Source organism: Dasypus novemcinctus, chromosome 2, assembly GCF_030445035.2.
Source record: "Dasypus novemcinctus isolate mDasNov1 chromosome 2, mDasNov1.1.hap2, whole genome shotgun sequence".
NCBI lineage: Eukaryota > Metazoa > Chordata > Mammalia > Cingulata > Dasypodidae > Dasypus > Dasypus novemcinctus.
Window position 1 is genome coordinate 141,654,416 of NC_080674.1, and position 288,358 is coordinate 141,942,773.

Genomic DNA, 288,358 nt, shown 5'->3' on the forward strand with positions numbered 1-288,358 from the left:
GTGACTTGCTTTTTTGATGAAAAATGTGTGAGAGATCTATCACCACTGATGTATCTTCAATCATTTTTACTATTCTTATAGTCTGTGTGTGTGTGTGTATGTGTATGTGTTATATCCAGTCTGTTATTGATGGACTTTTGGGTTGATTCCAGTTTATGCTCTAACAAACAATGCTGCTGGGAACATCCTTATACTTATCTCCTGAAGTCCACGTGTAAGACATTCTCTCTAAGGTAAACATCAGATATATCCACTTTATTAGGTAATGCCAGATCATTTTTCAAAATGCATGTCCAAATTTACAGTCCTACCAGTAATGTATGAGAATTCCCATTACTCTATATCCTCATATACACTTGGTGTTGACAATTGTTTTGCCAATTGGGTAAGGACTGGAATCTCCCTGTGGTTTTATTTATTTATTTATTTTTTTAAAGTCTGTGGTTTGATTTTATTTTTTAAAGATTTATTTATTTATTCCCCCCACCCCCACCCCCATTGTCTGCTCTCGGTGAGTTCTTCTTGTCTGCTTCTCTTCTCTTTGGGCAGCATGGGGAACCGATCCTGGGACCTTCCAGAGTAGGAGAGAGGTGCTCAATCTCTTGTGCCACCTCAGCTCCCTGATCTGCTGTGTCTTTTATTGTCTCTCCTCTATGTCTCTTTTTGTTGTGTCATCTTGCTGTGCCAGCTCTCCATGTGGGCTAGCTTGTTGTGCCGGCCAGCTTGCCTTCACCAGGAGGCCCTGGGAATCGAACCCTGGACCTTCCATATGGTAGATGGGAGCCCAATCACTTGAGCCACATCCACTTCCCCCTCTGGGGTTTTAATTTCCTTTTCCTGGCTTGCTAGTGAAGCTGAGGATCTTTTCATGTCATTGGTCATTCATCTTCCTGCTTTTGTAAAATATCTGATTATGTCTTTTGCTAATTTTTCTTTAGAGTAGCTTGTCTTTTTTTCTTACTGATTTTTAAAAAATACATTATATATTTTATATATAATTTTTCAGTTATGTTCCCAGTTGTAACTTGACTCTTCACTATTTTAATGCTGTTCTCCAATGAAGAGTAGCTCTAAATTTTAAAGTATTTATTATAACTTTGCTCATCATTTTTTTACTTACTTTTCTTTTGAAATTTGTGTCTGTTTAAGAAATGTATATCTACCCCCAAGGTCTTAAACTAGTCTTCTAGACTTTCTTTTAAACTTTTAGAAGTAAAAAAAAAAAGTTATTGCGGTAGCATATACATAACATAAAACTTGCCATTTTAACCACTTATTTTAAAGTGGTTAAAATAAAATAAAATGAAATAATGCCACAATAGTGGCATTAATTACATTTACAAGTTTATGCTACCATCACCACTTTTCATCACCCCCAAACAGAAACTCTGTACCCATTAAGCAAAAACTCCCCAGCCCTTGGTAAACTCTAACCTACTTTCTGTCTCACTGAATGCATTTATTCTAGATATTTTATATATTCTAGATATTTCACATAAGTGAAATTATTCACTTTTTATCCTTTTGTATCTGGCTTATTTCACTCTATAATCCTTTTAAGGTTCATCCATATTGTAGCATGTATCAGAACTTTCTTTTTATGGCTGAATAATATTCCATTGAATGTCTATACCACATTTTTAAAAAGACATTTATTTTTTATTTATTTCCCTCCCCTTCTACCTCCCCTCCCCCCCCTTGTCTGATCTCTGTCCATTTGCTGTGTGTTCTCTTGTCAGCTGCATCAGGAATCTGTGTCTCTTTTTTGTTGTGTCATCTTGCTGCATCAGCTCACCATCTGTGCGATGCCACCCCTGGGCAGGCTGCAATTTTCTCGTTTGGGGCAGCTTTCCTTGAGGGGCGCAGTCCTTGCACACGGGGCTTCCCTATGCAGGGGACACCCCTGCATGGCACAGCACTCCTTGCGCACATCAGCACTGCACATGGGCCAGTTTGCCACATGGGTCAGAAGGCCCTGGGTTTGAAACCAGGACCCTCCCATGTGGTAGGCGGATGCTCTATCAGTTGAGCCAAATCTGCCTCCCTATACCACATTTTGCTTACCTATTTTCTGTTGATGGACATTTGAGTTGTTTCCATCTTTTGACTATTATGAATAATGGTTCTATGAATGTTGGTGTACAAGTATCTGTTTGAGTCCCTGTTTTCAGTTCTTTGGGGTATATACCTAGAAGTGGGATTGCTGTGTCATATGGTAATTGAGACACTGCCAAGCCATTTTCTACAGGAGCTGCACCATATTACAGTCTCACCAGCAGTGCAGGAGAGTTAAAAGTTTTAAAGTTTGCCACTCACCTTTAAGTCCTTAATGCATTGGGAATAGTTTTGTGCTTGGTATGAAGCAAGAATCCAATTCCTCTTTTTTTATATGGCTTTCCAATGGTCTCAGTCCTATTTATTTTAATAATCTAGCCTTTTCCCACTGATTAGTAATGCCACTTCTATCATATATTAAGTTTCCAGGATATGAGTTTATTTCTAGGCTCTTTATTCAGTTCTACTGGTCTATTTTCTACCCTTATATTAATTCAATGGTATCTTATTTTTGTTTTTCACAATATGCCATTATTTTAAATTTAGAATCAACTTTTAATTTTCCTTCAAAAGCAAATCTATACTTGGCACTACTTTGCTCAAATAGCTTTCTCAGGTCCAAGAGAGGGGTCCTTGATTAAAAACAACAACACAAAGGAGGTAAGGCATGCAAACTTTACTACTAACAATATTCTGTGGTTACAGTATTGTCATAAAAGTCCAAGCTGTTTGTTCTTCCAGATGCTCTCTTTTGATGAATGTACTAGCTGAAAGTTTTATATCATGTTCAAAACTATTCATGTTTCTATTTTATTCATTGATTCTCCTCAGTTCCTATAGCACCACACCACCATCCTTCACAGCATTTTGCAGACTTTTCATAGAGCCTGAGGCTGCCTCCCAAGGAGGTGGCTGGTGGGCCATGAAGTTGATTCCTGCCTCTAGGGATCTCTCTGCCAGCACTCTTCCTATGTTTTCACAAGCCACTGCATTTCTCATACTATAAAGGCGCTTTTCAATAGCCCATTCGCGAGTGGATGCTGAAACCGCAATCTGGCCATTTTGATGCTCAAAAAATGCTCAATATGATGTTGCATCCTTACAACTTGTAACCTGTGCCAAAACTCACGGGGAGGCCACACTGTCCTCCAACCTCACTCTTTCCTGGCTACAGCTAAGAGCTCCAGATTCTAGGGTTTCTGGTTAGTGAGTTCTGGGGCAACAGCTTCATTTTCCTCAGGCCTCACTGCTGGTTTGGAACTGGTTGAGAGGGTTGTAAACCTAAACTGGGGTTTTCTGCAAATCATCAATGCCCAGAGTGGCCAGTGAAGCGCCATAACCGGGGGTCCTCAGGTAAAGCCTCGGGAAAGCCTGGATTCCTGTTCCTCCAGGGTGTCTCAGTGAGTCCCCTGGAGCAGCCATTTTAACTCAGCGAAAATGCCTTAGGATTCAATGCTATCTTGATTACAACCTTGCAACGAGTCTTGATATCTGGTTAGGCAAGTTCTTCTACTTTGTTCTTCTTTTAAAATGTCATGACTGTTCTTAACTCTTTGCTCTTCCATATGGATTTTTCTTTCTTTCTTTCTTTTTTTAAGAAGGTACCAGGGATTGAACTCAGGACCTCCTGTATGGGAAGCAGGTGCTCAACCGCTGGCCTACATCCACTCCTCTCCATGTGAATTTTTGAATGAAATTGGCAAGGTCCATAAAACAAACAAACACACCAAAGACCCTCTGTTAATATTTTTTTTAAAGATTTTTTATTTATTTCTCTCCCCTTTCCCACCTCCCAGTTGTCTGCTCTCTGTGTCCATTCACTGTGTGTTCTTCTGTGTCCACTTGCATACTTGTCAGTGACACTAGAAATCTGTTCCTTTGTGTTGTGTCATCTTGCTACGTCAGCTCTCTGTGCGTGCGGTGCCACTCCTGGGCAGCCTGCACTTTTTTCACGCTGGCGGCTCTCCTTATGGGGTGCACTCCTTGCACGTGGGGCTCCCCTACGCGGGGGATGCCCCCACATGGCCCAGCACTCCTTGCGTGCATCAGCACTGCATATGGGCCAGCTCACCTCACTGGTCAGGAGACCCTGGGTTTGAACCCTGGACCTCCCGTGGGGTAGGCAGACGCTCCATGAGTTGAGCCAAATCTGCTTCCCATCTCTGTTAATATTTTAATGAAATTACATGTGAAGAGCTGAAAGCTTTACAATAGTGAACGCCTGACTCATAATAAGTGCTAGGTTATTTATTCTCTCTCTATCCATCCATCAGTCCATTCTTGCAGGCCAGTACCTACAAAGCAGTGTGGAGAGAGGCAGTTGTTGCAAGAATCCTTATCTTCTTGCTGATTTTAAAGGGCACTCATTAAGACAATATTTACTATAGTCTTTTGGTAGGTTCACTTTTTCAGATTTAGGAAGATCCCATCCATTCCTAGTTTAAAAATTCTTTTTTCTTTTTATGAAGAACAAATATTGAATTATATTAAATGTGGGTTTTTTTCAATTATTAAGATAAACATGTTTCTTCTCACTTTAATCTGTTAAAGTGGTAGACTACATTACTAGATTTCCTAATAATCAAACTGTACTCCAGGATAAATCTAACAACTGTTATAAATGACCACTTTTATATGTTCTGGATTTTGCTTGCTAATATTTTATTTAGGAATTTTGCCTTTGTTTTTAAGTAAGATTGGGTTGTTATTATCTGTGTTTATACTTTGTCTAGATTTTATTTCAAGACTATAACATGCATTCATTAATTCAATAAATATTTTTGAGCATTCACTATGCACATATCATGAACAAAACAGAAAAATATCTCTGCCCTTATGGAGGGTATATAATAGCCCCATAAAATGAGTTGGGCTATGTTCTTTTCCTATTTTCTGGAATTGCTGTATAACCTGAGAATTATTTCTTCCTTGAATGAAAGAACATGTCTGTTAAACTCTCTGGGCCTAGTGTTTTAGCCATTGATTCTATTTCTTTAATTGATAATAGGATCATTTAAGTTTTCTACATATTTTTAAGCCAGTTTTAAGTAATATTTTGAATGTTTCCATTTTATCTAAATTTTCAAATTAATTGACCGAAAATTGCTGACAATATTCTCTTTCTATTTTTTTTTAAATCTCAATTGCTTTTGTGGTTATGGTCCCCTTCTCATTTATTACCTTATTTATCCCTTCCTTATTTTTTGCATCAATTTCACCACAGGCTTGTCAAGTTTAATATTCTTATCAAAAAATCAACTTGTGGCTTTGTTCTCTGTTGTATTCACCATTGTATCTCAGTTTTTAATTTCATTAATTATTGTTCTTACAGTTATTATTTTCTTCCTTCTATTTTTGGTTTGTTCTGTTCCTTTTTTTTTTTTTTTAAAGATTTATTTTATATATTTATCCCCTCCCCGACTTGCTGCTTGCTCACTGTCTGCTCTCTGGGTCCATTCACTGTGTGTTCTTCTGTGTCTGCTTGCCTCCCTTTGTTGGGTCATCTTGCTGCACCACCTCTCTGCTGTCAGCTCTCCACGGGCATAGGCCAGCCTGCCTTCACAACGAGGCTCAGGGGTGCAAACCCAGGGCCTCCCATATGGTAGACGGGAGCCCAATTGATTGGGCCACATCCACTTCCCTGTTCTGCTCCATTTTTAATTCCTTAAGTTGGGTGCTTAGTTCATTAATTTTTAGCCATTATTTCTCTTCTGATAGAGAAATCTATAACTACATATTTCCTTGTATCACAAGTCACTTTTTAAATTTTATAAAAATTGTAGCACATATACAAATTGCACAAATCATAGAGTTCAATGAACTAGCATGAAATGAACAACATGTGCAATTCCCATGCAGGTCAAGAAATAAAGAGCACTACTAGTACACCAAAAGCCCCCTGACTACCCCCCTTGTAATCAGCATCTCCTCTCTTCTCCCCCAAAGATAACCACTATCATGACCTCTCCTGCCATAGATCAGTTCATAAAGTGTTTGAATATTATGAAAATAGAATCATATTGTATGTATTCTTTTGTGCCTGGCTTCATTTACTCAATATTATATTTGTGAGATAAATCTAAGTTGTTGCATGGAGCTATAGTCTGTTTTTATTACTATATAATATTTCATTGTATGAATATACCATATTTCATTTATCTATTCTACTGTGGATGGACATTTGCATGATTTCCAGATTGAGGGTATTACAAATGATGCTGATATGGACTTTGTTTTCTTTTTATTCTGAAATAATTTCAAATTTATAGAAAAGTTACAAGAATATTACAATGACCATTTTCCCCCTAAACCATTTGAGATGAAGCGGCTGATAGGATGCCCCTAGTACTTCAGTTATTCATACAAACAACAGTGTTCTCTTGCTTAACACAATACAATAAACAAACTCAAGAAATTAACATTAATACATTACTACCATGTAACCTACAGATCTCTTTCAAGTTCCTAAAAGTGTCTCAAAAATGTCTTTCATAGAAAGGAATCCAATCCAGGATCACATGTTTTATCTAGCTTTCATGTTTCTCTCCTTCATTCTGAAATAGTTCTTCAATTTTCCTTGACTTAATGGTCTTGACTCTTGAATATTACAAAGCAGTTATTTTGTACAATGCTCCCAATTTTAGTTTTTCTGATGTTTCCTCATATTTAGATTCAGGTTACCTTGTTTATTTGTCCATTCCCTGTTTTCCTGGGACCATTTTCTGGGATGTTTTTGGCAGGAGTATCAGAGAAATAATGCTGTTCTTCTTACTGCATCCTGTAAGGTGGTACATAGTTTCAATTTGTCCTATTACTAAGGATGTTCACTTTGAGCAATTGATTAAGGTGTTATCTAAAAGGTTTCTCCTCTGGAAAATTACTCTCTCCTCTTTATAATTAATAAGTATCTTGTGGGGAGATACTTTGACACTAGACAAATATCTTGTTTAGTTTTAACATTTACCGATGACTTTTTTTTAATGATAGGAGCAAAAATACAACATGAACTTTACCATTTCAACCACTCCCAATCATGCAATTCAGTAGGATTAATCATATTCACAATGTTGTGCTACCTTCATGACCATCCATAACCAGAACTTTTCCTTGAAAAATCCTTTCACCCATTATGCATGAACACTCCTCATTCTTCCTCCCCACCCATAGCCTCTGATGTATTTCTTTCTGTATGAGTTTACAAATTCAACTATTAAATACAAGTGAAATTTAACATGGCCTGTATCCATCATTGCATGATCATGCAGAACACTTTCATTGCCCCCCAGTTACCCCCTCTTCCACCTATTCTACTCTTCTCTTCACCTCCCCTTGGGGCTCACAGTGACACCCAAGATTCACCTCTTGAAGGACAAGATTCACAGATACTTGCAGCAATGCTGAGGGCTTGACACACTAGTCTGCCCTCCCCCACTGGGAGCTACCTATGCTCTCAAGAGACACCTTTCTTTCTGTTTGAGAACATTGGGCCTCTGCAGGATGAGGGTACAACACCTTCCCGCTCATTGCATGGGTCTCCACCCACTGATATAACACACTATGCAAGATGAGCACTCACACACTCCCGAGAAGCCTGCCCCAGGTGCACCCTGTACCAGATGCCCCCATCAACATCTTAAACCAGTAACCCTTCCATATTATATTGTCTAAAGAGTTTTCTCAACATTATAGTTTCAACTACATATCTGACAATCTCCCCTGTTCATCTGTTCCCCCTTAACCCTCCCTCCAATTCCATGGACTATCTGACCCATCCTCTTAACCCTAGCCTGCAAAGCCCAACCCAGTAGTATCCCTATACCCCTATCCTATCCCTTCACTGCACAACTACTTACCTCCACTTTATCATAAATTTCACCCATAATTTATAAAAGTGTATAGTTTAAAATGTAAACCATAATGTAACCAAATGTGTAAAAGTGTACAATCTAAAATGTAAACCATAATGTAACCATGGTTATTAATTATGTTTCAATATTCGTACATCAGTTGTAGCAAATATAACATCTACATGTAAAAAGATCATTGCTAGGGAAGGGGGAAAAGGGGAAGGATGTTGGATATATGGGAGTCTCCTATATTCTATATGTGACTTTACTGTGACCTAAAACTTTTTTTAAGACATAAAAAAAAAAAGGTATAAGACACTGAGGAAGAAATGGAAGAGATTGCCCTGCCACTGTACATACATGACAACACCAATTACAGTGATGAAAGGGAAAACATCAAAAAAATTTTTGTGATATTTTTCATTTTTTAATACCCCAATTTATTTTTTACTTTATTTTAGTTTTTGTAAATTATTATGTGTTTTATTTCTAATCTTTAAACCTATCATTACTATTTCATTTTCCTATTAATTGAATTTGGCAATGTATCAGGTTTCGTTTTTGAGGAAGTTTTGGATCACAGGGAGGGTTCAGCTATGGCAAGGGAGGAACATTGGTGTTGGGTGTCATTGATGGGGGTACATGGGTGGGAAGGAGCTCTCCAGGGCATGCATATAGGGTATTGTGATGGTTAAGCTATTGTGTCAACTCGGCCAGGTAATTGTGCCCAGTTGTTTGGTCAAGCAAATGCTGGGCTAACTGTAATACAAGGGCATTTATGTACTTCAGTCACCATTGACTTTCCTGAGTAGTAAATCATAGATAGTTGATTACAATTACATCAGTCAGGGAGATTGCCATCAGCAGTGGATGATGCTTAACCCAATCAGTTGAACCCCTTAAAAGGGATTTTCCCAGCTCGTCTTTGGACAGCCAACATCTCTCAGAATTCATCAAGAATGTATATTGGACTTTCATTGGAGTTCGTGGTTGCAGCCTGCCTGCGGAACCTGGACTTGTGCATACCCATGGCTGCATGAGAGACTTTGATAAATCTCTTACTATTGACAGATATCCCTTGTTGATTCTGTTTCCCTAGAGAACCCTGACTAATAAAGGTATATAGAAATGTTCAGATGTTTGTTGGATATTGACACAGTGGGTAGAGTTTCACATGACAACTGAGGGAGTGCTGAGTTCCCATCCTGGGGAGATCTGTCACATTCCCCAGTGGAAAAGCAATAACCCACCAAGTGCAAGGGCAAAGACCAGTGAAGAAGGATGGTCCAGTGATGGGCCCTTGATACTGATGACTATACTTATGAGCCTGTGTGCTTAAAATTTCAACGAGGCCTAGAGCTGCAGGGTGCCTAAGAGTTACCTCCTGAGAGCCTCCATTTTCTCAAATGTGGCCACTCTCTAAGCCAAACTCAGCACGTAAATGCATTACCTTCTCCCCAGTGTGGGACATGACTCCCAGGGATGAGCCTCCCTGGCACCGAGGGATTACTACCAAGCACCAGCTGGTGATGCAACTAGAAAAAGACCTTGAATAAAGGAGGGAAATGGTAAAGACAAATGAGTTTATATGGCTAGGAGACTTCAAAATTGGGAGGTCATCAGAGGGGTTGCACTTACGCACATCTCATGAATATCTCAAAGACAGCCAAAGTAGATACAACCCCTGGTAGGAGTGCTCCTGAGGCTATGGAGACACCCAGGTCCTATGGTCATGACAGATGGCTCTGGAGTTCAGTACCTTGCCAGTGGGCCCTACTTTGGAATTTATGCTCCCGAGTGTGATGGAGTTGGACTCAGATGTGATTTCTCTACACATGCCTCTTCTGTCACTTTTACTGAACCTGTGGTTGGCGCTGGGGTTGGAGAATGCCCAGGAGACTTGAATCTCTGGGCTGTCTATGTGCCAGTTGGGCCCTGAGCATCAGCAGAGTTGCAACACCTACTCTCTGGTTCGTTGGTCTTAGCCAGGTCAGCTAACAAGGAGGTGACAATGGTCAACTACCACACCAAGGAATTGTGAGAGTCTATAACTACAAGCAGGAGAATCCCATTCATCAGCCATGTGGGATCTAAGTCCCCTCTCAATTTAGAGATAGAGTGGGCATCACTAGCCAAGGGTCCTCAGGATGGAGGAATAAAATATGGATTAGAATGGACTTACTGGTATTTTACTATAGAATTATTGTGACTCTAGCAATGGAAGAAATTACATTATTGATAGGGAGACAGTGGCCATGGGAGTTACTGAAGGCTGGGAGAGGGAAAAAGATGTGTGATATGGAGGCATTTTCGGGACTTGGAGTTGTCCTGAATAATATTGCAGCGACAGATGCAGGACATTATATATCCATAACCCACTGAACGGACTGGGAGAGAGTGTAAACGACAACATAAACTATAATTCATGCTGTGTAGCAATGCTCCAAAATGTATTCATCAAATGCAATGAATGTGCCACACTAATGAAAGAAGTTATTGATGTGGGAAGTATGGGGAGTGTGGGGAGTGGGTTGTATGGGAACCTCATATTTTTTTAATGTAACAGTTGTGTGTGATCTATGTATCTTTTAAAAGAAAAACAATTTTTAAAAACCCTAAAAAAACAAACAAACAAGTGGAATCATGTAATAGCTATCCCTTTGTGTTTGACTTATTTCACTCAGCATTATATCCTCAAGGTTCATGGAGTAGCATGTTCCAAAACTTCATTCCTTTCCAGGGATGAATAATAGTCTATGAAATGTATATACCACATTTTGTTTAGTCACTCATCTGCTGATGGGCATGTGGGTTGTTTCTACCTTTTGGCGATTGTGAATAACGTTATTATGAACACTGGTGTACAAATACCTGTTTGAGTTCCTGCTTGTAAGTCTTTGGGGTATATAGTTAGAAGCAGGACTGCTGGATCATGTGGTAGCTCTATGTTTAACTTTCTTGAGGAACTGCCAATCTATTTTCTACAATAGTTGCACCATTCTACATTCCCATTAACCAGGTACTATAGTTCCTATTTGTCAGCAGCTTCACCAGCACTTGCTGTTTTCCATGGATTTTTGTTTGTTTTTTAAATAAGAGCCATTCTAGTGGGTGTGAGGTGGTACCTCATTGTGCTTTTCACTTGCATTTCCTTAATGGCCAGTGATAATGGGCATATTTTTGTGTTTGTTTGTTTTTTTTTCCCATTTGTATTGTATATCTCCTTTGGAGAAATGTCTATTCTAGCTCTTTGCACATTTTTAAATTGGGTTGTTTGTCTTTTCATTATTGTATTCATTGATGATTCTTGCCTGCATCAGTTATTAGTGTGGTATTTGGCAAATTATGATTTTTCTATTTCCATCATTTCTTCTAAATTTATTAAATGGGATTCTACTGTAAGGAAGAACTGTCTCTTCTCTAACATTTACTTATTTATACAATTATTCATTTATATCCATATAGACTTCTAGATATTCATTTCTGGTTTTGGGTCATATGCCATTACTATCATTGTTTTGTATTCATATTTTCTCAGCCTTGGCCATTAGGAAGAGCCTCAAGCTTCCTCTTTGTTCTTTTGACATGCTTACATAATTTTTTGACTTCTTTGCTTTCTGACACAAGAAGATATTCCAGGTTCGCCTTCTATTTTCCTGCCCCAGCCCTTGAATCAGTCATTTCTCCAAAGAGTCTTGTTAGCCTTTTTATTAGTCAGCCAAAGGGGTGCTAATGCAAAGTACCAGAAATCTGTTGGCTTTTATAAAGGGTATTTATTTGGGGTAAAAGCTTACAGACACAAGGCTATAAAGCATAAGTTACTTCCCTCACCAAAGTTTCTTGCCGTGTTTTGGAGCAAAATGGCTGCTGGTCTCTGCAAAGGTTCAGTCTTCCTCTACCTCTTAAGATTCCATGGTCCAAGCTACTTCTGTTCTTAGCTATAGGTTAGAGCGTTCATCTCTCTCTCCAGGGCTCATTTCTTTCTAGGCTCAGCTGCTCTGCTCTCTCCATAAGGCCAGCTGTAAATGATGAGGCAAACGGCTCATCTTTCTTCCTGGGGCCTCTGCTGTGTCTAATGAGCTTTCTCTCTTCATTGCATATCTGCTTCTCTGTGTATTTACTTCCTGGAGCTCCCACATCAAAACTCAAACTCTCTCCTCTGCCATGTCACCAAGGGGGCAGGGACTCAACTTCCTACTGATGTGACTGAATTAAAACCCCAATCTTAATTTAATCAAGTAAAAGTGAAACCTCTGAATCTAATACAATCTAATATGCCCAGAGGAACAGACCAGTTTATAAATATAATGCAATACCTATTTTTGGAATTCATAAACAATATCAAACTGCTACACCCTTTATTGGAGAAGTTTATCTAGAAGCCAAGATCTGGGTGCTAGATATGCTCATTCCTACTGGGGTGATTCAGCAGACACAAATAGTAAATGAATGCACACACACACACACACACAAATATACAGCTATATCAATGAAATAAATGTGTGTTCATTCGACAGTATACTTATTTATTTGCTCAATCCTAGAATACATACAAAACATGTAAGGTTTCAGAATTACTTACATGTGTTCCTGTGAAAAAAAATGTGCTAACTAGAGGGCAGTATTTGTATACTGTTTTGCCTTTAACTTTACAGTATTAAGGCAAAATACTGTTTCCAAAGTTACTTATGTTAGCTCTTTTCTTTCCCACTCTCTCCAGGTGGTTATTTTATTCATTTATAGTATAATCAGTTTTGTTTGTTACTGTGTGTATCCTGTTTTGTCACTGGTGCCAAATTATTGCAATGGAAGAAAGCAAAGTCTTTTTAATGAATGGTGATACAATAATGAGATATCTGATTAAGGGGAAAATGAATCTCAACCTCTATTTTACTCCATACACAAAAATTAATTTGAGATTAGATCTAAATCAATCAAGCATTATTACCATAAAACTTATAGAAGAATACATAGAAGAATATCTTTTTTAATCTTGGGGTAGGCAAATATTTTCTTACCTCAATGAAAGCACCATAAAACAAAAACTGGTAAGTTGAACTTCATCAAAATTTAAAATTCCTGCTCATCAAAAGACATCATTTAAAAAAGACTGGAAAAAATATTCTTAATACATATAGCAACAAGGGACTTACAGCCATAATATTTTAAAAATCACAAATCAACAATAAAAAGACAAAAAACCTATTCAAAGTGGACAAAAGGCTTAACAGGCAACCAAAGAAGATATACAAATAGCCAAAAAACCCATGAAAAGGTGCTCATTCATTACTCACTAAGAAAATGTGAATTAAAACCACAGAAAGGGAAGTGGATGCGGCTCAAGCAGTTGAGCCTCCACCTCCCACATGGGAGGTCCCAGGTTTGGTTCCTAGTGCCTTCTGACCAAACAGAAACAACAAACAATAAGCAAAACAAACAATAAAATCAACTCAGGGGAGCCAATGTGGCTCATTGGTTGAGTGTTGGATCCCCCGCATGTAAGGTCCCAGGTTCAATCCCTGGCTCCCATTAACTCAAAAAACAAACAAACAAAACAAAACAAAAAACAAAAAACAATGAGATACCACTAAAGACCACCTAGAAGGGCTAGAGTAAGAATCATGATAAAACCCAATGTCCCAATGTTGGTGAGAACATGGAGCAACTGAAATCCTCAATCACTGCTTTGGAAAATTAGTTTTTCTGTAAAGTTAAACACACATCTACCCTATGACCCAGTAATACCACTTCAAGGTATTTATTTACCCAACAAAAATGGAAACATGCTTCTCTTTCCTCTGTGTGCTTACTTCCTGGGGCTCCAGCTTAAGTCTTCAGCATCAAATGCCAACATCAAAATTCCAACATTAAGAACCCTCAACTCTGTCCTTTGCCATGCCTTTTATCTGTGAAGAGACTTAACACCATAATGATGTGACCCAATCAAAGCCCCAATCATAACTCAATCATGCCCAGGTACAGACCAGATTACAAATATAATCCAATATCTATTTTTGGAATTCATAACCATAGCAAACTACACTCCACCTTCTGAATTCCAAAAAGACATTACAATATTCAAAAAAGCCTTAAATAGGGAAGCGGACTTGGCCTGGTGGTTAGGGCGTCCATCTACCACATGGCAGGTCCGCGGTTCAAACCCTGGGCCTCCTTGACCCATATGGAGAAGCCCACGCACAGTGCTGATGTGTGCACGGAGTGCCGTGCCACACAGGGGTGTCCCCGCGTGGGGGAGCCCCATGCAGAAGGAGTGTGCCCCGTAAGGAGAGCCACCCAGTGAGAAAGAAAGTGCAGCCTGCCCAGGAATGGTGCCACACACACAGAGAGCTGACACAGCAAGATGATGCAACAAAAAGAAGCACAGATTCCCATGCCACTGACAACAACAGAAGCAGACAAAGAAGACACAGCAAATAGACACAGAGAACAGACAACCGGGGCGGGGAAGGGGAGAGAAATAAATAAATAAATCTTTAAAAAAAAAGCGCCTTAAATCAGTAACAATGCAAGGACTAAATCATATCACATCAATTTAAAGAAATACAGTTTGTCTTGGGGCAAAGTCCTGTCTGCTATAGACCTATGAAACTTATAAAACAATTTATCTCTTTCCAGTACACAAATGGACAGACAAAGGATAAACATTTTCATTACAATAAGGAGAATTTGGGAGGGATACATGAGTCACGGGTCCTCTACAGTTCAGTAAACCTGCAGGGTATCCTCCATTGGATTTCAGTCTGAGAGTCATTCTTAAGATGATGGTTTCTTCTCCTTGGGGCCACATGTGGATCCACCCTTTCCACATGCTTGCTCAATGGCCATTTTCTTGGTTCCACCCTCATCAAGCATCTGGGTGTCAACCAAGCTCCAGACCTCTCCCTCCAAGAGTGTTGGGGTGATTGCCATATCTTGCCCAATCTTTGGGTTAGAGTCTTAACCACCCCCACCCCCCAGCACAGTGATGTGAAGATATTTCCCCTGACCTTTGGCATACAGGCTCAACCCTCTCAGAGCAAAGAGTTGACCACCTGGTCTTCCCTAACCTTTGGGGGACAGGCCCACCCCTCTCAGACCTGTGGGGTGCTGACTTTAACCTCCCTAATCCTTGGGGAACGTGCTCCACCCCCTCTGTACCCTGGGGCAGCAAAACTCTCCCAGAACATCGGACAGGAACATCCATGCTCTTCAATTGCTGGGGCAAACTCACCCTCTCTACACATGGGTGGGGTTCCTAATTCCAGACCTCAGCTTCCATGGTTTTCCTCTTAAAGTTGTTTCTCCTTCAATCTCTCCTTCCCATGTCCTTTTTATTCCAGGCTGACAGTGATTTTGTTCATAAAGCTCTCTCAAAAACTTTGTTAGTTTAACATACAGGAAGCAGGGGTCCAAGTCTTCAGACAGTAATACTTTCCACAAGTCTTTTCTAGATAACTGCATTTTCAATCTTGATTTACCAGTTCCAAGTTTAGTTGAGTCCTCCAATGCGGTACTTTCATCTGGGATATTGATTTCCAGATGCTTAGAATTTCCAGAATCAGTTTCTGTTTTCTTTGTGTCTGACAGTTCAGTCCTCAGTACATCTCTCTTGTCTAGTATTTTGCTATAAGCTGCAAGCAGAAGCCAAGCTGCATTCTCCAGTTTTACTTTGGAAATTTCTTCAGTTAACTGCCCAGGCTTGCCATTTTCAAATTCTGCCTTCCATAAAACACCAGGAGTTAATTTTGCTAAGTTCTTTGCAACTTTAAAACATGGATTGCCTTTCCTCCAGTTTCATCATTTACTTCTAAGGCATCATAAAAAGTCTCTTTAGCATCCATATTGCTATCAACAGCCTCTTCAAAGCAATCTAGGCCTTTTCCATCAAGCATCTCACAATTCCTCAAAAAAAAAAGAAACAAAAAAAAACAAAAAACAACCCTTACCCATTTATAAAACTGTTCCAGCATTTCAGTAATTGCAAAAGCACTTCCCCACTCCTCAGTACCAAATTCTGTATTAGTCAGTGTTCTCTAGGGAAACAGAATCAACAAGAGATATCTGTCAGTAGCATGCGATTTTATAAGTCTCTCATGCAGCCGTGGGGATGCACAAGCCCGTGTTCCGCAGGCAGGCTGCAACCAGGGGCTGCAATGAAAGTCCAGTGAAGGTTCTTGACAAGTTCTGGGAGACGTTGGCTGTCCAAAGACGAACTGGGGAATTCTCTTTTAATGCTGAAATCACTTCCCCTTTTAAGGCATTCAAGTGATTGGGTTAAGCGTCACTCATTGCTGATGGCAATCTCCCTGATTGTAATTGTAACCAGCTATCTATGATTTACCACTGCAGTAAAGTCAATGGTGACTAAAGTCCATAAATGCCCTTGTATTATAGTTAGCCCAGTACTTACTTGACCAAACAATTGGGCACAATTACCTGGCTGAGCTGACACAATAGTCTAACCATCACACTGTACTACTCAGCAATTAAAAAGGAATGAATTACTTTAAGTGGGTGAATTTTATCATATGTTATATATATATATATATATATCTCAAAAAGTCTGTAAAAATAATTCATTGAAAATATATGTATAACACTGATGAATCTCGAAAACGCTGTTGAGTTAAAGAAGCCAGGTACAAAGGAATATAGACTGCATGGTTCCATTTACATAAAGTTCAAACATAGATAAAACTAGCTTTCGGTGAGAAAGTCACAAGTAGTTGCTTCTGGTAGGAGGCATTGATTAAAGAAAGCATAATGGGTGATTAAAGGGGAAAATGTGTTCTATATCTTGTTTGTTGGGTGATGTAATTGTTCTATATCTTGTTTTGGTGGTGGTTATAATGGTATATGTAATTATCATAACTCATAAAGCTGAAGAGTTAGGATGTGTGCGTTCTATTTTATGTAAACCACACCGTAAAAAAAGATATTAACAAAATGAATAGAGGTACCACAGATTGGGAGATAATGTGTATAATACCTTTGTGTGACAAGACTTATGTCCAGAATATATCAAGAACCTCTATATATCAGCAATAAAAAAGTCAAACATTCCAATTTAAAATGTGCAAAATATTTGAGCAGACATTTAACAAAAGGAGATATGTGAATGGACAATAAGCACATAAAAAGGTGTTCAACATTATTACTAATCAGGGAAATGCAAAATTAAAGCCTCAGTGAGATACCCCTATACATCCCCTAGAACGAATGAAATGAAAAAGACTGATAATACCAAATATATATAAGGATATGGAGCAGCTGGAACTCACAATCATTGCTGGTGGGAGTGTAAATTGTTCTAGAGAACTGTTTCATAGTTTCTTATAAGTTTAAAACATACATCTACCCTGTGATGTAGCACTTTTACTTCTAAGTATTTTCCCAAGAAAAATGAAAACATATGTCCACAAAAAGACTCAAGCATCTCATGCTACAGGACAGTTAGTAATTACCCACCGCTATCTAAAACACCTGTTTAGTGGCTCCAGGGGACCAGAAGAGCATCCTGCAACTTCCCTGAAAGAATGGAAGGAGGAGACTGCCCATATGCAGAGAAGATATATAAGTAGAGCTCTCCATGCCAGAGGCAAGTGCTCATACTCCTTTGTAGGCACAAACTGCCTTGGGGGCTACTGCGATGCTGGAATTGGAAGCTCCACTTCCCAAAAACAGGGGAAGAAGAGACAGCTGGGCAACAACTTCAGCTACTGATTAGTAAATTCAGCAGGCTAAAGTATAATCCTAAGAACAGCTAAAGTTTGAACCCGTCCAAGACAAACAGAGGCCAGTAGCTGCCATTTTAACTCCACCCTCAGCATGAGAGGAAGCAGGGTGGACTGAAAATCACAGTGCACTTAGGGACTGGCTTCTTTCCATCCAGATCAGATTGCAGCTCTAGCATAAACCCCATTCTCCCTCCAGCAGGGAGGAAGCTGGGGGGACCTGTGCCAGCTTCTACAGGAAAATACAGGCCATGCCATGGAGGCCAATGATCATCTTACTTTGTTTTTTTTTCTTAAGATTAATTTTTTATTTATTTCTCTCCCCCCCACCAGTTGTCGATTCGCTGTGTGTTCTTCTGTGACTGCTTCTATCCTTATCAGTGGCACTGGGAATCTGTGTTTCTTTTTGTTGCATCATCTGTGTTTCTTTTTGTTGCATCATCTTGTTGTGTCAGCTCTCCATGTGTGCGGCACCATTCTTGGGCAGGCTGCACTTTCCTTCGCGCTGGGCGGCTCTCCTTATAGGGTGCACTCCTTGCGCATGGGGCTCCCCTATGTGGGGGACACCCCTGTGTGGCAGGGCACTCCTTGTGTGCACCAGCACTGCACATGGGCCAGCTCCACACGGGTCAAGGAGGCCCGGGGTTTGAACTGCGGACCTCCCATGTGGTAGGCGGAAGCCCTATCCATTGGGCCAAGTCCACTTCCCAGATCATCTTACTTCGGCAGTATAAGCCACCTCAGGAATTATTCTGTGGCTGGAATTGGAAGCTCCATTTCCCAAAAAACAGGGGTGGAAGAGACAGTTGGCCACTGATTCAGCTACTGATTAGTAAATTCAGCTGGCTAAAGTATAACCCTAAGAACAGGTAAAGTTTGAACTTGTCCAAGTTGGAAAAAAGCCAGTATTGGAACTGCATGGCACAGATTGCTACACACACCTATAGCTCCATACCCACCCCAGGCAGGGTAAAAAGGGATGTGAAGCTTCATCAGTCTCTCTGGGCAACTACAGTCTAAACCTGCAAGACTTGTATTATTGCACACAGTTGTGGCTCTGTCCCAATCCTGGCAAAGGAGAAAGCTGGTAGAAATTTCATAGGTTCCTGGGACAATGAGGACAGCTCGAGACTCCAGTTTACAGCACCAGCTACATCCTTGGCTCCTATTACACAAACAGCAAGGGAGAAAGGGTAAGAAAACCCTAAACTAAAGAAAAACTGTACCCAGAATAAATACTCTAGTAAGTCAGATGCTAAGATACCAAACAAAAATTACAATCCATACCAAGAAACAGGAAGATGTGGCCCAGTTAAAGGAACAAGGTAAGCCTCTGGATGACATAAAGGAGTTGAGACAACTAATCATAGATGTTCAAACAAATCTCCTTAATAAATTCAAAGAGATAGCTAAAGAGATTAAGAATATTAAGAAGACATTGGATGAGCACAAAGAAGAATTTGAAAGCATGCATAGAAAAATAGCAGATTTATGAGAATGAAAGGTTCAATAAATGAAATTTAAAAAACATTGAATCATATAATAGCAGATTTGAGGAGGCAGAAGAAAGGATTGGTGAGTTTGAAGAAATGGCCTCTGAAAGTGAACATACAAAAGAACAGAAGAAGAAAATAATGGAAAAAATTGAATAAGATCTCAGGGAACTAAATGACAGCAAGTGATGTGCAAACAGATGTGTCGTGGGTGTCCCAGAAGGAGAAGAAAAGGGAAAAGGGACAGAAGGAATATTTAAAGAAATAATGTTAGAAAATTTCCCAACCCTATTGAAGGATATAGATATTCATGTCCAAGAAGCACAATGTACTCCCATCCAAAAAAAATCGGAAAAGACAAACTCCGAGACACATACTAATCAGGATGTCAAATGCCAAAGACAAAGAGAGAATTCTGAGAAAAGCAAGAGAAAAGCAATGCATCACATATATGGATGCTCAGTAAGATTAAGTGCTGCTTTCTCATCAGAAATCATGGAGGCAAGAAGACAGAGGTATGATATATTTAAGATACTGCAAGAGAAAATCTTCCAGCCAAGATTCTTATATCTGGCAAGATTGTCTTTCAAAAATGAGGGTGAGTTTAGAATATAAACAGATAAACAGAAACTGAGAGAGTTTATAACAAAGAGACCTGCTCTGCAGGAAATACTAAAGGGTGTGCTATAGTCTGAAAAGAAAAGACGGGAGAGCATGCCTAGAAGAGAGTCTGGAAATGAAGATTATATCAATAAAAGTAAAAGTGTCAAAAGAGCAGTGAAAATAAAATATGACATATACAACCCAAACATTCAGGAATATGCTTAACCAACAATGTAAAGAACTTGTATTAAAAAAACAACTCATTGTTAAAAGAAATTTTAAAATGACATAAATAATTGGAAGAACAGTCCATGCTCATGGATTGGAAGACTAAATATCATTAAGGTGTCAATTCTACTCAAATTGATATATAGCTTCAATGCAATCCTGATAAAAATTCCATCAGTATTTTAAAAATAAATGGAAACATGAGTATCAAATTTATTTGGAAGGGTAAAAGTCCTGAATAGCCAGGAACATCTTAAAAGGGAAAAGCAAAGTTGGGGGACTCTCATTTCAGGATTTTAAATCATATTACCTAGCTACAGTGGTAAAAACAGCTTGGTACTGGCATAAAGACAGATACATAGACCAAATGGAACCAAATCGATGGTTCAGAAACAGACCCTCACATCTATGGTCAAGTGAAGTTTTACAAGGCTGTTAAACCCACCTAGCTTGGGCAGAAGAGTCCATTCAACAAATGGTGCTGAGAGAACTGGATATCCATAGCCAAAAGAAGGAAAGAAGACCCCTATCTCATACCTATATGAAAATTAATTCAAAATGGATTAAAAACCTAAATATAAAAGCAAGAACCATAAAGCTTCTAGAAGAAAATGTAGGGAAATATCTTCAAGACCTGGTGGTAGGTGAAGGAGATAAGATGACTGAGATGGACTACTCATGCTTAAGGCATGTAGAAATTTTAATTAACTTTACTGTAAAAGTGTGGTAACACATTATAGTGAGCAACAGCTGGTTTATAAGTGGGAATGTTGCAGAAAATGGTACTCTAGGGATGTAAATGTCAACTGACAGAAAGCTAGAGAATAATCTGGGGGACTGAATAGCACAGTACACCCAGAGGTGGATGAGAATTTCAGTTGATGGCACAGATGCAAGAGTGTCCTTTGTGAGCTAGAGCAGATGTATATCGTTATTGCAGGTTGGGTGTGAATGTGGAGAAGCATGGGACAAATATGTCTGGAGTGACCTATGGACTGTGGTTAACAGTAATAATGTAATATTCATGCATTTATACCAAAGGTGTATTGTGTTGACAATGGGAGAGTATGGAAACATGTGTCAAATGTGCCCTATGGACCTGGTAATAATCTGATAATATTATCTGATTATCTGTAACTATTCTACCACGGTGTGGTGTGTTGATAGAGGGTGTTGTTTGGGAATTCTGCACATGTGCATGATAGCTTTATAAGTTTACAACTTCTGTCATAAAAAATATATTTAAAAAATTATAGTAGGGTGGGTTTGGGGGAAAATACACCAAATGTAAGATAAGGACTATAGTTAGTAGTAAGATTTTTACGATATTCTTTCATAATTTGTAACAAATGTCTCACAACATTGCAAGGTGGTGGGTAGATGTATGGGACCCATGTATGATGTTAGGCATATTTGGTTTATAAGTTCACAACTTTTAATATATACTTATTGTTTATGTATGTTCATATATAAATGATATAATAATAATAATGGGGGGTTGGGGGAAATACTTTGGTTGGTAGTAATATTTGAGGATCTTCTTTAATCATTAGTTAAAAATGTTCTACAACAATGCAAGGTATTGGTGGTAGGGTGAGGTATGAGAGCCTGTATGATGTTATATATGTTTGTTTTATATGTTCACAACTATTACTATACACTTATTACTTATGTATGTTTATGTATGAGTGCTGTACTTCAATAAATTTTTTTAAAAGATTTATTTGTTTATTTCTCTCCCCTTCAGCCCCCCCAGTTGTCTGCTCTCTATGTCCATTCGCTGTGTGTTCTTTTGTGTCCACTTGTATTCTTGTCAGCAGCACCAGCAATCTGTGTCTCTTTTTGTTGCGTCATCTTGCTGCGTCAACTCTCTGTGTGTGCAGCACCATTCCTGGGCAGGCTGCACTTTTTTTGTGCTGGGTGGCTCTTCTTACGGGGCACACTCCTTGTGCATGGGGCTCCCCTACACAGGGGACACCCTGAGTGGCAGGGCACTCCTCGTGCGCATCAGCACTGTGCGTGGGCCAGTTCATCACATGGGTCAGGAGGCCCTGGGTTTGAACCCTGGACTTTCCATGTGGTAAGCGGACGCCCTATCCATTGGGCCAAATACGCTTCCCTCAATAAAGTAAATTTAAAAAGAAGATGAAATAAAAACATTTACAGAAAATCATGATGGAATGGATTTGTCACCAACAGGTCTGAACTAAAGAAAATATTAAAGGATTTCCTTCAGGTAGAGAAAAATGATCCCAGGTGTAAGGCTGAAGATGTAGGGAGGAATAAACAGCAACAGAAGGGGATAAACATTAATTGTCTAAAATAATAATGTGTTCTGAGATTAAATATATATATATAACTAAAAATACATGACAACAACAGTATATAAGTTGGAAGAAAAGTAAATGGAATTAAAATATTTTAAGGTCCTTTCATTGTCCAAAAAGAAGTAACTGTACTAATTTTACTAAACTCTGGTAAGTCAAAAGATGGATGTGATAATCTATGGAGAATTTAAAAGAATATATAATTAACAAACTAATAAAAGGGAAAATATTTAATAATAAAAATACTTAATAAATCCAAAAGAAAGAAAGGGGAGAAAAAGAAAAACAGAATACATGGAACAAATAAAAAACAAACAGTAAGATGGCAGATTTAAAGCCAAATATATCAATAACTACATTAAATATAAATGGCTCTGAGTTGGTTTGAAGCTGTATATAACACAGAAAAACATGTTCTTAAATTTATTCCATTCCTGTGGGTGTGAACTCATTGGAAGTAGGACCTTTTGATAAAGTTACTTCAGTTAAGGTGTGGTCCACCTCAATGAGGATGGGTCCTAATCTTACTTCAGGAGTCCTTTATAAATGGAATAAAATTCAGAGAGAGAGAGAGAGAGAAAGCCACAGGAAGCAAGAGGCTGGACATTGACAGAACTCAAAAGAGAAGGGAAAGACCAGGAGATGCTTTCATGTGCTTTCCCAAGTGACAGAGGAGCTAAGGATCATTGGCAGTCAGCCTCAGAACACTGGTCTTGGGGAAGAAAGCATTGCCTTGATGATGCCTTGATTCAGCTTTCTTTTAGTCTCAAAATCGTAAGCTAATAAATTCCCATTGTATAAGCCAATCCATTGCATGGTGTATGTTTGAGCAGCCAAGGAAACTAAACTAGGCTCCAATTAAAATGCCCCAGATAAAGGACAAAAGACAGTCAGATTGGATTAAAAAATAAAAGCACAATCTTATGCTGCTTATAAGAGAACCATCTGAAATATAAATACATAGGAATATTGAAAGTAAAGGAAAATAAAAGCATGTACTATGCAAATTCTAAAACAAAGCTCATGTAGCTGTGCTAATAACAGAGTAAGTAGACTTTATCGAAAGAAGCATTACAAGAAATAAGAGAATTTTACAATGAAAAAAGGTACAATTTGCCAGGAAAATTAACAAATCTAAAAATTTTTATGCACCTAATAGCATATCTTTAATATATGTAAAGAAAATATTGATAGAATCAAAAGGAAAAATAGACAAATCCACAATCATAGTTGGAGATTTTAACACAGACCTCTCAAACAGTTGTTAGAATATGAACATACCAAAAAGTCAGAAATGGTATAAAGATTTAAACAATACAATTGCTTTGAACAACACTCTTGGAAGAAGTCGTGGTCTCGGTCCTGGCAGGGCGGCGCCAGAAGCGCCCTGGCAGGGCGGCCTTCCTGGCTCGCTTCAAGGAGAGGATGGGCTCCAGGGACAGGCCCACCGTTGAGACCAAGAGAATCCAGTCTCACCTTTCAGACAAAGATGGTGATCATAGTGACAAAGATGAACAGCCCCAAGTGGTAGTTTTAAAAAAGGGAGACCTATCAGCTGAAGAAGTCATGAAGAATCAGCTGTAGCCAATGGAAGAATCAGGTGTCAAAAATTAGTCAAGCGTCCCTCAGATGAAAAATATTCAGGTTTAACAGCAAGCTCAAAAAAGAAGATGACAAATGAAAATGAAATAAACAAACAGGACTCAGTTAAAAAGAAGCCACAAAACCCAATAAAAAACAGTAGCCTTCTTTCTTTGGATAACGAAGATGAAAACCAACAAGTGTACACATTTTGGACTTGGTTTCTTTGAGAGTACATGTTGTATTTTTTTAAAATGACTTCTTCCCCTGTTTTAAAGATAATATAAGTTCATTATGGAAGATTTAGAAAATACAGGAAAAAGTTTAATAAAAATTTAATAAAATGCAGGAATAAAGTTTTATTAAACTTGAAATGTTAACTACTATTAACATTTTGTTTGCATATGTGTGGGTTCACATACGTAAATTTTATATTTTTTAAACAATTGAGATTTAACTGTGTATGTTCAGTATCCTGCATCTCCCTTGACATTATACTGTGAGCATTTTCCAGATCAAATAGTTTAAAAACCTGACATTTAAATAACTACAGGGAATTTCATAATTAAATGGAGCCCCTATTGCATGTTCTTAATTAGTTGAGCCCTGCTAAGGGTGGAGAGATGATAATGTATGTAGGTAAAAATACCTCCCCACCTCCTTCTAGGGCCTTGAGATCATATGTACCAGCTCTGGCAAGTTAAAACCTGCAAGTGCAGGTCTGCTCAATAAAGCTACTGGTTTTTTGATAAAGACAGGCATGGCCAGCATGAACCTTTGCCCTTCTCCCTTCATCCTGCCTGAAACACAGACATGAAACCCAAAAGTACCTAGCCATTTTAGGCATCAAGAAGCCAGCCAGTTGCTCTGGGTGACAGAGTGGAAAGACTCAAGGAGCACCATCGGATTCCTAATGACACACCTCATGGTGCTGATGAACCAGCCCTGGATGCTGACCCTGGGTCTCTTCACACATGAGAAGAATAAACACTATGCTTATTTAAGCCTCTGTCAGCTTTCTGTTACATGCAATCAAATGCATTCCTAACTGATACAACAAATAACTGTAGTAGAATATGCTTGTACAGAAATCTTCAAGTGTATTTCAGATTATTTCATTTGAATAAATTGATAGAAGCAGAAAAACAAAAACAACACTCTTGACCTGATTGATACCTATAGAACACTAATGCAGCATATATATTGTTTTTAAGTTCAAGAATTGACTAAATGCTAGTACATAATACCAGTCAATAAATTTCAAGGGACTGAAATTATACATTGGGTTTTTTGACCACACCACACTCTAAGTAAGGTAAATACCAATTTCAAAAATTCCCTTGTGTTTGGAAACTGAGAATTACACTTCTAAATAACTCATGGGTCAAAGCAAATTTCATAATGGAACTCAGAAAATATTTTGAACTGAATGATAATGAAAATATTTAAAACTTTTCAGAACTTGTGTTATACAGACAAAGCCATAGTTAGAGGTAAATTTACAACTTTAAAATGCTTATTAGAAAAGAGTAATAACTGATAATCAATTATTTAAATTAGAATATGAACAGAAAATTAAACCTAAAGAAAGTAGAAGAAAAAAACAATAAAGATAGGATTAGACATTAATGGCATAGAAAACAAACATACAATAGAGAAGATCAACTTCTTTGAAATAACTTTGACATTGATAAACTGCTGGCAAAAAATGAGAGAATATACCAACTACTAATATCAAGAATGAAACAGAAGGCTTCACTACAAATCTTGCAGACTTTAAAAAGAGGATAATATGAACAATTTTATGCTTACAAATTTGAAATTTTAGATGAAATGGACAAATTCCTAGAAAAACAAAACTTACAAAATTGACACAAGAAATAGCAAAAAACTTAATAGGCTATAAACTAACTTTCAAATAAAATGAATCCATACTTTAAAACTCCCCCAAACACAGCTGCTGCTGCCACCATCATACCAGCCATTTAGGTTCTAATGCCAGATTATGCTCCAGAAAGGGAAACAAGCCAATTAAAATTTTTTTTAATTTTTAAAATTCTTGAGACAAATCAATTTGGAGGAATTTTGGAGCCAGTCTCATTTAGAATTACTACCCATTATTTGAAAAAACCAGAGCCCATCCAGGTGCAAAATATGTTGTTGCATTTTACCAATCTGGGAAGGAGAGCAGTTTCAGGAAAATGCTGACCTCATTGAGAAATTGCCCAGATTTTCATTTTAGAAAATCTTGTATGGTATCATAGCACAGGACCACCATCCTATATCAAATATTTGAATCCTTGGCTCAAAGCCAATGAAAACTCTGTCTTTTTATTTTTTTATTTCTCTCCTCTTCCCCCCCTGCTCCCTGCCCCAGTTGTCTGTTCACTGTGTTTATCTGCTGCGTGTTCTTCTTTGTTCGCTTCTGTTCTTTTCGGCAGCACGGGAATCTGTGTTTCTTTTTGTTGCATCATCTTGTTGCATCAGCTCTCCGTGTGTGTCGCCATTCCTGGGCAGGCTGCACTTTCTTTCGCGCTGGGCTGCTCTCCTTACAGGGCGCACTCCTTATGCGTGGGGCTCCCTTACGCAGGGGGCACCCCTGCGTGGCAGGGCACTCCTTGTGCACACCAGCACTGCGCGTGGGCCAGCTCCACATGGGTCTAGGAGGCCCAGGGTTTAAACCATGAACATCCCATGTGGTAGATGGACATCCTAACCACTGAGCCAAGTCCACTTCCCTCTGTCTTTTTATTGAAATACAATAGCAATTCTTAGGTTTGCCACCAATGACATATTCAGGTTTGTCCTCTATAGTTTCAGCTGACCTTCTTCCTGCCATGTGACGACAATATTTCTCCTCTCCCCAGTACCTGATGCTCTAAATATCATGCACAAATAAGCAGGCCTGTGGTTACAGTTATGCTATTGTGCTATTGCCAATGCAGTGTAATGCATTACGTTTGAATTCTAGTTGTTTGACAGAAGTTTGCATGGTACCAGTATAAATATTAGAAAGAAAATGTAATGGACTTTTTAAAAAATCTACCAACAAGCTGCTTTAATAACCAAAAGAAATGAAGAAAAAAGAATCAGATACTTTGCAGCCCAGATACTAATTTATTCAGATCTTTGACCGCTTCATTAGAAAACAAACTATGTGAATTGAACAAAAGAAAGAAAAAGAAGGAAGGAAGGGAAGGGGGGCTAAAGAGAGAGAGAGAGAGAGAAATCAAGGAGGGAAGAGGGAGGGGGAGAGAGAGAGGGAGGAAAAAGAAACTCCCACAAAGAAAACTCCAGACCCAGATGGTTTCAGTGGGGAATTTTGTTATGTAAGTAAATAAGCCCAATCTTACATAAATTCTTTCATAGAATAGAAAAAGAGGGAACATTTTCTGTGTCAGTCAGCATTTGATATATTATGCTGTGGAAACGAATCCGCAAATCTCAGTGGCTCAATACAACAGAGATTTCTTTCTCATATGACATGTCAGCTGTGAATTAGCTGCAGCGCTGCTCCAGGATGTGGGTATACTGTGGCTCTCATCCATGTGTCTTCTTTGTTCAGGATCCAGGCTGAAGGAGCAACTTCTATTTGGGACTTGCTGTTCTCATGTCAGAGGATAAAGAACAAGAGAGCTGGCAGAAAGACATAATGGCTCTTAGAGTTTCTTTCTGCTCCAACATGGTGTATGTCATAGCCATTCACATGCCATTGACCAAAGCAAGTCACGTAGCCAAATCCCAAATCAATGGGGCAGTGACATATGTACTTCTTTCGTAGGCATCACTGTTAATCACATGGTAACAAACAGGGCTATAGAATCTCTTTTAGAGCAAAGGGGAGTAAATATTTGCGAATAGAACACAAATCACCATATTTCTGAATTAGTTGTAGTAAGTCACCATAACCTTGATGCAAAAAAATCAGTTGTAGTAGGTCAGCAAAAACTTGATGAAGGGCATTACAAGAAAAGAAGTTATAGGGTAGTGGACTTGGCCCAGTGGTTAGGGCGTCCGTCTACCACATGGGAAGTCCATGGTTCAAACCCCGGGCCTCCTTGACCCATGTGGAGCTGGCCACGTGCAGTGCTGGTGCGCGCAAGGAGTGCCGTGCCACACAGGGGTGTCCCTCACATAGGGGAGCCCCACACGCAAGGAGTGTGCCCTGTAAGGAGAGCCGCCCAGCACGAAAGAAAGTGCAGCCTGCCCAGGAATGGTGCCGCACACACGGAGAACTGACACAACAAGATGGTGCAACAAAAAAAGAAACACAGATTCCCGTGCTGCTGACAACAGAAGTGGACAAAGAAGATGCAACAAATAGACACAGAGAACAGACAACCGGGGTGGGGGTGGGGGTGGGGGTGGGGTGGGGGTGGGGTGGGGGGGAAGGGGAGAGAAATAAATAAGTAAATAAATCTTAAAAAAAAAAAGTTATAGTTCAGTTTTACTAATGAACATAGATGTAGAAGTTTTAAGCAAAATACAATCAAACTGATTTTAGCAATATGTAAAAAGAATGGGAAGGTTTTAAATAATAAACTCAAATTCTTTAATCGATAATAGGACTCCAAATTTTCTAAATCTTCTTAGGTCAGTTTTTGTTGTGCTCTTCAAGGAATTTTTCCATTTCTTTTATAGTTATTCATGATATATTTTTATCTTATTTTTTAAGGAGGCACTGGGGATTGAATCCAGGACTTTGTACATGGGAAGCAGGAGCTCAACCATTGAGCTGCATCCTCTCCCTTCACATCCCTGGTAACTATATTTTTTTCTCCTTTTTTTCTTGATGTCTCTTATCAAGAACTTAACTATTTTATCAATATTTTCAAAGAGGCAATTTTTCCTTTCTTGGTTTTTCTAAATTATATATTGCTGGATTCTATTTAGTAATATTTTGTTAAGGGTGTTTGTGTCTATGATCATGAAATATATTTGTCTATGGTTTTCTTGTAATATCTTTGCCTGATTTTGGTATAGTGTAAGGTTGCCCTTGTGAAATAAGTTGGGAAGTGTTCCCTCCTCTATTTTCAGAGAGTTTGTTTGATAGAATTCACTAATGAATCGGATGAAATTCAGGCCAACATCTTGGTCCGAAGTTTTCCTTGTGACAAGGTTTTAATTCAGAATTCAATTCTTTTAATAGATGTAGAGTTATCTATTATCTATCAGAAAATTCTGATTTTCTAGTTCTTTTATAATATTTAATAATGTGTGTTTTTCAAGGAATTTTTCCATTTCATTTGTTATTTTTATTGTCATAAAGTTGTTCATATTATCCCTTCAATATCTGTAGGATCTGCAGTTATATTCCTATTTAATTCTAGATTTTGGTTATATGTGCTTTCTCTCTTTACTTCTTGACCAGTAGCGTGATCGCCAATTTTATCATTCTTTTCAAGGAACCAGATTTTGACTGCATTATTTTTTTCTCTAGTAAGTGTTTTCTATTTCATTAATTCTATTCTTTATTATTTGCTTCCTTCTACTTACTGTGGGTTTAAATTTTTCTTATTGTTTCTATCTTTTTAAGGTTAAAGTTTAGATAACTGATTTTAGACTTTCATCTTTTCTAACATAAGCATTCAAAGCTATAAATTTCCCTCAAAACACTGCTTTTGCTGTATGCTGCAAATTCTGATATGTTTGTATTTTCATTATCATTCAATTCGAAATATTTTCTAACTTGTCTTGCAATTTTTCCTTAATGCATGGATTATTTAGAAGTGATTGTTTAATTTCCAAACATTTGGGAATCTTCTGGACATCTTATTGTTACTGAATTCTAATTTGATTCCATTTTGATCAGAATATATTCTATATGATTTCAATTCTTGTAAATTTATGGAGACGTGTTTTATGACTCAGCATATGGTTCATTTTAGTGAATATATTAGTCAGTCAAAGTCGGTGCTGATGCAAAGTACCAGAAATCTGTTGGCTTTTATAAATAATATTTATTTGGGTTAAAAGTTTACAGTTACAAGGCCCTAAAGAGTTCAGCTCAAGGTACCATAAGAGGTACTTCCTCACCCAAAGTCTGTTGCCACATGTTGAAGCAAGATGGTGGGCAATGTCTCTGACAGTTCAGCCTTCCTCTTTCCTCTTAAGGCTCCATGGTCCCAGCTTCTTCCAATCTCAGCAGTAGGCTGGCATAGGGCTCCTCTCTCTGTCCAGAGTTCATTTCTTTCCAGACTCACTGCTCTGTTCTCTTCACAAGTTTGGCCGTAAACTATTAGGCAAATGGCTCCTCTCTCTTCCCAGGGCCTCTGCCCTGTCTATGGAGCTGTCTCTCTTCCTCTGTGTATCTTCTCTGTGTATCTACGTCTGTGTCTGTTTTATCAGCCCACCAAGGGGGCAGAGACTCAAGCCTGCAAGCCCTAGTGACGAGGTCAAATCAAAGCCCTAATCTTGACTTAATCAGTAAATGGAAAGTCTTGAATTTATTTTATTTTTTTAAAGATTTATTTTTATTTCTCTCCCCTCCCCCCAGTTGTCTGTTCTCTGTGTCCATTTGCAGCATGTTCTTCTTTGTCTGCTTCTGTTGTTGTCAGCGGCTCAGGAATCTGTGTTTCTTTTTGTTGAGTCATCTTGCTGCGTCAGCTCTCCATGTGTGCGGCGCCATTCCTGGGCAGGCTGCACTTTCTTTTGTGCTGGGTGGCTCTCCTTATGGGGTGCATTCCTTGCACGTGGGGCTCCCCTATGTGGGGGGGCAACCCTGCATGGCAGGGCACTCCTTGCGTGCATCAGCACTGTGCATGGGCCAGCTGCACACAGGTCAAGGAGGCCTGGGCTTTGAACTGTGGACCTCCCATGTGGTAGACGGATGCCCTATCCATTGGGCCAAGTCCGCTTCCCAGTCTTTGAATTTAAATCAGTCAAAGGGTATCATGCCCAGAGAAACGGAGCAGTTTACAAACATAATCAATATGTCTTTCTGAAATTCATAAATATCAAAGTGCCACAGTGTATGTTACATTTGCACTTGAAAAGAATGTGTATTCTGCCATTTGTTGTGTATGTTAAGACAAGCTGGTTGATAGTGTTCAGATTATATGTCTTTAATTTTTTTTTTTACTAATTTACCGATTGTTGAGGAGTCTTGAAATCTCCAACTAAATGTGTGGATTTTTCTGTTTTTCCTTTCAGTTCTATCAGTAGCTGATTTATGTATTTTGAAGCTCTTTTTTTTTAGGTGCATACACATGTAGGTGCATACTCTTTTATCATTTTGAAATACCTCTTTTTATCCTGGGTATACCTTGTCTGGAAACCAACTATATCTAATAATATAGGCAATCCAGGTTTCTTATGATTACTGTTAGCATGATATAACTTATGCCATCCTTTTAATGTTAACTTATCTGTGTCTTCCTATTTTAAAATAGTTATATTTTTCATTTTGTCTTCAAAGAAGTTTTAGGTTACTGAAAAATGATGTACAGAATATAGGGGATTTCCATATATACAACATCCTCCCCCTTTTCCCTTTCCCCTGCTAATAACATTTTACATGTGGATGGTACATTTGTTACAGTTGATGTACTAATATTGAAACATCGCTAGTAACCATGGTCAATGATTTACATTATGTTTTACATTTTGGACCATACACTTTTTAAAAGTTTGATGAAATTTAACGTGGCCTGTATCCATCACTGCAAGATTATGTAGACACTTCCATCGCCCCCAAAATGCCCCATGTTCCATCTATTCTATTCCTCCCTCCCCCTCCCCTCAGGACCCATTGCAACCACCAAGTTTCACTCCTTGAAGAACAAGATTCATAGTTACCCTGCAACAGCACTGAGGGCTTGAAATACTGGCCTGTCCTCCCCTATTAGGCACTGCCTATGCTCTCAAGATATTCCTGCCCCTCTATTTGAGAACATAGCAGCACTTCCCAGGATGGGAGTCCAGCACCTTCCCACTCATTATGTGGGTCCCTACCCACTACTATAACACACAATGACAGATGATCATTCAGAAACTCCCTAAAAGCCTGCCCCAGGTACACCCTGTTCTGCATGCCCCCTATATCTGACACCCTAAACCAGTAACCCTCTGGGGGAATAAATGGAAGAAAATGTCATTGTACTTACAAGACAACAGATCTTACAGTGATGAAAGACATAATGTCAAAACATTTTTATTTAATTTTATAATTCTTATTTTTAATTATCCCAATTTTTAAAAAAATTTGTGTTTTGTTATTTTTAAAACTATCATTATTATTTCATTTTTTTATTAATTGTAAAATGGCTATCTTGTTGGCTTCATTTTTTAAGAAGTTTTGGATCACAGAAGGGTTACAACTGTGTCAGGGGAGGATCATTGGTGGGGGGTGTCTGTGATTGGGGGATGCATGGGAGGAGGTTCACCTGGAGCATAACTATAAGGCATATGAATGTGTTCAAGTGTTCATGGGGCATTGTCATGGTGTGTGGGCATTCACACGATAACCCTAAGAATTCTCATCCTGGGGTGCTCTGCCACATCCTCTAATGGGACGGCAAGAATCCCCCAAGTACAGGGGCAGTGACTAGTGAAGTAGGATGGACCACTAACAGTCCCTTGATACTGATGACTGTACTTGTGAACCTTTAATTTTGAAATTGAAACTTAGCCTAGTATTATAGGGTGCTTAAGAGTTACTTCCTAAGAGCTTCCATGTTGCTCATGTGTGGCCTTTCTCTAAGCCAAACTCAAAATATAAATACATTGCTTTCCCCCCCACCCCAGCATGGGACATGACTCCCAGGGATGAGCCTCTCTGGCACCAAGGGATTAATACCAAGAATCAACTAGCAATGCAATTGGAAAAAAACCTTGACCAAAAGGGGAAAAGACTAAAGACAAATGAGTTTGAATGGCTAAGAGAGTTCAAATTGAGTCAGGAGGTAATTCCAGAGGTTATGCTTATGTACATTTCACTAGCATCTCATTAACTGCTAAAGTAGATATTGCTTCCAATAATGGGACTCCTGAGGGCTCTGGAGACATCCAGACACTATGGTCAGGGTAGACAACTCAGGAGTCTGGTGCCCTACCACTGGGCACTACTTGGGAATTTATGCTCCCCAGTGTGATAGAGTTGGACTCAGTTGTTGTTTCTCTACACATGGCTCATCTGCCCCTTCTATTTGAACCTATAGTTTGCAATAGAGTTGATAGGTGTATGTCCAAGAGACTTAAATCTTTGGGCTGTCCATGTTCCAGCTGGGCCCTGAATCTCAGCACACTTGCACCACCTACTTTCCAGTTCATTGGACTCACCCAAGACAACTAACAAGGAGATGATGATGGACAATGACCATCCCAAGGAAAGAGAGAGTCTGCAACTGCAAGGAAAATAGACCCATCCATCTGCCCCATGGGTTATTTATTTTTTTTAATATTATTCTGAGAAATTATATTTCAACTCCTTAATTACTTTTTTAAAAAGATTTATTTATTTCTCTCCCCTTCTTCCCCTGCCCCAGTTGTCTATTCTCTGTGTCTATTTGCTGCATGTTCTTCTTTTGTCTGCTTCTGTCATTGTCAGCGGCATGGGAATCTGTTTCTTTTTGTTGCGCCATCTTGTTGTGTCAGCTCTCTGTGGGTGTGGCGCCATTCTTGGGCAGGCTGCACTTTCTTTTGCCCTGGGTGGCTCTCCTTGAGGGGTGCACTCCTTGCGCGTGGGGCTCCCCTACACGGGGGACACCCCTGTGTGGCATGGCACTCCTTGCACGCATCAGCACTGCGCATGGGCCAGCTCCACACGGGTCAAGGAGGCCCGGGGTTTGAACCACAGACCTCCCATGTGGTAGGCAGACGCCCTAACCACTGGGCCAAGTCTGCTTCCCAACATGAGATTTTAAAAAATCTTCACACTTCAGCCCATTCCTACATGTCAATCTGCCTTTGTACCAGACATTCTTGACTACAATCTCCCCCACTGGCCACTAAGAATCTACATATATTCTCATTTTGGGCCACTTCTCCTTCCACACAAAGTGGATAGCGAAGTGCTTCCAGTTTTGCCCACTGAGAAAATTCTCCCTCTGAACTGTCTTTCAGGGCTACGATTGAATGTGGTGTAAATCAGCTGCTATCCATTTTTGGCTTGCACCCATACACCAAGCTGACCCATCTTCAAACTAAGCTCCAGAATATTTCTCCTCTTTCAGCTGGTTATATGAAACCATAGGTGCAAGCCAAGGGAGGAGCACAGGTGTAACTGTGGTGGGTGACATGGACTACCTGCTCATTCAGCTGTGCCCTCTAGTCCTGCTTGAGCTTGATCCCAGATGTACCATTTCCATATTATCATCCTGCTGGGAATGTCCAACTTTATGACTTGACAAGACCAAAAGAAATCAGCTCATAATGGGCCGTTCTAGAAGCAACAGCACTTGGTGTCCTGTTGTCAAGGGTTCCATGTCTCCTCAGGCCCAGGAATGTTAAGAACTAGTTCTCAAAGGGTGAATAATTGCTCCAGGATCCCTGGAAACTTGTAATTCTCCCACCAGGGCTTTCCATAAGCTTCACACTGCATCTTTTCCCTCCCTGACACCTCCAACATTATAATATCTGCTTGCATGAAGCCTGGACCTGCTGCAGAGCCTTTTCATGCTCCAAGTCACATTCAAATGTCACCCAGAATATGGGCCAAATAGAATATATTGCTGTTTCTTTCTTTGTGTTAGGGATGAAAGGCAATCTTCTTCTCTGTCCTATTCTTGTCACTGTGGATATTAAGTAGCACCCTTGTTGGCTGCTTAAGTGTTTTGTCCCTCTGGACATTATTTTCTATTTACCATTGAAACAACTCCTTGTGGATCAAATCTCCTTCTCCGCAAAATTTCCAGCCAGCAAGGTCATTGTAGTCCCTGAGCTGTGGTAGTTAAACAGCACCACCTGGCCTCTGTTACTTGGGAATGGGAGGGGTACACCAGCCCCATGGATATTAATGAGACCTGCTCTGTGACTGCCTCCCCTATATCAGTCCAGATCTTCCAGGAGGAGCCATTAATGAACTTCTTAGTGAAGCTGATGTCATTTTCACCAGGACATTCTTTTAAATTACACCACAGATTTTATTCAAATTTTACCAGTTTTTTTCACTATTGACCTTTTATTATTTCAGGATCCAATCCAGATACCACATTACCTTTTCTATTTTGTACTACTATTGTGTTAAAAATACATATAACATAAAATTTATCGTTAGTGACATTTAGTATATTCACAGTGTTGTGTAAATATCACTACTATCTAGTTACAGAACACTTTCATCAACCGTAAAGGACACTGCATATCCATAAAGTAGTCGCTCCTGTTCCTCCCTCCAGTCCCTGGCAACCACTAACATGATTTCTTTTTCTATGGATTTGTCTCTTCTGCACATTTCATTGAAATGAAATGACACAATACGTGATCTTTTATGTCTGATTACTTGCACTCAGCATGTTTTCAAGATTCAGCCATGTTGTAGCATGTATCAGTACTTTATTCCTTTTAATGGCTAGATAATATTCCAATGTACAGATGTACCAGTTTGTTTATCCATTCATCAACTGATGAACATTTGGGTTTTTAATATCTTTTAGTATTGTGAATAGTGCTGCTATGATAATTTGTGTACATGTTTTTTTCTGAACACCTGTTTTCAATTCTTTTTGGATACATATCTGGTAGTAGAATTGCTGGATTACATGGTAATTCTATGTTTACTTTGTGAGGAATTGCCAGAATGTTTTCCACAGTGGCTGCACCATTTTACGTTCTCGTCAGTAATGTATGAGGGCTCCAGTTTCTCCACATCCTCTCCAACAACTGTTATTTTCCACTTTTTAAATTATAGCCATCTTAGTGGGTATCAAATGGTATCTCATTGTTGTTTTGATTTGTATTTCCCTAATGGCTAATGATGTTGAGCATCTTTTCATATGGCTGTTGACCATTCATATATTTTCTTTCAAGAAATGTCTATTCAAGTCCTTTGTCTATTTGTAAATTGGGTTGTCTTTTTGTTGTTAAGTTTTAAGTCTTCTTAGTATATTATTGATATTAGACCCTTATCAGACATGTGATTTGCATATATTTTCTCCTATTCCATGAGTTACTTTTCACTTTCTTGATGATGTCCTTTGAAGCACAGAGGCTTTAATTTTCATGAAGTCCAATTTTCTATTTTCCTTTTGTTGCTTGTGCTTTTGATGTTATAACTAAGAAACCATCACTTAACCCAGGGTCACAAAGACTTACCCCTATGTTTTCTTCTAAGAGTTTTATGGTTTTTAGCTCTTATATTTAGGTCTTCGATCCATTTTGGGTTGATTCTTATATATGGTATAAGGTAAGGCTCCAACTTTATTCCTTCGCATGTGGATATTCAGTTGTCCTTGGCACCATTTGTTGAAAAGACTATTATTTCTCCATTGAATGTTCCTTGCAGCCTTGTTGAAAATCAATTAACCATAGATATGTAGGTTTATTTCTGGACTAATTCCATTTCATTGATCTATATGTCTATTCTTTTGTCAGTACCATATTTTGATTACTGAAACTTTGTGGTAAAATTTGAAATTGGGAATTGTGAGCCCCACTATTTTGTTCTTCTTTTTCAAGATTGGTGTGGTTATTCAGTGTCCCTTGTAATTCCACATGAATTTTACCATAACCTTTTCCATTTCTGAAAAAGAAAAATACAGGCCATTGGGATTTTGATAGGGATTGCATTGAATCTATAGATTACTTTGGTTAGTACTGACATGTTAACAATATTGTCTTCCAATTCTTGAACACAGGATGTCTTTCCATTTATTTAGGTCTTCTTTAATTTCTTTCGTCAGTGTTTCATAGTTTTCATTGTACAAGTTGTGTACCTCCTTTCACCAAGGCATTCATAATGACCTTGGTGAATGATGTGTCCTCTGGATCTTCCTGTGGAACATAATTCTCTTCTTGACCTTCTACATATATCTTTTCCAGCAAACCTATATCTCTCAGCCTCTTTATTCCTTCTTCGATCAGTGTCAGGGCAATTAAGGTACCACTTCCCTGAGTGTGGTCATGACTTTTTCCAAGCTTCTAAGAGCCACTCCAAGAGTGAATTTGTCCTATTCTCTGGGGTCCTTGCTGAAGTGTTAAATCCCACGTCCTGAGAAAGTGCTCTCAAGTCAATGAGCTCTTGTTTATCCAAGCTTACCTTCCAGTCCCCTTGATCAAATACCCTAAAATTCTAATTCCAAGGATAATTACATTGCTCTGCCTAGTGTATGCTAGCAAATTCTTCTTTTTTTAAAAGATTTATTTTATTTGTTTATCCTCTCCCCCCTTGCCGCTTGCTCACTGTCTGCTCTCTGGGTCCATTCGCTGTGCATTCTTCTGTGTCTGCTTGTCTCCTTTCGTTGCGTCATCTTGCTGCGCCAGATCTCCATGGGCAATATCAGCTCTCTGCAGGTGTGGGCCAGCTTGCCTTCACAAGGCGGCCCTAGGAAGCGAACTCAGGGCCTCCCATATAGTAAACAGGAGTCCAATCCATTGAGCCACATCCACTTCCCGCTAGGAAATTCTTACAATTCTTTTGTGACTTACATCACTTTCGTTCCTTATTAAGCATTTCCAGGCAGGTTATGTTGGGATTTAACCTTGAATTATTGACCTGGCAACCAGGAGAAGTGGGACAGCTCTTAAGATGCACACCTGCAGCATCTTCCAGCACAGTGGCAATGCTAGTTCTTACAAGAAAAAAGTGGGGCATGTCTGCAAGTCCAACTGCATCGCTAGGGGCATGCATCCAGATGTCTCCATTTATATTTCAGGGTCCCAGGTTTACCCCAACTAGGGTCGTCCTGACCTTTATATAACAGATCTACCTTGACTGGGCATTCAGATATACCTGAATATCTGCAATTCTAACACGCAGATCTTCAGCTTGCTGCTCAGCTGAGTCTCCTCTTCCACCGTAGGAAAAAAGAGCCTCTGTGTAAGATGCCATAAGGCCATATGACTCTCACACTTAGCCATTAGCCACTTGTTAAGAGCTTTCAGTCTCTCAATATCCCTCTGCAGGGTAGCAATACAATCAGCCAACTTCTCTCTTTGTAGCCATTCTTTTCCCTCTGCCAATACCTTTCACACTTCTGCATCATAACTCATGCCACAGTAGTCCCCTCCACTGGAATATTTTTCTCACCACCTGTGAAATCTTTAGTTACTGAGCTCTACTTTGGCCAGGAACTATCCATACCCCACCTACCAATCAGGATGATGTCCTCTTTGCCTGCAGGTGGATAAGCCAGTCCCAAATACCTATCTTACTGCTTATTATCTTGGACCACTCTTGGTACCACTTGTGGTAGTTTGAGTTCAGAGAAACAGAAAGGATTAGATACGTAAGAGATTTATTGGGGTAAATATCTGTGCAGGAAACTTGGAAGGGAACTGGGGGAATCTGGGAGGCATTAGATTGCAATGTATGTCTGACCTTTGTGAAGGAGAGAAAAGAAAGGAAGGCTGATTGGGGAATACTTACAATGCAGTGTAATTTTAAGGAAGTTTGACAAAGTGAGGAATTCTTGGATTTCTTGAGAGAAAATTGTCCATCAGATGAGTTCCACATCTAAGAATAAGTCTAAGTGTACCTGCCATGTTCAATCATTGACTGGAAGTATCCCATTGGAAGCCACCTCTGAATGAACATGGTGAGTTTCAGAGCACAGCAAGTGGGGCTGGAGGTCATCTACACTCCCTGAAATTGGAGATCTGAGAGTTCGTTTTCTTGGGTATCACACATGCACAGATTATCGTTCAGCCAAAGACTTGAGGGGAACCTTGAGTTCCTTCTCTATGTTAGCCTTTTCTCTAGTACTATGCCCTGCAATTTCAAGTCATTATGAACTCTGCAAAATTTTATCCCTATCTCATTAACTAAGCAAAACTGTCAGGCTCTCCCTGGGTGATCTCCTCCCTGTGCAATGGTTCAGAAATTGCCTCTAGGCAGAAAACTATGTGATCATAGGGCTCATCTCATTGATTTCTCTCTCTCAGGGATCACAGTCCTGTGCTTACTATTCCCTAGTGTCTAAGGATAATGGCCAAATACATTAAACAAAGATCATCACATATATTAAAAAATTTTTGGTGCATACATATTTAGAATTGTTATATCTTCCTGTGGCTTAACCCCTTAATTATTATGAAATGTCTCTTTGAATCTCAAGTTATATTTCTTGCCTTAATGTCTACTTTGCTGGATAATCATATAGCCATATCAGCTTTCTTTTGATTAGTGTTTGCATGCTATATCTTTTCCCATCATTTTACTTTCTACCTTTTTCTATCTTATATTTAAAACATGTTGGGAAGTGGATATGGCTCAATTGATAGAGTGTCAATCTACCATATGGAGGGTCCAGGATTCAATCCCCAGGGCCTCCTGACCCGTGTGGCAAGCTGGCCCATGCTCAGTGCTTCCATGTGCAACAAGTGCTGTGCTATGCAGGGACACCCCCACGTAGGGTGCCCCATGCACAAGGAGTAGGCCCTGCAGGGAGAGCCACCCCACGTGAAGAAAACACAGCCCACCCAGGAATGGCCCTGCACACATGGAGAACTGACACAGGAAGATGACGCAACAAAAAAGAGACTCAGTTTCCCAGTGCTGCTGGATAATGCAAGTGGACACAGAAGAACACACGTGAATGGACACAGAGAACAGACAACGGGGTGGGGGAAGGGGGGAGAAATAAATAAAATAAATCTTTTTAAAAAATTAAAAAATAAAAAATAAAACATGTTTTGTAAGCAGCATATGGTTGGATAATTTTAAATCCAATCCAATGTTAGTATTTTACCTGTAGTATTTACTTTTAATTATTAATATAATTGAGATTACATCTACCCTTATACTACTTGTTTTCTATTAGATGTATTTGCTTTTTTTTTTTTTTTTTAAAGATTTATTTATTTATTTAATTCCCCCCCCCCCCCTCCCCCCGGTTGTCTGTTCTCTGTGTCTATTTTGCTGCATCTTGTTTCTTTGTCCGCTTCTGTTGTCGTCAGCGGCACGGGAAGTGTGGGCGGCGCCATTCCTGGACAGGCTGCTCTTTCTTTCGCACTGGGCGGCTCTCCTTATGGGCGCACTCCTTGCGCGTGGGGCTCCCCTACGTGGGGGACACCCTAGATGTATTTGCTTTATGCTCCTTTATCCTCCTTTCTTGCCTTATTTTTTTAAAAGACTTATTTATTTATTTATTTATTCCCTCCCCCCCTGACTTTTTCCATTCTATGCTGTCCCTTCTCTGTGTCCATTCACTGCACATTTTTTCTGTATCTGCTTGTCTCCCTTGCTGCATCATCTTGCTGCGCCACCTCTCCATGGCGCATGGACCGTCAGCTCTCCACGCCACATGGGCCAGTTTGCCTTCACAAGGAGGCATATGGTAGATGGTAGTCCAACTAATTAAGCCACAGCCACTTCCCCTCTTGCCTTATTTTAATGAAATATTTTTTATTATTTTATTTCCCTTTATTAATTTGTTAGTTACACATTCTTTCACTACCTTTTTAGTGGTTATTTTAGAAATAAGAACATGCATCTTTGACTTGTTAGAGTTTAGTACAAATTACTACTTTCACTACTTCCCTGATAATACTAAACATTAAAACACTTTAACTCTATTTATTCCCTTCCTGATTTTTGCTTTATTGCAGTCATGCTGTTTAATTTGACATATATTTTGAACCCTCAAATTATTATTGATTTGTATAGTCAATATCTATTTATATTTATCCACACATTTATTCCTTTTGTTATTCTTAATTTCTTTCCAAATTTCCTGTTTCCATTTGAAACTATTTTCCTTTGGCCTAAAGAACTCCCTTCAGTAATTTCTCTGGGGCAAGTCTGCTGGTAGTAAGTTCCCTCTACTTTTGCTTGTGTGGAAAAAATATTTTGCGTTCACTTTTTTTTTTAAAGGTCTATTTTTTTAATTTATTTCTCTCCACCCCACCCCCGCCCCCCAGTTGTCTGCTCTCTGTGTCCATTCACTGTGTGTTCTTCTGGGAATGCTTCTATCCTTATCAGTGGCACCGGGATCTGTGTTTCTTTTTGTTACATCATCCTGTTGTGTCAGCTTGTTGTGTCAGCTCTCCGTGTGTGCAGCACCACTCTTGGGCAGGCTGCACTTTCTTTCATGCTGGGCAGCCCTCCTTACAGGGTGCACTCCTTGTGCATGGGGCTCCCCTACACAGGGGACACCCCTGCATAGCACAGCACTTCTTGCATGCATGAGTACTGCGCATGGGCCAGCTCCACACGAGTCAAGTAGGCCTGGGGTTTGACCCACAGACCTCCCATGTGGTAGACGGACGCCCTTTCCATTGGGCCAAGTCTGCTTCTCCCTGTCTTCACTTTTGAGGTATAAATTCATTGAGTGTAAACTTGTAGGTTGGCAGGTATTTTCTTTCAAGATTTCAAAGCTATCATTCCAATGTCTTCTGGATTTCATCATTTTTTTTTTTGAAACCAGCTCCTTTGAAGGAAACATGTCTCTTTTTTTTTTACTGGATGCTTTTAAGATTTCTTTTTTCTATTGGTTTTCATCAATTTGACTATTATGTGTCTAAGTGGGGCTTTCTTTTTATTTTTCCTATTTGGGGCTCACAGAGCTTAATGCATGGGTTTTTGTCTTTCATTGGTTTTTGAAACATTTTCTATTCCTAAGAGAATTGTTCATTACTCTTCAAGTATTGCTTCTGCCCTGTTTTAACTCTCCTCTACTTCTGGGAGCTCAATTATAACTTATATTAGGTCTTTCTACTCTTTTTTGAAGGGGAAACTGTGTGTTTTCATTCTATCTGCATGGAATTACCAAAGCTTTGCTATTTTCTCTGTACCCCAGCAGCAGCCCTCTTTAAGAGTAAAGATTGAATTCTTGGGGGAAGAGGATGTGTGGCTCAAGTGGTTGAGCACTTGCTTCCCAAATGGAAGGTCCTGGTGCCTCTTAAAAAACAAAAACAAACAATAAGCAAAACAAACCAAAAAGCCAACTCAGGGAAGTTGTGGCTCAGTAGTTGAGTGCTGGCTTCCTACACATGCAACCCTGCGTTCAGCCCCTGGTAGCTTAAAAAAAAAAGATTGAATTCTTGGTAGATCCTAAAGACTTTCCCTCTAAGACCTGTCACTACTACTCTTATTTAACATTGTCTTAGAAGTACTTGCTTGAGCACTTAGGCAAGAAAAGAAAATAAAAGGCATCCAAATTGGAAAAGAAGAAGTAAAAATTTCACTATTGGCAGACAACATGATCCTATATGGAGAAAGCCCTGAAAAGCTACAGTAAAGTTTCTAGAACTGATAAGCAAGTTCAATAAAGTGGCAGGATATAAGATCAACACAAAAAAATAAGTTGAATTTCTGTACACCAATAATGAGCAATCTGAGGAGGAAATCAAGGATAAAATTCCATTTACAATAGCAACTAAAAGAATCAAATATCTAGGCATAAACTTAACTGAAGATGTAAAGGACTTGTACACAGAAAAACGACACAACATTGTTAAAGGAAATCAAATAAGACCTAAATAAATGGAAGAATAGTTCATGTTCATGAATTGGAAGACTAAATATCACTAGGATGTCTTTCCTACCCAAATTGACTTACAGATTTAACACAATCCCAATATAAATTGCAACAGCATTTTTTTTTTACTGAGTTGGAAAAGCTAAATAAGAAATTTATTTTGAAGGACAAGGGGCCCTGAATGGCCAAAAAGAAATACTGAAAAAGAAAAGCAAAATTGGAGGAATCATGCTACCTGACTTTAAAGCATACTACAAAGATACAGTGGTCAAAACTGCATGGTGTTGGCACAAGGACAGACATACTGGCCAATGGAACCAAAGTGAGAGTTCTGATATAGATCCTAGAATATACTGACAACTGATTTTTGACAGGGCCATCAAGCCCTCTCAATTGGGACAGAATGGCAACTTCAACAAATGATGTCGGGAGAACTGAATATCCGTATCAAAAAGAATGAGAAAGGATCACCATCTCACACCCTTTACAAAAATTAACTCAAAATGGATCAAAGATCTAAAGATGGGAAGCGGATTTGACTCAACTGATAGAGCATCCGCCTACCATTTGGGAGGTCCAGGGCTCAAACTCAGGGCCTCCTGACCTGTGTGGTGAGCTGGCCCACACACAGTGCTGATGCACACAAGGAGTGCCATGCCATGCAGGGGTGTCCCCCACATAAGGGAGCCCCATGTGCAAGGAGTGTGCTCTGTAAGGAGAGCCACCCTGCACCAAAAAAAAGAAAAAAAGCACAGCCTGCCCAGGAGTGGCGCCACACACACTGAGAGCTAATGCAGCAAGATGATGCAACAAAAAGAGACACAGATTCCCGGTGCCGCTGACAGTAATGGAAAGAGGACACAGAAGAACACACAGTGAATGGACACAGAAAGCAGGCAATGGAGAGGGGGGAGGAAGGGAGAGAAATAAATAAAAAATAAATCATTTTTTAAAAAATTTAAATATAAGAGCCAAGACCATAAAGCTCTTAGGAGATAATGTAGGAAAGCATCTATGAGATGTTGTATTAGGAAATGTTTTCATAAACTTTACAACCAAAGCACAAGCAGCAAAAGAAAAAAAAAATAAATAAATGGGACCTCTTCAAAATTAAAAACTTTTGCACTTCAAAGGAGTTTATCGAGAAAGTGAAAAGGGAGCCTATTCAATGGGAGAAAATTTTTTGGTAACCATTTATCCAATAAGGGCCTAATATCCAGCATATAAAAAGAAATCTTACATCTCGAAAATAAAAAGACAAACAACACAAAATATGGGCAAGAGATTTGAATAGACTTTCCAAAGAAGAAATTCAAATAGCTAAAAAGCACATGAAAAAATATACAACATCACTAGCAATTAGGGAAATGCAAATCAAAACTACAATGAGATACCATTAGATTGGTGGCTGCTTTAAAAATAACAGAACTATCAGTATTGGAGAGGGTGTGGAGGAAAGGGAATCTTCATCCACTGCTGGTGGGAATATAGAATGATGCAGCCATTGTGGAGGACGGTTTGGTGGTTCCTTGGGAAGCTACCTGTAGAACTGCCATGTGATCCAGCACTCCCACTGCTGAAACTGAAAGCAGGGCCATGAACAGATATATGCACACCAATGTTCATAGCGGCATTACTCACTATTGCCAAAAGTCGGAAGGAACCCAAGTGTCCATCAACAGATGAATGGGGAAGCAGATGTGGCTGAAGCAATTGGGCTCCTGCCTACTATATAGAAAGTATAGGGTTAGATTCCCAGGACTTTCTAGTGAAGGCAAGCTGGCTCACATGGCGAGCTGGCCCAAGTGGAAACCTGGCCTATGCAGTGTGCTGGCCCACATGGAATGCTGGCACAGCAAAGATGACACAACAAAAGGAGACACAGAGGAGAGATAATAAGAGATGCAACAGATCAGGGAGCTGAGATGGCACAAGAGATTGAGCACCTCTCTCACACTCCTGAAGGTCCCAGGATTAGTTTCTGGGGCTACTTAAAAGAAAACAAGCAGACACAGAAGAACACACAGCGAATGAACACAGAAAGCAGACAGCATGTGCAAAAACAATGGTGGGGATAAATAAATCTTTAAAAAGGACAGATGGATAAGCAAATTGTGGTATATATACACAATGGAATATTACTTAGCTGTAAGAAGGAATGAAGTATTAACACATGGGAAAATATGGATGAATCTTTTTTTTTTAAGATTTATTTTTATTTATTCCTGCCTCCCTTGTCATTTGTGCTCGCTGTCTGCTCTCTGTGTCCATTAGCTGTGTCCTCTCTGTGTCTGCTTGACTTCTCTTTAGGAGGCACCAGGAACCAACTCTGGGACCTCCCATGTGGAAGAGAGGCACTCAGTCACTTGAGCCACCTCCACTCCCTGCTTTGTTGTGTGTCTCATTGTCTTTCCTCTTCGTGTCTCCTTGTTGCATCATCTTGTTGCATCAGCTCGCTGCACCAGCCTGTCATGCCAGCTCACTCTCTCGCTTGTCTTCTCCATGAGACACCAGGAACTGAACCTGGGAACACCCATGTGGTAGGCAGGAGCTAAATCACTTGAGCCACATTTGCTTCCCTTGAATGATTGAATCTTGAAGACCTTATGTTGAGTCAAGTAAGCCAGTCACCAAAGGACAAATACTACATGACCTCACTGATACGACCTAAGCAAATTGAGCAGACTCACAGATCTAGAGTCTGGAAGAGACGTTATCAGGAGAAAGGGAGTACAGTGTGATGAGTTGATGATCAATATGGGCAAAACCTATGATAAGGTGGAAGGGGGCGGTTTGGTAGTGGATGGGGTGATAGTGGTGGAGGGATTTGAGTGGGGCCAATGGTGCTGGAATGTGAAGATGAGTAGGAGAGCATTGGGTAGGACTATCTGTGGAACTAGCAGACGGCTGGAGGAAGGAACAGGTGAACTCTAGGGATTTGCTGGTCTGTGGTTAAAACTACAATGGTGGGAATGTTCTTTTGGCAAATATGGCAAGGGAGGGTTTCTGGTACAGGATGTCGAGGTGGGTGGATATATGGGATAGGGTGCACCTAGGGCATGCTTCTATGGAATATGATTTGTCATAGTGTGTTACCTCAATGGGTGGAGACCCACACAATAAACAAGAAAATATTAAACTCCCATCCTGAGGAGACCTGCTTTGTTCTTAATTAGAGGGTCAAGACTCTCTCAAGAACATAGGCAGTGCCTAATAAAAGAAAACAGACCAAATGTCAAGCCCTCAATATTAATGCATGTAACTATGAACTTTATTCTTCAAAAATCGAAACTTAGTGGTTACCATAGGTTCCAAGTGGAGGGGGGAAGAAGAAGAGATGGAACACAGGTCATTTTTAGGGCATTGGAATTGTTCTGCATAATCTTACTGTGATGGATACAGGTCATTATACATTTTGTCAAAATCTATAAACCATAATATAAACCATTGACCATGGTTAGTAGCAATGCTTCAATATTTATCAATAGTAACAAATGTACCATACTCATATAAGATGTTATTAATGGGGAAAATGTGAGAAGGGGAGGAGGTGGAGTATATGGGAATCTCCTGTATTTTCTATGTGACTTTTCTGTAACCTAAACTTTCTTTGAAAATAACATTTTAAAAAAAGACACCAGAGGAACATATAGAAGAAATTGTCACTGTACATAAAAGATAACAGATCTTATGGTGATGAAAAACACAATGCAAAAATTATTTTTGTATTTTTTAAGCTTTTTTATTCTGGAAGGTAGGAATTGGGCTACTGCCTACCACACTGGAGGTCCATGTTTCAGTTCCCAGTGCTTCCTAAAGAAGACACCAAACTGTCACAAGGGGCAGGTGCAGCAAGCTAACACAAGATGACACAGCTAGAGATACAAGAAGAAAAACATGATGAGAGTCATAACAAAGTAGGGAGCAGAGGTTGCCAGTTCCTCCTAAAGAGGACGAGCAGGATGGCAAGCTAGTGCGATGGGCAGGCGCAGCAAGATGACACAACAAGATGATGCAACAAGAGACACAAGAGGAAAAACGTAACAAGAGACACACAAAGCAGGGAATGGAAGTGGCTTAAGTGATTAGGCAACTTCCTCCCACATCGGAGGTCCCAGGTTCAGTTCCCGGTGCCTCCTAAAGAAACAAAGAAGACAGACAGACACAGCAAGTGCAAACAACAAGAGGGTGTGGAGAGATAAACAAAATAAATCTTAAAAAAAAAACTTTATTCTTTCTTTAAAATTTATTATTTATTTATCCCCCTTCCCCCCCCCCCAATTGTTTGTGCTCACTACCTGCTCTCTGTGTCCCTTTGCTGTGTGCTCTCTGTGTCTGCTTGTCTTCTCTTTTAGGAGGCACCAGGAACTGAACCTGGGACCTCCCATGTGGGAGAGAAGCATTCAATTGCTTGAGCCACCTCAACTTCCTGCTTAGTTGTTCTCTCATTCTTTCCTCTTTGTGTCTCCTTGCTGTGTCATCTTTTTGTGCCAGCTCACCATTGCACCAGCTCACTATCTTGCTTATCTTTCCAGGAGGTACAAGGAAGCAAACCTGTGACCTCCCATGTGGTAGGTGGGAGCTCAATCACTTGAGCCACATCTGCTTCCCTACATTTTTAAAATTATTTTTTATTATTTTTACATATTTATTTGACTTTGTTTTGGGGGGAGGTTTTGGATTGCAGAATGATCACAACTGTGGCAGTGGAGGATCACTTGTGTAGGGTGTTGGTGATGGGGAGATGTATGGGGAGGGGTGCAGCTGGGGCACGCCTCTATGGAATATGAATGTGTTCAAGTGGTCATGGGGTAATGTTTCAGTGGGTGGATACCCACACAATAACCAAAAGAATATTGGATTCCCATGGCATTGTGAAGAGTCCTGCTACATTCTCTAATTGAGTAGAAAGAATCACTAGAGGGCATGGGCAGTGCCTAGCAAAAGAGGACAGACCAATATGCTTTGATATTGATGATGTACTTATGAACCTCATTCTTGTGAAATTGAAACTTAACCTAGTATTGTATATTATCTGAGAGTTAACCCCTGAAACCCTCCTTGTTGCTCAAATGTGGCCTCTCTTTAAGCCAAACAGCATATAAACTTACTACCTTCCCCCTAGTGTGGGACACGACTCCCTGAGATGAGCTTCCCTGGCACCAAGGGATTACTACCAAGCCTCAACTATTCATGCATTTGACCAAAAGGGGGAAATAATAAATACAAATAAGTTTTTATGGCTAAGAGATTACAAAGTGAGTCAGGGGGTCATTCCAGAGGTTATGCTTATGCACGTCTTAGGAGGATCTCACTGACTGCCACAGTAAACAGTGCCTCTGTGGCTCCTGAGGACTCTAGAGACATCTAGACACTATAGGAAGGGCAGACAATCCCAGGAATTCAGCACTCTGTCAGTGGGCCTTATCTTAGAATATAAGATAATTTATCCCCCCAATATAATGGAGTTAGACTCATCTATAATTTTCCTACACATGGCTCTTATGCTCCTTTTATTAACACTATACTTATTAAACATGTGTCCCAGAGAGTTACATCTTCCTTCTGTTCACATATCATTTGAGCCCTGAATCTCAGCAGAGTTGCAGCCAGCACCTGCTCTCCTGTTCATCAGACTCACCCAGGACAACTCACAAAAGGACGATGATGGACAATGCCCATCCCACAAAACAGAGTAGCTACAACAGCAAGCAAGACAGTTTCATCCATCTGCCCCATGGGATCTAAGCCCCTTCTCAGTGAGAAGCAGAGTGAGCATCACGATCATAAAATCCTCAAGATTGAGGAATGAACAAACTTAAGGGGGGAGTACAACTATGGACTAAAGGAGACTTGTTATTCTAGTAATGGAAGAATTTTGTGGCAGTTTGAGATTTTTGTGAATCCCCCCAAAAGAGAGATTGTTTGTAAAACGGCCTGTTCCTCTGGGTGTGATGCCCTCTGATTGTATTAAATTCAAAGGTTTTAAGTTCATTTAATAAAATCAATTAGGGCCTTTGATTCGACCATGTCCGTAGGACATGGCACCCGGTTGAGTCCCCATCCCCTCTGTGGGCTGATATAAATGGACACTCACTCAAGAAGACGTGAAAGAGGGGAAATGTCATTTAGGTCCTGCCATGTGACAGAAAGGAGAAGGCTCAAACAGCTAAAGCCCCAGGAAGTGAGATGAGATATTTGCCTGATAATTTGCAGCCAAAGAGAACAGGGCAGCTGAGCAGCTGAGAAGGCCTGAGAGACCAGGCAGAGATCGCCTGTCATCTTGCTTCAACACGTGGCAACAGACTTTGGTGAAAAAGCAGCCTTGAGTTGGACTCTCCAGGGCCTTGTAACTGTTTCACCACCAAATAAATAACTTTTCTAAAAGCCAACTGATTTCTGGTACTTTGCCTCAGCAGCCCTTTGGTTGACTAATACAAACTTTTAACGCTGATACAAAGGCGGTGGTCAGCAGAGGTTCTGAGGGGAGAAAGAGGGAAGAATAGGCATAACATGGGGCATTTTTGGGACACTGTAGTTTTTCTGCATGACATTATAATTACAGATATAGGCCATTATATATTTTGTCAAAACCTATAAAATTGTGCAGTGGAAAATGTAAACCATAAAATAAACTACAGACCATGGTTAGTAGCAATGCTTCAATATGTGTTCATCAATTGTAACAAACGCACCACACTAACGAAAGATGCTGTTGACGGGGAAAAGTGTGGGTGGGGGAGGGGTGGGGCATACAGGAACCCCCTATATTTTTGATGTAACATTTATGTAATCTAAAGCTTTAAAAATAAAAATAATTAAGATCGAATTCTCAGTTGCTTCCCTGCTCCAAGAATGTGCATATGCCCCCCAAGGATATAGTCACTATAAATCCTGAACTCAACTCTCTGGAATTATTCCCTCAAATCCTTGTTGCTTCATTAGCTCTCTGCCTTTACACAGATATCCTTTGTGTTTAATCCAGTTTTAAATATTTTTCCTCAGTTGATATATAAGTCTGCTACAAACTACTCCACATCATCCAGGAGTATGTTTCCCATTCCACAGGTTTTGAGATTGCCTTTTCTTTTTTATTCTCCCGCCTTACAACTTTTTGCTTGCTGTCTGCTACGTCCATTCACTGTGCATACTTCTCTGTCTGTATTTATTTTTATTTTATCCCCCCCCCCACCTTGCAGCTCGTGTGTTGTCTATTCTCTGCATCCATTCGCTGTGCGCTCTTCTTTGTTTTTTGCTTGTCTTATTTCTTGCTGTTGTGTCACCTTGCTGAGTCAGCACTCTGCGGAGCTCGTGGGCCAGGGGCTCTCCGCAGCAGGCAGCCGAGCCTGCCTTCACAAGGAGGCCCTGGGACGCGAACCCAGGGCCTCCCGTATGGTAGACGGGAGCCCAACTGATTGAGCCACAGCTGCCTCCCCTTGAGATTGCCTTTTTAAAAATTACTGTTCTTGTCTATGCATTTTCTAAATTTCATTATGATTTCTTCTTGAAACAGTTAGAAAGTGTATTTAAAAATTTTACATGTATGGGTTAGTTTTCATTATTGGGTGCAGTGTTGCCTTATACATACATGAAATCAAACTTAAACATTTTGTTGTTCAAATCTATATCCATAAAGGAATCAATTTCCATACATTTTTTTCTTCTTGATTTGTCAATTACTGAAAGAAAAGGGATAAAAACCTCACACTATGATAACTGGCTCATCAAATTCTCCCTGAAATTTTTTTTTTTTATATTTTGAGGGTATGTTATTCTATATGCAAAAATTTCATAGCTGTTATACCTTCTTGGTGAATTAAAGGATTCATCATAAGTAGTGTCTCTCTTTAGGGTTATTAACATTTTTGCTTTAAGTGTTGTATCATCAAACATTAATCTATCTACATCAAGTCTTTTTCTTAGTATTTGTCTGGTATATCTTCTTTCAACATTTATTTTCAAATATTTTATGAATAATAAAGGTAGCTAGATTTTCATTCATTATATTTTTGACAATATTTGTATTTAATGGGAGTTTAAACTATATATTTTAAATTTTGTGTTATATTTGAATTTATTTCTGCCACATTATTTCGGACTAGTTGTCCTTTTCCTATTTTCTTTTTTTTCTAATTTCTTCCATTTTTGGGGGGAACACTAACTATAATAAAATAAAAGTTTTATGTCTCACTAAACAAAGTCAAAAGAAAGGTGTTCCAAGGTTGGTTTGGCAGTTTATAATCAAGGATGCAGGTTCCATTTATCTGGATGCTCCTCCATGCTTAGTGTGCCATTTTCTGGTCCAAAATGGTCACTTGAACTCCAAGTTTCAGGGCTGTATTCTAACCAGCAGATAAAAGCAAATAAAGGAATTGCCCTTTCTTTTAAGGCCACTTTCCCTTACAGTCCATTGACCTGATCTTAGTCACATGACCTAGCCCTGAAGAAGGCTAGGAAAAGTAGTTTTTTTATTCCAGGCATTCATGTGCTCAGTTAAAATCAGGAATTTTTTTTTTCACAAAAGAAGTGGAGAACATATATTGGTGACTACTACCAATCTGACACAGTGTTCCAGTTATGCAGTTATTTTCCATTGGCCCTAGGAACATATTATTACACTGTCTTCTGGCTTCCATTTTTGCTGTTCAGAAGTCAGCTGTCATTCCATTTTTATTTAGAGTGATTTGTTTTTTCCTTTGATTGCTTTTAATTTATTCACTTCTTTGATGCTCTGTACATTCAGGATACTGTATCTAAGCATGGGTTTCAGTTTAGTTATTGGGCGTAGGATTCACTGGGATTCCTGAATCTAAAGATCCTAGTCTTCCATCAATTCTGAAAAATTATCAACTATTTTTTCCTTGAATATTTCCTGCCCCATTGTTTCTACTTCCTCATTTTTGAATTCTAGGTAGTCATATGTTAGACTTTCTCACACTTCACTCATGTCTTTTAACCCTAATTTATCTTTTCAACCTCTCTGTTTTCCTGAACTTCAATCTGGGTGATTTCTTTACATCTATTTTTTAGTTCACTAATTTTCTCAACAGCTCTGTATAATTTTCCATTTAACCAATCCACTAGGATTCTAACTTCAGTTATTATATTTTTATTTTGAGACATTCTATTTTGTTATTTTTTCAAACTTGCCTAGTTTTTTTGGTAGTGTCTTGTTTCTTAATTGAACTTTCAATATCCTGTTTTATTTCTTTTTGTATAGCTAATAAATCTTTGTAGCTCTAGTATCTTACAAGTCTAATTTATGAAGTCCTTGCAGATTTTGTTCATTTTGCTGTTTCTGCAAATCCTCATTCATGTAGGTTTATTTATGTTTTGTGAAATTTGTGGAAAATTTTAAGACCCTAAAGTGCATTCCTTCAGAGAGGATTTGTTTTTTTACTGCTAGCCACATGGTATCATTACTTATCTGGTATCACTTTAAACTATATTCTTATGAGTTATTGATGACACCCATAGTGTGAATTTTGACTCCAAACCTGCATGAGGGATGGCTATGAAGTCTCAGGGAAAAGACTGTTTTTTCTTTCTTTCCATCCAGATCCAAGGACACTTTACCTTCAGGCTCTCTTTGAGGAGAAGAATTCTTCCACTTCACTCTTTAATAAGGATACCATTTTTAAAGCAGTCTCAGACTTATTTTCAGTCTCTTCTACAACTTCCCACTTTGCTTGGGTCCTTGGCTTTGTCTCCTTTCTCCTGTGTAATCTGGTAAAACTGCTGCTTTAAGCCACCAGTAACTTTTGAACTTTGACAAGAGGTTTTACAGTTGGAGAGTTTTTCAGGATATATAGTACATATATTGTCAGGTATCAAGTACATGTGTCTTCAGAAATGAAAAAGTACATTTGATTTCTTTCTAAGATTTCGGAAAATTTTCCATTATACCTTCCTAAAGACAAACAGAATTATGAGTGTTCTGAAGTTTTAAAGAGGAAATACAGAATGATGCCATTATTTGCCATCCCAGGATTTCTTCCGGAAAGCTTGCTCAGGGACATCCATGACTCTCACTGATCATTTTTTAACATCATTCATTGATTCTTCAGGAAGTCTCCAACTACCAAGGTAATTTTCAGTTTAAATTAATTCTATACATATTAAGGTACATAACTATAAGCAAGGTACTGGGAATGGGGTGGTAAAGGTGTAAAGATATATAAGGATGACAGTTCTAACCTTTGAAGAGCTAATAGTTTAGTTGAGGATACGTATAAATTAAAAGGTAACTAGCATCACGAAACAGGTTGTAAAACATAGTATGAACAATAAAAAATAAGGGAGTCCAGAGAAAAGAGAGATCATCTTGCTTGGGAAGAGTACATACAGGTCATGCAAGAGAGGCTACATATGCTTAACCATGAAAAATTAATCCAGTTTGGAAGAATCAATATGTAAGAGATTGTGTAAGCTACCATACTTAAAACAAAAATTGAGGTAATTATAGTTTCACAGGTACCTGTAAGAAATAATACCCCAAGTACCATTCGCCTAGTTTCCTCAAATAGTAACATCTTGCTTCACTGTAATATAATCTCACAACCACGAAATTGAAATTGATACACTCCATTAAACATTCATATTTCCCTAGTTTTACATGCAAATGAGTGTGTGTGTGTGTGTGTGTGTGTAAAAATTAAGCAAACTCTCAGGCCAGAGGAGGAATGGTATAAACAAAGACAAAGACTTGATACTTTATAACTTTTTGTGTGGAGAGACAGGAAATAAGGCAGCTTGACTGGAGCAGAGTTATATATTTCACAGTCCCATGTTGACACTAAAAAGAGAGGTTTTAGATCTGATGGCTCCATAGAGAAGAAACTATAAAGATTTGGGGGAGTGACAAAACTGAAAAGATAGGTAGATTTTAGTCAGATAATGGGATATAATTAATATTTTGGGAAAGGACCTCTGGAAAGTGGTGTTTTTAGAAGATGAACCTGGTAGCAACAAACTAGAGGGAGAGATGAAAGAGGGATATAAAAAGACAAATTATAACACACAAAAAGACAATCTAGGTATGAAGGGATAAGAGCCTGAACAAAGAAGGTAGGTGTAAATTTGAACAGAAACAGAAGGAGGTCATATTAGAAAGAATGAATTAAACAGGCTGGATGCCCGAATGGCTATTGATAATGGAAGCTGAGACAACCAAATTGATGCCAAGTTTCAAGCCTGAGAAAATTATGGTACACTTTTAGAAACAAGGAAATCTAGAGAGAAGCTGATCTGGGAAGAAATTAATCCAGTTTAAATACGGTAAGCTTGAAGAAAGCAAACTGGTAAAGTGGAAATATTAGCAAACGTGAAGATAAATGCTTCAGATAAATATCAGTGGCATTGCTACTGATTTTGGAATAGTACTCTCAAATACCCTCAGAGGCGGTGGTCAAGTGATGAGGGAACAAGGAGGAGCGGAGCGCTTGCGGGAACTGCAGAGCACGCTGGCGGGGAAACAGTGGCAAGGCGCGTTATCAGTGGAGCAGAAAGTGCGGGGGTGCGAGGCCAAATGACACGTGGCTAAACAAATGACAGTGTTTCAAGCAAGGAAAGATGACATAGTGTCGAAAGTGACAGGAAGAGAAGGGAAAATAAGGACATGGGAGAAAGCCATTTAATTAGATAATTAGGAAATAATTGGTGCCCATCGAAAGCAAGGTTTCAGCGGGCGGGGCCGCGGCTCGGCTGAGGCGCGGGAAACCCCGTGGCCGCCCGCTCGGAGCCCGGCGAGCCCGGGAAAGGGAAGGGATTTCAGATGTTGAAAGCATGCCCTGTGCACGGGATTCCATACTATATGGTTCATTAGGCTCTGTTGTGGCTGGCCTTGGACATTTTTTATTAGCTAGTAGAATTAGAAGATCACGTGATGTTGGAGCAGGAGGGTTTATTTTGGTGACTTTAGGATGCTGGTTCCATTGTAGGTATAATTATGCAAAGTTAAGAATCAAAGAAAGAGTTGCCAGAGAAGGAATTAAAAATAAGATTTTATATGAAAGTACCCACCTTGACCCTAAAAGAAATCAAACTAACAGCAACAGCAGCACTTGAGCAGAGAAAATCAAAATACAATTTACTGACATCTGTGTGAACAAAGCTGAGATCAAGTACAGAAAACATTTGATGTACAATAAAAAAGCTTTCAATCAAGTAAAAAAAAAAAGTAAGGTTTTATTAATGTGGCAAAAACAGAAGCCTGAAGACTTAATTGTTTAATGGATCAAATTTTAATTTTTTCCTCAAGGTGTTAAATGCAGCAGGTGCTTCCTATCCGTGACTGTATTCTATGTTCCCTATTCCAAATAAAAGGAGATGGGTGCCACACAATGGCACTGAGCCACCAGTTATAACCCGTTCTACTTACAGTCAATCCACTTAGCCAAAGGACAGGGTCTAGGACTCCCAGTCGTCACCTGGATACATACCCAACAGATTTTAAAGCTTGACCTGGGTGATGCCAATTCAACTGCCACTGCCTTTGCCAAAGTTCACGTCTTTGCATAACTCTTATGGTCACAGAGACCCAAGTAGCAGTAATCCCACCAGCAGGGGTATATTGACTACAAAACCAATGTCGTGTAAGCCTCAGGGCCCCTCCTTGCACAGGCTCCTTCCAACCATGCGAGCAGCCCCAAAATTGCTGGGAGCAGCCACTTTGTATTTGCAGTTTTGTATTCTTTTTCTCAAAAGAGGCCTTCCAGTTTAAATGCTTCAGGCTCCATAAACCTGGATTTGTTTGTATTAACCAGCAACTCATACTTTCGACACTCTAACGCAGCCGTGTATGTAATGTTACCTTACCTGTCCTACAAATGCACAAAAGACTGAGAAAATCCACCGGAGCCTCAAAAGATAAAGGGTGGGAAGTGCTGGTCTAGACTTGATTTTCCCAAGATGGAACAGAATTACAGAGCTAGTATTTCCCCTTTGACATAGTGCAACTCTCAAAAGTGCGGCTGGGTCTCCAGAGCTTCAGTAGAGGACATGTGACACACTTCTCTCTTAAAACTCTAAATGTCATATTTATTCTTGTATTTAATAAAACATTTTTATATATGTAGAGCAGATAATTGCTGTATTTATCACCCAAGCCAATTTCGTATCTAGACAAAGACACAGATATCCTCAGAATTTCACAAGCAATAAGCACCAAGAGTAAGGGCACCTCGAGACATAATTCATTCCCCAAGGAGTGAAGTCAGGACACGCTCAGACACAATAATAGAACTAAAGTAAAGACCACAATTCTGCATCCTGAAAGGAGACCCCAGAGACCCTGCAAACCAATAAATTTCATCAATGCACAACCACCATTCCCTGCGTTAAACCTTATTTTAGTGGGTCTTCACAATATCTCTGAGATAATCTTTTTTTTTTTTAGATACCATGTCTAGGGATTGAACCCTACACCTCCTACGTGGGAAGCAGGTCCTCAACTGCTTGAGCTACATCTGTTCCTGGAGATAATCTATTTTCTTTTAAGATTTATTTTTTATTTATTTCTCTCCCCTTCCCCCCACCCCGCAGTTGTCTGCTCTCTGTGTCCATTCGCTGTGTTCTTCTGTGACCACTTCTATCCTTATCAGTGGCACCCGGAATCTGTGTTTCTTTTTGTTGCGTCATCTTGCTACGTCAACTCTCCGTGTGGGCGGCGCCATTCCTGGGCAGGCTGCGCTTTCTTTCACGCTGGGCGGCTCTCCTTACGGGGCGCACTCCTTGCGCGTGGGGCTCCCCTATGCGGGGGACACCCCTGTGTAGCACGGCACTCCTTGTGCGCATCAGCACTGCGCATGAGCCAGCTCCACACGGGTCAAGGAGGCCCAGGGTTTGAACCGCAGACCTCCCATGTGGTAGACGGACGCCCTAACCACTGGGCCAAGTCCACTTGCTGAGATGATCTATTCTTGACCCCATTTTCCAGCTGGGAGGATTGAGGCTACAAAGCATCTCCACCCCCACCACACACACACACACACATGCCCCAGGAAAGAAGTGATAAAGTCCATGCAATCTGATAACTAATCTGGACTCTGATTAACATATGAGTTTCAATAAAAATTTTTTATTCAATATTTTTTAAAAGAATTCCCAGAACTTTATAGTTTCAATAAAATATTCTGATACCACCAAATATTCTATTGGAGGATTTTCCAAACTCAAAGTCTATCAAACAGAAAACCAAGGAAGCCTATTTATAGTAGAACTATTCCATAATTCTTGCTTTTAAACTTTTCATGAGGCATCAGATGCTGTTAACATTGTAATAATACTTCTCAATGTGAATATTAGTCACAAGGAAGTTGCTCAGAGGAGATGCCAAGAGTAAATGCTTCCTGGAACTGTGTATAAATAACCTAGGCTTGGTTGTGAAATGTCCTAAGACTTTAGAGTCATTCACCTGAGGAAACCTAATTCCTAACTTGCATTTTTATTGCATCTCTCATATAGGGGATTTAGGGTAAAAGTATTGCTCTGCTAATTCCACATCTTCATACACTAATTCAATCAGACAGGGGACTGAACGCCTTATTCTGTCAGACAAGGGCGGAGGCTGGCCCCAGGTCTCTGAGAATGCTTGGCTCAGAGCGCCCTCTGGAGGAGGCTAGGACTATCTGGCAGAAAAGCACTCTCAGAATCTCTTGGGCTAGAGGAGCATATAGATGATGTAATAGCCACTGGCTACTTATAATCAATAAAATCTACCCAGAAAGTGAAAATAAGGAAGAGCAATAACTCTAACCCAAAGTCAGTTTGAGAGTCAATCTGAGGCAGATCTCATTTTATTTACCTGAGTTACACATTTCATAGGATTATTTATTCCGTCCATACTATATGGATGTATCCAATTAAGCAAAGAAATCATTGCACTTATTCTAAGCCAAGAAAATTAATCAAGACACCTGCATAACAGTGAGAAAGTGCCTACATAATTCCTCATGCTATTGAAAATTCTAAATATACTAATATATGATTTCATTGGTCTCCTGACACAGTGGCTAAAGAAACAGAAATCTGGTAACTTTAGATGGAGAATCTGAAACTCCAACTCATATACTGTAACTCCCTTTGCAGATCTCCTAATCCTTTTTATTCTTTCATTACCTTATCTTAATTTCCTGTCTCCTTCCTCTTTCCAATTAAAAAAAAACTTTTATTATCTTTTTTTTAAGATACATAAATCACAAAATGTTATAGGAGATTCCCATATACCCCACTCCCCACAGCCCCCACTCCTCCCACATCAACAATTTCTTTCAGTAGTGTGGTACTCTTTTCAATTTTTGAGAAATATTTTTCTAATTTATCTGAGAGTCCTCTGAATTCAGTTTCTAACATGAATCCTTCAGTTGTCCATAAAAATAATTGTTTCGATTCCTTCTTTAAAATACTACTTAATAAACTATGGGCTCACCTGTGTGTTACATATAGTCAGGTGCCACAAGGAACTACGACACGAGAGATGTGAAGGAAGTTTATTAGCACTTACCGACTCCACAGGGTCACCCAGGGAAACACATCAGGAATGCAGACTCAGCCAAGCAGGCAGGGAGCAAAGGTTACAGTCGATCTGGGACTGGGACTTTGTCATGTTATATGGGTGGAGTTGTGGGCTTGGGGATTTGTATTTGACTTTTGTGGGAATGTGAACCCGGGATAGGACAGGAGAGGGAATGGAGAAGTTCTCTTGTATAAACAGGTGTCAGGGGTGGTCACTAAGGGACTTAACAACAGGCTCTAAGATGCTGAGGTACCATGACAGTGCAAAAACCCTCTACATTTTATCTCCCTGACCTTTAAACTCCATGCTGAATCATTGTTACTCACTCCTGGTTCAGTCACTTCAACAATTAATACTAGCTGCTACAGACAGCAAATTCTACCCCACCAATAAAATTTTTCCATATTTTACTCTTCTTTTTTTTCCCTCAAGTGTGGGGTGCTCGATAAATCCATTTATTAATTCGTTCACAAAACAAATTTACTGAGTGCCAGTAGATAATAGGCATTGTTCTAGATGTGGGGAATAAATACAGAAATAACAAAACACTAAATCCCTGCCCTACTGGAATCCATATTCTAATGGGGGTGAGAAACAATAAACAAAATAAAGATCTAAAATATGTAGCATATTATGCAGAGTAAATGTTATGTGAAAAGACAAAACAGGAAAGGGAAATAGTAATGGGGAAGGTTGTAATTTTAAGTAGGGTGGTAGAGAAGGCTTCATATATGAGTAAACACCAGGAAAGACGTTGTCCTGAAAAACTGGGAGGAAGTAAAGAAGGGAAACATGCAGTTCCTGAGGAAAGATATTTCTAGGTAGGCAAGAGCAAAGATTTTGAAGCAGGAGCAGCTACTCTGCCCTGGGAACAGCAAGGAAGCTGTTCTTTCCTTTCTAGGTCTCTGGGTTTCAAAATTAAGGTGAACAAATTTGTTCTTTTTTTGTCTATGACACTTTACAAAGGGTGCTACATTTGTTTCCCAAATAAGAGTTCATAACTAGTCAATAGCAACTAACTATTTCATAGTAATCCTAGGATGAATGATAATATATTAGATAACTTTGAATAGAACACAACTTTAAGAACTCTTTCACTAGTTTTGTTCTCTTCTCTTTCGGCTAGTCTTTAATCACATCTTTCGTGAGTATATATTTATGTTAACTGGCCTCAGGATTACTTTTTCAGAAAAGAAGAAAAATCATTACGTTGCCTTTACAGAATCATCACTTTTCAGCTTTCCTTATACCTCTGCAAAGGAAAAGGTAGGCAGTAAGGAGGTTAGTAGGATAGCAGGACATTTTATTTGCTTCTATCCTTTTGCCCTTTATTAAAATAAAAATAATGCATTCCTGTTTTCTTTTGTTATCTTGTGACCTATGGCTCACATATCATGTAAGATTTCTTGATCAGTTCCCTGTGCACTTCTGTTAATTGTTTCAGTGACCTCGCCCAATTTATATTAGAGACCCTATAATTTACATTTTGGGCAGCAGTACAATTCTGAATTTAGCTACCTTGTCTTCTTACTACTCTTCCTGGCATTCTTATGTACTAGTATCATTTGTTCTGGTGTTTATAGAACTGTATGTTTTAAAAGGTATGGCTTTCTTGATCTTGAATTTAATGAAAATTTTGACTCAGCAGTAGGAACCTACCATATTTGTGGACTTAGTAGGTACTGCCACTACACTTTAAGCTGTTGTTACCAGGCCCTGGAAATCCAACTCCTTGGGTAAAGTTGATGAGGGTTCTACAATGATGGAATGGAAATGAATTAAACATGGAAATCAGGACTATATCTTCTTTCAAAGACCCTCCAAACTCCATCATCATCACGTTCTAGACACCATGGAACATTTTCATTTTTTAAGAAAGCAGCTTATTATTTTAACCATTTGCTAAAAACAAAAAATTGTAACAAATATTTGCAAGGCAGCAAGACAAAGTCCTATGAAGAAAATGAAATACAATACCAGAAATACAACTCAAACACACTTGCCTCATTAATCCCTATATATTTCTTGTTCTTCTCTTTTTTCACTTTTTATTATTAAATACTTTCAAACTTACAGCAGTTACAAAAATAGTACAGACCCCATATAGAGAACTCAACCCACCCCTAACCCCCACACCAGATAACCAGACCCACCAATTTTAACATTTTGCCACATTTTTCATGTCATTCTGTCTCTCCATCCATCCGTCTATCTATTCATCAATCCAAGTTTTGAACACTTGATTGTAGGTTGTATACATCATATTCCTTGAACACTTAATACAGCCGTGTATATTATCTAGGAAGGATATTCATTTACGTGACCACCTTAAGGACAGTCATCAAGTTTGTATGCTTAATGGTGTACCACCGGTCTGCTCCTCAGTCTAGATGATTTCAACTGACTTACCTTCAAGTTCTCTGATTCCTTCTTCTGCCAACTCCAATCTGCTGTTAAACCCCTCTACAAAATTTTTAATTTCTGTTACTGTAGTCTTCAGCTTTCTCTTTGGTTCTTTTTCATAATTTCCATCTCTACAGATATTCTCTTTGTGTTCATTTCTCATTTTCCTGATTTCATTTAGTTCTTTGCATATATTTACAACTATTTTTACAAGTCAATTTTATTGGTACATATTAATAAAGGATAAATCCATCCAAAGTGTATAATCAATGGTATTCTATGTAATCATATAGGTTTGCATTTATCACTAACAATCATTTTTAGAGCATTTTCATTATTCTGGTAATAATAATAATGAAAAAAACAAAAACCAACCAACCAAACATACAAAACTCATCACCTCTCAATCTCTCTATGCTTCCCCTGCTGTACATAGCTGCTATTTTGTTTCCTTCTCTCTAGTTTATTTGTATTTATATTTTGTAAAACAGTCTTATGTATGCAATATCACCATATTCATATTTCACATGTGGTTTCACTGTTATATAGTCCTATGTTACTTTTTTTAGCTTTCCTTCTAGTGATGTACATGTCCTTAGACTTTCCCCTTCAACCACTGTCATACCCATACAATAGCTCTGCTAGTCACAAACACAATGATGTGCTTTCACCATTTCCATTCATTTCCAAAGATGTACAAACAACGTTTTAACCAATCCTGCACAGATTAACCCTCAGCTTTCCATTGTCTACCATCATTCTATTTTCTGGTGTCCTATATTCTAATTATTAGTTCCATGAGTTTACATAATATATTTAGTTTAAAACAGCCCAATCATACAGTATTTGTCCTTTTGTGTCTGGCTTGCTTCACTCAGCATAATGTCCTCCAGGTTCATCAATGTTGTCATATGCTTCACAACTTCATTTCTTCTTATTGCTGCATAGTATTCTATCGTATATATACACCGCAATTTATCCATTCATCAGTTGATGCACACCCGAGTTGTTTCCAACTTTTGGCAGTTATGAATAATGCCACCATGAACACTGGTGTGCAGATGTCTATTCGTGCCACTGCTGTCAGTTTTTCTGGGTATATACCTAGTAATGGTATTGCTGTGTCACATGGCAAGTCTATATTCAACTCCCATAGAAACTGCCAAATAGTCCTCCACAGTGGCTGTACCATTCTACATTCCCATAAACAGCGATTAAGCATTCCTTTCTCTCCAGTCCTTTCCAACACTCACAGTTTTCCAACTTTTTATTAGTGGCCAGTCTAATAGGTGTGAAATGATATCTCATTGCATTTCCCTAATTGCTAGTGAACATTTTTTGTGTGTTTCTTCACCATTTGTATTTCTTCTTTGGATAATTTTCTTTTCAAGTCTTTGGTCCATTAAGTAGTTTGTCTTTTTAGTGTTGAGTTGTATGATATCTCTTTATATGTCATGCTTATTAAACCCTTATATCTGTGATTGCTAAATACTTTCTCCTATTGAGTTGGCTGCCTTTTAACCCTTTTGACAAAGTCCTTTGAGGGGCAAAAGTGTTTAATTTTGAGGAGGTCCCACTTAGTATTTTTTGTTGTTGTTGCTCTTGCTTTGGGTATAAGATTTAAGAAACTACTGCCTACCACAAGAGCTTGAAGATGTTTTCCTATATTTTCTTCTAGGTGCTTTATGGTTGTAGCTTTTATATTTAGGTACTTGACCCACTTTGAATTAATTTTTATATAAGGTGTGAGATGGGGTCCTCTTTCTTTCCCTTGGCCATCTAGTTCTACCAGCACCATTTGTTGAATAGGTTGTTCAGGCCCAGCTGAGTGGGCTTGACAGCCTTGTCAAAAATCACTAGACTATAGATGTGAGGGCCTATTTCTGAGTTCTCAATTCAGTTCCATTGGTCAATCTATCTTTATGCCACTACCATCCTGTTTTTACTTCTGTAGCTAAGTAATATGATTTAAAGACAGGAAGCGAGAGTCCTCCAACTTCATTCTTCTTTTTAAAGACACTTTTGGCTATTCAGGACCCCTTACCTTTCCAAATATATCTGGTTATTAGCTTTTCCATTTCTGCAAAAAAAAAAAAAAAAGGCTGTTGGAATATTTATTGGTGTGGCAGTTTGATATTATCTCTGAATTCCAAGAAGAGATAATGATTATGTTTGTAAACTGGTCTGCTCCTATGAGTGTGAAACACTTTGACTGTATTAGATTCAGCTGAGATATCTTTGATTAAACTGTGTTAAGGGCTTTGATTTGACCATACCAGTACAGTGCAACTTAGTTTGAGTCCCTGCCCCCTTTGTGGGCTATATAAATGGACACTCAATCAAGAAGACACACAGAAGTAGATGCACAGAGAAGATGTACAGAGGAAGAGACAGCTCCATTATACATGGCAGAGGCTCTGGGAAGAGAGATGAGCCATTTGCCTGATAGTTTACAGCTGACCTTGTGAAAAGAACAGAGCAGCTGAGCCTGGAAAGAAATGAACCCTGGGAAGAGAGAGGAGCCCTATGCCAGGGAAAGAAGCTGGACCCATAGAGCCTTAAGAGGGAAGAGGAAGGCTGAACCCTTGCAGACATCACCCACCATCTTGCTTCAAAACATGGCAACAGAGTTTGATAAGGAAGTAATGTTGAGATGGACTCCTTAGGGTCTTGTAAGTGTAAGCTTTTATCCCAAATAAATATTCTTTTTAAAAGCCAACCAGTTGCTGTTACTTTGAATCAGTATCCCTTTGACTGACTAATACAATTGGGATTGCACTGAATCTGTAAATCAGTTTGGGTAGAAGTGTAATCTTAACAATATTTGGTCTTTCAATCCATGAACACGAATGTTCTTCCATTTATTTAAGTTCTCTTCTGTGGTTTTAGCAATGTTTTTTAGTTTTCTGAATATAGGTCCCATGTGTCCTAGGTTAAGTTTATCCCTAAATATTTGATTTTTTTAGTAACTATTATAAATGGATTTTTTTCTGATTTCCTCCTCAGATTGCATATTAGTAGTGCATAGAAACACTACTGATTTTTGAATATTAATCTTGTATTCCGCCATGTTGCTGAACTTGCCTATTAATTCTACTAGCTTTGTTGTGGATTTTTCAGGATTTACTAGATATAGGATCATATCATCAGTGAATAGTGAAAGTTTTACTTCTTCCTTTCTTATCTGACTGCCTTTTATTTCTTAATCTAGCCAAATTGCTCTAGCTAGAACTTCTACCACAATATGGAATAACAATGGTGAGAATGGGCATCCTCATCTTGTTCCTAATCTTGGCAGGAAAGCTTTCAGTCTTTCACAATTAAGTACAATGCTGGTTGTAGGTTTTTCATATATGCACTTTACCATATTAAGAAAGCTTCCATCTAATCCTATCTTTTGGAGTTTTTTTTTTTTAATCAAGAAAAGGTGTTGTATTTTCTCAGATACCTTTTCTGCATCAATCAAGAGAATCAGGTGATTTTTCTTCTTCAATTTATCAATGTGGTTTAGTACGCTAGCTGAATTTTTTTTCTGAACTACCCTTGCATACCTGGGATAAAACCCACTTGATTGTGGTGTATAATTCTCAACATATTTTTGGATTTGGTTTGCAAATATTTCATTGAGGATTTTTGCACTTATATTCATTAGAGATATTAATCTGTAATTTTCTTTTATCATAGTATCTCTATCTGGTTTTGGTATTAGGGTGATGTTGGCTTCATAGAATGAGTTTGGTAGTGTTCTTTCCTGTTCAATTTTTTTTGGAAGAACTTGAGCAAGATTGGTATTAGATTGTCTTTGCTTGGGAAGTGGACTTGGCCCAGTGGTTAGGGCGTCCGTCTACCACATGGGAGGTCCGTGGTTCAAACCCCGGGCCTCCTTGACCTGTGTGGATCTGGCCCATGCGCAGTGCTGATGGGCGCAAGGAGTGCCTTGCCACACAAGGGTGTCACCCACATAGGGGAGCCCCACGCGCAAGGAGTGTGCCCCGTAAGAGAGCCGCCCAGCGTGAAAGAAAGTGCAGCCTGCCCAGTAATGGTGCCGCACACACAGAGAGCTGACACAACAAGATGAGGCAACAGGAAGAAACACAGATTCCCATGCCGCTGACAACAACAGAAGCGGACAAAGAAGATGACGCAGCAAATAGACACAGAGAACAGACAACCGGGGCAGGGGGGAAGGAGAGAGAAATAAATAAATAAATAAATAAATCTTTAAAATTAAAAAAAAGATTGTCTTTGCTTGATTGGTAGAATTGATCTATGAAGCCATCTAATCTGGGCTTTTCATCTTTGGGAGGTTTTGATGACTGTTTCAATCTTTTCAGTTGTGATTGGTTTGTTGAAATCTTCTCTAGGGTGGGTATAGGTGGTTTGTGTGTTTCTCAGAATTTGTCCATCTCATCTACATATGTTTTGGCATACAGTTGTTCATAGTATCCTCTTATGATCTCTCTTATTTCTGCAGAGTCAGTGGTAATGTCCCCCTTCTCATTGCTGATGTTATTTGAGTCTTATCTCCTTTTTTCTTTGTCAATCTAGCTAAGGATTTGTTGATTTGGTTGATTTCTCAAAGAACCAGCTTTTGATTTTGTTGATTCTATTTTGTGTGTATATGTCATTTATTTCTGTTCTGTTCTTTACTATTTCTTTCCTTTGGATTGGTTTGGTATTTGTTTACTGTTCTTTTTCTAGTTCTTCCTGGTGTCCAGTTAGATCTTCAATTTTAGCTGTTTCTTCTTTTTAATGTAAGCACTGATAGCTATAAATTTCCCTCTCAGCACTGCCTTTGGTTTTGATATGTTGTGTTCTCATTTTCATTCTTCTCAAAATATTTGCTGAGCTCTCTTGTAATTTCCCACACATCCCTATGTGTGGAGGACAGTGTATTTCCCCCCAAGGATGAGCCATATCACAGAGAGAATGGAGCAGATAAGGACCCTTACCTCTTCCAGGCCATCAACCCCCCTGCCCTCCCCCCCCCCCCCCCCCCGCATTCCAAGAATACCTTACCTCCTAGCCCACTACCCCTAAGCCATACACTTTTAAAGCCCTTTTTTAACCATAGGCTATATCAGACTCTAACCTCCTCTGCACGAACTAACGTTTCCCTGCCTATTGATGTATTGTATAAAGTCATATCCACCACCTTCCATGAGCGGAATGAAGTCTAATCTTCAGAGCCCCTCCATCGGGAGAGCTTCTCAATAAACTTCCTGCCTGCAGTTGTGTCAGTCTCCATGTCCCAGAGAGCACCACTTTTCTCTAACAGTTAAGATATTCATTCTCCTCAAATTGATGTATACACTCAACACAATCCCAATCAAAATCACAGCAGACATTTTTGTAGACATTAACAAAAAAATTGACAATCCTTTTGTGACAGTTTGAAGCTGGGTGGACCACAGAAGATAATGTCCTTAGAGCTAATCCATTCCTCTTTGTATAAACCTATTGATTAAATTACTTCAGTTAAGGGCCTTTGATTAGATTTTGTGACCCACAATGGTCTTAATCCTCCTACTAGCATCCTTTATGAATGGGAGAAACATGCAATGATGCAGAGAAAAACTCCTAGAAGCTAAAATCAATGGAGCCTGGGAGAGAAAGTCACTGGAACAGAGAGAAAGCAGGACGCAACTAGAAGCTGAAAGCAAGATAACCTAGAGGAGAAGGCAGAGACCAACAGGTGTCGCCATTGTGCCCTGCCACATGCCTGACTGCACATAGCTGCAGCTCGGGGAGAAAGCATCTCCCGATGATGCCTGGATTTAGACATCTTTCTTATCCTCAAAATTGTAAGCTTGTAAGTTAATAAATCCCCATTGCAAAAGCCAACCCATTTCTGACATATTGCCTTGGCAGCCTTTAGCAAACTGAAACACCTTTGATATTGGTGTAATGATCAACAAATACATTAATGTAATAGGCAATGGAGAGGCTTATATCTGTTGAACCTACCACAGAGAACAACTCCTAATTTCCGTGGAGGAGCTGTGGTGACACAAAAAGTTTTCAGATTAGTTGCTAAAGCTGACAGTCTGTTAGAAAGATATATTTTGTACAATAACCTCAGCTATATTAATTCTAATAACCATTTTTTAAGATAAAAAGATAAAAACACTAGGCTAAGGAAATTATGTTTTCCTTTGCTTTTCAAGTCTATTTAGTGAATACAAAATTAAGTAGAGTCCTGGTAAAACACTGGATAATCTAATTTTATTATTTTTTGAGAAATGGGATAATCCAGAATTTGGGTATTATATGTCTTCTGGGTTGTACATAATTTATTTTATGAAATACGAAAAGTCTGTACCACAGAAAAGTCACATTCAGCTGGAACTAGAAAACTGGAAGCATGCTGGCAATTGTTTAAAAGGATAAAATAATTTAATTAACATTTGATTATCATATCATTTTCAATATGGTACAGAAGCTTTTATTGCTGACCAAAAACATATTTTTAACCATGGAATAGTAATGAATAGCTTGTATTTATTTTTTTAATTTTTAAATTATTTCTCTCTCCTTCGCCCCCCTCCCCCCTCCCCCCTCTTCCCTCCCCCCCTCCCCATTTTCTATTCTCTGTGTCTATTTGCTGAAATGTTCTTTGTTGTCAGCGGTACGGAAGTCTGTGTTTCTTTTTGTTGCGTCATGTTGCTGCGCCAGCTCTCCATGTGTGCAGCACCATTCCTGGGCAGGCTGCACTTCCTTTCGCGCTGGGCGGCTCTCCTTATGGGGCACACTCCTTGCGCGTGGGGCTCCCCTGTGTGGCATGGCACTCCTTGCGTGCATCAGCACTGCATGTGGGCCAGCTCCACACAGGTCAAGGAAGCCAGGGGTTTGAACTGCGGACCTCCCATGTGGTACGCTGACACCCTAACCACTGGGCCAAGTCCGCTTCCCATGAATAGCTTTTAAAACAAGGGTAAGATATTTCATTAAGAACTCACGTCAGGAAGCCTGAGCATCCTAGGAGACAGTTTCTTATGATTATATGACTGTAAGAGGGCACACATCAGTGTAAGTACAGTATGTGTAATATGATAGAATGTGTCAAATGTGTCATCTACATAGTAATCATGGCAAGTAAAGAAGCAGGCAGAGAGGAGATGCCTTTATAATACCAAATGAAAGCATTACATTAGTCTTGGAATTAAGAAGAAAGACAAAAACAGTGAATGTTTTGCTAACAAAACAAACACTTGGACAGCTGGACAATGCCAATGCGGATCAATGACTGTCTTAGCAGTTCACTTCACATTTCTATTGTATATAAAATAAAAGGGAAGAGCTGCCCTTTTAAAGTTATTTAAAAGAAAAAACACTACCAGAAAAAAATCTGTTCCTCTTCAAATTCTTCCCTTTACAATGGCCATCTCCACCCTAAAATTAGAAATCAAGCTAGTAAGAACCAGGGAGAAGAATGTAACTATATGCTGCCAAAACCTTGCCTGTATTAATGTTAAATTATATGTAGACTACTAAGTGATATAATGCAGGGCAAGCCAAAAGATTTGCTTCAATGTTTTGCTCAATTTCCATCATTTTCAAAATCTTCACGATCTATCTGAATGCTGTTTCAGAATATTCGTGTGTGGAATTAATCCCTGTGTTTCATGCTTATCAATATATTTGTTTGTTCAGCAACATTTTATACTTCCAGATCTTGGGATCTTATTTTATTACACATTTAGAAACCTTTTCTTCTATAATTATATGACATGATTGAATAATAGATCATCAAATAAAATTATATGACTTAATGTAAGCTACAGTTTTATTACGGTACACTAGTCAGGTGGTTTTCATAAATTAAGAAAACATGAATAATTTTTAAATTAATAAATCTAAAAACAAATTTAGGGGAATATACACATAAGTACAGGATTTATGATATATCTGTAGAATTCTCTAATCAGCATTTTTGTATTTGTAACATTAATAAAAATGATTTTTTAAAAACCATACAATGATTCTGGTATTCCCTGAATTTTCATCTGCTGCTTTTTCTACTCTACATCTGGCAGGTTCTTCTTCCTTTCAGTTTGTGCATTTCCTGTATTCTAAAAAGTAAATAGAAACAGGACCTTAATTGAGGAAATGGTGAGTCTCTGACTATGGAAAATACAGCCACAGATAAGTACTGTACTTTGCATTTGAGGGGTATTTCTTAAAATACATGGAGATTGTTTAGCAAAATATTCCTTTTTATCATCGTCAAATAGAAATGAATGTGGTCATTAATATGAACTCTTTTTTTTTTTCTCTTGCCTAAATCACTCAGTGGCAATAATTCAGCTTTCCTTCAGACATGGAGCCTATTCAATATATGTATTTGCTATTTCAAACAAACATTTAAATTGCCTGAAGGAGTTTAATGTACAACTGCAAAGTGGCTGCATCTGGTTAGGTAATTAAAAAACAAGTCAATGGCAGAGACAAGAAACTGAACAAATAAGTTGCTATTCCCTCACTTATGTTTTTTAAAACATCATATACTCTTGTGCTCTAAAATAACTACAGACTCAAAATTTACAAAATTTTCTTAATTCTGACATTAATTTATTAAAAGCATTGGACTAGCCTTCTGTAGAATTTTAGTCATTCATCAGGAACTGCATATGAGTGGGCAGTACAAATAAACTACAACCAATGTTAATGACTTCTTGATATTTCTAAAAACTACAACTTGGTTCAAGGTCACTCTTTTAAAAAGGTCATCTTTCCTTAGTTATATATTATATGAGAAAGGAGGGGTTTTCCCTTCCTATTTACTTACTTATTCTGAAAATGACAAAACTTCTTTAAGAGTTCCTTTTTGTCTTGCACTGAAATATAATTTATATTCCAATATAAGTTCCCTGGGACTCTCATAGGACAGTGGGATAAACACATACAGCACATTAGTAGTCTGCCCAAATGCAAGAGCCCGATCTCACTGGATCATTGGAAAAATATGCAAATAGTATGCTGTTCGGTATACTGGGACCAAGAATAAATCACACAAATTTAATAGTTTAAAATGACCTCATTACTTTTTATAATGAACTAAAAGATGACTATTAATAACTTTCTTGTTCTATAATATCTCCTTTTTGCAAACTGGATTACGGAGTTCTTAAGTTCTATGCCACAACAAAGGCACAGTCCTAAATGTCACAGTAAGAATACACCTAACAGTGCCTGATAACCCTTTTATTCAAATATTATAAAGTAACCTGAGGCAAAATGCCTTCCAATATAGTTTCAGATCAAGGTTTATAACTAATTTTCTAATTCCTTCAAATTTCCTGTAAGTATGTGATAATTTTACATGAACAAAAATTTTAGTCAATTTTTTTTTTTAACTAAGTTGATAAATTGCATATAGAAATTACTTCACAAGTGTGCAAAACAGGTGGCCATCTGTGATTTAATTCAGTGGGCGCACAACACAATTCCCTTCCCTTAAAAGAGTGCCTTTAGAAAGTATTCTTTTGGGTGTTAAGAGCTTCAAAATTCCCAAATAAAATTCAAGAACCATGTAGCAGTTTGACATTATTTATGAATTCCAAAAATAGATACTGGATTATGTTTGTAAACTGGTTTGTTCCTCTGGGCATATTAGATTATATTGGATTCAGAGGTTTCACTTTTACTTGATTAAATACTGGTGAGGCTTTGACTGGGCCACATTGTAGGATGTTGAGTCCCCTCCCCTTTGGTGGGGAGGGACTCACAGAGAAAACTACACAGCAGAGCAGAGGAGTTAGCTAGAGTTTTGATGCTGGAGTTTTGAGTTGGAGCCCAGGAAGTAAACACACGGGAGAAGAACACAGGAATAAAGATAGCTCCTCAGACACAGCAGAGGCCCTTGAAGAGAGCTGAGCTGTTTGCCTGATAGTCTGCACCTGATCTTGTGGAGAGAAGCAAGCCTGAGCCCAAAGACAATCAAGCCCTGAGGAGAGAGACAAAGCCTAGAGAGCCTGATGGTCTACAGCTGGTATTGGAAGAAGCAGGGACCACAGAGCCTTAAAAGGAAGAGGAAGGCTGAATGTCGGCAGCCAACTTGCTCCAACAAGTGGCATCGACTGATGAGGGAAGTAACTTATGCTTTATGGCCTGGTAACTGTGAGCTTCTACCCCAAATAAATAGCCTCTATAAAAAGCCAACAGATTTCTGGTATTTTGAATCAGTTCCCCTTTGGCTGACTAATGCAAATCACTCTGGTGGGGGCTGGAAACTAGATTACCTGACAGCTAGCTGAGCAAATCTTTATGAAAATAGGAAAGTAGGTGAATAACAGAGATGGGGAATAAATCAGAGAGGAAAAAAAGAGAAGGAAGGAAGAAGCTAAACATAAAGACGTGAGTGCTTGTGGCCAGTATTACTGTATACCATTATTCATTTCCTCTGGCAAGGCTTACCTGTCCAATGTTTAGCAGTATACATAACACAGGCATTCCCTGGGCAATACACATAATACAGGTATTTTATTACCCTTACATTCAATGAGGACTGGTATTCATTACCCAAAAAAAAACTGTTAGGAACTTTTAAAAATTGGAATTCTAGAAAAATATAGATCTGTTTCTAGAGTTAAAAGATTACAGAATTTTGAATTTTTATATGAATCTCCAGTAGTAGTAATAAATTTATTTACCAAGTCAAAGGCTCCAAATGGCATTCCTTAGTAAGAATTATAAAATAAATGAACAAAATTTACCTCTTGCTTTTCTTGATTTTGATCCACATTAAGCAAAGTTGGAATTTTGGATGAATCTGTTTTCTTTGGCTCCCTCTTCAGCACTTTTATCTGTTTAACTTTTGCAAAAATATATAGAACAATGACAACTTGTTATTCCTACTTTGAAATTTTACTTTTCTTCCCAAAAGTTTCAAATGGAAATTGAGTCCATTAAACTCAGTTTTTTTATTTAAAGAACAAAGAACTGAACAAATCATGAGTAATAATTATGAAATGTGCCAAAGATAAGTTAATTGTCTTATAACTTTATAGTCTACCAAGTATTAAGCAGAAGTTTAATATCAAATATTAAACTGAGAGTAACTGTTTAGTGGATAATTCCTCTTGATCTATGCAAGTACTTAGTCTCGCTATTATATGAACTTTTCACAAGGTGTCACTGTTCTTCAGAGAAATAAGAACATTTACTCTGCACAAAAAGATGTTTCATTTTAAGAAGTCAGTACATGTCATAAATCTTACTTTATCAAATCCTTGGATACATGAAGCACATATAACATTCCTGCTACTATATGGGCAAATAAGCAGAGAAACATAGGAAGGTAATTTGCTCCAGGTCATATACTGAACCAAAACCACCCTCCTTGAATACTGATACAATATCTCAACAACACTGAGCTATTGAAAAGGTTATTCTTTAAGGCTTTCTTAATCATCTTTAAAATGATCTCTTTTCAGTCTTACCTCTTATTTTTTTTATGGAGTATTCATGATTATTATCTCTCTTTTTTCCTTTTTTGTTATATTTTTATTTCTTTTGTAAAATTTTGTTTTTTAAACTAATCAATTTTACTGATACATATTAATAAGGTATATAATTCATCCAAAGTGTACAATCAATGGTATATGGTATAATCACATAGTTATACATTTACCACTTCAATTATTATTAGAGCATTTTCATTATTTCAATAATAATAAACAAAAACCAGACAAACACACAAACAAGAAAATTCTTCACCTCTTAATCTCTCTGTTTCCCCTGCTGTACATAGCTGCTCTTTCTGGCTATTCTTGCACAGTTATTTATTTATTTATTAAGCAGTTTTATTGAGATATATTCACATACCATATGGTCTATCCAATGTGTATAATCAGTGGCTTTTAGAATAATCACAATGCTTACCACTTATTTGAAGAATCTCATCAGAAGAAAATATTTTTCCCAGCAATTTACTATTTTCTACTTAAATCATACAATGAAATAAATGCAAGTTGTATTACCAAAAATGCTCTTGTAAATAGTATAATCTACAGATTTGATTATGCAAAAAATGTGTACCTTCCATTCCTTTCATCTCCTTTGACTGTATTGTGAAAGGCAATTCTGGGAAATGGAATTCTTTCCTGTCAGATCTTAAAAAATTCAGCTTCCTTTTGTTCCCAGTTGCCATTTGGTCACTTTGACCTGTTTGTTCATTAAATACACCTTTCTCCGTTTGGCTCTAAACAAACAAGTGAACAAGAGTTAGTTTGGGGAAATGGATTTGGCTCAATGGGTAGAGCATCCATCTACCACATGGGAGGTCCAGGGTTCAAATCCAGGGCCTCCTGACCCATGTGGTGAGCTGGCCCACGCGCAGTGCTAATGTGCACAAGGAGTGCCGTGCCATGCAGGGGTGTCCCCCGTGTAGGGGAGCCCCACGCGCAAGGAGCGCACCCTGTAAGGAGAGCCGCCCCATGAGAAGAAAGTGCAGCCTGCCCAGGAATGGCGCCACACACACACAGAGAGCTGACGCAGCAAGATGATGCAACAAAAAGAGACACAGATTCCTGGTGTCACTGACAAGAATGCAAGCGGACACAGAAGAACACACAGTGAATGGACACAGAGAGCAAACAACTGGGGGAGAGGGGGGAAGGGGAGAGAAAGAAATAAAAAATCTGTAAAAACAAAGAGTTTGAAGAAATGGGTGGAACTATTTATAGAATGAAAAGACTAGAATTGTGAGCCATTTGTATGGTGTAATAGGTATGATAATGCCTAACTTGAAAGGTTATTTTAATAATTAAAAAGTAGAATAAAATACAATTAAACATATAAAAAATAAAACTCCATAAAAGTTTCCTAAACTAATTTTTTTTAAAACATTGACCTTTCTGAGAATCTAAGTCTTGATCATGAGAACCACAATCTTAAATTTTAATTTCTATTTTGTGCTTTGAGTTTGGACAAACTGCTTCAGTTAGTCTCATTGAAAACTTATTTTTCTAATTACAAAATGATGTGCTCTATGAAGAACACTGAAAAACTCAAAGGAAAAAAAGTTACTTGTGAACCCAGTATTCTGGTAACTAGCTGTGTTACTTGTTTTGCCTCATTTGGCAAAGGGTTTTCACACCAGAGGAACTTACCAGTTTACAAACATAATCTATATTTCTTTTTGGAATTAATAAATAAAATCAAACTGCTACAGGGGGACACAATTAAATGCACAAAAAATAATAAAAACTGACTGAAGAGAAAATAGGAAATTTGAAAGTATTAAATTTCCTACGACATTCCACAATGTATCCCACTATATGGATTTACACTATCATACTTAACTAGTCACCTGCTCTTGAATGTGTTTGTGGTGTTTTCAATTTTTTTATTACTATAAATTATATTATACTTATCACTTCAATTTTGAATAAACCAATTTCCTATGTAAAAAATGGGTAAATGAATTACACTAGTCATTTTTTCTAGTGAAATGTGGTTAAGTTGTATCTATTTAACAATTGCTTTTAATCTTTGAAGTAAGGTACTAAAAACATTTTTAGGAAGTGAAAAATCACTGGGGGCTGGGGATTGAACTGGGACCTTGTTTGTGGGAAGTTGGCACTCAACTAATTCCTGAGTTGGTTTTTTCATTTGTTTTGCTTGTTGATGTTTTTTCAGGAGGTACCAGGAACTGAATCCAGGACCTCCCATGTGGGAGGCGGGAGCTCAACTGCTTGAGTCATATCTGCTCCCTCTTGTGACTTTTAAAGGTTGAAATCTTAACTTATTCTACCCAAGTCTGACGTTAAATACACAACTTCAGCTATAAGAAAGTAACCAAAGGGAAGCAGATTTGGCTCAACTGATAGAGCATCTGCCTACTACATGGGAGGTCCAAGGGTTTGATACCCAGGGCCTCCTGGCTCGTGTGGTGAGCTGGCCTACGCGCAGTGCTGCTGTGCGCAAGGAATGCTGGCCCACACAGTCATGCCCCTGCGTAAGGGTGCCCCCTGCGCAAGAAGTGGCCCCTGCACAAGGAAAGTTGTCCCACGCAAAACCACAGCCCACCCAGGAATGGTGCCACATACACAGAGAGCTGATGCAGCAAGATGACACAACAAAAAGAGACACAGATCCTCAGTGTTGCCTGATGAGAATACAAGCAGACACAGTAGAACACACAGCGAATGGACACAGAGAGCAGACAACGGGGGGCGGGGGTGGAGGGGAATAAATAAATCTTTTTTAAAAAAAGAAAGTAACTAACTTAAGTTGTGGAAACACTAAGGAAATGAAGGCCTATTTTCATCTCAGGAGGGAAAAAATGGAAGCTAAAAATAGGTATTTTAAAGTGTTGGAGCCTCAAAAGAGAGAAAAGGAAAAGAGGGGACAATGTTGAAAGAGGTCCTATTTTAATGAATAGCTTCTTGCCTTACTTGAATGGGACCTGTAGCCTCTTGCCTGCTATTGTACATAACATGTCCAATAGACTGTGAAGAAGTACGTCTCTTTTTTGCTTTTTCAGTTAAGCTATAATTTAAAATCAAAAGAGAAGTTGTTAGAATTCCTTAGAAGTGCCTTTGTTTCGCCTTCAATCATGAACAAGTTATATCATAGAAGTCTAGTGTTTGAACTCTGAGTGCCAAAGTGCAATTGGGAGACCTTAAGTACAAATTACTCTAAACAGAAGGGTTATAATAGGGCAGAGAGCAACTAACTCATGGATCAGTGAGTGACAATCATGTTTTAGGGTTATTCCCGCTACCCTGCTTGGTCTCTTCTACCTGTTTTAGACCTGGACCTCTTTATTAATGGTTTCTGAATGTCCAATGTTGGCTTACAACCACCACCATTATTAGAACCATGGTTTTGGGATCACCTAAGAATAACTGGGTTCTTCCTGTATGTAAGCTAATATACCTTTGGACTGACACTTGCCCACCTCTACAGACCACTAAACTTTACAACATACAGCCCAGATCAGTCTGCTAGGATCTGCTTGGGTTAATGAACCTAAAGTTGACTTCCTCACCCAGATGTACAGTACTCTGCTGAAACTTAGAACTGGGCATGATGCTTGCTAGACCTCACCATCTATCACACTGTCCTTTACTAACCAGATTTATCAGATTCATGGTACTGGTCTCTTAGCCTGTACCAGCATCTAAATCTAAAACTGGTAAAATATGCTCTTTCTTTTTATTTATTTATTTATTTTTTAGGTACCAGGGACCCGGATTGAACTCAGTACCTTATAGGGGGTATGCTGGTGCTCAACCACTTGAGCTACACTGGCTTCCTCAATATGCTTTTTTTCTCCCAAAATATTTGATCTTGAAAGGCTACTTGACTGTGAAAGACTATTTGCAACCATCCTTTCTCCACATAGAGAATTTGCTATGGCAGAGAAGTAAAGCTTATTTTGTTAAACCAAGGTCTATCAATAACAAAACATAGGACGTATCATCTTTTTCCTCTTCAAAATGGAAGAAACTTTTCGGAGGATCTTTTTTCCTTTTAAATGAGGTTCTCCAAAACACATTAGTGGAAAATTAAACATATATAGCCAATAAATTTCATTTCTTCTATAGCATTCATAAGAAGCACCCAGTAAATGACCCTTTTTACAATTGAACTTTCAAGTCCAGTCAATATGTAAACTCTATGTACTTTAACCCTTTGATATACAATTATACAGGAACATTGCATTAGTTAGGTCCTTTTCATCCTGCTGCTTTTTCCTGTTTCAGCTCACCTTGGATTGGAGTGAGTGAGATTCGAATTGGGATTTGCAGCCATTAAATTACTGCTAGTTAGATTGATGGGTGGCATCGTCATACAACCTCTAGCTTGGGGATCTTCTTTTATGCTGTTAGAACTAGTGCTGAGATTGACAGGGTTCGGTGGTTCAATGATTACAGGTTTTGTATCTTGAGACATAGCATGAGCATTTTCAGTTGCATCCTGCTGACAATGTCCACATTCATACTCTATCTTTTTTGGTTCGGAGATATCTCCTTTTCCTCCTTTGACTTTAATAACTCTTATTTTTATTTCCTTGGGCTTTTTCTCTTTTTCTATTTCCTGGAATAGACATATCCAAAATCTGAGTTGTGAAAGCATTATTTTTGTCATTAGAGTGCTACCAATAATGTAGTTAAATGGACTAAAATGAAACCCAAAGTCCTTACCTTACCCAAAACTGAACCACTTAGCAGTGTATTTGTACACATTGTCTTTCTTTCCTCTTTTATAAGTTCATTTTCTTTAGAATTCTCTTTTGGCTTTACAAATGAATTGACTTTTGCTTCTTGTAGTAATTTAGCCTTCAGTTCTGGTATGAATCTGAAAAAAACAAGAATATCAACCATAACCTTTTTGTTTACATAGAGTATTTTATCTTTGATGAACCATTTAATCACTTAATTTACACTGCAGCTACAGCATAAATAAATCATCATATAATGCATGCCAGCAGATGTCATAATATTTACCTAAGCCAAATTACTTCCTGGTAAAGATACATCTTTCAAAATTTTTGCCATAGTAATTTGTTATATCAAACTTTTACAAAATAGCTATTAGTTTTGCTTTGCTTTCTCCTTTCCCCTTTCCCGTCCCCCTCCTCTCTTCCTCCTTCCCTTCCTTCCTTCTTTCCTTTTTTAAATTTTATCTTTATTTTTTTCATTTTTTATTGTATTTTTTGAAGATACATAGATCACAAAAAATGTTACATTAAAAAATATAAGAGGTTCCCTTATATTCCACCCCCCACCCTACCCCACTCCTCCCACATCAACAACCTCCTTCATCATTGCGGCATATCCATTGCATTTGGTGAATACTTCTTGGAGCACTGCTGCACCGCATGGATTATAGTTCACACTGGACTTTACACTCTTCCCTAGTACATTCAGTGGGTCATGACAGAATATATAATGTCCAGCATCTGTCCCTACAATATCATTTAGGACAATTCTAAGCCCCAAAAACGCCCCCACATCACATCTCTTCTTCCCTCTCCCTGCCCTCAGCAACTACCATAGCCACTTCCTCCACATCAATGCTACAGTTTCTTCCATTACTAGTCAAAATAGTCCTATAGTAGAATACCAGTAAGTCCACTCTAATCCATATTTTATTCCTCCATCCTGTGGACCCTGGGATGGTAATGTCCACTCCACCTCTAAATTGAGAGGGGGCTTAGATCCCACATGGTTGATGGATGAGATTCTCCTGCTTGGAGTTGTAGGCACTCTCGGTTCCCTGCTGTGGTGGTTGACCATCTTCACTCCCCTGTTAGCTGACCTGGGTAAGTCCAACAAACTGGAGAGTAGGAGTTGAAACTCTGCTGACACTCAGGGCCCAGCTGGCACATGGCCAGACCAGAGATTCAAGTCTCCCAGCACCAACTACAGGTTCAGTAAAAGTGAGGCATGTGTAGGAAGGTCACATCTGAGTCCACCTCCATCACATTCAGGAGCACAAATTCCAAAGTGGGACCCACTGACAAGGCACTGAACTCCAAGCCAACTGCCATGACCATAGAACCTGTGTGTCTCCGTAGCTCTCAGGAGCACCAGTACTGGGGTTGTATCTACTTTGGCTGTCTCTGGGATCCTGCTGAGGCATGCATAAGTGCGACCCCTCTGATGACCTCCTGACTCTTTTTTGAAGACTCTTAGCCATATAAACTCATTTGTCTTCCACATTTCTTCCTTTTATTCAAGGTCTTTTTCCAGTTGCATCACCAGTTAGTGATTGGTAGTAATCCCTCAGCTCCAGGGAGGCTCATCCCTGGGAGTCATGTCCCATGTTGGGTGGAGGTAATGCATTTACATGCTGAGTTTGGCTTAGAGAGTGGCCACATTTGAGCAACATGGAGGCTCTCAGGAGGTAACTCTTAGGCACCCTGCATCTCTAGGCCTAGTTCAAATTTCAGGCACACAGGCTCATAAGCATAGTCATCAGTATCAAGGGCTCATCATTGGACAATCCTTCTTCACTGGTCTTTGCCCTTGCACTTGGGGGATTGTTGCTGTTCCATTAGGGAATTTGACAGAGTTCCCCTGGCTAGGAACTCAGCACTCCCTCTGTTGTCATTTGTAACTGTAACTACTCTGAAAATATGCAATGATATCTGAACATTTTTATATACCCTATATAAATGTCTTGGAGAACTCCCTCCCAAACTTGTGTCCCCCATCAGTAACACCCCACACGAGCATTCCTCCCCTGCCATACTTGAGCCTCTCTGTGGTCCAAAACTTCTTAAAAAATGAAGCCTATTATATTGCCAAATTCAATTAATAGGAAAAAGAAATTGTAATGATAGGTTTAAAGATTAGAAATAGAATATATACTAATTTAAAGAAACTAATATGAAGTAAAAATAAATTGGGGTATTAAAAAATGAAAAAATCATAAAACTTTGTTTTGACATTTTGCCTTTCATCACTGTAATGGGTGTTGCCCTGTCTGTACAGTGGCAAGGCACTTTCTTTCATTTCTTCCTCAGTGTCTACATCCTTTTTTAATTTTTTCTAATTTTAAATTTTGTCTTCAAAAAAGTTTTAGATCACAGTAAGGTCACATATACGATATAGGGGACTCCCATATATCCAACATCAAGCCCTTTTCTCCCTCCCCCAGCAATGATCTTTTTACATGTTCATGTTATATTTACTGCAGCTGATACACAGATATTGAAACATAGCTATCAAACATGGTTCCATTTTGGTTTGCATTATGGCTTATATTTTAAACCGTACAATTTTCTGAATTTTTAGTACCTTATGGTTACCTTATGGTACATATTCACCTATAGACTTTTATACATTTTTGGTGAAATTTAACATGTCCTATATCCATCATTGCATGACCTTGTGGAACACGTTCATTGCCCCATCTATTTCTTCTTTCCTTTTCTTTACTTGTTTTTCATTGTGATAATGTATGTAACATCATATTTGCCATTTTAACATTTTAATTGCATACTTTAGTAGCATTAATTACATTCATAACATGCAAGTACCATTACTATTTCTAAAAATTTTTCATCACCCCAAACAGAAATTTTCTACCCTTAAAACAATAATTCCCTATTACTCCCTCCCCCTCACCCCTGATAACCTCTAATCTACTTTCTGTCTCTATGACTTTGACTTTTCCAGATATTTCACATAAGTAAAATCATATTTGTTCTTTTGTGTCTGACTTATTTCACTTAGCATAATGTTTTCAAGGTTCACCCATATTGAAGCATGTATCAGAACTTCATTACTTTTTATGGATGAACAATATTCCATTGTATGAATATGCCACATTTTATTTCTCCATTCATCTGTTGATGGACACTTGGGTTGTTCCACACCTTTTGGCCATTGTGTATAATGCTGCTATGAACATTTGCATACAAGTATCTGTTTAAACACCTTGTTTCTTTTTTTAAAGTTATTATTTTTTAATAGAGAATGCATCCACAGGGTTCAAAATTTAAAAGGCTGTACTAAAAAGTCTCCTTCCCACCCCAGACCATGAGCCATTCAATTCTTTCTTCTTGACAGAGCTACCATTATCAGTTTGGGGAAATGTTAAACATCAGCCCATGAATGAACTCTTCTGTAATTCAGACCACTCTCGCCAGTGTTGTGCAATACACATGCCTAAGAAAAGGAAGTATGAGTAAGTAAAAAAGTGAAGAACCAGTGAGGTTAGTTTGGTTGAATGAGAAAATGTTATACTTCTTCAAAGCTCCCTTGCATTGCAGAAGGTCCATGAAAACAGGCCCCTTATCAAAGAAAAATGTCTTCTCAGAACATTTTCTGGGAAGCAGACTTGGCCCAATGAATAGGGCGTCCGTCTACCACATGGGAGGGTCCGCAGTTCAAACCCCAGGCCTCCTTGACCTGTGTGGAGCTGGCCCATGCGCAGTGCTGATGTGCACAAGGAATGCCGTGCCACGTGCCACGCAGGGGTGTCCCCTGTGTAGGGGAGCCCCATGCACAAGGAGTGCGCCCTGTAAGGAGAGCTGCCCAGCACAAAAGAAAGTGCAGCCTGCCCAGGAATGGCGTTGCACACACGGAGACCTGACACAGCAAGATGACGCAACAAAAGGAAACACACACCCCGTGCCGCTGACAACAGAAGGGGACAAAGAAGAACACACAGCAAATGGACACATAGAACAGATAACTGAGGTGGGGGGTGGGGGGGGGGAGGGAAGAGAAATAAATAAAAATAAATCTTTAAAAACAAAAACAAAAACATTTTCTGAGGGTCCTATAATTTGAACTGAAGATAGTTTTGCCCCATAATGGTGAAAATTTAATATCTAAATACCCAAGAGAAGTCAATTTTAGTCTATGTAGAATTGATGCAGAGCAACTTTTTTGTTCAATAATTGGCACTTTTCATCCATGGCACTTTCAATACATCTTCTTATTTTCATATGTGGAGCTAAATTATTGAAATGCTTGACATTCTAGCTACTCTTCAGACTTTTCTTTTCTTTGCCTTTTAATATTTTAATCTATCACCTATGTGAGTTTGTGGTCTTTTCCATACCTGGCCTTAACTCCATCACATTTTTAGTTGATGCCCATCTTTCTAATTTCATATCCAAAGGCCAACTGAATGATCTTGTAATCAATGATAACCTTTTCTGGTTTTTTTTTCAAAGTGCAAATATAAAATGTTGATTTTTAGAAATATGACTGATTAATGAATCCAGATTTTCAGTACATACTATATACTGAGCATATCATAGGCAAAGTGGGAAACAAGAGCCATAAGAGGCATGGTCTCTGGCTTCAGGGAACTTCCAATTTGGTGGAGACACTAAGACAACAGGCACTACAAAGAATAAAAGCAGTGGAAACAATAATTTGGAAAGAGAGTGCTAATTACAGTATATGATCAGAAATGCTATAAGAAGAAAAATCAGGGAAACAGACCTGGCCCAGTGGTTAGGGCGTCCGTCTACCACATGGGAAGTTCGCGGTTCAAACCCCGGGCCTCCTTGACCCCTGTGGAGCTGGCCCATGCGCAGTGCTGATGCGCAAAGGAGTGCCGTGCACGCAGGGGTGTCCCCCGCGTAGGGGAGCCCCACACGCAAGGAGTGCACCCCATAAGGAGAGCTGCCCAGCACGAAAGAAAATGCAGCCTGCCCAGGAATGGCGCCGCCCACACTTCCCGTGCCGCTGACGACAACAGAAGCAGACAAAGAAACAAGATGCAGCAAATAGACACAGAGAACGGACAACCGGGGGAGCGGGGGGAGTTAAATAAATAAATAAATCTTTAAAAAAAAAAAAAAAAGAAGAAGAAGAAAAATCAGACTATTCTCTGAGTCAGAGGTCCAAATGGAATAAAGCCAGAGGTACTGATTGTTCAGTACACTGCCTAGGACATAATAACTGAGTAATAAATGTTAGCTGCAATTATTTCTATTATTAGAATATTCATTCATAATGCGTGTAGGTCTACCATTTCCTAGTCAATATCTGATATAGTAACTCAGAAAGTTTTCATTAAATTGAATTTTTCTGTTGCTTAACATTAACCTTATAGCAATTCTCATATTGGCAAATTTCCTAATACAAACACTGAAAGCCCACATTCACTCAAAATGCTTACTTTTCAATAAATCCATCTCTAGTAAAATACTCATGATGCAAAAGGTCTGTAGAAGATATCCTCTCAGCAGGCTCAATTTGTAAACAAGCCTAGAAAAGAAAAGATTCTCAAGTTAAGTAAACTCTTAGCAGGACAGTAAACAATTTGACAAATGAAGAAGTAATTAGTTTCCCAGGGCTAAAAGGTTCTTCTTTAAAAGATAAATTAAACCTCAGGAATTTCTGACAGAAAATTGTGACCTCTTATTTCCCTAAGAAATTTGTATTTGCAAAGCAATTATTACAGGTCCTATGGTTCCAACCAAAATGGAAGTCAGCCTGATTCCGCTGGAATTAGCAGAAATCAATTAGCTCATTTTGATCCTCTTATCAGCCTTACAAGGTGGAAAGTTCATGGATAATCATTTCCATTTTATAGATCTGGAACCTCGATTAGTGATTTGCCAAATCAGAATTTTAACCCTTGTCTTCTGACTCTTACTACAGTGTTCTTTCTATCATAATTTCACAAATATTCAAGTCCCTGAATCTTCCAGTTATCCATTATTAGAAGAGTTCTCTTCTATTTCCCTATCTTGGGAGAACTTTAACTAAGTATACAAATAACCTAAAAATACCCTGAAAATTAAAAAAAAAAAAAAAGAAAACGGAAGGAAAGATTTTGGGTAATAAGTTGCACATAATGAATCTATGTATAACTAACTATAATTATGCATACAAGACAATTCTTTAACAAAATAATGAAAATTGAATAATTTAACAAAAGCCTTCTGCTTTATAATTTTCATTCTTCTTCTGAAAGAAGGTAAAGCATAATAATTAGTAACTTTTATTAATGCTTACTACACACAGTCAATGCTCTAGCCTTCTCCTATGGCTTGATCCTAGCAACAACCCTACAAGGTAGGTATTATTGTTGTCCCCATTGTACAGGTGAGGAGACAAAGGCTCACAGAGGTTAAGTAATCTGTCCAAGAGCTCATAGTAAGTAAGTGGAAAGCCATAATTAAAATCTGGAAAATCCAAGATAATCACACACAATATTATACTTTTCTTTCAAAATGCATGAGTTTCAATTGATTCACAAAGTGAAATTGTTTGAGTTCATAACTTACCTCATGATTGTGGGAATACCTATATCCTTAAAATTGCAACTAGCTAAAAATATGGGCTCATTTTAGAACAAAATGTTACTCCACCAATAAAACTTACTAAGAAAAATGCTAAAAGATCCACCCAAATCATAGCCTATTAGAGGCAGACAAAGTCGTCATTCTGTGAATAATGTAATTCAGAAAATTAAAATACATATCCTAGCTGGGAAAATGTAAAATGTTACACTTTGGAAAACAGATTGGCACTTTTCTTAAAAATTAAGCAGACAGGACAATCAGCAAGATGGTGGCAGAGTAAAGAGCTCCCAGAGTTAGCTCGTGCTATAGGGCAATTAATATATCACCCAGAGCTACTAAAGCACCTGTTTGGGGGCTCCAGGAGACCAGAAGAGCATCCTGCACCATCCTTGAAGGAATGGAAGGAAGAGACTGCCCCCCTGCAGAGAAGATTTATAAGTAGAGCACTCCACATTGTGGAGATCGGTGCCAATTCTCTGCTGGTGGCATAAGCTGCCTCAGAAGCTATTCCATGGCTGGAACTGGAAGCTCCACTTCCCAAAAACAGGGGAGGAAGGGACGGTTGGGTACCAACTTCAGCTACTGATTAGTAAACTCAGCTGCCTAAAGTATAATTCTAAGAACAGCTAAAGTTTGAACCTGTCCAAGTCAGAAAGAGACCAGTAGCTGCCATTTAACTTCTTCCCAGGTATGAGGGAAAGCAGAGCTGACTGAAAATCACAGTTCCGGTAGGGACTGGCTTCTTTCCATCCAGATCCGATTGCAGGTCTAGCCTAAGCTCCAGGCCCACCTCTGGCAGGGAAGAAGCTGGCAGGACCTGCAGGTGACTGCAGGTACATTTGGCTGGCACGGACTGAATAGTCATAAGTCTACTGGGGCAACTGCAGTTATTTTGGACTCACACAGCACAGATTGCTGCCCACACCTGCAGTTCCACCCCCACCCCAGGCAGGGGAGGAAAGGGTATGAGGCTTCGTCAGTCCCTCCGGGGAACTCCAGTCAGTCTTGGCCTGCATGACTTGGATTATTACACCTGGCTGTGGCTTTGTCCCTACCCCTGGCAAAGGAGAAAGGTGGTAGAAGCATCATTGATCCCTGAGGCAACACGGGTAACTTGAGCCTCCACAGCTTACCACACCAACTACATCCTCGGCTCCTACTACTCAACCAGCAAGGGAGAATGGGCAAGAACGCCTTAAACTAAATAGAGAAGCTGCACCCAGAATAAATACATCTTGTAAAACAGATGCCAAGACACCAACAAAAACTGCAATAACAGCAACAACAACAATTAACATTAACATTTGTTGACAGCTTATTCAAGGCCCTGTGCTAAGCAAATTTCCACTGTTACCTCATTAAATTCTCAAACTCCAGAAGATAAGCACTATTCTCACTTTCTAGCCTAGAAAACTGAGGCACAGAAATTAAGTAAATTGCCATGTTTTCAGGGCTAATTAGTGGCAGGACTGGGTTTTTAATGTAGGCTATGTAATATCAGAGCCCCTTCTTTTAAACACTACACTTTACTTGCTCTGAAATTTAGGCTATCAATTTTTTAAAGGACTGTACATTGGAAATAAGTTACCTTAGCTGTCCTGGGGAAGGGAAATTGGCTGGTGGAGAACAGAAACAGAAGCAGACTGACTTTTCACAGTAAGCCCCTTTACCTTTTGAATTTTGTACCAAGTGGGTGATATATTTATTGCCTAGTTTAAAATGAAATCACGTTTTAAAATAATAATGACTACAAAATGTTTTCTTGGTTGTGTTTTTTTGTTGTTGTTGTTTTTGTTTTTGCTCCAACTCAAGGTGAATCTTGACATTGTTATATCTATAAACAACATTAAAATTGCAGCTGCTAAAGCCTTGTAGATACCCTAGGATACCATAGTACAAAGGACAGCTCCTTGGCCAGGGTAGAATGGATGTTAAAGGTAGTGGTAGGCAAAGTTGGCTCTGGAGGAATCCTAGTGATTATCTTGTCTGGGATATTAATTTTGGTTAATGATGGGTTTAGGGGAATGAAAATGTCTACAACATTTTTGAATGTGTGTATGTGTTCTTTTCTGGGGACAGGGCCCATAACTTTCATCCAATTCTCAAAACAATTCATATTGTAGGTCAGGTTACCCCAGAAGCAAACCCTGGGATGAGTAAGTGATTGCAATGGGTTGAATAGTGTTCCTTTTCACCCCATTTATGCCCACCTGGGACCTGAGAGTGTGGCCTTATTTGGAAACAGTCTTTGCAGAAATCCTCCTTGATTTAGGGTGAGCCCTAAATCTATAGACTGAGGTCCTTATATGAAGAGGCAAGGGTGCAGAGAGATACAAATATACAGAGGAAAAGGCCAGGTGAAGACAGAGGCAGAGATTTAGGTGAGACAGCTCTGAGCCAGGGAGTGCTACAGATTGCCCAGAACACCAGAACTGGAAAAGGCAAGGCAGGGTTCGTCCCCCACAGCCTTCAGAGGGCACCTGGCCCTGCCAACACCTTGATTTTGGGCTTCTAGCCTCCAGAACTGTGAGAGAATAAATTCCTCATGTTTTAATCTACCAAGAAAAGGTGGTGATAAACATGACAATCTTCAGAATTTTTCCAGTTTTTCCCTAATTATTATTAAAACTGGGATAAACTAAAAATAACGGACATGATTAAACTTCAGGGCTTTCAGTTCTAATAGCCTGTGAATTTTAATTTCTCTGTACTAAAGACATAGTGACAGAGGAATTTAGTGCCCTTTAACAGATAACATCATTCAATAATCCTTTCAGAATTTCTTTAAAGGAATATTTTAAAATCATATTATGATTGGTCTAAGTTTCCCAGAAAAAACTCCTCAATTTCTTAACATACATGAACTATATCTGCCAGCAATCCATTTAGCTTTGGGTATTTTTTCCTTGCATTCTTGGGGTGTTGAACTTGAGGAAGGACCACCTCAGCAAAAATGGGACTCCTGGAAAATATATTTTGCAAGTGAGGTGTCAAATTGCCTGAAAAGAGAAAGAAAAAATGTATATATATATATATACACATAAGAAAACAAAGAAGTAGGTCTACAATCAAAATAATCATATTGCTATATGGTCTGCATTAAATTACTAGAAACTGAGACAAGGGAGAATAACAATTATGTTTTTTTTAATTTTTAAAGTTTAACAAGGAACTATCTAATCATGGCATGAAAAATTGAGGCTTCCCCAGTAATCTGTTGATAGTGTATAGGCAGCAGAGAATGTAAAATCACCAAGTTCATTTTCTTTTCCCAAACTAGAAGACATAATATATGATGCTATCAGGAAAAGCACCCTCAAGCTTTTACAAATTTCCAGGTATAAAATGGTTTAACTAGCAAGTATTCATCAGAAAAGAAGAAGAAGAAGAAAAAAAAAAGAGCTGAAGCCATACCCCAAAACATTAAAATATTAAAATTATTTAGAAATTGAAATATTGCAAATAAGAAACAAGGCTAGAGTGTAGTAGTACAGGAGGAGTAGAGAGACCTGAGTTTTTGCACCAGTTTTGTAATAACTAGCTCTGAGACTGAGAAAATCTCTTTCCTTTGTGTGCCTTGGTTTCCTCATCTATAAATGAACCATAATCTTTAAGGTTCCTTCTAACATTAAACTCATAACAAGAACATTAGAGGTGACTCAAAAAAGTGTGAGGGAGCAGATGTGGCTCAGATGACTGAGCATCTGCCTCCCACCTGGGAGGTCCTGGGTTCGGTTCCTGGTGCCTTCCAAAAAAACAAAAAAACAAACAACAAACAAAACAAACAAGAAAGCCAACTCAGGGAAGACAATGTGACTCAGTGGTTGAGTGTCAGCTCCCCACATATGAGGTACCGGGTTCAATCCTTGGCCCCCAGTACCTCAAAAAACAAAACAGTGTGATGCTTTAAAGCTCTGAACTGCATCATAAATTGATGTTTATTCAGATTTTGCTGTTTTTAGAGTTATTCACAGAACAACTATCACAACCCTTCCTCATGATCCCATAATTATGTGTTTATGTATAACTTCCCCACCACATAAAGGGCTCCTCAAGGTCTTCATACAGAAGTATAAAGAAAACAAATCCTTGAAACACCGTGAGCATAGGTAACCATCACAAACTTTGGGTAGTCAAAGCAGATCATCAAATAATTAAGCACTCATAAAAAAAATTCTTCAATAAGTTTGCTTCTGGCTATTGTAGTTTACTTAAAAAGGTTTTTCTGAGTGAATAATTAATTTTCTATCTCCCATTATTTTTTTAGAAAAGCATCTGACTCGTCTCTATTCTTTAAAAGCCCTTCTTTGGAGGTACAAATATTTGTGGAAGCCAAAATTTTGAAACAACTTTCAGGTAAATTGAAGTAGATTCCTATTGTACTCTTTCTTAACATCAGCCATCAACATATGGCATAGTTATTTGTACCCTGGCAAAGCAAATATTATTTGCAAAAACAGAGGAGACTTATCTGCCTTCTTTAACAGCTCAAGGCATACATCAGCTGCCATCTATCAAAACAATATGCTCCCCTCTTCCTATGAACAAAAAGCTAAATCTGATAATAGAAGAGGATTGATCTGGCAATATTTATTTTAGGCATGTAGCAGAAAATTTCAGTAATACCTACCTACTTTTAAAACGATTTTATGGAGTAAGTCTAAATCAGAACTGCTAGGAAGATAGGGATTTCCAGTGGCCATCTCAATGATCATACAGCCCAAAGCCCAGATATCCACAGGTCTGAAACAAGTGAGAATAAATCACTTCATTTCATGTCTAGCAAGATTATGTACAGTGTATATAGTATGCCCTATTTATGTTTAAAAAGAAGATGTGTGTGAGTGTATGTATTGCTAGATAATGATTTTAGGAATAAAGAAGTTAATTGATGTATATACAACTTCTCAAGTCCATATTATAGTCACAACTGGATAATACAATAGGAATTTATAAGCTTCCTTATATCACAAAATTTAAGGACTTAATAGAAATTTATTTGTAAGTTTTACTGAGAAAGAGTAAATTTAAGACCAAGTTTTAGCCCTCAAAGCTTTAAGTAAATTTTTTTCAATTTTCTTTTATTTATTCGTCTTTATTTTCTTTTAAATGTTACATTCAAAAATATGAGGTCCCCATATACCCCCCACCTCCCCACCCCACTCCTCCCACATCAACAACCTCTTCCATCATCGTGGCACATTCACTGCACCTGGTGAATACATTTTGGAGCCCTGCTGCAGCACATGGACAATGGTCTACATTGTAGTCTACACTCTCCCCCCATTCCACCCAGTGGGCCATGGCAGGACACACAATGTCCAGCATCTGTCCCTGCATCACCACCCAGGACAACTCCAAATCCTGAAAATGCGCCCACATCATCTCTCTTCTTCCCTCTCCCTACCATCAGCAGCTACTGTGGCCACTTTCTCCACATCAATATTACATAAGTAAATTATTTTTAAGCTCCTTCCCCACAGAAGGAAACTCCTACTCATCTCCACCCCTAAAAAAGACAATAAAAAACATTCCTAACAAACCAGTTCACTTTCCCCCAGCTTTGACTGAACTTTCACAGTTCAATTTAGTCAGATAAGACATTATCTGCAAAAATGTAAGGCATTATCTAGGCAGGCCCTTCGATGAGCAATGGAAAACAGAATACATCTATTAATAGTTGATGGTCATTGCAGGGGTAATCTTAAAGGACTCCCTCATAATCTGAAATATGAGCAAGTTCTAGTTCAGCTATGGAGACAATCTCTTTCTCACATCAAGCACAGCACTTTACAGAAAGAGTGGTCCACTGGAAAGAACAAATTATGAAAACTGAAGGTATTAGACTCAAGTCTTGCTCAAGCTTGCCAAGACCAAGCTTAGGTCTCACATTGCAGGAGTAAGAGAAGGGTCAAAAAGAAGCATGTGGTCTTTCTTAGAGAGATATTTGCTTAACAAAGCAGTTCTCAAATATTTTGGTCTCAAAATGCCTTTACACTCTTAAACACTATTGAGGACCACCCTCCCACAGAGTTTTTATTTATGTGGTTTACAGCTATCCATATTTGCTGTTAAAACGTAAAACTGAGAGATGGGAATCCTGTATTTTATGCATGATTGTTCTGTAAAGCCTCAACTTCTCTAATAAAGAAAAGGAAAAAGGGGAAAAAAACCTGAGAATTTTTTAAAAAATTAATTCATTAAAAAAATTAATTATTTATTAATATAAAAAACAAGCTTCATTAAAAAATATCTTCCACAAAGAAAATAATTAGTGAGGAAAATGACACTTTCATGTTTTACAAATCTCTTTAATCTCTGGCTTAATAGTAGACAGCTGATTTCTCATTAGCTTCTGCATTCAATCTGTTGCAATAACGCACACCATGTAGCCTTTGGAATATTCCATTTTGCATCCATGAGAGAATGAAAGTGAAAAAGGCAAATAATGTCTTATCATTATAAAAGTAGTTGTGACCTCACAGACTCCCTCAGGAAGCCCTGGACCACACTTTAAGAAACATGGCATTATATCAGACAAATGGTGGAGATGGGGTAGGGAGTTAAACTTATATCTTACGGTGTTTTTTTTTTTTTATTATAAAAAATATAATTTTGTCTTAAAATATGAGAATTTCTTCAAAACATTTTTGTCATGGAAAACTTCAAACATATGTAAGAACAAGCAGAATACTGCCATTAGCCTCCATGAACCTATCTTTCAGCTTCAATAATCAACTAAAAGCCATTCTGGTTTCATCTGTATACATCCATCCACTTTACTCTCCCCCTCGTCCCCCATTATTGTGGTGGGAAAAAATCATAGCTATTACATCATTTCATCCATAAATATCTCGGTATATAAATCTAAAAGAAAAGGACAACTTTTTTTTTCATTTTAAAAACAATTTATTGAAGTATATCATTCATACATGAACATACATAAATAAGTGAATAGTAAAAGTCATGAACTTACAAAACAGACATGCATAACATCATACAGGGTATAGCAGTTTAATATGGTTATGAATTCCAAAATAGATATTGGATAATGTTTGTAATTTGATCTGTACCTAGGCATGATTGAATTATGATTAGGGCTTTGATTGGGCCATATCATTTGGGCCCAAGATGAAAAGCATGGCAAAGAACAGAGTTGAGGGTTTCTGATGTTGGAGTTTGATGCTGAAGACTTAAGCTGGAGCCCTGGAAAGTAAGCTCCCAGAGGAAAGAGAAGCAAACCCCAGGAAGAGAGGAACCTTGAACCCAGAGTGAAGCAAGACCCTGGAAGGGAGGAACCCAGGAATCCTGAACCCTCACAGCCATCGGCAGCCATCTTGCTCCAACAAGTGAAAATAGATTTTGGTGAGGGAAGTAACTTACGCTTCTGTAGGCTCCTACCCCAAATAAATACCCTTTATAAAAACCAACCAATTTCTGGTATTTTGCATCAACACCCCTTTGGCTGACTAATACACAGGGTTCCCATACATCACACACCGCAAATACCTTACATTGTTGTAAACCATTTGTAACATATTATAAAAGAGCATCATCAAAGCATTACAAACTATAGTCCATATCTTATATTTGGTGTATTTTCCCCCAACTCACCCTATTTTTTTGTTCATAAACCATATAATTTATCTCAAGTGTATAAGCAATGGCATTTGGTACAATCACCGAGTTGCATATTCATCATTTCAATCAATTTTAGAGCATTTTCATTACTCAAAAAAAAAAGAAAAAACAACAGAAAACAAACCATCATATCTAAAAGTTAGCACTACTAATTACAAGTCCTATGCTATGCTTTCACCATTTGTATTCATTTCCAAATATTTACAACTTTTTATCAATTCTGCACCTCTGCTTTCCATTCTCTAACCACATTCTATTCTCTGGTGACATATTCTAGCTATTAACTGTATGAGTTTGCTCATTATATTTATTTCATTGTAGTGAAATCATACAATAATTGTCCTTTTGTGTCTGGCTTGCTTCACTTAACAGAATATCTTCCAGGTTCTTCCAAATTGTCATATGCTTTATGACTTCATTTCTTCTTACAGCTGAATAGTATTCCATTGTGTGTATATATACCACAATTTGTTTATCCATTTGTCAATTGATGGACACCTGGGTTGTTTTCATCTTTTGGCAATTATGAATAATGCCACCATGAACATCAGTGTGCAGATGACTGTTCATGTACCTGCTCTCAGATCTTCTGGGTATACATTTAGTAGTGGTATTGCTGGGTCACATGGCAGAGCTCTAACTTCCTTAGGAACTGCCAAACAAACTTCCACAGTGGCTGTACCATTCTATATCCCCACCGACAGTGAATAAGTGTTTATCTCTCCACATCCTCTCCAACACTTGTAGTTTTCTGGGTTTTTTTTTTTAATAGTGGCCTTTCTAATAGTTATGAAATAACTCATTGTAGCTTTGATTTGCATTTCTCTTATCGCTAGTGATATTGAACATGTTTTCATGTGTTTCCATGCCACTTGTATTTCTTCTTTAGGAAAAATGCCTATTCAAGTCTTTAAGCCCATTTTTTAATTGGGCCATTTATTTTTTATTGTTGAATTGTAGGATCTCTATAGATCATGGATATTAAACCTTAAACAGTTATGTGATTTCCAAATACTTTTTCCCATTGAGTAGGCTACCTTTTTACTCTCTTCACAAAGTCTGTTGAGGTGCAGAAGCGTTTATTTTTGAAGAGATCCCATTTATCTATTTTTTTCTTTCATTGCTTGTGCTTTGGGTGTAAGGTTTAAGAGACCCGCACTTACTACAAGTTCTTGTAGATGTTTTCCTATACTATCTTCTAGGACTTTTAAGGTCCTGGCTTTTATGTTTAGGTCTGTGATCCATTTTGTGTGGATTCTCATATAGGGAGTGAGATAGGGGCCCTCTTCCATTCTTTTGGTTATGGATATCCAGCACCACTTGTTGAAGAGACTGCTCTGTCCCAAAAAAGTGGATTTGGTAGGCTTATCAAAAATCAGTTGATGGGAAGCAGATATGGCTCAAATGATTGGACTTCTACCTTCTACATGGGAGGTCCTGATTTTGGTTCCTGGTGCCTCCTGGAGAATGCGAGCTGGCACAGCGGGCAGGTGTGGTGAGCCAACACAAAAAGATGATGCAACAGGGAAGTGGATATGGCTCAAGTGATAGAGCTTCCACCTACCATGTGGGAGGAACTGCGTTCGATCCCTGGGGCCTCCTGGTGAAAAAGAAGAGAAAGTGTGCCCATGTGGCAAGCCAGTGCCTGAGTGAGTGCCTGCATAGTGAGCAAGTGCCTGCATGACTGCGCATGTGGTGACCCAGTACCCCATACAAGTGAGTCACATGGCAAGATAATGATGCATCAAAAGAGAGACAAGGGGAGCGTCAAGGTGAAGCGCAGCAGAAACCAGGAACTGAGGTGGTGCAATTGACAGGGAACCTCTCTTCCTATCAGAGGTCTCTAGAATTGAATCCTGGTGAATCCTAGAGGAGAGAAAATGAGAAGAAAACACAGACAGCAAAAACAGCAGGGAGGGAGGAGGAGAAAGGGGGAAATAAATTAATTAATCTTAAAAAAGAGATACAACAAAAAAGACACAAACAGGAAAGATGATGAGAGACACAACAAACAAGGGAGCTGAGGTGGCTTAAGTGATTGAGCGACACTCTTTCACATGGGAGGTTCCAGGTTTGGTTCCCAATACCTCCAAAAGAGAAGATGAGCAGACACAGAGAGCACACAGCAAAGGGACACAGAAAGCAGACAGTGAATGCAAACAATGGGGGTGGAGGATAAATAAATAAAATAAATTTTTAAAAATCAGTTGATGGGAAGTGGATGTGGCTCAAGCAGTTGGGTTCCCACTTACCACACAGGAGCATCCATGTTTAGTTCCCAGTGTCTCCTAAAGAAGACGAGCAATACAGCAAGCAGACGTATCAAGATGATGCAATGAGATAACACCAAGAGGAGACACAATGAGAGACACAACAAACAGGGAGCAGAGATGGCTCAAATGATTAGGCACCTCCCTCCCCCATGGGAGGTCCCAAGTTCGTTCCCAGGGCCTCCTAAAATGAAGATGTGCAAACAACAAGGGGAGGTGGTAAGAAGTAAATAAAAGAAAATCTTTAAAAAAAAATACATTGACCATGTAATTGAAAGGCAGCTAGAACAAGGGCAAAGACCAGTGAAGAAGGATGGTCCAGTGATGAATCCTTGATACTGATGACTATGCTTATGAGCCTGTGTGCTTGAAATTTCAACTAGGCCTAGAGCTGCTGGATGCTTAAGAGTTACCTCCTTAGAGCCTCCATTGTGCTCAAATGTGCCCACTCTCTAAGCCAAACTCAGCATGTAAATGCATTACCTTCCCACCAGTGTGGGACATGACTCCCAGGGATGAGCCTGCCTGGTACCGAGGGATTAGTACCAAGCACCAGCTGATGATGCAACTAGAAAAAGACCTTGACCAAAAGGAAGAAATGGTAAAGACAAATGAGTTTATATGTCTAGGAGACTTCAAAAGTAGTCAGGAGGTCATCAGAGGGGTCGTACTTATGCACATCTCAGCACAATCTCAGAGACAGACAAAGTAGATACAACCCCAGGTAGGGATGCTCCTGAAGGCTATGGAGACACATAGGTTCTACGGTCATGACAGATGGCTCTGGAGTTCAGTGCCTTGTTAGTGGGCCATACTTTGAAATTAGTGCTTCTGAGTGTGATGGAGTTGGCCTCAGATGTGGCTTCTCTATGCATGCTTCTTCTGTCACTTTTACTGAACCTGTGATTGGCTCTGGGGTTGGTATATGCCCAGGACACTTGAATCTCTGAACTGTCTATGTACAAGCTGGGCCCTGAGCCTCAGCAGAGTTGCCACACCTACTCTCTGGTTCATTGGACTTACCCAGGTCAGCTAACAGGGAGGTGAGGATTGTCAACCACCACACCTGGGAACCGAGAGAGTCTATAGCTGCAAGCTGGAGAATTCCATCCATCGGTCATATGGGATCTCGATTTAGAGGTGAAGTGGACGTCACCATCCCAGGGTCCTCAGGATGGAGGAATAAAATATGGATTAGAGGCGGTGGACTTGGCCCAGTGGTTAGGGCATCTGTCTACACATGGGAGGTCCGCGGTTCAAACCCTGGGCCTCCTTGACCCGTGTGGAGCTGGTCCACGTGCAGTGCTGATGCGCGCAAGGAGTGCCATGCCACGCAGAGGTGTCCCCCGCATAGGGGAGCCCCACGCACAAGGAGTGCACCCTGTAAGGAGAGCCACCCAGTGCGAAAGAAAGTCCAGCCTGCTCAGGAATGGCACCGCACACACGGAGAGCTGACACAACAAGATGACGCAACAAAAAGAAACAAAGATTCTCGTGCCTCTGACAACAACAGAAGTGGACAAAGACGACGCAGCAAATAGACATAGAGAAGAGACAACCAGGGTGGGGGGGAGGGGGAAGGGGAGAGAAATAAATAAATAAATCTTTAAAAAATACAAAAATAAAAATAAATAAAATATGGATTAGAGTGGACTTAATGGTATTCTACTACAGAATTATTGTGACTCTAGCAATGGAAGAAATTATATCATTGATGTGGAGACAGTGGCGGTGGGAGTTGCTGAAGGTAGGGAGAGGGAAAAGGGTGTGATATTGAGGCATTTTCAGGATTTAGAGTTGTCCCGAATGATATTGCAGGGACAGATACAGGATATTATATACCCTGCCATAATCCACTGAATGGACTGAGAGTGTAAACTACAACATAAACTATAATCCATGCTGTGTAGCAATGCTCCAAAACGTACTCATCAAATGCAATGAATGTGCCACAGTAATGAAAGACATTTTCGATGTGGGAGGAGAGGAGGGTGTGAAGCATGGAGTATATGGGAACCTCTTATATTTTTTATTGTAACATTTTGTGTGATCTATGTATCTTAAAAAAATAATAATAAAAAATGGAAGAAAACTAATTCTAAAAAAAAGGAAAGAAGCTAAAGAATAATCTAGGGGCTGCAAAATATAGTGATTTTAGTGTTGGATGAAGATTGTGGTTAATAGCATAAAAATAAGAATGTTCTTTACAACATGTTAAGAATATGGTAGTACATGGGAAAATTACAACTAATGGAACTTATGGGCTATAGTTAACAATAGTATTGTAATATGATTTTCAGCAATGACAAAGAAGGTATTATATCAATTCTAAGGGATAAAAATGGGGCATATTATGGGGTATGGGATTTTCCTTTGGAGTAATGAAAATACTCTAAAATTGACTGAGGTGTTGATGACAGCACAACCCTGTGGCAAAAATGAGAGCCACTGAGTATACACTTTAAATGGATTATACAAGTCACGGAACTGTATAATACCGTGAATCCTGTGGTGGCAGATGAACTCTAGTTAACAGAACAAATATGAGTATGTTCTCTCATGAATTATAACAAAAATATAATACTAATACAGGGCTTTAATAATTGGGTGGATTGGGGGAAAATATACCAAATTTACGATATGGGCTATAGTTACTATAATTTTGACAAAGCTTGTAACAAATATTTCACAATAATGCAGTGTTGGTGGTGGGGTAATGTATGGGAACCCTGTATGATGATATGCATATTTGTTTTGCTAAGTGCACAATTTTTACTATAGACTTATTTTTTATGTATGTTTATGTATGAATGATACACTTCACTAAAGTTTTCTTATTTTATTTATTTATTTATTAGAGAGTTGTGAGCTTACAAAACAATCATGCATAATGTGCAGAACTCCTATACACCTCCCTTCCCTAACACCTTACATTGTTTGGAACATTTATTACGGATTATGAAACAACACCATCAGACTATTACTACTAAATATGGTCCATAGAGTACACTTGTTATATATTTTCCATATACCCCTTATTATTAACACTATGTATTAGTATTGTACATGTGTTATAGTTCATGAGAGAACACTCATATTGGTACTGTTAACCATAGCCCATTTTCCACTACCTGGTTCACTATATTATACAGTCCCATGCCTTATACATTCTATCCAAAGTGTACACTCAGTTGCTTTCACTTTCATCACAGAGTTATACAGCCATCACCCCACTAAACCTTTGAATGTTTCCTTAGTTCAAAAGAAAATCCCCATACCTGTCTATTATTGACCCTTAGCATTGATATAGTACCTTCTTTGACACTGATGCAAGAATATTACAAGATTGCTGTTAACTACAGTACATAAGTTACATTAATTGTATTTTCCTATGCATCACTATATTTCTCTCTCTTTTTTTTTTTTTTTTTTTTGTGTGTGTGTGTTATCAGGGTGGGGGATTAAACCCTGGTGCTTGTAGGTGAGAAGCCAGCACTCAACCACTGAGCTACACCAATTCCTCCCAGTTGGTTTTTTCATTTGTTTGTTTGTTTTGTTTTTGTTTTTAGGAGGTGTCAGAGATCGAACCCAGGACCTCCTATGTGTGAAGCCGGCACTCAACCCCTTGATCTGCTCCCCACATCACTTTATTCTTACTACCTTGTAGTAGTGATGTATATTTGTTATAGTTCAAAGAACAACATTCTGGTATTGTATTATTAACCACACTCCTCATCCACCTCCAGGTTCACTGTGTTATTCAGTCCCTAGATTATTCTCTAGCTTTCTTTCAATTGACATTTACATCCCTGGACTATCCCTTTCAGCCACATTACCATTTATAAACCAGCTGTTTTAGTTCTACTCACTATAATGTGTTACCATCAACTCTATTCATTTCTACACTTTATAGGCAAGCTAATTGAAAATTCTACATACATTAAGCATCATTATCATTACCCCTTCTCAGTCCTCCTATCTCCTAGTAACCTATAATCTAGGTTAATAAAGCTTTTTAAATGGAAAAAAATCAGTTGACCATAAAGGTGTGGGCCTATTTCTGAACTCTCAATTGAATTCCATTGATCAATATGTCTCTTTTTTTTTTTTTTTAAGATTTATTTATTTATTTATCTCTCTTTCCCCTCCACCCCCTGCCCCAGTTGTCTGTTCGCTGTGTCTTCTTTGTATGCTTCTGTTGTCATCAGCAGCCCGGGAATCTGTGCTTTTCGTTTGTCAGCTCTCTGTGTGTGCAGCGCCATTCCTGAGCAGGCTGCACTTTGTTTCCCGCTGGGAGGCTCTCCTTACAGGGTGCACTCCTTGTGTGTGGGGCTTCCCTACGCAGGAGACACGCCTGCGCATGAGTACTACGCATGGGCCAGCTCCACACGGGTTAAGGAGGCCCCGGGTTTGAACCGTGGACCTCCCATGTGGTAGACGGGCACCCTAACCACTGGGCCAAGTCCGCCGCCCCCCAATATGTCTATCTTAATGCCGCTACCATGCTGGGTATTTTTTGCTAATGTTGTTGTTGTTTTAAAAACTTTTATTTATTTATTTCTCAGAGCTTTTTAAAGAGAGACTTATTTATTTCTACCCACCCACCCATTGTCTGCTCTCTGTTTCCATTTGCTTTGCATTCTTCTGTTTCTGCTTGTCTTCTCTTTAGGTGCCACTGCGAACTAATCCTGAGACCCTTTGGAGTGGGAAAGAGGTGCTCAATCTCTTGTACCATCTCAGCTCCCTAGTCTGCTGCATCTCTTATGTCTGTCCTCTCCGTCTTTTTTGGTGCATCATCTTGCTGCACCAGCTTTCCACTCAGATCAGCTTGCAACGTGGACCAGCACTCCTGCACAGGCCAGAACTCCTCTCAGGCCTGTTTGCCTTGTGGGCAAGTACTCCACTTGGGCCAACTCTCTGCTCCAGCCATCTCACCATGTGGGCCAACTTGCCTTCACCAGGAGGCCCTGGGAATCTAACTCTGGACCTCCCGTATGGTAGACAGGAGCCCAATCACTTGAGCCACATCCTCTTCCCAATACAATGCTGTTTTGACCACTGTTACTTTACAATACAATTCGAAGTCAGGAAGCATGAGTCCTCCAACTTCCCTCTTCTTTTTTAGGATGTTTTTGGCTATTCAGGATCCCTTTCCTTTCCAAATAAATTCGGGTAATTGACTTCTTTATTTCTGTAAAGTAAGCTGTTGGAATTTTGATTGGGATTGCATTGAATCTATAAATCAGTTTGGGTAGAATTGACAATTTCACAATGTGTAGTCTTCCAGCCCATGAACATAGAATGTCCTTCCATTTCTTTAGGTCTTCTTTGATTGCTTTCAGCAGTTTCTTGCAGTTCCCTGAATACAGATTCTTTACATTCCTGGTTAAATTAATTCCTAGATATCTGTATCTTTTTGTTGCTATTGTAATGGAATAATTTTCTTGATTTCCTCCTCAGCTTGCTCATTACTAGTGTATATAAACACTACTGATTTTTGCTTATTGATCTTGTATCCTGCCACTTTGTTGAACTCATTTATTAGCTCTAATAGCTTTGTCATACATATCTGGTAATTTTCTAAAACAAGATTATCTCATCTGCAAATACTGAGAGTTTTACTTCCTCTTTTCCAATTCGAATAAACAATAATAAATATATTCTAATATATATGCTAATCAAAATATTGAATGCTAAAGATACATAAAACGGATCCTCAGTAAGACTAAGTGCTGATTTCTCATTAGAAACCATGGCTACAAGAAGGCACTGGTATGAATTATTTAAGGTACTGAAGGGAAAAACTGGCATCCAAGAATTCTACATCCAGCAAAACTGCCCATAAATGAGGGAGAGTTTGGATATTCACAGATTAACAAAAAATGAGAGAGTCTATCACCAAAAGACCAGTCCTACAAGAAGTGCTAAAGGGAGTTCTTCAGGTTGAAAGGAAAGGACAGGAGATAGAAGCCTGGAGTAGTATGAAGAAGTGAAGATCTCCAGTAAGATAACTAAATGATTAAATGCAAAATCCACTAGTATGGTAAATTTGTTATATACAATAAGTAAATTTGTTATATACAATAAGATTTAGAATACAATTGAATAAGAAATAATCCTATTTTTATATTATAAGTACACAAAATATAAAGAGATAATGTATAACATAACAACATAAGAGGAAAAAAACGTAAGAGGGACACAGAGGGGTGTAGGAGCAGAGAATGTGTATGGTACTGAAATGAAGTTGTTATTTCAAACTAGTAGGTTATAGATTGAAGTTGTTTAATACAAACCCCAGTGTAACCACACAAAAAAAGTACCTAAAATATATACAGAAACAGAAATGAGAAAGGGATCAATCAGTTATATCACAAAACATCAACCACACACAAAAGGTGGCTACACAATGCTCAGGAGACTTGAATCTCTGGACTGTCCATGTGCCAACTGGGCCCTGAGCCTCAGCAGGGTTGCAACACCTACTCTCTGGTTCATTGGACTTACCCAGGTCAGCTAACAGGGAGGTGAGGATGGTCAACCACCACACGAGGGAACCAAGAGAGTCTACAACTGCAAGCAGGAGAATCGCATCCATCAGCTATGTGGGATCTAAGGGATCTCTCGATTTAAAGGTGGAGTGGACATCGCCATCCCAGGGTCCTCAGGATGGAGGAATAAAAAATGGATTAGAGTGGAATTACAGGTATTCTACTAAAGAACTATTGTGACTCTAGCAATGGAAGAAATTATATCATTGACGTGGAGACAGTGGCCACGGGAGTTGCTGAGGGTAGGGAGAGGGAAGAATAGGTGTGATATGGGGGCATTTTCAGGACTTGGAGTTGTCCTAAATGATATTGCAGGGACAGATGCAGGGGAATTATATATTCTGCCATTACCCACTGAATGGACTGGGGGAGAGTGTAAAGTACAATGCAAACTATAATCCATGTGGTGGAGCTGTGCTCCAAAATATATTCACTAAATGTAATGAATGTGCCACACTGATGAAAGAGGTTGTTGATGTGGGAGGAGTGGGGGTGGGGGTGGGGAGTGGGGTATATTGGGAACCTCTTATATTTTTTAATGTAACATTTTGTGTGATCTATGTATCTTTTTTAAAAAGATGATAAAAAATTGCTAGTATAAAATAAATGATACAAAGGAAAAAAGTTGGCTACACAAAAGGAAAAGTGCATAAAAAGATTCAAAATTTTTAAAAAATCAAATAAATATGAAAGTAAGAATTAATGTAAGAATTGGGGTACAAAAATGTATAAGACTTACAAAGAACAAATAGCAAATTGGCAGAAGTAAGTCCCACATAAATATCATTAATTTTATGTGTTTGTATGTGTGTGTTAAATTCTCCAGAGATTGGCAGAATGGATAAAAAAGCATGGCCAAACTATATGTTGTTTATAAGAGACTCATTTAAAATACAAAGACCCAAGTAGGTTGAAATTGAAAAAATGGAAAAAATATATGGGAGGTGGTTTTACTAATATCAGACCAAATAGACTTTAAGTCAAAAAGTACTGAAAGGGACAAAGAAGGGCACTATATACTGATAAGAGTCAACTCAACAAGATATAACAATTATAAATATATATGACCCTGTGTTGGTTTGAGACTTTTATGTGGACCCCAGAAAACTGTGTTCTTACATCAAACCTACTGTGAACCTTTGATTAGATTAGGTCAGTTATGTGTCATTTAATTAGATTGCTCTGGTCGGGCATGGCCCATAGTGGCTCTTAATCCCCTTATTGGAGTCCTTTATAAATGGAAGAATAAAAGTTGCAGACACAGGAATAAAAGCCACAGAGACAGAGAGAAGCCAGGAGAGACAAGCCAATGCCACCATTATGCCCTGCCATGTGCCTGATCACCCACAGCTGAACTTGGGAAGAAAGTGAGCCTGGAGGAGAAGACAGAGATCAGCAGAGCCACCATTGTGCCTTGTCACATGGCGGGAGTCCAGGATCACGAGCAGCCCAACCTTTAGAGAGAAAAGCATCATCTGATAAAGCCTTTATTTGAACATTTTCACAGCCTCAGAACTGTAAGCTTTTAACCTAATAAATTCCCATTATAAAAGCCAACATATTTCTAGTATATTGCATTGGTAGCCTTTAGCAAGCTAAAACAGATCCTAATGGTAGAGACATGAAATATATGAAGCAAATATTGACATATTTGAAGGGAGAAACACAGTTCTACATTAACAGTAGGAGACTTCAGTGTACCATATTCAGTAATGGATAGAAACGCTAGATGGAATATCAGTAATGAAACAGATGACTTGAATGATACTCTAAACCAACTAGACCTAACAGACATATATTGAACACCTCACCCAACAGCAGCAGGACACACATTCTTCTCAAGGGCACATGGATCATTCTACAGAACAGACCATATGTTAGTTCTCAAAACAAGCCCAATAAACACAAAAATGTTAAAAATCATACAATGTATCATTTCCAACCACAATGGAATGAAGCTAGAAATCAATAGTAGAAGGAGAACTGGAAAATTCACAAATATGTGGAAATTAAACAAGGTACTCTTAAATAACCAATGGGTTAAAAAGGAAATCACAAGGGAAAATAGGAAGTATCGTGAGGCAAATGAAAATAAAAACACAACATACCAGTGCAAAGAGGGAAATTTATAGCTTTAAATGCTTACATAAAAAAGTATGTGTGGGGGGGCGGGCAGCAGATATAGCTCAAGTGGTGGAGTGCCTGCTTCCCATGTACAAGGTCCTGGGTTTGATCCCCAGTACCTCCTAAAAAAAAAAAAAAAAAAGGAAACAAACAAAAACCCAACTCTCATTGGGAAGCAGATGTAGCTCAGTGGTAGAGTATCTGCTTTCCATGTACATGGTCCTGGGTTCAATCCCTGGTACCTCAAAAAAAATGAAGATCTCAAATCAAGGCCTACCCCATGTATTAGTCAGAGTTCTCCAGGGAAACAGAATCAACAGGAGATACCTGTAAATAGTATGAGATTTTATAAAATTCTCTCACGTGACCATGGGAATACACAAGGCCAGATTCCACAGGCAGGTTGCAAACCAGGGGCTTCAATGAAAATCCAGAGAAGGTCCTTTTAAGGCATTCTACTGATTGAATAAAACATCATTCATTGCTGATGGCAATCTCTCTGGTTGATCTTAGACGTAATCAGCCATCTATGCCGTAAACTCACTGATGACTAAAGTCCACAAATGTCTCTGTTTTTTGTTTTTTAAGATTTATTTTTTTAAAATTTATTTCTCTCCCCCTTCCCCCCCCCCAGTTGTCTGCTCTCTGTGTCCATTTGCTGTGTGTTCTTTTTTTTTTTTTTAAGATTTATTATTTATTTCTCTCCCCTTCCCCTTCCCCCCAGTTGTCTGCTCTCTCTGTCCATTCACTGTGTGTTTTTCTGTGTCCGCGTGTATTCTTGTCAGTGACACTGGGAATCTGTGTCTCTTTGTGTTGCGTCATCTTGCTGTGTCAGCTCTCTGTGTGTGCAGCGCCATTCCTGGGCAGGCTGCACTTTTTTCGCGCTGGGCGGCTCTCCTTACGGGGCGCACTCCTTGCGCGTGGGGCTCCCCTACACGGGGGACAGCACTGCATGGCATGGCACTCCTTGTGCGCCATCAGCACTGCACGTGGGCCAGCTCACCACATGGGTCAGGAGGCCCTGGGTTTGAACCCTAGACCTCCCATGTGGTAGGCAGATGCTCTATCAGTTGAGCCAAATCTGCTTCCCCACAAATGTCTTTGCATTACAATTAGACCAGTGCCTCCTTGACCAAACAACTGGGCACAATTACCTGGCCAAGTTGACACATTACCCTAACCATCACACTTCATAACTGGAAGATCTATAAAAATGAACAAACTAAACCCAAAGCCAACAGAAGAAAGAAAGTAACAAGGACTAGAGTGCATATAAATGAAATATAGAATGAAGAAAAAGGGGAATCAACAAAATTAAAATTTGATACTTTGTAAAGATCAATAGGGGAGGGAGCATGAGTTAGTGGTTGAGCACCTGCTTTGCATGTACAAGGTCTTGGGTTCAATCCAAAGGAAGGAAGAAAGGGAGGGAGGGAGGAAGGAAATTGGCAAAACTTTAACTAGACTGACAAAGCAAAAAGATAGAAGACACAAATAGCTTAAATAAAAAATGACAGGGTAAACATTACTACTAACCCCACAGAAACACAAAGGACTATAAGAGGACACTATGAACAAAAGTACACCTACAAATTAGATAGCCTAAATGAAACAGATAAATTCTTGGAAACACAGAAAAGCCTACAATAACTCAAGAAGAAACAGAAGATCTCAACACACCAATTGCAAGTAAAGAGATAGAATCCATAATCAAGAACCAAACCCCTATCCCCCTCCCCCAAAATAGGAACAGATGGCTTTACTGGTGAATTTTACCAAACATTCCAAGAAGAATTAATAGCAAACCTGCTCAAACTCTTCTGAAAAAAATGAAGAAATGGGAACACATGCTAACTCATTCTATGAGGCTATGATCACCTTAATAACAAAACCAGATAAAGAAAATTACAGACCAATACACCTAATGAAAATAGATGCAAATCTCCTCAACGAAAAAACTAGCAAAATGAATCCAACAACACATTAAAATAAATATTCACCATGATCAAGTGAGAGTTATTCTAAGTATGTAAGAGTAGTTCAACATAAGAAAATCAGTTAATGTAATACATCATATTAATAGAACAAAAGAAAAACACCCCATGAACATTTCAATTGTTGCAGAAAAGGTATTTGAGAAAATCCAGCACAACTTCTTGATAAAAACACTCAGAAAACTAGGGAAAAAAGAAACATCCTTAACATGATAAAAGGCATATTTGAAAAACCCAAAGCTAACATCATACTTAATGGTGAAAGACTGAAGGCTTTTTCTCTAAGATCAGGAACAAGACAAGGATGCCCACTACCACCACTGCTATTCAACATTGTATGGAATTTCTAGCTAAAGCAATTAGGCAAGAAAAAGAAATAATAGGTAACAGAATTGGGACCACAGAATCTTAAGAGGGAGAAGGAAGGCTGAACCCTCGCAGACATTGCCTGCCATCTTGCATCATGTAGCAACAGACTTTGCTTGAGAAAGTACCTCTTGAGTTGGACTCTTTAGGGCCTTGTGATAAAGGTCAAGATAGTTCTGGTACTTTGCATCAGCACTCCTTTAGCTAATACATGCCCTTTTTCATTTTGAGGATATTTTCTTCTATTTCTTGTGTTCTAAGTGTTTTTATCAAGAAGGGTGCTATAGTTTGTCAAATGCCTTCTCTTCATCAATTGAGATGATCATGTGTGTATTTTTTCCCCTTCATCCTGTTAATGTGGCATATTACATTAATTGATTTCCTTATGTTGAAACACCCTTGCATACCAAGGATAAATCCTACTTGATTGTGATGTATAATTCGTTTAATGTGCTGTTGGATTTGATTTGACAGTATTTTTTTAAGGATTTTTGCATCTACATTCATTAGAGATATTGGTCTTAGTTTTATTTTTGGGGGGTGTCTTTTTTGGCTTTGATATGAGGTGATGTTGACTTCGTAGATTAAGTTAGGGAGTGTACCTTCCTCTTCAGTCTTTTGTAAGAGCTTTAGCAGAATTGGAATTAAGTATTCTCGAAATGTCTGGTAAAATTCCCCTGTGAAGTCCTGGGCTTTTCTTTGTTGGGAGGGTTTTTATTACTGTTTCAACCTCTTGACTGGTAATTGTTTGTTGGGGTTTTCTATTTCTTCTTGAGTGGATGTATGTAGTATGTGTGTTTCTAAAAATTTGTTGATTTCATATAGGTTATATACTTTATTGGCTTAGAATTGTTCATAGTATCCTCTTATAGTCCTTTGTATTTCAATGAGGTCAGCAGTAATGTCGCCCGTTTCACGTCTTTTTTTTTTTTAAGATTTATTTATTTCTCCCCCTCCCCAACCCCCTTCCCCATTTTCTGTTCTCTGTGTCCATTCACTGTGTGTTCTTCTGTGTCTGCTTGTATTCTCATTAGGCAGTTCTGGGAACCAATCCTGGGACCTTCCGGAGTGGGAGAAAGGTGATTACTCTCTTGAGCCACCTTATTTTCTTCCCTCTGTGTTTCTTGTTGCATCATATTGCTGTGCCAGCTCTCCATGTCAGCTGGCACTCCTGTGTGGGGCAGCTTTCCCGTGCTAGGCAGCATTCCCATGCAGGGTGGCACTCCTGCACAGAGTGGCATTCCTGCATGGGCCAGGACTCTGTGTGGGCCAACTCACCATGTAGGCCACCTTGCCAGAAGGCCCTGGGCATCTAACCCTGGACCTCCTTTATGGTAGATGGGAGCCCAATTGGTTGAGCCACATCCTCTTCCCTCTAGTGGTTTGAAGCTGTATGTACCCAAGAAAAGTATGTTCTTAAATAAATCCAGTCCTGCGGGTTTGGACCCATTGGAAGGAGAATCTTTTGGAGAGTAGGATCTTAACTTAAGAGAATGAAATTCAGACAAAGAGAGGGAAAGCTAAGGTAGCAAGAGGGTGGAAGCAATGGAACCTGGAAGAGAAGGAAGAGACCAGCAGGTGCTGCCCTGTGCCTTGCCATGTGACAGAGGAGTTTAGGGATCATCTTCATCTTGATGATGGTTTTATTTGGACATTTGCATAGCCTCAGAACTATAAGTGTATAATTTAATACATTCCCATTGTAAAAGCCAATGAATTTCATGGTATCTGCTTTGAGCAGCTTAGTGAACTAGAAGAGTCACTGTGGAAGACAGTTTGGCAATTCCTCAGAAAGTTAACTATAGAATTACCATAGACCTGGTAATCCCATTTCTAGGCATATACCCAAGAGAACTGAAAGCCAGTATTCAAACAGATATTTCATACCAATGTTCTTAGCAGCATTATTCACAATAACCAAAAGTGGAAGCAACCCAAGTATCCATCAACAGAAGACTGGATAAAGAAAATGTGGTATATAAATATAATGGAATATTATTTGGCTGTAAGGCAGAATGAAGTTCTGATGCATGCTGTTCTTCAAGGGTGAACCCTGAAGACATGAGATTGAATGTAATAAGCCAGACACAAAAGGACAAATACTGTATGGTCTCATTATATGAAATAAATAGAATATGCAAATTCATAACATGAGAAACTAAAATAGAGTTTACTAGGGGGAAGGTTGGGGTGGGAAGTGGGTAGTTAACGTTTAATTGGTGTGGGAAGCGGATTTGGCTCAATGGATAGAGCAACCGCCTACCACATGGGAGGTCCAGGGTTCAAACCCAGAGCCTCCTGACCCGTGTGATGAGCTGGTCCACGCACAGTGCTGCTGTGTGCAAGGAGTGTCATGCCACACAGGGGTGTCCCCGTGTAGGGGAGCCCCCCACATAAGAAGTACGCCCTGTAAGGAGAGCCACCCCATGCAAAAAAAGTGCAGCCTGCCCAGGAGTGGCATCACATACACAGAGAGCTGACACAGCAAGATGATGCAACAAAAAGAGACAGATTCCTGGTGCCACTGACAAGAATACAAAAGGGCACTGACGAACACACAGAGAATGGACAGAGAGAGCAGACAACTGGGGGGGGGGGGGGGGGGGCGGGGCCGAGAAGGCAAGAGAAATAAATAGAAAATAAATCTTTAAAAAAAATGTTTAATTGATGTGAAGTTTCCCTTTGAGATGATGGAAAGGTTTTAGCAATAGATGATGGTGATGAAGGCACAATTTTTTAATGTAATTAATAGCACTGAAATCTCTATTTCAAAGTGGATAAAATGGGAAATTTTAAGTTGTTCATAAGTTACCAGAAAAAAAAATACAAAAAGTGAACACTAATGTGAACTATATGGTATAGTAATAGTATAATTATAAGAATAATGTTTCAACAACTGTAACAAAGTTACCACAGTAATGCACAATGTTAATAATAAGGAAAGCTGTGTGTTTGAGACAGGGTATATGGGAACTCAGTACTTTCTGTATGATTTTTCTATAAACCTAAAATGCTCTAATAAACAAAGATAAAGAATACATACCTAAATTGGACTTCATAAAAATTAAAAACATTTGTGCATGAAAATACATTATCAAGAAAGTGAAAAGACAGCCTACAGAATGAGAAAATATTTGGAAATCTTATATTTGATAAGGGTTTAATATTCAGAATATATAAAAGGGTCCACCCTGATCTAGGTGGCAGAATGAGACACCCTAGGGCATCATTCCCCCACAGATGTTTTAAATAACAAACAAAGTCTGGCAGAACCATTGGTCTCAAAGCTACAGAAACCAGTTAAGAGATTGCAGGAGTGGGGTGAGTATTGAATCAAGAAAAAGGGCACACAAAAATGGTAGGATAGTGTGGCTCCCTTAATGATCCCTTCCTCATTCCCACACTGGCTCAATCAGGTCCCTGATCCCAGCTCCAAAGATAGCAGAGTAACTCTCATGCATATATTGAGTGCATGTATGTCTATGCCCATCAATATGGTGGCAGCCCAAAGTACTTAAGACACTCATCACAGGTCTGCTGTCCATAACTTGTCCTGAACCTGGAGGCAGCTCAAAGAACTCTCCTTGGGAGGACTATGGGAGAAAAGTCAAATCTGCAGCCTGGGGTAGGGAACCGCTTGCAGTGGGACAAAAAATGGGGCGACTTGAAGATAAGACAATTGAAATCATCCAGTGAAATGAGACTTGTGAATCATCATCAGCATACCAGTTTAAGCATTGTAGGAGTCTTAGAAGGAGAAGAAAGAAAGGTGCAAAAAGAATTTTCAAAGAAGCAGATGTGGCTCAAGCAATTTAGCTCCTGCCTACCACTTGGGAGGTCCCAGGATCAGTGCCTGGTGCCTCCTAAAGCAGACAAGCAAGACAGCGAGTTAATGCAACAAGCACGTGTGGCGAGCTTACACAACAAGATGACACAATAAGAGACATGAGGAAAAAGATAATGAGAGGCACAACAAAGCAGAGAGTAGAGATGGCTCAGGCAATTAGGTGCCTTCCTCCCACCTCAGAGGAGGTCCCAGGTTTGGTTCCTGGTGCCTCCTGAAAAGAAGACCAGGAAGTGGATGCAGCTCAAGCAATTGAACTTCTGTCTACCATATGGGAGGACCCAGAATTGATCCCTGGGGCCTCCTTGTAAAGGCATGTCAGGCCCGTGCAGTAAGCCAGGCCTGCCTGGGGAGTGACACAGCAAGATGATGACACAACAAGAAGAGAGATGCAGGGGAGAGTCAAGGCGAGACGCAATAGAAATCAGGAACTGAGGTGGCGTAAGTGACAGGGTACCTCTCTCCCACATCGGAGGTTCCTCTCTCCCACATTGGAAGTGCCCAGGATCAATTCCTGGTGAATCCTAGAGGAGAAAATGAGAAGACAAAAAGAAACAGACACAGAAAATCACACAGTGAATGGACACAGTAAAACAGGAGAATAGGGGTGGGAGTGGGGGTGGGGAGAAAAATAAAAAATAATAGTAAAATTTTTAAAAAAGAAGACCAGCACACAACAAGCAGACACAGCAAATGCAAACAAGGAAGGGGTGGGGAGAAATAAAGTAAGTCTTAAAAAAAAAAAAGAAGTAATGGGGAGCAGATGTGGTTCAAGTGGTTGCACTCCTGCTGCCCACACAGAGGTCCCAGGTTAGGTTCCCTGTGTGTCCGGAAAAAACAAAAGCAAACACAAGCAAAATGAAAAACCAACTCAGGAAAGCCAATGTGGGACACTCAGTGATTGAGTGTCAGCTTCCCACATATGAGGTTCCAGGTTCAATCCCCGCACCCAGTAACTGAAAAAAAAAAGTAAGGCTGAAAGTTCCCAATTTTAACAAAAGACATGAATATGCATATTCAAGAAGCTCAACAAACTCCAAACAGGATAAACTCAAAGGGACACATAAAATCAAGCAGTCAAATGCCAAAGATAAAGAAAGAATAAACTGCAAGAGAGAAGTAATGCATCACATACAACAGATCCTCAATAAGATGAAGTGCTGAATTCTCATTGGAAATCATAGAGGCAAGAAGGAAGTGGGGTGACATATTTAAAGTGCTGAAGGGGGGGAAAAAAGCCAACCAAGAGTTCTGTATCTGACAAAACTGTCTTTCAAAAAAAGAAGGGAGAGATTAAGACATACCCAGATAAACAAAACTGAAGAAGTTCATCATCATTAGACCAGCCAGCCATATAAGAAATGTTAATGGGAGTTCTACAGGCTGAAATGAAAGGACACTAGACAATAAAGAGATTGAAGCCACAGAAAGAAAGATTTCCACTAAAGGTAATGACATGGGTAAATATAAATGCTAATACTATTCTATTTTTGATTTGCAACTCCACTTTGTACTTCTTACAGGATTTAAAAGATAAATGCATAGAAAGTGATGATATATCAATGTTTTTTTCACTCATAATGTATAAATATGGAATTTGTGACAAGAACTATATAAAGATGGGCAACAGAAGGATATAGGGACATAGTTTGTGTACACTTGGGAGTTAAGCTGGTATAAATGAAGTGAAACAGTTATAGACTTAGGATGTTAAATTTAAGCCTCAGGATAACCATACACACCCCAAAAAAAGAAAGGAAAAAAATGTACCCAGAAGGAAATGAGAATGGATTCTAAAGGATTCTCTACTAAAGATCAACTAAATACAAAAAAAAAAAAAAGGTAATAATGGAAAAATTGAGAGACAAAAATGGTTTATGATTTACAAAAACCAAAGGGTAAAAGGCAGAAGAAAGTTATTTTAGGGAAACGGACTTTGGCCCAGTGGTTAGGGCATCCGTCTACCACATGGGAGGTCCGCGGTTCAAGCCCCGGGACTCCTTGACCCGTGTGGAGCTGGCCCATGCGCAGTGCTGATGCACGCAAGGAGTGCCCTGCCACACAGGGGTGTCCCCCGCGTAGGGGAGCCCCACGCGCCAGGAGTGCACCCATAAGGAGAGCCGCCCAGCGCGAAGGAGGGAGCAGCCTGCCGAGGAATGGCGCCGCCCACACTTCCCATGCCGCTGACGACAACAGAAGCGGACAAAGAAACAAGACACAGCAAAAAGACACAGAGAACAGACAACCGGGGGAGGGGAGGGGAATTAAATAAATAAAAATAAATCTTTAAAAAAATAATAAAAATAAATAAATTTTAAAAAAAAAGAAAGTTATTTTAAATGAAAATGGTTTAAACTCTCTAGTCAAAAGGCAGAGATTAGTAGAATGGATTTTTTTAAATGACCAAGCTATTTACTGTTTACAAGAGATCATCTTAAATTCAAATGCACAAGTAGATTGAAAGGACGAGGATGGAAAAATATTCCTTGAAAATTGTAATCAAAAGAGAGTATGGAGGGGAAGCAGACTTGACCCAATGGATAGGGCATCCACCTACCACATGGGAGGTCCGCGGTTCAAACCCTGGGCCTCCTTGACCCGTGTGAAACTGGCCCATGCACAGTGCTGATGAGCACAGGGAGTGCCGTGCCATGTAGGGGTGACCCCACATAGGGGAGCCCCACACGCAAGGAATGAATCCAGTAAGGAGAGCCACCCAGTGCGAAAGAAAGTGCAGCCTGCCCAAGAATGGCACCGCATACATGGAGAGCTGACACAAGATGACACAATAAAAAGAAACACAGAGTCCCTGTGCCACTGATAAGATAGAAGTGGTCACAGAAGAACACACAGTGAATGGACACAGAAAGCAGACAACTGGGGGGGAAGGGGAGAGAAATAAAAAATAAATTTAAAAAAAAAGGGTGCTGTATAAAAAAGAGAGAGCATGGGTGCCTATACACACAAAATAGACTTTAGGTCAAAAAGTGTTAAAAGGGAGAAAGATGGGCAGTATATTGATAAAAGGGTCAATTTATCAAGATGCTATTACTATAAACATACATGCACCAAACAAAAGAGTCCCAAAATTTATGAGGCAAACATTGACAGATTTGAAGAGAGAAATAGATGCTTCTATATTAATAGTAGATTTTAATACACCACTTTCAATAATGCACAGAAAATACAGACGGAAAGTCAATAAGGAAACAAAGGACTTGAACAATATAAAGTAAGCATATATAGACTAAACAAAGTAGGCATATATAGACCACTTCATCCAACAACAGCAGAGCATACACTCTTCGCAAGTGCATATATATCATTCTCTAGGATAGACCATATTTTAGGTAAAAAAACGTATCTCAATATATTTATACAAAGTATATTCTCCACCCACAATGGAATGTAGCTAGCAATCAATGACAGGGAGAACTAGAAAATTCACAAATTCATGGAAATTAAGCAATATACTCTTTTTTATTTTTTTTATTTTTATTTTTAGGAGGTACCAGGGATTGAACTCGGGACCTTGGACATAGGAAGCATGCACTCAACCACTGAGCTACCTCCACTCCCCAATGACAGTTGGGTTTGTTTGTTTATTTGTTTGTTTTTAGGAGATACCAGCAATAAAACCCAGAACCTCATATATGGGAAGTAGGTGCTCAGCCACTTGAGCTACATCTACTCCCCAGCAATACATTCTTTTTTTTTTAAAGATTAATTTTTTACACCCCCCCCATCATTGTTTTTTGTGCTCACTGTCTGCTTTCTGTGTCCATTCACTATGTGTTGTTCTGTGTCTGCTTATCTTCTCTTTAGGCAGCACTGGGAACCAATCCTTGGACTTCTGGAATGGGAGAGAGGCACTCAATCTTTTACACCACCTCAATTCCCTGGTCTGCTGCATCACTTATTGTCTCTCCTCTGTGTCTCTTTTTGTTGTATCATCTTGCTGGGGAGTGGATGTAGCTCAAGTGGCTGAGCACCTGCTTCCCATGTATGAGGCTCTGCATGGGCCAATACTCCATGCAGGCCAGGACTCCTTGCAGGCCAGCATGCCATGCAGGTCAGCACTCTGCATGGGCCAGCACTTCACATGGGCCAGCTGTCCACTTGGGCCAGCTTGCCACACAGGCCAGCTTGTCTTAATCAGGAGGTCCCAGGAATTGAACTCTGGACCTCCTACATGGTAGATGGGAGCCCAATCATTTGAGCCATATCCACTTCCCAGAAACACACTCTTTAACAACCAATGGGTCCAGAAAAAAAATCACAAGGGAAATCAGAATATATAAAGAATTCCTACAACTCAACAAGAAAATGTCAAAAAAACAACAACACACAATTTTAAAATGAGCAAAGGACTTGAATAGACATTTCTTCACAGAGGATATACCAATGGCTAATAAGCACATGAAAAGATGCTGAATATCATTAGTCATTACAGAAATTCAATTTAAAACCACAATGAGATAATTCTGAAGCTGGCTATTAAGATAGGGAATCAATAGATGGATCTGGAACCTGGCAAAGTGTCCACATGCATATCAACATTCCCAAGATGGCTGCTGGAAGACGCCCTCCCCCCCCCCCGACAAGATTCTGCCATTCAGAACAAGATTTCCTCTGGAAGCCAGGAGAAGCCCTGAATATTCCCCAATGACTTTATCATTGGGCCCTCATGGGGGATTGATGGGTGTGGTAATCAATCAAAATAGCAAACAGCTGGAACTCTTCCCCTGCCATTAGCAAAGGGGCAGAATAATTAATGGTTTAAAAAGCAAGCACAAAGACCTCTTGCTCTCTTGTCTTTGCCCTGTCCCAGTGCCTGTCCTGGTGCCAGTCCATGTGCCTGTTCCTGCCCTCTGCACCCTGCTCTCACCATTTTTCCCCTGCCATGGTTGCCATGCAAGTAAAACCTGGGCATTTATAATCTATAATGGGGAATTATAATCTGTAAATCAACCCACTTTATCACTTTTCAGCCACTTCCTCTCTACCTGGGACCCAGGATATGTTATTTTCTCCCATTTCTCTTCCCCTGTACCTTAATAAATTACTGGCCTAACTCACCCAACACGCTCTTGAACTTCATTTCTGCAGACAAAATCTGGTTATACTTCTTCACAGCTAAGATGGATTTTTAACAAAAATGGGAACTAGAAGTGTTGAAATGGATATGGAGAAATTGGTGCACCATCTGAGGCAATGTAAAATGGGCACCACCACTATGGAAAATAGTTTGGTGGTTCCTGAAAAAGTTAAATGTAGTATTATCATAGAGCCCAGCCATTCTACTCCTATATTCACAATAGCAAAAATGTAGAAACAGCCCAAGTGTCTATCAACAGATGAATGGATAAACAATATGGAGTATATACATTCAATGGAATGTTATTCATCTATGAAAAGGAATGAGGTTATGATACATGCTACAATACGGATGAACCTTGAAACATTATGCTGAGTAAAATAAGCCAGAGACAAAAGGTCAAATATTTTATTCCACAGAATAGGCAACTTTATATAAAGACAGATAACAGAATAGTGTTTAGCAGGGTCTGGGAAGAGAGGAGAATGGAGAGGTAATGCTTCATGGGTACAGAGTTTCTGTTTGGGAAGATGAAAGTGTTCTGAAATAGTGTCAATGATTCCACCCTATTGTGAATGTAATTGATGTCATTGGTTAATTAAAATTAAAAATGGTTAAAATAACAGATTTTATCTTAACACAATTTTTTTTAATTAAAAGGATTTTAGAGAAAATTATATTGAAGGGAAAAAACCCAACATATGGATAATGACAATTCTTGAAGAAAAAATCCAAAGCAAGGGAACATAAATACTAAAAGCTCTAATTTTTAAAAAAATTAAACTATATATTAAAAGAGTGCACAATATATCTGAGACTACTGACCCAGAACTACCAATACTAAGGTATTTTAGTAAATTAATGGATTTGACAGAAAAAGAAAAATGTTTTGATCATCTAGGATAAAAAAAGCAAGTAGGTCACATGCAAGGATAAGAAAATTAGATTATCATCAGAATTTTCAATGATATTTTATGTCAGAAGATAAAAGAACGACATAGTTAACATATTCAAGGAAATAAAACAAGTTCCAAAAATTTTATACCCAGTCAAACTAACTTTCTATTACAACACAGGAAAGTTGATGTCAACATGCAAGTAACATAGGGAATATTGTTCCTTTGAACACTTCTTGATAAACCTACTAGAGAGTGAGCTTCACACAATCAAACTGGCAATGAGCACTTAAAATATTTACTTACAGAAAAGACTAACTGGGGGTTTTAAAAAATAGTATAGAAAGTTATGACTCTATGCTCTGACAATGTAGGTGTGGGGGGGGAAGAAAAGAGTATATGCAAAAACATTTTAACTGTTTTCAGTCCTCACACTGAAGGGGAGTATTTATATTGGTATTTTGAGACTAAATAATTGTGGGATATTCTAATTCTATCACTCCCTATGTCCTTGAGAGGCAGGATTCTTATAGTGGAAGAGAGGAGATACACAGGTATCTGTAGCCCTGAATTTGAATAGGAAGTACCAGTATAAACCCATGAAAAGTACAAGTATAAAAGTATAAGTATATGAGAATTCTGTATTTTCTTTATCATTTTTCTATAAACCTAATTGTTTTTAAAAATATAAAAACAAAAAAAGGAAAAAAAGAACTCAAGAGCCAACTTAAAAAGACCCCAATTGGCCAAAGATAGGAAAATTTGAACTTCAATAAGAAGTTGCAATGCACTGAAATCCATTACATATGTTTAAATCCATGAGTTCATAATGATATTTTTAAAAATTAACCACCATCTTTCAGGAAAATAGTGAAACAATTCTTTAAAACTGATAAATAAATCAAGCTTTTTTCCTGCATTCTCTATGTGAACCATATCACTGAGTAACCAAATAATATATAAGGAGAAATGTCAGTTTATAAAAGTATTCTATATAATAAATAAAAAGGAAATAATAAAATTAAAATACCACCATTTTGCAAACTGCGGTGAATTGGTGGAATTAGCCAAAACGCATCAATGACTACTAACATCACAAAAACAGTCATTCAAACATTACATGTCACATAATGAAAGAAGACAATATTGCCTATACAGACTTGCCAAAGGGATTGAACCACAGATAATCCTGCCTCTGGATTCAACTGCCAATCTGCAGAAAATATTGTAGCTAGAGAAATATATTTAACTTCACCATGAGTATGCAATCAGCCAAATTCAAACTGTGAGAAACTCAACAAAGCAAATGGTGTGGGCTCTTCAACAGATAAGTAGTAAAGAAAATAATGGAGGAAATGCCTATAGTTTTAAAAGATTTTTTAAATATCAAAATTTATTTAAATAAGAAAGGCAAGTCTAATTTTGACAAACATACCACAATAATGTAAGATGATAACATTAGGGGAGAAAAACTGGGTGAGGGCTATATGGGAATTCTTTGTACTATCTTCACAACTTTTCTAAAACTAAAACTATTCCAATTAAAAAGTTAATTTTTTAAAAAGCCTAAGATGGCTATCAGTAAAATCACATAATAACAAGTGAGGATGTGGAGAAACTGGAACCCTCATACATTTCTTGTGGAAATGTAAAATAGTGCAACCACTTTGGAGAACAGCCTGGCAGTTCCTAGAGTTACCATATGACCCACCATTTCCACTCTGACATATATACACCAAAGAAATGAAAATCTATGTCCACACAAAAACCTATACACAGCATTATTCAAAATACCCATATTGTGGAAACAACACAAATGTCCATCAACTTATGAATGGATAAACAAAATTGTAGTACCCATACAATGGAACATTATTCAGCAGCAAAAAAGAATAGAGTTCTGTTACATGCTACAACATGGATGAACCTTGAGAACATTATGCTAAGTGAACTAAACAGTCGCAATGGACCACATATTGTATAATTCCATTTACATGAAATGTTCAGAGTAGGCAAATCCATAGAGACAAAAAACAGATGGGTGGTTGCCTTGGCTCTGGGGTTGGGAGGTAGTGGGGAATGATTGCTATTGGGCCCAAGGTTTCTTTTTGAGGTTACGAAAATGTTTTAAACTTAATTGGTGGTTGTGGTTGAAAAGCTGTGGGAATATACTAAAGACCACTGATGGGTAAATTATATGAAATGTGAATTATATCTCAATAAAGCTGTGGTAAAAAAAAAAAAAGGCTAGATTAAAGTAAGTGAATAGGGAGTGGATGTGGCTCAAGAAGTTGAGCACCTACTTCCCACATGGGAGGTCCCGGGTTTGGTTCCCAGTGCCTTCTAAAAACAAAAACAAACAAGCAAACAAGTAAAAAAAACAACTCAGGGGAGCCAATACAGCTCAGCACGTGAGTGCCAGCTTCCTGAAGTACCTCAAAAAAAAAAATAACATTAAAGTAGTAAATGCACATTTGGGTGATAAAACTAAAGAATTGCAAGGAGGGAAGCAGAAGTTGCTCAAGTGATAGAGCTTCCACCTACCATATGGGAGGACCTGGGTTCGATTCCGGGGGCCCACTGGTGAAAAAGAAGAGAAAGTATGCCCGCGCAGCAAGCCAGTGCCCACACAGTGAACCAGTGCCTGCATGAGTACCTGCACGAGTTGCCCACATGGTGAGCCAGTGCCCCGTACAAGTGAGTCTTGCAGCAAGATGATGACTCATCAAAAGAGAGACAAGGGGAGAGTCAAGGTGAAGTGCAGCAGAAACCAGGAACTGAGGTGGTGCAATTGACAGGGAACCGCTCTCCTCATCAGAGGTCTCCTGGATCAAATCCCAGTGAGAGAGAAAATGAGAAGACAACACAGACAGCAAAAACAGCAGGGTGGGAGGAGGGGAAGGGGAGTGAATAAATAAATCTTTTTTTTAAAAAAGAAAAGAAATGTAAGAAACCAATTATGGTGAAAGTCCATAGTTAACTATTTGGAGGAGGGAATGTGTTGTAATTTGCATAGGGTCCATTGAGGGTCTTCTGGAGTGACCATAAAAATAGTTTTTCAATCTGGTGTTGAAGCTTTTCATTTATTGTGAATTTTTTTGTATCTGTGTTTTGTTTCATAAGAAAAAGATATTTTTAAAAGGGACTCACTAACAAATCTGTTTCAAACACAATGTGAAGCCTCATAGAATCCAATCATACTGTATGCAAGATGCCAAGTTTTGGCTCTGTAGAATACCAGAGATTATGTCTCAGTGATATTCTTTCAGCAGAAGGTTAAAAAAAAAGAGCTTAAGAAATAACTAGGCAACATTAAATATTAATTGGCACAATATTTACAGATAATGCACTAGAGGATATAGAAGAGGATATAATGTTGGGTCAAGGAATGGGAGTTAGAAAATGTATGAGAAAAGGAATTTAAGGTACATCATGGAGAGAGGTACAATTGGAACAAAGAGAGATCTTCAGAAGGCTATATTGTGACCAGAGGCAAGCGGGGAGTGGGGTGGGGGGCGTTTGAGGGACCTTAAACTTGAAGAAGGAAAGCTGACATCTACTGAGCATTTACTATATTTTTTAGCCCTTTCATATGTTAAATCATTTAATCCTCACAATAAATCTATGAAGCAGGTTTGATTATTATTTCCATTTTACAGATGAAGTGGTTGAGACACAGGGAAGATCTGTACAGGGCTTCAGTGGTAGATACAGTTGAGAAGATACTCTGAAGCATGGACTCTGAATCCTGACCACCTGCATTAGAATCCAGGTTTTGCCATTCACGTTATGCGATGCCAGGCAAATTACTTTAACTCTCTGTGCCTAGTGTCCTCTTATTTAACATGGGGATGATAACAGTAGCACCTACTTCATAGGGTGTGAAGAATAAATAATCTAACACATACAAAACATTTAGAACAGTTCTTGGTTTAAAGTACTCATTACTTGTAGCTGTTATAACAAAATCAGAGTTTCTAGAAAAAGCATGTGAAAATTATTTCTCTCCCTCCATTTCTTGTATTGTACACCTTGGTCCCTTTATGTTCTTCAGGACTGAGTATTTTTATATTAGATTGCTGTTACACATTAGACTGAGACCGTGCTATTTTTTGAGGTAGTTAGAATGGCGTATTTTAAAAATTATTTGTTGGTCTTTGCAATGAGAGTGCCACTTTCTAGGAAATAGGACACTTGGAAGTTCCTATTGCAACACGGAGGTAAAAAATTTATAAATCTTTGTCAAATGTAAAGGCTAAAATTAAACTGGAGGCAGTTCCGCCAAGGGTGGGTACGGCTTAAAGCAAGCATGTATATACCATGCACAGGTCTTCTGGAGCTGTGGTAACTGAGCCCCAAAGGTCAGGCATGGCAGAAGTAGCAAGATGGCAGGGGCCTGTAGGGCATTTCTGTTAGGCTACCACTGAGGTGTCATTCTCCTTAGCCCCAACCCATAACACAGAAGGTAGAGGGTATAATAGGGATATAGACAGGGTAGAGGAATTACTGATAAACACCACAGGAAAAAAAGAGCTGCCAGGAAATGCCAGGCAGTACCTTGAAACATACATACTTTCCATATGTGGTATCTTTTAATACTAATTCTGGAGCTCTATACCAGCGTGTGGCCACATAGTCCGTATAAATGTCCCCAGGAGCAGCTAGTGTTCGTGCAAAACCAAAGTCACAAATCTTAGTAATTCCTGACTGGGAAACTAAAATATTCTCAGGTTTTATATCTCGATGAATGATCTAAAAAACAAACAGAAGATACAATATATTAAAATAAGGTTTAATTGTAAAGACAATCTCTCAAAAATTATACAGAGAAAATCTAGCTAATTAAGACAACAAAGCAATTTTCTTACCACACGGAAAGTATTAACTACAAAATGTAAAAACTAGTTAAATATTTTCATTTCTTGCCCCTACATCACCTCACAAAAAAAAAGAAATGACGCCAAGAAAACAGAATACTAAAGAGGTAAATCATACACCTATAAGGAAAAGCAATCAAGAGAATTCAATGAAAAAAATTAGCTTTTCCTTAACCCCATGTTCCAACCCAGCTACTGCCCTCTTTTTCATTTCCCTCACAGCCAGACTTCCAGAAAACATTATCTGTACTCAGTCTTCAATTTCTGATCACCCATTCATTCCTCAATGTAATGCAATCTGTTATCTGCCCCCATCATTCTATTAAACCATCTTAGCCAAACTCATCAACACCTTACTGGTTTTTTATTTGTTTTTTGTTGTGTTTTTTTTTTTTACAGGGGAGAGCTCAAACGCAGTCCCCTACTACCACAAATTATGCAGTTGAATATTCCTCATTGGGGAAATCACAGGGGTCAGCATATCAGGAGTGCAATGGATAAGACTTGCCCTGGGAAAACCACTTCTGTGATCATGGTATCTCCCCTGCCAGGTAAGTATCAGAACCCCATTGTTGCTACGTTCAATAGACATCTCTCAATTTAATACCTTACTTGATATCTTAGTGGGAAGACATTGGCAACTACTCCCCCCTCCTCCATTTCAGGTACCTCAAACTCTCCCAGTTTCCTTCTATTTCCCTGCAGTTCCTCTCTACCTGTTTCTTAAATGGAGGGTTCTGCTGGTCTTAGATATTCTTCTCTTCTGTATATCATGTTTCCTCGCCAATCTCATGTATTCTTTTCTTTTTTTCAAGGTACCTGGACCAGGAATTGAACCCAAGACCTCATATGTGGGAAGATGGCACTCAACCAAACCACTAAGCCACATCGCCTCCCCTGAGTTTTTTCATTTGTTTTGCTTGCTGTTTTGTTGTTGTTTTATATAGGCGGCACCAGGAACCAAACCTGGGACCTCCCATATGGGAAGCAGGTGCTCAACCACTTGAGCCACATCCATTCCCCTTCATGAACTCCTTTTTTTAAAAAATCTGGTTGTGTCATTGCCTTTTTGGTGCATCTCTGCACTGCATAGGGGCCTTGTGCCTCTCCACGCAGGTTTGGAATGCCTTTTTTTCTTTTTTTAACAGGAGGTTCAAGGAATCGAACCTAGGTCCTCCATATATAGTAAATGGGAGCTCAATTGCTTGAACCACAGGCACTTCCCTTCATATACTCTTATAGCATCAATAACTATCCAACTAACTGATGACGTCAAAATTTCTTTTTCTAACCAAGATCTCTCTCTCTCTTGCATCCAGTCCCACAAGTTTGGCCAACAGGCAGCTCAAACCCTGGAAATTCAAAACTATATTCAGGGAAGCGGACATGGCCCAGTGGTTAGGGCATCCGTCTACCACATGGGAGGTCCGCGGTTCAAACCCTGGGCCTCCTTGACCCGTGTGGAGCTGGCCCACATGCAGTGCTGATGCATGCAAGGAGTGCCGTGCCACACAGGGGTGCCCCACCGCGTAGGAGAGCCCCATGCACAAGGAGTGTGCCCCGTAAGGAGAGCTGCCCAGCACGAAAGAAAGTGCAGCCTGCCCAGGAATGGCACTGCCCACAAGGAGAGCTGACACAAAATGACACAACAAAAGAAGCACAGAGTCCCGGTGCCGCTGATAAGGATAGAGGCGGTCACAGAAGAACATACAGCGAATGTGGACACAGAGAGCAGACAATGCGGGGGAGGGAAGAGAAATAAATAAATAAATATTTTTTAAAAAATAAAAAAAAATAATAGGGTGGGTTGGGGGAAAATGCACCAAATGTAAATAAGGACTATAGTTAGTAAAATTTTAACAATATTCTTTCATAACTTGTAACAAATGTCTCACAACAATGCAAAGTATTAGTGGTGGGTTGATGTATGGGACCCCTGTATGATGCTATGCATGTTTGCTTTGTTAAGTTCACAAGTTTTACCATACACTTATGCTTTATGTATATTCATGTAAAAATGATATAAATAATAATAATAGGGTGGGTTGGGGGAAAATACTTTGGTTAGTAGTAATATTTTGAGGATGCTCTTTAATCATTAATTCAAAATGTTTTACAACAACAGAAGATATTGATAGTAAGGTGAGGTATGAAAATCCTGTATGATGCTATGTATGCTTGTTTTGTACGTTTACAACTATTACTATACACTTATTGTTTATGTATGCTTATGTATGAGTGATATACTTCAATTAAAATTTTCTAAAAAAAAAAATCACATATGTGACTGTGTCACTTCTCTGCTTAAAACCCACAGGATCAACTTCAGATTCCTTAAAACAGCTTGGAAGGACTTATAGGATTTGGACCCTGCTCACCTCCCCATCCTAGCCTTTAGAAATGATAAGAGTTTCCCATTTTCCAAATTTTCTTGCATTTCTGTGCATTTGCTGATGCTGTTCCAGCTGCCTAGAATGCTTTGCCTGACATTATTTCCTCATGTCTGAGCTTAGATATTTGTATTAGATGTCCCTTCCATATGTTCTCACATTATTATGTACTTTCCCCATGACAGTATTTGTCATGTTAAATTGCTAATTGCTTATTAATTTTTTGTAACCCCCACTAGACTGTGAGCTCCATGAGGACAAGATGCATATCTGTCTTGTTTAAGCTATATCCCCAGTTCCCGGGTATGCTCAATACCTAGAACATAGGAGACACATAAATATAAATATACATATAGAGAGATATATCAAATGAATGAAATAAGCATATTCTCATTACCTACAAAGTATCATGGCATGAATGAGAATGTCTCAGTGCCAGATATCTGGGATATTCCTCATTTATACAACTTACTGTCATAAGTTCATGGAGTTGGCCTTTTTTTTTTTTTAAAGATTTATTTATTTATTTCCTCTCCCCTTACCCCTCGCCCCAGTTGTCTGTTCTCTGTGTCTATTTGCTGCGTGTTCTTCTTTGTCCGCTTCTGTTGTCCACGGCATGGGAATCTGTGTTTCTTTTTGTTGCGTCATCTTGTTGCGTCAGCTCTCATGTGTGAGGCGCCATTCCTGGGCAGGTTGAACTTTCTTTCATGCTGGGCAGCTCTCCTTATAGGGCGCACTTCTTGCGCATGGGGCTCCCCTACACAGGGACATCCTTGCGTGGCTCAGCAGTCCTTGCACGCATAAGCACTGCGCATGGGCCAGCTCCACACGGGTCAAGGAGGCCCAGGGTTTGAACCGCGAACCTCCCACATGGTAGACGGATGCCCTAACCACTGGGCCAAGTCCGCTCCCCGGGTTGGACTTTCTTTAGACTCAGTCTCTCTCCATAAATGACCAAAAATTTACCTTGGGATAACCTTTTCTAAATAAGCCATCTTAAAGTTGCCATCTGTAAACCTATATTAATCTTTCTTTACTGCCACAATTTTTACTGAGTGTCTACTATGTGCGAGGCACTATACCAAGGTCTGAGGATATAATGTGAGCAAAAATGGACATGGAAAATTATATTAAAAAAACACTTTGCACCAATAAAATGACTATAATGAAAAAACAACAAGTATTGGTGAAGTTGTGGAAAAACTGAAGTCCTTTTATTCAGGATTGAATCATGTGCCCCACAAAAGGCATGTTTTCAAACCTGAATCCACATTTCTGTGGGTTTGAACCCATTTGTAAATAGGACCCTTGAAGACGTTATTAATAGTTAAGGTATGGCCAAATTGAATTAGGGTGGGTCTTAATTCATATTAATGAAGGCCTTATAGAAGACAGGAAATTCAACAACTGAGCAGGAGAAGTAGAAGCAAGAAACTGGTAGAAGCCAGAAGTCACAGAAAGACACAGGAGGAGACCAAGAGACATTGCCAGGTGATAGAGGCAGAGATGCAAGTTAAGGACTTGAAGGATTGCGGCAAACTATCTCCAGAATGCTACAAACTCGGAGAGAAAGCATGGCCTTATCAACACCTTGATGTGGGACCTCTGGCCTATAAAAAACATTAAAACCTTGAGCCAAAGACTTATTGCTTAATTCAACCCATTGTGTGGTGTTTGGCAAAGCAGCTCTGGCAAAATAAGACACCATTACTGGTGGAAACGTAAAATGGTACAGCCACCTTGGAAATGTTTTGTGTTTTCTTAAAGTTAATTCCATTCCTAGATACCTCTAGAAAATTGTAAACATACATGCACACAAAGACTGTGCACAAATATTCATAGCAGCATTATTCATAATAGCCAAAAAGTAGAAATAATACAAATAACCATTAACTGATGAATGAGTTAACAAAATGTGGTATATCCATAATATAGGATATTATTGAACAATAAAAAAAGAAATGAAGCACTAATACATGCTACAATACAGATAAGCTTCAAAAACATTACACTAAGTGAAGGAAACCAAATTTAAAAGACTAATCTGGTAAGACTTCATTTACATGAAATGACCAGAAAAAGCATGCACCGAGATAGAAAGCAGATTAGTGATTGCCAGAGGTTGGGAGTGAAAATGGAAATTGGCTGCAAATGGGCAAGATTAATTTTTTTAGGGTGTAATGAAAATGTTCTAAAACTGGTGTGTGAGTATAGTTGTAGAACTCTGTAAATTTACTTTTAAAAATCAGTGAATTGGGAAGCAGACTTGGCCCAATAGATAGGGCGTCCACCTACCACATGGGAGGTCCACGGTTCAAACCCCGGGCCTCCCTGACCCGTGTGGAGCTGGCCCACACACAGTGCTGATGCACGCAAGGAGTGTCCTGCCACGCGGCGGTGTCCCCCCGCACAGGGGAGCCTCACACACAAGGAGTGCGCCCCGTAAGGAGAGCCCCCCAGCACAAAAGAAAGTGCAGCCTGCCCAGGAATGGCGCCGCACACACAGAGAGCTGACACAACAAGATGACACAACAAAAAGAACACAGAGTCCTGGTGCTGCTGATAAGGATAGAAGTGGTCACAGAAGAACACACAGTGAATGGACACAGAGCAGACAACTGGGGGGGTGGGGTGGGGAGAGAAATAAATTTTTTTAAAATCAGTGAATTATACACTTAAAATGGGTGAATTTGGGGAAGTGGACTTGGCCTAGTGGTTAGGGCATCCATCTACCACATGGGAGGTCCGCAGTTCAAACCCCAGGCTTCCTTGACCTGTGTGGAGCTGGCCCACGTGCAGTGCTGATGTGTGCAAGGAGTGCCATGCCACGCAGGATGTCCCCGTGTAGGGGAGCCCCATGCGCAAGAAGCGCACCCCGTAAGGAGAGCCACCCAGCGTGAAAGAAAGTTCAGCCTGCCCAGGAATGGCGCCACACACATGGAGAGCTGATGCAACAAAAAGAAACACAGATTCCTGTGCCGCTGACAACAACAGAAGCGGATGAAAGAACACACAGCAAATAGACACAGAGAACAGACAAAGCGGGGGGAGAGGGGGAAGGGAGGGAAGGGGGGAAGGGGAGAGAAATAAATAAATAAATAAATCTTTTTAAAAAATGGATGAATTTGGGTGAATTTTGTGGCATATAAATTATACCTCAAAAAACCTGTTTTTAAAAGATGACATGTATCTTTTCTCTCACAGTGCTCACAGTCAAGTGGAAGAGACAGTTTTAATCATATAACCATACAAATATAAAAACACAGCTGTCAAAAAAAATTTTTTTTAAATTTTTAAATAAATAAAAAACGAACAAACAAAAAAATCAGAGCTGTCACAAGTGCTATGAAAAAGAGGAACACAATACTATCAGAATCTGAAATGAAGACCTATCCCAGTCACAGAGATTAGGGAGCGCATCCTTGGGAGAACTCAACTTGCACTGAGATCTGAGGGATTAGTAAGGTAAGTTAGGAGAAGAAAGGAAAGCACAATCCATGAAAAGGGAACAGCATATGCAAAGGCCTTGCAAGGGGAGGGATCATGGTAGTTACTGTACAATATATGTTGTTAGAATATATAGGAAAGACAAAACTTTCTTTTTTGCAAATAGTAATTGAAGTTTCTCCATTACTTCTCTTCTTTTCTTCTCTTCTCCATTACTCTCCTCTTTTGACCCCCCATTCACTTTTGATTTTTAAAAATTATGCATGCATATATACATGTGTATGTATATCCATGAATATGCATATAGATGTTTATCTGGCTGCTTGCCAAACAAAGTGGCCTTTTTCTCATTCTGTAGGATGTCCTAATGATTTTAAATTTTAAATTTTTTAAATTAAGCTGCTATGGAGAAGCAGCATGGTAGTAAGGAGCAGGCATGGGCCAGGGAGGGCTTCCAGTCCCTCCCCTTCATCACTTATTCACTGCATGACATTGGGAAATTTATTAACCTCTGAATTTGTTGCCTTGTTGATTGGGAAACAATTAAAAAGAAACTTCTCACAGTGAAATGATTAGTTTTGTATGAAATCAAAAGGAGCTAGCTCCACAAGGATGGAGACAATGGCAGGCTATCCTTGGGAATTTCACATTACTATTTAGTCAGACCGTGTCCTAACGATTTTCTTGCCCATCGTACGCTATACTACCATGCTAAATGTTTGTATCACAAAACTTCAATAAAGCTGTTTATCATCTACACTTTTACTCTCTTATTGTATAATCTGTTTAAGTCTATTTTCTCAATTATAAAATAAACTCCTTGAAGGCAAAACCTGTTTCCTCCTTTTATTGTATCTCTGATATTATTTAGCATATACTAGGTGAGTCTATCCAAACTCTTTAGCTAGTGTTTTAAGGAAATGCAACAAACTGATAATATTCCTTTTCTATAAAAGTATCTACACATGGTAGGCACATAATAACTTGTATCACTTTTGTTATAACATATTGAAATTCAATTCATTCTTTTAGTAAATATGTATTGAAAGTATTATCTTAGGCAATGAATAGGGTAAAGTACTGGAACTATGGTGGAAATTAGTCTGACAGGGAAGGCATATAATAAGCAAGTGAACAAATACACAAAAGAAATACAGATTGTGAAGGCACAATCTAAAAATTCTGCTTCATAAAGCAATTATAACACTGGGGAAAAGCATCAAAATCAAATTCTTTAGAACTCTGGAAACTAATCAAAAGCTTGCAACAATCCAGTCAGCATTTATTCAAGACAATCAGCTTAATCTTAGTAAAAACAGAGTTTAGTGGTGTTTTAACTTGCCCTCTAACCATCCCCCTCTCTCCAGCTCAGGTAGCCTTGAAAACCAACAACCCTAAAACCAAAATGAAAACCAGCAACTATTGGAGGGAGAAGAACAGGGTTGGAGCTTCTCCAAATCTCCATCTCCAGGAAAGTGCCATTATGAGAACTGCCTTGCAGTTTCTTAGAAAATCCCACTGGCGGGTTTGTCTTTATTTGAACTGACATATATTTTCTCTGCCTTTCCCCAGAATCCTTTGGTGAAAATAATTAGCAGTTGTTTAATATCACAGCTGCCTGACATGGACAAAATAGTTGAGGCAAACAAGCTGACTAAAAAATTTTGAAAGCACCACATTAATATGGTAGAGGGGGATACTACAGGGCTTCCTCCCCCCACAGAAGCTTTAAGCAATAAATTATAATTCTCAAAGCTCCAGATAACAGATAAAGGTGGCAGTAAAAGGACAAGTGCCAAATGTTTTAAAAGGCAACTTTAAAAATGGTAGACTCTTCTGGTGCCTTTGCTGGTCCATCTCCCATTTTCCCATTGACTCAATACTTAGCTGGCCAGCACTCCCAGTGCAGGTCCCAAGTCCCCCAGTTCTGGAGGGAGCAGAGTAACCTTTCTACACATACCATTTGAATCTCTCTGGTGGCACCCTGAAGGACTGAAGAAAGACATTCATTGCAGGCTCTTGTCCCAGAACTTGCCCTGCAAGTAGAGGTGGCTGATAGAGTTCTCCTAACAATGTTGTGGGAGAACAGTCAAATTCAGCTGACTGATATAGACTGCCAGGTGTGGGACATATAGTGTGCTGTCTGTGACCATGAGGATACACTGTTTCTTAGAATAATGGGGGTATTCAAGTCTGCATAAACTGGATAAGTCTGAGGGTCATGTGCATATGCCCAGGACAAGATGCATGGGCAGAAAAGATGGAGAGGGCACTACAGTTCTAACTCGAGCTGTTTTCTAAACTCATTATTAGGACAGCTAAGTCTGCAAGAGACCACTCACACAGGCCTGTCGGCAAAGACTGAAAAAGGTGTCCTTTTTGTTGTTATTTTTTAGCTCTTTACATCTAAAAGAAAGTTCTGTCATAAGAGTAGCTGAATACAAGTTTAGGAACAGATCCCAGAGTATCTAAAGTCTAAAGCTAACATGTTAAAATACCAGGTCACACAAAAGATTACAAAATATACAAAGAAACATGACATGATGCCCCATACTGAGGAGCAGGTAAAGCATTAGAAAACATCAATGAGGAAGACCAGATCTGGGACATACTACACAAAGACTTTTTTAAATGTTCAGAAATTGCACAAAGACCAATAAAAAATGGGGGGAGGGGGGAGGTGGAGATATGAAATCAGGAAACCAAGATGTGAACACAAATGGAATATCAGTAAAGATATAAGAAACAATGAAAAGGAGGCAAACAGAGCTAAGACCAGAACAACAGAAATAGAAAAATTTCATAACGTGTTCAACAGATCACTTGAGCTGGCAGAAGAAAGAATCAGTGTAATTGAAGATAAGATAATGGAAAGCATCCAACCTGCTAAGCAGAAAGATGAAAGAATGAAGAAAGAACAAAGACTAGAAGACCTGTGAGATACCATCAGTGTACCAGTAAATGCATTGTAAGAGTCCCAGAAGAAGAAGAAAGGAACAAAAAGAATATTCAAAGTAATAGCTGAAAATGTCCAAATTTAATGAAAGATATGAATATCCATACTGAAATAGAGAAACAAATTCAAAACAGGATTAACCCAAAGAGACACACACTGAGACATATCATAACCAAACAGTTGAATTCCAAAGATAAAGAGAGAACTCTGAAAACTGCATGAGAAGCAATGCATCACACAGAAGAAATCTTCAATAAGATAAAGTACATTCTCATCAGGAAACAAGGAGACAAGAAAGTAGTGGATGACATATTTAAAATGCTGAAAAGAAAGAACTGCCAAACAAGAATTCTATATCTGCCAAAACTCTCTTTCAAATATGATGGATTGATTAAGACATTCCCAGATCAACAAAAATCTGAGGAAGTATGTCATCACTAGACCAGCCTACAAGCAATGCTAACAGGAGTCTTCACACTGAGGGGAAAAGACACTATACAATGGATCAAGCCAGCAAAAAATAAGATTTCAAATCTTAAACTTCTTAAGGCTCATGTAAACATGTATAGCTTATCACGTTGTCATAGTAACATTCTTTTCCTTTCACTTGAGAGCTACTTTAGAAATAAATTTCTTTTCGCTTATTGTCCCATTAAGTTTTTAAATTTGGGAAGAGATGTGATTCAAATGATTAAGCTCCTATCTACCATATGGAATTTCCCAGGTTTGGTTCCTAGGGCCTCCTGGTGAAGGTAAGCTGGCCTGAGTGGACAGTTGATGCAACAAGATGATGCAACAAAAAAGAGATACATGGGAAGCGGATGTGGCTCAAGTGATTGGGTTTCCGCCTACCACATGGGAGGACCCGGGTTTGATCTCCTGGTGAAAAAAAAAAAAAGCATGCCCACATGGTGAGCTGAGTGTCTGCATGGCAAGCTGAGTGCCTGTGTGGTGAGCCAGGTGCTCATACAGCAAACCAGTGCCTGCTCAAGTGAGCCACGCAGCAAGATGATGACACAACAAAAGAGAGACAAAGAGAAGAGTCAAGGCAAGGCTCAACAGAAACCAGGAACAGAGGAGCCACAAGTGACAGGGAACCTCTCTCCACATTACAGGTCCCCTGGATTGAATCCCAGTGAATCTTAGAAGAGAAAAATGAGAAGAAAAGACAAAAACAGAAAGAGATACAGAAGATCATACAGCAAATGGACACAGACAGCAAAAAAACAGCAGGGCAGAGGGAGGAGGAAGGAGTGGGGGAAAAAAAAAGAGATACAGAGGAAAGACAATGAGAGACACAACAAACCAGGGAGCTGAGGAGGCTCAAGTGACTGAATGCCTCTCACCCACATTAAAAGGTCCCAGGATCACTTCCCAGTACCTCCTAAAAGAGAAGACGAGAAGAAAAGACAAGCAGACACAGAAGAACATACAGCAAATGGACCCAGCAAGCACAAGTGGCAAGGAGGGGGAATAAACAAATAAAACAAACATTTTTTAAAAAATGGACAAACACCAGCTCAACTAACAAAGAAAAAAAGAAAGAAGATGCAAATAAATAAAATCAGAAATGAAAGGGGGGGAGTTACAACTGACCCTACAGAAATAAAAAGGATCATAAGAGGATATTATGAGAAACTGTATGCCAACAAACTAGACAACATAGATGAAATAGACAAATTCCTAGAAATGCACAAACAACCTATACTGATGCTACAAGAAATACAAGAACTTAAAAAAACTAATCACATCTAAAGAGATTGAATCAGTCATCAAAAATCTCCCAAAAAAGAAAAGTCCAGAACTCACAGGGGAATTCTACCAAGCATTTCAAAAGAATTAACACCAATCCTGTTTAAACTCTTCCAAAATATTGAAGAAAGAAAATCACCTAACATATTTTATGAAGCCAACATCACCCTGATACCAAAGCCAGATAAAGACACTACAAGAATGAAAATGACCTTATACGGAAGGTTCAACGCGGATCAGCGGAATATCCCTGTCTACATAAAATAACATGACTTTAAAATGCTGTTTGCCCTAATGTAAGGGGGAAATGGAAAGGAGAAATGAGTTTATATGGCTACGAGTCTCTAAAAAAGAGTCTGGAGGCTGTCAGAAGGATTGCCCTTATGCACAACTGAGCAGAGTCTGACAGACAGATAAAGCAGATACCCAGATATCGGTTCCTTCGAGGGCTAAAGAGACCCATGGGAGTTAAGGTCATGGCCGATGGGGTTAACTACCAGGTCAGATGGCCCCTCTTTGGAACTGGTGTTTATGTGTGATGAATCTGGACTCAGATGGGATCTCTCTTCATAAGACTTTCATGCTAATGTGCTGGAGGTGCAGTTAGTGTCGGGGTTTAAGATATATTTAGGGGATTTGAATCTCTGGACTGACAATGTGATAGCCAGGTCCTGAGCCTCAACAGACTCCAGCACCTACAATCTGATTTATTGGGCTCACCACACTCAGCTAAGATGGAGTTGAAGAAGGACAACCACCACACCATGGAGCCTAGAGTGATTACAACTGAAAGTGGGAGGATTGCATCCAGCATCCAGGTGGAATCTGAGCCTCCTCTTGACATAGAGGTGCAATGGACACAACCAATCCAATGTCCACATAGAAAAGGTGGCATTGGATTGAGAAAAGTGGACATGATGGCTGATGGGTATGGGGAAAGGCAGGAAGAGATGAGAGGTGGAGGCGTCTTTGGGACATGGAGCTGCCCTGGATGGTGCTTCAGGGTCAATCACTGGACATTGTAAATCCTCACAGGGCCCACTGGATGGAATTGGGGAGAGTATGGGCCATGATGTGGACCATTGACCATGAGGTGCAGAGGTGCCCAAAGATGTACTTGCCAAATGCAATGGATGTGTCATGATGATGGGAAGGAGTGTTGCTGGGGGGGGGGGGGGGAGAGGTGGGGTGGGGGTGGTAGGGTTCAATGGGACCTCATATATATATTTTTTTAATGTAATATTATTACAAAGTCAATTTTAAAAAAAATAAATAAAGGGGGAGTTTGTGGAAAAAAAAAAAAAAAAGAATGAAAATTACAGACCAATCTCTGTAATGAACATATATGCAAAAATTCTCAACAAAATACTTGCAAATTGAATCCAAAGGCATATCAAAAACTTATATGGGGCGGCAGACTTGGCCCAGTGGTTAGGGCATCTGTCTGCCACATGGGAGGTCCACGGTTCAAACCCCAGGCCTCCCTGACCTGTGTGGAGCTGGCCCATGCACAGTGCTGATGCACACAAGGAGTGCCCTGCCACGCAGGGGTGTCCACCACATAGGGGAGCCCCACGCACAAGGAGTGCACCCCATAAGGAGAGCTGCCCAGCACGAAAGAAAGTGCAGCATGCCCAGGAATGGCGCCACACACACAGAGAGCTGATACAACAAGATGACGCAACAAAAAGAAACACAGAGTCCCATGCCACTGACAACAACAGAAGCGGACAAAAGTAGAACACACAGCAAAAAGACACAGAGAACAGACAACTGGGGTGGGGGGTGGGGGAGAGAAATAAATAAATAAATAAATCTTAAAAAAAAACTTATATGGGGAAGTGGCTGTGGCTCAATCAGATGAGCTCCCATCTACCATATGGGGGGCCCTCAGTTCACGTCCTCGGGCCTCCTTGTGAAGGCAGGCTCATCCACATGCTGTGGAGTGCCGCCCAGCCTGCAGACACCGCAGCATGCCAACTCAGCAAGGTGATGCAACAAAAAGAAGGGAGACAAGCAAGAACACAGAAGAGCCTGCAGTGAATGGACACAGAGAGCAGACAGCAAGAAAGTCACAAGGGGGAAGGGGAAATTAAATAAATAAATACACACACAGAAGAACATACAGCAATGGACACAGAGAGTAGACAGCATGCAAAAAGAAAAGCTGCAAAGGAGGGGGATAAAAACAACAACAACAACAAAAAAAAAATGGAAAAATCACAACCAAGTGGGATTTATTCCTGGTATGCAATGGTGGTTCAACATAAGAAAATCGATTAACATAATACACGAAATTAACAAATTGAAAGAAATAAAACACAAGATCATCTCAATCAATGCAGAAAAGGCACTTGAAAAATATAACACCCTTTCTTGATAAAAACACACTGAAAGATAGAAGGAAAATTCCTCAATATGATAAAAGGCATATATGAAAAACCCACAGCTAACATCCTACCATAATGGGGAAAGGTCAAGAGCTTTCCCTCTAAGATCAGGAACAAGACAAGGATGCCCACTGTCAGCACAGTTATTTAACAATGTAGTTGAAGTTCTAGCTAGAGCAATTAGACAAGAAAAAATAAAATAAAAGGCATCCAAATAGGAAAAGAGGAATAACATTCTCACTGTTTGCAGATGACATGATCCTATAATTAGAAAATTCTGAAATTTTTCTACCACAAAGCTACTTGAGCTAAAAACATGAGCTAAAGTGGCAGGATACAAGATCAACACACAAAAATCAATAATGTTTCTGTACCCTAGTACCGAACAATCTGAGGAGGAAATCAGTGGTGGAAATTCCATTAACAATAGCAACAAAACGGGATGCAAATGTGGCTCAAGCAATGGGGCTCCCATCTACCATACAGGAAGCCCAGGATTCAATGCCCAGGGCCTCCTGGTGAAGGTAAGCTGGCCCATGTGGCAAGCTGGCCCATTCGAAGTGCTGGCCTGTGCAGAGCACTGCCCCATGCAGGAGTGCTGGCCCATGTGAAGAGCTGGTGCAGCAAGATGATGCAACAAAAAGAGATACAGAGGGGAGACAATAAGAGACACAGCAGATCAGGGAGCTGAGGTGGTGCAAGAGAATGATCACCTCTCCCCCACTCTGGAAGGTCTCAGGATTAGTTTCTGGAGTTGCCTAATGAGAATACAAGCAGACACAGAAGAACACACAGCAAATGGACAGAGGGGACAGCAGCAGACAACAGGGGTGGGGGAGCATGAGAAATAAATTAAATAAATAAATCTTAAAAAAAAAAATAGCAACAAAAAGACTCAATTTAACCAAAGAAGTACAGGGCCTATATGCGGAAAACTACAAAACAATGTTAAAAGAAATCAATGAAGACCTAAATAAATGGAAAGACATTCCATGTTCATGGATTAGAAGACAAAATATCAGGAAAATGTCAGTCCTACCCAAAATGATTCAATGTGATACCAATCAAAATTCCAACAGCCTACTTTACAGAATAGAAAAGGCAATTACAAAATTCATTTGGAAGGGAAAGTGCACACGAATAACCAAAGGCATTCTAAAAAAGAAGAGCAACATGGGAGGAATTTCGGTGCCTCACCTCAAAACATACTACAAAGCTACAGTGGTTAAAACAGCATGGTATTGGCATAAAGACAGACACACTGATCAGTGGAATAGAAATGAGAGTTCAGAAATAAACCCTCACTTCTATGACCAACTGGTTTTTCATAAACCTGCCAAGTCCATGTTAATGAGACAAAACAATCTCTTCAACAAATGGTGCTGGGAGAACTGGATCTCCATAACCAAAAGAATGAAAGAGGACCCCATCTCACTCCCTATACAAGAATCAACTCATAAATGGATCAAAGACCTAAATATAAAAGCCAAAGCCATAAAACTACTAGAAGAAAATGTATGGAGACATCTTAAAGACCTGTGGGAGGTGATGGTTTCTTGGACCTTACACCCAAAGCATGCACAGCAAAAGAAAAAATAGATAAATGGAACTGCCTCAAAATTAACACTTTTACACCTCACAGGACTTTGTCAAAAGGGTGAGAAGGCAGCTGACTCAATGGGAGAAAATATTTGGAAATCACATATCCCATAAGGGTTTAATATCCATGATATATAAAGAGATGCTACAACTCAACAACAACAAAAAAGACAAATGAATGGATTAAAAAATTGGCCAAAGACTTGAATAGACATTTGTCCAACGAAGAAATACAAATGGCAAAAATAAAAAATAAAAAACCACCTGAAAAAATGTTCAACACCACTAGCAATCAGGGAAATGAAAATCAAAGCTACAAGATACTATTCACACCTATTAGAATGACCACCATTAAAAATACAGGCAACTACAAGTGTTGAAGAGGATGTGGAGAAACAGGAACACTTAATCACTGTTGGTGGGAATGTAGAATGGTACAGCCGCTGTGGAGGACTGATTGGCAGTTCCTAAAGATGTTGAATATAGATTTGCCATGTGACCTGGCAATACCACTACTGGGTATATACCTAGAAGAACTGAGAGTAGTGACACAAAGAAACATCTTACACACCCGTGTTCATCCAGGCGTTATTCACAATTGCCAAAAGTTGGAGACAACCCAGGTGTCCAACAACCTATAAATTATCCAACAAACTCTGGTATATGTGTTGAGAAATAAAAAGCATTATCTTGCAAAAATACCTAACAAGTCACTCCTGCCCCCACTTCTGTAAATCAACCTGTGAAAACATGGCCAAGCAGGAGGATATCTAACAAGTAATTCCTGCCCCTGCATCTGTAAATCAGCCTGCTAAAGCACAGCCTTGCAGCTGCATTCTGCCTCTGTAACCCCATTTGCAAAATTTTGCCTAGCAATGCGTTAGCCAATGAGCAAAAGTTATGCTGATCCCACCTGAAATCCTACATAAACCTATGAAAACTGAAAAATGGGGCTCAGAATTTGGAGACTGACTCTCCTCTGGACCCGCACGTAATAAAATAGTTCATCCATCTCTCTAGAGTGCCAGTTGTGGGTTTCTTCTATGGTTCGGTACTCCTGACTTTGCTGCAACATTTGGTTCCCTGACTGGGAAACCCAACCAAGCTGGCCCTTTGAGCCTCTGGTTTTGGACTGATGGGCATGGCCAGCAGAGATCTCCACACGAACAAGGCAGCGCCACTCGTCCCCTTGACGGGGCCTTCTTCAGGAAAAGGATCCCTGTGGGCTGCATCCTCCACCCTGGCCTGACTTGGTGGAGAGGTGGGTTGAACAACATCAGGAAATGTCAGAAAAGTAAAACTCCAGTTTCTGAATCCCAGTCACATCCGTCTCCGGATGGAAGGGAAGACCAATCATCTACCAAAATCTTGAGAGTCAAGATTCCAGGATAGGGGAGTCCCTTGGGTGGGACTGTGTAACCTCTGAGTGATTGAGTGAATGAATGGGGCCTGCAGAGGCTTGCCTCTGCTGATCCAGTTTGTGGCTCCACAGCCTGTGCTACAGAGTCTGAGTGGGCCCCTACCTGTATTCCGCCGCTACGTCATATGGCATAACAGCTAATCTGGACTCTACACGGATGCCTTAGCTAAGACGAGCCTAAATTCTCACAAGAGACACGGACAGGCGGGCATCTGAGTGGCCTCGTGAGGGGCCCTCCTCCTTTGTTTGTCCTGCAACACCGGTTCAGGGATGGGATCATCCAGTTCAAAATCACAGTCCTAGAGTGTGCGTTAAAAAACTTCAATAAATCTTTTTCTGGGGATTATGGTGTCCATATGTCCCCCGGAACTCTCCAGACCTTGTGTGAGTTGGAGTGGCCCATGTTTGGTGTAGACTGGCCCTCAGAAGGAGCCCTAGATGTAACCAAGGTTCATGCAGTTTGGCAGACAGTCACTGAAGCCCCCAGCCACCCTGGTCAATTTCCCTACATCGATTCTTGGTTAGAAATTGCCCAAACTCTGTCCCTTTGGGTCCAATTCTGTGCCGGAAGGAAGGGTCAGAGCAGGGTCTTAGTAACTCAGATGGCCAGACCTCTAAAGCCTATTATTCTACAAGGACCCCCGGAGGAAAACACCCCCCCGCCGTATGTTCCAGCCGTTCCAGGGCATCTCCCTGCCCTGGAACCTCCACAAGCAGCTCTCCTAGCGACTCCTCCGCCTTCAGTCTCCCCAGGCCCATCAGCTCCCCTGAGGGGGAATCCCAAGACCCCTTTGGTAAGAAGACTTTGGTCTGCACCACCTGCACGTCAGATGCCCCTCTGTGAAACACAGAGCCCAGCCCAGATCGGTGCAGATGGGACTGTCCAAACCCGGGAAGCCAATCCTGTTTTACCAGCCTCTCACAATTACAGATCTTTTAAACTGGAAGCACCACACCCCTTCACATTCGGAAAAGCCTCAGGCTCTTATCGACATCATGGAGTCCATTTTCCAAACCCACCATCCCACCCTGTTCAATACAGAGAAGAGACACCGGATCCTCACAGAGGCCAGAAAGTGGTTGCAAGGACAGGCCCCCACAGGAGTCTTGGAGCCAGAGGAATGGGCCGGAGAGGCGGCAGGGGGAGCCCAACCTGCCTGGGACTTTCACACAGATCAGGGACGGCTGCCCTTCAGTGCTATCAAGAAGCCCTTCTCAGAGGGTACAGGAAGGAGCGAGGCGGCTCACAAACAGGTCCAAAACGGCCTCCATCACTCAAAAGCCCAAAGAACCTCCGGGAGATTTCTATGAGCGACTCTGCGAGGCCTTCATGATCTATACCCCCGTTGACACAGAGGCCCTGGAAAGCCAGAGAATGGTCAATGCAGCTTTTATAACCCCGGAAGGCCAGACATTAGATGAAAACCTCAAAAGCTAGAGGGGTTTGCAGGGATGTTCCTTGAAGTCGCAAAGTATTCGTCAATCGGGAGGAAACCGCTGAAAGGGAAGCAAAAAAAGTGAATGAAACAGCAGATTTCCCTGTTAGCAGCAGCCTTAGGGAATGCAGACCCAACCAATCAAGGGGGGCGGCCCCAAAAAGGAGGAAATACCTACAAGAGGGCACCCTTGGCATGAGATCAATGTGCCTACTGTAAAGAAACTGAACACTGGAAAAACAAATGTCCGCAGTAAGGCCAGAATAACAAGGGAAATGCTCCCAGAGGGCAATTCTGGCCCGAACCCCAAGACCACCTGGTTGGGCAAGCAATACTCAACCCCAAATAGGGGCAACTGGGTTCACTAGAACTCAGCCCTCATGAGCCCACGGTCAAAGTAAACGTCAGGGGCCAACCAATGACTTTCATGGTAGATTCTGGAGCCGAGTATTCAGCAGAACCACGTCAGTTGCCCATAATATAGCCTGTGCATAAATTCAAAATTGTTTTCAAGTGTACCTAGTCTCTAGAAATCCAAATAAGTAATATAGACCCTACAGTCTTTGAATGTTCAGAAAGGATGTAAGACTGAATGTGTATTCAAAGTTGCATCCAGACGGAATGGGAGGGCAGGATTTTAATTCAAGCTCACCTGAAGTGTGGAGGATATGCTAATTCAAGCTTACCTGAAATGTGGAGGATACTTTAATTCAAAACCTATCTAGTACTCAGACAAACACTTAACTAACAAGGAAGGTTATTTTCTTTCAAAAAGGCACCATTTAACTCCCAACCCTTATATCTTTTCTGCATAAAAGGGAACCCAAAATTCTATTGGGAGCTTGGTTTTTATGGACAGGAGTCCACCGAGTCCGGCCGGTAGAAATAAATCAACTTCCTTCTCAGAGTTCTCATGTCCTGGCCTTTGATACTGCGTATACCCGACTTCCCTACAACACCCCTTTAGTGGAAAGACAGCTAACATCATAGAGGCAACTGGAAATAAGTCCAGCCAGCGGCCTTTCTGCCAGTCCAGATCCTGCCAGTTGGGTGGCCACAAAGTGACCCACAAATTTCTCTATCTACCTGAGTGCCCAATTCCACTGCTGGCAGGGACCTTCTAGAGCCCAGATCACCTTCAGACCCGAGGGGTCAACAGGTTTAAGCCTAGGGACCAGCCTCACCCTCCTTGTCACCATTCCTCAGAGCCAGGAATGGAGACTACATGAAGAAGAAACTTTAAGTTGAAATCCAGAGAGACTATTAGAACTGTACCCTGAGGTATGGGCTGAAAATGGCCCAGAACTATGCCCCTCTCATCATAGACCTAAAACCTGGGACCACCCCGGTCCGACAAAGGCAATACCCGATCCCCCATGAGGCGCAATTGGGCATGGTCAAACACATAAACTGCCTGAGAAAAGAAGGGATCTTAATTGAATGCCAGTTACCCTGGAACACTCCACTGCTCCCAGTAAAGAAACCTGACCGGATGGGGTATTGACCCATCCAAGACTTGCCACCGTCAACAATGCTACAATCCTGGTAGTTCCGAACCCGTACACCTTAACAGGGCAACAACCGCCTGGGGCTGCCTGGTTTGCCAGTCTGGATTTAAAGGACGCTTTTTTCTGCCAGCGGGTGGCTTCCTAGAGCCAGTAACTGTTTGCTTTTGAATGGGAGAATCCCAGGACTCAACAAAAGACTCAGTTAACTTGGACTCCACTCCCGCAGGGCTTCAAGAACTCTTCCCACCCTTTTCGGAGAAGCCCTGGCAGCCGATCTAGCTTCCTAGCCACAGGAAAGCTTAAATTGTGCACTCCTTCAGGACATAGATGACCTCCTGCTGGCTAGTGAAACAAAAGAAAACTGCTGGGAAGGAACTCGGGCTCCTCTACGACTTCTAATGCAAACTGGCTATGGAAAAAGGCTCAAATTTGCCTGCAACAGGTTAGGTATCTAGGGTTTGTCATTTCAAAAGGGCACAGAACACTAGGACTGGAACAAAAGAAAGCAATGTGCACTGTCCCAACACTTACCACTAAAAGAAAACTGTGAATTTCTGGGGGCAGCAGGATTCTGTCGCATCTGGATCCCTGGTTTTGCAGCTGGGGCTAAACCCCTTTATGAAGTCCTCATGTGTCCAGAAAAAGAATCCCTTGTCTGGAGTATAACCCAACAGGAAGCCTTCAAAGAAATTAAAAACAGCTCAGCCAGGCCCCTGCCCTAGGAATCCCAGATGTATCTTGGAACTTTAATCTGTTTGTGTGTGAGAAAAACAAGGTGGCCCTAGGAGTCCTCACTCTAACAGCTGGCCCTTGACAGAGACCTATTGTCTATCAAAACAGTTAGATCCTGTAGCTGCTGGTGGCCTCCTGCCTGAGGGCTTTAGCAGCAAGAGTAGCCCTTGTCAAAGAAGCCGACAAGCTCACTCTTGGGCAAGCCATTCATGCTGTCACCACTTTAATGAACTCCTACCGTCACTGTTGGCTATCCAACCCCAGGCTTACTCATTATCAGGGCCTGCTTTGTGAAAACCCCACGATAACAGTAGAAACCTTGCACACCCTGAATCCTGCCACTTTCCTGACAACCAGAAGAGGAACTCCTGAACACGACTGTGCAGAAGTAACAGAAGTGAATGCCAGTGGCCCCGAACTCCAGGACAGGCCATTTCCTTGCCCAGAGCAAACCCTATTCACAGATGGCAGCAGTTTTATCAGAGATGGAGAAAGGCTTGCTGGATACCCAGTGACCACAGCTGAACAAGTAGTAGAAGCAGCTCCCCTCCTAAGGGATGGTCCGCACAGCGAGCAGAACTCTGGGAACTAATTCAGGCCCTACATTAGGTTGTCAGGCAAACAGTAAACATTTACAGTGACTCTAAGTATGCATTCGCTATTGTATATATCCACGGAGCAATTTATAAGGAGAGGGGACTCCTAACTGCAGGGGGGAAAGAAATAAAAAATAAAAAAGAAATCCTTCAACTATTGGAGGCAGTCTGGAAGCCAAGCCAGGTTGCCATCATCCATTGTCAGGGACATCAGAAAGGAACGGATGCAGTTACCAAAGGAAATACACTAGCCAATGAAGCAGCTCGACGGGCAGCAAAAGAGGCCCTCAAACTGCAACCCCATTACCGGCGCCTCACCTGCCCTTTTTAGGGCAACACATAGAAAAACTAAACTAAACCCAGGAGGAGCAGGAGTGGGCAAAGAGAGAAGGAGGGCACCAGACCCCAGAAAGGAAACTGGCTACTCCCAGATAGCCGAGTCTTCATCCCTAAGGGGGCCGCCTACACCCTTGTTCAACAATACCACCAGCTCACCCACGCGGGAAAGACTGCTTTAGGAGCCCTGCTCAAAAAATATTACTACATTGCCCGGATGACCTCGCTCTGCACCACCATTAGCAGCCATTGCCAAACCTGTGCTAAAAACAACCTCTCCCAAAGTCCCCAGGCCCCAGCCGGCATCCAACACATAGGAACTGCCCCTTTTGAAGACTTAACAGACTTCACAGAAATAAAATCAAGTCGAGGGTAAAGATATTTACTAGTAAGAATATGCACCTTCTTGGGCTGGGTTAAAACCTTCCCCACCCACACTGAAAAAGCAAGAAAAGTAACTAAAGTTTTACTCTGAGAAATAGATCCCCGGCATGGGATACCCTTGTCCATAGGCAGCAACAATGGTAAGGCTTTTGTAGCAGCCATCAACCAAGAGCTGGCAAAAATGTTAGGAATTAAGTGGAAGCTTCACACAGTATATAGGCCCCAGAGCTCAAGAAAAGGAGAATGCATGAATCAAACCCTCAAAACCACCTTAGCCAAGTTCTGTCAGGAAACTGGCCTACTGTGGGTAGATCTGCTCCCATTAGCCCTCCTTAGAGTCAGATGCACCCCTGGGCCCTCAGGCTCTTCGCCTTTTGAAATTGTTTGGACGGCCACCCCCAATTATTCAAACCTTCAAGGGAAATCTCAGACACCTAGTAGAGACTAGCCAGGATTCCACCCTCCAGCAGTTGGGAAAAACCCTGGCCCAAACATACAAAACTGTCCTGTCTCGGGGATCCCACCCCATTAGGCCACCAAGTACATCTACACTTTCCCAGAGACCTAGCTTGGGTAAAAGACTGGAAAAAGGAGCCCCTCCGGCCCTCCTGGATGGGCCCACATACTGTTATCCTTGTAACCCCCACTGATCTCAAAGTTTCAGGTATTGCTCCTTGGATTCATCATACTAGAGTTAAAAGGGCACACTCCAATAAGAAACAAGACAACTGGACAACTCACCCCGTATCTAACGGTCCCTGGAAAATCCAAATTGTCCAGAGCCACCGAGAATTGCCATTACCTGACTAAATAGCCTCTTGTTTCCTTTGGTTCCTACTCCTCTTCAGACTGCTTGGCTTACTGTTTGAGACTGGACTGGCAGCTACAGCTCCCAGAGACTGGAGTGTAGCTGAAAGGATATTAATTTTAATAGCGTAATTGTGTCTTGTAGGATACTTTGCTACTTTAAGTTGTTTTTCTTCACTTGACTTGGGACCACTGCTAACCTCTACCCCTGCTGTACTGGGTGCTACGAGGCCATAGTATCCACCACTATATAGAGGCTAATGGTCTCCTGTCCTGGACTTTAGCTATCACATTTATGTGCCAGCAAAATGTTATGATGCCCAAGCTATTACCCTACGTTCAGAAAATGGGCTAAAGTTCTAGATGGGCACAATGAAACAGGAACAACTGCAAAACCTGCGGTAACCCATGGGAAATTATATGCTGGACCTATCTCCCCCAAATAGGCATGTCTGATGGTGGAGGAGTGCAGGACCAAGCCCAGAAAGAAGTCTTAAAACAGGTCCACACCAAACTCATCCAACCAGCCAAATACCCCAAATATCAATATCAGTGGGCAAACCTCACAGGACTCCATCACCTTACTCAACTCATAGCCCCCACTTATACCTTCACCATAGTCAACACCACTTATACCTTCCTCCTTAATGCTCACACCGGACACCAACATCTGTTGGTTGTGCCTTTCCCTCTTGAGAAAAACCTTTATAGGTACCCCGTCTCCTCCAGGGTGGACCCCCAACCAAACCTTAACTAAAATTAGAAATGAAGTCACCCCTATTGGCCCCATGGCCCAACATATGGCTAGTTCTCTCAGAAGGCAATAAAAACAATATAACCTGCTATTCTAAGTAAAAACTCCAATCTAACATCAGAATCGGGTGAGACCATCCCTGCAAATTTATGCACTGCCAGTAAGACCCTAGCAAACAACTTAATCCGGTATAACCTCCCAGGCTTGTTCTTCCTATGCAGAAGTACTGCATATAGATGCTTAGAAGCCAGTTGGACAGGGAGTTGCATCATGGTGTTCTTAACACCAGAAGTGTTGGTATATACTGAAAATGAACTAGAAATAAGCCCTAAACCTGCACCAAGAGTGGGCCAAATGAGCTCTGCTCCCCACCACCCTTTTAGGAGCAGGTATAGTCACAGGAATAGGAACTGGACTGGGAGGATTAGGTTCTTCCTTTGACTTTTATTACAAACTCTCCTGAGAATTAAATGAGGACATAGAACGAGTTGCTGACTCTCCAGTCTCCCTCGAAAGCCAAGTCAAGTCACTAGCCACAGTAGCCCTGCAAAACAGGAGAGCCTTAGACTATTAACAGCAGAAAAAGGAGGAACATGCATCTTCCTCGGGGAAGAATGCTGTTACTATGTCAACCAATCAGGAATAGTTTATCCCAAAGTAAAAGAGCAAGAGACTGGGTTCAGAAAAGAAAAAGGGAACTAGAGGAGTCATGGAGCTAGAATCTGGGACAACGATCCTCTTGGCTCCTGCCCTTAGCAGGTCCCTGAATCACTTTACTCATGTTAGTCACATTTGGCCCCTACATAATCAATGCCATTATCAGGCTCATTGAAACAGCAGTAACCAGGAGAGTAACAGCAAAAGTTCTGGCACTAAGAGAATGTAAGCTACTCAGCATGAGTGATGCCCTATAAAAAATGTATAGCAGCATCAGAGGGGGAAAATGTTCAGAAATAAAAAGCATAACCTTACAAAAATACCTAACAAGTCACTCCTGCCCCTGCTTCTATAAATCAGCCTATGAAAACATGGTCTTGTAGGAATATATCAAGTGAATGACTCCTGCCCCCTGCTTCTGTAAGTCAGCCTGTGAAAACGTGGCCAACAAATAATTCCTGCCCCTGCATCTGTAAATCAGCCCACTAAAGCACAGCCTTGCAGCTGCATTCTGCCTCTGTAACCCTGCTTACAAAATTTTGCCTAACAACACGTTAGCCAGTGAGCAAAAGTTATACTGATCCCACCTGAAATCCTATATATACCTATGAAAACTGAAAAACGGGGCTCAGAATTTGGAGATTGACTCTCCTCTGTGCCCCCGAATAATTAAATAGTTCATCCATCTCTCCAGAGTGCCAGTTGTGGGTTTCTTCTATGATTTAGTACTTCTGGCTTTGCTGCAATATATACACACAATGGAATATTATGCAGCTGTAAAAAGAAATGAAGTCATAAGGCATATGACAACATGGATGAATCTGGAGGACATTATGTTGACGAAAGCAAACCAGACACAAAAGGACAAATACTTTATGATTGTGCACCATGAACTAAATATATCATGTAATCTCATGGAGTTACTAACTTGAGTATGGGTGTATTAATCAGCTAAAGGGGTGTTGATGCAAAGTACCAGAAATTGGTTGGTTTTTATAAAGGGTATTTATTTGGGGTAGAAGTTTACAGTTACCAGGCCATAAAGTTTAAGTTACTTTCCTCACCAAAGTCTGTTGCCACCTATTTGAGCAAGATGGCTGCTAAGGTCTGCCAGGGCCCAGCCTTCCTCTTCCTCTAAATGCTCCATGGTCCCAGCTTCTTCCAATCTCAGCTGGAGGTTGGGATAAGTCTCATTCCTCCCCTGGGTCTTGTTTCTCTCTGGGCTCAGCTGCAGAGTATCAGGCTCTATTTCTTCCCGGGGACTTTGCCATGTCTATGGAGTCATCTCTAGTGCTCTGTGTTCTTTTCCTGTGTGTTTACTTCCTGGGGTTCCAGCATCCCAAACTCCAACTAACTCCTCTGCTGTGTAGTTTTCTCTGAGTTTCACCCACCAAGGGGGCAGGAACTCAATATCCTACTGACATGGCCCGAGTAAAGCCTTAATCATTATTTAATCAAGTAAAAGTGAAACCTCTGAATTTTTTTTTAAGATTTATTTTATTTTTCTCCCCTTTCCCCCTGTCCCCCGCCCCAGTTGTCTGTTCTCTGTGTCCATTTGCTGCATGTTCTTTTGTCCACTTCTGTTGTTGTCAGCGACACGGGAATCTGTGTCTCTTTTTGTTAAATCATCTTGCTGCGTCAGCTCTCCATGTGTGCAGCCCCATTCCTGGGCAGGCTGAACCTTCTTTCGCGCTTGGTGGCTCTCCTTACGGGGTACACTCCTTGCATGTGGGACTCCCTTACGTGGGGTCACCCCTGGGTGGCACGGTACTCCTTGCACGCATCAGCGCTGCGCGTGGGCCAGCTCCACAGGAAAACCTCTGAATTTAATACAATCTAACACACCCAGAGGAACAGACCAGTTTACAGATATAATCCAATATCTAATTTTGGAATTCATAAATAATACCAAACTGCCAGTGGGTCACCAGAAAATAGAATAAGGTTAGAGAATGGAAAACTGAGGGTTATCTTGCACAGAATTGGTTTTTTTTAAAAAAAGGATGTGTGTTAATCTTTGGAAATGCATAGAAAAGGTGAAAGCCCAACTAATGTTTGTAACTAGCAATACAATTATGTGGGAATGAAAGTGATTTAAAGGGAAAATCTAAGGTCATGTATATTACTAAAAGGAAAGCTAAAAAATGTGATATGGAACTGTAAAGCATAGTAAAACCCCATGTGAAATATGAATATGGGTAAAATTGTATATATAAGACCATTTTTCTTTGAAGTTGAACAAATATATGTTAATAAAACAAGGTGTTAATATCAGAACAAAAAAACCTATTATGCTCAGTGAAAGAAACCAGACATAAAGTACTACATATTGTATGATTCCATTTATATAAAATGTCAATATAAATCTATTTATAAGGATGAAATTACATTAGTAGTAGTAGTACATTATGTAGAGATGGAAGAACTGCTAAGGGGTGTGGAGTTTTGCTTTTTGGAGTAATGAAATTGTTCTAAAATTTTTGTGATGATGAATGCACAACATTGTGATTATACTAAAAGCCACTGATTATACAGTTCAGATAGATCATATGATAATTGACTATATATCAATAAAACTGCTAAGTAAATAAATAAATAATTATGCAAGAATAGCCAGAAATAGCAGCTATGTACAGCAGGAGAAGCATAGAGAGATTGAGAGGTGAAGAATTTTCTTGTTAGTTTGTTATTATTATTATTGAAATAATGAAAATACTCTAATAATGATTGAAGCAATGAATGAACAACTATATGATTATACCAAATACCACTGCTTGTACACTTTGGATGAATTGTATGCTTTATTAATATGTATCAATAAAATTGATTTGTTTTTAAAAAATTGTCTGTACTGGGAGTGTGTATAGTGGTTAGGTGCCTGCTTCCCATGTGTGAGGTCCTGGGTTCAATCCCCAGTACCTCCTCCTCAAAAAAAAAAAAAAAATATATATATATATATGTATATATATAATTAAATTAAAATTAAAATGCCCATACTGGGAAGCAGATGTGGTTCAAGTGATAAGGCCTCCACCTACCATATGCGAGGACCGAGGTTGAATCCTTGGGGTCTCTTGGTGAAAAAGAAGAGAAAGCGTGCCTGCACGGTAAGCCAGTGCCCACATGGAGAGCCGAGTGCCTGGTGCAGTGAGCTGAGTGCCCGCATGGTGAGCCAAGTGCCCACACAAGTGCCCACGTGGTGAGACAAGTGCCCATGCTAGTGCCTGTGTGGCAAACCAAGTGCCACATGGTGAGCTGAGTGCCTGCGTGGTAAGCCGAGTACCCATGTGAGTGCCTGCATGGCGAGCCAAGTGCCCACATAAGTGTCCACATGGTGAATCAACTGCCTGCACAAGTGCCTGTGTGGCAAGCTGAGTGCCTGTGTGGTTAGCCGAGTGCCCACATGAGTGCCTGCTTGGTGAGCCAGTGCCTACACAAGTGAGTCATGCAGCAAGATGATGATGCAACGAAAAGAAAGACGAAGGGGAGTCAAGCACAGCAGAGACCAGGAACTGAGGTGTCGCAACTGACAGAGACTCTCTCCGGTATCATGAGTCCCCAGGATCAAATCCCTGTGAATCCTAGAGGAGAAAGACAGGAAGAGAAGACAAAAAAGAGAAATAGATACAGAAGATCACACAGCGAATGGACACAGCAAAAACAGCAGGGCAGGGGAGGGGGAGGTAAAATGATACATGTGCTGGCATTCCCTTTAAGAAATAAAACATCATTCATTTTTTAAAAAATGCCCATACTATTATATTGTATTTTTGGTAACTCTACTTAATATTTCTTACAGGTTCTAAAATACAAATGCATTAAAAGTAATGATAAATGTATGGTTTTTTTATTTATAATGTATAAAGACATAATTTGTATGTAACACATACAACAAAAAAGGTGGGGGAACAGTGGAGTATAGGAGCAGTGTATGTATATGCTACTGAAGTTAAATCTGCACCAAATTAAATATGATTGTTATAGGTTTAGATGTTAAATTTAAGCCCACCCCACCCCCAAATTAAGCTCCATGATAGCCACAAAAAAAGTATGTGAATAACATATACAGAAAGAAACAAGTAGGCACTCAAGATGGTACACTACAAAAAAATCAAATAAATAAGAAAGTAGGTATTAACAAAAGCATTGAAGGACAAAAAAAATATAAGCCTTACAAAGACAAAATAACTAAATGGCAAAAGAAAGTCCTGCATTATCAGTAGTTACTTTAAATATATATGGTTAAACCTTTCTGGTAAAAAAAAGCAGAGATCAGCAGAATGGCTGAAAAAAGCTTGACCCAACTATATATTGCTTACAGGAGACTCACCCTGAATTCAAAGACACAAGTAGGTTGAAAGTAAAAGGATGGAAAAAAGTATACCAAGCAAATAGTAAGCAAAAAAAAGCTGGGGTAGCTATACTAATACCAGATAAAATAGACCTGAAGTAAAAAACTGTTATGAGGAACAAGGAAGAGCATTATTATAAAGGGGCCAATTCAACAAGAAGACATACAAATTATAAATATATGTACCTAACAGCAGAGACCCAAAATATAAAAGCAAATATTGACAGATTTAAAGGGAGAAACAGATAGCTCCACATTAATTGTAGGAGACTTCAATACACTACTTTCTAGAACAAAATCAACAAGGAAATAGAAAACTTGAATGATACTCTGAACCAACTCGACCTAATATACATATATAGAACACTTCACCCAACAACAGTAGAATACACATTCTTCTTGAGTAAACATAGATCATTCTCCAGGTCACAAAACTAGTCTCAGTAAATTAAAAAATATTAAAATCAGGTAAGCGGATTTGGCTCAACTGTGGATAAGAGTGTCCACCTACCATATGGGAGGTCCAGGGTTCAAACCCAGGGCCTCTTGATCCATTCAGTGAGCCGGCCCATGCGCAATGCTGATGCGTGCAAGAAGTACCATGCCACACAGGGGTGTCCCCCGCGCAGGGGAGCCCCATGCACAAGAAGTGCGCCCTGCAAGGAGAGCCATCCCATGTGAAAAAAGTGCAGCCTGCCCAGGAGTGGTGCCGCACACACAGAGAGTTGATGCAGCAAGATGACACAACAAAAAGAGACACTGATTCCCGGTGCCACTGACAAGAATGCAAGCGGACGCAGAAGAACACACAGCAAATGGACACAGAGAGCAGACAACAGGGGTTAGGGGAGTGGGGGAAGGGGAGAGAAAATAAAATAAAAAATCTTTTAAAAAAAAGATTGAAATCATAGAAAGTATATTCTCTGACCACAATGGAATGAAGTTAGAAATCAGTAACAGAGGGAGAAATGCAAAATTCACAAATATATGAAAATCAAATAATGCAATCTCTTTTTTTTTAAAGATTTATTTTGTTTATTTCTCTCCCCTTCCCCCATTGTCTGCTCTCTGTGTCCATTTGCTGTGTGTTCTGCACCCGCTTGCATTCTTGTCAGGCAGCATTGGGAATCTGTGTCTCTTTTTGTTGTGTCATCTTGCTACATCAGTTCTGTGTGTGCGGCAACATTCCCAGGAGGGCTATGTTTTTACATGGGGCAGCTCTCCTAGCTGCACACACTCCTTGGGCATGGGGCACCCCTACATGGGGGTACTCCTGCGTGGCATGGCACTCCTTGTGTGTGGCAGCACTACACATGGGCCAGCTCTCCACATGGGCCAGGAGGCCCTGGGTATTGAACCCTGGACTTCCTATATGGTAGGCAGATGCTCTATCAGTTGAGCCACATCTGCTTCCCTAAATAATGCAATCTTAATCAAAGTGTCAAAGAAAAAATCACAAGAGAAATGAAGAAATATCCTGAGATGAATGAAAATGAAAACCATATAAACCAAAACTTATGAGATGCAGCAAAGGAGAACTGAAGAGGAAATTTATAGTTCTAAATGCTTATTTAAAAAAGAAGAAGAAAGGGAAGACATGTGGCTCAAGAGGCTGATCGCCTGCTTCCCACATAGGAGGTCCTGGGTTTGGTTCCTGATGCTTCCAAAAAAAAAAAAAAAACTAGCAAAACAAATGAGGGGAAAAAAGCAATCAGGGGAGCTGATGTGACTCAGTGATGGTGCACCGGCTTCCCACATACGAGGTCCCAGGTTCAATCCCTGACCCCTGGTACCTCAAAAAATAAAAAATAAAAAATTTTAATTTAAAAAAAGATCTCAAACCAGAGACCTAACTGCAACACTAAAGGAGCTAGAAAAAGAAGAGCAAACTAAACCAAAAGTGAGCAGAAGGAAGAAAATAACACAGATTACAGTGCATGTAAATGAAATAGAGAATAAAACAATAGAATCAACAAAACCAAAAATCGGTTCTTGAAAAGATCAGTAAAGCTGACAAAGCTTTAATCTAAACCAACAAATAAAAAAAAGACAGAAGATACAAATAGCTAAAATCAGAAATTAAAGGGGAGAAATTACTACCCACCCCACAGAAATTAAAAAGGATTATAAGAGGATACTATGAACAACTGTATGCCTACAAATTAGATAGCCTAGATGAAATGGACAAATACCTAGAAACACACAAAGTACCTACACTAACTCAAGAAGAAATAGAAGATCTCAACAGGCAAATAGTTAGTAAATAGACTGAACCAGTAATCAAAAACCTGCCAACAAAGAAAAGCCCAAGAATGGATGGCTTCACAGTTGAGTACTACCAAACATTCCAAGATGAATTAACACCAACCCTGCTCAAACTCTTCCAAAACTTAAAGAGGAGAGAACACTCCCTAATTCATTCTATGAGGCCAACATCACTCTAAAATCAAAGCAGGACAAAGATACCACAAAAAAATAAAATTAGAACAAATATCCCTTTATGAATACAGATGCAAAAATCTTCTACAAAATTCTAACAAACTGAATCCAACAGCAGAGTAAAAGAATTATTCACTATGATCAAGTGCTATTTATCTCAGGTATACAAGAGTGGTTCAACATAGGAAGATCAATTAATTGTAATGAAGGTACCACACTAATGCAAAGTGTCAACAACGGGAAGGTGTATGGGAATGTTGTATTTTTACATGACATTTCTGTAAACCTACAACTTCTCTAATTTAAACATTACAATAATTTAAAAAACAGGAGCAGATGTGACTCAAGAAGTTGAGCACCTGCCTCCCACAGAGGAGCTCCCGGGTTCAGTTCCCAGTGCCTCCTAAAGAAGACAAACAATGAGCAGACAACAAGCAGACAACGAGCAAAAATTAACAAGCAGACAACAAGCAAAAACAACAAGCAGATAACAAGCACAAATAATTGTCTGATTCTACATATTGTTTGAGTCTGTTTAAAATGTAAAAATAAATTTATAGAAACGGAATTAGATTAGTAGTCATGTAGGGCTGGAGAAGGATAGAGGGATTGAAAGATGACTGATAAGAGTATGGAGTTTTTCTTTTTGGAGTAATGAAAATGTTCTAAAATTGTGGTGATGAATGTACAATTCTCTGATTATACAAAAATAAATTGATTGTACACTTTGGATGGATTGTATGGTATGTGAATATATATCTTCTTTATATATTGCTTTAAAAATCAATTAATTCTCCTTTGCCTATCTGAATTCTTATTTGCATAATAAAAAAGAGCCATTAATGAAATACACATTAATAGAATGAAGGGAAAAAAACACATGAGCATATTAACGGACACAAGAAAAGGCATTTCACAAAATCTAACATTTCTTCTGGATAAAATCACTTAGAACACAAGGAAAAGAAGGAAATATCCTCTACATGAAAAAGGGCATATATAAGAAGCCCACAGATTTCCAGAAGAACTGTAACACCTGGCCCTGAGATCTCCGTTCTCCAGTGGCTCAGCACAGACCCTCAGGAGAGAGGTGCAGGTACCCAAGGATTATTTAAGATAAGATGCCGCCTGTGTTTGTCCCAATACAGACTGTGAAGGTCTGGTGTGGTCTCCCGATGGACACAGTGAAAAGAGAACAATGCAGAGGTAGAGCATCTCACTCGTGCCTTTACATTGGTTTGGCTTTGGCTATGCCAAAGAAGCACTAGTTGCTTCTGGTGGGAACACTGGTTACGCAAAAGCAGGTAGTGTCCCATCCCTAGCTGCTGGGCTCTTCTTAGCAGGCCTGGGTGCCTATCAGCTGTCTCAGGACCCAAGGAACATTTGGGTTTTCACAGCTACATCTGCTACTTTGGCCAGCATTATGGGAATGAGATTCTACCCTCTGGAAAATTTATGCTGGCAGGCTTAATTGTGGGTGCCAGTTTGCTGATGATCGCCAAACTTGGAATTAGTAGGCTCAATAAACCTCATCAATAGTAGTCAGATCTCAGCTTGTACTCATAATGAAGAATTAAAAATCACCAAACTCCCACTATTTTTAATGTATTTAGTGAAATAAGTGCAGCATTTTTATATATTCTGACATTTTATTAAAAACAAAACCAAAAATTGACATTGAACTTTGTGGGAGGAAAAAAATCATCATTACAACCCTATAGAGCGAGCAAATATTTAACACAAAAGCTGATTATTATTATACCCTCATGCAGTTTGATTCTTGTATATTGATGTTAGTTATTCTTTCTGTATCTAGAGGTAAAATCTCAAGGGGTGAAATGTTAGGTGTCAATGTTGGGGGCCCTGAAACCCCATGCCCCACTCAGTTGAAGAGTGTGAAAACAATGTCTTACGAGATTTAGGATATTTGTTTTGCTCATCTTAGAGCAAAGACCTAACATGAAATTATGTTAAATGAAATCTCAATGAAAATAAAAGTTTTACTCTTAAAAAAAAAGAAAGCCCATACCCAACATCCTACTCAATAGTGAAAAACTGAAAGCTTTCCCTCCAAGATCAGGAACAAGACAATGATGCCACTGTCACCACTGTTATTCAACATTGTACTGGAAGTTGTCAGAGCAATTAGGTAAGAAAAAGAAATAAAAGGGAACAGAATTGGAAAAGAAGAAGTAAAACTCTCCCTATTAGCAGCTGACATGATACTATAAACAGAAAATCCTGGGAAAAAAAAATATACAACACAGCTATGAAAACTAATAAATTAATTCAGCAAAATGGTGGGGTACAAAAGCAACACTTAAAAATCAGTAGTGTTTCTATAGACTAGTAATGAAAAATCTGAAGAGGACAAAAATTCTAGTTACAATAGCAACTAAAAGAATTAATTAGCTAGGAATAAATCTAACCAAGGATGTAAAGGACTTTTTACACAAAAAACTACAAAACATTGCTCAAAGAAATCAAAGAGGACCTAAATTAACAGGACATTCTGAGTTCATGAATTGAAAGACTAAATACCGATAAGATGTCAGTTCTGCCCAAAGTGATTTATAGATTTAACACAGTCCCAATCAAAATTCCAATAGTCAAAAGCCCCAGATATCCTCAAGGGTCCTTATCATAGGGTTCCCTGGGGAACTGACAGGTGGAGTAATCAATCAGGACAGCAAACAGCTGGGGCCCCTCCTATGAACATTAGCAAGGGAAGGAATAATTAAAAGCTTAAAAGGCAACCACACAGGGAAGCGGATGTGGCTCAACTGATAGAGCATCTGCTGACCATATGGAGGGTCCAGGGTTCGATCCCCAGGGCCTCCTGACCTGCGTGGTGAGCTGGCCCATGCGCAGTATCACTGTGCACAAAGAGTGCCATACCACACAGGGGCACCCCCAAGAAGAGGTGCCCCATGCACAAGGAGTGCACCCCACAAGGAGAGCCACCCCCCACGAAAAAAGCATAGCCCACCCAGGAGTGGCACTGCACACATGGAGAGCTGATGTAGCAAGATGATGCAACAAAAAAGAGACGCAGTTTCCCAGTGCTGCTGGATAAGTCAAGCGGACACTGAACACACAGCAAATGGACACAGAGAACAGACAACGGTGGGAAGGGGAGAGAAATAAATTAAATAATAAAATCTAAAAAAATAAAATAAAAGCAACCACACAAGCCAAATCTTGCACTCTCTGCCTAGAGGAGCTCATATCAAATATCAGTTCATATTTCCATCCTTCTCTCCCATTTCTCAGCAAGCTCTGTTCTTTTCCCCCATTTCCCAATAAACTTTTTTTACTGGCCTAATATTTTTTTAAATTCCAATAGCCTTATTTGCAGAAATGAGATAACCAATCATTAAATTTATATGGAAGCGTAAGGGCCCCCAAACAAAGCCATCTTGGAAAAAAAAAAGAACAAAGTTGGAGGACTCATACTTTCTGATTTTAAAACTTATTACAAAGTCACAGTCACCAAAATAACAGAGAAAAAAAAACCAAAAAATAAAAATAGAAAAAAAAAAAAAAACAGAGACAGACATATAGACTAATCAAATCAAATTTAGAGTTCAGAAAAAAACCTCACATCTATGGCCAAAATTTCCAACAAGGGTTCCAAGTCCACTCAATTGGGAAAGAATAATATCTTCAAACTAGTTATCCATATGCAAGAATGGAGGTGGAAACCTACCTTACTCCATACACAAAAATCAAGTCAAAATGGACCAAAACCTTAAATATAAAAACTAAAACTATAAAACTTCTAGAAGATAACATAGGGCAGCAACTTCAAAACCTTGCATTAGACAATGGTTTCTTAGCCTTTACACCAAAATCACAAACAAAAAAACAAATAGATAAAGGGGTCCTCATCAAATTTAAAACTTTTATATATCTAAGGACTTCATCATGAATGTAAAAAGACATCTTTAAAAATGGGAAAAAATATTTGGAAACCACATATTCAATAGAGTTTAATATCCAGAATATATAAAGAAATCCTCAAGAGAAATGACAAACCATCTAACTGAAAAGTGGGCAAAAGACTTGAGTAGATATTTCTCCATAGAAGATATACATATGGCCAGAAAGCACATGAAAAATTGCTCAACATCATTAGCTATTAGGGAAAAGCAAATCAAACCATAACGAGATACCATTTCACATCCACTGCAATGGACACTATGAATAAAATGGAAAATAGTTAAGTGTTGACAAGGATGTAGAGAAACAGGAACAATTGTTCATTGTTAGTGGTAATGTAGAATGGTGCAGCCACTGTGGATGACACTTTGATGGTTCCTCAGAAAATTAAGTATAGAATTATCATATGATCTAGTAATCCTACTTCTATATTATATCTGAAAGAACTGAAAGCAGGGATTCAAACAGATATTCGCACACCAATGTTCATAGTGACACTATTCACAATTGCCAAAAGGTGGAAGCAACCCAAGTTTTCATAAAGAGATGAATAGAAAAATAAAATGTGGTACACACATAAAATGGAATATTATTCTACTCTAAAGAGAAATGATGTTCTGATGCAGGGTACAATATGGATGAATCTTGAAGACACACAGTTGAATGAAGTAAGCCAGACACAAAAAGGCAAATATTTCATGGTCTCGCTTATATGAAAGAAGCAGATTTGCAAATTCATAAAATCAGATTACTAATAAATAATACAGTTTACCAGGGGCTGGGTAGGAGTGGAGAATGGGGTGTTAATGTTTAATTGGTACAGTTTCTCTTTGGGGTGATGGAAAAGTTTTAGCAACGGATGATGGTGATAGAGGCACAATTTGTGAATGTAATTAACAGCACTGAATTGTCCATTTGAAAGTGGATAAAGAGGGAAATGTTAGATGGTATATATTACATATGTTGCTAGAATTTTTTAAAAAAATTTAAACCCATAGGACTCTACAATACAAATACTGAACCCTAATGGGAACTATGAACTATAGTCAATAGTACAATTACAATAATATACTGTCTTTTTGTTTCTTAAGATTTTATTTATTTCTCCCCCAACCCCCATTCACCCTGTTATCTGTTCTTTATGTCCATTCACTGTGTGTTCTTCTGTGTCTGCTTATATTCTCATTAGGGGGCTCCAAGAACCAATACTGGGACCTTCTGGAGTGGGAGAGAGGTGAATACTCTTTTTTATTTTTTAAAGATAGATTACACAAAACATTACATTAAAAAACATAAGAGCTTCCCATATACCCCACTCCCCATCCCACCCCGCTCCTCCCACATCAACATCCCATTTCATTAGCAATGCACAAATTGCATTTGGTGAATACACCCTGGTGCACTGCCACCACATGGACCACAGTTTACATTGTAGTTCATACTCTCCCCCAGTTAATCCAGTGGGCCAAGGCAGGATAAACAATGTCCTGCATCTGTCCCTGCAACATCACTCAGGACAACTCCAAGTCCCAAAAATACCCCACATCACACCTCTTCCTCCCTCTCCCTGCCCTCAGCAACTCCCATAGCCACCATCTCCACATCAATTATATACTTTCTTCCATTGCTAGAGTCACAACAGTTCTATAGTAGAATACCAGCAAGCCCACTCCAGTCCATATTATATTCCTCCATCTTGTGGACCCTAGAATGGTGATGCCCACTCCACCTCTAAATCGAGAAGGGGCTTAGATCCCATATGGCTGATGGATGTGATTCTCCTGCCTGCAGCTGTAGTCGCTCTCGGTTCCCTGATGTGGTGGACCATTCTCACCTTCCCATCAGCTGACCTGGGTACATCCAAAGAACCAGAGAGTAGAGGTGATTACTCTCTTGCACCACCTCAACCCCCTGTTCTGCTACATTTTCTTATTCTCTCTTCTGTGTCTCTTGTTGCATCATCTTGCTGCACCAGCTCTCTGCGTCAGCTGGCACTCCTGCATGGGGCAGCTTGCTTGCATGGGGCAGCTTTCCCACACAGGGTGGCATTCCCACGCTGGGCGGCACTCCTGTGCAGGGTGGCATTCCTATGTGGGTCGGAACTCCGCATGGGCCTGCTTGGCAGGTAGGCCAACTTGCCCTCACCAGGAGGCCCTGGGCATCAAACCCTGGACCCTACTATATAGTAGACAGGAGCCCAATTGGTTGAGCCACATCTGTTTCCCAATATACTTTCATCATTTGTAACAAAAGTACAGTTGGGGGGAGGGATATGAGAACTCTATTTTTCTGCATGATTTTTCTGTAAAACTACAGCTTCTCTAATAAAAATTTTATATTAAAATAAAGAGTTACTAAGAGACCATGACAAGTAAGTGCAATACACGACCCAGGATTGGACCTAACAAAAGAGATAAAAAGACCCAAAAGGCACTATTGGGACACAAGACAGAATTGGAAGATAGACTGTAAGCTTTCTATCAATGTTAAATTTCTTGGACCTTGATAACAGTACTTAAAGTGTTTATATAAGTGAATATCTTTGTTCCTAGAAATGCCTCCAAATTAAGAAAAAATTCAGTGCAATGAAGGAACAGAAATAAAAATAATGTAGCTAAAGCACAAATGAGCTAGAGAAAGGGAGAAATAAGCAGGGGTCAGAATCATACAAAGGCTTTAGGCTGTGGTAAGGAGTTTTGAATTTTATTCTTAGAGCAATGAGACACTAATGAAGGTAATAAGCAGGAGATATACATAATCTCATTTCTGCTGCTATGTAGGATTATGATTTACATGTAGACAATGGGCACAGTGGGACCAGGCAATTCTGTTGGGAGGCAGTAGTACAGATGTGATGACAGCTTAGACTGGGGTCCTAGTAATAGAGATATATAGAATTGAATGGAAGGAGAAAGATACGCTGTTACGAATACTACTACTAAGAACATTCGTGTAAAAAAATTTTTTTTCCTTTGAGTATATACTGAGGAGTGGAATTGCAGGGTCATATGTTATCTCTATGTTTAACATTTTGAGGAACTGCCAAACTGTTGTCCTGGGACCTCATACATGGGAGGCAGGCACTCAAACACTTAAGTTACATCCTGTCCCTGATGTTCTCTCTTTCTTGATGGTGTTCTTTGAAGAACAAATTTATAATCTTGATGTCCACTTTGTCTAATTTGTTTCTTCTGTTGTTTGTGCTTTTGGTGTCATATCTAAGAAACCATTGCCTAATCCAAGGCCATGAAGATTTACTCTTGTGATATTTTTCAAAGAATTTTTTTAAAGATTTATTTATTTCCCCTCGCCCCCCTCAACCCCAGTTGTCTGTTCTCTGTGTCTATTTGCTGCATCTTCTTTGTCCGCTTCTGTTGTCAGTGGCATGGGAATCTGTGTTTCTTTTTGTTGCGTCATCTGTGTGTCAGCTCTCCGTGTGTGCGGCGCCATTCCTGGGCAGGCTGCACTTTGTTTCGCGCTGGGCAGTTCTCCTTAAGGGGCGCACTCCTTGCGCGTGGGGCTCCCCCATGCAGGGGACACCCCTGCGTGGCAGGGCACTCCTTGCGCACATCAGCACTGCACATGGGCCAGCTCCACACGGATCAAGGAGGCTCGGGGTTTGAACCACAGACCTACCATGTGGTAGACAGACGCCCTAACCACTGGGCCAAGTCTGCTTCCCTCAAAGAATTTTATCGTTTTAGCTCTTACATTTAGGACTCTGAATCCACTTTGAGTTAATTATTATAGGTGGTACGAGATTAGAGTCCAACTTCATTCTTTTGCATGGATATCCAGCTATCCCAGCATTTTTTGTGGAAATAAAGACTATTCATTTCCCCTTTGGATGGTCTTGGCACCCTTTGTCAAGAAAACAATTGACCATAAACCTAAAGGTTTATTTCTGGACTTTCAATTCTATTCCATTGCTCTATGACTATTCTTATGCCACTACCACATAGTTTTGATTGCTGTAGCTTTTTTTAGCAAGTTCTTAACTTGGAGACTTGAAGATTATTTTGTCTATTTGGGATCCTTTGCATTTCCATATACATTTTAAGATTGGCTCATCAATTTCTGCAAAATAGCCAGTTGAGATTTGGATAGATTGGATTTAATCTATAGATCAATTTAGGGAGTGTGCCATCTTAACAACACTAAATCTTCCAATCTATGAACAGATGTCTTTCCATTTATTTAGATCTTCTTTATTTTCTTTCTACAATATTTTGTAGCTTTCAGTATACAAGTCTTGTGCTTCTTTTATTAAATTTATCCCTAAGTATTTTATCCTATGCTGTTATAAACAGAATTATTTTACTTCATTTTTGAATTGTTCATTGCTAGTTTTATATAAATACAATTGATTTTGTTTATTAGTCTTGTATTCTGCAACTGTGCTGAACTCTCTTTTTTTTTTAATTTGTCTTTATTTTTTTTAATGTTACATTCAAAAAATATGAGGTCCCCATATACTCCTCCACCCCTTCACCTCACTCCTCCCATAACAACAACCTCCTCCATCATCATGGGACAATCATTGCACTTGGTGAATACATCTCTGAGCACTGCTGCACCACATGGTCAATAGTCCACATTACAGTTTACACTCTCCCCCATTCCACCCAGTGGGCCAGGGGAAGACATACAATGTCCAGTAACTGTCCCCGCAGTACCACCCAGGACAAATCCAAGTCCTGAAATGCCATCTCTTCTTCCCACTCCCCACCCTCAGCAGCTACCATGGCCACTTTCTCCATTTCACTGCTACATTTACTTCCATTACTAATCACAATAGTTCCAGAATAGAATATCAGTAAGTTCACTCTCATCCATACTCTATTCATCCATTCTGTGGACCCTGGGATGGTTATGTCCACTCCACCTCTGTATCAAGAGGGTGCTTAGATTCCACTTGGATGATGGATGCAATTCTCCTGTTTGCAGTTGTAGGCATCTTTTATTATTTCTAATATTTTTTCTTATGGATTCCTTAGGATTTTCTCTAAATAAAATCATGTCATCTGTGTATAAAGATAATTTTACTTCTTCCTTTCCAATCTTAATGCCTTTTATTTCTTTTTCCTGACTAACTGCCATGACTAAAGCCTCCACTCCAATGCCGAATAGAATTGTCAAACAAGTCTTTTTAAACTCAGTTATATACAGAGGGACATCCTAAGCAGAGTCTGTACCTGAATGTTGATAAACCTAAGATCCATTATCCTAAATGATGGGAGTTGGGTCATTCACACTATGTTAAAATGAAAGCAAAGGTAGAGCTTAAACTTAATGAATTACAATATCTCAGCATTCTAATCAACTGGGAGTTGATTAACTGATCATAGTGTGCCTCAAAAAAACTTCTTGCATTTACTCTCTCCATCCAAACATGAGTATCTTGATAATCACTCACAAAGGTGCACTGAGAAGTTATTTTTCATGGTCTCACTCTGTTAGTGCTGAGGAATACAAACTTTTAAGGCAACTATGGAAGTCTCTATGACAATCATTACTACCAGCTGAAAAAAAAGTGTACATATGTGTATATCCTGCACATATAATGAACAACACAGGTTCCAAGGATCAAATGTGGCTCAGAAAATTTTTAAATGTGAAAATCAGAAATGGTAGCGACTAAAGAAGGATGAAAAGGATGAAAATTACACAAGAGTTAGAGAGGTGTATTAGTCAGTCAAAGGGGTGCTGATGCAAAATACCAGAAATTGGTTGGTTTTTATAAAGGGTATTTATTTGGGGTAGAAGCTTATAGCTACCAGGCCATAAAGCATAAGTTACTTCCCTTACCACATACTGGAGCAAAATGGCTGTCAACATTTGGCAGGGTTCAGAATTTCCTGGGTTCCTCTCTTCCCAGGATTTGCTTCTCTCTGGGCTCAGGGTTCCTCTTTTCCTGGGGCTTCCCTTTCTTTCCTCAAAACCAAGCTCCTCTGTGTGCTTACTTGTCGGGGATCCAGCTCAAGACTCCAACCTCTCTTCTCTGCAGTGTGGTTTCTCTGTGAGTCCCCACCCACCAAGGGGGCAGAGATACAACATCTTACTGATGTGGCCCAATCAAAGCCTTAAACATTATTTAATCAAGTAAACCTCTGAATCCAATATAATCTAATATGTCCAGAGGAAAAGACCAGTTTACAAACATAATCCAATATTTGCTTTTGGAATTCATCAATATCATCAAACTGCTACACTCTACCTCCTGAATTCCAAAAAGACATTACAATTTAAAAAAAACCACTTAAATTAGTAACAATGCTGAATACAAAATCATATCACAGTCAGTTTAAAGAAACACAGTTTTTCTTGGGGAAAAGTCCATCTGGCTGTAGACCTCTGAAATTTACAGAACAATTTATCTGCTTCCAATATACAAGTGGACAGACAAAGGATAAACATTTTCATTATCATAAGAAGAATTTGCAAGGGAAACATGAATCATGGGTCCTCTACAGTTCACTAAGCCTGCAGTGATCCTCATTAGATGTCTAAGCCTGAGACTCATTCTTAAGATGATGATTTCTTCTTCTTGGGGCCTTATGGGGACCCGTACCTTTTGCACAGGCTTGCCCAAAGGCCCTTTTCTTGGTTCCACCCTCTTCAAGCATCTAGGTGCAGACCAATGTCTAGACCTCAACCTACAAGAGCACTGGCATGATTGCTACACCTTACCCAATCTTTGGGTTAGAGACTTAACCCCTTAGTACAGTGAGGTGAAGGCAACATCTTCCCTAACCTTTGGCATACAGGCTCAACTCTCTCAGAGCAACAAGATGACCACCTGGCCTTCCCTAATCCATGGGGGACAGACACACCCCTCTCAGACCTGTGGGGTGTTGACCTTAACTGCCCTAATCTGGAGGAATGTGCTCCACCCTCTCTGTTCCCTGGAGTAGCAAAACTCTCCCCAAACATCCTATGGGAATATCCACCCTCTTCAACTGCTGGGGCAAACTCACCTGCTCTGTACACATGGGTGGGGTTCCTCTCTTGACCCAAGGTGATGTCTTAATTCCAGATCTCAGCTTCCATGCTTTTCCTCTTAAAGCTGTTTCTCCTTCAATCTCTCCCTTTTAGTCCCAAGCTGATAGTGGTTTTGTTCAGACAGTTCTCTCAAAAACCTTGTTGGTTTAGCATGCAAGAAGCAGGGATCCAAGCCAACAGACAGTAAGACTTTCCACTAGTCTTTCCTAGATAATGGCATCTTCAGTCCTGATTTACAAGTTCTAAGTTTAGTTAGGTCTTCAAATGGGGCACTATCTTCTGGGAGCTTGAGTCCAGAGGCTTGGAATTTCCAGAATTAGTTTCTGTTTTCTTTGTTCTCAAAAGTTCAGTCCTTGGAATATCTCTCTCATCTAGCATTTTGCTATAAACTGCAAGGAGAAGCCAAGCTGCATTCTTAGAGTTTACTTTGGAAAGTTCTTCAGCTAAATGCCCAGGCTCGCCATTTTCAAATTCTGCATTTCATAAAATACTAGGAGTTAATCTTGCTAAGTGCTCTGCAACCTTAAAATACAGATCACCTTTCCTCCAGTTTCCAATAATAGTTTCATCATTTACTTCTAAGGCACCATAAAAAGTCTCTTTAGTATACATATCCCTACCAACAGTTTCTGCAAAGCAATCATGGCCTTTTCTATCAAGCTTTTCACAATTCCCCCCAAAAAATACCCCTTAGCCATTTATAAAATCATTCCAGCATTTTGGTAATTGCAAAAGTACTTCCCCAGTCCTTGGTACCAAATTCTGTATTAGTCAGCCAAAGGGGTGCTGATGCAAAATACCAGAAATTGGTTGGTTTTTATAAAGGGTATTTATATGGGGTAGGAGCTTACAGACACCAGGCCATAAAGCATAAGTTACTTCCCTCACCAAAGTCTTTTGCCATGTGTTGGAGCAAGATGGCTGCCAATATCTGCTTTAATCATTATTTAACCAAGTAAACCTCTGAATCCAATATAATCTAATATGTCCAGAGGAAAAGACCATTTAACAAACATAATCCAATATTTCTTTTTGGAATTCATCAATAATACCAAACTGCTACAAGAGGAGAGGTCCTTATTAGCCCCAACAGAATTATTTATGTCAATATATATGCTCTGAAACAGCTACTACACTTTTTAAAATAGCATTTTAAATTTGAGATATTCTTCACATAACTAAAATTCACCATTTTAAAGTGTGTGTTTCAGTCAATTTTAGTATATTCACTGTGTTGTGGTACCATCATGATTATCTAATTTCAGAACATTTCCATCTTCCCAAACAGAAACTTTGTACCTATTATTAGCAGTTAGTTCCAATTCCCTTCTCCCCATCCCCTAGCAACCTCTAATCTATGAATTTGCTCATTCTGGACATTTCATATAAATGTAATCATATGATGTGTTGCCTTTTTTTTTTTTTTTTTAAGATTTATTTTTATTTATTTAATTCCCCTCCCCTCCCCCGGTTGTCTGTTTTCTGTGTCTTTTTGCTGCGTCTTGTTTCTTTGTCCGCTTCTGTTGTCGTCAGCGGCACAGGAAGTGTGGGTGGCGCCATTCCTCGACAGGCTGCTCCCTCCTTCGCACTGGGCAGCTCTCCTTACGGGGTGCACTCCTTGCGCGTGGGGCTCCCCTACGCGGGGGACACCCCTGCGTGGCACGGCACTCCTTGCGCGCATCAGCACTGTGCATGGGCCAGCTCCACACAGGTCAAGGAGGCCTGGGGTTTGAACCGCGGACCTCCCATGTGGTAGACGGACGCCCTAACCACTGGGCCAAAGTCCGTTTCCCGTGTTGTCTTTTTTGACTGATTTCTTTCACTTCACTAGGTTTTTAAAGTTTATCCATGTTGTAACATGCCTCAGTACTTCATTTCCTTTTATGACTGAATAATATTCAATGCATGTTTATCCATTCATCAGTGAATGAGTATTTGGGTTGTTTCCACTTTGGAGCTATTGTGAATAATGCCATGAACATTTATGTATGGCGTTATGGCAAACATGTGTTTTTAATTCAGTTGGGTATATACCTGGGAGAGGAATTGCTGGGTCACATGTTAGATGCCCAACAGCATAACGGTTCTAACTCCTTCACATCCTCACCATTGTTACTGTCTATTATTTATTATAGCCATCCTAATGTATGTGAAGTGGTATCTCATTGGGTTTTTCATTTACATTTCCCTAATGACTAATGATATTGAACATCTTTCCACATATTCATTGGCCATTTGTATATATTCTTTGTCTATTCAAATCCTAAAGTTTACTGAATATTGAATAAAATTTAACAAGCTTAATAAGGGTAGGAACTAAGTTTCATACTCAAGGCTACATCCCCAACCCTAGTAAAATTTTGCCAGCAGTACAAAATAATAAATATTCATTGAATAAATGAATGAAGAATAAATATTTCTACCCCATAACTGGTCAAATATTTGCTTTTACACCGATTGCTTTCAAAATGGTTCTGAAGAGACTTCTAATACTAATTAGATCAAGTTTTTCAATTATAAAACAAAGAGGAGAAAACCAACAAGATGGCAGCAGAATAAGAAGCTCCTAGAGTCAGCTCTTGCTATAGGGCAGTTAGTAATCACCCAGATCTATCTAAAGCATCTGTTTGGTGGCTCCAGGAGACCAGAAGAGCATCCTGCAACATCCTAGAAAGAATGAAAGGAGGAGACTGCCCATCTGCAGAGAAGATTAGTAAGTAAAGCACTCCACACTGCAGAGGCTGGTGCCTATCCTCCAAAGGTGGTACAAGCGACCTCAGGAGCTATTCTGTGGCTGGAATTGGAAGCTCCACTTTCCAAAAATGGGGGAGGAAGAAATGGTTAGGTATCACATTCAGCTACTGATCAGTAAATTCAGCTGGCTAAAGTATAACCCTAAGAATATCTAAAGTTTGAACCTGTACAAGTTGGAAAGAAGCTAATAGCTGCCATTTTGACTCCACCCCTGGCATGAGGGGAAGCAAAGCTGATTGAAAATCACAGTGATGGTAGGACCAGCTTCTTTCCACCTAGATCATACTGCTGCCCTAGCCTAGGCTGCAGGCCCACCTCTGGCAGGGAGGAAGCTGGCAGGACCTGCACCAGTCTCTCCAGGTAAATATAAGTACATTCAGCAGGCACAGACTGAATAGTCAGAAGTCTACCAGGGTAACTGTGGTCATTTTGGACCCTCACAGCATAGACTGCTGTCTATACCTGCAGCTCCATCACTGCCCCAGGGAGTAGAGAAAGGGGCATGAAGCTTCATCAGTCTCTCTGGGCAACTACAGTCTAGGCCTATACAACTTGTATTATTACACATGGCTGTGGCTCTATCCCTACCCCTGGCAAAGGAGAAAGGTGGGAGAAGCTTCATCGGGCCCTATGACAATGAAGGCAGCTTGAGCCTTCACAGCTTACAGCACCAGCTACATCCTCAGCTCCTCCTACACAACCATCAAGGGCAAGAAAACCCTAAAGAAAGAAACTGCACCCAGAATATATACTCCAGTAAGCCAGATGCCAAGACACCAACAAAAAATTACAATCTACATTAAGAAACAGGAGGGTATGGCCAATCTACATCAAGAAACAGGAGGACCAGGTACAGTGGCGGGGACTGGGAGGGAGTGAGGGTTCAACAGTGAGCCCCTGATGCTAATGACTATGCTTGTGAGCTGATAAACCTAAAATAAGAACAAGGCCTAGAGCAACATTGTGCCTGGGAATTTCCTCCTGTCAGCCTTCATGTTACTCAAATGTGGCCAGTCTCGAAGCCAAACTCAGCATGTAAATGCAATGCCTTCCCCCCAGCGTGGGACATGACACCCGGGGATGAGCCTCCCTGGCAACGAGGGACCACTATCAACTACCAACTGATGATGCAACTGGAAAATGACCTTATACGGAAGGTTCAATGCGGATCAGCAGAATATCCATGTCTACATAAAATACCAGGACTTTAAAATGCTGTTTGACCTAAAGTAAGGGGGAAATGGAAAGGAGAAATGAGTTTATATGGCTACGAGTTTCTAAAAAAGAGTCTGGAGGCTGTCAGAAGGATTGCCCTCATGCACAACTGAGCAGAGTCAGAGAGACAGATAAAGCAGATACAACCCCCAGATATTGGTTCCTTTGAGGGCTAAAGAGACCCATGGGAGTTATGGTCATGGCCGATGGGGTTAACTACCAGGGCAGATGGCCCCTCTTTGGAAATGGTGTTTATGTGTGATGAATCTGGACTCAGATGGGATCTCCCTTCATAAGACTTTCATGCTAATGTGCTGGAGGTGCAGTTAATGTTGGGGTTTAAGATATATTTAGGGGATTTGAATCTCTGGACTGACAATGTGATAGCCAGGTCCTGAGCCTCAACAGACTCCAGCACCTACAATCTGATCTATTGGACTTACCACACTCAGCTAAGATGGAGTTGAAGAAGGGCAACCACCACACCATGGAGCCTAGAGTGATTACAACTGAAAATGGGAGGATTGCATCCAGCATCCATGTGGAATCTGAGCCTCCTCTTGACATAGAGGTGCAATGGACACAACCAATCCAATGTCCACATAGAAGAGGTGGCATTGGATTGGGAAAAGTGGACATGGTGGACGATGGGTATGGGGAAAGGCAGGAAGAGATGAGAGGTGGAGGCGTCTTTGGGACATGGAGCTGCCTGGATGGTGCTTCAGAGGTAATCACCGGACATTGTAAATCCTCACAGGGCCCACTGGATGGAATGGAGGAGAGTAAGGGCCATGATGTGAACCATTGTCTATGAGATGCAGAGGTGCCCAAAGATGTACTTACCAAATCCAATGGATGTGTCATGATGATGGGAACGAGTGTTGTTGGGGGGGGAGAGGGGGGGTGGGGGGGTGGGGTTGAATGGTACCTCACATATATATTTTTAATGTAATATTATTACAAAGTCAATAAAAATAAAAAATAAAAAAAATTAATAAAAAAAAAAAGAAACAGGAGGATATGGCCCAGTTAAAGGAACAAGATAAGCTTCCAAATGATATAAAGGAGTTGAGACAACCAATCATAGGTGTTCAAACAAATCTAAATAAATTTAAGGAGATGGCTAGAGAGATTAAAAATATCAAGAAGACATTGTATGAGCACAAAGAAGAATTAAAAATCATACACAGGAAAACAGTTGATCTTACAGGAATAAAAGGTACAGTAAGTGAATTTTAAAATACACTGAAATCATATAACAGAAGATTTGAGGAAGAAAGAAGAAAGGATTGGTAAGCCTGAAGAAATGGCCACTAAAAGCAAACATACAAAAGAACAGATGAAGAAAAGAATGGAAAAAATTGAACAAAGTCTCAGGGAAATAAATGACAACAGGAGATGTGCAAACATACATGTCATGGGTGTCCCAGAAGGAGAAGAAAAAAGGGGCAGAAGGACCATCTGAAGAAATAATGGTAGAAAATCTCCCAACCCTATCGAAGGACACAAATACCTGTCTGAGAAGCACAACTTACTCCCATCCAAATAAATCTGAATAGACCAACTCCAAGACACATACTAACCAGAATGTCATATGCCAAAGACAAAGAGAGACTTCTGAGAGCAGCAAGAGAAGAGTAATGCATAACATATAAGGGATACCCAATAAGATTATATGTCAATTTCTCATAAGAAACTATGGAGACAAGAAGACAGTGGTATGATATATTTAAGATACTGGTATGATATACTTAAGATACTGCAAGAGAAAAACTTTCAGCCAAGAATCTTACATCCAGCAAGACTGTCTTTCAAAAGTGAGGGTGAGTTTAAAATATTCACAGATAAACAGAAACTGAGTTTGTAACCAAGAGACCAGCTTTGCAGAAAATACTAAAGTGTGTGCTATATCTGAAAAGAAAAGGCAGGAGAGAGAGGCATGGAAGAGAGTCTAGAAATGAAGATTATATCAGTAAAAGTAATGAAACATCTCAAAAAAAATGGTGAAAATAAAATATGACAGATAAAACCCAAAGGTCAAAATGGGTGAAATAAGAACTACCTTTACAGTAATAACATTGAATGGTAATGGATTAAATTCCCCAACCAAAAGACACAGGAGGATTGTGGGAAGATGGCAGTGGGTTGCCAGACAGAGCTGAAAGCTCTTGAAAAAACAATAGAGAAAGAGCCAAAAGTGTCCGAGGGCCCTGCTTTGGGGGTCAGCAGACCAGGACAGTGCAACACCACTCCCAGGAGGATGAGGGACAGAGAGGCAAAGCCAAAAAGACAAACATTGTTACCAAGCCTCCAAGGCAGCTGGGAAGGGTTCCTCTCCCTGATCCCCAAGACATTAAGCTGAGGTAAAACCTCTATCTCACTGTAGCTGACTGAGAGGGGAACAGACATCTTCTGCTGTCAGCTGTTTCAAGGAAAAGGGAGGGGAAGTCAGGGTGCTTTTCTTCAGCCAATTTGGCCAACAGAGCCCACTTTTAACATCCAGTCTGAGATTCAACACAGGAACACAGGAAAGCCTAGACTGAAACGCCTCCATGGAAAGTTACACTGGCTAGCACTATCTGCTGACTGGTCTGGAAACTGCATGGACAAAAATTTTGCGCTCTCTGTATCCAACTACTGGGAGAAAATCTGTGTCCCACTAGTGAGTCCCTGGCCTGGTTTTGAAAACTTAAGTTGGGCAATTTTAAAGACTGAGAATAAGTTGAACCAAATATCAAAGAAGAACTGTCGGAGAAAAATTAGGCAAGAGAGAGAAATTAGCCATCAGAGTAAATACACCAGCACATTCAGATGCTTAGACATCAGCAAAAAATTATAAGCCATACTAGGAAACAGAAAGAGATGGCCCAGCCCAAAGAACAAACCAAATATTGTAAAGAGATACAGGATTTAATACAATTAATCAGTGATAATCATACAACTCTCCTAAATAACTTTAAAGAATTTAAAGAAAACATGACTAAAGAAATAAAGCTTATTAAGAATATACTGGGAGAGCATAAAGAACAATTTGAAAGCCTGCAAAGAATGGAATGAAAGACACGATGGATGAGATTATTAATAAAAATGCACTAGAGGCACATAAAAGCAGATTTGAACTGCTTGAAGACAGAATTATTGATTTCAAAGACAGAACATCTGAACTGGAAAAGACAGGAGAACAGAAAGAAAAGAATGGAAAAAAATGGAACAAAGTCTCAGGGATGTGAATGACAATGCAAAATGCACAAGCATTTGCACTACTGGTGTCCCAGAAGGAGAAGAGAATGGAAAAGGGGCAGAAAGAATGAGGAAATAATGACTGAGAACTTCCCAGCCCTTATGAAGGACATAAATATCAATATCTAAGAAGGACAATGTAGCCCAAACAGAATAAATCTGAATAGACCTACCCTGATACACCTACTGATAAAGAGAGTATCCTGAAAGCAGTAAGAGAAAAGCAAAGCATTACATACAAGGGAAATTTGATAAGATTAACTGCTGACCTTTCACCAGAAACCACAGAGAAGAAAGTGGTATGATGTATTTAAGGTACTGAAAGAGAAAAACTGCCAGCCAAGAATTCTGTATATGGCAAAGCTGTCTTTTAAAAATGAGGGTGAGTTCAAAGTCTTCCCAGAAAAAAACTGATAGAATATGTTACCAAAAGACCAGATTTGCAAGAGATACTAAAGAGGGTGCTGCAGCCTGAAAGGAATAAAACAAGGCTGAGAGATTTGAAGAACAGTTTAGAAATGAAGCATATTAGGAAGGGTAAACTAAAGGATAAGACAAACAACACAACAATATGACAACAGAAAGCCAAAGGACAAAATAGATGAAGCAACTCAAAATTTTCAAATAGCTCCTCATATCTATCCAATGAACTATGCAATATGGAAAAAAGGCCTTTCTTGAGCAAGAACACTCCAGGAGTAGCAGAAAGTGACACAGAGGATTCCAAAGAGTGAGTCAGCAGCAGAAGTAACAGAATTCTCACCAAAGTCAATTCCTGACTGTGACTTTGAAAGTGATGAAATTGTTGCTGTTTGTTCCGTTATTGCTGAGAAACAGAAGACAGCTTTAACAAATACAATGGTTATTGTGTCTACTTCTGGGACTGTATAGACTGTAAGTGAGAAGGAAGATGGTGTTCCAACACCAAATGGCTCTGTTTTTATCAAAGTCCAATGAAGGAAAATGCATAGCATGAATCATTTGAATCTGCCTTTTTTGATTATTTAAAGTTTTAGACATAGGACATTTATTCTGGAGAAAAGGGGCAAAACTGTTTGTAAGATGTTTTACAAATGAAGCATGTAAATCTAAATGGTAGGATTACTGTATACTATTTGAACTATGCTTTGATAAGTTATGGTTTATACTTAAGATTAGATTTTTGAGCAAAATGTTTTTGATGTATAAATTTAATTTAATCCAAATATATGGATGAATACATTTTAAAGACACAACTTGAAAAGCTAATTCTTGAATAGTAAATAACTTGGTCAGTGCTATTAAAACGTTGACTCATTGACTTTTGTTTTATGATAAAGGAAATATGATTGTCTCCCCTAGAAATATAGTGCTATTACTAGTCACTGTTTTCCTTGCTTCTGTAGAGTAAGTTTGTCATTAGGCTTAAGTGTTTTTAATAATCATTTTGATTCAAAATTGTGGTTTTGTTATACATGGATTCTTTGGAAGTTCAGTAAAAAATGGATGCAAATGTGAGAAAAAAAAAGACACAAACTAGCGGACTGGATAAGAAAAATATGAGCCACGTACATGCTGTCTGTAAGAGACTTACCTTAGACCCAAGGATACCAACAGATTAAAAGTGAAAGGCTGGAAAAAGGTATTCCATGCACGCAGTAACAACAACAACAACAAAAAAGGCTGGAGTAGCTATACAAATATTAGGTGAAATAGACTTTAAAAACTTTAAAAGATATTAGTAATGCATAATCTGAGGAGGAAGTTGGGAAAAAATTCCATTTACACTAGTGACTAAAAGAATCAAATATTTAAGAATAAACCTAACCAACAATGTAAAGCACTTGTATTCAGAAAATAGTACATTGTTAAAAAATTTTTAAAAAGACATAAATAATTGGAAGAACATTCCATGCTCACAGATTAGAAAACTAAGTATCATTAAGATTGATACACAGGACGGCAGACTTGGCCCAGTGGTTAGGGCATCCATCTACCACATGGGAGGTCCATGGTTCAAACCCTGGGCCTCCTTGACCCATGTGGAGCTGGCCTATGCGCAGTGCTGATGTGCGCTGCCACACAGGGGTGTCCCCCGCGTAGGGGAGCCCCACACGCAAGGAGTGCACCCCGTAAGGAGAGCCGCCTAGCGTGAAACAAAGTGCAGCCTGCCCAGCAATGGTGCCGCGCACACGGAGAGCTGACACAACAAGTTGACGTAACAAAAAGAAACTCAAATTCCCGTGCCGCTGACAACAACAGAAGCAGACAAAGAAGATGCAGCAAGTAGACACAGAGAACAGACAACCGGGGTTGGGGGGGGGAGGGGAGAGAAATAAATAAATAAATAAATCTTAAAAAAAAAAAGATTGCTATACAGATTCAATGCAATTCTGATAAAAATTCCACCAGCATTTTTTAAATAAATGGAAGACATGATTATCAAATTTATTTGGAAGTGTAAAGGGTCCTGAAGAGCCAGAAACATCTTAAAAGGAAAAGCAAAGTTGGAGGGCTCTCACTTTCAGAATTTAAATCATATTACCTAGCTACAGTGGTAAAAACAACATGATACTGGCATAAAGATAGGCACATAGATCAGTGGAACCGAATTGATGGTTCAGAAGTAGACTCTCACATCTATAGTCAAGTGAGTTTTTACAAGGCTGTCAAACCTACCCAGCTCAGGCAGAAAGTCCATTCAACAAATGGAGGTGGGAGAACTGGATATTCATAGCCAAAAGAAAGAAAGAGGACCCCTACCTCATACCTTAAACAAAAATTAACTCAAAATGGATAAAAAAAAAAACACTAAATATAAAAGCAAGAACCATAAACCTTCTATTAATAGAAGAAAATGTAGGAAAACATCTTAACTTTACTGGAAAAGTGTGGAAATGTATAGAGTTGATGGTAACACATTATAATGAGTAACAGCTGGTTTATAAATGGGAATATGGTTGGAATGGGTAATCAGGGATATAAATGTCAATTGAAAGAAAGCTAGAGGATAATCGAGGGACTGAATAACACAAACCCAGAAGTGGATGAGAATTGTGGTTGATGATACAGACGCAAGAGTGTCCTTTCTGAGCTTGAGTAGATGTACGTAACTATTGCCGGTGGTAGGAATGTGGAAAAAGAATGAGAAAAATACAAGTGGAATGATGGTTAAAAGCAATTCTGTAATATTCATATATCTATACCAAAGATGTACTCTGTTGGTAGTGGGGGAGTATGGATAAAGTGTGCCAAATGTACACTAAAATGGACCATGGTTAGTGGTAATGGTCTGATGATATATTATGTAACAAATGTTCCACCACCGTGTGGTGTGTTGATGGAGGGGTGTTGTATGGGAATTCTGCACATGTGCATTATTGTTTTGTAAGTTCACAACTTCTGTAATAAACATATATTTTAAAAATAATAGCATCAGTTGGGGGAAAAATACACCAAATGTAACATATGGACTATAGTTAGTAGTAAGATTTTGATGTATTATCCTCTCATAATTTGTAACAAATGTCTCACAACAATGCAGGTGTTGGTGGTGGATTGATGTATGGGACCCCTGAATGATGTTATACATGTTTGCTTTGTAATTTCACAACTTTCACTATATACTTACTGTTTATGTATGTTCATGTATAAATGATATAATAATAATAGGGTAGACTGGGGAAAAATACACTAAATGTAGTAATATTTTGAGGATGCTCTTTCATTATTAGTTAAAAATGTTTCACAACAATGCAAGGTATTGATGGTAGGGTGAGTTATGAGAGCCCTGAATGATGTTACATATGTTTGCTTTATAAGTTCACAACTATTACTATATACTCATTGTTTATCTATGTTTATGTATGAGTGATATACTTCATTTATTTTAAATAAGAATATAAGAAAAGAAATGACAATGAGATATCATCGCACACTGCATAGAATGGTCATTATTTGAAAACAGAAAATAAGTGCTGGAGAGGATGTGGAGAAATAAGAACACTCCCTCACTGTTGGTGGGATTGTAAAATGGTGCAGCCTCTGTGGAAGACAGTTTGGTAGTTCCTTAGGAAGCTAAATATAGAACTGCCATATGATCTAGCAATTCCTCTACCAGAAATACATTCAGAAGAACTGAAAACTGTAATGCAGACATCTGCACACTGATGTTAATAGCAGCATTATTCACAATTGCCAGAAGATGGAAACAACCTGTGCCCATTAATCAATGAATGGATAAACAAAATGTCGTGTCTACATACGATGGAATACTATTCAGCTGTAAGAAGAAATGAAATTTGGACACATGATAACATGGATGAATCTTGAAGACATTATGCTAAGTGAAGTAAGCCAGAAACAAAAGGAAAAATATTGCATGGTCTCATTAATATGAACTAAAGGTTCTCTCTGCCTAGAGAAGCCCACATCAAATCTCAGTGCACATTTCTGTCCTTCTCTCACATTTCTCAGCAAGCTCTGTTCTTTTCCCCATTTCCCAATAAATTTTTACTGGCCTAACTAAACTGGTGTGTTCTTAAATTCTTCTATGCAGCATAGACAAGAAATTAGAGGAATCCAACACTTCCCTGTCTTCATTAGGCAAGCCATTGCCAGGGGACGAAAAGCAAGTGGTGTTCTCTGACCCCTGCTGAAGCCTGAATCACCACCTTCCAGAACAAGATATTAGTCACACAGAGATTTCAGCCAGTTTCAAACACAGTGTCAGACTCATCTTTCATCAACCTCAAAAGAATAACCAGAGAGATTTATGCCCTGTCAAGCAGGGACTACTGCCCTAAGCAGCAAGAATTAACTAGAGAAGAATGACCGTCGCCCCTCAGCACCCCCTTAAGAATAAGGGCATGAACAATATGAGGGGGGAGTTGAAGCAGATTACCCAGGGAAATGAGAAGACAAGCCACAACACAGCCGATAGACAACATGACTGTCAGACAACATGGCTGCAAGACCCCACTGAGACGCTGAGATTAAACTTAAGGTCCCAGGTTCTCTTTCTGGGATGTCCCCTTGGCCCCTGATATTCCAAATAGGTTTCACCATTGGCTCCCACCATTGGCAAGATAACCAATAGCTGCTGGGGCCCCTTCCCTTAGCATTAGCAAGGGGGAGGAATAATTAATAGTTTAAAACGTAACCACAGGGAGGCAGATGTGGCTCAAATGATTGGGCTCCCACCTACCATATAGGAGGTCCAGGGTTCAATTCCTGGGGCCTCCCAGTGACACAAGCTGGTCCGCGTGGAGTGCAGGCCCACATGGCATGCTGGCCCATGCGGAGAGTTGGCACAGCAAGATGACGCAACAAAAAGAGACACAGAGGAGAGACAATAAGAGACACAGCAGACCAGGGAGCTGAGGTGGCACAAGAGATTGAACACCTCTCTCCCAGTCCAGAAAGTCCCAGGATCGGTTTTCCCAGTGCTGCCTAAAGAGAATACAAGCAGGCACAGAAGAACACACAGTAAAGGGACACAGCAAGCACAAAACAATGGGGGGGGGGGGATAAATAAATAAATAAAGGAAACGGACTTGGCCCAGTGGTTAGGGCGTCCACCTACCACATGGGAGGTCCGCGGTTCAAACCCCGAGCCTCCTTGACCCGTGTGGGGCTGGCCCATGCGCAGTGCTGATGCGCGCAAGGAGTGCCGCACCACGCAGGGGTGTCCCCCGCGTAGGGGAGCCCCACACGCCAGGAGTGCACCCATAAGGAGAGCCGCCCAGCGCGAAAGAAAGCGCAGCCTGCCCAGGAATGGCGCCACACACACTTCCCGTGCCGCTGACGACAACAGAAGCGGACAAAGAAACAAGACGCAGCAAAAAGACACAGAGAACAGACAACCGGGGGAGGGGGGGGAATTAAATAAATAAATCTTTAAAAAATAAATACATACATAAATAAATAAATAAATCTTTTTTAAAAAAAAAAGGTAACCACACAAGGCAGAGGATACAGGAGCCCACATCAGATCTTAGTGTATATTTCCATCTTTCTCTCCCATTTCTCAACAAGCCCTGTTCTTTACCCCCATTTCCCAATAAATTCTTTTTACTGGCTTAACTAAAAGAACTAAATATGAAGAATAAAGAATAAACGCATGGAGTTAAAACCTAGAATATAGGTTAACAGTAGATAAGAGGGCTGAAAAGGACTACTGATACTTAATGTATAGAAGGTTTAATTAAGTTGACTGTAAAGGTATGGAAATGGATAGATTTGATGGTAACACATTACACCGAGTAGCAGCTGGTTTGTAAATGAGATTGTGGCTGGAAAGGATAATCGAGACATGTAAATGTCAATTGATAAAAAGCTAGAGAATAATCTAGGGACTGAATAACACAGTGAACCCAGAGGTGGATGAGAATTGTGGTTAATGATACAGATGCAAGAGTGTCCTTCTCTGAGCTAGACTGGATGTATGTCTCTATTGCAGGGTGATGGGAATGTAGAGAAGCACGGGAAAAACACAATTGGTTGACGTGTGGACTGTGATTAGCAGCAATACTGTAATATTTGCATCAATGCCAAAGATGTACTGTGTTGATCATGGGGGGTATGGAAAAAGTGTGCCAAATGTACACTATGGACCATGGTTGGTGGTAATAGCCTGATGATATTATCTTGTAATCCGTAACAAATATTCCACCACAGTGTGGTGTGTTGGTGAAGTGGTGTTGTATGGGAATTCTACACATGTGCATGATTGGTTCATAAGTTCACAATCTCTGTTATAAAAATATATTTGAAAAAATAATAGGGTGGGTTGGGGGTAAAATACACCCAATGTAATAAATAGACTATAGTTAGAAGTAATATTTTGATGATGCTTTTGCATAGTTTGTAACAAATGTTTCACAACAATGCAAGGTGTTGGTGGTGGGTTGATATACGGGACCCCTATATAATGTTATGCACATTCATTTTGTAAATTCGCAACCATTACTATAGACTTATTGTTTATGTGTGTTCATGTATGAATCGAACATAATTTAATTTAAAAAGTTTTTTCTCTCAGTTCCCCTAATTAAATGCTGTTCTGGAAAAAAAAACAATTATAAAGAATAAGAAATACTAGATACCTATAAGGAACTAGTTTCTGCAAATGAACATTAAATTTTTATTTGAGCTTCCTAGAAGCCAATATAAAAAGGAAATAGGGAAGCGGATGCGGCTCAAGTGATTGAGCTCCTGCCTGCCATATGGGAGATCCCTGGTTTGGTTCCTAGTGCCTCCTAAAGAAGACAGTGAGCTGCTGTGAAAGGCAGGCACAGCAAGTCGACACAACAAAATGACACGACAAGAGACACAAGAAGAAAAACAAAGAAAGACACAACAAAAGCAGGGAGTTGGAGGTTACCAATGCCTCCTAAAAGAAGATGAGCAAGACAGCGAGATGACAAAACAGGCAGGTGCAGCAAGTTGATGCAACAAGATGACGCAACAAGAGACACACAGAGAGAAACATAATGAGAGACACAACAAAGCAGGGAGTGGAGGTGGCTCAAGTGACCTCCCACATCAGAGGTCCTGGGTTCAGTTCCCGGTGCCTCCCACAAAACAAGGAAGAGGAACAGACACAGCAAGTGCAAAACAATAGGGGATGGGGAGAAATAAATTAAATGAATATTAAAATAAAAAGTCTGACATACACAAAGTGCTCTTAAAATAAATAAATAAGAAACACATCTTCACTATCAAATAAAAGAAGATAAGCAAATATTTCTGGAGAGTTGGAGTTTTTCTGGTCATAAATTCTATTGTATTTCTTTAAACTTTTAATTTTGAAATAATTTCAAATATACAGGACAGTTACAAAAATAATACAAATCCCATACAGAGAACTCCCACATGTCCCAAATACTCCCCAATACCCAGATCCACAAATATTTAGCATTTTGCCACATTTTCCTTTCATTCTATCTATCCATCTATCAATCCAATTCATCTGTCAATCCATCTATTTTCTGATCATTTGTGAACAGCTTGTACACATCAGGCTCCTTGAAATTAATACTTTCATGTACATTTCCTAAGAACAAAGATGTTCACTTATGTAACCACCTTAAGAAGTTATCAAGTTCAAGAAATTTAACACTGATATAAAGCTTAAAGTCAATATTCTGATTTTTTTCATATGTCCTAATAACATCCTTTTGAGCCTTTTCTACTCCCTTGATAGATCCCAATTAGGATTATGTATTGCACTTAGTTGTCAATGTCTCTCTAGCTGCTCTTTTTGCTTTTTAATTATGGAAACATACAAGCATACCTCATTTTATTACACTTCATTTTACTGTGCTTTGCAGATAGTGCAGTACGTTTGTTACAAGTTGAAGGTTGCTGGCCATGTCGAGCAAGTCTATCAGCACCATTTTTCCAATAGCATATGTTCACTTTGTGTCTGTGTCACATTTCAATTAAGGTTTGTTGTTTTTTTTAGACAAGTGCACACTTACTACACTACAATATAATGTAAACATAATTTTAGTACACAAATAGAAACCAAAAAATTCGTGTGACTTGCTATTTGCTTTATTGGGGTGGTCTGGAACCAAACCTGCAATATCTTCAAGGCATGCCTGTATACACAACATAAACCTTCCCGTCCCAACCACTCCCATGCACACCTTTCAGTAGGATTCATCACATTCAACAGTGCTATATTATCCTCATCACCATCCATTACTACAACTTTCCCTTCATCCCCAAACAGAAACTCTACACCCTTTATGCTTTAACTCCCCAGCACTCCCTGCCCTCCATCCTGGTAATTTGTACTCTAAATTCTGTCTCTATTAATTTGCATATTTTGATTTTGCGTGTGTGTGATTACCACAAGGCTTAAAATTAACATCCCAAATCTGTAACAACTTGATTTGGTTTGATACCAGATTAACTTATATAGCATACATAAACTATGTTTATATACCCCTCACTGCTCCCTCCTTTATGTAGTTCTTGCCCCAAATTACATAATTATACATTGAGTCCAAAACCACTAATTTATTATTACATTTTATGCATGTCCTTTTAGATCCTGTAAGAAGTAAAAAGTGAATTACAAACCAAAAAATACAATAGTACTGGCATTTATATTTACCCATTTCATTACCTTTACCAGAGGTCTTTATTTCTTCATGCAGTTTCAGTCTATTGTCTATGTCCTTTCCTTTTAACCTGCAGAATTCCCTTTAGCATTTCTTGTAGGGCTGATTTAGTGAAGATGAACTCTCTCAGCTTTTGTTTTTCTGGGAATATCTTAATCTCCCCCTCATTTTTGAAAGATGGTTTTGCCACATATTGAATTGATTGGCAATTTTTCTCCTTTCAGCACTTTAAATATGTCATTCTGCTGCTTTTTTCTCCATGGTTTGATGAGAAATCAGGACTTACTGAGGCTCCTGATATGTGACTTTGCTTCACTCTTGTGGTTTTTAGAATTCTCTCATCTTTGGCATTTAACAATTTGATTATAATCTGTTGCACTGTGGGTCTATTTGGATTGTCCTGTTTGGAATTTGTTGACATCTTGGAAGTGTATATTCACAACTTTGATTAAATTTGAGAAATTTTCAGCCATTATGTCTTTGAATATTTTCTCTTTTTTCTCCTCCTGGGACTTCCAGAATGTGTTTATTGGTATATCTGGTGGTGTATCATAGGTCTCTCAGGCTCTGTTTACTTTTCTTCATTCTTTTTCTTTCTGCTCTTCTGAGTTGGTGATTTTAATTGTCTTATTTTCAAGTTCACTCATTGCTTTCTTCTGTGAGTTCCAATTTGCTGTTGAACCCCTCTAAGGAATTTTTTAAAAACACGTATTTTTATTTATTTCTTCCCCCCCTCCCCTGTTGTCTGCTCTCTTATGTCCATTCACTGTGTTTTCCTGAGTCCTCTTGTATTCTCAGTGGCACCAGGAATCTGTGTCTCATTTTGTTGCGTGATCTCACCGCATCACCTCTCCATGTGTGCGGTGCCACTCCTGGGTGGGCTGCGCTTTTTTTTCACATGGGGCAGCTCTCCTTGCAGGGCGCATTCCTTGTGCGTGGGGCTCCCGTACACGGGGGACACCCCTGCATGGCATGGCACTCCTTGCATGCAACAGCACTGCACATGGGCCAGCTCACCACACGGTCCAGGAGGCCCTGGGTTTGAACCCTGGACCTTATATATGGTAGGTGGATGCTCTATCAGTTGAGCCACATCCGCTTCCCTCTAGGGAATTTTTAATTTCCACTACAAAGACCACTGTGGTCTTTGGCTCTGATTTCTTTTTATAATTTCTATTGATATCCTTTCTGTTCATCTATCATTTTCCTAATGTACTTTAGTTCTTTCTCCATGTTTTTCTTTAGATCTCTAAGGATATTTAGGGGGAAAAAATTTTAAAGTCTTTTTCTGGGACTGGATGTGGCTCAGACAGATGGGCACCCGCCTTCCACATAGGAGGTCCCAGGTTCAGTTTCTGGTGCCTCCTAAAGAAGACAAGCAATGAGAAGAAAACAAGCAGGTAAGAAAAACAAGCAATGAGCAGACAGAGAGCAAAAACAAAACAAGCAAGGAGCAATGTGGCTCAAGCAGTTGGGTGCCCACCTCCCACATGGGAGGTCCCAGGTTTGGTTCCCAGTTCCTCCTAAAGAAGAAACAGACAACAAGCAAAAATAACAAGCAAACAGACAAGGGAGCCATCTCGGGGCAGGGGTAGTCCTTTTCTGGTATGTCCCAAAAAGAAGAAACAGACAACAAGCAAAAACAACAAGCAAACAGACAAGGGAGCCATCTCGGGGCAGGGGTAGTCCTTTTCTGGTATGTCCCAAGTCTGGTCCTCCTCACTGATCTTTTCTAATGTTTTAATCTTCTCCTTTGCATGGGCACTCTCTTCCTGTTTCTTTGCATGTTTTATAATCTTTTGTTGAAACCTGGACATTTTGATATTTTAATGTATTATTACTAAAAATTTAGACTTTGGGTCATCTGGTTTTTTTTTGAGATTTTTTAAAAAGATTTATTTTTATTTATATCTCTCCCCTTCCCCCTCCCCCCCCCCACAGTTGTCTGTTCTCTGTGTCCATTTGCTGCTGTGTTCTTCTTTGTCTGCTTCTGTTGTTGTCAGCAGCCATGAATCTGTGTTTCTTTTTTATTTGTTGCATCATCTTGCTGTGTCAGCTCTCTGTGTGCGACGCCGTTCTTGGACAGGCTGAACCTTCTTTCGCACTGGGCGGCTCTCCTTACGGGGTGTACTCCTTGAGCGTGGGGTTCCCCTACACGGGAGGCTCCCCTGTGTGGCACAGCACTCCTTGTGTGCATCAGCACTGCGCATGGGCCTGCTCCACATGGGTCAAGGAGGTCCGGGGTTTGAACTGCGGACCTCCCATGTGGTAGACGGATGCCTATCCATTGGGCCAAGTCCACTTCCCTCATCTGTTTCTTAAGCGTCTATCCAGCTAGTGTTATGATAGAGATTTCCTTGAAAGCCAGAAGCTAACAAAGAAAAAATAAAGGTGGGGGGAAACACCTTTCCTACTCTTTGGAGATTGACCTGTGTGAATGCTCTCCTTCAAAGTTTAGCCATACAATGAGTTTAGAGAACAGCTCAAGGCCAAAGCATAGAGTTCTCCCTGGTCCTTTCTGTACATGCATCTTGTCCTGGCTGTGTGCACACAGCCCTAAGGTTTCCCTTATTTACAAGGATACAAATGTCCACTCCTCCCTGAGAAAGTTTTTTCACAGTCCCAGGCACTTGTACTCTATGTCTCACAGAATGCAAACCTTTGCCCCAGGCAGCTGTGATTTAACTGCTCCTACAGCTTTCTGTAGGATAGCTCTGTGAGCTGCCTCTACATGCAGAGCAAGTTCTGGGGTGTCAAGCCTGCAATTAGCATCCTGCTTTACCCTGAAGGACCATGGGGCAGAGTGGCACAGACATACATGCTTCCAATATGTGCACAGGGGTTACCCTGCTCCCTCCAGAACCAGGACCACAGACTCATACTAGGAGCACAGCCCAAAGCTGTGCTGAACCAGTGAGGGGATGGGGCAGGGTCAGCAAGGGCACCAAGAGATCTTACCATTTTTAAGGTACTTTTACTTGATTCAGCACTCACCCTATTTCCTGCAATCCTTTAAATGTTTTCTGAAGCTTTGAGAAAGATGATTCTGCAAGTTCTTGCTGGTGGTTCAGTTTCTGTGGGGGGACAGAGCCCTCCATTGCAGTGTTTCCAATGAATTATGTTTTATTTCCTGAATTCTTATTAAAAGGGATATAAGATATCATGGTAGATAATATCTCAGGCATTTCAGAATTACATATAAAATCGATCATCTGAAATTTGGAGATATTAGGACAATACAATTTTACTTTAATTTTTGTCAATCTGAAGATAAACTCAATTCATCAAGACCTAAATCTAGATATTCAGATATGTGTAATAATATGATTCTATATAGCACCTCTGGTCTAATGAGTCACTTCATTCACGGCTGTCTTAATTCTCAAAAGTAACTAACCTTACAACATTCTGTGAGGTGAGTGGAGGGACAGGGATAATTTTGCTCTAGGTCCTAAGTAAGGTCAAGAGAATAAAAGAATGTAGGTGCTTCTGTCTAGGTCTTTTTCTTGGCTACCCCATCACTCCAATGATATTCTTCAACACTCAGTGCTGAGAACTACCTTTTACTTTTCCCTCAACCCCTTGGAGAGTGAGTTATCCTTACCTTAATTTCTAATAGAAAGATTCCCAAATCTATATATCCAGTTCTGACACATTCTCAAAGCCATGTTATATAATTGGTGATTCACCATTTTTACTTGGATTTTCCAACTGTCTCTTAAAATATATCAGTATTGGGGAGTGGATGTGGCTCAGGTGGTTGAGCTCCCACCTCCCACAAGAGAGAGCCCAGGTTTGGTTCCCGGTGCCTCCTGAAAAAACAAAAAATGAACAAGCTACACAAACAAAAAAACCAACTCAGGAAAACCATTGTGGCTCAGTGGCTGAGTGCCAGCTTCCTACATACAAGGTCCCGGGTTCAATCTCTGGCCCCCAGCAGTACCTAAAATGTGTGTGTGTGTGTGTGTATAATTATGTGTATCTCACATATAATATACCTAAAATCAATTCCCCCTTTAAAAAATCAGTTTCTGTTTGGCAGGAGTGCCCCCTTTCCTCTCCTCCCCTCTTTACTTCCTTTGTTCCTGTGAAATGTTAATCTTCGTGAGTTTTTCCTCATTCACATGTTTGGAGCAGTTTGTGACAGAGAATGAGTGCAAGTTTGGTGAAAGAGGGATAGTTGAGCCAACTCTACCTGGGATCAGAAAGTTCTGGGAGGTGCCACCCTCCCTTTTATCCCCAAATTCCTGAGGGATGATGGTTGAGTGTTAGAGACTTCTATGTTAGGGTCTCTTGGAAGGATGGGGCAAAACTGAAATCAGTTGGCCCCTTCTGCCACCCAGTGAGATTATAGCTCCTTCCCTCCAACTTTTCTTCATGTTTCTTAAATGCACTTTGGTGGTGGTGGGTTTTGTTTTGTTTTGTTTTATTTGTCTACACAGCAAGAACAACTTTTTTGTCAAATAAAATAAGAACTGTAGGGGAAAAAATCAATTTCTGCCAATGGCACCTTAACTCGGTTTTAGAATTTTAAATATGGTAGTTATTTTTGACTTCACTTTTTTCCCCCTCACATCTAATTCTTTCCCAAATCCTGTCATTTCTCTTTTGAAATCTTTCCATCCTTTCCTGCTGCCATCCTTCCTCTTTTCTACGGCCACTGTACTAATCTAAGCCCTTACCACCTCATATCTGGACTGTCACACAGCCTCTCACCTGATCTCTCTGGGTCTCTTACCACTCTTATCCTCTATTCTTGATAAATTAAGTTTAGGTTTTGTTTTTATCGTATTACTACCATGGTCAAAAACCTTCAATGGTTCCCTAATATAAAGTCCAAACTCCTCAAAACGAATTTCCTCTCCCAAGGAAAACTGTGTAATCTTATCTCCTGTCTTGTCTCTGTAAGCTGACTCATTACCACTCTCTAAAGAGTCCTGGTTAGTCTACCTCTGTTTTCACAGTGGTACGCCAACTGACTGCATTTACTCTTCCAGCCTAATGAAATCCTAGCCACAGTTCAAGATTCTACCTACTTTAGTTTACCTCCTTCTTGAGGTCTTCTGCTATTAGTTTGGTCCATACTAACGTCTCTATTCAAGAAGCATAAGACAAGGTACTGTAGATTTACAACCATTATTCCTAACTACCAACACTATTTATTGAGCACTTAAAATGCATCTGACACAGTGCTAAATGCTTTACACCTACTACCTAATTTAATCTTTATAGGAAATCTGTGAGGTACTATATTATCCTCATATTACCTATGAGGAAAATGAGGCACAGAAAGGTTAGATAACTTTCCCAAGGCCACAATGTAACAGGGCTGTCACCTTTGGTTGTACAACTTGAGCACTGCACAAGGTGGGGGCCTTCCATAGCATCCCTGTTAAAAACCCAGAACAGCCTGATTCCAAGACTGTGTGGTCTTAACTATTAAATTACAATTCCTTCTAGTGGATACAGCTGGCAAGGAGATTACAATCTGAATTCCAGTAGCTATCACACCACATTTTTCAAAGTCACAAAATGAAATGTACAATTAGCAAAACAGAGCAGTAGAAATTAAGATATCTGCAGAAGTCTGGGATATATAGTTGTTATGTCTATACCATTTACTAATAAAATTATTTTTGGAGCTTTTACAATTGAGCTATTTCCTTAAGATATATCCAGTTTTCCAGAAAGCTAAAGGGAAAAAGCTCTGTAAAAACCTGCTGAGGGACACAGATGTGGCTCAAGCAATGGGGCTCCCATGTACCATATAGGAGGTTCAGGGTTCGATTCCCAGGGTCTCCTAGTGAAGGGAAGCTGGCCCGCGCCATGGAGTGCTGGCCCCACACAGGAGTGCTGGCCTGAGTGGAAAACTGGTATAACAAGATACACAAGAAAAAGAGACACAGAGGAGAGACAATAAGAGATGCAGCAAACCCGAGAGATGAGGTGGCACAAGAAATTGAGCACCTCTCTCCCACTCCAGAAGGCCCCAGGATCAATTCCCAGTGCCACCTAAAGAGAAGACAAGCAGATACAGAAAAACATACAGCAAATGGACACAGAGAGCAGACAAGGGGGGAGAGCGTTATTTTAAGCAAATCTTTTTAAAAACCTGATGAGCTAAACACTTACTAGTCAATGCTAAATATCAGAATAGATGATCTTTTCTTTTCTGATTTTTTAATAGATTAAATTACAAGGCCCCGCACATCACAACCACTTTCTCCTTTCTTCTCCTTAAGGTATCCACAGTTACTTGCCATTCAAATGGCCTAATTTCTAGTTCCTAACTCCAAAACACCCTTTTGAGTAAGCCTTTGCTAAGTCATGACTCTGATTTTCAACATCTTAATGTACTTTCTCCTATAAAAGTTGTCCCAGTTGATTGGTGTTGATTCCTCTATTTCTAATAACTGATAACTTCTTTGGCATCACATACTTGGTTGTAACTACAATGGGCTCGATTAATGTTTCTTTTTGGTTCTGCTCTAAATCACAAGGTCCTTGGTGAGGCCCTTACCTCCATATTCAGGATGTCAATTAATATTATACAGAAAAATAATCTTAATCTTCTTAAAAATAGAGTACTTGCTAAAGGACACAATTCATAGTCATCCTATATTTTGGCTTACTCTGAAGCACTTACATTATTATTGTGAAGATATTCAATTGCTCGAAGGATCTGGAAGAGGTATTTTCTAAGTCGTTTACTCTCTAGTCCATGACAATAATGTTGTAACTCATCTAATATTGTGTGGTCAATAAATTCAAACACCAAATGAATTTTCTTTTTCTGTCTAAAAACTTCAATCAGATTGACCAGATTTTCATGACGAAATTGCTATTGACAAAAGAAATGAATTTTTAATAAACTATTTCATGTACAACAATTTGAACATATAACATCTGTATAATTTTGAAAAGCAGAAATAGTTTCAGCTTCTTTTCTTCCCTGATTTCAATTGAAATTTCTCAACTGATTTGCTTACTTTCCTATTTTAAGGAAATTTTAATTCATTTTATGATGAATATTTAGAGAACAAAGAGAGATATATTGCTTTACATCAAGTTGGCATTTGATTGCTTAAATAAATAATTTAATTTAAGGTACTGTAACACAACTTGGTATGCTGCTAAGAGATACCTTATTAAGCGTTAACTGGGTTTATGGTTAAATTTAACATCTGAAATTCAAAAGGTCCTAAAGTTTACAAATGAACATGGATTTCAATGGCAGTGTATATATGATATGAATTTATGGAAATTTATGATTTTCTGGTTTTGATCCTAAACCCTAGAGAACAAATTATAAGTTACAAGTAGACATTATAAATTCGATAGATTGAAAGAGAAAAGTATCAAAATATCTGGAAACTCTTGATAAAATCTAATCTTCAGATATATGAAATACAATTTATAGCCATAGGAAATTTACATAAATATGCAGTTATTCGTGGGTGAAATTCAGCTCATTGTCTGTACTATTCTATTAAATGACAAAACACCTTTGTAGAATAATAATTATTATTAAACTGATTTCAAGATGTCAAAAATGGCCATGTATAAACTTAGAAAACCTATAAGGTTTAATATTTTGTTTATTAATCTATTTTTCAATACATACTTCATTATAGTAAATTCTAAAATAATTTAACCATTTTTCCAAATTGCCAAAAATATGTTTTTTGGCTGTTAGAAGTATATTTTCAATATTGAATTCATTAGAAAATTATACTTCTTTTAAAAATTTATTTGTCTTTACTTCAAGGGCATAACATCTATTTTACCACTTCTCTGTACTAATACAAAGACAAAAGTCTTTAAAGTATAAGTAATAGAATAACATGCCAAAATACAACACCAGATTCCTTTCCTATTCTTGCTCCCAATTTCCCTGGTCAGCAAGATGCCAGCATGCTGCTGAGACAAGCTGGCAGCAGTGAAAAGGACTGCTTTTGGACACATTAATCCTTCAACTAAGAAAACTACTGGTTTCCTGGTCAGTCTTTATTTTAAAAGCAGAGGCAAAGAGAGCAGTGAAGAGTTAATGTGAGTTAATAAGCATTAAGGAAAATCCACCCAGAATGAGGAATCAAGTTCTTTCTCAGATAAACCATGAACCCCCTGGAAATGCTCCATTAACCCATTTTCAAGTTGTTTCACTTTGTTTTTCTACATTACTAGACAACTTCTCTACAAATAGTCTAATTACTTTAATGTAACTTATTTAATGAATTTCTAAGATAAAAAGTTAGTTTAAATTAAGTCACTATGGCATTCTTTTTCGACTAAGAATGTTAATTAATACAAGAAATCTCTCTAGGGGAATTAGATTATGTGAAATATTTAATCTATAAGAAATAAGCCAATGAGAATATTGTTAAGGTGTCTCAAAATAATTTGCATAATAGTTTATCTATTATTATGATTAGATAGAAAAAATAATCAGCTTATGTGCAATAGAGTTGAAGAAAGATCAAGTGATATTCTCTGGGAGAAGGTCGCTTTCTAATCAGATTTTCACATACAGTGCAAGTTATCTTACAGTATTATGTTTTAGGTCAAGACAGACACTGGTATCTTTCACAAAATCAAAACATCTTTACTGACTTTAACTTTCCTTGTCATTATCTAGAAACAAAGCAGTTCCAACAATCCACAGATGCCTAATATGTTTCTCCTATTTAGAAAGCAAATTGATCCATCATATCTAACATGGACTTACAGAGAAAAGAAAACATTACTTTTGTATCAGATAAAGATGAACAAGAAGAGCATCTGCTTTTCTTCACCACATATTAAAACATCTAGAATACACTATCAAGGACACAAACATTAAAGTGATATGATAAATCCTATAAATAAAATACACATGTTTAAATATTTTTTAAATTACTAGTTTCAGTACTCAGTCCCCAAGAAATGTATGTGCTCCTTACTCCACACTTAGGAATTCTTTCCCCTGACCTGACCTGACCTGTTATACACACACATGCACGAGTCTATCTTATGCTCTGATCTTGATATTGTTCCCCACTCTAAAAGCTTACCTATCATCTTTACTTGAAAGTCCTTCCGTCACCTCATATTCAACATTTCTAAAATTGAACTAGTTCCCCTTCTCTATCCCAAACCGTTATGTCCTTTTGATCTTTTGTATTTCCATCAATGGTACCAGTCACAGAACTGCAAAGATACCTATGACTCCTCCCTTTTATTTTCTTCCATCTGCTTTCATTTCTTCTTTTATAATATATCATATTCTAACTTTACCTTCCATTCACATTTACATGAGGAAGGGCCCTCAAGACATTTACCACAATTCCAAATTAAACTCAGAAGAGATCTCCCTGCTTTTGGTCTCTCAGCCTCCAGTCTATTCTACATAATAGTGCTAGACTGATAATTACAGAAAGTTTTTTTCACCCTGGGGTCAAAACTTTCACTGATGTTCCAGCTCTTACAAAATCAAATTTTGACCTTCAGCCTAAAAAACAAGACATCACAATCTATCTCCAACTTATTTCTCTAATTTTACCTCTTTCTACTTCTATACAGGAAACTCTATAAACAAAATGTCTCTGTCCTTTCCACTCTGCTCTTGGTCCTCTGCTGTGTGCTTAGTAGTTTGCTAATATGAAGTACCATAATTTCAGCTCTACACTAAATCTTACCCTTCTTTTAAAGCCAAGTTCATGTCTCATTTCCTCCAAGAAACCTCCCTGCCTAAAAGGATTTTGTATTAATCATTTGGCATTTATTACGTGCTACTTTTTATTCAATGTTATTTTCATGTTCTCTTGTTATTCTGATTAAATTGTAAGAGTCCTTAAAATCAGAAATTGTCTTTTACCTCTTTATAGTCCCATATCTAGCACCACTGCCTTGCACGAAGTAGGCCATTTTTATTAAGAGTTTACTACACTTATATCTGAAGAAATATTTCCCAATATTTAGAATAGGTTTTGTTAAATAATACACAAACATATGCATATTTTATCACTATAAAATTACAAATTATATTAATAGACAATAAGACAAGGTATCACAGTTTTCAATCACATGCCTTAGTACATATATTAACTGAAATGTTCCATTATACAATGTTTTATTCCATAACAATTTCTCTAACGGAGAAATTAAAGCAAAAGAAACAAACCTTTAGAAACTTTATTTCTCTTGTTGCAATTTTGTTGACAGATTTTTCTGGTTTCTCATAAAATATCTTAATGGCCACTGTCTGCCCAGTATCCTTATGTTTACACTTCATGACTGTTCCATAACTTCCCTCTCCCACTTTTCCAAGGATTTCATACATCTCCATTTTCAGGTCTGACTTTTACTTCTTCATAGAAATAAAGAAAGAAAATATTAAACGTTTATACTTTCATTTATTCAAGTTCGATAACGCAGTTCCAAAATAAACCCATACTTTCAAATATAGAAACAGGAAAAATCGGAATCTTTTTTACAGTGACTGGCAATTCTACCAGGCAGGCAGTCAATTGCCCTGTGGGGTCCCGCCCTCAAGGTTAACTTAGGGGTCCTCCTGCTGCTTTGGTCATTCCCATCAACACTGAGATTCCCTTATTAAATGTCAAACGTCCATCAAGCGTGGGCTCCCCATACATCCTCTAATCCTCCAGCCAAATATCGGGGACCCTGCACTACTGGCAGTCGCCTACATATTAGGCCCCGACATTCAGCTTCAACTTCACCCGCTCCTCAAACCGTACGTCTGAGTCCCGGACCAGTGTCGCGCCCTTCGCCCCACTGTCGACCTGGTTCGGGCAGCCGCCACCGCGTCAGCCCATCCTGCAATCCTGCTGGCCTGGCTCCGTTCAGTCCCAGCCGGGCAGCGGCACACAGACAGACTTCGCCTGCTGGTCCCGCCAGTTCCCTGCCGTCCGGTACCATGGCAACGGCGATGCGGCCAGCGCGCTTGGGTCCTAGCGCGCAAGACCGGAATACTGACTGCCCTCGACCCGGAAGGGAAAGTGAGAAGCTGCAGAAGCAAGCTTCTAGAAGGCTCTAGTGAGACGCAAGCGGGTTTGGCGTTGCTCAAACCCGACCTCTTCACAAGGTTAGTTTTGAGTTTGAATGGGGAGCGTCCTCATTTTGACTGCAGCGTGAGTACGCCTCCAAGTCCGCTAGGAGAGGAGGACCGAGACCGAGGCTTGTCTGGCCTACCTCGTAGAACCCTAGGCTGGACCAAGTCTAGACCCTTGTGCTGGGTCAAGGAGGGGTTTCGTTCCTAAGAAGTCTTGTGTGATTTTAGCTACGTTAATATCCCATAGGCCTGAGTTCGACCTCAGCTGTTGACATTCATATTTAAAACGGATATAAGATGCTTTTTAAGTTGTTAAGAACATTTCTTGAACATTTGCTGTAAGCTTTTAAAGTTTTTCCATCACCTTGTAATCCTCTGTAAAAACTCACTACATTCAAAACTCTGGAACACCCTCTTTGGGAAAGCAAATAATTCAAAGGGGTCTGTCTCGTGTGACATACAAGGGCATAGGAAAAAGTCAAGTGTCTGATTGCTTAAGAACTAGACATGGAATTCAGCTTCCAGTGAATAGCAAGGATCTCACAGGAGCAAGTGCCCAGGGAGTCCCATCTTTCTCGGGGCTTTAATCTCTTTTTTTTTTTTTTTTTTTTGTAAAATAAATGTAAAAGGCCAAATCTTGCCATGTTTTGCCCAAATAAAAGAAAGGGCATTATTATATCCAATAAATTCTACTCCAGTGGTTTCCATGGCAGCATGCATATTTAAAAAGCACCGGCAGAACCTTTTAAAAGACCCCTAGAGATTCTGATTTAATTGGGATGGGGTAAAGGTATTGGTTGTTGAGCTATGCACAAAGGGAAAGGAGGGGTGGCCATAGTTTTCGTTTTCTCCAGCAAAATATTCAAAATTTTCCATTTGGGAAGTTACCGAAACGTGTTTTAAAATACTTCCTGTCCATGAGTAAAAATGGCAGCCCAAACTTGCTGTAAAGCATATTTTTCAGTATTTACTGTAGGTTAAATATTTGCAAGGGACACGTCATAAATATGACTGAGCCCCTGCCCTCATTGAGCTCACAATCTAAAACTGCAGAATCGAGTTTACGATGATAGCTTTAAAATTATTCTTACTACAAATAATAGGTTAGGGCATTCCTGGTGATCAGGACAGCCAATTCTTCCCTATACACGTCTCTAACACTGTGAGGCACCTTCATTAATTAGTCAAAAGTGTTATTTCATTTTGAAGAACCATTAACTCAGTTTCCAATAGTTATAAGTTGCAATGAAAACAGGAATTTTTAAAAAACGTATCTGTTCTTTAGCCTTTTCTGTTTATCATTTCCCTGCACGTAAATGTGTTTTCCTCCGTAGCTGTGAGGAGGATTAAGATTGTTACGGCAGAAAGACCGAGAAAAAATTTTTTCAACTTTTGATTTAGAGAATCACATTTGTGAGGGCATAGCAGGAACTACAGAGAGTGAGGCGTGGTTAACTTGATCACCAAGGCAGTCGCTCAAGGCAAGAGATAGAATTCAGGATTTCAATAAAGTGGGGTACTGAAAAAGTGGGAAAAGTTCGTTTTTTGGTTCCTTGGAAATGTGGGCAAGCTGAAGAAAGTCGGACCAATGCCAAGATCCTCATTTCCCCCACCTTGAGGTGAGGAATTGATCATAGGGATCCACAGGTACTTACTAAGAGTTGTCCTGAACAACAAAGACCTGGAGCCAGGAAGAGAGAGCTATAGAGGGAACTAGATGACTAAAAAACTGGCAGGGTCAACACCCTGAGTCCCTATGGGAAAGGGAGCACTTCTGGACTATTCGGCTTCCTGGCTAGTGTAGGAAACCAGAAAAAAAGATCCCAGGCTGGATATATAACCCCACCCATGTCAGCAAAATCTCTCCCCCAGATCTGCATTTTATTTGTAGGCTTCTTGGAAAAGCACCACCCAACCATACTCTTGATATGATGCCCTTACAATTTCTTGACATGCATCGGTACTCTACAGTACTCAAACCCTCGGACTACGGCACAATCCTCAGGTGAGAGCAGACCCATACAAGAAAAACAAAACTAACTACATGTTGAATTCTAAGCAAGCTTTGAACAGTAAGTTAACCATCTCCGCCCAGAATTTACAACCCTGGAAACGCCAGTAGAAAGCAGAAACTGCCTTATTTGGTGACCCTAAAGCATTCATGGGCATTTTGTTTTGTGTGGGCTTCAACGTTCAATGCTACTCTTAAGACGGTGCTCCCATTCCACCAGATTTGATAAAGCAGTGAACCAACCAGAGGGGGGGAGGGGCTAAGTTCAAATTATTTTGGGCTCCGTGCACGACTTTCCGATAAGACTTTTTCTGTACCTGGTACAAGTGACGAAAAACTAAAGCCCCCTAAACTTATATACCCGCTTCATAGAGCCGGCTGAAACTCGGATCCAGGAGACACCTTCACGTGATCCATTCTAATACCGTCATAGGGACACGTGGTTCTAGATACTTGGGCCCCCTCCCCCTCTGGGGTGGATTGTTGACAACGCCGCCGGCAGTCACGTGATCTTACGTCATCCCACCTCCTTTCCCTGAAATCTCTGGCCCCGGATGCGTCCCTCGCTTCCCCACTCGGCCGAGCCTAATCTAGGGAAGAGGGGGAGACGGGGTGGAGTTTCTGTCTCAGTATCTCTTAATCCATAATCTGTTTCCTGAGAACAGAGACCACAAATTTGTCGATTCGCTCATGAAGCCAAAATGGGAGCGGTCCCTGATACAAGTGTCCCCGAACGAGCGCTCATACATCCCCCCTCCCTTTCCTTCTCCCCCACCTCTCTGTGGTACTGGCGGAGGGCGGAGGGATCTGGAGGCGGCGGAGGGAGACGTCATTGCAGGGTTGTTTGTCAGCCTCGGCCGCGGCGGTGGTGACCCACAGTAATTCGGCCGCCGCGCCGGGGGGTGGGGGGGCTGTGCGGGACTCTTTTCTATCAGACTGACCGCGGGGCAGCTGGGGAGCATGTCGACCCCGGCCAGGAGGAGGCTCATGCGGGATTTCAAGCGGTAAGGGCCTTAACCTTCGTTTAGCTGGAGGCTCCTCCCTTAAGCTTCGGGACTGCAGGACGGGGATCTCAGACATCTTCCCCTCATGACCCTAGGGGGTCGACTGTGAGCCTTAACCAGACCGATGGAGCCCATTTCTAGCCTCCCCTCCCTTTTAGCTGCTCAGTCTGGGGTAAAAATTTTCCGTACTTCCCCAGCCCGTCCCTAAGAAAGTAAACAAAAAGGTTTACTATCGGCCTTAGGCCTCTCTGCCACCCGCTACGGCCAGTTGCCCGAAGTCTTGCCTTAGCGCTCAAACGTCATGCCCCCGGCCCTGCGTCCTTTGGAGCACCCTTACTATCCCGTGAAAGTAAGTTCTAGTGCAGAAGCTTATGCCCCGCCTGCTGCTCCAGTCAGCTTTGTTCGATGGCTCCGCGGTCACCTCTGAGGGGCAAGATTTGAGCAGAAAGGGCCACCCCCCCCCCCCATTCCTTTCCATTCTGCAGTGAGGGTGGGGTCTGCAAAGCTAAGGCCGAGGTTGCTAATCCTTTCTGCGAAACCCGATTCTGCTTCCGCCGGCCTGGAAGGACCTTGAGAGCTGGCTGGCTGGCAACCTCAGCAGCCAGTGCTTTCTGGAACTCAACTCTGTGACTGGTGTATAAAGCCCTATCTATAGTCTCCAAAGTCTGGAAAAAATGCCTTCCCTCAGACGGGCGCTAACCTGATACTCCCTGGGCCTCCTTTTTGTAAGTTAGGGTTTTATTTATTGAGACGCATTGGAGTTAGTGAGAAGAAAATCTTTTCTTTTTTCCTCCCCAAATACCTTTTACAGAATACTTGGAAGTAAAAAGATAGAGGGTGAGCAAATTTAACAGTGTGATCCTCTGCACAAGCCGCCTTAGTTGAAACAAAATGTCTGGTATAAGAGCTTAGACTAGCCGCTCAGGAAGTAACCTTTCACCTTCCCCGTGAAGCTTTAGGTGAGGCGTTTGGAAGCCATTGTATTGGGCTTTGGTAAACTTCTGAATTCATTTGTAGCTTCTCTTAACTTTTCTTTTGACGGCCTCCAAACAGTATGCTTCCTCTTTGGATTCAAATCATCGTGGCCTAATTTGCTTTAGGTTGACTAAAAAGAACCATTTTTGTGTGGACTAATGGGCAAAGTATCATACCACATGACAGTCAATACGTAGTTGTATATATAATGTAGCGTTTATTTTTATTGAGGCGTGACAGTCTTTGAAAGGAAATGCTCTACTTGGTGCAAAGGTCTTTGTAAAGCTTGAAGTCAGTTGATTTCAGATGAGCCCCCAAAAACTTATAGTTCGTGTCCATTGTTCCCCTGATTTCCTTAATGCTTTTCTTCTGACTTGAACAGTTTTCCAAGGATCTTCAGGTTACAAGAATTTTACTATGAGGAATTTGGAAGGAAGTTTTGTGTTAAGTTCCTGGTCAGCAGTGCAGAACCTTTAAGACTGACAGAAAACCAGATTGAAGCTTCTGACTTTGAAAACCATTATTAATGGAAGCATATGAGATAAAGTACCTCTCCTTCCTAAAACTAGTTACCTATTTGAATTTTTTTTCCTGTTTTTTCATTGTTTTTTTTTTTGCCCACGATATCTGTATTTTTTTAATGTTACATTCTACAAATATAAGAGGTTCCCATATACCCCATCCCCCTCCATTTTAATTTAATATGTGTTTTCAGTTCTATAGTTTACACTGAGGAACTTTTTTTAAAGTCACGGTTCATTCCAGCTCAGCACAAGAACAAGGAAATGAATTTAGATTGTGTCACAAAAAATGGTGTTATAAAGACCATAGGTGTTCTATTTGGCTTCTTTACCAGGCTTAATAGTCAACTTTTTAAATTATTACTCTGGATTCCTAGATTGCAAGAGGACCCACCTGTGGGTGTCAGTGGCGCACCGTCTGAAAACAACATCATGCAGTGGAATGCAGTTATATTTGGGTGAGTTGAAAGATAAAACAAATGATAGGTATTGTGTTTCTTTGGGAAAAGTGAATATATAACAAATGTCTAGTATAAGAGGCTGAGGGTGGTATAAGGAGTTTTAAGGACTGAAACTGCTGGGTAAATTTTTAAACATTTTTGATAAAAGTTTTGGTACTTACATAGAATTTATTTGTACTTTGGAGTTATTACATGCTGTTTTATGGTCATGATAAAAATAACCATTTAAAACCAAGTTGAATGGAATAATAAAGGGGAAAAGAAAAAATGTTTTGAACGAAATGTACCAAGCACATTTTCAATAAATGCTCACATTTATTAAAACTGGAACCAAAAATATTGAGAACCTTCACTGTGGCAAGAATTTAAATGAAAATATTTCACAGCCCAGTGTAAATTGAAACTGAGTGGTGTCATTCAAGAGGCACTTTTGAGGAGCAGATGTAGCTCAAGTGGTTGAGCACCCGTTTCCCGTGTTTGAGGTCCTGGGTTCAATCCTTGGTACCTCCTAAAAAAGAGACAGTCATACCTGTTATATATATTTTATATATATATAAAATGTGCTTTTAATTCAAAATTTCCATTTGCCTTTTCTTTGGTATTTCTGGACCTGATCCATTTCTCTTTTACTCTTTTTAAACTAGGATTTTCACTAAAATTTAAACCTCAGGTTTGTTTCAAAGGACTACTTTCATAAGCAGAGTTCTCATTTGCAACAAAGTCAAATGACAAAAGTCTATCTTAAAGACAAGTGAAAAAGCTAATGACGTCTACCCTTTTAGAGTGACGTGATCTTCTGTTAAATCCAGACTGTTACACTACTTTAAGGTTCTGAATGTGCCTTGCAAGTAATAATTAAACAATGCTGCTGTATAGGAAAGATGAAATTGGAGGCAAGGAAAAGATCAGGGGGAAAAGTGGCTTTCCTGTTACATCTGTTATGTATAACCAATTTGAATAGGAGCTATTGATGAGAACTACAAATTGTTGGAAACCAGAACACTTTGATTTGGTGCTTTATAATTGTCTTAAATAACAGGATATTGATTTCCGGCTTATTGTTACAAATTGGACTGTTTTTTCTAAGAATACACATATTTACAGATTGGTCAGCATTTATGGATTGAATTCTTCTTTTGTGATAAAATTAAAAGTGCTTTTTTTTTTTCCAAAAAAGCTTAGAAAATGAAAATTATTCATTATGCCTGTGTCTGTGAAAATCAAGGCCTAAGGCAGTATCAAACTAACAATATCCTAAAAAGTCCACAGATAATCAAAATTAGCCTCTCTTTCCCTTTCGGAGTTTATCCTTACTACTTTTGAAGATCATGAAAAAAATCTGAATGAAAAACTAATTTTAATCAGAAATCTTCTTGTTTTCAGACCAGAAGGGACACCCTTTGAAGATGGTAAGTCATTCTCATTTTGTATTTTATATTAGAGTTAACAAAGGACTCAGTTTCCACAATCAGCTTGACCACACCTCCATTGACAGTTGCCGCTGTTACTTTGATATTTAGTGGTAGAACTGTATGCCTAGATGGCAGGATCTGTGTTAAGAATAGTTTATATTTAAATGGCCTTGTAGCATGCTACAGTTGGGGAAATGGTTAAGCAAATTATGTGGACTTAAGTTCTGGAATGTTATGTATCTGTTGAAGATTAATAAGATAGATCTGGGTATATGTCTGATATATTGGGTAGGAAAATAAGTTTCATTATTAATGTATATTGTAGACTGTTCGTTTTTAGTACGTGCATACATGCAAGAGTATGTGTGTGTTTTTAAAAGGGTTATATATATCACATTGTTAACAGTGATTACCTCTAGGTAAAAGTAAGGTATTAAAGGAGGTACTTAAGGACTTCAACTTTTTTTCTCTATACCAGGGGTTCTCAAGTGTGATCCATAAACCATTTATAGTCCCTGAGACCCTTTCAGGGGGTCTGCACGATCAAAAATGCCTTCATAATAACACTAAAACATGATTTGCCTTTTTCATTCTATAGACATTTGCATTGATGGTACAAAAGTAATGGTGGCTAAAACTGTATCTCAGCACAAATTGAGACGTTGGCACCCATCTGTACTAATAATCATACTCTTTGCAGTTTAAAAAATGCCATTTCAGCTAAAAATGTCTTGATGATACCATAAAAATTATTAATAGTATTAAATTCCAACCTTTGAGTATATGTGTTTTTTAAATATGTTGTGTGATGAAATGGAAGTGCTCATAAATTCACATGTATCCTGAAGTATGATGGCTGTAGGAAAAGCACTTCTGTAGTTAAGAGTTGCAACCTGAGCTGGCACATTGTTCAAGGAATATTTTTACTTGAAAGAATGATTGACACACAATGCGGCAGATATCAATAGATATGATCAGTGATGTGCTGGAGGCAGTTTGTATGCATGCATGAGAGCCAGTTGTTGAAATCTCAGGAATTTTTGTGAGCTGGCAGCCAGTCTGTAAAAATTAAATAATATTTTTCAATATTATTTTCACTTATTACAGTTAATAAGTGCTCAAAGCTTATCACTTCCTAGTTATTTTTATCACATTTTTCTATTACGGTGCTTTTGAGGTTGCTTATGTTTATTGTGTCTATTTGGTGGAAATACCATAAAATGAAATGCTATTGCATGCATCTCTTCCCACCTTCATATTCAGGACCTCACATCAGAGGCTTGGAACCATGGTGGGAGTGTTTTGGACTAAAGTATAAACTTTAAAAATAAATAATTACGTATAAGGCTAACTTCATTATTTAATGGTTCATTTCAGAGTGCATCTTTTAAATTAATATACCAAAATATAAAGAATATGCCTTTGATTTTGCTTGTGCCTTCAGTTTATCTAATCCAGAATTCCCAATCAACAAAATGCAAAGAAGTAGAAGTTGTTTAACAAATATACAACTAGTGAAAATATTATAAAGTATTTTACAAAATAGAAACTTCTGATTTTGGTAGACTGGAGCCAGAATGGTTTGTTTAGGCTAAGTAAGTTTGTTTTGTTGAAACTGCATTGATGAAATAAGGAAAGAACATTCTAGAAATATCTGGGATGATTTAAAGTTTTATTAGCTTTGTTAGATATGTGTCTCAACTTGTTGAGTGTGGCCAAAGGATTGTAGTTGGAGAACCTTCCCAACCTTCAGGATGGATTTCCTTAAAATAAAAGGCTCTGGGTAGTTGAATAAACACTAACAGGGTCTAGAAAGACAAACACAAAATCATTAATAGTGGTTATTTTGGGAAAATAGAATCAGAATTGGTGTTGAGCATCCTTAACTTATTTATATACTCTAGATTTTTATTTAAACTGAAAAAAAATTTACCATGTTGGTCTATAACCAATGGTCAGTAGTTAAAATAAAGCATAACAATTCTTGGTATAAACTTGATATGGGGACAGAACAGGACCCATGTCTCCAATCTTAGTCATTTGCCATGTGGTAGTCATCGCCTCTCAGAATCCTTTGGCACACATATACACGCCCCTTCTGAGGTATCATTATTTGTAGTTCCCCAAATGTGCGTTTTTTTCCATCACCCCTGTTGGGTATTTAATCATCTACCCCATAAAAGACACATCTGTGTTCCTGTGGGTGTGAACCCATTTGTAAATAGGACCTTTGAAGATGTAAATTTATCCATAAGCATTTCATATTTTTAAGCTATTGTAAGTGGACCAAATATACATTTTAAATATTGGTAACTGAGCCAAACTGCCTTCTGAAAATAGGACAGTTAACACTATAACCATTAGCATTTGAGTTCTCCAGGTGCTTGCTAATATTTTGTGTTAGAAGTCTTCATAAAAAGTGTATTCAGTATGTTTATGTTAAATAATACTAATTTCTGTGTGGTTGTACAAAAACTAGTAAGAGTTTGTGTATTCATTGTTGAAAAGGTTAAAAAGTTGTCCCTGTCTTTACCATAGTTGTTTATTTTTTCCTGTCTAGGTACTTTTAAACTAGTAATAGAATTTTCTGAAGAATATCCAAATAAACCACCAACTGTTAGGTTTTTATCCAAAATGTTTCATCCAAATGGTAAGTAGAATTTAATAGATTTTGCAAATGATAGGGAAAAAAAGAGTTGTTTCCCTCCTAGTTATTGCCTCTTCTCACTGTTAGGGCCAACTTCTAGGTTTTTTTTTTTTAAATAACTTTTGGTTTAACAATAAGATGTGTTTATTTGTAGAAAATGTGAAAGATTAGAAAATGTGTCACTTTTAACTTTCTTTTTAAAAATACAAATAAATGCTTATACAAGACTAGGATCATGCTATGTATAAACTTAAAGGTAATTTTTTTACATACTATAAACATTTCCCCTTATTAAAGATTCTGCACTGATAAAATGCTCTGTTGTATGGGTTTACCATAACTTGTTTAATCAGTGTCCAGTTGATGGTTGTTTCAATTGTTTACAATTGTAAATAGCACTTTGAACATTCTTAAAAATATTCTTTCCAAACCCCATGATTATTTCCTCAAATTTTTAGAACTGGAATTACTAAGTCAAAGATTGTACATTTTTAAGACCTCTAATGCAGTTTTCCATTTTTTTCTTCAAAAGTATTGTTTCCATTTGCATTTTGAAGATAAATTTATTTTATTACTATATTTCATAAGTGTTGAGCAACTCTTGTTACTAAATTTGGTCTTTATTGACTTCTTGCTGTTGGCTTCTATTATATTTATATTCCTGAATGTTAAATTACCATGTGAAAGGCTTCTTTTCAAAATCTTTACCTTTGCTCATTTAAATGGGATCTTGCCCTGTCAGCTTGCTTACTTAGAGTTAGTATTGCCTGTGTCTCAACTCCCTATATCTATAACTGAAATCAGCAAATTAATAGGGAAACCATGTATTCTGTTCTTTCTCATCCTTCATATATTAATAGCGTGGTGTCTCTTCTGAGTACTTTTTTTTTTAAGGTTCTTACAGCATTGCTGAGCAATTCTTAAATTGGGTAACATCCCATTAAGAAAGTAGAGCACACCCTGAGTACATTTTTGTTATTTTTCTATGTTTTTTTTTGTTTTGTTTTTAATCTTTATTGAAGTATAATTCATATCCCATACTATTCAGTTATTTTGTTTATCCATTTATTAGTTGATGGCTTTCTGGTTCTAATTTACTTTTGGATTATTATTAAAAAATAGTCACTAGTTCAAAACTTTTAAATTGTTTTATACTTTTATGAGTTTCATAGAAATGATTTCTGCTCTGGGCATACTAAATTTGATGTTCTTATGAGATATACTGTAAGTAGTTGACTCTGTTCCTGGACACATTAATGGTGGCTGAGGCCATGGAAGTGAGAGTGATTGCCCAGAGGGTGTATAAAGTGTAAGGCAAAAGATGTCCTAGGATAGAGCCCTGAGGAATGATAGTGTAGCTATAAAACTTAGATGCATTTACCCTTTGTCAACATAGCATTTCTACTTAGAGAAATTTATCCTGAAAATATATATATATATATATATAGCCTCACAAGTGAGTAAAAATTTATGTTGATTATTTTTATTTTCACATTATCAGTCCAAGGAGGGGGAAAAGCCTCCCAAATGGTTAAGACTTTTAAAAAGTGTTAATTATTTTTTGTCTGGTTATAAAAGGAATATCCTCAGTTATAAAAAGATCATAAAATACAAGAACGGGTTTTTTTTTTAAATCACTTATAATCCTAATACTTAGACATAACCACTACTTAAATTTTGGCATTTTGGCATTTAGTGCTAAAGCTGTTTTTGTAACTGCATATACTTTTAAGTACATTAATATTGGTTATATGAATATTATTACTCATTCAGTCAATCCCCTCTTTATTGGGCCACAAAGGTGGTTTCTAATTTTTCACTCTTTTTTTTTTTTTTTTTTTTTTAAGATTTGTTTATTTCTCTCCCCTCCGCCCCCCCACCCGGGTTGTCTCTTCTCTGTATCTATTTGCTGCGTCTTTGTCCACTTCTGTTGTTGACAGCAGCACGGGAATCTGTGTTTCTTTTTGTTGCGTCATCTTGTGTCAGTTCTCTGTGTGTGCGGCGCCATTCCTGGGCAGGCTGCGCTTTCTTTCGCGTTCGGTGGCTCTCCTTACGGGGTGCACCCCTTGCGCGTGGGGCTCCCTACGCGGGGGACATCCCTGCATGGCAGGGCATTCCTTGCACGCATCAGCACTGCGCATGGGCCAGCTCCACACGGGTCAAGGAGGCCCAGGGTTTGAACCGCGGACCTCCCATGTGATAGACAACCACTGGGCCAAGTCCACCGCCATAATTTTTCACTCTTGAATTAATATTAAAGTCATCCTGTAGATAAATCTATATGTGTGTCTGTGATGAATTCCTTAGAGTGGGATTACTTTATCAAAAAACAAGCAGTTTTTCAAGAGCTTTATTTAAGAATATTTTAAAACAGGATTTTAAGTAGATTTGCTATATGGTGTGTGTTAAAAAAAAAAACTTAGCTCCCATTCAGCCTGCTGATGAAAAGATAACAGAATATAAACTCATATAAAAATGTGAGTTTTGAGATACATTTTCTTTTGAGACAGAAGAATTAGATACTACAGTTACTGCTTAATGTTTAAAACTTCTCACTGAAAGATTTCTCTTACCTGGTAGATGTGACAAAGTTAATAGTAACCAATTCTAGTGTTGTTTTTGCAGTGTATGCTGACGGTAGCATATGCTTAGATATCCTTCAGAACCGATGGAGTCCAACGTATGATGTATCTTCTATCTTAACATCAATTCAGGTAAGTATGTATTGGGATGCATCCTAACTTTTTAAAAGTTCTGTGGGATACAGTCAACTTTTTTAGGAGCAATCTAAAAGACCAGGTGAGCAAAATAAGTTTCCTAGCACCTACCTAACCAGTGGCAGAGTTCAGACAAGAACCAGTTTGGTCTGTTTTTTTGTTAGTGACCATAGCGGATAAAATTCATATTCCCTTTTCTGATTGTGTGTAAGGGAAGTGTTTATATAGATTAAGCTTATTCATGTCTGTGAAACATTGCCATAGGTTGTCAAGAATCCAGAATATCTTAAGGAAAGAGAAAGATTACTACTTGAAAAATACATAAGAAACTGGCAAGTGCAGAGTAGCATTGACTATGTTGCCCCAGCCAAGAAATTCTATTTAAAAAGTATGTTAGCTATTTGCCAGAGAGAGCAGTATGACCATATTTTGAGTTGACCTTGAATGATAGTTTTAGAAGGGGGTTGGAGATGTTTTAGTTATGTAGATCTGAGAGGATTAGAAGTAATAATTTTGCTTTTGACCTTTTTAAAGTTTTTTCTATCACATTTCTTAATTTTGGTCATTTTTTAAGCATTGCTTTCAACCTTCCCATTTAGTTCCCTCCCTGTTAGATGTATATATTTTGTTTATTCAAGGAAACGAGATTCACCACTCAGCATACTATTGGACATTTGCAAAGTAACCACAATAGGGTTTAACTTTGGAGAAAATGTTGGTTGCTAAATTATTTATAGATATTATGTATTTTTCTTCAGGTTAATAAGAAAGTGTCAGTATGCTGGAAGATACTGTTGTTTTCTGATTTCTTTGAAATTAGAGGTCTTGAAGTAATTTGAGACGTGTTTGTTTTGGAGGCTTAAATTCTCTAGCAGCAGAAATCTCTAATTATAGTATTTATCAAGCCATTTTTGAAAGTATTTAGACATAAGAATATGTAAGATATTCTAATCTCTGCTCTGTGTTCTCTATTAAATAATTTGTTGTTTTGTATAACTTTTCATGAACCCCCCACCCATTGATATAAAGAATAAATCTGCAAATCTCTTCTTTCCTTCTAGTCTCTGTTGGATGAACCAAATCCAAACAGTCCAGCCAATAGCCAGGCAGCACAGCTTTATCAGGAAAACAAACGGGAATATGAGAAAAGAGTTTCAGCCATTGTTGAACAAAGTTGGAATGATTCATAATAGATAACTGGTCTGTTAATCTTTTTTCATCATTGTTGTGTATAATTTACCTCTCAGTAGAAAGGCTAACAAATTTTAAGTGCCACCTGTTTTAAGGATTCTGCAGAAAAAAAATCCTTCAGTTTAGAACCTACAAAAGCTTGTGTATCTTGATTAATGTACTTTTTATTGCATGGTGTGAACTAAGTTATTGCTACATAAATTTGTAATATATCCTGTTTGTATTTTTTTCCAAGTGTATAATGTTGGTGTGGAGTTTTCATGACAGAATATACACATTTTGTAAATCTGTACTTTTTTCAGATATTGAATGCCTTATTTTTGAATTCTTTAGATTTTTAAATTGGAGAAAAGCACTTAAAGTTTTTTATATATGAATATTACATGTAAAGCTGTTAAAATACATAACTTCAGTGCAAGAGACTTTGTCACTTATTTCCTTATCTGTGTAGGAGGGGTTAATAAGTCTCTAGCTCTCCATTAATTGAAAATTTCAGTTCCAATTTCAAAAGAACAGATATATTTTATCAAGAAATTATTCAAATTTGATTTTAAACACCAATTATCATTTCAAATTTTACTTTGAATGTACCTATATTAGTTTTAATTGAGCAGTTATATACTTAACTGGTTTGATTCTGTCCAACTCTGTATTTAAGCCACCTGTTAAATGGTTTCTTTATGCACTACTTACTGTTAAACTGTACCCTTTGCAATTTTACACTTAGCACCTCTGCCATGAGCAGAGAGCTGATGTGGCTTATTTTGCTGCTTGGTAGCATCTTTAAAAGGTTTTTGATTAATGAAGAAAGTAAAACCATGAATATTTACCAAAAACATGTTCCACCATTAACAGTGAATAAGAATTGGTCATTGGTTTGAGAAAGGCAGGTGTTTAGAAGGAATCTTGGTGTAATCTAAACATTTAAAAACTGCTTCTTGCATATCTGTTTATTCTGGGAAAATGTTTAACACCAGGACCTGCTGAGTTGCTTTTTTTTTGTGGAGATTTTTTATTTTATCTCCTGAGATGTATAAAAGTTGTACTGCATTTTAGTTTATTGGATCAATTTAAACAGTATTGTACAAAGCTGAGACCAAGATATCCTATGCCTTCAAATAGTATAGAAAATGGAAAATGTACAAGTAAATTCTGTTAAACCATCTCTGTAGTCTTTCTAGTAGTTAAAACAGCTATTTTCCTATTTCAGTAACCCCAAGAGTTTCTTGTCATATTCCATATAATTTACAATTAACTTCTTTATTGGATGACTGGATTATAGGCTGGCAGTGCCTAGTCTACTCTTTAAGCAGAGTATAACATTGGAATGAATGAGTGCTGCTGGGCAAATTTTGGGGCAAATCATGGTCTTAGGGATCTTTGATACAAGAGTTCACTGACTAGAATCATGGTCAAAAAACTTTACATAAAGGTATTTTGGGGTCATATTAAATATGTGATGCTTTAATAGTTCAGCTCTAAAACAAGTGATAGTTCTATATACATTTACTCCAATGACTTTTAGATTAAATATTCAGGTCTGTAAGGGTCTCCCCTCTTATTTCATTAAATGCTATTTGGATAATTGCCACCAGTTTCAAGGATTCTGCAGAAAAAAATTCCACTTTTATCTTTAATGTTTTTTTTCTTTCCTTACTGAAAACTGGAAAATGCCGAATATTGATAGATAAAAGGGAGTTACATCTTAGACTTTGCCTGGAGGTCAGTGAGCTCTAACTTTTAAATTTAGCACATGCAGCAAAACTCACACCTAGTCCACATTCCCCTTGGAGAAAATCCTTCTCCATCTCTCAGTAACTCCTCCCAGTTTTTTACTGCAGCCTTAGAATAGATTCCTATTTCTTTGATTTGATTACCAGGTATAATACCAAGATTATATCATACAAAAAAAATACTGTTTTTTAACAGTTGGTTAATGTGTGATATGGCAAGAGACAAACTGTTATCAGAGGGAAAGTCAAATGGCTGAGATTTGAACCCAGGCAGTCTGGTCTTATAATCCATAACTGTGCTACCCTTAGGGATATTAAGGAATTAAATTTAGTTTTGGAAATGCTACTGAACTTAAATCATAAATATTCATTCCAATTTGTGGAAACACTTTAGTTGAGTTAGGTAGTTACATACATATTTGGAGCTATCCAATGAAAAGGTTTTGCTGACCATTTTTTTCCACCTCTTTTTAAAATATAAACAAGTAAAGTCTGGATATGGGAACGTTTTCTGGTCTCTGTTAGAAAGGACTGGCATACCAGTTATTTTTCCTGTTCCTAGAAATAACCTTGAATCTGTAGAAATTCATAACCCCTCTCCCAAAAAAGTAATGTAAGTAACTTCTGGAACTGATCTAAAAATTCATACTCATGCAGGTGAAAGGTAGTAAAGAAGAAAGCTATTAAAAGTGGAGGGTTTATTAAGTTTGTTTTATGATCAGTAGACAAGGTTGTTCCCCTCTACTCAATTTATTCATTTAGGACTCTTTAAGAGATAACCCAGGGGCTCGTGTCTAAGGTATTGTGATCTTGCAGTTCTCCCCAGATTTGGGAGGTAGGGGTCATTTCTGACCAATTTGGGGTTCCTGATGGCATTTTAAAAAATTCTTTCTATTGCACTCAGCAGTGCAGAAGAGTTCTGATGGAATCAGGTATGTGAGGATTATGTATATAAGTAATAGAAAGTAGGTGGGAAGCTATTAAAGGTATATGAAATGGTCCATAGGGCAAGTACCTTGTGCCAAGATACCCCATTTACTTCATTTACCATCTCAAAGAGAAAAAAATTTGAGCTGTTAAAAGATAGGGAAAAGATTACAGTAGTTTTTCAGGGTTGTTTTTTTTTTTTTTTTCCTTTTTCTCTTTTTTTCCTTCAGTTTAATATGACATAAAGCAAAGGCTTTAGACGGTAAATTTTTTTATTGAAAGGATTTTAAACAATCTTGTCAGTAATGTTTTGAAATTGCTTTCTCTTTGGCAAATGGAAGATTTAGAGTGGGGTAAAAAGCCTGCATGAGCAAACTTTCAGGAACTCCCATTTTACTAGGTACTAAAACCTTAGCTACATAATGTTTTTGTTTATCAATGATTTCTGGAATAACATGTTTGGGAAAACGCTTATTAATATTAATATAGCTTTATAGAAAAGTTGTTCCATAGTTATGGCCTTGGTTACAAGCATTATGCTTCTGTAGTCTTTGGGAAGGATAGCCAATCTGCAGTCTTACCTGAGGGAAAACTGGGATCCATAAAGTGCCGCTGGGTTAGGAACTTGTCTAGAATCAATCAGAGCCTTGCTCTGAAAGGATCTCCTCAGGCTCCACCAACCTCAACCATCACTTCCCATCCCTGAGCTGTTTCTTGCAATTGTACCTGGATTGAGGGAGGGGTTCTGTATTTTTAAGGCTGCCAAAATGCAAACATAAGAGCACCTAAGGCAAAAGGGTTGATTGTGCTGCTTTGTGTCTGAAGCTCAAAGAACACACTTGCCCTCCTGCCTTTACCCTTTACAAACAGCCATTTTCCAAGAATACCACAGCCCACGGACTGAATTTGACTAGCTACACTCGCTCCTGAACAGGAGAATTATCAAATGCAGGGGTTTGCAGCTGTTTTGCTGGCCCCTGAGTATTTTACAAAACTGAGTTGGGAAATGTTATTTTGGCATTAGTGCTAGTGCAAAGAAAACAAGAAATAGGAAGCTGCTTACCTACTACACCATTCTAAATCTGAGGAATACTTTTCCCTTCCAATAGGAAAAGATGCTTTTGCTTGACTGATAACCATCCTGGGCGAAAAAAGGAAGGAATCCTCAAATCATCAGCTTCAGCTAAAGACTTAAAACATCACCTCCAAAAAATAGCTACATTAGTGACCTTGCTGTGCTGTGGGCTTTGGTTACAGGACTGTTCATGTATGAGCACATAAGCCTTGATTTCAGATAGAGACTTCCTGCAACATGAGCAGGAAGGTTGTCTTCAGAGTGAAGACAAGGTCAATCTCAGGGGTGGTTGCAAAGGATCTTGTGCAAGCCAGAAAGATAAGCAGAGCACTTCTGGGGTCTTGGTCGTGGTGAGTTTGAACCCATCTGTGGGGGAAAGTTCCCCTCCCTGGCTTTTGTTAGCCCTTGCACATTGGCTCTGAGAGTACTGGGTCTCCTTTTCAAAGTAACATGAGAACAAGCCACGATGGCCATGCCACCCTCTCAAGACAAATCTGAGGGGTCAGACTGTAAGAGTAACAATAGAAGCACTAAAGATTGAGACTGAAAGCCTAAGACTGGGAAATGATTCCAGACTTTGACTGTCCACAGGCCTGGGCAGTGGAGCTAGGAGGAATCCTGCTCCTGCAGGATTCAAGTTCTGAGACCTCTGGGGACACCGTACATAGCAGTTCTCTTTTGTGTTGTAAAAGAACACAGTCAAAAGAAATAATTTGGTAAATACAGAAAGGTGGAAGGAGGCATGACTCATAGTCTCACCACCTGGGAAGTTGGGAACAGCTGGTTTAAGGGGATGTGGGGAATATAGGTCAAAGCCCAACTGTCCCTAGCCAGTTGGGGCTCACAATTCACACCCAGAGTGATAAAGCATCTAGTCAGTATACAGGAAAAATTCTAGGCCAAGCCTTTTCCTTGACCAGGCAGCAGAGGCAGGCCCTGCCTGTTCTACCGGTAGTGAAGACCATGCCTGTGATGAAATGTATACTCACAGGCTGCACAAGCTCAGACCCCCAGACCTGGGCACTACTAGGATTCTAAGGCATGTAGTGTGGGAGAATGCTATGGCAGCCCTCTGGCCAGTGTTGGTGGCCTGGCAACCCCTCTTCACCACCCCAGAGGCTCAAGCTCCATTTCCTTCCACTCTCCAAAGTAGCCTGACATTTGATGGGGGCTGAGTTGTTATACGCCTGTTGCCATTTCTGAACGCACTTACTCTAACTAATGGGTGCCAAGTCTTGCGTTAGGCCTTGCTCCACAACTTAAACCTAAATGATGCACACTTTTGCAGCCTTGGGTATGGAACCTGGTCCCATTGGACAATGTATAAATCTTCATTAGTTGAGAAGTTTTCTTATCTTTCCAGATTGGCCTCAATAAGAAATTAGGGCTGGAATGAGGAAACAGTGAGAGCCTATTGTCAGATGTGGCTCAAGCAGTTGGGTGCCTGCTTACCACACGGGAGGTCCCGGGTTCGGTTCCAGTGCCTCCTAAAAAGACGAGCTGAGAGTGAACACAAACAATGAGGGGGGGAGGAATAGCAAAAACAAACAATGAGGGGGGAAGGAAAAATAAAATCTTTTTTTAAAAAAAGGAAATCCTAGCAGCATGGTAATTTTCGTTTGTTTTTTCATTATTTTTATTCATTTTTTAAAAAATATTACATTCAGAAAATATGAAGTCCCATTCAACCCCACCCCCGCCACAGCAGCACTCTCTCCCATCATCACGACACATCCATTGCATTTGGTAAGTACATCTCTGGGCATCGCTGCACCTCATGGTCAATGGTCCACATCATAGCCCACACTCTCCCACATTCCATCCAGTGGGCCCTGGGGGGATCTACAATATCCCGTAATTGTCCCTGAAGCACCACCCAGGACAACTCCAAGTCCCGAAAACACCTCCACATCTCATCTCTTCCTCCCATTCCCCGCACCCATCAGCCACCATGGCCACTTTTCCCACACCAATGTCACATTTTCTCTGTGGACATTGGATTGGTTGTGTCCATTGCACTTCTGTGTCAAGAGGGGGCTTAGATTCCACATGAATACTGGATGCAATCCTCCTCCTTTCAGTAGTAGGCACTCTAGGCTCCATGGTGTGGTGGTTGACATTCTTCAACTCCATGTTAGCTGAGCGGGGTAAGTCCAATAAATCAGAGTGTAGGAGTTGAAGTCTGTTGAGGTTCAGGGCGTGGCTATCATTGTCAGTCCAGAGACAGCATGGTAATTTGCTCCTGGCTTTCACAATAAAGCAAGAACTTTTGGCTAGTAGGCCCACATAGCTCCTGTTCACTGTAAACTAGGGAGGCCCAAAACCTGCCTCAGGACCTTAACAGCAACATTCTCCCAGGCAAATGAGTGAGAGGGCCATACTAATGAATATGTTGGCTCATTAGCCCACTTCTTGGCTGGGGCACCCAGGTCGTGTTCTAACAGGCACTTTTGTCTGACAGTCAAGAAAACGGCTTTGTCCCACACACCCAAGTCTAAATTTAATCTCAATTTCTATTTCAATTCCTTGATTTCCAAGGGAATCTGTGTTCAGAGGAAACTTAAGTTTTTGTGAGCAGGTAAGTCTTTTTGCTCCCACCTGCTTGTGATGAAAGGTAACATACCATTTGGGACATCTTCTAATTATTAGGTTAAAGTCATTAAAAGTGACTTCCACAATTAAATCTGGGCAGGGGGTGGGGGTAACCCCATCAATATAGTGTTTCAGTAGTTGGACGAAGGGCTAAATGGTTTATAGTGATAATGAAAAAGATTAACCTGGCTAATCTTACAAATAATTGTGGCCTGGAAGTTGGCCCTACATTGTGTGGGTATCTATTTGGCAAGGCTTCAGACCCACCTCCATCCCTGAATGGAACTCATACATAAGACTGTCTCTATTGCTAGCATTGGGAGAAAACCTAAACCAAAGCAAGAAAGGCAGGTGATAACTGCCACCACCTAGCCCCTAGGAGTCATTAGAAGGTGCAGAGTGAATTTGGGGGAAAAAGCAGAATCTCACCTCTCTTGCTTTTCCTTTAAAAAAATAGACTCCATGAGGGCAGAGATTTTGTTTCCTCCCATTTATTCACTGCTCTAATTCTCAATACCTAGAACAATACCTGACATATGTGTACTTAGTAATTGCTGGATAGAGCAGTTTCCATATAACGAAAATTAGTTTCCTAAAATCTAAGATTATCTTATTTCTGAGGATTTGTGTTGGCTTTTATTTCAACAGAACAGAAAGGTGTCCCTACTATCTAGTCAAGAATGAGAACCATGACTATGTCCTGGGGCACATGCAGAGCTTGATAAGCTCCTAAACATAAGGGCACCCAGCAGACACCCTTTACAGGTTTACAGGTGGGAAATACCAAGTTCTCTCAGGGTAATACAAATCTATTTCAGATGTCACAGTGTCTTTTCTACAGATCAGCAAAGCACCAGAGAAAAGGCAGTGATAACTAAGGTATTCTTCCTAAATAGGTGAGCCATAGGTCCAAATGGATCCTGGAAAGGTTCAAGGGAATCCAGATCCTTAATGGAGAAGATTAATCAGGTGGGCCACAGAACCTAAGGAGTGTTTCAAAACTAATTTTCTAGGTGTGGCTTGGATAATATGGAAAGCATCACTGTTGGGTAAGTGAGCCCCTAATCTGTACGGAATGTATGTGCTTCACTCAAGGTCTGAAACGTATGTCTTTAACAGAAAATATCCTTTCCTGGTCATTACTTCCAAAGATGATACCTCACCTAGATCTTCCTATGATCTCACTTGATCCTCACTCTGAGTCTTGGGCAGATTATATATATATGAAGATGTCAGAACTGTGTAGCTTTTAACTAGTGTGAGCTCCTGTTAGGTTAACAGTAGTCCCTTTTAGTCTACACCACCAGGCGTGCTGTGATGCAAAATTTAGATTTCTATGCCATTTTCTATTCTAGAAAAACAAAGATTTGAAATTCTAAAATAGTGATTAATTTTATAGGTGCAAAAGCCACAGAGGTGGTAATGGTAAAATGAGAAGAAAAGCAAAGGCAGCTTATGCTAAAGAAAGAGACAGTGATGAAAAACCCAGTGAAAAATGGAATCAGAAAATTTGATTAACTGGAGAAGTCTTCAAAAATAAACTGAAGGAGATGGAAGGGAAATCATTTCACAATTTCAACTTGCTTTATGCAATGGATGCATTCCTGAATATATTACTTTACATTTTGGAGCATTATATCTTCTAAAGAAAATACGAGAATCCATGATGAGAAACCTACAGAAAATGCATTTTAAAAGACAATCAAGATTATAAAATAATCACACTGATTATTTTCCACTTTATAACTTAAGCCTCATAAATTTGTAGATAATCAAAATGGAAAGGGGCTAGTTTACATTTGAGGAAAAGGATAGGCACTGTGCTCAGCCCTCTAACATTTACTCTTAATTAACCCTTGCCATGGTTCTGTGTGATACATCTTTCTGTCATCTCCATTTTTGAGGTGAGCTCAGGGAAAAGAAGTGGCTTGTCCGAGGTCAAAGATCAGAGATAGACTCCAAGTCTTTGACCGCTTTACTCCATCCACCCTGATGGTCATTAGTGAGATTGGAGGTAGAAGCTGTGCAGAGATATGGCCCATCCAAAGCATGCTGCCTGGCTGTAACCTCCAGCCATGGGCTTCTACCTCTAGATGCCATGCTCAAGGCTCTCCTCTGGCACTTGTGGCACAACAGCTTACCACACAGAGATGAATTACTTGTCCAGTTACCCATATTCATCAGTAGATTTAAAAACATAATGGCAGGGTCTATGTTTTATTTGACACTATCCCCAGTACCAAGCAAAGTACCTGGCACTGAATGAGTGAATCCTGCTGTGGTTGACTGTTACATTCTGTGAAGCTTCTCTTCCAGTATTTATGCCTGGAGCTATATACTTAATGGTGGGTATTAAATAAGAAAGGAACAGGGGAGGAGATGAAGAACAGATACACTGGAAGGGGGAAAATGAATACCATAATTTCAGAGCAAAGCAGGATTCCACAAAAGTATTTCCTGAGGGGCTATGCTCAAGGCAGTTCCTCAAGTCTAGAAGACCCAAGCGTCAAGCTCCCCCTAGGGAAAAAAAAAGAATGTAGGCTTTACTTAACAGCCTGGGATACCTTCTAGGGAATACATAAACCGTCCAGCTGTCTGGGCAAAGCTGTGGAACCTTGTGTCAATGAGTTTAAAAAATAAAGCCAGATGCTTTTTGGTAGGATGCCTCTTCCCATGAATTGGCAGGTACCTCAGAGACCCTCCAAAGCCTATGATTTGATTCCCAACATAAAAGAGATTTGGGGGCAGGGGAGAGATGGGGAGGTGGGAGGTTTATATATATGGCATAAATTTCAGGTAGAAATAAGAAAAAATAATTTTTTGTCTCACTGGAGGTAAAAATAAGACCAAATCATGGGGAGTGAATGTAGCTCAATGGTTGCTCACCTGTTTCCCATGTATGAGGTCCCAGGTTCAATCCCCAGTACCTCCTAAAAACAAACAAACAAAAAAAAAAACCTTACCAGATTACACTCAAGGGTACATTGTTGAAAACTCCAAATTGGTAAAATTCATATCCTCAAATTACATCACATTTTAAAAAATCATACATTATTCATAAAAGTTTGACATTTAAAAACTGCAAATAAAGAGGACTTTTACAATCTTGATAAACACATCTTAAAGTACGTGATTCACAAATACATGAATGTCCATGCATATTTTTACAGTGATAGCTACTAGAAGAATGAGAACTTTAAAAAAGCCAATCTTGACAGATTCTACTTCATTCCGACTGCCTCTCTTCCTTTGGGTGGGTAATACCAGGAGTCTTAAGAAGGACACTGGTCAGAGTCACATTCATCCCAGTCTCCTTTCTGAGCATGTAGCTGATGATGAAAACATGATAAATCTTCTGCTTTAGCTTTGATGCTGGGCAACAGAAGGAAAAAAGAAAAAAGGTTATACAACCATGTAGGCCAGTGAATCGAATTCACCTTCTTAAATTAGAATATTGTAGTGATGCAGTATTATATACTACCCAGATGGTAATTTCGAAATTAATATTTTACTACACACAGAAAATTCAGCAAAACATTGACCACACCATCCATTTAGAAGCCAGAATCTAATTTCTTGTCTTGTCACCTGTGATCTATAAATGTTCACAATTTAAAGTGATAACAAAAGTGGATGTGGCTCAAGCAGTTGGGAGCCCACCTACCACATGGGAGTTCCCAGGTTCAGTTCCTGATGCCTCCAAAAGAAGACAAGACAGCAAACTGAGACAATGGCTGGCACGGCGAGCTGACGCAATGAAGAGACACAATGAGACAAAACAAGCAGGGAGCAGAGGTGACTCAAGCAATTAGATGCCTCCCTTCCACATAGGAAGTCCCAGGTTTGGTTCCCAGTGCCTCCTAAAAAGGAGCACACAACACAACGAACAGACACAAAGAGCAGACAGCAAGCGTAAACAATAAGGGGTGGGGGGAAATAAATATTTTTTAAAAAAGATAAAGTGATAACAGAAATACTTAAAATACAACTTTTTCCCCAGCATGTTCTGCAATGAAGGGTTCTAAAAGCAGAATCACACAAACCCTTATTGTTCTAAATTAAAACTCAAATTCAGGTAGTAATTCACAACATTTCACATTGAGTCAGGATATTTAGGAGATGTGAAGGTTATATATTTCTGCGTTTCACACTATTAGAAACTGTAAAAGCATGTCTGCAAATAGTGGCAAGTTGAAACAGAGATATTCTTTTTGGTACTCTCTAGCACCTTAGGTAAATTTAAACTTAGCTTTATACAACTTTTAAGCAGGGCGTGAAGAAATCACTTTGGCTGACACCTTGTATTTGAATGGGTTTCCTTAACATTTAGCAGTGAGAGTGAATCAGTTGGAGAGTCTTTTTAGTAATCAGAGTTTTCAAGGTATGACCTATTTCCTAGCTAACCCAGTCACTCCAGTCTTTTTTTTTTTTTAAAGATTTATTTTTCTCCCCTTCCCCCCACCCAGCCCGGTTGTCTGTTCTCTGTGTCTATTTGCTGCGTCGTCGTCTTTGTCCACTTCTGTTGTTGTCAGCGGCACGGGAATCTGAGTCTCTTTTCGGAATCTGTGTCTCTTTTCTTGTTGCGTCATCTTGTGTCAGCTCTCCTTGTGTGCGGCACCATTCCTGGGCAGGCTGCACTTTCTTTTGCGCTGGGCGGCTCTCCTTATGGGGCACACTCCTTGCGCGTGGGGCTCCCCTACGCGGGGGACACCCCTGCGTGGCACAGCACTCCTTGCACGTATCAGTACTGTGCATGGGCCAGCTCCACACGGGTCAAGGAGGCCCAGGGTTTGAACCGCGGACCTCCCATGTGGTAGACGGATGCCCTAACCACTGGGCCAAGTCCACCGCCACTCCAGTCTTTTTAAGAGATGAAAAAGCAAACTAAAATCCTTAGCAAATGCAAAATATAAGAAGTCTTTCTTCTTTTTGGAGAATGCAATATCTCCCAAAGAAACCATCTTTAGTCCAAAGAGTAAAAGAATTCCCCTAAGCTATCTCTCAAATTGGTGATAGGATAGACCAAGACTATAGCAGCACAAACAGGTGCCACTGCATTTGGTCACTGTGAGTACAGATGACATCTTTTCCAAAAAGTGTTGGGATGATCCAGTCATCCTAGGTCTTGGCATTATCAAGTCCACCAAGCAGCAAGACTGACCTGTGGGGTTGGACTCAGCTTTCCTTTCTCTATTTCTAATAGATAAAGGGGGAAAGATCGCACCACTGAGCATTTATCCTGGGATTCAAGATCTCCAGTTTAATTAATCTGGCAGGCTGGTTTGGTTTGGTTTGGTTTTTTAAATACTAATACTTGGTACCGTGGAATCAGAACTCCTTCTGCCAAGAGGGGGGCTGCTCTATGACCTCAGAGCTTGCCAAAACTGCACATAATGCTCAAAAGAGAACCTCCAGAAAAGCAGGCAAACTTCTCTTTCACATTTCATATATAGTCACTTCACATAATGCCATTTTCCCTCTTAGGATAAAAATGTTCTCTGGAAAAATGGACCAAATAATTAGGTTGACAACTTCTTTCTGTGAGCCAGTAATGATAGCTTCTTATTCTTAGTCAATCACTACTCTTTCTCCTTGATGAAGACAATACCTTGGAAATATTATCTCCGACAATCATGGTAATAACACCCTTCCTGAGTCAGCTGCTGCTTTTTGTTAATTATCACTCAATGGATACACTGGCCAACCATAAAGGCTGCTAGTAGGTGCCTAGGAATGGCTGTTAGATAATTGAGGTTGTTTGCTGAATGCATTTGTCTGAATCCCCCACTTTCAAAAGAAAAGCCATACACTGCAACTGTTTCACAAATCCCACTCTCAGAATCCAATGCTCATTTCCTTTCTCAGAACAACAACAAAAAAACAGACCAGAGATGTACTTGCCTCAAAGCCGCAGAATGGCCATAAAGTATTTTTTTTAATCGTACTTTAAAGAGCTTATGTCTCTAAGTCACCTTCACTGTGGTTCTGAGATACCAACAATGCCAGGTGATTCATTTCTACTTGCTAGCTGGATTTAAAACTCATCTAAACTCTAACTTTAGAGCTAAGGATCAATTCTGGGCAAAAGAGCAACAGTCATTTTCAAGTGCATGGTTCAACAACATTTTTTTTTTGTCTCTGGGCTGGCACTGTTGCCTAATATTTGTCAACCTCCTCCATTACATGCAAAACCCTCAGGCAAAGGGTTTTGCAAAGACCCCGGGTCTCAGTGGCCTTTTAGTGTCCTTCAATGGAGAGGGGACATTTTTCACACAAGTCTTTCATGGCAGACAGATCAGATGACCGATTCTCAAGATGGTCTTATCTAGAAAAATCTTGACAATTGCACCCTCTAAGTAGCTCATTTTGCAGGCTCAGCTGAATTTCATTTTCAGTACCATCACAGTCTAAAATAAACCTGGGTACTAAGAAAACATAAGTTTTACTTAAAGGAAGTTGAAGGGCACATAATCCAAAGATGCTGTGGAATTATGGTCTCCCTGAAGGCTTCCTCCAGTCAGCAAGGTGCTAACAGTTGGTATGAAGACAACGCTGGTGGTTCAGGGTTAGGATCAGGCCTGAGAACTCTTCTCTGAAGGCTCACATTCTTCAGTGTCCAGAAGGAACATCCTAGGGCAGGGGCCCCGTTTTTCAGATTCTAGACCCCTTTTCAATGTTTAATCGTTTAGACACACCTTTTCCCCAAAAACACACACACAGACATTTCTTCACATTGATCTAAAGATGTTTGGGATATGCATATCAATTACAAAACTTCCCAGAGTCTGTAGCTAAAATGTCATGAAACATTCTGGTCTCTAAAATCCCCAGCATGACTGGAAGGAGTACAGTTACCTTACAAAACACATACAAGACAAAGAAGTGTAACGGGGAACTGACGTGAGAAAATCAAATCTGAGAGAGGACAGAACACCTCTTAGGGAAAAAAACAAGGAAAGAGTCTGCCACAAGCAGTGAGGAAGTGAAGGTTCACCCCATTCCTTGCTGCCCCACAGGGTCAGGCAGGCAGCAGCTATCAGCCCTTCCCAGCTGGACCCCAGGAACTTCACTATTCTGAGTCATCCAAGGAGGGCTGCTAAGGGATGTTTTCAAGTTTTACATGAGGGGATCTACACCACCACCAACTCCCAAATCACATAGCTCCCTGCCTAAAAATAGTGGCTCCCTGCTAATAGCTGATTTTAAAAACAAAACAGCCTCTTGGACACCAACCTGAAGCCCATGATTTCAGGTTCAGATTAAAAACGAAAAGAATAATTTTTTAAGGAAACCATCAAGTAGAGTACACTGTTCAGGGCTGGAATAATATCTGGGCAACTGTGGATCTGATTAAATCCTTGATACCTACAAAAACAGGGACATTCACTCTGGGCCCTGCCGTTCAAATCAAGAGACTACTGAGATGAGCACATGGGTTTACCTATGTATCTTAGGACAGGACTAAAAAGAGCCTTAAGCCTTTTACTCTATTGCTTTTGGTCATTTGAGTAAACATTTTGAGTACCTTTTCTTGGGTAGGCCTGTACTTAACTTTTGGCATTACAAGGACCAAAACTTTAGGCAACATTTCTTCCCTCATGAAGGTCATAATCTGGAGACAGAAGAGATACAAAAACAACAATAGTTCTAAAAGATGCCTGGGTAAAGTGCTAAAAGAACTTTGGGAGGTAAGGGAGCAATTAACCCTGCTGCCTAAGAAAGTGCAGCAAATTAGAAAAAGCAAGTCTAGGGTGTGATTCCAGAAAGCAGCTGGGATGTACAGCCCCATGCTCAGAGGTTCTTTCTGCCACACATTCTGTAGACTCATCACCAGGGTCCAGACCAAAGGCTCTAGGTAGCAGCTCTCGGTGTAAAAAGCCGACATTCCCAGGCAATAAGGAATAGCTCTGGTGCCTGGACATTACTCCCACCACATTCCCATCAGCAAGTAGGAGTGGCCAAACAACTCTGGTGTAGCCCATATCAATTGGGATAAGGATGAGTCACTGATACCAACAAGCCTTTTCAAGAAAAGGGAAACTTCAGCACTCTGGCAAACATTACTTAAAAATCAAACCAAAAGCTCAAAACTGAAGACGTCAAGGTTATATGCTACTTACCAAACAGTGCATAACTAACACACCTTGTTACCTAGTTAAGAAAAGATTTATACTAATTACAAGGGGGGGGGGGAAATGGCACTCTTAGCTAATAAACAAAAGCATTCAAACTACAGTATTTATATTATCATAAAGGTAGGCACCATTAACTTTATACTATTTCATCAAATGCACTTGGAAATCCTATTTACCTTTTTCATTAATTCACTTCTGGTAGTAAACTGTGGCAGGTCTTCCACTTCAATCCCATCAGCCATTTCCATCACTTTGTCCAGAAGCTCTTTGTTGTAACTGTACAATAAAAAGTCAGGTAAAAGCCTTAGAAGAAATCCTTGTCACCGTGGCTTAATAAGAAATTGCAGGGAAGCAGCTGTGGGCCAATCAGCTGGGCTCCCGTCTACCCTATGGGAGGACCTGGGTTCGTGTCCCACGGCCTCCTAGTGAAGGCAAGCTGGCCCAGGCACCACAGAGAGGTGACGGCCCAGGCACCAAGGAGAGCTGACGCAGCAAGATGACGCAACAAAAGGAGACAAGCAGACACAGAGAATAGAGAAAAAAAAAAAAAAACAAGCCATGGGGGCGGGGAATAAATAAATAAATCTTTTAAAAAATAAAATAAGATAAAATAAGAAACTGCAGGTTTGGCACTGATTTGATACTACTGGGGAAACCTATTACATGTTCATCAGCAGTCAGGAAACAATTTTTTTTCTGTTTGTGGATACAGAAGTAGGCTTCAGGAAAGCCAACAGAGCATATATTTTGAGATTTACAAAAAGAGCCCCATACGTCTGACAAAACATATTCCCAGATACAGTATGAGGGCCAAAACACAAATATGATTTTTTTTTAAATGGAATGTTGATCTAATGAAAAATGACATTATTTGCTCATTTGCCCAATTCTCTGACATTTGCTTAACCTTGGATCCTGTTATCGAGGATTTCCCTGGGGCACCTGGAAGGCAGAGAGAAGGGATGGTGCATCTGCCACTGCTTCCTCAAATTCTGTTCTAAAGATCCCCAATATCTGAAAGCAAAACCAAGTGGTTTAGGTCTAGGGGGCTATGTGACCAGAGTCAGGAGCCCATAACAAGAACCAGGAGCCATCTTACTAACCTAACACAATTTCAGGATGCTCTAAAATAAAAGGGTGTGAGGTGCCTCCAGATTTGTCACTTCCTTCATGCTGGAGTAGAAGGGGTGCCTTATCAGGCACTTGCCCTCTTAGTGCAGTATCCAGAATGCAGTGGGCTTTGGGACCTCGACAAAAAAAAGCAAGTTATTTTTCTCAGAGGGAGGGCAAGCAGGCAAGATTGGCTCCTGCTCAGGGCCTAGCAGGCTGAGGATTAAAGAGAGAAAGCCAAGGTACACAGATTACTTCCTGCCAAAGTAGTAAAAATCTACCCATCCTGCCAGAAACTGTCAGGTCCTAGGTATATCATTTCACCTCCCTCAGTTTCTACACCTGTAAAATGGGGGCCTCAGTTTCTGTCTCTGAAGGGCTGTCATGTGGATGAAAGTAGCTGCCGGACTTAAAATTCACTCTGCAAAGATAATGTTTTGAGCTAATAATAATAGTAATGAAAAATAACAATGAGAGCTTTAGCACTTAGTTCTTGCTTAGACGACAGCCTTCTATGTACTAAGTGCTTTTCACCCTTCAGTATCGTAGTCATCACAACATCCATTTTCAAAATGAGTAAGGTGAGGCTCGGATAAATTAAGTATCTTTCCAAGGGGCTGTCAGGCTGAGAATCAGCCTCAGGCCCAGCCAACGCGGTTGGAAGATGGGGGCGGATACTGGCCGGGGCAGACGTTCAGAGCACGGGTGAGTCCTTGGACGAGGACTGCGGATCGGAGGGGAGGGGACCCGGTCAGCCGTCCCGGCAGGGGTCCGCACCTGCAGCCCAGGAAAAGGTGGTTGGCCCAGACCATGGAGAGGGATAGCAGCTGGTCCAGGCGTCCGCCGCCGTCGGGCGGGTCGCGGTAGTCGGGCAGGTGGCGCAGGATGAACTCCATTCGGGCCTTCCATTGCTTCTCGCTCTCTGAGTAGGAACGGAACTGTTCCGTGAAATCGGTCGCCTGCCGCACCCCCAGAACCAGCTCCTCCACCGCGGCGGCCGCCTCTCCACCCACCATGATGCATGCAACAGGCACGCTCCGGATCCGCCCGCCGCCTTCCCGACGCGCACCGCGCCACCGCCAGTTAGAGGGGCCCCCGGCATGCGCGACTGCTCCGGGAGACTGCCTAGAGCGCCCTCGCGGGGCGCGGCTGCCTGCGGGAGCTCGAAGGGCCGCGTCTGGACTCCCAGACCTCCGTAGCCCGAGGCTCCTGGCGTCTGTCTATCCAGGAGAGCTTCATGGCCGACCTGTGGGAAACTGAGGTCCTCAGCCACAGAGTGGGGACGCAACCCTTCCAATCAAGCAGCCTATACCGGCAGGAGCTACTCTGTGTCCTTCAGGCCCAGTGGGTTCCTCGGGCATCATCTCGTCCCGGGCAACATTAGGGGTCCCCAGTGTATATGGGTGCCCTCGGTTCTGGGGACTTAGGCATGTGGCTAGCGGGGGGCTGTCTCGATAGATTTCCACAGGTCTCGACGCCCCACCCAAGTTGAGGCCGGGTCTTTCTTGAGTGCGTCATTCATTCATCCATCCAGCCCATAAATAACTACCCGGCACTTTGCTAGGTGCTGGATATGCAATGAGAGTAAACTCAGAGCACTGCTCTAATGAAATTTTCAGTTTAGTGTGGGAGGCAGACTTTAGGGAAATAATTGTTCTAGTAAATGGAAAATTTCAACTGTAACAAGTATTAGCAAAGAGAGGCCCAGAATGCTGAACATGAATAAACAAAGGTCCTGAACTAAACTTGGGGTCAGGGAAGCTTTCCACAAGGAAGTGATGGAGAGCTGACATGTAAGCAGAACTTACCAAGTAAAGGGGAGCAGCCCATGGCAAGAGGAAGCCTATAAGACAGCTGCAAGAGCTGCATGGACGGAAGCTAGAGAGGCATGGAGAGTGGAGGAAATGAGGCTGCAGAGCTCAGCACAGCCAGCTGATCATGGTAGGAATTGTGGTCTAGATCCAAAGAGGAATGAGGAACCACTGAGATTTTAACCAGAGCAATGAAGTCTTTTGTTTCCAGTGGACTTGAACAGGTGGGCTTGAGGGTGTTTGTTTAGCTGGCCTGAATCTGCTGTGTATTCTAGTGTCAATTAGCCCACCCCCTGAGAGACAGAAGGGCTTCCTTACAACTTGTGAGTTCCCCATTGCCGGAAGCATTTAAGTATAGTAACTGGGATATTGCTTGACTTGCTACCAACTCTGAGAGATTTTATGTACCTAATAGACTTACTTATGGTTTCTCCCCAGTGAAATGTGGGGTTGGGTACAGAGGTGGACCTAGAATCTAGGATTCCAGTGTGGGTTCATATTGTGAGTAGGGCCCAGGGGAGGACCTGGCTATGTGCCGTCTGCTGCTTCTGTAGCTTCTGTTGGAGTGTTTAGGGCCCCCAGCAGGCAGAATCTGGATACAGGTTAGAAATGCCAGGCATACTGTGGAGTAGACTGCCTGAAAAGCCAATCCAGGCTCAGTGACATCCCACCATGGTTAAAAATGCAGACACACACTCTTCACACCAGGCAACCAGAGACTGTGTAGCAGGATCTCCAAAACTAAGGACAGACCCAGCTTTTCCACAGTAGTCAGGAATAGGTGTCCAAAGCTGGAGTTCCCAAAATTGAGCACAAATCACCCCCTCCTGAGGGGTTTGTTAAAAGAGCAGACTCCTGGGTCCCCAACACTGGATGCTCAAAGTCGAAGATCTGATTCCACCAGCAACTGATCAAACGAAAATGCTTGTAATAGCCAAAGGAATGCTGATGCAAAATACCAGAAATCTGTTTTCTTTTATAAAGGGTATTTATTTGTGGTAGAAGCTTACAGTTACCAGGCCATAAAGCATAAGTTACTTCCCTCACCAAAGTCTTTCACCAATTGTTGGAGCAAGATGACTGCCAACATCTGCCAGGGTTTAGGCTTCCTGGGTTCCTTTCTTTCTAGGGCTTGCTTCTCTTTCCTCACAACCAAGCTTCTCAGTGTATTTACTTCCCAGAGCTGCAGCTCAAGACTCCAGCACCAAAAACTCCAACATCAAAACTCCAACTCTGTCCTTTGCCAGGTCTTTTATCTGTGAGTCCCCACCCACCAAGGGGTGGGACTCAATACTCTAGTGATATGGCCCAATCAAAGCCCTAATCATAATTTCACACCCAGGTACAGACCAGTTTACAAACATAACCCAATATCTATTTTTGGAATTCAAGAACCATCTCAAACTGCTACAACAGTCAACTTTGTTGAGGGTTATTTGAGCCAAATTCTTGGTCACCTGATTGCATGGTATAGTGGTTGGCCCAGAAATAGGAATCCAGGCTCTGTGAATAGCAGCTACAGCTAACTCTACCTCTAATGTATGAAAAGCTCAGGGGTCATCCTACTACTGCTTTTGTGTGTGTGTGCGCACTCTGAAATCATTTTATTTCAATGACTGGAAATTGTTTTCAGATGCTGATAAATTACTAGCCCACAAAATGATCATCTAGTGGACAATTAGCAAAATTATGTTCTTTCTTATCCTTCCACCAATAAGATAGTCATTTAATTTTGTATTTAAAAGATATAAAGATATTTGTGGCAGACCTGTGAATTGGCTACCTAAAGCCATTCCCAATCATTTGTTTTGTTTTGTTTTTTATTCTAGGATGTGTTTAATTTCTCTCGCATTCTGTGTTTTCAGTGTTGCCTTTTTTTCTTGAATTTATAAAAAATTTTAATTTTTTTAAAGATACCTAGATCACACAAAATGCAACTGCTTTATTTACCACATCTTTGACCAAGATGAGGTATATGCATATATGTATAGACATACATATTCAGACATGCATTCAGATTATAAGAACCCCAAAGTACACAAATATTCTTTTTTTATAATGTGAAATTATGTTAAAAATATACTTGCCACATTTGGAGTAGTTTAAAACTTTAATTAGTATTAACACTTTCAGGGTCCTCCAGCAAATCCAGTTACTATCCTGTTTATTGTTCCTAAATTTTTGTTTCCATGGTTCAGATTTTCTTAGAATGAAGCACTAATATAGACAAAGATTAGTTTCTCCTACTTCATATTTTCTTAACATTTTTATTGAGATATAACTCACATATCATAAAATTCACCCATTAAAGTATACAATTCAATGGTTTTAATTTATTCACAGAATTGTGAAACCATCACCACAAATTAAGTTTAGAACACATTCACATTCCCCAAATAAACCACATACCCATTAGCGTTCACTACCCACTCCCGCTTTTCTCCAACCCCGGGCAACCACTAACTTATTTTTGCTATATATATGGATTTCCTATCTGGATATTTCATATAAATGGAATCATAATATGTGACCTTTTGTGTTTGGCTTCTTTCACTTAGCATGATGTTGTCAAGGTTCATCCATGTAGCATGAATCGGTACTTCATTTTTTTTAAGGCTGGGTAATCTTCCATTGTATAGCTATATCACATTTCATTTCTTCATTAACTAGTTGATGGACATTGGGGTTATTTACACTTTCAGGCTATTATGAATAATGATGCTATGAACATTCATGAACAAGTTTTTATTTGGACATGTGTTTTCAATCTCTTTGATATATACCTCAGAGTGAAATTGCTGGGTCATATAGTATCGCAATGTTAAACCTTTTGAGGAACTGCCACACTGTTTTCTGAAGTGCCTGTACCATTTTACATTCCCACCAGCAGTGTATGAGGTTTCCAATTCCTCCACATCCTTCTCAACCCTTGTTATTGTCTCTCTTTTTTAAAGTCATCTTAGTAGGTGAGAAATAGTATCTCATTATGGGTTTATTGTCTTATTTTGTTGCACTTCCCCAATGACTAACAATGTTGAGCATTTCTTTGAAGAAATGTCTTTTTATTGTTGTGTTATAAGAGTTCCATATATATTCTGGATACCTGGCTCTTATCAGGTACATGATTCACAAATATTTTCTCCCATTCTTTGGGTTGTGTTTTTTCACTTTATTCATAGTGTCCTTTGGAGCATAAAAACTTTAATTTTCATGAAACCCAATTTATCTATTTTTTCCTTTGGTTGTGTTTACTTTTTGTGTCATATTTAAGAAATTATTGCTGAATCCCAGGTCATGAAGATTTATATCTATAATTTTTTTCTAAGAATTTTATAGTTTTAACTCTTGCATTTAGGTCTTTTATCTCTTTCTGACTTAATTTTTGCATATTGTGTGAGGTAGGAGTCTAATTTCATTCTTTTGCATGCATATTCAGTTGTCCCAGCACCATTTCTTGAAAAGACCGTTATTTCCCAATTGGATTGTCTTGGCATCCTTTGTCAAAATTCAGCTGAGGGGAAGCAGTCATGGCTCAACTGATAGAGTGTCCACCTACCATATGGAGGGTCCAGGGTTCGGTACCCAGGTTCTCTGACCCATGTGGAGCTGGCCATGCGCAGTGCTGCCGCATGCAAGGAGTGCCGTGCCACACAGGGGTGCCCCCGCATAGGGGTGCCCCATGTGCAAGGTGTGCACCCCACATGAAAAAAGTGCAGCCTACCCAGGAGTGGCACCGCACACAAGGAGAGCTGATGTAGCAAGATGATGCAACAAAAATGAGGCATGGTTTCCCAGTGCTGCCTGATAATGCAAGCAGATGCAGAAGAACACACAGCAAATGGACACAGAGAGCAGACAATGGGGGGGGGGGCAGAGAAATAAATCTTTAAAAAAAAATTCAACTGAGGAAAGTGGATGTGGCTTGAGCAGCTGGGCGCCTGCCTCCCACATAGGCAGTCCTGGGTTCGTTTCACAGGGCCTCTTGAAAAAACAACAGCAAACAACAAGCAAAACAAATGATAAAACCAATTCAAGTGAGCCAATGTGGCTCAGTGGTTGAATGCCAGCTTCCCACATACAAGGTCCCAATTTCAATTCCTGGCCCCTGATGCCTCAAAAAAAAACAAAACAAAAAATCAGTTGACTGTTATGCCTCTAATCTCTCCCCATTCTCTGCAGGGTGGCCAATCTAAAAGACTGATATGTACCTTTGCATTTTTTTTTCCTTGCACAACCATATATACACACACATACTTATGTAACATTTCAAATAAATTAGTAGTCCTTAAAAAAAATCAACTGACCATAATGTATGGATTTTTTCCTGCACTCTCAATTCTATTCCATTGACTAGTATTCTTATGCCAGTACTTCACTGTCTTGCTTGCTATAACTTTGTGGTAAGTTTTGAAATTGGGAAATATGAGTTCTGTAACTTTGTTTTTCTTTTTCAAGATTGTTTTGGCTATTCTGGATCCTTTGAATTTCCATATAAAATTTATGATCAACTTGTCAATTTCTACCAAAAAAAAAAAAGTCAATGGTATTTCATAGCAATTGTGCTGAGTCTGTAGATCAATTTGGGGAATATTGCCATCTCAAAAGCATTAGGTCTCCTGAGCTATGAGCATGTTATGTCTTTCCATTCATTTAAATCTTCTTTAATTTCTTTCAACAATGGTTTATTGTTTTCTATACACAAGTCTTGCTCTTCCTTGGCTAACATTATTCCTAAGTATTTTATCCTTTTAGTGGTATTGTAAATGGAATTGTTTTCTTAATTTCATTTCCAGATTGTTCATAGCAAGTGTTTAGAAATAAAATAGATTTTTGTATGTTGATCTTGAATCCTCCAACCTTGGTGAACTCTTATATTAGTTTTAATAGTTTTTCTGTGTGTATGTATTCCTCAGCGTTTTTAATATACAAGATTATGTCATCTTTGAATAGACATAGTTTTTCTTCTTACTTTTTAATCTGTATGCCTTTTATTCCTTTTTCTTACCTAATTGCCCTGGCTAGAACCTCCATTACAATACTGACTAGAAGTGGCAAGAGCAGACATCCTTGTCTTGTTTCTGATCTTAGAGGGAAAGCATTCAGTTTTTCATAATTAAGTAGATCGTATTGGTGGACTTTTCATTGATGCCTTTTTTCAGATAGAGGAAGTTACCATCTATTCCTAGTTTGGTGAGGGTTTTTATGATGAAAGGATTTTCTCAAATGGGTTTTCTGCATCTGTTGAGATTATCATGTGGGTTTTGTCCTTTATTCTATTAAAAAATATATAACAAAAATAAAAATAGATAAATAAATAATATAGAACACCTTACAAATTTATGTCATCCTTGCTAATCCATGCTAATATTCTGTGTTGTTTCAATTTTTGTATATGTGCTACCGAAGCAAGCATATATGTATCCTTGGCACAGTACTCATGAGAAATGGACAGAATGCAAGTATGTTTATTCTCCATTTAAGGTGGGGAAATGACCCATAGTAATGAAATGACTGGACCAAGGGCACACTATCAAGACCATAATTGCTTTCCAAGTGTAAGTGCCATGAACTTCTTTGGATATAGTTGCTCCTAACCAAGGCTGTATGTTTGTGGAAGAAAGGTCCAGCAGGACTTTGTAAGTTTTGAGAAAGCTGGAAGGACTATCCTTTGCAAAGTACAGTTTTGGAGCTGAGACGATTTGTTTTTCTTTCTAAACCCTGTCCTGAATAGCTCCCTACACCTCCCTGTGGTGAAATTGTTCTCCCCTTTAATTAATCCCTCTGCTCTTATCCTTCTAGCCCTTCATCCTGTTACTAGTGGAGATGAAAAGGAACAAGAGATTTTGAAATGACTGCTGGATAACACAGTACATAAGCAATTAGAGAGTTTAAATATAGTTGATTGGATTAGTTGTTTGGATTTCCCTTCTTTAAAGTGCTGACTAACATTTGCATTTCTAGCCCATGCCACTTCTATTAACTATAGACATATGTAACTATCTATTCAACACCTCCATTTAGATGTCTATTAGGCATCAAAATTAACTTGTCCACAACTGAGCTCCTGATTGTCATTTCCCAAGTACAGGCCCCACCCCCCACCCCCACCCTACCCCCCGCAGTCTCCCTTCTAACTAATGTAACTCTGTGCTTCCTGTTACTCAGGCCCAAAACCTTAGTTTCCTCCCTCTCCTTCTCACACCCGATGGAAGTAAGACCTATCAGTTGCATTTCACAAACATGTCCAGGATCTAACCATCTTTGCTATCCTGTTCCAAACTACCATCCTCTCCCCTGGATTATTCCATTCACTCTTTACTGCTTTCCCTTTTTCCACCCTTGACCCTATTCAGTGTATTCTCAACAAGGTAGACAGAGTGATCCTGTTAAAAGTGTCAGATCATATCACAACCTCTAAAATCTTCCCATTTCATTCAGAGTAAAAGCCAAAGCAGTCAAAGTTGCTCACAGGACCTTACACAATCTGGTACCCCTACCCCAGACCTCAACTACTCCTCTCTCCCATACCCTCTGCCCCAGTTACTCTGCCTCCTTGTTCTTCCTTAAATTTATCTCTCACACTAGGCCTTTGCACAGGGTGTTCTCTGCCTGAATGTTCTTTCTGATATAAATACATGACCTACTCCCACACCCTTTCAGCTCTTTGTTCAAATATCACCTTCTCAGTGAGATTTTCCCTGACCAGTCCAGCATTCCCTATCCTTCTTCCTTGCCCTATTTGTCTCTATATCTTTTTTTTTAAGATTTATTTTATTTATTTCTCCTTACTCCCCTTGTTGTTTGCACTTGCTGTGTCTGTTTATCTTCCTTGTTTCTTTTTCAGAAGACACCAGCAGCAGAACCCGGGATCTCTGATGCGGGAGGGAGGTACCCAATCACTTGAGCCACCTCCGCTCCCTGCTTTGTTGTGTCTTTCATTGTCTTTCCTCCCCACGTCTCTTGTGTCATCTTGTTGCGTCAGCTCTCTGCACCTGCTGCTCATGTCGGCTCACCGTCTTCTTTAGGAGGTACCAGGAACCTCTACTCCCAGTTTTTGTTGCGTCTGTCATTATGTTCCCTCTTCTTGTATCTCTTGTTGCGTCAGCTTGCCACGACTGCTCATCATGCCAGCTTGCTGTATTCTTTAGGAGGCACCGGGATCCAAACCAGCAACCTCCCACGTGGTAGGTGGGAGCCCAGTCACCTGAGCCACTTCTGCTTCCCTCTCCGTATCTTTTTTTTTCTTTTTATTTATTTTTTAATGTTACATTAAAAAAATATGAGGTCCCCATATATCCCCCACCCCCCTCACCCCACTCTGCCCATAACAACAACTTCCTCCATCATCATGAGACATTCACTACATTTGGTGAATACATCTCTGAGCACCCCTGCACCTCATGGTCAATGGTACACATCATAGCCCACACTCTCCCACAGTCCACCCACTGGGTCATGGGAGGACCTACAATGTCTGGTAACTGTCCTGCAGCACCACCCAGGACAACTCCAATCCCCGAAAATACCCCCACATCACATCTCTTCCTCCCACTCCCTACCCCCAGCAGCCTCTATGGCCACTTTCTCCACACCAATGCCACATTTTCTTTGATTACAAATCACACTAGTTCATGAATAGAATATCAGTAAGTCCACTTTAATCCATATGCTTTTCCTCCATCCTGTGGACCTTGGAAAGGTTGTGTCCACTCCACATCTATATCAAGAGGGGGCTTATATTCCACATCGATGCTGGATGCAATTCTCCTGCTTTCAGGTATAGGCACTCTTGGCTGCCTGGTGTGGTGGTTGACCTTCTTCACCTCCATGTTAGCTGAGTGGGGTAAGTCCAATAAACAAGAGTGTAGGAGCTGCAAGTCTGTTGAGGCCCAGAGCCTGTCTATCACATGGTCAGTCCAGAGATTCAGGTCCCCTGGGTATACATTGAACCCCAGCACCAAACTACAGTTCTGGTAAAAGTAACAGGAGAGGCATGTGGACAAAGATCACTTCTGAGTCCAGCTCCATCACATAGAAACACAAACTCCAACATAGGGCCAACTGACATGGCACTGAACTCCATCTGCCATGACCATAGAAACTGTGGGTCTCTGCAGCCCTCAGAAGAACCAAAACCTGGGGTTGCATCTACTTTTATCTGTCTTTGGGACTCTGCTCAAGTGTGCATAAGGGCAACCCCTCTGATAACCTCCCGGCTCTTTTTGGAGACTCATAGCCATATAAACTCATTTGTCCTTTCCATTTCCCCCTTTTATTCAGGTCAAAAAGCATTTTTAACTCCTGGTATTATATGTAGACTGAGATAGTCTGCTGGTCTGAGTTGATCCTTTTATTCAAGGTCATTTTCTAGTTACATCATCAGCTGGTACTTGGTAGTAATCTCTCGGCACCAGGAAGGTTGATCCCCAGGAGTCATGTCCCATGCTGGGGGGAAGGCAACACATTTACATGCTGAGTTTGGCTTCGAGACTGGTCACATTTGAGTAACACGGAGGCTTTCAGGAGGTAACTCTTAGGCACCCTGCAGCTCTAGGCCTTGTTCCTATTTCAGGTGCACAGGCTTACAAGCATAGTCATTAGTATCAAGGGCTCATTGTTGGACCTTCCTTCTTTTTTGGTCTTTGCCGTTGCACTTGGGGGATTGTTGCTGTTCCTTTAGGGACTGTGATAGAACTCCCCTGGCTAGGAACTCAGCACTCCCTCAGCTGTTGTTTTTAATTGTAACCACTATGAAAATATCCAAACATTTTTATGTCCCCTGGATATGTGCCCTGGAGAACTCCCTGCCAACCATGTGTCCCCTGTCAATAACATCCCATACCAGTATTCCTCCCCTGCCATTGTTGAACCTCTCTGTGATCCAAAACTTCTTGAAAAATGAAGCCCAATATATTGCCAGGTTCCATTAATAGTAAAATGGAATATAGTGATGAGTTTAAAGGTTAGGTATAGAATACATATTATTTTAGAAAAATTAAGGTAAAAATAAATTGGGGTATCAAAAAATTGAAAAATGTAAAAGCTTTGTTTTTGATGTTTTGCCTTCCATCACTGCAATAAGTGTTGCCCTGTATGCAAATTGGCAAGGCAAGTTCTTCTGTCTTTTCCTCAGTGTCGATGTCCTTTTTCTTTTTTTTCCTAATTATTAAGCTTATCTTCACAAAAGTTTTAGATTACAGTAATTTCTATATACAATATACAGTATTCCCACATATCCAACATAAAACCCTTTTCCTTTCCACAGCTATAATCTTCTTACATGTTCATACTATATTTACTGAAACTGATGTACAGATATTGAGACAATAGCTTTCAAACAAGGTAACATTTGGGTTTACATTGTGGTTTATATTTTAGACTATACAATTTTCTAAAGTTTTAGTTATATTTTACATTATGATTTACATTTTAGCCTATCAGCCTCTATATATTTTTGGTGTAATTTAACATGTCTTATATCCCTCGTTGCGTAATCTTGTGGAACACTTCTATTGCCCACACAGTTACACTGATTCCATCTATTCAATACCTCTTTCCCCCTCCCTTCCAGGGCCCTCAGTGACAGTCAATCTTCATTGCTTGAAGGGCCATGTTCAGAGATACTTGCAACAGTGTTGAAGGCTTGACATGCTCAATTGCCCTAATGCATTGGGAGCCACCAGTTCTCTCGAGAGATACAATTCCCTCTATTTGAGAACATCAGTCCTCCCCAGGATGTGGGTATACCTTCACTCTCATTATATGGGTCTCTGTCCAATGATATAATTCCACTATGGCAAAATGAGCACTCACACACTCCCAAGAAGCCTGTCCTGCGTCAGATTATCCCCTTTAAGCATCTTAAACAGGTAACCTTCCTTATTATATTTTTGAAAAAGTTTTCTCAGCATTATACTCTCAACCAAATACCTGACAATCTCCTATGTTCGTATGTTCCTCCACCCTCCCCCAATTTCTTGGGCAATATTACCCATCCTCCTATCCCTAGCGCCCCTCAAGCCCACAAAGCCCCACCTAAAGGTAACCCTATGCCCCCATTTTATCCCTTCCTTGTACAAATACTTACCTCCAGCTTATCATAGATTTCACCCATGTAGGTGTCAGCTTGCATCCTTCCTCTACCCCCCAATTTCCTTTAAGCCTATCACCCAGTCTCTAGCTCTCTGAGGCAGCTTGGTTACTTATTTCACATCATTGAGGTCATGTAGTATTTGTCCTTCAATGCCTGGGTTGCTTCACTCAGCATAAGGTTCTCAAGATTCATCCATGTTATCACATGTGTTTGTAGTGTATTTGTTCTTAAAGCTGCGTAGTATTCCATTGTATGTATATACTACATTTTATTTATCCATTCATCTATTGATGGCTTTTTGGGTTGATTCCAACTTTTAGCAATAGTGAACAATCCATATCTTTTTATACCATCTAGCCTCCTGTCCAAAAATGTAAAGTATTATCAGCAGTTGATAAGGAATAATTTAGGAATAGCCAAAATAAAATGACCAAAACTGAAATTGCCCAGCACCTCCTGGTTAACACCCTTATTTGGGTGATTGATACCTCATTCTTTCAATTTTTGAGAACAGATAAATGGATTTTTTTTCTTACTAATTTTTTGGGCTGATATAAACACAATTTCTATTTCATGAGCACACTCTAGCTAGACTTTGTGAGAGACTACCATAAGTGCAGGCAGAAGTCAGCTCAGATTTAAAAACAAAAATTCCTTGATTTCAATATTCAAGAATTGGTAATCATATTTCAGCTTCATATATTTTTATATATTTAAATTATGAAAGTGAACAAACATACAAGAAAGTGTGTAAAGCACAAAATATATACTGAAATGAATGGTTATAAAGCAAACAACTCTGTAATCCCCACTCAGAGAATGTTTCCATTACCCCAGAGCCCCTTTGTTGTTCTTTTCACAGGTACATCCTCCTCCCTTCCCCCATCAAGAAAACCATTACCCTGCCTTGGTTTGCTTATAGCGTTACCAACAATGTATGTATCCCTCAAAAGTAGACTGTAGGGGAATCGGATGTGGCTCAACCAATGGTGCTCAACCAATGGTGCTCCCGTCTACCATATAGGAGGTCCAGGGTTTGATGCCCAGGGCCTCCTGGTGAGGGCAAGCTGGCCCACATAGCGATCTGGCCCACATGGAGTGCCCACCCATGTGGGAATGCAGCCACACACAGAAGAGCCACCCTGCATGGGAATGCCACCTTGCCCGGAAAAATCCACCCCATGCAGGAGAGTCGGCCCACACAGAGAGCTAGAGCAGCAAGATGGCGCAACAAGAGACACAGAGGAGAGAAAATAAGAAGATGTAGAAGAACAGGGGAACTGAGATGGCGCAAGAGAGTAATCACCTCTCTCCCACTCCTAGGGGAGTAGATGTGGCTCAGTGATTGAGCGCTGGGTCTCTTAATAAATAAATAAAATGAAAGTGAACTGTAGACCTCCCAAAACAATAAAATTCCATTTTAAAAAAAGGTAGAATGAACTTTTGCCTGTTTTTATTGAAGTTTAACATGACAAAGAGTAAAGCATACAAATTTTCAGCTTACAGTTTAAGGAATCTTTACATATGTATCTTGTAGAACCAACGTTCAGATCAAACTTTCCAGCACCCTAGAAGATTTCGTTGAGCTCTATTCCAAGCAATACCGAGCCCTTCAACCCATTCTGATTTCACAGATCAGTTTTTCCTGATATTCTTTGTATTTGGCTTCATTCACTCATTATTGTGTCTCTAAGATTCGTCTGTGTTGTTGTATACATTAGAAGTTTGTTCTTTATCATTGCTTTGTAAAATTCTATTGTATTCTACAATTTATCCATTCTACTGTTGATGAGCATGTGGGTTGTTTGTGGGTTTTTATTAATAAAGCTGCTATAAACAGGCTTGTACATGTCTTTGGTGGACATTTGTACTTGTTCCTCTCAGGTAAATATCAGGAGTGGAATTGTGGGATCATCAGATATGTGTATTTTAACTTTACTAGATAGTATGTAACAGTTTTCCAAAGTGGTTGCAAAATTTACATACCAGGAATTTAAGACAGTTTTGGTTCTTCTACGTCCTTGTCAATACCAGATACTGTCAGACTTTTTCATTTTCTCCATATTGATGATTATGTAGTGGTAGCTCTTTGTGGTTTTAATTCATATTTCCTTTATGATTCATGACAATTTTCTATATGTGTTTTTGCAGCACTTGTTTATCTTCTTTTATGAAATATCTGTTTTAGAGTCAACTTTTTCATTATTTTGTTTTTTATTTTTTTCTTATTGATTTGTCTGATTCTTTATATATTCTGGATATATAGTCTATGGTTGGATTTTTACTCTCTTAATGGTGAATTTTGATACTTGTATACATAGGAAACAAAATATTTTATACACTATTATAATCAATGATTGAATTTAACAAGGTAAATATTTTATAAAATAAATTCTATTTCTATATGTTAGCAAAAAAACAATTAGAATAATTATAATTAAACATTTTAAAAAATAAATTCTATTTATATGCTAGCAAAAAACAATTAGAATGATTATAATTTAAAAAAATTAAATAACATCAAAACTCATCAAATATAGTGCTGTTTCTGTTTTACCTAAATGTCTATCAACAGGGAACGGATTCCCTATATCCCACAGTGCATGCATACAATGGGATGACATGCAGCCATTAGAAAGAACGAAGAAGATCTCTACTAGTAGAAATGGAAATATTTCAGAGAGTTATTTTAAGTTAAAAAAGGGGAGGGGAGGGAAAAGGATTTGGCTCAATGGATAGAGCATCCACCTACCACATGGGAGGCCCCATAAGAAGAGCTGCCCAGCACGAAAAAAGTGCAGCCTGCCCAGGAGTGGGGCTGCACACATGGAGAGCTGACACAGCAAGATGATGCAACAAAAAGAGACATAGATTCCTGGTGCCACTGACAAGAATATAAGCAGACACAGAAGAACACACAGTGAATAGACACAGAGCAGAGAACTGGGCGGGGAGGGGAGAGAAATAAATAAAAAATAAATCTTTAAAAAATTAAAAAAGGGAGGGAGGGGAAGCCAGGAATGGGCCATGTATAGTATGTTAAAAACACGTATATGCTTATATATGCACAGAACTTGCCTGCAAGGACACGGAAGAAAATGTCACTTTTGATTATCTCTGGAAAGTATAAGGATGGCTTTGAGAGGCATGGGGCAAAGGCTTTTACCTATACTTTTCACCATAAACCCTTTGGTACTATTTTAAGTTTGAACAACAAATGTGATATTTTACAACAAAACTATTAAATATATTAATATTTATATATCTATATACTATATTAAAATAGATTATACAATAATAATGTAAAACTATTAAATATATTTTCAATAAAAATCAGAGTTTCTATTAAAAAATAAATTTTAAAAACTCATCAATAGCAAGGAATAAATCTAACAAAAGAAGTATAAGGGAAGCGGACTTGGCCCAATAGGTAGGGCGTCTGCCTACCAGATGGGAGGTTCACAGTTCAAACCCCAGGCCTCCTTGACCTGTGTGGAGCTGGCCCATGCGCAGCACTGATGTGCCTTGGCAAGGAGTGCCATGCCACGCAGGGGTGTCCCCCTAGTAGAAGAGCCCTACGTGCAAGGAGTACGCCATGTAAGGAGAGCCACCCTGTGCCAAAGAAAGTGCAGCCTGCTCAAGAATGGTGCTGCACACATGGAGAGCTGACACGGCAAGATGACGCAACAAAAAGAAACACAGATTCCCGGTGCTGCTGATAAGGATAGAAGCGGTCACAGATTAACACATAGCGAATGGACACAGAGAGCAGACAACTGGGGGGGGGGGGCCGGGAAAGGGGAGAGAAATAAATAAAAAATAAATCTTAAAAAAAAAATTTAAAAAAAAAGAAGTGTAAGACCTCTACAATGAAAACTACATATTACTGAAATTAAAGAAGACCTAAATAAATAAAGAGCATACTATGTTTATGAACTGGAAGACTGAATATTCATAAGACGCCAATTCTCCCTAAAATGATCTACATATTCAATTCATTCTCTATCAAAATCCCAGCAGATTTAGGTGTGTGTGACAAAGAGAGAGAGAGAGACAGAAAAGTGGCAAAATGATTCTAAAATTTATGTGGAAATGAAAAGCATTTAAATAACAAAGGCATTCTTCAAGGAGAACAAATTTGGAGACCAACAAATTTGGAGACCTCCATTTCAAATCAATTATCTTTGTAAAGATATCAATTTTTTACATAAAGCCTCAGTAATTAAAACAATATGATATTAGCACAGGATAGACCAATGAAACAGAAGCAGATCCATATATATACAATTACTTGATTCATGAAAAATGCTCCATTGTATTCAATAGGAAAAGAGAGATCTTTTCATTCAATGATGCAGAATCAACTGGACACCCTTAAAGGAAAAAAAAAAAAAAAAAGAAAGAAAAGAGTTTCTTTACCTTACTGCCTAATGTCTTACGCTATGTAAGTGGCAGAGGCAGAATTTGAACTCACATAAGATCAATTGTTATTTTTCTATTTTTTTCCCTCTATATATTGGTAGTTATATGCTGTGATTCAATTCTTTTTGTAGTGATCCTAAAACTTAAAACAGGGATTCTTATAAAAGATTAATGTCAATACATATACATACCTTCACATTTTCCTAGACAATACAAGGACCATAGAACATTTTTACTCCATTTATCATTGCCCACCACCAGCCTACACAGTATTGTATATTTTAATTTAGCACACTTTTTTAAAGTTAGGGATATTGAGGTATAAATTACCTATAGAAAAATTCACCCTTTTTTTGTATATGAGTCTGTGAATTTTGACAAAAGTATACAGTCTTGGAACTACCACCAAAATCAATATGTAAAATAGTATTACCACAAAAAGTTTCCTCAGGCCCCTTTGTAGTCAATGCATTGTTCCCTGCCCCAAGTCCTGACAGCCACTAACCCATTTTTTTGTCTCTATAATTTTACCTTTTCCTGAAAGTCATATAGTATTATATAGTATGTAGCCTTTTCTGCCCGGTGTCTTTCTCTTAGCATGCAAAATGCTTTTGTCATTCATCCATGTTTTTTTGTTGTTTTTTTTTTAAAGGTACATAAATCACCCAAAACATCCATGTTTTTGCATGTGTCAGTAAGCTATTCCTTTTTATTGTTGAGAAGTGTTTCATTGTATACTATGATTCCATTATATTTCTTTTATTCATTAACCAACTGCTAGTTATTTGTTATTTTTCTAGATTTTATTGATTGTAGATACAGATATTTTAAACACTTATCTACAGATTTTTGCATAGATATATCTTTCTCTTGAGTAACTATTTAGGAGTAGGATTGCTGGTTTAAATTCATAAGAAATTGCCAATTTTCAAAAGAGGATGTACCAATTTGTACTTGTCATACTTGTCAGCTCTTAGTATTGTAAGTTTTGTCTTATAGTACTTTGGCATATCATCATGATTTTAAATTGAATTTAACTAATATCTAGTGATGCTGAGACTCCTTTTTTTAAAAAAGATTTATTTATTTATTTCTCTCCCCTTCCCCTCACCCACCCTGGTTGTCTGTTCTCTGTGTCCATTTGCTGCAGTCTTCTTTGTCCGCTTCTGTTGTCGTCAGTGGCACGGGAATCTGTGTTTCTTTTGGTTGCATCATCTTGCTGTGTCAGCTCTCCATGTGTGCGGCGCCATTCCTGGGCAGGCTGCGCTTTCTTTCGCACTGGGCAGCTCTCCTTACAGGGTGCAATCCTTGCGTTGCACGGGACTCCTTGCGCACATCAGCACTGCGCATGGGCCAGCTCCACACGGGTCAAGGAGGCCCGGGGTTTGAACCGTGAACCTCCATGTGGTAGATGGACGCCCTACCCACTGGGCCAAGTCCGCCGCCTGCTGAGACTCTTTTCACATGCTTATTTGCCATCTATATCTCTTTTTTTGTTGAAGTATCATTTAAAATTTTATGTTCATTTTTTATTGGGTTGCTTATATTTGTAATAATGAGTTGTAGAGTTCTTTACATATTCCGCATATTAGTACTTCATCAAGTATGTGTTTATCTTAATTTTTGGCTATACATTTTCCTTTTTTAAAATTCAAACTTTATTTCAAATTCAAAAAATGAAACAACAGACAAAAGGCAGCTCAACAACTTATGGAAGCATTACTCCTAAGAAGTTCTTTCCAGGCACTTTTTTTTTTTTTTTTTTTAATTTATTTTGCTCCCCTTCCCACCCCACCCCCGCATTGTCTGCTCTCTGTGTCCATTTGCTGTGTGATCTTCTGTGTCCACTTGTATTCTTGTCAGCGGGCACCAGGAATCTGTGTCTCTTTTTGTTGCATCATCTTGTTGCATTAGCTCTGTGTGTGTGTGGCACCACTCCTGGGTAGGCTGCACTTTTTTCTCACAGGGTGGCTCTCCTTGTGGGGAGCACTCCTTGCACGTGGGGCTCCCCTACACAGGGGACACCCCTGTGTGTCATGGCACTCCTTGCATGCATCAGCACTGCACATGGGCCAGCTCACCACATAGGTCAGGAGGCCCTGAGTTTGAACCCTGGACCTCCCATGTGGTAGGAGGACACTCTGTCCATTGAGCCAAATCCGCTTCCTGCGGATTTGGAATTATCTGATCTAATTCCAACAACCTCAATTGTTCCTCCAGTGTTCAGAAACATCTGTATACAGATGGACATAGACTAGTTAAATGACATAATCAGGGTCTCCTTATTAATGAAAAAATGAAGAAGAGAAAAAAATGCTTAATCATATTCATATCTCAAAACCAAACCTCATATTCTTTTTTTTTTACCTTTAGCATTAGTATACTACCAACTTTGCTTTTGCTACAAAAGCATTACAATGCTGCTGTTAACTAGTCATTAAATTCTTAATACCTTGTAGCACAAAAACATTCCTGTATTTATATTATTAACCACAATCCTCATCTACTGTCTAAATCACTGTTATACATTCCCTGTATTATCCTCCAACTGTCCTCATGTGACTATACCACATCTTGTTTATCCATTCATTGTTTGACACTTAGGTTGTTTCCATCTTTTAGCAATTGGGAATAATGCTGCTATAAATATCAGTGTGCAAATATTTGTTCATGTCTTTGCTTTCAGTTCTTCTCAACATATTTCTAGTAATAGGATTGCCAGATCATATGGAAGTTCTATATTTAGTTTTCTGAGGAACCACCAAATCATCCTCTACAGAAGCTGCACCATTTTACACCAACAGTGAAGGAGTATTCCTATTTTTCCACATCCTCTCCAGCACTTGCAGTTTTCTGTTTTTTTAAAATAATTGCCATTCTGTATTGTGTGAAATGATACCTCATTTTAGTTTTGATCTGCATTTCCCTAATAACTAGTGATGTTGAACATCTTTTTATGTATCTTTTGGCCATTTGTATTTCCACTTCAGAAAAATGTCTATTCCAGTCTTTTGCCGCCCCTCCCCCCCTTTTTTGGAGGTACCAGCCAGCACTCAACCAATGTGCCACATCTGTTCCCTTACCCACTTTTTAACTGGGTTGCTTGTCATCTTATTACTTAGTTCTGTGATCTCTTTATACATTATGGAAATCAAACCCTTGTCAGATATGTGGTTTCCAAGGATTTTTTCCTGTTGAGTTGGCTGCCTTTCCACCATTTTTTTTTAAGATTTATATTATTTATTTATTCCTGCCCCCGCTGTTTGCACTTGCTTTGTCTCTTCATTGTGTGCTCATTTTCCTTTGTTAGAAGGCACGGGAAACTGAAACTGGGACCTCCCATTTGGGAAGCGCCCAATTGCTTGAGCCACCTCCATTCTCTGTTTTGTTATATCTCTCATTGTTTTCCTCCTTGTGTCTCTTGTTGTGTTATCTTGTTGCATCAGCTTGCCGTGCCAGCCTGTCATGTCAGCTTGCTGTCTTGCTCATCTTCTAATTTTTTAAAAATTTTATTTATAGCTCTTCCTTCCCTTCCCCTCCCCCCCATTGTCTGCGCTCTGTGTCCATTTGCTGTGTGTTCTGTGTCCGCTTGCATTCTTGTCAGTGGCACTGGGAATCTGTGTCTCTTTTTGTTGCATCATCTTGGTGCATCAGCTCTCTGTGTGTGCGGCGCCACTCCTGAGCAGGCTGAGCACTTTTTGTGCCTGGCAGCTCTGCTTGCCAGGGCGCACTCCTTGCATGTGGGGCTCCCCTACAAGGGGGACACCCCTGCGTGGCACGGCACTCCTCACACGCATCAGCACTGTGCATGGGCCAGTTCACCACAATGGTCAGAAGGCCCTGGATTTGAACCCTGGGCCTTCCATGTGGTAGGCAAATGTCCTATCAGTTGAGCCAAATCCACTTCCCATTGCTCATCTTCTTTAGGAAGCACAGAGGACTCCCAGGATCTCCCATGTGGTAGGTTGCGGTCACCCCTCGGGCTGAAGTGTGGTTTGCTGGCCTGGCGGGGGAGCAGCCGTGGCAGGCCAAGCCGCTGCCCCCATAATAGGGTGGCTGGTCGGACTCACCGCCACCCCTGAAGGGAGCTCGGCATGGGCACAGAGTGCCCTCGGGTCTCCCCTTCTCGGCAGCCATGCTTCCGCGGCCGCCCCTCCTCCCGGATGGCGCCACACGATGCCTGTGGGGCGCCACCCTTCTTCTTCTTTCTCCCTGCGCAGGCGCAGGGCAGAAAATTCCAGTCTGCCCTTTTCCCCTCCCCCGACAGCAGCAACAGCCAGGCGTGGGCGGAAAAATCCAGTCTGCCCTTTTCCCCTCCCCTGACAGCAGCAACAGCCAGGCGTGGGTGGGAAACTCAAGTCTGCCCTCCACCCCAGCAACAGCAGCCACCAATCCCTAAACCCTGCCCCTTCCCCCAGCAACAGCGACAGCCAATCCCTAATCACCGCCCCTCCCCCGTCCAGTACCGCCCACTGACCTTTCGCCGGCAACCAATCAGAACAGGGCGTGGCTTCGACCAATCAGCCTTCCCCAGCCCCTATAAAACTGTTGCCTCTCCCTCAATAAAGTGGACTTGCGTGTTTACCTTGTCTCCGCGGTAGTTCTTCTGCCGTGCGCCCTCCAGTCCTGAGAGCCCCCGACAAGGGCCTGGCCTCCCTTGTCCCCAGTTCGTCGCCTGCTTCTCCGGGCGACCCCTTCGTCGTCGGCTTCGCCGGGCGACCCCGTCAGCCGAACCGCACAACCCCTGTGAGACCGACCCCTCGTCTGCTGCCGGACCGACCCCTCGTCCCAAGTGGGACCGACCCCTCATCCCAAGCAGGACCGACCCCTCGTCCAAAGCTGGACCGACCCCTCGTCCGCAGCCAGACCCCACCTTTACCGACCGAGCAAGCCGCCGCAGTAGGTGGGAGCTCAATTGTTTTAGCCACATCTGCTTCCCCTTTTCACCTTCTTAACAAAATTATTTGAAATATAAAAGTATTTTATTTTGAGGAAGTCCCATTTATTTATTTCTTTTGTTGCTTGTGGTTTGGGTGTAAGGTTCAAGAAACCACCACCTACCACAAGATCTTGAAGCTATTTCCCTACAGTTTCTGCTAGGAATTTTATGGTTCTAGTTTTTATATTTATGTCCTTGATCCATTTTGAATTAATTTTTGTATAAGATGTGAGATAGGTATCCTCTTTTTTTCTTTAAGAAATGGATTCTAGTTTTCCCCAGCACCAGCTGGATGGGTTTGACAACCATGTCAAAAACCACTTGACCATAGATGCGAGGGTCTATTTCTTTTTTTTTTTTTAAGATTTATTTATTTATTTCTCTCCCCTTCCCCCCACCTTGGTTGTCTGTTCTCTGTCAATTTGCTGCATCTTCTTTGTCCGCTTCTGTTGTCAGCCGCACGAGAATCTGTTTCTTTTTGTTGCATCATCTTGTTGTGTCAGCTCTCCGTGTGGGCGGCGCCATTCCTGGGCAGGCTGCACTTTCTTTTGCGCTGGGCAGCTCTCTTTATGGGGCGTACTCCTTGTGTATGGGGCTCCCTTACACGGGGACTCCCCTCCGTGGCAGGGCACTCCTTGTGCGCATCAGCACTGCTCATGGGCCAGCTCCACACAGGTCAAGGAGGCCCGGGGTTTGAACCGGGGACCTCCCATGTGCTAGATGGATGCCCTAACCACTGGGCCAAGTCCACTTCCCGTGAGGGTCTATTTCTGAACTCTCTGCATTCGTCAGTCTGCCTATCTTTATACCAGTACCACACTGCTTTTACCACTGTAGCTAGATAATATGCTTTAAAGTCAGGAAGTGAGACTCCTCCAACTTCATTCTTCTTTTTTAAGATATTTTTGGCTATTCAGGGGCCCTTACCCTTCCAGATGTATTTGATAATTGGCTTTTCTAATTCTACAAAGAAGGGTATTAATTTTTATTGGTATTATGTCAAATCTCTAGGTCAGTGTGAGTAGATTGACAACTTAATTATATTTAGTCTTCCAACCCATGAACAAGGAATAGCCTTCCATTTACTTAGATCATCTTTGGTTTCTTTTAGCAATGTCTTATAATTTTCTGAATATAGGTCCTTTATGCCCTCGGTTAAGTTTCATATTAGCCAAAAATCTGCTGGTTTTTATAAAGGGTTTTATTTGGGGTAGAAGCTTACAATTAGAAGGCCCTCAAGAGTCCAACTCAAGGTAACTTCCTTACCAAACTCTGTTGCCACGTGCTGATGCAGATGGCAGAAGTCTGCAAGGGTTCACCCTCCCTCTACCCTCTTAAGGCTCCATGGATCCAGCTTCTTCCAGTCTAAGCTGTAGGCTGGCACAGGGCTCATCTCTATTCCAGGGGCTTGTTTCTTTCCAGGCTCAGCTGCTCTGTTCTCTTCACAAGGTCAGCTGTAAAATGTCAGGTGAATGGCTCATCACTCTTCCTAGGGCCTCTGCCGTGTCTATGGAGCTCTCTCTCTCTTTTCTCACATATCTGCTTCCGTGTTCTCCTTGAATGAGTGTCCATTTATATAGCCCACCAAGGAGGGGGCCTCAATCCTGCCTGCCCTAATGACATGATCAAATCAAAACCCTAATCTCAACATAATTAAGTAACATAAAACCTTTGAATTTAATGCAATCAAAGTGTATCACGCCAATAAGAACAGATCAGTTTACAAAAGTAAGCATTATCACTTTTTGGAATTCATAAATAGTGTCAAACTGCCACAAGTTTATTCCTAATATTTGATTCTTTTAGTCCCTATTGTAAGTGGAATTTCTTTTCTAACTTCCTCCTCAGATTGTTCATTAGTAATGTATAGAAATGCTATTAACTTTTGCCTATTAATCTCATATCCTGCCACTTTGCTCTATAAGTTCTAATAGTTTTATTGTGGATTTGGGGTGATTTTCTAAGTATGGGATCATATTATCAGCAAATAGAGAAAGTTTTACTTCTTCCTTTCCTATATGGGTGCCTTTTCTTTCTTTTTCTTGTCTAATTGCTCTAGCTAGAACTTTTAACATAATATTGAATAACAGTGGAGAGAGTGAGCATCCTTGACTTGTTCCTGATCTCAGCAGGAAAGCTTTCAGTCTTTCGCCTTTGAATGCAATGCTAGCTGTAGGTTTTTCATATATGCACTTCATCATATGGAAAAAGTTTCCTTGTATTCCTATCGTTTGGAGTGCTTTTATCAAGAAAGGATATTGTATTTTATCAAATGCCTTTTCTGCATCTGTTGAGATTATTGTGACTTTTCATCTTCAATGTATTAATGTGGTGTATTATACTGATTGAGTTTCTTATGTTGACTACCCTTGCATACCTGGTATAAAGTCCACTTTATTGTGATGTATAATTTTTCAAATGTGTTTTTGGATTCAGTTAGCAAGTATTTTGAGGATTTTTGCATCCATATTAATTAAAGAAATTGGTCTGTAATTTTCTTTTTCTGTAATATCTTTATTTGGCTTTGGTATTAGGATGACGTTAGCTTCATAGAATGAGTTTGGTAGCGTTCTTTCCTATTCAATTTTGGGAAAGAGTTTGAGCAAGATTGATATTAGATTTCTTTAAATGTGTGGTAGAATTCACCTCTGAAGCTATCTGGTTCTGGGCTTTTCATTTTGGGGAAAATTTTGATGACTGTTTCAGTTTCTATACTTGTGATTGGTTTGTTGAGGTCTTCTGTTTCTTCTAAGGACAATGTGTTTTGTTCATGTGTTTCCAGGAATTTGTCCATTTCATCAACGTTGTCTAGTTTGTTGGCATACAGTTGTTCATATTATCCTCTTATGATCTTTTTTTATTTCTGCTGGGTCAGTGGTCATATCCCCTTTCTCATTTCTAATTTTACTTATTTGCATCTTCTTTCTTTTTGTCTTTCTTAATCTAGATAAGGGTTTATTGATTTTATTGATCTTCTTGAAGAACCAACTTTTACTTCTGTTGATTTTCTCTATTATTTATTATTCTCCATTTCATTTATTTCTGCTCTAATCTTTATTATTTCTTTCCTTCTGCTTGGTTTGGGATTGATTTGCTGTTCTTTTTTCAGTTCCTCCAAGTTTGCAGTTAGGTCTTTGATTTTAGCTCTTTCTTCTTTTTGATGTAAGCACTGAGGGCTATAAATTTCCCTTATCACTGCCTTTGCTATATCCCATGTTTTTTTCTTAAGATTTATTTTTGTTTCTCTCCTCTCCCCCTCCCCCTCCCATTGTCTGCTCTCTTGTGTCCATTTGCTTGTGTTTGTCTGTGTCTGCTTGCATTCTCATCAGGTGGCAAGGGAATCTGTGTCACTTTTTTGTTGCATCATCTTGCTGTGTCAGGTCTCCACATGTGCAGTGCCACTCCTTGGTGGGCTGCACTTTTTGCACAGGGCAGCTCTCCTTGCGGGGTGCACTCCTTGCACGTGGGGCTCCCGTATGCGGGGGACACCCCTGCATGTCATGGCAGTCCTTTTGTGCATCAGCACTGCACATGGGCCAGCTCACCACATGGACCAGGAGGCCCTGGGTTTGAACCCTGGGCCTCCTATATGGTAGGCGGATGCTCTATCAGTTGAGCCACATCTGCTTCCCTCCCATAAGTTTTTATATATTGTGTTCTTGTTTACATTTGTCTTGAGATATGTATTAGTCAGCCAAAGGGGTGCTGAAGCAAAATGCCAGAAATAGGTTCGTTTTTATAAAGAGTATTTATTTGGGGTAGGAGCTTACAGATACCGGGCCATAAAGCATAAGTTACTTCCCTCACCAAAGTCTTCTTGGAGCAAGATGGCTGATGACATCTGTGAGGGTTCAAGGCTTCCTGGGTTCCTATGTTCCTGGTGCTTGTTTTTCTCTGGGTTCAAGGTTCCTTCCTTCCTGGTGCTAGCTTCTCTTTCCTCTGGGTGCTGACTCCCTGGGTCTTCAGTATCAAACTCTAACATCAGAAATCCCCAACTCTGTTCTTCACCATTCCTTTTATCTGTGAGTCCCCACTCACCAAGGGGTGGGGACGCAATGCCCTAATCATAACGCAATCATGCCCAGGTGCAGATCAGATTACAAGCATAATCCAGTATTTCTTTTTGGAATTCATCAATTATATCAAACTGCTACAAGATATTATTTATTTCTCTTGCAATGTCTTCCTTTGACCCACTGATTATTTAAGAGTGTATTGCTTAATCTCCATATATTTATGAATTTTCCTTTTTTCCTGCCTGTTTTGAATTTCCAACTTTATTCCATCATGATCAGTGAAAGTGCTATGTATAATTTCAATGTTTTTAAATTTATTGAGAACTAATTTATGTTCCAGCGTATGATCTATCCTGGAGAAAGATCCATGAGCATTTGAGAAGAATGTATATCCTGCTGTTTTGGGGTGTAATGCTCTATAAATGTCTATTTATGATATTTAATTTCTCATATTATTCAAGGATTCAGGGTTCCTAGGTTCCTCCCTTTCTGGGGCTTGCTCCTCTTTCCTTTGTGTGCTTACTTCCTGGGATTCCAGCTTAAGGCTCTAGCTTAAGGCTTCCAACATTAAAAACCCTTCACTCTGTCCTTTGCCATGCCTTTCATCCATGAGTCCTCAACCACCAAGGAGCAGGTACTCAATGCCCCACTGACACAAGAGGTTTACTTGATTAGGTAATTACGTAAACCTCTGAATCCAATATAATCTCATATGCCCAGAGGAAAAGATCAATTTACAAACGTAATCCAATATTTCATTTTGGAATTCATCAATAATATCAAACTGCTACACTATGCAAACAAACAACAGATCAAGGGTATTCTATAAAAAAATACAAACTTTTGGGGGAGCGGATGTGGCTTAAGCATTTGGGCTCCTGTCTCTCATATGGGAGGTCCCTGGTTCAGTTCCTGATACCTCCCAAAAGAAGAGCAAGATGGCAAGCTGATGTGGTGAGCTGATGAAACAGGCTGGCACAATGAGCTGACACAATGAGATGATACATTGAAGAAACACAATGAGAAGTCACAACAAGGAGACTCAAAATACACAACAAGCAGGGAGTATGTGTAGCTCAAGCAATTAGGTGCCTCCCTTCCACATGGGAGGTTCCAGGTTCAGTTCTGAGTGCCTCTTAAAAGAATATAAGCAGACTTAGAACACACAATGAAAAGACACAGAGAGCAAACAGTGAGCATAAATAGGGTGAGAGGGGAGAATAAATAAATCTTTTAAAAAAATACAAACTTTTCTAAATATCACTTCTACAGTTAAAAAATAAGCAAATACAAAACTAAATCACAAAAACGTAAAATAAGACAGTATTGGGAAGCAGATTTGGCCCAACTGATAGGGCATTCACCTACCATATGGGAGGTTCAGGGTTCAAACCCAGGGCCTCCTGACCCATGTGGTAAGCTGGCCCATGCGCAGTGCCAATGTGCGCAAGGAGTGCCATGCCACACAAGGGTGTGCCCTGCATAGGGGAGCCCCACATGCAAAGAGTGAGCCCTTAAGGAGAGCCACCCTGTGCAAAAAAAGTGCAGCCTGCCCAGAAGTGGCGCTGCACACACAGAGAGCTGACACAGCAAAATGACACAACAAAAAGAGACACAGATTCCCAGTGCCCGCTGACAAAAATACAAGCAGACACTGAAAAACACACAGTGAATGGACAGAGAGAGCAGACAACTGGGGGGGGGGGGGGGGGGGAAGGGATGAGAAATAAATAAAATAAATCTTTTAAAAAAAAAAAGACAGTATTGAGACCTAACTTTCATATCAATAATATAGATTTAACTCACCTAATTTTTTTAGAGATTTATTTTATTTATCCCCCCTCAATCATTGTTTGTGCTAGCTGTCTACTCTCTGTGTCCATATGCTGTGTACTCTCTATTCAGCTCATTTCTCTTCAGGAGACACTGGGAACTGAACCTGGGATCTCCCATGTGGAAAAGAGGCACTCAATCACTTCAGTCACCTCTACTCCCTGCTTTGTTGTCTCTCTCATTGTGTTTCCTCTTTGTGTCACCTTGTTGTGTCAGCTCCCCGCACCAGCCCACCACGCCAGCTTGCTGTCTTGCTCATCTTCTCCAGGAGGCAGCAGGAACCGAACCTGGGACTTCCCGTGTGGTAGGCATGAGCTCAATCGCTTGAACAACATCTGTTTTCCTAACTTTTCTATTTTAAAAATGTTTTCAAAATAGATCACAAAGCCCAATCCAACTCTTGGCTGTATATATTTGAGACAAAAGGATTCAGAAATATTAATAATGAAAGGATAGGCAAAGAAAGGCATACAGGGAAAATATAAACATTAAGAAGCGTAATACCCAACAACAGGGAAGCGGACTTGGCCCAGTAGATAGGGCGTCTGCCTACCACATGGGAGGTCTGTGGTTCAAAACCCGGGCCTCCTTGACCCATGTGGAGCTGCCCATGCACAGTGCTGATGTGTGCAAGGAGTGCCCTGCCAGGCAAGGGTGCCCCCTGCGTAAGGGAGCCCCATGCGCAAGGAGTGCTCCCCGTAAGGAGAGCCACTCAGCGCGAAAGAAAGTGCAGTCTGCCCAGGAATGGTGCTGCATACACAGAGAGCTGACGCAGCAAGATGACGCAACAACAACAAAAAAAGAAACACAGATTCCCATGCCACTGACAACAACAGAAGCGGACAAAAAGAAGAACACTCAGCAAATGGACACAGAACAGACAACTGGGGTGGGGGGGAAGGGAGAGAAATAAATAAAATAAAAATAAATCTTAAAAAAAAATACCCAACAACATGGAATTCAGGACAAAAAACTTTAAAAACAAAATAAAGAGTACTTTTTAATGCTAAAGACTACAGTCAACTTGTGTTTATATAAAATATGCTTAAGTTTCTACTTGATTTGAAAATTTAAATACTATCCTTTGAGTCAGTCAAAGGCAGTCAATGAATTCATTCTTACTCTTACCTCCTCTCTCCCATCTTTCATTTTTTATAATAACATTTGCTTTCTGATCTGTTGCTCTAATTTCTCCATTTGTTTTAATCTTAGTTCTACAGTTGAATATTACACATTCAATAGCCAAAGAAAGTCATTTGACCCTGATTTCCTCAGTCATCTCTTAGTTTCTGAAGTTTATTCCCTCGCAAAGGGGTTTCTCAAAATTGTTGTGCTTACAGATCACCCAAGGATCTTGTTAAAATGCAGAGTTTCCATTCAGAAGTTCTGACATGAGGCCTAAGAGTGAGTTTCTGACAAGCTCCCAGATGCTGCTGGTTCATGATTTCTAGTAGGTTCCTCAGAAAGGGCTCATGAGAATAACATTCCCTAATTTCCTCCAGGTTTTAAAATGTTTGTCTGTAGATTTATACGTGGAAGATCAGTTTGGCTGGATAGAATCTTGAGCCACACTTTTCTTGCTTTGACCATGTTGTGGGTGTGTTGCTCCACTGTTGAGAGTGGTGATTGTTGCCCTGGAGAAGTGGTGGAGGGGTAGCGAGCCCAGGGTAGTTCTCTCTATTGCCACAGTGAAGGACCTCAAACATCGCCCTTGGGAGGAGTCACCTCTCCTCTGGATTTCACAGCCCAGGCTGGGTGAGGAGAGCTTTGTCCAGCTTTTTTTCCCAGATTGTTTTTTTTTCTAAGACAATATACCACGTACTAAAAGATTTTGTTTTTCCAGCTCTTCCCAAGACTCCTCTCCATTCTTCCTGGCAATCCTGCCTTGTTAACTTTAGACCCTGCTCTCCCGCAGTTCCCGCTCAGGGTGGGGTCCTCCCCTCCAGAAGGAATCTCCTTGCTGGAGATTTTTGAGCTTTGTGAGCTTCTAAATCCCCCCCTCACTCAAATTTCTTTACCAAGTTTCCTGCTCTGGTCCACCTTTGGCAGCTGTTCGCAATTTGGAAGTTGTCCTTTTCACCTGGTTTCACGGAACAGTAGCTGTGGGTTTGTTGTCACTGTTGGAGCTTGGGAAAATTCAGAACTAAGGTGCTGCCATGTTTCTTCTGAGATGGAATACTGTCCTCTTTTCTTAAATTATCATAAAATTTAATGAATGCCACTATGGCTTATCCTTTCAAACTTCTACAGACATTGATGATTTTTTTATCTTTCTGATAAACTCCTGGTTCAACAGGGCATGCACACTTTAAAGCTTTTACTATGTGCTGCCAAATTACCTTCCATACTTCAGTTTCCATAACTACTGGTGGCAGGATTACTCCTTGAAGCCTGTAAATAGTTACTGCAATTACTACTCCTATATTCTTGGATTTCAAGATTCTCTTGAGCAACACCTCTCTTGGACAGCCACCTGCTTTGTGGCTGTGTTATAGCAGAGAGAGAAGCCGGATGATCGCGGTATGGAAGGCCAGGATGTGAGAAATCTCTGAGAAGGAAGATTTACTAACAGTTGGGCGGACCCAGCGGCTTTCTGTCCAAAAAAACTGAGCCCCGAATGGGATTTCTAGGTCCCTTTTATACAGAGGATGTAGGAGTGGAGAGTCAAGAAGTGCCTGTATGCAAAAAGGACTTCCTTTGTTAGTTTCTTAGAGTTTTAGGGGTTTGTTCGGATACCAGGTAGGTTTGAATTAACATATCGCCCACATTCCAGGTAAGCTTGAATTAACATATTGCCCACATTCCGTCTGGATGTAAATTCAAATACACATTCAGTCTGCATCCTTCCTGAATATTCAAAGCCTATAGAGTCTATATCACTTAAATGGCTTTCTGGGGACTAGGCATACTTGGATATAGAATTAGATAGGTTTGAATTCATCCACAGACCATATTAGCTGTTGTTCTACGGAAGCCCCTGGCCCAGAGGCCCTGGCATGGAGACATGCGGCTGGAAAAGCAGCTAGTTCTTATTTACCCTCCAGCACTTTTAGCTCTTCTGTTCTGATTTTTCATCCTATAAAAGTATGTGTATGTGGGGGGGGGAGGAGTTGTAACTGAGCTTAAGAAATAACAAATAATTATGATTACTAAATCATTATCTAGATGGGCAGATGGAAGTGCTGAGTCAAGGACCCCAGGCTTTCCTTTTTCTTCCCACCTTGTACAAGCTCAGCAAGTAACTTAAATTTATGGTGGTCCTGTAAGTATAAAAAACAAACAAACAAAAACACTATTTCTCCTCCATACATGATAAAAATATTGTAAAATAGTCAAATGAACTGGGGAAGCAGTTTTATTTATTGCCCATTCTGACTTGTAAAAGCTGAAAATGTACGTGCATTAAAAAATATTAAGTGGAATGAGTTCTTCAGTTTTAGTAATGGAGCTCTTCAAGCTTGCTTCCCAGCTCCTGCAAAGAAAAGTTTTCCCAGCTAAAGACTGTGAGATGTTAATAAACTTTCCAGGGGAGAAGATGTGGCTCAAGCAGTTGAGTGCCTGCTCCCCACATGGGAGGTACCAGGTTCAGTCCCCAGTGTCTCCTAAAAAGCAACAACAAGCAAACAAACGAAAAACTAACTCAGGAAGCTGATGTGGCTCAGTGGTTGAGTACCAGCTTCCCACATATGAGGTCTGGGGTCTGACCCCAGTACCTCACAAAAAAAAAGAAAAATGCTTTCCAGTTTTGGGATCTCTGGCTACTAAAGAATTTTTTTTTTTTTAAAGATGTATTTATTTATTTAATACCCCCTCCCCACCCCCGTTGTCTGTTCTCTGTGTCTATTTGCTGCATCTTGTTTCTTTGTCCGCTTCTGTTGTCGTCAGCGGCACGGGAAGTGTGGGCAGCACCCTTACGGGTATACTCCTTGCGCGTGGGGCTCCCCTACGCGGGGGACACCCCTGCGTAGCAGGGCACTCCTTGTGCGCATCAGCACTGCGCATGGGCCAGCTCCACACAGGTCAAGGAGGCCCGGGGTTTGAACCTCCCATGTGGTAGACGGACGCCCTAACCACTGGGCCAAGTCCGTTTCCCTACTAAAGAATTATCTAAATTCTGAATATTCCTCTCCTAGGACTTCTCCTACATCCTGACTCTCCAACAGCACATGCTCTCACATGGCCAAATAATATGCAAAACTTTTTAGTCTATTTATGATAATTGCCTCAATTAACATCATAAGGCAATGAAATTACATTCCCCAAAGGCTTCCTACTACAGGAAGTTACTCTGTTACTTTCTCAGAGGGAGTAATGATTAAAATCAGGTTAGCATCTGTCTTGCAAGTTTATCTGTTAATCCATTATCTACATTCAGGTAAGATAGCATTTCTGTATCAAAATGCATTAATATTACAACCTGTTGCAAATGTAAGCTTAATTTTTTCTTCCCTGGGAAACCGATGAGGCTCAACCAATTGGTCTCCTGCCTACCATATAGGAGGTCCAGGGTTTGATGCCCAGGGCTTCCTGGTGAGGTCAAGCTGACCCACGTGGAGTGCTGGCCCATGCGGGAATGTGGCCCTGTGCCGGGGTGCCGCCCTCTGTGGGAATGCTGCCCAGGGCAGGAAAGCTGCCCTGTGCAGGAGTGCCGGCCGACACAGAGAGCTGGCACAGCAAGATGATGCAACAAGAGACACAGAGGAGAGAAAATAAGAAGACGTAGCAGACCAAGGAGCTGAGGTGGCACAAGAGAGTAATTGCCTCTCTCCCAATCCAGAAGATCCCAGCATGGGTTCCCAGAGCCGCACACACAGAAGAACACACAGTCAATGGACACAGAAAGTAGACAACACGGGTGAGGTCCGGGATAAATAAATAAATAAATCTTTCTTTAAAAAATATTTTTTTTCTTCCCTGTTGAATTAGGAGGGTCTTGGGGAATGAATGTGGCTCAACTGGTTGAGTCCCTGCTTCCCACGTGGGAGGTCCCAAGTGGGGTTGCCTGAGCCTCCTGAAAACAAAACAAAAACAAATGACAAGCAAGCAGGTGAAAAAACCAACGCAAGGGAGCTGATACGGCTCAGTGGTTAAGCTCTGACTTCCCACAAATGAGGTCCCGGGTTTAAATACCCCTAGCCCCAGTACCTAAAAAAAAAAATTAAATTAATTAGAAGAGTCAGACTGCCAAAAACCTTAAAATTGATATTCTTATAACAGGTGCCCAGTGACTGCTTTTACTTTACTGAAGGGACATTCGACATTCAGCTCACAGCAAAGTACAATTCTCTGCTATTCCGCATCCCCCAACCATCCCAAGAGAACTAACCCTTCTGTTTAAGTGTCTTCTTTTAAGCCTGGCATTCATAACTAAAGTGCTCACAAGGAAAGTGATGGAGAAGGGGACTGGAAACCAGGTTACAAAGGAGCAGAGGATACAATTGGAAAGGCCTTGTAATTGTCTTCCAGTCTTTGAAGTAGTAAATGACTTATTCTTTCTTGCTTCAAGGCAGGGGGCCAAAGTGTGAGAGCCAGATATCATCTTTAAATGAAATAATATGAAACAATTAGAGCTGTCCTAAAAATACAAAAAGACTTCCTTTGGTAGAACTGAGCTCCTCATCATTAGGAGAGTTCAAATGAATGAATTCATGATTGAGCTAGGTACATAATTAAACCTTTTACAAGTATTTTCTAAAAGTGGTTTTATTGAGATATGTTCATATACCATACAAGCTATCCAAAATGTACAATCCATTGATCGTGCAATTTTTAAAAATATATGACCATAGCCTTTGCCTTCAGAAAACCTTAAGAAATGTTTAAGCAAAGCAAAATCATTTGTTATTCTGACTCCTATTGCTGGAGAATAGTTCCCTGTGACTAACCTTCATCTTAATCCCAACTGAGTTTCTGGAACCTGTTGCCAGGCTGGCTGCTGTTGACATCTACTCACATATGGAATAATTAACAGCAAAACAACAAAAATGCTTTCTATTTGTTCCTTTTGTCCACATTTTTAAATATCAAGATTTTAGCTATTTCTCTTCCTATAAATTTATGTATCTCCAAATTATATATTTCCATATACCAGAGATGATTTTAGTTTTCAGGAGAACTCGTCTCCTTAGCTTTAATTCTATCTACTCCAAAGAATAGTGTCCCAAGCACAAAAGAGAGAAAATGATTACATTCTTATCTCAAGTCCAAGGGGAAGGAGGATCGCCCCACAGTTCAAGAACAAAATCACCCCCGGAAGAGCAAAACACCTCAGCAAGCATATTGTAGACAATAGGCATCCATGTTAGAAATTTGCTCATAGAGATAGTTTTTCCATAAAAAGCAAGAGGTGGTGACGTGGGTGTGGTCCCATTCCATACTTTAGCTAAAGGTCACTTCTCATCCTGCCCTGCCCATCGCTGGGGAGGGAATGCCGCCTCAGGGAGGGTGACATCCTGCAGGAGGACCCTGCGTCGGGCCTGCAGGCTTCAGGGCTATGACCTGCCCTCCTTTAAATATACTTCTGAGCTCACAGAGACTGGCTGGAGGGTGGTTGGCACCTCTCCCTGCAGCCATGCACGTCCTGACTAGATACCAAATCACAGCTCAGCATCTGACCAGGAAGTTTGTCTGTTTCTGTACATGTCTCCTGCACTGTAGACATGAACTGAGAAAGAACTTTCAGGTTCCCTTATCTCTTTAGCCACAGGCCTGGCCAACGGGGTTGGTGGAAAGAGCCCATGCTTTAGGGTTGCCAGATTTAGCAAATAAAAATACAGGATGCCCAGTTAGATTTGAATTTCAGGTAAACAACAAATAATTTTTCAGTATATCTCCCAAATGTATTTTATCTGGAAACCCTAACACATTTTATAGTCTAGACTTAAGCCTTTGAAAGGAAGAAAAAAAATAAAAAGACCGGAGGAAGGTCAGCAGGACAGAAATAAATCACAGACTTGCAGTTAATGAATTTCTAACATTTTTTGTTACTTTGCTTTCCTCAACCTAAAATATTTCCTTCCATTAATTTTTTGTCTAACATTACTTTTTACTTTTACGAAAATAAGGACTAAATGCACTAAAATTAAAAGGTCAAGTAGTACTTAAAAAACATATAGTGAAAAATTAGCAGTCCTCTGTGCTACCCAACCTCACCCCACAGTCTAATTCCCAGAGATACCCACTTAAACTCAGCTGTTTCTCCAAGTTTTAACCCCCTCCCATATTTCTAAATAATATGCTTATAGTGCTATTTTGTTGATTTGTCAAATTTAGACATCACCCATTTATTGCAGTTATGGGAGATGAGGATTTGCTTCTTTTACTTACTACCAGCTGCATCCTCCTTCCCCTTTCCCCATTTTCCCAGGGCTGTTTATCACTGTCTTTGGCTAAATCTATATTCTGTGTTTACATTCTTACAGCTATGTAAAATTTTTCTGCTGCTGCATTTTTTTTTGAAGGCTCATTTTATTTACTTAAACCCCTCCCTGCTCCTCCTCGTTGTGTGCCCTCCCTGTCTCCTCATCTTCTGTTTAGGAGGCCCTGAGAACCAAACCCCGGGACCTCCTGTGTGGTAGGTGGGAACTCGATTGCTAGAGCCGCATCTGTTTCCCTGCATTTCTTTTCTTTTACACTTTATGTGGTATTGTTGTTTGAGTGAATAATTTTTATTTGTTCGGTTTTTGTCCTCTCAATATAATTTTCCACCTAATCTCACCTGTCAGATAATCCACCTGAGCCTTCTTTTTCCCTCTACTGTCTGGCTCAGAATGGGGCTCCCACCCTGCTGTCTCACTGTTATCCAGGGTCAACTTCACCATCATCCTGTCCCTTGCCCTGTCCCCAGCATGTCTTCCTCATTTGGGGATTATTCTCCTGTTTGTTTTGAGGGCTTCCTAAGAAAAGGAACATGATAGGTAAATTATTTGAGCTCCCATGTTCCTGAAAACATCTTTCATTATACCATTTCTCTTGATTAATGGTTCGGGATTAGACTTCGAGGCTATAAATAATTCTCAATCAGAATGCAAAGGCCTTGCCCTATTATCTTCCAGTGTTGCTGAGAAGAAGTTCTTTGGAGTGATCATTTTTTCTTTCTGGATCTTTTTAAGGCTTTTTCTTTGTCTCTGGTGTTCTGACATTTCATGATAATAGGCCTTGAGATGTATATCTTATATTCTTTCCCTGAGGATATTATTTGCAGCATTTTGAAAATTTCCTTCTCCTCCCTGAACTTCCGGGTACTTGTCTGCCCGGTTCCCCAACCTGTCCATAGTGTCTGAGGATTTCCTTAAATGTCTGGAGAGCCTCTGGAGAGCCTCGACTCTCTAGTGGTATTTAAGAATTATGTGCTAGACGTGACTGGATGCTTGGCACGCTTGGGCGGAGCTTGTCTAATAGTGGAATTCTCCATATAGTGTGGTTGGTAGAAAGCCGGCCTTTCCACTGGAGGCCCCAAACATGTGCTCATTTTCTGCAGTAAAGGGTGCATTAGGAAAACGGACTTGGCCCAGTGGTTAGGGCGTCCGTCTACCGCATGGGAGGTCCGTGGTTCAAACCCCGGGCCTCCTTGACCTGTGTGGAGCTGGCCCATGCACAGCGCTCATGCGCGCAAGGAGTGCCCTGGCACGCAGGGGAGCCCCACGTGCAAGGAGTGCACCTCGTAAGGAGAGCCCCGCAGCGCGAAAGAAAGTGCAGCCCGCCCAGGAATGGCGCTGCCCACACTTCCCGTGCCGCTGACAACAACAGAAGCGGAGGCAGCAAATAGACACAGAGAACAGACAACGGGCGGGGGATTAAATAAATAAATCTTTAAAAAAAAAAGGGTGCATTAGTCTCCTAGATGGCGGGGGTATGCCTGGCTGGCAGATCTTGTGGAAGCTAGATGAGAAAGAGGAGCTGGGAGTTTACCGTCCAGTATCTAGACTTCAGTTTCTTCTCCATATTTTCAGTCCCGCACCTCATCGCCCGCCGCTACAGGGCCTTACACACCTATCCATATTCCCCAGTAAGTAAAAAGCAGGTGTCCTACAGGAATGGACAAGGTATGGCAAGGCCAACCCCTCAAAACCCCCCCTCCTATCAACCCTCCCACGAAGCCCTCAGACTCTCCCCCCGCTGCCCTGTGACTCACCACTCCTTCCCCTGCTTCCCACTTCCAGAAGTGCGTTAACTTCTTCCCTCCTCTGCCATCTCGTCGATCCTCATAGACTTTGCGGGTTTATAACTTTTTTACTCCGTTACTGGTGTTTTTAGTAGGATTTAGAGGAGCAGACAGATTCATGAGAGACTCTTCTGCCAGGTTTAACCAGAAGATGTCTAGTGTCAGTTTTCACTCTGAAGCACTTGATGGTAACAATTTCCAGGCCCGGTTCTAAAATAACTCTTGCTTTCAGTTAACACAGTCACTTTTTATTTTATTTTGGGGTGCGTGTTTCTTTTTGAGAAATGACGCAAAGTCCCAACACACACAGTTTATATAGTATTAGTAAACCATTCCACCTTTCGAACAACAACGACACTGAGGTCTCTGCTTTTGTCTGGGACAGAGGAATAGAAAAGCCTGAGAGGCACTTTGAAACATGGCCCCTGCCCCAATGCTTACAAGACCTACTCTATCTTCAATAAAAGCAAGGAGAAAGCCGAAATATCATCTCCTTTGAATTAATCATGAGCCCCACCTCGCCTGCTATCCTGTGTTTACACTTTACTGCTATTGTGTTGTATCTGATGACCGATCGCCTTTCATCTGCAGGCTACACAAAGACCCCTTCATTTAAAGCTCCACACGTGGCTCTTGAATTACGAGGGCATTTTAGCAATAATTCCTCATTCCTCTTATTGAAGGGCTAAGAGTCTTAAGGGAGGATTGCTGCTGTTTCAACGTGCCCTGCTGTGCCCAGCGGCCATCTAAAGTACAGACAGGCTAGTGGGGAGAGCGGCGACAGGAGCCTGTTGCAGAGAATGGGGGTCCCCTGGGAGGAGGCTCAGGGGATTTAACAGGAGGGTGAATGGACCCCGATGTGTAGGTCCTGGCATACCACACGCACTTTGGACTTTCCTCAAGGCAGTGGGGAGCCATCCAAGGATTTTGAGCAGGAGAGGGACGTGAGATAAACTGTGCTTCCCAGAAATTAAACTGATAGCTGTGGGTTGGAGGGATCAGAGAAGGAAGCAGCTCTTAAGAAGTTCTTAACCCAGGCTAGCACAGATCCCTGGGGGAGCTTCTTAAAAATCCAGACCCTGGCCTGTACCTTTGAAGATTTTCTTTCAGATGGTCTGGTGAGGAGACCAGGAATCTGTGTTCTCAGACCATTTCCAGGGGCCTCACTGCACTGAGCTATTGTGACAGGCCCACTACAGGGGACCACACCCCAAACATGTGCTGTGACTCTGGGGAGACAGGAGAAATAAGATAGGAGGGAGGCTGCCCTAGAGGGGAGGCAGATCTGAGGAAGACCATGAGTCAGGCCTGGGGAGCTGGGTGGAAGTTGGTTACTTTTCCTGCAGGACAGCCTAGAAGATCAGATTTGGGAGAAAAAGATGACATGGGAGCGAAGCGGACGTGGCTCAACTGATAGAGCGTCCGTTTACCATATGGAGGGTCCAGGATTCGATCCCCAGGGCCTCCTTGAGCTGGCCCACGTGCAGTGCTGATGCGCGCTAGGAGTGCTCTGCCACGCAGGGGTATCCCCCATAGGGGAGCCCCACGTGCAAGGAGTGCTCCCCACAAGGAGAGCCGCCCCACACAAAAAAAGCACAGCCTGCTCAGGAGTGGCACCGCACACACAGAGAGCTGACGCAGCAAGATGACACAACAACAACAACAAAAGAGACGCAGTTTCCCAGTGCTGCGGGGCAATGCAAGCAGATGCAGAAGAACACACAGCGAATGGACACAGAGAGCAGACAATGGGAGAAGGGGAGGGGGGAGAAATAAATAAAATAAATCTTTAATAAAAGGATAACATGGGAAATGCGGGATACCTGAGGGGACTGGATTGGGGGAGGATGACTCTATGGGCACCCAGCCTCTGCTTACAGTCACGGAGTGTGTTAAGATGGAAAAGGAGACCACAGACCCCTCGGGCCACAGACACGAGGGAATCGCATGCAGGGGCACAGGCACGGGTGTGCATGTGGACACACCTGGGTGCACACATGGACGGGGCACAGGCATGCATGCGGACACAGGTGGACAGTCCACACCCAGCTGTCCTCCGAGGAGGCAGAAACTATGGTGCTTCAGGGAATGGGCTCTGGAATCCAGCAGCCCTGGACTGAAATCCTGTCTGTGTGTCTCTGCAATGAGTCACATGTCCTCTGGGAGACACAGTCTCATCTATTTAGAAAGCAAATGATAATATGCAAATAAAATATGGCTGTTGTGAGGTGCTGCTGGTGAAGTGCTAGAGGCACAGGGACACTCCATGAAGAGTAGTGATAAGAGTAATAATACTAAAAAAATGAGAAATCACTCGAAGTATTTCCTGCACAGTGTTAGAAGACAAGTCCCCAGGAAGGCATGAAAGCTTTCATTTGTTTCTACCCACAGAATCCTCCATGTGGCTTTCTCTGGGTATGTGTTTGGTGACACCTTTGCCTTTTATTTCTAGGACTCATAGAGAAATGACAGCCCCTTGCTGCTGTATTTAATTGGATAGGAGCACAGAAACCCAAGATGGTAATTATGACACCTTAAATGTCAAGACCTTCAAAAGTCTGCTATTGCCCTCACCGTAACCCTGAGTGGCTCCAGGAACGGAAACCCCACAGCCCCCCAGAGCGTGTCCTGGATCTCTCAGCCTCACCTGGGAAATCTGAGTGACAGTGACGTGCAGGCAGCAGGAAGATGCAGAGTCAACGGAGGAGCTGTGATGAGCTCAGAAGAGGTGAGTTGATGATCTGCTATTTATAGCCCTTCTAAGAGGCTCTGGCCGCCAGCTCCATGTGAGGCTGGGTGGAAATGATGCCTTCGCAGACCTGAGAGCACAAAATGAAATTGGTGATTCATGGACTGCAGCCACTTGAAATACAAACGCTCCTGCGTCCCCGGCCTAGCTGGCCTTTCGGACTCCCTCTAGGGAAGCGTTTTGAGCAGAGTTGCCAGCCTCCTGCCTCCTTGTCTGTATGTTTGGGCAGCATGTGAGGACAGGCAGGTCTGCTCCAAGAAGGGGTTTGAGGGCGACAGCGTGCTTCGGAGAACTCCAAGAATGTCAGTTTGCCCTGCCAGTGGCCTCCGCTAGAACCTGGGCCAGAGCTGAGTAAGAGGCAGGTCCTGGCCACTTTTGGCTGCTAGAGCCCTGAGAGGCCTGTGCGTCAGAGGGGAAGGGACAGTTCTTGCTTTTGCCCTCTTTCTCCAGGGGAGACATGGGTGGAACAGCTTCCTGATGATGCTTCTTATTCTGCTAAATATGAAAAAATGTACAATGAGGAAATCCTTGTGGCTTTATTTTTTTCCTCAATCCCATAGCTTAGCACCTGTCACCTGAAACAGCTGTTGTCTATTTTCATTGATAATATTTTTACTTTCAGGTCAAAGTTTAGTGGAAGATCCACAACTCAACTATACAATTGGAGGAATTGCTGGGAGTTTTTTAGTTTCCTGCAACCAAGCCTGGATTTAAAGGTCCAAACAAGGGCAAGCAACATAAACCAACTGAGCTTTGAAGCTAGATTGTCTAGGTTCAAAAATTCTGTCTCCACACTTAGCAGCCATGTGACCTCAAATTACTTTCTGAAACCAGTTTCTTCACTGGTAAAATGGGGGTAATAACAGAACCCACTTCATTGGGTTGTGGTGAAGATTAAAAGATGAATGGCAGGGGAGGGGATGTAGCCGAGTGGTTGAGCACACCTGCTTCCCACACACGAAGGTCCCAGGATCAATTCCCGGTACCTCTTAAAAAAAAAAAAGAAGAAGAATGGTATGTAAAGAGATCAGCACAGTGCCTGCCCACAGGCGGGCTCAATAAATGGTAGCTGCTGCTGCTTCCCCTGCTGCTGTGCAGGTTGTTTCTAGTGCTGTGTTTGGCCCCTATCCTGACTCCACTCCTTTGCACCATCCTATAATATTCACACTCTTGGTGGCAGGGTGCCCTGGGACCTCAGTAGAGACCTTCTGCCCCAAGGGCATACATACACCCTATATCAGGCTGCCCAGCATAATGGACTTCACTCCCCGGGCAGTTCAACCCCTTGCTTTGCCCACTCCTACCTTTGCCTAGAAGTCAGAGACGTGTTCTCTTGAGATTAGTCCTCGCCAGGGTTGGCCATTCTGAGTCTTCTGCTCCTCTGGGTCCCAGGTGACCCTTTGGGGCATTAACCAACACCATCCAGTGGAGACCTTCACCTGAAGGTCCTAGGTACTAACGTGAGGTCTGCAGCCAACAGGCTATCCCCAAGGGAGGACTGAACCACTGGCAGCGTGAGCCCACCCCACCTACCAGTCGGACATGCAACACAAACTGCTGATTCATGAACACTTGGGAGGCCTTGGCTGTTTCTACATTCCCTCATCTCCAGCTGTCAGCCAAAACATAATTGTAGTTGTCACTTTGGCAGCAAGGTGCTGGGACGTGTCCTAAAACGACAGCCTCAGCTCCACAGCAATGAGCTTTGGGGAGGGGAGAGGGATCCACAGCTGTTCCCATGAGAGAACCACTCTGGAAAGTGATTTGTGGGATATTCATGCAGGTGCAGTCCCCAGGGTGGTGCGAGCACGAGGGTAAGGCCCTACATTAGAACGTGCCCTGGCATTGCCTGCGTCTGCATCTGCAGTAATGCAATTCTGATGGCATCAATTAATAAGACAGGCTGCCATTGAAATGAGGCATTGTTGGCAGCTTTGAAGGCTTGGAAAACAGCCTTTAGTCTTACACACAAGTCAGACTCCAGTGGGCATGGAGTGAATGGATGGTTAGACAGGTGAGATGCATGGTGTGGGGAGAAGGTGCTAGAGAAGTAGCAGGGGCCAGATTGGGAAACACGGGACTAGAAGGCCAGGTCATGGGGCTTGGACTTGATTCTGGAGGCAATGGGGAGCCACCGGAAGGTTTAAGAGAGAGAGTGATGTGGTTGGATGAAATTGGGGAGACTGGGCTCAAACATCCCCAAGGAGTGGCACTCTACCCTCACAGCACTTGATGAGAAGCACCCTGCTGTTTGGATAGGTATTCTTGCCCCTCCGAGGCACCAGCCCCAGAATTCAGGGGGCTGATGTGGCTGTGTGGTATGAGTAGGTACGGGAAGGGCCAGTCTTGGGCAGTGGGTGAGGGGAGGTGGGGGCTCATGCATTCCCTCTCCCTCAGTCCTCTTTGGCCAGGAGTTCATTAATAAAGTCACTGCCCGTGGGTGCAGATGTGCTAAATGCACACACTCATGCCAAAGATGAGCAGGAGGCTCCTGGGGCGGAGAGGCACTCCCACTGCTGTGAGTGGTGCCCACCCCCATGAAGAAAACAGCAGAGACAAATATCCAAGCTCGGCTGAAGGAAGAATTCCTAGAAGAAGAGCTCTATCCTCATGTATTTAAGTTTATACTGGTTTATAAGTTGGTTAATGGAGACGGAAAAATAGAAAGCGTTGGGAGTCATTACCAGTGCATGATCTGCCCATGAGAACAGAAGCCCGATCTGGAGCATCATGTAAATCAGGAGGAAGACAGCATTCAATGGACAAAATTCAGTGTACCCTTCTCAGAAGTGCATAGTTGTGCAATAAGTGGTTTGGCTGTGCTTCTCCCCTTTCAGCTGCACACGTCAAGCCAGGGAGGGAGGTCAGGATGCCTCTTAAGTTGCCAGGGGAGGAGGGGCAGGTGGAGCGGACGTTCCCACTCTAGGCATGACCTGTGTGCCCCGAGTTGGGCCGCCAGGCTGTGGGGTGGGATGGGGTTGAACAGCTCCAGACCTAGGCTGGGTGTGCCGGGGGCCTGTGGGTGGGACTGGAGCCTTCTCTCCCCTGAGGGCAGGAAGCCTGTCTTAACCACCTCTAGCTGCCCAAGGCTGGCTTAGAGCAATCTGCAGACGTGTAATTTTGCCCACATGGTTTGCCCTTTCCTTTAACTTTACAAAATTTAAGGATAGGTGTAGCAGAGCTTGTTTATTTGGATTTTTTTAACTTTTATTGTAAAATAAAACATAAAACCAGAAAAGCCCAAATGACCATACTTACAGCTTAACCATAGTACCATTATGTACAGCTTGACAAATACTTATAAAGCAAATGTTATTTTTTTAATAGAAAAAAGAATTTAAAATATAAAAAAAAAAATGCCCCATAAACCCTTTGTCTGGACTACTTCCACTGAAATTCTATTAAAATAAATATAAAATATGCACATAGTAAAAAATTAAAGTAGTGCAGAAAGATATAAAATTAAAACTTAATGTTTCCTTCCTCCCTTTTCTCCACAGGTAACCACCAATAGTTTCTGTGTAGCCTTCTAAAACTTTTCCCTCTGCATCAGTAATATTTCTAAAATGAATTATATGTTCATGCAGGCTTTGTCTATATTAAATAATACATTTTAAAAGAATTAATCATGACTCTCCTATGATATAAAATGAACATGTGTCAAAGATATAATTTAACTCATTAATTAATGAGGGAACCAGTAAAGCATTACAACCAATTCAAAGGAGAACTGAAAAAATCACATAGTAATAGGCAGGTAAGGAATGCTGAGATGATTTTAGAAATGCAGGCAGAACTCGCTAGTATTCAAAAGATAATCGGTTGCATTCCACCTGACAATTTGCATTTCTGTGGACAGAAATTATTTGCATTACTATCAAGCTTTTACAACTTCTGTCTTTAGAGAGTTGAGAAATAGCTTGATGCAAGACAATGAAAGGCAAAGATAACATGGATGGGTAAGTTACTCAGACAGCCTACTACATTTCAAAGTCTTTCCCAACGTTTCCCTACATTTATCATTGGCTCTCTAACTCCATTCCCCCTAGGATTTCCCCTGCCCACAACCCCTGCTGTTGTCTTTGTACCTGCTGACCCAAATCCTCCTCACACACTATTTATTGATCAGCCAGGTTAAATGCTAACCTAGGAGAACCAACCTATCCCCTTAGCTGAGCCAACCAGGAGCTCCCAAGGCTTTGACGCTCTCCTTCCTTGGTGTTGGGTACTGGAGTCATGAGCCAGGCAGAATCAGGGTTGAGGATCATACTGGGCCCTGTAAGAGATGGGCACGGGTTTTGTGAAAAGGGGAACAGGTTAGAAAAGCAGAGAGAAAAGACCTGTGGTCTCAGGAGAAAGACTGCCTGTACAATGAGCTTCCAGTATTTTTTTTTAAGATTTATTTTTTATTTATTTCTCTCCGCTTCCCCACCCCCCTAGTTGTCTGCTCTCTGTCCATTTGCTGTGTGCTCTTCAGTGTCCGCTTGTATTCTAGTCAGTGGCACTAGGAATCTGTGTCTCTCTTAGTTGCTCCATCTTGCTGTGTCAGCTCTCCGTGTGTGCGGCGCCACTCCTGGGCAGGTTGCGCTCTTCTTGCGTGGGGCGGCTCTCCTTGTGGGGTGCACTCCTTGCACATGGGCCTCCCCTACACGGGGGACACCCCTGTGCGGCATGGCACTCCTTGTGCACATCAGCACTGCACGTGGGCCAGCTCACCACACAGGCCAGGAGGCCCTGGGTTTGAACCTTGGACCTCCTATGTGGTAGGCAGATGGTCTATCAGTTGAGCCAAATCCACTTCCCTTGGTTCCTCTTTGATGCAAGGGAGGCAGCTCTTGGGAATTGTAGTCTCTGCCTGGGTAGCCCTTGCTAGCCTCAACTCTACTGTGTGTGTGGGAGCGGCGGGGGAGGGGGCAGGCAGGAGAAGCAGAACACAATGTTCACTTCCTTTTCCCATACCCTCCTAGCAAGACCCAGCCCTGGTGCTACAGGCCTACCTGCCTCCCTGGCTTCTATGTCCTGGAGAAAACCCAGGGGTGGCTGGATTAGTGCCAGTGACCTCCAAAGCCAGCTGGGCCTCTATGTCACCAGACTTGGGTCAGTTCCTTTCCTGTTTTCTATAGCTGGTATTCCAAACCCTTCCTCCTTGTTCCAGCCCTCTCCTTTCACCCTTGTTCTCAGTTCCTCTTCATTCATTCAGTGAGTATTCATTAAGGACCTACTGTGTGATAAGCATTGTACCAGGCACTGAGGTACTTGTGCATGCCCAAATTCACTCGAGCCTTCTCTCTCCAGCCCTGTGTATTCATCTGCCCCCTGGACACTTCCACCTGGATGCCCACGGTCTCTCATGCTCACCGTGTCTCAAACTGAACTCACCATGCCCAGCCCCCTACTTTCCTACTTTAATAAATATTTTATAAATATTTTATATTTATTTTAACAGAATTTCAGCAGGAGTAGTCCAGACGAAGGGTTTATGGAACATTTGTTTCCTTTTAAAAATATATTTTTAAAATTCTTTCCTCTATTAAAAAAATACATTCACTTTATAATTATTTGTTAACCTGTACGTAATGGTAGTACAGTTAAGCTGTAAATATGGTCATTTGGGCTTTTCTGGCTTTATGTTTTATTTTACAATAAAAGTTTAAAAGAAAAACAACCTCTGATACACCATTATCTTTAAATTTTGTAAAGTTTAAAGGAAAAGGCAAACTATATGGCCAAAACATTTCTCGAAGTCGCTCCTATTCCTCCCTCCCAGTTCAGGTCGCAATGTCTTACATGGATGACTATAGCTGCCTCCTAATGGGTATTTAAGCCTCTGGTCTGTTGTCCTTCCAACCTGTACTCCATGGGCAATTGGACTGATTTCTCTAAAGTACAAATCTAACCACAGCACTCACTTTCTCAAACCCCTTAATCTGCAACTGAAGTGCAAACTTCTCTGAGGCCTCCAAGGCTCCTGCACGATTTGGCCCCACTGCCCTGTCCAGCCTGTCCGTCACCAACAGTCAGCAACACTGGACTTTCCTCTCTACATGCCCTGCTGACACTTGATACCACACTGAGGTGGGGCCCAGGGGAGGTGGCCCTCCTTGGAGCTCCTAGAATATCCTTTGTTTCTGTTTCTGTGCCTATTACGGTACTTAATAAAGCTCTTTTTGTGTGTGCTTACCAGCTCTTCAAGGACAGAGCTGACTGTTCATCTTATTATAGTACCTCAGTGCCAGATATAGTGCTTATCGCACAGAAGGTATTCGATAAATGCGTACGAATGAATGAAGGTGGATGAGAAGGTACCAGTCTAAGGGATAGAAAACCTTGATTGAGATAGAGCTCTTTGTATGTTGCCTTACAGTGAATGAAATGTTTCCCTCCAGGAGAGCCAAGTGATGTATGTATATCTATCTGTGAAATTTGATCCCTTGCCTGAAAGCCAGTCCATTAATTAATCATGACTGTCCATTTGCACAAAACCTCTTCTCCCAAGCACTTTACAGAGAGAGACCACTTAGCACAGCTCTCCTGCCCTGCCCAAGCTGGGGGCCTTAGTGATAGACTCACACCCATGCCACTCACTGGCCCTCATAACAGTCCTGGGAGGCAAGCCAGAAAGGAGCATTGCGTCCCCCACTCCCCACTCACTTTTAAGATAAGAAAATCTGTTCACAGGAGATGAGATGATCACCCAAGGACCCAGGGTGAATTTGTCCTTTTTCACTCTATCATAGGCAACTCTGCTCTCTGCCTTCTGGGGCTGGCACAAGGCCCTAGTACCAACACAAATGCTAGGCTCTGTGGAAACTGCTTCATGACTGGGGAAGATTGAGACATTTACCCAAGCCCTTTAGGTCTTGATATATCTTACATGTCAGCTCTTCTCTTAGGAGGGAAATTATTGGAAGAGACACCCAAGCTGATTTGAGCATATTGGGGGGGGAGGGGGGTTAGGGAGTGCACTCTCATGGAATCCAGATGCAAGAAGTCATCCCATCCAAGATCCAAGATGACAGAACAAAAAGAGACACAGATTCCTGGTGCCACTGACAAGAATGCAAGTGGACACAGGAAAACACACAGTGAATGGACACAGAGAGCAGACAATGGGGGCAGGGGGGGAAGGGAGAGAAATAAGTAAAAAATAAATCTTAAAAAAAAAGAGAAACCAAGTGACTAATTCTTTTTTTATTTTTTAATCACCTTTTTTAAAAAGATACATAGATCACAAAAAATGTTACATCAAAAAATATAAGAGGTTCCCATATACCCCACACCCCACCCCACCCCTACTCCTCCCACTTCAACAACCTCTTTTGTCATAATAGCACATTTATTGCATTTGGTGAATGCATTTTGGAGCACTTCTGCACTGCATGGATTATAGTTTATATTGTAGTTCACACTCTCCCCCAGTACATTCAGTGGGTTATGGCAGGATATGTAATGTCTAGCATCTACCCCTCCAATATCATTTAGGACAACTCCAAGTCCCAAAAATGCTCCCACATCACATCTCTTCTTCCCTATCCCTGAACTCAGCAACTACCATGGCCACTGTCTCCACATCAATGATACAATTTCTTTCATTGCTAGAGTCACAATAGCTCTGTAGTAGAATACCAGCAAGTCCACTCTAAACCATATTTTATTCCTCCATTCTGTGGACCCTGGGATAGTGATGTCCACTCCACCTCTAAATCAAGAAGGGGCTTAGATCCCACATGGTTAATGGATGTGATTCTCCTGCTTGCAGTTGTAGGCAATCTCAATTCCCTAGGGTGAATCACTTCCCTGTTAGCTGACCTGGACAAGTCCAATGAACCGGAATGTAGGAGTTGCAAGTCTGCTGAGGCTCAGGGCCCAGCTGGTACATGGCCAGTCCAGAGATTCAAGTCTCCTGATTATTCACCAACCCCAGCGCCAACCACAGATTCAGTAAAAGTGACAGAAGTATGTGTAGAAAGGTCACATTTAAGTCCAACACCATCACACTCAGGAGCACAAATTCCAAAGTAGGCCCACTGACAAGGCACTGAACTCCAGAGCCATCTGCCATGACTGTAGAACCTGTGTGTCTCTGTAGCCCTCAGGAACACCAGTACATGGTGATCCTGTTGAGATGTGTGTAAGTGCGACCCCTCTGATGACTTCCTGACTCATTTTAAAGTCTCTTAGACATATGAACTCATTTGTCTTTACCATTTCCCCCTTTTATTCAAGGTCTTTTTCTAGTGGCATCACCAGCTGGTGATTAGTAGTAAATAATCCCTTGGCGCCAGGGAGGCTCATCCCTGGGAGTCATGTCCTAGGCTGTGGGGAAGGTAATGCATTTACATGCTGAGTTTGGCTTAGAGAGTGGCCACATTTGCGCAACATGGAGGTTCTCAGGAGGTAACTCTTAAGCACCCTGCAGTTTTAGGCTTAAGTTCAAATTTCAGGCACACAGGCTCATAAGCATAGTCATCAGTATCATGGACTCATCATTGGCCCATCCTTCCTCACTGGTCTTTGCCCTTGCACTTGGGGGATTGTTGCTGTTCCACTGGGGAATCTGACAGAGCTCCCCTGGCTAGGAACTCAGCACTCCCTCAGTTGTCATTTGTAACTCTAACTACTCTGAAAATACCCAACGAATATCTGAACATTTTTATATACCCTATATACATGCCCTGTAGAACTCCCTCCCAACCATGTGTTCCCCATCAATAACACCCCACCAGTGTTCCTCCCCTGCCATAGTTGAACCCCTCTGTGGTCCAAAACTTATTCAAAAATAAAGTCTAATATATTGCCAAATTCAATTTTTAGGAAAATAAAATAGTAATAATAGGTTTAAAGATTAGAAATAGAATACATACTAATTTAGAAAAAATAAAATAAAGTAAAAAATAAATTGGGGTATTAAAAAATGAAAAATATCATAAAACTTTGTTTTTTGACATTTTGCCTTTCATCACTGTAATAGGTGTTGCCCTGTATGTACAGTGGCGAGGCAAATTTCTTTCGTTCCTTCCTCAGTGTCTGCATCCTTTTTTTTTTTTAATTTTTAATTTTGTCTTCAAAAAAGTTTTAGAACACAGTAAAGTCACATATACAACATAGGGGACTCCCATATATCCAACATCAAACCTCTTTCCCTCTTCCCTAGCAATGATGTTTTTACATGTTCATGTTATATTTGCTGCAGCTGATGTACAGATATTGAAACATAGCTACCAAATATGGTTCCATTTTGATTTATATTATGGTTTATATTTTAGACTGTACACTTTTCTAAATTTTTAGTTACATTATAGTTTACATTTTAAACTATACACTTTTATAAATTTTTGGTGAAATTTAACGTCCTATATCCATCATTGCATGATCTTGTAGAACACTTCCATTGTCCCTGCTTCCATCTATTCTATTCCTCTCTACCCATCCCCTCAGGGCCCAGAGTAACAACCAAGCTTCACTACTTGAAGGACCAGATTCACAGATATTTGCAACAATGCTGAGAGCATGACACACTAGACTGTCCTCCCCCATTGGGAGCAACCAATTCTCTCCCAAGACACCCTTCCCTATGTTTGAGAACATCAGGCCTCCCCAGGATGGGGGTACAACTTCCCACTCATTGTATGGGTCTCCAACCAATGATATAACTCTCTATGACAAGAGGAGCACTCACACTCCCTAGAAGCCTGCCCCTGTGTCAGATGCCCCCCACTAAGCACCTGAAACAAGTAACCCTTCCTTATTATATTTTTTAAAGAGTTTTCTCAACATTATAGTGTTAACCACATACTCAACAATCTTCCATGTTCATCTGCTCCCCCCAACCCTCCCCTCCAATTCCTTGGGCCATCTGACCCATCCTCCCAACTCTAGCCCCCCTCAAGCCTGCAATGCCCACCCAAGAGTATCCGTATGCCCCCATCTTATCCCTTCCCTGTACTACTTCTTACCTCCACTTTATCACAGATTTCACTCATGTAGGCATCAGCTCACAACCTTCCTCTCCCCACCAATTTCCTGTAAGGCTATCATCCAGTCTCTAGCTCTATGAGACAGCTTGGTTTGCTTATTTCATATCAGAGAGGTCATGTAGTATTTGTCCTTCAATGCCTGGCTTGCTTCGCTCAACATAAGGTCCTCAAGATTCATCTATGTTATTCCATGTGTTTCCAGGTGACTAATTCTTGACAGTGGAATGTTGATCAAGGATGATATATGTCACTTCCAGCCCAAGATGGTTCAGAAGCAGAGGTGCCTTCTCCATCCTTCCTTTCCCCTTCTTCTAGTTTGATGCTTCATGGAAAGTTAATGAAGATGATAGAGCCACAAAATGGCAGAAATCTGGATCTCAGAATCATCACTTGGAGGAGAGATACATGCTGATCAGGGGCATCCATTTGGGGTTTTATGTGAGCATGAAATAAACTATACTGTCTGATCCAATATACATTTTTTAAAAGATTTGTCTGTTAAAGAAACTAGCATTACTCTAACTAATAAAGGGTTTGGAGGCTTGATCGTTGTTCAGATGATTCAGATGGGTCCAGGCTGGAGAAACAATTGAGGTATCTAGAGACTAGAAGTCTTCATTAAGGTTTAAGAGCAGGAATGGAGGGATATCTGGAAAAATATCTAGAGGTAAGAGGTTTAGGCTTGTGGTACAATGCAGAAAACTAAGATTTCAGAGAGAAGCTCTCCTAGGGTGTGACAAAAGCCAAGGTGGGGGTGGTGGGGACATTAAGCAGCTTCAGGAATTCCCGATGCTGGAACCCAGTAATTAAGTTGGTTGGTTCGTCCACATGGAAGTTGTAGTCTGTGATGAAGCAGGACTTAGGTAGAGAGGAAGCCTCAGAAGGGCTTTCTGTTGTCCTGGACTCAGGACCACTCTGCCCTGTCAGCTGCCATGGCTGTGTGGATAGAAGCAGAGCTTCTCATTGTTGCTAAGGAATTGCTCAGTTGGCCTCATGAAATGCACACCTGAAAGGTGGACACCTCCAAATGCTGAGGTAGGCTATCTCTACCCAGAAACAGTCAGACCCACAGCAAGAGTGCTAACTTTGGTTGGTAAAGACACTTGGCACTCTGCAAAGCACTTTATTTACAAATCTGTTTGGGCCTCATGCACATTCCAGGAGACCCATAAGCAGGTTGTGTTCTCCTGAGACAGGTGAGGTCTCCATAGGGATAAGTAAGAGCCCATAGGAAGTGGTCAAGCAGGATCTCCTGATCCTTGGCCTGTTTGCTCATTATAAGATTCCTTTTACAGACATCTTCAGACAAACTGTTTATCATCTTAGGAAGGTTTGGGCCTCAGCATGCCATTGGCAGCAGGGATGATTGAGATAACCTCCAAAAGGCAGTTCTAGCTAGTGATTCTTCGGAGAGATTGTGAATGAATGGAGCCAAAATAGGAATGGGCTTGTCTCTGTGTGACAAAAGACTCAAAAGGATTGTTATGAAGATAAGAGAAGTTTACATCTCTTTTACAAAAAGAGAAAAAGAAATCCGAGTTAGGTGTCAGAGGTTGCTATGCTCTCAACAGTTTCAGAGGGCCAAAGTGCCTTCTGTTTTGTCGCTCTGCTTTATTGCATAACAAGTCTCTTCAAGACTCAGTCACTTAGGCTAAGTGAAATAAGCAGAGGGACAAATATTATATGATTCCCCTATATGAAATATCTAGAATAGGCAAACTCATAGACATACAAAGTAGATTTGTGCTTACCACGATCCAGGGATGAGGGAGGGAATGGAGAGTTATTGTTGGTACAAAGTTTTCGCTTGAGGTGATGAAAAGTTTTGGAAATACATAGTGGTGATGGTTCCACATTGAGATTATAATGAATGCCCCTAAATTGTGCATTTTGAAGTGGTAAAAAGTGTAAATTTTGTGTTGTATATATATATTGCCATAATTTAAAGAAAGCTCCTTAATGGCTTCAAACAGTGATGAACATTTACTATCTCACAGTTTCTGTGGGTCAGGAATTCGGGAGTGGCTTAGTGGGGTGGTTCTGGCTGGAGGTCACTCAGGAGGTTGCAGCCAGAATGTCAAACAGGGCGGTGGTCATCTGAAGGCTTGGCTGGGACTGCAACTTTTCTGGCAAGTTGGTTCTAGCTGTTGGCAGAAGCCTCAGTTCCTCACCACCTATTATACTCCATAGGACTGCTTGAGTGCACTTATAACATGGCAGCTGGCTCCCTCTAGCCTAGAGCAAGTGATCCAAGAAAGAGTAGGGTAGAAACTTCAATGTCTTTTTTTTTTTTAAGATTTGTTTTTTATTTATTTCTCTCCCCTTCCCCGTCCGCCCCACCCCCCCAGTTGTCTGCCCTCTGTGTCCATTCACTGTGTGTTCTTCTGTGTCTGCTTGTATTTCGTGCTGGGCGGCTTTCCTTACAGGGTGCACTCCTTGCACATGGGGCTCCCCTACACAGGGGACACCCTGTGTGGCACGGCACTCCTTGCACACATCAACACTGTGCGTAGGCCAGCTCCACACGGGTCAGGAGGCCCTGGGTTTGAACCTTGGACCTCCCATGTGGTAGGCGGACATCCTATCCATTGGGCCAAATCCACCACCCTCAATGTCTTTTACTACCTAACCTTGGAGGTCACACGCTGTCATTTCTGCAATATCATGTTGGCTACATAGATCTGCCCTATTTAATATGGAAGAGAACTACACAAAGACATGAATATCAGAAGGGGATAATCACTGGGGTCCATCTTGGAAGCTAGCTACCATATCTACCATCTTCAATGTGTGGCTTCACCCTCATGTTCCAAGATGACTGCTCAAACTCCAGCTGTCACATCATAGAAGGTGCATTCTAGCTAGCATGAAGAAGGAATCCCTTTAAGGATGCTTTCCAGAATTTGGAAATACCATTCTACTTATATCTTATTGATCACATAGCTAGCTGAAAGGAAGGTTGAGAAATTTAGTATTTATTGTAGGTGGCCATTTGTTCAATTAGACCAGGCATTGAGGGACTATTGGAAGTTTCTGACCTATCTTGTCTGGGAAATGATTGGGATGGGAAGAGGTAGTGGTGGTGTAGATTAGTGTTTCACCCTGAAATTAGTGAATCTCAGTAGAGAGAGAAAATAGATAATCCTTGGAAGAACTCAGGAGACAAATGAGCATTTAAAAAAAAACCAAACACAACAGACCTAATCACAGAAGCCCAGTCAAGGATGGTCCTAAGAATTAAGATGGTCCAGAAAATGAGATCATCCCACAAGGCTTTGTGAGGGCAGCCTCCTGCACCCAGACCTACAGGTTTAAAAAAATTCCAGGCAGCCTGATTACTGATCCAAAAGCAGAAACATAGATGGGTAACTCTACCAGCTGTGGTTTTTAAAAGATCATATGATTCCTGATCAATGAACCGAAGAGACCAAATGCAGAACAGTTTAGAGCTGAGCTGCAAATTTGCCCAGAGACCTCTTAGGGACCAGAGCCAGGCCTTGAGCAGCCAGCGGGGTGCTGACTCAAGCTGGAGGTGGGGGATGGAGGTCAGGTAACAGAGGCCTGGCTGAGCACAAGATGCACTATCAACTGGCCAGCAGATTCTAAAGCTAGAGCAGTCCTCAGGAAGAAAAGCTGCCCTGGCAAGAGGGGAAGGTTCTAGTTTGGCCAGATGGCCAGTGACAGGGTCACTGTGATCCTAGGGGAATTCAAAGCTTGAACTCTTGGGCTGCCCTTTCAAGGCCCTTCTGGCAGGGACAGGCTTTTCTGCCTGGACAGTGGATCCTTATCTTGAGGGTAGAAGAGGGTGGACTGAGGTCTCAGAGATACTTGCTGAGGGGGGGTGGGAGGAGGGAGGGTGGCTGGGAATCTCCTTCCTGTCTGGCTGTTCTCACACTCCTGCTGGATTCTTTCCCTGACCATAGTAGAGGGGGAAAGCCCAAGCTGGTTGAGGTCTGGGTCCCACAGCCCTCCCAGCCCAATCCCTCTAAATGGGGTTGTCAGGATACCCTGGGCAGCCAGCATGGTCACTCACCCAGGCTATGGCCTACGCTTTTGATTACACATGGGTGGTCAATGACCACCTGGCTGCCACTGCATAAGGGTCAGTTTCCAGAGCAGCAAGGGGATCACCAAAGTTCCCAGCCTTCCGCACTCTGCCTTGACCTGGGGCCCAAGTTCACCAGAGGCCTCATGGGACCACTGCAGAGTCCCAGTTTGAGGGTCCTTTCAAGAGAGACACCACCAGGTCTGGTTGAGGTCCGGTTCCCGCCTCAGGCAGAGGGGAAAGCCCCTGGGGGCTGGGAGTGCATTGGAAGGGGTGGGGGGGGCAGGGAGGAATTAGCAGGACTAAGGGGCCTGAATTCGCCGAGGCCTGAGCTGTGCGTCATGGCTGTGCTGCGCCAGTACTTATGGATCACCTGCTGTGCGACAGGCACTGGGTACGCTCAGGGGAGACAGGGCAGAGGATCATCGGACATCACCCCAAACACATAAATGAAGCACAACAACAGGGGATGCAATGTGCAGGGATGGGTTAAGGACAAGGTAAGAGGTAATGGGGCAGGGAGAGCGTGCTAAGGGAACAGTCAGGGAAAGCATCACAGAGGGGGTGATGCCTGCAAGAAGGAACCAGAGCGCCTCAGCCGGCCGACAGAGGGGCCAAGTGAGGCAGTGTGTCCCAGGCAGAGGGAGGAGCAGGGCACGAGTCCTGAGCTGTGAAACTGCCTGGGATGAAGGTAAGGGAGTTGTATTTATCAGCCGAAGGGGTGCTGATGCAAAGGATCAGAAATCTGTTGGTGTTAATAAAAGGTATTTATTTGGGATAGAAGCTTATAGTACAAGGCCCTAAAGAGTCCAACTCAAGGTGCCATAATAGGTATTTTCTCACCCAAAGTCTGTGACCTTGTGTTGAAGCAAGATGGTCTGTGAGGGTTCACCCTTCCTCTTTCACCTTAAGGCACCGTGGGCCCAGCTTCTTCTAATCTCAGCTGCTCTGTTCTCTTCAGTGGCAAACTATCAGGCAGATGGCTCCTCTCTTTTCCCGAGGCCACAGGATCCTCTTCCATGTGTTTGGAGCTCCCTTCCTCTTTTCTGGTGTATCTGCTTCTGTCTCCTTGACTGAGTATCTATTTTTTTTTTTTATTCATTTTGTAAAAATATTACATTAAAAAAATATGAAGTCCCATTCAACCCCACCACCCCCACCCCACCACTCCCCCCCCAGCAACACTCTCTCCCATCATCATGACATATCCATTGCATTTGGTAAGTATATCTCTGGGCATCGCTGCACCTCATGGTCAGTGGTCCACATCATAGCCAACACTCTCCCACGTTCCATCCAGTGGGCCCTGGGAGGATCTACAATGTCCGGTAATTGTCCCTGAAGCACCACCCAGGACAACTCCAAGTCCCGAAAACGCCTCCACATCTCATCTCTTCCTCCCATTCCCCGCACTCATCAGCCACCATGGCCACTTTTCCTAGACCAATGCCACATTTTCTCTATGGACCTTGGATTGGTAGTGTCCATTGCACATCCATGTCAAGAGGGGGCTTAGATTCCACATGGATACTGGATGCAATCCTCCTGCTTTCAGTTGTAGGCACTTTAGGCTCCATGGTGTGGTGGTTGACATTCTTCAACTCCATGTTAGCTGAGTGGGGTAAGTCCAATAAATCAGAGTGTAGGAGTTGAAGTCTGTTGAGACTCAGGGCCTGGCTATCATATTGTCAGTCCAGAGATTCAAATCCCCTAGATATATCTTAAACCCCAGCACCAACTACAATTCCAGTAAAGTAGCATGAAAGCCTTGTGAAAAGAGATCCCATCTGTGTCCAGCTCCACCACGCAGAAACACTGAGTATCTATTTATATAGCCCACCAAGGGAGCAGGGACGCAACCCTGCATGCCCTAATGATGTGGTTGAATCAAAGCCCTAATCTTAACATAATAAAGTAAATGTAAAACCTTTGAATTTTTTTTTAAGACTTTTCCTCTCCCCCACCCTGCTGTTTTTGCTGCTGTGTGATCTTCTATATCTATTTCTCTTTCTGTCTTCTCTTCTCATCTTTCTCCTCTAAGATTCACTGGAATTCAATCCTGGGGACCTCTGATGTGGAGAGAGGCTGCCTGTCAATTGTGCCACCTCAGTTCCTGGACTTGGCTGCGCTTCACCTTGACTCTCCCCTTGTCTCTCTTTTGTTGCACCGTCATCTTGCTGCGTAACTCACTTGCACGGGCACTGGCTCATTGCGCAGGCCCTGGCTTACCATGAGGGCACTCACGTGGGCACTTGACTTACCACACAGGCACTTGCGTGGGCATTCAGCTCACTGTGTGGGCACTGGCTCACCGCACAGGCATGCTTTTCTTCTTTTTCACCAGGAGGTCCCAGTGATCAAACCTGGGTCCTCCCATATGGTAGGCAGAGGCCTTATCACTTGACCTACATCAGCTTCCCAAAACCTTTGAATTTAATACAATCAAAGGGTATCACGTCCAGAGGAACAAACTAGTCTACAAACATAACCTATATGTCTTTTTGGAATTCATAAATAATATCAAACTGCCACAGGAATTTCCTTATATAATGTGTTCGCTGTACTCTGAAGCTTCTGGGAGTGTGGCCTTGATCTCTTTCCACTAAGCAACTCAGAGGAGTCAGAGGGGAGAAGCTGCTCCCTCTGTGAGGGACTCATTCCGTTTCCTTTCATCTTTGAGTCCTCTTTACCTGGCCATGTTGGTGGAGGTGTCATAAATTGGGGAGGGGTGTTTGTAGAGGGTTCTCTGAAACTGGGCCGTGGAGAACCTGCCCAAGTCTAAGCCCCAGTCCTTCTCCATATAGGTCCTCAAATGACCCTGGGTGGACCCATGGGCCTGGCTGCTCAAAAAGGGGAGGAGGCAGGATTGGGAGGTGGACTGTGTGGCACACTCTGGCTCTTCCCCATCTGTGATCACAGCCAGTCCCCTGAGTGTCTCTGGGCCTCGCTAAAACACCTGGGAACCCCCAGCATTGCCAAAACACCATCCTGCCTCTTGCAGCCTGCCCTGCAACATTATAAGTAGGCTCTGGCACAGGCTGGCACACCCCAGTTACTCTTTTTGCGGTGTGTAAGCTTCCTATTTCTCCAGGACCCAGGAACATATAAGATGCAAATGAATCACCCGGTGAACCAAAAGCAAACAGCTGCTCTGGAGTTCTCTGTCAAGGCAGAAGGAACCAAGGACCCAAGAGGTCCAGCAGGCACCACCTCCCTTCTGGGCCAAGGAGTGGGCAGGTGGACTTTACCCCCACTGCCCAGCAGCTCTCTGGTCCTTCTCAGGAAGGGCAGCCCGCCATGAGGGTTGAACCAGAGCCATAGTGGGATGGCACCCATGTCCACTACAGATGAACCAGCAACTCCAGGCGCAGAGCTGCCAGTGCCCAGTGAGAACAAGGGAGGGTTTGCGGTGCAGATGGAGGGTGGGCTCTGCCCTCGAGGCTCTGGCCAGCCCAGTGCATTCATCCAGGAACACCTTTCCCCTGGTTGTGCCCCTCTCACCAGGGTGTGCAAAGAGCTCCTGGCAGCCCTGGCCCCTCTCTCACCTCCACAACTCCAATCCCAAGGCCTACCTCAAGTCATAGCCTTCCGGCCCAGTAACCCCCTTAGTTATAAACTCCTTGGCCTGGCCATCAAGCCCTACCCACCAAGTCACCAGTTCGCCTCTCACCCTGTCCTTCCATACACCCTTCCTCCAGCCGACGGGTGCTTGATAATCCTTTTTATATTCTGCTCACAAAGCTCTCCATCTCTGGGCCCTGGCTCTTACCTTTACATGGTCAAAATGCCCCCCTTTCGCTGCTCTAGTCACCTGGCCCCCTGACCAGGCCCAGCTCCAAGGCTTTCTCCCCTATGGAGTCTTCCTTGTCATCCTCCGCCCTCTGGGCCTAAGGGATGGAGCTTTTTACTGGATTTGCATCTTTAATTACAGGAGTGATGCATGCTTATAAAGCATTCCCACGTGATGGAAGTGTATACAGTAAAATAAGTGTGTCACCTTAACCCCCCTTTCCCTAGCACTCACCCCAGTTAGCAGCCAGGCATGCACAAGGGTACCAATTTTACCCAGTATGGGAGGTGCCCATGCGACCTTCCATAACCACTTATTGACAGGGTGGGGCTGACAAGAGCTGGTAGAAGGTTTCACAGAGTGGAGACCTGGGTGACATGGAAAGAAAATCCTGTGTCAGTTGGTGTGACCCCTTAATTTCTTTCACAAGTAAGTTCAAAGAACAGGAACCCAGGAAGGCATTTCTAGATTGTATGGGAATATTCACTTTATTCACCCAAGAGTCAGAAACTCCAGTTTGAAAGAGATCCAGGCCTCTGGAAAATTCCCTTGGCCTAGCACAAGCCCTCCCTACAAGCCAAGGCTGAGCTAAAACCGAAGTCTGGTGGCCCTAATGGCCTGGTCACTCAGTTGGATGGAGAGAGGTGGGATTTGAACCCAGGTCCTTTCTTCTCCCAGCTGGGAACTTGCCTAGCCCCTATGCATCCAACCCTTCTAGGTAATCGGCCTGGATTCTTTCCACCACCAAACAACAGAGACCCTCATGTGCCCTGCCAGCAAAGCAGGAGTCTCCGTACAGTGTGCCCAAGAAAAGAACTCACTCTAGGGAATAAATGATCCCTGCTGTCCTTAGAACAGGAACTGAGTGAAGATCTAGGACTGTGCCGGTATTTCCTTTTCCAGGGACTCTAGCCCATGTTTCTGGGGAGTATGGGGGACAGAGGGCAGATATTTCCCCCCAAATAACCTGGAGATTAAGGACCACATCCCCTCCCCCACCCCAACTTAAATCAACATTTAAGTGGGGAGGAGAGTCTGTGGAGCATCAAGTTGGGGACACCTAACTGCAACTTTGGGGTTAGGTTCTCCCAGGGTGTTGACATCCAAACTGACACCTGTAAGATGAGCAGGAGGTGACCAAGTGAAGGTGGCAACAGCATCCTTGCAGAGAGAACATCACCAGCAAGGGCCTGAAGGTGAGAAAGAGCATGACTTTGGAGAAACTGGAAGTGTGTTGTGGCCGAGCCTCATGTGTGGGGGATGCACAGGGGGTGGTTGAAGAAGTCGGCTGCTTGAGTCTGTAAACCCTTCTCTTCCAGGTTAAAAGGCCAGGGCTTAGTTCCTGTGGCCAAGGGGAGTCAAGGAAGGGTCTTAAGGACAGGGGCGACATTTTAGACAGATGGCTCTGGCTGCTACATAGACCATGGGCCGCAGGTGATCTGTTTGGAGGAAATCAGTACCTTGAGGTGAGCAATACGGTGGCCTGGACTAGGGTAGAGGCAGTGGGATACAGAGAAGTAGTAGGATTCAGCACAGGGAGTAGGAGTGAGGGAGAGAAAGGGGAATGTGGCTTGGGTTTTATGGTTGTGGAGTCCTGACCCACAGCTGCATTTAGCAAACAATTGTTAACTGATTGGACTCAGGGTGTGGGGATGTAGGCATCCCCACCTTCTTTCACAGGTGAAGCATTGAAGGCCAGTGGCAAGTGACAAGCCCTGCCATCCAGCCTGATGACATCAGTGCAGACCTCATCAGGTGCCCAAATCTTGATTCAGGCATGTCATGTACAGAGGCAGCTGGACGCCATAATCCTGAAGCAGATCCCCTTGTACACAGCAGACCACCTCCAGCCAGCCCAGTGCTCACCTTCCCTACAAGCCCAATGTTCCCAGGTAGTCAACTACACTCAGAAATGTGGTTTTCTGAATATGGAACACAGGTAGTTCATGGCCAACCCTATTTCTCCTCCCCACCCGCATTCCCCAGAGCCTAGACTCGATGCTGGAACGGTTTCCCTATTTGGCAGTAAAACATCAATCCTCTGTCTTTTAGTCTTTATACTTTAACACAAGCCAGAGGCTACCACCAACCATAGGGGTCTGGGGGGACTTCAACAAAGTTGGACGCGCCATGCATTTTCTACGCTCTATGGTTTGGCCTGGGCTGCGCACTGGGTCCCTGAGGGTGCAATGAATGGCCCCAGTAGGAGCTGGGGGTACTATCTGAGGCCATGGAGCATGACCTTGGGCTGTGGGCAAAGATGGAGGGAGCATAAGGTAGGAACCCAAAGCCTTGGTTCCAGTCTTCAGCATGGCCCTTCCTTCTTGGGGTCTGTTCCCTTTCCCATCCCCCCACCCCCTCCCCTTTGCATATACTGTTCCTTCTACCAGGAATACTCCTCTTTGCTTGCTCAGCTCCTGCTCATCCTTCAAGTCTCATTCTTGGGAAAGATCTCACAAACTTCCCAGTCCCAATCAGATTCCTTAGTTAAATATTCCCAAAAACCTTTCGTTAGTGTTTTCTTATATGTATGTTTGCTGCCATCTGCCTCTCCCAACAGAATGTGCTTTCCATAAAAGAGGACTTCAGCTTGTCTTACTCACTATTATTATACTTGCCAATCCTTGGCAAGGGGGATAGCCCCAGAAGTAGACTCTGGATAGATGGATGGATGGATGGATGGATGGATGGATGGATGGATGGATGGATGGATGGATGGAGAGATGGAGGGATGGATGGATAGATTTCAGTGGGTAAAACAAAAGACTCAGTGAGATGAGATCCCTCCCAACTTTGATATTATAATTTTTTAGGCCTCTATGTTTCATCTCTGAAACAGGAAGCCTATTTTCTGCTTGCTGCTTTACCGCTCTTTCTAAAATGGCTCCTGTCAGCCTGACAAAGTTTGGAGTGCTTTAAAAACAACTTGGATAAAGGCTCCTATTTGGCTCAAAAACCTTATTTTCTGACACTGGTCACATATTTGAAGACCTAGGGGTAGAAATTCAGGCTGTACCAGAAACCTCAGGCCCCACAGGCAGAGTTGGAGTTAGAGGACACTTGGAGGGCAGGCCCAATTGTGCCTCCTAGAGTTAGGGCAAGAAACTCTATGCCCCATACCCAGGCAAGAGGGTAAGCAAATGTCAGAGCTCAGAACCAGGAATTATGCTCCAAGATGGGTCCAGAGAGTTCTGTTCATCTGTCCATCTGTCTGTCTTCAGCAATGGGCTGAGTGGAGGAATTTTCTGAGGCAGTCAGGGCTCTGGCTTAGAGCCCAGTGAGGTGCCACCCAAGAGTCTAGGCTGTTTTGGTTTTGCCAGGGCAGGTGGGCCTCACCGCCTGAGGCCAGGGTCTGCTTACGAGACCTCATCTCCACACCCTCACTGAGGGGTTCTGCCCAGCTGCCACCACCCCACCCCCCCACCAAGAGCCTCACCCTGCAATTCCTATCCTCCCTCTTGAGGAAACATGCTCCTCCTGCAAGAAACAGCTGGCTGGGCTGGAGGGATGACCTGTCCAGGGCATGGGTTGAGGTGGAGTGCCCAGCCACATCAAAAAGCCACTGATGTGCCAGGAGCCAACAAGGGGCATAGACAAGCTGAAAAACCTGAATGAGGGAAAGGAGGCAGCATTGATTCTGAAGGCACCTTTTCAGCAGCTTGAGAGGGCAGAGCCCATTATATAAATGGGCAAGCTCTGGCCCAGGGGGACCTGTTTCTGATGGCTGGATCCGCAAAGAGCCAACGCTTTCAGTGTTCCAAAGAAGCATAGCCCCCTGCTGGCCACCCTTCCATGTGCCAGGCCTGTGCCATCCCCTTCTGTTCAGGCCGCCATCCACCTTCATTGCACTGCTGATGTACTTGGGGCACCCCAGCTGGCCCAGCTGGTCCTCCTTAAAGTCACATGGGGGTGAGCAGCCCCACTCCGTAAGTGTCTTCTGCAGGGACTGAGCTCAGCCCTGGGAGGTAGTGGGATGGGGAGGTAGGGGAAGGCCAACAGCTCTGGGATCATCCCATTCCCAGTGGTGCCCATCATCCTCCACCTTTTATCATTCTCCCTAACTCCTGCCCATCCTTCAAAGCCCAGCTCCAGCCTTCCTCTTCCTCCTGCTCCAGCAGTCCTACTCTCCTTGCCCTGGCCTCTTTCCCCGGGACTGGGTGAGCTCCTGCTCCCCTCCAGGCTGGGGGAAGAAGGCAATGCAGTAGCTGCCCCATCGCCTTGTCTGATATGGATGTCCACTTTTCCAGGTTGTTGTGAGCACTAAATATAAAGCACTGGTGGTAGAGCCTGTATTTTTTTTTTAGCAAAATTTTCTATTGTCTTTTTTTTTTAAGATACATAGTTCGGAAGCCTGTATTTTATGCATGATTTTTCCTTAAATCCACAACTTCTCTAATAAATTTTAAAAATATGTATATAAGGCACTTAAGCGCAGTGAAGGATACATAGTGAGTGCTCATCATAGTACTACTATGATGAAGAAGAATATAATTTGGAATATCTCCTTCCCTGCCCCATCTGCCACTTGTTCCTGATCCCTTGAGCCCCAGCTCCGCTCCCAGCTCACCATAGAACTTTCCTATCCACCTCAGGCACTACTGACCCTCTTTAGGGTATCTTCGGAATTTAAGAAAAATCTGACCTCAAAAGGTCGTAGTGAAGATTAAATGACAATCTTTGTAAAATATTTAGAACAGTGTCTGGCACATAAAACACGTTCAGCAAGAGTTGGCAACGGCGGTGATGACGACGGGCTGTGGTCATTTCACGTGTCTATTCCATGTGTAATGTCTTTATTGCGGCTGTTAGTGGATTAGGAGAGACTTAAGCAGAAAGGAATACAACAGTGTGTCTTCCGCAGGGGTGTGATGGACTTGGGTGTGATGGGTGTGATGGGTTCAGAGGGAATCCTCAGAGCCCTAAGGAGGGTGGGAGATCAGGAAAGTCTTCCTAGATGAGTCAGTGACAGTCAAGAGGCAGGGGAGCTGGCAAAGCCACAGTGAAGACCAAAGGACACACAGAAGGAGGTCACTGTGAGTGAGGACAGTGGTCAAGGTATAGGAGATGGGGCTGGAGCCAGATCTGGCAGGGTCTATTACCCAAAGGGGATCACAGCCTCCTGGGGGGTTTTCAGCAGGAGAGAGGCCCACTGACTGGCATTTTGAGTTCACTCTGGCTGTTGGGTGGAGAATGGACAGCAGGGGGCATGGGTCAAAGCAGCCAGACAGTGAGGAGGCTGCCACCAGCCTCCAGATAAAAGGTGGTGGTGGCTTGGCCTGGTGGTGGAGGGCTATGGACAGATTCTAGAGGTACTTTGGAGGAAGAGGTGCCAGGGCTTACCACTGAATTGGCCATGGGGCTGAGGGGCTCGCTGCCTTGGGGCCTTGGGTGGATGGATGGTGATACCATTTCCTGAGATTTAACCAATGGAAGAAGAATGGGTTGGAGGGAAAGGCGGCACTTAGTTGTTAAGGGTTGAACGATCAGTTTACCTTCTCCCACTTATCCCCATTATACATTCACAGTCACTATACCCAGACGGTTTTTTTAATTTAGCCCTGTCCTTCCAGCTGCAATTTGAGCTCAGGCCCTTCCTCATTGCCCTTGTTGAGGCTGCTCTGTGCTGAGAAGCCCTGGGACCGAGGGACGGGCAGGAAGCCAAGGACATGGAGGCCAGGCATGCCTCTTGCATGACCACTGTCAAGCATGCCAAACTCTGGTGCCCATCCAACATAGACCTGGTGAGCCTGTGCCAGGGTGCGTGGGCCAGAGGCCCCAGGAGAGGAGATTCCTGCCCCAAGCGCTTCAGGCCCACACACGTCCCTCACTCCTACCTCTGCAGCCCTCTCCCAGATCAGAAGTTTCCCCCAGGGCCCCTGAAATGGGCTCTCCCTCATGATTCCTTCACAGGTAGGAGGGAGGGAGCAAAACCTCTGATCTCAATGCCAGACACAAATCCCAAGAAAGTACTCACCAGAGAGCAAACTTTCAGAAACCCAGGCAAGGGGCCCTGGCCCTGCGGTCTGCTCAGGCCAGCTGTCGGCAGGCACTGTGATATCAGGGGGCTTGCAGGGGCGGGGCCAGCTTCAGGCCGAGGCATGGCTCCTTGCAGGGCTGGGCTGCCCTACATTTCATCCCACCAGCATGAAGATGGGGCTGGGGATCCATATACTGAGTCCCCAGACCGACCCAGCCTGACTTGTCATGCATTTGGGGTCTCCTCTGTGGCCTTCTGATCCCTGATCCCCGTCTTACCCTGATGGAAAGTATCAATCGGTGCTGTAGTGGCCCCCACCCTGGCAGCCTGCTCCCTGCCACCCCTCAGGAAATTGTCCCAGCCTTGGTATTCTCCTGGAGATCTCCATCCCCAGGAACTGGGATCAGATGACCAGACTGCTCAGGTTTCCTTCTCTTTTTACTTTAAAAAGTCATAAGCCCCTGTCCCCCACCAGCTCGGGTTTCCTGTATCTGGCTCACTGCCACTCTGGCGTGGTTGTACCCTTGCCTGAGGGCAAAGGGAAGAGCACTGGAAAGGGAGACTGGTGACCTGGGTTCCAGCTGGCTGGGGTGAAGCCCCTGGGAGAGAGGGAGGTTGGGAATGGTCCCAGCAGAGGTGGCACTTTTGGGAGATATGAAATCTGGAGGTCAAGGTGGGTTCACAAGGGTGGTCGCTCCCTTGCTCTCTGAGCAGGGGTTTGTCTCAGGTAGCCTGGAGAAGCAGGTCTCAATGGAATAGCTCCCATGACAGGGCCCTCTCTCTGTGTGGTGCCTCCTGCCTTGCACTTTTGCAGCTTGAGTTGTGAGGATGCCTTCCTCATGGGAGTGTGGTCTCCAGGATGCTCGCCCCAGGCCTGGTTCTGTCCCTGCAGTGGCACTGAAACTCCTGCCCTGATCCCCACCCCTCAGCCCTGTGAGCTCCCCCAAGCCACTGGCTCACCAAGTGTCATATGGCCAGGGCTAGGCCTGGCCATGTGCAGAAAAGGCCAAGGCCAGGTTGTGAGGGTGAGGCTGCTGGGGTGCTGAGAGAGGAGCTGATGACCACCAGGGCAGGCCCCTGGGGAGATTCAGCCACCATGTGCTCCCCAAGCAGCCCCCTCTGTTTCAACCACTGCGAGTTCTCCAGGCTGACTCCGAGGGCTCCCCCAAATCACACAGGCTCCTTCCTCTCCATCCTCAACCATTGCCAAGAGCAGCAGACTCCATCAGCCAGCAGATGAACAGCAAAGCCTGCCTGCCCCCGTCCATTCCTGCCGTCCTTCTGCTCCAGTGTCCTGGGCACAGAGGGAAGAGAAGTGGCCAGGTCCCTCCTGCCCATGGCGTCAAGTCCCGTGGCTCTCTGGGGGTGTACTCCACCCCCATATCCATGCAGAGGCTCTGGCCAGAGCCAGCCCTCGGGCCCCAGGATGTCCTCAGGGCTTCCTCACTGTCATTTGTCCCGGGTACTGTCCTGTGATATGAAACCCAAGCTCCCTGGTGGATGGTCAGGCAGCAGGGAGGAGGTATAGGGGGATGGGGAAGAACACAGTATGGAGGGAAGGAATGAGGGGGAGGACGCAGACCCCCTGGCCCTGCCCCTGCCCCTTGTTTTGTTCTCTGCTATTCTCTGGCCGAGCAGTTCTCCCACTTGGCACCAGAGCAGGAGGGATCTCTAGAAAGAAAGAGGTTGAAACATCCAGGGGCTCCATGTTTGGGGAGATGGGGTCAGAGATGGGAGGATTGTTAGACAAAACCCCCAGAGAACCGCTGTGACCTGCAGGAAGGAGTCCCCATGGGCTGAGACCCCACTCCAAAACTGTACAGTGGAAGGCCTCCTCTGGGGTCCAAAGGGCCCCCACCCTCCCAAAAGAGCCTGACCTCTGCTGTGGGGTCAGGCTAGCAGGGACTAGCACGGCCTTCCATGCTCCTGTTAGGAGAGTCCTGTTAGGGGGCTAAACATCTGGTTCTGAGTACCATCTCGGCCACCTGCCAAAGCCTTATCAATGCCTACCCTTCCCTGTGTCTCAGTTTCTGCATCTGTGAGATGGAGGTCATCAACCCAAGGACTCAGAGAAACCTATTTTATTCCCAAATATCTCCCTTCTCAGTTCATCATTCATTACAAAGGCCCACTCTCCTTAGCAAGTTTTAGTTAAGCATTGCCCTATGTTGGATATTCTTGAAAAGTAGCAGGGGTCACAATGAGTTTCTTTGAGGGAATGAATTTATCTGATGTCACAGGTGACCTCTAGCCCCTTTCCCAGAGCTGGCACTGGTCCAATAAATCGAGACTTCCAGTCAACATTCTTGCTTGCTGCCTACTGGGCAGTGATCACACTATTTCAACCCACTGGGCAGGAGCCTGGGCAAGGTGAGGTGTCGACACCAAATTCCTTTGCTAATGGCCACCTGAACAGGCACAGGCCCAAGCAGGGAAGCCGCCACTTAGTCACGCCTCTTCCCTATTTCATCTGACACCTGTGTTACTGAGCCCTTAGAGTGTGCCAGGCACCTTGTAGGGCTGGGGGGCAGGAAGTGGGCAGAGGGGAGGGTTAGCCATGCCACTGCTCCCATGGGGCCCCACAGGCCAGCTGCATCCTGGCCTGTGCTGAGGTTCCACTCCAGCAAAATCATCAAGGAGGGGACATGCCCCGAGAGCAGGGTAGGGAGGGCACAGAGCATTCTGCCAGCTCTCCAGGCGCCCTCGCAGTCTTCATGAGATGGTAGTGCCATCAGACAAGGGCAGGCTGAACAGAGAGCACTGTCCTCTCACGTTTAAGGGGAAGTAGGATATCGGGCTTACTGGTTAGGCTCAAAAGCAGGGAGCTGGCAATAAATCAAGAACTGAAAAGCAATGTCAGTGCTTCAGACTAAATTTCCAAACCCAGGAAACAATTGCCCATTAAAATCCATCAGAGGAAAAAAAATCTATTAAAACTTCAGGAGAAATGCTTTGCTATAAATTAGATTTTTCTGCCAACCAGGATAATTCAATAATTTCCCCTTGACATTCTCAAGATTGCTCTTTGGGGGGACTTATGATATTTTGAAGCTGGGAGCAATTTGTTTTCAAGGAATGATGAAGACTTGACTGGGAGTGGCAGGGAGAGGGCAGGAGGGGACTCTTCTAGCTCAAGGTGGAGGGGACCTCCTGTGGGGGTTAGTGCCCCTGAAGCAGAGGTGTTCCACTATGGCCAAGAAGATTGCAAGGCAGGACACTGGCCAGGGGATGTCCCAGGCCAGACCATGACTCCGACAGGAGAATGTGGGGGCCTTGGAAATGGCCTTGGAGTTCCCCAACACCACCTTTTCACCACCTTATACTTAGAGCTTAGTCGTAGAGTCTTACAGCTTCCCTAAAGTCTTCCTCACCCCTGATGGAGCCAGTCTGGTCTTAGGTGTCAGTGCGCCTGAGTTCACTTCTTAGTTCTCCGGGGTACGGCTGCCATCCCAGTGTTGCTTTTGCTAGGCAAGATCCAGCACCAGCCAAGGCCCCTCCCTTGACATCCTATCTATCTCCTGCCATTTGGGGCTCTGATCCCAGCTCCTATCAACCCTGGTCTCCCTGCACAGGTCTAATGCAGCCATGATTCCACCTGTCTCTGGTTAGCCAACTGCCCTGCTCTGGCTGGACAGGACAACTAGAAGAGGAAGAGGGAAGGTGTCAGGCAAGAGTAAGGATCTTGGTAGGATGGGCACAAACTGCCTGACCGTTGGATACCAGCCTCCAAGACAGCAATGAGGGGGAGGAAGGAGGGTAGAGACAAAGGACTTGAACCAGCACCTGAAGAAGAAGCTAGCTGGGACCTGGGCAGGACAGGGCTCCAGAGGAGGCTGCCCAGTACTGAACACCTGGCTCCTCCACTGGCAAGTCCTTTAACGTAAGCCTTGGTTTTGCCACCTGTAAAATGGGGGTTATAACAGTACCATGTGACCATGTGTGTGAAGGGTCTAGCTTTAGGACACACATCCCCTGACCCTGGGCCACAGCACTTCCCATTGTAGGAAGCCCCTTCCCTGCAGCCCTCTACTCAGGCCTCCTTCTCTCTCCTTCCTTGGCCATCCAAGCTTGCCTGTACTTGGGTTCTTGCTGTCTTCATAAAGAACCACACGGAACAATGTCTGTGCGTAGCACTGGGCTGCCCCCTGGGCACCATCACACCACTGTGCTTGCCCATAGTGGTCACTCACTGTTGTGACCAACTGCCATCACAAGAAGGGTGGCTTTTAGGGTTCTCCCCCTTTTCAGAGACCCTGGGACGGGGAAGTGACATTGCTCAAGGTCACACAGCTGGAGTAAGAGGTTGGAGCTGGGACTGGGGACCAGGTCAGACCGACTCAACCATAGAGGTAGTCTCTCAACATCTCTTCCTTCCTCCTTTCCTTCCCTTCTTACTTCCTTCCCCTGAAATCAGAGCCGCTTGGAGCCCACACACAGGCCACTGAAACAGAGTGGCCAACTGAGGCAGGGGCACGTGGAAACTGGGAACTACCTCCCAATATTCTCTATTAGCTGACTTTCCAGGAGGAAGGCCACAACCCTCGCAGAAAGAGGTCAAAGGGTGTGCCCCCTGCTCTGAGTTAGTGGTGGAAGGAAGTAGGAGGGTCTGGGAAAGTTTCTGTTAAAGCAGCTGTCAGAACAAGCAGTCACTTGGACACTGCCTGACTCACAGAATAGAGGAATTTGGGGTTTGAAAGGTCATCCCATCCCACCCTCTTTTTGAATCATTTCTTCCACAGGTGCTTTCCCCTCCCCCCCAATAACAGGGAGCTCCCAGGGCAGCCCTAGTGTGCTGGTTGCCTTTTGCTCCTTGATCCATTCCGGGGCTCAGTCCCGGCTTTCTGTGTCACTGTCCTGGGCCTGACCCATAGGGGCAGTGGGGTAATAAGTGCCTGCTGCTTCTCGCTTGTAAAGGCCCCAGGTTTCCATTGCTAATCTAAAAGCAAGTCAAGAGGCTTTCTGGAGACTGCCTCTCCCCAGAGGGCTGAGGTGGGCCGGCGCCCAGGAGTGGAGAAAACGCAGGGTTGGGCAACTTTGCCACCATTTGAAGCCAGGCTGGGATTTCAGCAGACTTTTAATTGATACCTCTAGACTTGCCTCCAAGCTATAAATATTTGCATCACGTTAGCCCCCAGGCCAGGGAATGTCCATATGCCTAGTTTTGCGTAAGAAGTCACCACTGGAGGACCTGAAGGCACCTGACAGAACAGGATATGCGGGCTGAGGAGAGCAGGAGGATCCCAAGGGCTTGGAAGCTGGGCCTCCCATCACACAGAGCTGTGAGACCTTGGGCAAGTCACGTGGCCTCTTTGAGCCTGTTTCCTTACTTTTCAATGGGAGTAACAGAATGGTGCTTGCCTCAGAGCCTTTTTGGGGGTAACAAAAAGAACATAGACTGTGAAGTCCTAGCACAGAGGGAGTGCTCCGCAAGTGCAAGCCTTTGTTACTATTTTAAGCAGACGGGGGGAAACCCGTGGGAAATCCGGGCGCCGCTGGGAAGCTGAGGGTGGTGGGCCGGCCTTCCCGGAGCCGGAGTGGGAGGGAAGGGCGAGGGGGGCGGGAGGGGGCGGGGCGCCCTGCTCGGCCCCGGCCCCAGGGCCCCGCCTCCGGCGTCCCGCTCCCCGGGGGCCTGCCGAGCCTTCCCGCAGTCGGCGGGAGCTGAGTCACTGCGGCCCGGCAGGCCGTTGGTCTTATCTCGAGACGTCGCTACCCCGAAAGCCCCCGGCCTGCACTCGGGCTACATCTACTTTGCGCCTGGTCCCTCCGGCAGCTCTGCGAAAACTCCCGAGGTCTCCGGGTTTGGGGTCCGGAGAAAGGAGGGAGCCTCCTTCCGGGCTGCCTGGAGGTAGCCTAACAAGCCCCTTGCCCTAGAAATCTTCCTACGCCTGCAAGCACAGTGCAGGGGGGGCGGGAAACCATTGCATTCTGCAGATTTCTCTTTTAAAATGCAAATTCCCCGGAGGTAGAGTGCCACCCAACGCTTTGAAGAGTGAACCAGAAGTCTGGAGAACTGAGGGGGGTGGGGGGATGGGTCCTAGGAGCCCCGAGGAGAGCGGGGTGGGCACGAGGAGGGGCCGGCCTGGGATTTGGCAGCCTCCTAGGCTCCCTCAAGCCCCGCCCGCCCCCCTCCCAGCCCCCCGGAGCCTAGGGGAAGTGGCGGGTGGGGGAGGGGGACACCGCGCTGACAGATTCTGTAAACAGAGCCGTTTTGGGCCGAGGCCAAGGACGGGGTGTCCTGGCCCAGCCTGGGTGTGAGGCCCATCCGCGGCTCTCCAGGACACCCCGCCCTGCCCGGCTGCCCCGGGGGTGCCCGGCCCAAAGCCAGCTCCAGCCAGGATGAGTTTTGAGAAGTGGCCAATTCCCTCCAGGGGAATGTGCCTGGGACTGTGGGGGTGGGGGCTTCTAAGAACCGCACTCAGTGTTTGTTCACCAAGTGCCACGCTCAGGGCTGGGGGTAGCCTTTGTGTCTCCGCCCATGGGAGAAGCCTGCCCCCACCCCCATTTCCACCCCATGCTGTCCTCCTGTCTGTGGCAGAGTCCCTGTGGGGTAGGGGAGCTGAGAGAGGGGCCCAGGTCGTGCCACCCTTCAAGGGCCAGGCCTGCCTCCTTGGCTTCTTGCCAGGTGTGGTATCCTGTGCCCATGGGCCCACAGTGGCAACTCAGCACATCAGGGAACGCCCTTGAAATGCGACTGGGAGGGGTTCAGGCATCCAGGGATATTCCAGGATACTCAGTGCGGAGAGTGAGGTGGGGGGAGGGGTCCCTGGGTGTTTAAGGAACAGGTGGCTCAGAAACACTGGCATTCAACAGGTGGAGGCAGCTGTGGGCTCTGCCTTGGAGGAGGGAGCCTTGTAAGATAGGGAGAGGAGCAACTCTCAGGGAGAGAGGTGGCCAATGAGACGTGAACGCTGGGGCCCTGAGTGCCAGGCGCAGGTTCTGGGGTTCATTGTAGGGGTGAGCATTTCTCAGGTTGTGCTCCAGGATGACAGTGGGTATAATGAACACAAAAAGGGTCCTGAGGACGAATATGTCTGGGAAGCGCTGTTTTCAAAAAAGCTAAACACCATTCTGTACTGCAGGTTTTATCAGAGCCTTTATTTCCCAAGCTTATAAATGAACATCTTTGTCTTCCAAGGTACGTAAAAGGTCCCCTCTTCCCTTATTCCCAGCCACATGGAACGTGTGCTCTTCTGAAAACATTGGGGCCCAAGGATCTGTAAGTACTTCTTACTTGCTGGCTCCAGTCCAGATGAATGAGCAGATACATGTAGGCACCAAGGAAAGCATGGCTTTCCTAGGAATCCAGATTCAGTGACCATTTCCTCAAGGGGAGGCCATACCTTGGTATTCAGCATGCACAAGCCTGGGCAAGGGAGGAACGTCGTAAGAGAATGTTGAATGAATGAATGAATGAATGAATGAGTTTGACAGACTGCCAGGTTTTGGGTCCAGACTCTTGCCAATCACCTACTCCCCAAATGAGATCTCCAGCTCGGCATCTGGGATTCCTGGTTATGACTGGTGAATTCAATGGTCTGTGCAGAGAACACACTGATCAGAGGTTGAAGGTTGTAGCAGTGACAACACCTCAATCCCTTAGGCAATAAGTATCAGAGACCGGTCACATGCCCAGTGCAGCGCCCAGCATTGTCAGGGAGAGCAGGAAGGCAATGCAGCCAGTGCCCTCAAGCTGTTTGCAGGACACCTGAGTAGACAAATTCATCCTGGTGAAAAGTAGAAAGCACTCGAGTCTCACAGGGGTCACAGCTTGAGGCCGAATTCAGTATGGTGCCTCCACTAGGACATATCCTGAGCTCAACCCCATAGGTCCTCATGTCTGACTCCACAAAAAGCACAGGACAAAGCTGGTCCTAAAAAAACAATGAGATTTCTCACTGCCTATGTGGTAAGGCAGTGGTACCCATGCTGCACAGGTCAGGGACCCCTCTGACAAAGTGTAACCAATACCAGCAGGACCTGCACCTGCGCTGAGAGGCAGAGGGTGACCAGAAAAGCTGCAGTAAAAGAGATTGCAGACACTGCATGGTAGCTTTCTGGACTTGTACTGGAAGTCAACTGTGCCATTCCTAGGAGCTCCCAGAAATCCTTGAGGCGCCTAGCAGAGGGCTGCAGACTGCAGAGACCCTGCCTAAGTAGGTAGGAATAAGAGGGATGTATATGCTGGAACCATGCTTGAGTTCCCCTGTCCTCACAGATCAGGGAAGCTCTGTGTGTGTGTGTGTGTGTGTGTGTGTGTGTGTGTGTGTCTGCATCCTCTTCATTCTTGGAAGCTGCGTGTAGAATCTACAGAGTACAATATGGTGATGACATCTCATATGCAGTGTGAAAGCAGGCTGAGATGGGAGAGGTCAGTGGGAGCTGCAGCTCCAGGGAAGGGCTCCAAGATTAGGCAGGGTGTGGTAGGCTTTTCCAGGTGGCTAAGTTTTGGTGGTATAGAGAAGAGAGGACTGGCCTGGCCGGTCTGGCCAGCATCAGGAGAGAAGCCTGAAGAGGCCCTGTTTTCGTTTCCTGCAGTGTACAAAGCAAGGAACAGAGAAGCATGCATGGAGAAAACTTAGGGAACTCAGCTGGCAATGAAGGCAGATGTGAGGCCTGATGGAAGGGAGGGCTTGGGGGTGTGTATTCTGTAGGCCCCATAAGACACCATTACATTTCTCCACCTGGATTTTAGTACCCTACAGAAGCTGGTGCAGCTGACTCTGTGGGCCTTGCAATGGGTTGGCTTAAACAATGGCAATTTATTAGCTCATGGTTTTGAGGCTAAGAAAAAGTCCAAATCAAGGAATTATCAAGGATGTGCTTTCTTCCCAAAGACTATTCTGGGGCTGGCTGCTGGTGATACTTGGCTCTGGGCTCCTCTGTCACCTTTGTCATATGGCAATGATTTCTCTTCTCTTCCCAGTCCCATTGACCTTCAACTTCTTGCTTCCCCTGACTTTCTCTCTGCTTTTCATTCTAATTTTAAAGACCGCCAGTGATAGGATTAAGACTCATCCTGATTGAATTGGGCCACACCTTGACTGAAGTAACCTCATCAAAAGTCTTGCTTACCATGGGTTCACTGCCACAGGAATTGACTAGGTTTAAGAACATGTTTTTCCAGGGTACATAGCTCCAAACAACCTCAGGCCCACTGAGTCAGCTGCACCACCAGCTTCCGTAGGGTGCTAAATTCCAGGTGGAGAAATGTAATGGTGTCTTACCGGGCCTACAGAATACACACCCCCCAGTCCACCCTTCCATCAGGCCTCACATCTGCCTTCATTGCCAGCTGAGTTCCCTAAGCTTTCTCTACGCATGCTCCTCTTTCCTTGGTTGTACACTGCTCATTTTTTTCCCAACAGCCTACACAACACAATGAATTATTATATTTTTAAAAACCTTTGCTGGTAAATAGGTAAAAAATGGTATAATATAGGAGGTTATCTTCATGATTTTAGGACAGAGAAAGATTCTTTAAACTAAACACACACATGCACACACAAGCCATAAAAAAATTTTTTTTTTAAATCATGCAAACTTGAACTGTACTAAAATTAAAGATTTCTATTTATCAAAATATCATTAGAATCCTACAACTCAACAATAAAAAGACATCCCATTTAAAAATTGGACAAATGACTTGACTAGACATTTTTCCGAAGAAGATATATAAATGGCTAAAATGCCATCAGGCAAATGCAAATGAAAACCACACTGTGATACCATTTCACACCCACTACTACTGAAGAAAAATAAAAAGGAAACTTACAGTGTTGGAGAAGATGTGGAGGAAAATGAATACTCATTCATTGTTGGTGGGAATGTGAAGTGGTGCAGCTGCTGTGGAAAACAGTTTGAAGTTCCTCAGAAGTTAAGTATAGACTTACCATATAACCCAGCAATCCCACTTCTAGGTATATGCCCAAAAAATTTGAAAACAGGGACTGCAACAGATATTTGCACACCAGTGTTCATAGTGGCATCATTCATAATTGCCAAAAGATGGA

The 288,358-nt window shown here is 41.1% G+C and overlaps 3 protein-coding genes, 1 non-coding gene and 2 pseudogenes across 8 annotated transcripts; 1 reads left to right on the forward strand and 5 right to left on the reverse strand.

Annotated features, from left to right (window-relative positions):
* Positions 1-2,865: 2,865 nt before the first annotated feature.
* Positions 2,866-3,392, reverse strand: LOC101418746 (large ribosomal subunit protein uL18m pseudogene; annotated as a pseudogene).
* Positions 3,393-60,563: 57,171 nt separating this feature from the next.
* Positions 60,564-186,916, reverse strand: CDKL3 (cyclin dependent kinase like 3). Of its 3 annotated transcripts, none has more exons than XM_058278799.2 (13): positions 186,709-186,916; positions 186,132-186,317; positions 182,619-182,813; positions 118,449-118,627; positions 87,722-87,834; positions 85,951-86,090; positions 81,960-82,048; positions 76,514-76,667; positions 76,078-76,406; positions 74,759-74,852; positions 72,399-72,561; positions 71,075-71,172; positions 60,564-62,439 (listed from the first exon to the last, which is right to left on the reverse strand). In XM_058278799.2, the coding sequence occupies exons 2-13, from the start codon at positions 186,294-186,296 to the stop codon at positions 62,425-62,427; spliced, it is 1,734 nt and encodes a 577-aa protein (XP_058134782.1). In that variant the 5' UTR covers positions 186,297-186,317; positions 186,709-186,916; the 3' UTR covers positions 60,564-62,424. The 3 variants fall into 3 exon arrangements, with proteins under 3 accessions (XP_058134782.1, XP_058134773.1, XP_071066137.1); XM_058278790.2 differs by lacking the exon at positions 60,564-62,439 and adding an exon at positions 68,318-68,431 and having other exon boundaries at positions 186,754-186,907; XM_071210036.1 differs by lacking the exon at positions 60,564-62,439 and adding an exon at positions 68,322-68,431.
* On the reverse strand, positions 119,149-119,311 carry LOC131275896 (U1 spliceosomal RNA). The gene has a single exon (XR_009183370.1). It is a non-coding gene; the product is annotated as a U1 spliceosomal RNA (small nuclear RNA).
* A 38-nt stretch (positions 186,917-186,954) lies between the features above and the next one.
* Positions 186,955-201,124, forward strand: UBE2B (ubiquitin conjugating enzyme E2 B). Of its 2 annotated transcripts, none has more exons than XM_058278928.2 (6): positions 186,955-187,055; positions 191,911-191,991; positions 193,378-193,403; positions 195,967-196,056; positions 198,679-198,767; positions 199,832-201,124. In XM_058278928.2, exons 2-6 carry the CDS (start codon positions 191,966-191,968, stop codon positions 199,958-199,960), a joined length of 360 nt encoding a protein of 119 aa, XP_058134911.1. In that variant the 5' UTR covers positions 186,955-187,055; positions 191,911-191,965; the 3' UTR covers positions 199,961-201,124. The 2 variants fall into 2 exon arrangements, with proteins under 2 accessions (XP_058134911.1, XP_004475961.1); XM_004475904.4 differs by lacking the exon at positions 186,955-187,055 and adding an exon at positions 189,823-190,037.
* Positions 201,125-205,308: 4,184 nt separating this feature from the next.
* Positions 205,309-216,612, reverse strand: CDKN2AIPNL (CDKN2A interacting protein N-terminal like). Of its 2 annotated transcripts, none has more exons than XM_004475903.2 (3): positions 216,311-216,612; positions 214,600-214,699; positions 205,309-209,660 (listed from the first exon to the last, which is right to left on the reverse strand). In XM_004475903.2, exons 1-3 carry the CDS (start codon positions 216,547-216,549, stop codon positions 209,649-209,651), a joined length of 351 nt encoding a protein of 116 aa, XP_004475960.1. In that variant the 5' UTR covers positions 216,550-216,612; the 3' UTR covers positions 205,309-209,648. The 2 variants fall into 2 exon arrangements, with proteins under 2 accessions (XP_004475960.1, XP_058134899.1); XM_058278916.2 differs by lacking the exon at positions 205,309-209,660 and adding an exon at positions 213,724-213,900 and having other exon boundaries at positions 216,311-216,609.
* A 6,045-nt stretch (positions 216,613-222,657) lies between these two features.
* Positions 222,658-222,757, reverse strand: LOC111759824 (U6 spliceosomal RNA; annotated as a pseudogene).
* Between the last annotated feature and the right edge of the window lie 65,601 nt (positions 222,758-288,358).

Coding starts and splice junctions, on each gene's coding strand:
- CDKL3 (XM_058278790.2), bottom strand. CDS start 186,296: ATGGAGATGTATGAAATCCTTGGAAAAGTGGGAGAGGGAAGTTATGGA. Junction 76,407..76,513: donor GTGGTTCAGTTTTGGGTAAG/GTAAGGACTTTG, acceptor TGTCTATTCCAG/GAAATAGAAAAAGAGAAAAA. Junction 68,432..71,074: donor AAAATCAAGAAAAGCAAGAG/GTAAATTTTGTT, acceptor TTTACTTTTTAG/AATACAGGAAATGCACAAAC.
- UBE2B (XM_004475904.4), top strand. CDS start 189,994: ATGTCGACCCCGGCCAGGAGGAGGCTCATGCGGGATTTCAAGCG. Junction 196,057..198,678: donor CAAAATGTTTCATCCAAATG/GTAAGTAGAATT, acceptor TTGTTTTTGCAG/TGTATGCTGACGGTAGCATA. Junction 198,768..199,831: donor CTATCTTAACATCAATTCAG/GTAAGTATGTAT, acceptor CTTTCCTTCTAG/TCTCTGTTGGATGAACCAAA.
- CDKN2AIPNL (XM_058278916.2), bottom strand. CDS start 216,549: ATGGTGGGTGGAGAGGCGGCCGCCGCGGTGGAGGAGCTGGTTCTGGGG. Junction 214,700..216,310: donor CACCTTTTCCTGGGCTGCAG/GTGCGGACCCCT, acceptor TTTATTGTACAG/TTACAACAAAGAGCTTCTGG. Junction 213,901..214,599: donor GAAGTGAATTAATGAAAAAG/GTAAATAGGATT, acceptor TTCTGTCTCCAG/ATTATGACCTTCATGAGGGA.